Here is a 286,908-nt window from a genome sequence, read left to right as displayed (position 1 = left end):
CTTGCCTTCCCCTTTTATAGCCCCTTGGTGGCCTGCATTTCAACCATCAAGCTTCTCAGCAGCTGACAGGGGACCCCAGCTCGAGCCCTTGATCTAACAAAGCTTCTCAGGCTGCCTCCTCCTGCTCTGGGAACTGGGGCCTGGGAAGTGGGGTTGCTCCCGGGAGCGGCCGCGGCAGCAGGGTGAAGCACCGACAGGCTGGAGGCGCCCGACCAGAGGAAGATCAGCCGGAGGCCTCTCTCCCGTCTCTGGACATTTTCAATGAAAGCAGCCTTTGCGGTTGAAGGTTGAGCGAAAGGAGTTCCATGGGGGAATTCTGGAGATGGAGCCTCCCTACAGAATGGTAAGCCCAGGATGAAAGGTGGGTAGCAAACCTACGTTACAGCCCTCCCTTCCCAAAGACCACCCACCCAGGGCTTCCGTGGAAGCAGATGGAAGGCTGCCAGGGTGAGAGCTGGGGTTTGGTTGACTGCTTTTCTTTCCCGTCTCTCCACTTGTTTAATTAACATTTATTGACAATCCTTAGGTTCAAGCTATTTTTAAAATCTCGCTACCTTCCCATTGAATGTCACCTCCCGTGTACTAGGTTGATGAAAAATGCAGCAATAAGCCAGATGAGGTTCTTGTCCTCACAGAGCTGGTGATGCCAAAGGGAACCAGACACAGACACAGGCAGGTGTTCCGATGGAGGCCTGAGCACAGTGCTGCAGGGTGAATGTATGGGGACAATGCATTCTAATGGGACCCATGAGGGGAAAGCTCACGGGAGAAGTGGGGTTTAGCTGCTTCCGAAAGGATGAGCCGGGATTTCAAAGATCTGGAAGTGGGTGAGTGGTGACCAAACCGATGGGAGTGACCTTGACAGATGTTCAGTGAGCCGATGTGCATGGTGGCCTGGGGGCAGTGAGTGGGCTGGAGCAGGGCAGGGTGGTTGGGAATATACACCAGAACCACGGTGTTCGGAAGCCACAGTGGGTTCAGCACTTTGTTAGAAGACACCACAACTCTCATTCTAGCCTCCTGACTATCCTTTCAGGTCAGCATGATTATCTCAATATGCAGTTAAGAAAGGGAGCCCCAAAGAAGATAAGTGATTTGCTCAAAGTCAGACAGATAGTAAGTGGCCGAGCTGAGATTCGGGGCCGAGTCTATCTGGTCCCAGAGGTCATGCAATTGCCTTAAGAAGATCCCTTTGTAAGGGTGATGGAAGATGGGTTGAGCTGAGGGGAGGGGGCTGGCTCAAAGAGCCATGATTGGGCTATGGAAACAGCCCAGGATAGGGAGGAGCGAGGACAATGGCGAGGCAGGGTTGGGAAGGATGGGAGAACAGGGCTGGGAGAGGACAGGGTGCGTGTGCTTGTAGAGCTGAACTGGGCAGGGCTCTCGCCACCATCTCGCAGAACTCATGGGTTGGAAGTGCCCATAAGGTCATATGGCCCATACTCCTGCCTCTGCCCCTCATGCTTGAATCCCCTTGTAAACTGGGCTTTGGGGATCCAGTGAATGTCTCCACCAGGATTCAAAAACACCTCAGTGTCCAATCACACTCTTCCAGTACAAGGGTGTTTGTTCACTTCCTTCTGATTGTTGGATGCTTTTAGCTGTTAGAAAAGGTCCCCTTTCAATTAAAATAAAACTTGTCTCCTAGCAGCCTCCACTCAATCAATCCAATTCTATCTCTCAGGACAAGACAGAAGGGTCGGATGTATATTTCATATGCCTAGCTATCAGATACCTGATGGCCATTCTCATGTCCTCCCAAACGCTTTTCATCTCTAGGATATATAGTAATAATGGCAATAATGTGAACATTTATTGTGCTTTTTCCGTTCTGGGCACTGAGCTGAGAGCTTTGCATATGCCATCTCAGGGGCTAGATCACAAGTAGCTTTGAAATGTCTTCGTAAAGAGCTCTGTTGCAATCCCGAAGGCATGAGGGCTTACTGCTGAATTTTAAGTAGGAGAAAGGATATCGTGGGAAGACCACTTAGGTGGCCAGAGTGAAAAGGCTGCTGGAATAACCCCAGTGAGAAATGAATAGGATCTGAACTTCAGCTGTGGGAATGGGTATGGCAGACAGGGGATAATCTAATAGACACCCAAGGGTAAAAATCTACAGAGCCAGGGAATAGTTAGACGTGGGGGTGAAGGAGAAAGAAGAGCCAGGGTATCTTCAAAATTTGTCCCAGGTGGAGAGTCTACAGAAAGTCTACAAAGAGTATCTGGATCACTTGAGGGTTGTTGAGAGGGAGGATAAGGAGAAATTACCTTTAGCTTTGAACCTATGGAGTTGTAGATGCCAGTGCGATGCTCTTCATTGACTTGTTAGTTTGTTCATTCATTCATTTCACAAGCTGAGGATCAACTATATACCAGGCACTTGATTAGGTGCTAAGTTTATAAAGACTTGGTCATCCCATCTTGAAGGGCTTACCGTCTAGTCAAGAACAACAGACATGTAAACCCACAAGTGCAAAAAGTTTTACACTTACAACTTTTATTTTCAGTTGTTCAATGAATAAACTGCAGTATATCCACGCAATGGAACATCTTTCAGGGCTAAAAAGAAATGAGCTATCAAGCCATGAGAAGAAATGGAGAATTTAAATGTATATTACTAAATGTATCACTGCTCACAAAAATTAGGGGGTATTTTACAGCTTCATATTCATCTTGAAATATCCCCTAATTTTTGTGAGCAGTGTATATTACTACGTGAAAGACACCAAACTGAAAACACGATATACTGTGTGATTACAGCTGTTTGACATTGTGGACAAGGCAAAAGTATGAAACAGTAAAAAGATCAGGGGTTGGGGGCAAGGGAGAAAGAAATAGGTGAAGCACAGGAGATTTGTAGGCAGTGAAAATACTCTGTCTGATATGATAATGGTAAATACATGTCATTATGCATTTGTCCAAACCCATAGACTGCACAGTACCCAAAGTGAGCCCAGACGTAAACTCTGAGCTCTGGGTGATAACGATCCATCAATGTAGTCTTATTGATCGTAACAAATGCATCATTTTGGTGGGAGAGGTTGACTGTGTGTGTGGGGACATTGGATATATGGAAACTAGCAGGACGTTTTGCTTAATTTAGCAGTGGGCCTCAAACATCTCTAAAGATAAAATCAACCCTAAAATGTTATTACAAAACGCTAAGATTAAAATCTGCATATGGAATAGCGTGCTTGGTGATCAGAAAGGGTTTTCTTGGCGGGGGGGGGGGGGGTGACCCTTGACTTGTAAAAGACATTAAAAGGTGCTAATGGGTCTACCAGTCAATAACTCTGGAGAAGACTCTCAGTGGGAGATGAGGATTCAAACTTACTGGCTCATCAGTGGATACGATGGAAGCCAAGAGAACCCAGGGAAGAGTGTGTCAAGTTCAGAAGAAAAGAGACATGAAGTTGGGACCCCGGCTACGCCAGCGCAGTGCCTGAGGGGAGAGACGACCTCGGCAGAGGTGAGAAGGCATGTTCTGAAAATGCAAAGAGAGTGGTGGTTCCGTGTTGTAATGGTGAGCACTCTGGACTCTGAAAATGCAAAGAGAGAGACTCTGGACAAGAGGAGAAGGAACGCTGCAAAGTGGAGAGAGGCGAATTCTCTGTGAGAGTGGCCCCGGGGAACTCAGCAATGGGGAAAATCCAGGAGCCTCTGAGAGCCCATTTGAATCAATGGACTAGAGCAGAGATATGCTGGGTCATCTAAAAATAAAAAATAGTTTTGGGGCCAGGAATGCTGGGCGGTAGCTTATTTTGTATGTCTAGCAAATCTAAATTAAGAATGCGTTGGTCAGAAAAAAAATGGTCACAGAGCAGGAAAAAGTGAGAGTCCCCAGAGCAAAGATGGGCAGTATCCATCCTAGGGCTGTCTGAAGGAGAGGAAATCTTGGTCTGCATGCTCAGAAAATTTTGTCCCTAAAGATGGACACAGAGGGTTCAAGCCATCAGACTTCGAGTTGCTGGTCCTATGGCAAGACCATCTCAAGGGCAAGATGGATGGAAGCTGAAGGCTGAGGTAGCCCATGTCCCTTTAGTCCCTTTGTGCAGCCAGCCTCCTTTGTTCTGAGACTGTTCTTCACCACGCACCTCTTAGCACCCAGGTAGATCTGCTCCTAAAATGCCCGGTTCAGTGCCTAGCCTTTCCCAGTGTAGACTAAGAGGTTGGAATTTTGGTCTTTATCTCAAGCTGCACATCAAATCCCTTATGTGGCCTTTATTCTCCTCACCTGGCTTCAGCCTTCATTGACAAAATGAAACTAACTCCCTCACTTTTCTCACACCAAATCTACAAGCATGCTGATACCCAGTATCTAAATCTGCACTCAGTATCTTCCCTCCTGTTACATAATGATGGACTGCCTATCATGTCCAAGTTCCCCATTCAGGCCCCAGACTCCACCCCAGCTCACCTTCTGAAGGACTTTGCTTCTTCCGTCTCCCTCCCTGTACTAAATGATCCTCATCTGCATATGTGCATGTTCTAAAATAACCTATTTTTAAAAAACCCCTCCATTGATTGGGCATCTCCCTCCAGGTATTGTCCCACTTCCCTGCTTCTCTGCACAGCAAGACATTTCAAACAAGTGATTGTCTACAGTCACTATAATCACTTCTCCAACTCTGATTCTCCCCTTGACCTTTTCTACCTGAGCTGTCGTTCGCATGGTTCCACCAGAACTGCTCTGGAGATTACCAGTGACCTCCATCTTGCCAAATCCAACAGTTGCTTCTCATTGGCCCTCAACCCTGACAACTCCTCCTTCTTCCTTAAAACAGTTTCTCTCTTAGCTTCCGGGACACCCACTCTCCTTTATCCTTTCCACTTCAGGGACCTCTCTTCAGTGTTCCCCATCCTCTGTTGGAGAACAGACAGCTGCACAAACTAGGTCTCCAGCCCTGACCTCTACTGAGCCCCCTGTCTCACCTGTCCCACTGCATCGTTGACAGCGTTCCGTGGGTAGATGCCCAGCAGGCCTCTCAGATGGCACATGGCCAAAACGGAACCCTTAACTTCCTCACAATGCTCTTCCCCATCTCAGGAAATGGCCCCACAATCACCTAGGGCTCACTTGGAGTCACCTTTCCTTCCTCCCATGTTTTTCTATCCTACAACCAGGCCAACCATAAGTTCTACTGGTTCTACTTAGAAATTACATTCTGCCTCTGTCCAATTTTCTAGATTTCTACAGCTGCCACCCAAAGCAGGTGCAAATCACCGAATTTCAGCCTGTCTCCCGGAAAACCTGACCGCCATCTCTCTAGTCAAAACCACCATGATTCTCCCCTGCCAACTACAATAGCCATCCGATTAGCCTTTCCTTTGTCCCTTGTCTCCCTATAATCTATTCTCCATGGAGCTATCACAGCAATCTTCATACTACAGAAATGCCATCAAGGAACCCCTACTGATTCACCTTTTCACTCAGAATAAAATCCAGACTTCCCACCATGGTCTGCAGGGCCCCATGTGGCAGGGCCCTGCTGATGTCCCTGCCTTCATATCCTAACACTCACCTGCTCCATCAATTCTGCTCTGATCACACTGACTTTCTTTCTGTTCCTTAGACACCCCAAGATTTTTCCCCCTTTAGAGCCTTTGCATTCATTGGCTACTCTCCTGGCCTAGAATGCTCTCCCCTCAGATCTCCCCATTCCTGGCTCTTTATGTTCATTCAGACATCAGCTGAAATGTCACCTCCTTAGAGAATTTGTCTCCAGTCACCAAGTCTAATGTAGCCCTTCTAGGTAGCATTCTCTATCACTTTTCCCTGCCTTATTGTCATTATAATCTTTACTACTCTCTAAAATCTTACTACTTGTCTATTCATTGACTTATTTTAATCTGTGCCCCTATACCTAGAATGTAATCTCCACTGAGAATAGAGACTGTGCCTATATTACTGAGTACTGTATCTTCTATAGTACTGTATCTTCTTTAGTACTATATCTTCAGTACCCTGAAGTGTGCAGATGTGTCAATGAATGAATGAATGAATGAATGAATATTGCCAGGAACCAGCCTGTTAGGATCTGACTACTCTTGGTTCATACTGAAAGAGGTTTAGGTTCAGTTAGATTCTTAGAAGAAAGCTCTAAGCCATTTCAGTCACCAACATCAAAGGCCATAGAGAAGTCAAGTCCAGGATGGACCCAAACCATCCATCTGATTTAGTAAGTAGGAGGTGATTGATGTCCTTAAAGAGAATAGCTTCAGTGGAGTAGAGGAAGAAAAAGAATTAAATTGCAGAAAAATGGGAGTGAATAGAAGAGCAAAAAATGAATACAGAACATTCTTGGAAGAAATTTGCTAGGAATAGAAAATCTCACTTGTTTTTGTTGATTTTTTGAGATGGGCTTTACTTGGTTATAATCTAAGGGAAATTACTAATCTGAGCATCAGCTAATATCATAGGCTGCTGGATGTGCTAGACTCTCCACTAACCTAGGCTAAGCTAGATTTTTTTATTGCTGTGTAACAAATTACCACAAATTTAACAGGTTAAATCAATGCGCATTTATCATCTCAGTTTCTGTGGGTTGGGAGTCCTGACATGGCTTTGTTGGGTCCTCTACTTAGGATTTTACAGCCCACAATCAAGGTGTCAGCTGGGCTAAATTCTTATCTGGAGCTCAGCTGGGCGAGAATTCACCTCTAAGCTCACTCATATTGTTGGCAGAATTCACTTCCTTGTGGTTGTGGCACTGAGGGCCTTGCCTTCTGGTTGGCTTTCGAGGCTTCCTTAGAGGTCCCAGCACCTACAGGTCTTACAGGCCCTTGCAGTGGCTACAGGTCACCTGCAGCCACTAGAGGATGACCAGAGTCTCCAGATGTGGCTTTTCCAATGTGGCTGCTTGTTTCATCAAGCCATCAAGGAGAGTCTGTATCTCTGTCTCCTATGACAAGTCTTAAATAATGTGACATAATCACGGGAGCAGCATTTCATCATATTTGCCATATTCAGTTGGTTAGAAGCAAGCCACAGGTCCTGCTAATACTGTGGGGGGAAGTTATACAAAGGCTTGAACAGTAGGAGGTGGGAATCATGGATGCCACCCTAGAGTCTATCCACTTTATTTTGAATTAACTCATTTTATTCTCACAAAAACACTACGAGGAGTGTCTTATTGTTACACTCGTTGTATGGAGGAGAACACTGGTGATGAGAGAGAAGAGATGACTGATAGACAAGACCCCCAAGGCAATTGGGAGGGAGACAATGCCATGTATGCCACGCATACTGCGCATAGCTGAAGAATTCTCCTATAATTAGAGGCACTTCTGTCTTTGATGCTGGAGGGGAAAGAGGGAAGGGGCAGATTAGCATGTCAGACTGGACCAATACCTAGATATCTACCCAAGAGAAATCAAAATATATTTCCATACAAAGATGTGCGTTCAAATGTTTATAGCAGCATTATTTATAATAGCCCAAACTGGAAACAACTTAAGTGTCTATCAACTTGTGAATAGATAAACAAAATGTGCTCTAACCTTATAATGGAATGCTATCCACAGTAAGAGGAACCAACTACAGTTACACATTAGCATAAGGATGAACCTTCAAAACATGAAGCTGTGTGGAAAAGTCAGGCACAAAAGATCACATGTTGCATGACTCCACTTATGTGAAATATCCAGAAAAGACAAATCGAGAGAAAGTGGATTAATGGTTGTCTAGGACTGGGATTGGGAATGCAGAACAACTGCAGATGGGCACGGGATTTCTTTTTTGAGGTGATGAAAATGTTCTAAGATTAGAATGTGGGGATGGTTGCACAATTCTGTCAGTCCACTAAAAATCATTCAATTGTATGCTTCAGATGGGTGGATTTTATGGTATATAAATTACACCTCATAAAGCTGTTTAAAAAAAAAATAGATGGGAGCAATGAGTTGACAAAGTACCTCCCAGCCCCACAAATCGGCATTTTTCTCTCCAGTGGGGGTCAGGTCGTGTGTTGAGAGTAAGGACTGTGTGGCTGGGGTGAAGAGGCTTGTCAAGGAGGGACAGGATTGAAAAGGCTGGAGTGGGGACTGTAGACAAAGCCAACGTGTAGAAGGTCTTTGCTGGCAAGGCTGAGAGTGCAGCCCAGGGGAGGCTATGAACTGGTTGTGTCTCCAGACTACAGTATAATATTTTCCAGCCTTGCTCTCCTAAGAAACCCAAGTGCCTAAGAAAAAGAAAAGAATCATTGCCTTATACCAAGATTGGCATTTTGCTGGTTGGGGTGGGGAATAAAAGGACAAGAAGGTTGAGAGTGTTGGCAAGTTTGGGATCACTATGATGGAGGTAGCGTCTCTGATGGGCAGGGCAGGGCAGTGGGAGGAGCAGTGGGACTAAGACATTTTGGAGAGTTCAGAGAGGAGAGATCTCAAGGTCAAGGGCCAGGCACAGTGGGAATGACGGTCTTCAGGGACAGTCAGAGGCAGGTTTTATATATGCTTTACCCTTCATGTCCTCAACTGTCAATGTCTTTCAAGAGACACGGAGCCTAGGCCTGAGAATCCCACCCCAATGTGCTGCGGCCTGAGCGGGCCAGAACAGGTCTCCGCTCCTTGTGATAGGTGTTAGGCTTCCCCGGAAGCAACCCAAGTTTAAATAGTCTTTCTGAGCAGTTTGGAGCAGCCTGAACAATGGGCTTGGCAGCCAGCTTGTCTGTATTTGTCTCTAATGCGTATCTCTCTTCCACTCTCTAGATGTGAGCCTTGGAAAAACTGTAGAACTGCTTTCTGCAGTAGTTTCTTTGTCTGCAAACTACAGATAATAATAGTATGTATCTCAGAGGACCATTGTGAGTATCGAATGAGATGTTGCTGTAAAGCACTGAGCATGGCACCTGGCCTGAAGAATGTGCTGAAAGTGTGTGCTGTTGCTGGTGCCCATGGCAGAGAGCTGGAGGATGCTGAACACGTCCAACTCACAGCCCTAGAGCCATGTGGTAGGAGCTGCTATAAGCCAGCAGTTGGGTTTGAGACCCAAGGGGAAAATTGCCTATTTATACTTATGAACTTTCATCTTGCAAATCTCCGTCTCTTGGTCCAGCCTGAGGATGTCTGTGTGATGCTACCTCCCCGGCAGTAACTCCTCAGTCTCCTGCAGCTGCATGCTGTGTATCTGTTTGCAAACAGGTACGCTCGGGTGAACTCTAAGTCACTGGTGGAAATGCAGGCTCCTGGACCACTCGAGTTCCTCATGCCACCTAGGGCTGGGGCCCTTGGATCATGCATCCAAGGAAGGATAATACAAAAAATGCAAGTCCTTGGGTCCTCAAATACTTGCGCGGGGACTGGGGCCAATCTCTTATATCAGCCCCCTCCCTGGGGCGCAGAACCTCCTCTCCTCAGCGGGCAGGGCCGCTAGGAGGTGAATGCGAGTTCACCCGGCCTCCCTCCTGGGGTGCCTCCGTTCACGCTCGGAGTCCCACAGGAAGGGGGATCGATGCTCTCCGTGTCTCCGGGAGTCAGACTGCGCATTCCTGCAAGACTATTGACAGCTTCGTCCCCTTGTATCTTCCATACTTCATTTGTGAAAAGAACTATAATTACCCTCGAGGAGTCATCGGAGAAAAGTGTACAAATTGAAAAGGACTGGAAATGGGCACCTCTGGCTGCGGAGAAAATACTTTCAATATTGAACGGCTCTCTCCGGGGCCTGCGCGTTCGGCTAACCCTTGGCGTCGCAGCCGCAGACTGAGGCTGCCTTTGTGCCCACCCCCACAATGGGCATTTGACACGGAGCGCAGCGTGATTAATGAAAGACCAGAGTTTTCCATTTCTTCCTTCAACAGCTCACTACTTTCTTTTGGACTCCTACTGCTAAATAGCTTGGACAATTAATAAAGCTTTGGTTGTACTTCATTTTTTTCCCCCTCTTTTCTTCCCACACAGTTGGTGGTTTACGCTGTCTTAACCTGACCATCCCGTGGCCTTGTTAACTGGTCCAGGGACTCGGATCTTGCCAAGTGTCGAGAGTTCTGGGATCTGTGGAAGAAAAAGTCCCTGTTATGGGGCAGTTATCTGAGGACAAGACGCTGAAAGCTTTGTCCCAGGCCCCGAAAGGTGACCCTGGACCAAGTCCAACCTCTGAGCTCTCTGTCCAGCTGCCTGGCCTGATGGTGCCCCTTGGCCTTGAGGCCTTTCTGTCTTGGGAACGATATTTGTTTCTTTGGGCTGCTGTAACCAGTTGCTACAAAGCTGGTGGCTCACAACTGCAGAAATTTTTCTCTCACAGCTCTGGAGGCCAGAACTCTAAAATCAAGGCGTCAGCAGGGTGGTTCCTTCTGGAAGCTCGGAGGGAGAGTCTGTCCCGTGCCTTCCTCCTAGTCTCTGGTTGCTGCCTGCAATCCTTGGTGGCCCTTGGCTTACAGCTGCATCCATCCCTCCAATCTCTGCCTTGTTGGTACATGCCCAACCCTCCCTGCATCTCTGTGTCTTCTTGTTCGTCACTTACACAGACACCGTAGCTGGATTTATCCCCTGATCTAGGATGATGTTCTCATGTTGACATTTTAACCTTAACCACATCTGCAAAGACCCTTATTCCAAATAAAATCACATTCAAAGTTTCCAGGCAAACATATATTGGGGGGCATAATTCAAACCATGACAGGACCCGATACAATTCTTGTGCCCCCAGAATCAGAGTTTGAGTTGCTTCAAGCCCCCCATTCTCTGCCCAGAGCCAGAGACTAAAGACCATCCTGTGCCCACAGCAGCTCTCATGGGGCCCGTTGGGTGGGCATGAGGCAGTGAGGGAAGAAAGAGAGCGAGCACCAACCACTGTAATGTGATCTGTGGGGGTCCCTCCCACTTGCCTGTGACCTGGCCATCCACCCTCACAGTGAGCAAACCCTCAAATACCTGTGGGGTTTGAGGCAGCTGCTCAGAACTCTTCTTCCTCAACCCATTTCCTATTCCTCTTGCTCCCCAGCTCTGAACTGTCAACTCTAGGACACTGAATTCAACCTCGCCTTTGACCCCTCCCCTCATTTTTTGCCCTCGGATCTCTGTTCTTGCTCAGACTCTGCTGGGCTCCCTCCCTTAGCCTTGACTCCTTCCACTGTCCTGGGTGACAGTCACAGCATTGACAGCCTACACCTGTAGTGCTATCTCTGTGTCAGATAGTGTTCCTAACATTTTCTATCCATTAGCTCATTTAGTCCTCACAACATCCCTCTGAGGTCATCATGAGTATCATCCACATGGCAGAGATTAGGAAACGGAGGCACCGAAATGTTCATAAATTTGCCTAACGCAGGGTTTATCAGCTGTATCACTATTGACATTTTGGGCTAGTATGTCTGTTGTGGGAGTTGTCCTGTGCCTTGTAGGATGTTCAGCAGCGTCCCTGACCTCAGCCGACTAGATGCTAGTAGCACCCACACCCCCTCAGTGGTGACAACCAGAAATGTCTCCAGATAGCGTTGAATGTCCTGAGGGGTAAAAACACCCCCATTTGGGAACCACTGACCTAAGGTCATGCAGTGATAAGTAGCTAAGCCAAGATTAGAGCCCACGAACTTACACCTGGCCCATTCTTTACTTCCCTCTATTTGATGCCTATTCCGGGCTTCCTTCCACCTGTGCTGGCGCTGCGGGTTCAAAGTTAGGGCTAAAATGTTAGTCTTTACCTTATAAAATCTAATGCCCATCCTGGCCTTTTACTTAGCGCCCAGCCACGCTAACCAGGCACTGGGAGGCAGGGGGCACGATTTCCAGAACAGAACGGGGTCTCTCAACCCCCGCAGGGTTCCTGACTCTGGCCATGCTTTCTGGCTGCCTGGCCAGGCTCAGCATGTGGGCTTGAACATGGCAGCTCCATGTGCACAATGACCCTGGTTCCTAAGTGTACCCCAGGATTCTCCCTGGTCTCCTGTTCTCAGGACAGTGGGAGGGGACTCACCCCCATAATGGCTTCCGAGGGCAAGTGCAAGGATTCCACCTTCCTCTTTAAGAACATGAGAGATTCCCGCTGTGCTCACAGAAGAGGGGTGACCTTTCAAGGCCTCTTCAACTCTGGCTTTTGTTGATTCTAGAAATGATGAAGATTCTGGAGCCTGCGGAAAAGGACTAGTCATTAAAATGCCGAGGTAATTGCCCTTGGTGGCCATGGCTACTGCCCTTGGCTCATGCCCATCTCTTCTTCTACAAAGAAGAAAGGAAAGTATTAAACTAGTAGAGCCAGAGAGGGATGTTTGTTCTGTGTTCTCTCTCTCTCGTTCTGACGTACACATAAACACACACATGTGCACAGCCATTGTGTAAGTCTCTGCCTTTGACAAGAGCCCCTCTCTGTCTGATTCCATAATGAATGAGAAAGGTCCCGATCGTGTCATTCTCGGGAGAAATGTGTATCCGTGCTTCCTAAACACACAGTGGCTCCGAGGCGCTAGCTGCTTTTCATCGTCTGCTATAATCACTCGTTTTTATTGGCACATAAAAGGGCTTCCTGTAAAACATATTAAAGCTTCCAATTCTGAATGAAAAGCACTCAGCGTAAAATCTCTCCACGAACAGGAACCGCAGTCAATGCGGGGCTGATGGCATCTGCCCTGGGTGGAAGGGACAGAGCACCCTGGACCATGGTCTGGCACCATCCTTCAGAAGCTGAGGCTCAGGAAATCATCCTGGGGAGGACCCCACCTGGCCAGGTCCTCCAGGAACCTGGGCGTTTGCTCTGTCTCCTACGGCCGAGCTCTCCACAGATGTGTTCAGATATACACCAAGGAGGTTCTGAAGGTGCAGGCAAACATGATACATGGCTCCCGGATGCCTGTGTTATTAGAAGATTCAAAAAAGAAGGTTATTATCTTCAATGTGCAAACAAATATGGCAATATTAAGGAACAAAATATAAAGTATGTGTGCATGTTTAAGATTAAAACACAGGATTTCAGAGAAAATGCCTGGCTCTGAGAAGTGTTTCCTTTTACGGAGGATCCTTTAGTGGAAAAGTTTGAGGAGCATGAACATTTGGGTCCAAGCCCTGATTCCTCAGCAGCCAGGATCCTTTATGATCCGGCGTCGTCACTGGGGTGAAGAAATTTACCTGCCTAGAGCATAAGCTCCCCAAAAGCAGGTTCTAATTTTCCCAGGTGAGAGAACTCAGGCTGAGAGGGGAAGCCTGACTTTCCCAGCAGCATACAGCCAGCAGCCGAGTTAGAACTCAAGTCTGCAACCCCTGGCTTACCCCCATGCTGCCTCTGGAGGTTGCTGCCCTTGCTGAGGTCTCCTGCCGGAGGTCAATAGCCCCGGCTTTACCAGACAGTGTCATGGTTAGGGCCACAGAAGTTAGGTGAAGCTCCCATTGACTATACTGTACGAACATGACAGTGTCAGCTCGTGCTTACCAAGCATTCACCATGTGCCAGGCACTCTTCTAAGCGCTTTGCATGCGCTCTTCTAAAAGCAAACTTGATTTACCCTTGGTAATAGCTCCGTGGGGCAGTTACTATTGTTATGCCCATTTTACAGATGAAGAAACTAAGGCATGAAGTAGTTAAGCAACTTGTCCAAGGTCACAGTGCTTCGAAGTGAGGGAAATCAGGATCTGAACTCATGTAATCTGGCTGCAGAAAAAGCACAAAACTGCCTCTTAAGCTTTACCGTTCCTGCTTTTCTTTAGACCAGTGCTTTCAAAAACTAGTCCTCAGACCAACAGCATCAGCATTACCCGGGAGCTGGTTAGAACGCACTCTCTCAGGCCGCACCCTGGACCTCCTGAGTCAGAAACACTGGGGCGGGGGTGCAGCTGCCTGCAACTTAGGAAGCCCTCCAGGTGACTCTGAATCCTGCTAAAAATGTGGGAAGTACTGCTTGAGAGGGTTAAAATGAAATAATGTTTATAAAATTCTTAGCACAGCATTCAACAAACGTTAGCTATTGTCATGACTAGCTTTATTTGATAAGAGTAAAAATTCTTTTGTGGGGAATATAAAAAAAACATCTGCTTCTTGGGAAAGTGCCGTACAAAGCAACTTAAACTGGACAAAAACAGACTTAGGGTGGGGAAGTAGAGATATTGACACAACCGTGAGGACCCACCTGACACCTGGCACCTGATCCAGTCCAGATGGATGCAGCCCACCCAAACGGGCAGAGGCCACTTTGTCATTTGAAAAAATGCCTTTGCCGCCTCTATGGACCCAATACAGTTTGGTTAATGTGCTGGCCAGCTCATTCTCTGGCCAGATTCAGATCTAGGCCCAACCCGGTCCCCTCCTGGGTACCCCAATCATTGCCCACATGGCCTCCTGGCACACAGACGAGAATCCCACGGCCCTTGGCCACCTGTGCTTGCTCAGGTATCATGGAGATCCTTCCCTTCAGACATGATCTGCCCCCTTGTCACTGAGTGTCACCCTCAGTGGTGACGTGCCTTCCCTTGCCTGGGCAGGCTGTGTAATTGGCCTGGCATTACCCAGCAGTCTCCGGGGAATTGCTTCTGTCAGGAGTGGAACACGCTTATCTGGGTAGCCTGAAATACGTCACCATGTGCTCAGTGTCAATCTGACCTCCACCATAAGCCCAGGGCCTGCATGGATTTGTGAATAATATCACCCCCACAATTTTTTTTACAATTTTGACTCTTCACTGGCAACTTAATGGATAGTTTATAGCTAGAAGCTGCCTAAATCAGGGCTTCAAACAAAGGGTCTCCAATCATGCAGGCTGGTCTCCAGTCTCGCAGGAGAGAGGCTGGTGAGTTCCCTACTCAGGGGATGGGAGCTGGGCTTCCTACCCCCACCCCTCACGGGCCACGCCCCCAGCTGGGAGCTTCCATCTGCATAGGGGCCTTTGCAATACTCTCCGGGCTAGTTTTTTCTTATTATCTTAGTGTTTTTAGTTGATTTCCACTTTTATAAATGGGAGTGGAGGGTGATAATGGCTTTACCTCCTCCCTGCTTCCAGAACCACCCTCCCTAACCTCTGCCCCTTCCAGGACAGGGCCCCGCCTACAGAGGTGGTCGATTGCAGCATTGTTTAATGTCTGGTCCCCAAGGTTCCAGACATGCCACAGGGATTGCGCTGGGGGAAGCGCACAGGTCAGGGAGAGGGTCTGGACTTTGCCATGTCAGTCAAGGCACCTCTCATTTTATTTATTTTACACATTGGGGTTCTGTCTGAATAAAAGGGTCCAGCTGCTAAAATATTTAAAAAACCCATGGCCTAATCTAACCCCTTTATTTTATAGATGGGAATTTGAGGCTCAGAGAAAAGTGGCTTTGCTAAGTCAAACTCTGGCGCAGGTCCTCTAAAGCAGCTTCTTTCATCCACTAGTTCATATGACCTTGAATTAGGGACACTTAACTGCTTGCTCTAAGACTCAGTTTCCTCTCCTAGTAAATGAGATTAATAATAAATTTGTTCTGTCGATTAAAGGAGGTTAAATGTAAAGTCTCCAGTCTGGCATCTGGCACATGATAAGTACTCAATAAATCAATAAGTGTTAGCTAATATATTAACTTAAGTCTGCTAAATCCCAACCACAAGAAGACACATTGGCCCTGGCTGGTTGCTCAGTGGATAGAGTGTCGGCCTGGCATATGGATGTCCCGGGTTCAATTCCTGGTCAGAGCACACAGGAGAAACAACCATCTGCTTCTTTCCCCCTCCCTTCCCTCTTCTCTCCCTCTTCCCCTCCCGCAGCCAGTGGCTTGACTGATTCAAGCATGGCCCTGGGCACTGAGGATAGCTCAGTTGATCAGAGTGTGACAGCCTCAGGCATTAAAAATAGCTCAGTTGATTCAAACATCAGCCCCAGATAGGGTTGTCAGGTGGATCCCAGTTGGGGCACATGTGGGAATCTGCCTCACTATCTCTCCTACTCTCACCGAAGATAAAAAAGAGGACACATCAAAAATTATTATATGGCAGAATCTGTCTTTAAGGAAAGAAGAAAGTGGTATGGACTGAGCACGTAATGCCTACCAGCCTCTGATTATTTCATCTCGATAGTCAGCACGTGGGGCTTCTCGTCTGCATTTTGCAGGGAAGGAAGCTGCAGCTTCAAGTGGCAGGTTGACCTGGACAGCTTCCTGATGTGATTCCACTTTCCTTAGTCTAGACACTGGCTGAGTGAGGGATGCTCGGCGATTTGAGTTAGAAGGATTCCGCTGGCACTCAGGCTGGGCGATTAGCAGCTTCTTTAAACCCTGGTAGCTGTTTTCCCCTAGCACATCGTATTAGCAGACTTGAGTCTCTATGCTGCCTCTTTACCGTGTTTACTTTTGTAGCATTCTACTTCTGCCCTGTGTGGTTCTGTTAGCTGCCTTTCCCCCCAGTTTTGTTTGTACATTCGTCCCACTTTTATAAGTGATGAAAGACCCTCACAAAGGGCCTGACATGGGGGCGGGGGCACCCAGCAGAGTGGATGGTGCTATTCTTTGCAAGCTTTCAGGTTATAGAAAAATGGAAGTTGTTCTTTCTTTGTACATATGGGGGAGGCACTGCCCATGCCCTTATTCATTCAGTTATTTAACTGATAGCCATCAAACACCTCCAGGCACTGAAGGTTCTGTGGTGGACAGGATAGACCTGCTTGCTCTCTGCTCCTAGGAACTCGGAGTCCAGTAGGAAGGGCAGATAACTAGCCGTGGGATGACTGTCCTATTGTGGTTCCTGGGAGCACCTCGCTGGGGCCACCCCAGCACCCAGCTCACGGCATGGTCCAGAGGGGTCTCGGTAAAGATGCTGAATAAGCATTTGTGAGATAATAACAGTGGTGTCAGCTCATCATTTATATGCCCAGCCCTTTCCCGGCCTCCACAGCTGGTGTCTGCTGAGACCTGTAGTCTCCCTAAGGAGGTCTCTGCGGCCTGGGGTGCAGGGCAGCTCCTCGGGGGTTTGCTCCCTAGCCTTCGGGACAGCATTCGGTTCCCAGGCCATTCTGGTCACCCCTTCCGTGGAGTTCATCCAGAACCCCAGAAATCCCCTATGGGGCAGAAATAAAACTCCTGCCATTTTTTTTAAATTTTTATTTATTTACAGGGACAGAGAGAGAGTCAGAGAGAGAGATAGATAGGAACCGAAACGGAGAGAGATGAAAAGCATCAATCATCAGTTTTTCGTTGCAACACCTTAGTTGTTCATTGATTGCTTTCTCATATGTGCCTTGACCGCGGGCCTTCAGCAGACTGAGTAACCCCTTGCTCAAGCCAGCGACCTTGGGTCCAAGCTGGTGAGCTTTTTGCTCAAGCCAGATGAGCCCGCACTCAAGCTGGCATCCCCAGGGTCTCGAACCTGGGTCCTCTGCATCCCAGTCCGATGCTCTATCCACTGCGTCACTGCCTGGTCAGGCTCTCCTGCCATTTTTGATACATGTCGTCACACATGTGTGTACAGGTACCTATTATACACCCCTACACATAGACTTATACACACAGCATGGGCATCCAGACAGATATGCTTCCTATTCAAAGGTACATGGGAAGTGTACACACACACACAGCATAAATTCACCTAGTTACTTAATTTTTATTGAAAACCTACTGCATACCAGACACAACACTAGGCATAGAGAGACACACTCCCTACCCTTATGGTGACAAAGAATAAACAATTTAACACACAAATTAATACACAATACAAATGGAAATAAGTGCAGTGAAGGAAAATAGGTTGTTGTAAGAATTAAATAGCAAGAAATAGGTTCTGTTTTTTTTTTTTTTAGGGAGGCAGGGATAGAGACAGGAACATCGAGCTGTTCCTGTGTGTGCCCTGACTGGGGAATCAAACCAGCAACCTCTGTGCTCTGGAATGATGCTCCAACCAACCAAGCTATCTGGCCAAGGTTTAATTATTTTTATTTTTATTTTTAGAGAGAAAGAGAGAAAGAGGGGAGGGTGAAGGGAGTATTCATTTATTTTCCACTCAGTCATGCATTCATTGGTTGCTTCCTGTGTGTGCCCTGACCAGGAATCGAACCCACAACCTTATCATTTTGGGACAGCTGAGCTAACTAGCCAGGGCCAAAAAATATGTTCTTTAAGTTGAACAAGAAGATAAATGGCAGGAGAACCTGTTTCAGGCACGGAAGCGCACAGGCAGAGGTCTTGAGGAAGGAAAGAACTCCGTACATTCAAGAAATCGAAAGATGGACTCACTGTTCACATGAACACAGACCACGCATTCATTCATATAGAGAAGTCTACATACAGATGAGCGTGCACCAAGCATACATATCACACACACACACACATGACTGGGGCGCGGAGCACTCACCCATTCTGAGGCACATATACCTGTGTGGACAAACACACGAACACACGCACTTGTACAGACACGCAGAGCCACGTGCATCAGGATGGCTTCGGAAGAAACAAACACAAACAGGAGGACGCACCAACAGGCACCTGGCACACAGAGCAGTGTGTACACATAAACACTCACCCCTTGGCCCGTACGCTCACAGACAGGAGATGAGTGTACACTGTATCTGCCCAGGTCCTTGTACACTCACCCTCCACACATCGTGGGCACACACATGTACAGGTGCTAGGGGCAGGGAAACAGCATGTGCTCCAGAGCGTCAGAAAGCGCGGTGATTTGTGAGCCTGGATCATTAAAGTCAATGGCTGTTAAGAAGCTAATCCTTCATTCAATTCTCAGAACATGTAGGGGCATAATCCGTGGCCTCCTCCACCTCGGCACAGCTTTGAAAGGATTCTGGAGGGTGAGGACAAGCTGAGGGAGTTTGCGATCTTAGCGTCTTTGACACTGCGAAGCCTTTCCCTGCAGGGGGGCTCCTCCCCCGGGCTGTAAGGCAGAGGGGGTTTGGCTCCCTTGTCCATTTTCCTCTGCCTTTCTCTGGAGGTCAGACAAGTGGCCCACTGGCCCCTGAGGCCTGGAGGCTTTCTCTCTCTAATGGGGAGGGTCTGGACATTCCTCTCCCCTGCTCGGTAAACAAGGGGGGGGGCTGGGGTCCCTGCTCTGTGGGGACGTGTCACCCAGCCAAGGTCCAATACATTTAGCCAAAGTAAATTAATTACTTAATAAAATAAAATAAGCTTTAACAAAAGCAAGTGAGGCCTGTTTGGGAGCAGTGTAAACTAAGTATCAGCTGCCTGGACAGTCACGTAATGTGTCTAAGTCTCAGTTTTGTCACCTGTAAAATGGGTTTTGCCCTCTGATACCTTGGCTGTCACTCCACTGGGAATTTTGGAAGATAAATGAGATAACGGACTTTCAGTCCCTTTGTTGGGCCTTCGAGGCTCCTCTATGACCCCACCCCTCTGGGGGTTATTGACCTCTCTGACCTTGTTGTTGTCCTGCCTACCCCAAACCCCTCTACACTACAGTCTAGTTACACTGAACAACTTGGTGTTCTTCCAAAGCACCCTGTTCTGGTTGTCACACCTCTGACCAGGTGTGCTTTCTCTCCCTGTAATGCCCTTCTTGACTTGTTTCCTCAACACTTTTCTTCCGACTTACAAGGCCCACCTGAGGTGCGGTCTCCCCCACAGAACCTGCTCTGGTCAACCCGAGCAACACGGGATGTTTCCTCCTGTGATCCCATAGCCCCTGGCTCAGGCCCTGCCCAAATGTCTCCCCTTTGCTATAACGCTGTCTCCACATTCTCCTGCCCCATTTGGAACCCTGTTAGAAACCTGGGCCATGTCCTGGCCATCTCTGCTTCCCCAGGTGATCCGTAAGAGCTGGTCAGTGCTGAGCAGATGAGAGAGCACAGTAAAAATGTAAGGTCGGGGAGATTTTAAAAAGACAACAACTTATTTTAAAACCCAGATGTGGAGTTCCTCTTTGGGAAGAAACTGCCATTGTTCAGGAAAATGCTCTGAGGCCCTTTTGAGAGTAAATGGTGAAGTCCACTGGCGTCCTCTTCATCTCGTGACATGACCAGAAGAAGCCAGAAAGAGAAAAAGAAAGAGGGACAAAAAGGTGAATTGCTCTACAAAATGAAGTGGAAGAATTTGGAGTTTCAGGAGCAGCTGGGAGAGAGGAAGGCGAGGACAGGAATGGGGAGATGATGAGGGCCGGGGCGGGGGGCGGGGGGGCAGGGGGATGGGGAGAAAGGACCTAGCAATACTGTGGGATGCTGGGTCCCTGGGAGGAACAGCCAAGGCCTTTCAGACTTTTAAGAGCAGAATTCCAACCCATGCACTGTGCTGGCCAGCATGTATTTCTTCTCCACCCCTCCCCTAAACTCCAGTAAAAAAGGTGCACAGAAATGCCTGGTGCTGGTGGTGCTTAGAGAAAAGCAGAGAAAAGGGGCTGCGCTCGGTGCTGGGAGGGAGAAGCCTGCAGTCCCAGAAGAGAGAGCCAGGTAGAACCAGAGTTCAGCAGGAGGTCGCAGGGAGACGCAGCCATGAAAACCCGTCTGCACCAGTGGGCAGGAATCCAGATGTGTCCCCTGCCCCCACCTCCATAGTGGGTGGTGTAGGGAGAGAGTCCGGCGGCCAGCCTGGAGGCCCAGGGGACACTGGGCAGCTGAGCAGTCAATTAGGGTGATAATAGGAATCACTGGTCTGAAGAATTGCTGTGGCCTGGGCAATGGGAGTGAGGGGGGGAGGAGAAGCAGAGGAGGGGCCTGGAGTGGGGGGTGGGGTGGCAGATGAGTTCTCAGAGAGGAGGAGGATTTGAAGGAACACTGCCGCTGATGAGGCCTGGCAAGGACCTGCAGATCCAGGGCAGCGGCAGCCTACCAGGGACCGGTCCGCACCTGTCCCCCGGCCAGAGTGTGCAGGGACTCCACGGAGGCACTCTGACTGTGCAGGGGCCTCTGCGACAGTCCCGGGCTGCTGCCCCCCTCCCCGGGGCTCAGACAGGGAGCCGGAGGCTCCAAACATGCCCATCACGCCTGCCCCCAGGGAAGTGGAACAGTGTTCACTCAACTCAGCCATTCGGCACGTCTATTAAATTAGATTGAGCAATTACTCGCGATTTAGAGGCAGAGTCATGGAGCTGGAGAAAGGCATGTCAGGGAAGCGGAATGCAAATGCATCACTCAAGTCACACGTGCTGATCCTTACTTACACGGCCGGCCGGGCTCCTGACGGCAAGGCCTCCAGCCACTGAGCCGTCCTGCCTCTCCAATGGGGCAGCTCAGGCCGACCTGGGACAGAACTCTCAGAAATGGGAGGGTGAGGAAACATGAGCAATGGAGGGGGAGAGCTGGAGGATTTGTTGCAGGTTGATTGGAGAGGAAGGCGCAAGGAGTGGGCCTACCATATGGAGAAGTTTAGGAGAAGCTCCTTGGGGACTGTGTATTCAGGAAAGGAATAGAAAACAGCTCATTCATTCGTTCAGTGACTATTTACTGGGAACCGGCTAGGTGCCAATTCTTCGCATTTGTGGGAGAGAGTTCAGGAGAGCAATAAGGTTGGAAATTAAATCTCTGCACAAAGAGCAGAGACCTGGACCTGAATAGTGCACTTAGAGTCCCAAGTTCAAGTGTTCTTATGTCCTTTTGATCAAAAAAGCTGAGAGGAAGAATCCTTGACTTGAGAGGGAGGTGGGCACCGGGAGAGGAGCCAAAGGTGGAAGTAGGAAATGAACTTGGAGATGTGTGTAGCAGTCTTGACTAATGAGCCTTTGGTGCCAACCCAGCAGAAGTACCCATGCCCGTGGCTGGTGCCAGCTACCTCTGCAGACAGTGATGGAGTCCTCTGCGCTCTGACCAGCTGAGCAAGACCATGTGTGTGCCGGAGGAGATGGATGGGCCAGAGGAGAGGGCTGGGGGCGGGGGTGAGGGGGGCCAGATGACAGAGTATGAGCAGGGCTCTCGTGAGTTTGGGGAGCCTGGTGCGGTGTCCAGGGAGGGCGTCTGCCTCTGGCTGTGCCACTGCAGAGCGTTTGGGGCCCAGAGAGCTGCCAGAGGAAAGGGAGGGGTTCAGCTCTGGGGCAGCAGTGGGAGTGTCCAGAGGAGTTGGCTGAGATGCAGGGCAGGCATGTTTGACACCGCAGAGCACGCCCTTGGCCTGGCCTGACTCCGTCTCCCCATTCCCCCTTGGCCAGGCCTGGTTGGGCCGGCGGGGTGAGGGGCTCTGTGAGTAAGTGAACAGAAGGGGCCGAGAAAGGCCGGGCAGATGGGGGGAAGAGATGTGGCAAAAACCAAAAACACAGCGTGAAATGCATCTTTTCCCCAAGCAATGCTCTTCAGATGTCCTGTGGATGGGCGAGCTCTCTCTGGCCCTGGCATAGGCTTTGGCCCACTTTCATGGAAATGTTTATTTGGATTGAGAAGCGTGTGACTGATGGTGACCAGGATGTAGGGACTATGTGTGAGTCCAGGATGGGAAGGGGGAGAAGAGAAAAAGAGCCCCCTCCCCAGACCTAGAGATGTGTGTGTCGGGGCAGGGAGGAGCTTTTCAAGCATCCTGGACTAAAATTGCGGGGACCCAGGCCCATTTTCGGTCAAGGATTGAGGGCTGAGTTTGGCAGTTAGAAAAAATGACCCTGGACACTCCACTCCCCAGCCAGCGGCAGAACTGTGAAGGTGGAAGGAAGTGTGAAGAATTCGGGAAAAACCACATTTATGTCCATTCAGTCGGTAATAATCAAGGAGCCCAGCCATCACCTGTGGAAGAGGATGTGGACTGTTGCAACTTCGAACATTGCTCACAGTCCATATTGGCATAACTACCCTGGAAAACAATTTGACATTGTCTTGTAAAATTGAACAATTCAGATACCTGTGGCCCAGCATTTCCGCTCTGAGGTATATGCACCGGGGCCCCAGGAGACAGGTACTCGGAGGCTCAGAGCAGCAGTGTTCATAAAAGTAAACATAAAGACACTGAAACCTGGAAACAATCCAAATGTCCAATGCTGGAAGAATGGCTAAATAAATTGTGGGAAAACACACTATAGAATGATACAGGGCAATGAAAAATGAATGAACTGCGGCTATACACAATAACTTGGATAAATCCTGGCAACATAACATAGAATGGAAAAGCAAGTCTCGGAAGACTCCATACCATTTGATGCCTTGTTTATAACCGTCAAAGAGAAGGCACACAGAATGATCGCTGCTTAGGTTGCACTGTGTGTTAAAACTAAGGAAAGAAATAAGTGAGGAGGAGTAAGAGAGGGAAGGAAAGGGAAAGAAAATGAGAAACAGACTCTTAGTCATTACCTAACGGGGGAGGGCCGGAGGGTAGGATTAGGGGAAAGCACATAAATTCTCATTTGTGCGTTGAGTAGTGGATTCATGGTTGTTACATTACCAAACCAAAAATTAATTTAAAAATCAATAAAAGTGGGTCATGATGGAACAGAGTGTGTCATGAACAAACGTTTCCGACTAATAACAATTCTGTGTTCCAAGAGACAGAAAGAGTGTGGAACCCCCTTGGAGATGCCTTTTAAGTTCCCCCCGCCCTTCCAGTGTCCTCAGGATGCCCCAGGTCCCCTCTCCCCCTGCCCCTTTCCTACTGACACCTCCCTCCTACCATCAGCCCATCACTTCCTGGGGCCGCTGCCTGAGCTCAGCCTGGAGAGGGCGCTGAGGAAGCAGGGTCATGGAAAGAGGGAACCTTTGGGATGAGAGGCCAGTGCTGGGCTCATCACTGTGTCCCCAGACCCCAGCGCAGGGAGAACTGCTGGACACTCAGTGAAGAGTGGGTGGAGGAGGTCTGCTTTTGGTCCTTGCCTTCCTTGTGCTCTTACAGGCCTCCTGAACTCCATGCTGCACTTTTTCTGCCCGTTGTGGCGTGGGGAGACTTCCTGTCTACAGTCTCAGAAGGCATAGACTTCCTGTCCCCGTTGGTTCCTGCCTCAGACACATCAACAGCTCTTCTTCTGTTCATCCACTCAGTTCCTGAGGGCCTACTGTGTGCCAGGTACCATCCTAGACACTGAGAGCATAGGAGGGAACAGAAGGAACAAACATCCTTGCCCTTGTGGCACTTGTCCTCTTGGTGGGAGGAGGGCAGGCAGGGTGAGAGACAAAACGAGATGAACATGAGGAAGACCTGATGTGATAGACAGGTGGTGAAGCCTATTATGTGGGGGAGAGAGGGTATCAGGGGTGAGGGTAATAGAGTCCAGGGAAGGAGTCGTTGAGAAGGTGAGATATGAGTGACATCTGAAGGAGGCAAGAGAGTGAGCTGTGGGGATAAGGAAACGGGGAGGGGGAGAGCCTCTCAGGTAGAGGTAACAGCCAGTGCCAAGGCCTTGAGGCCTTTGAGGTAGGTAGGCCTACCTTGGAGGCAGGAGTGCCTGGACAGAGGAGAGCTGGAGAGAGGAGAAGGAGGTGATGTAGGGCAAAGGCAAGGGGCACAGGTAAGGAGGCTAGGGTGACACCCCGACAGGAATCAGTGGTGACCTGGACCAGGATGGAGGCGTTGGACGTGGTGAGAAGTGGTTACGTTCTGGATGCACTTTGAAGGTAGAGCTGACAGGTGGCTGTGATGTGGGGTGTAAGTGAGGGGCCAACAATAACAGCAATGTCCTGAGTCCCTGGAAGAATGATGTTGTCATATAACACATGCCTGCTACAGAGCCTGGCCCACAGACAATGAATGAATGCATGAATGCACAAAAAACAAGAGGGTGTCAGCTTGCTGATCTGACACGCAACGCCTTGTATGACTCAAGAGGAGGAGCTGATGAAGTGTGTCCCGTAACCACAGGCATATATTTTCAGAAGGGCCTACTAAAGACACTGGCCCATCGACCACAGGGAACTAGTGGAACTGATGGGAGGGGCGGCCGGACAGGCAGCGGGTGGTGGAGGAGTGTAGGGGTGGGTTCAGGGTGCTCCTTCTGGCACCACCCTTTCCTGCAGTTACTTGTCAGCCTCAGGGAGGGGACTGGGGCCTCTGGCTTTTGGGCAGACAGCACCCCATTCCCCAGGGGTCTTCTGGGGCCTCTCTACCCTTTCTTTCAGAAGGTTTGGTCCAGCTCAGTGGTTTTCAAACATTCTTTTTTTTAAAGTCATGGGAGCCTCTAACAAAACCTTTGCTGAAGCGAGGAGGGCGGTTGGGGAATCCCCAGGTACAAGGGTCCCCAGGCTACACAGAGCACAATTGCAGGACACCAATGTCCCCATCTAGGTCACATCCCAGGGACTCTGAGTTCATGGGCCTTCTTTGCTTAACCAGTAAGCCCTTGGCCTCCGGTTTCCAATGCTTCCTAAAGTCTGTGAATAAGGATTGTGCCAGCACCTTGTTTGTAGATGAGGATTCAGCAAGACAAAGCACCCAAAGCTGTGACTGTTCTCTATTGTGACTATCAAAGGCTTCTCCTGGTGGAGCCAGTTTTGGGGACAAGTAGCTGGAGGTCACCACCACCCTGAGGATGCCATTGTTGCAGGATTTCACTGAGCTCCTCCACCATCCTCTCTGTGTTCAAGCACCTTCCACGCAGCTCCAGCTGCCCGCCTCTCTCCTCACCCTTTCCTCCCTTCCCCCCTCCTGCCTCTCACCTGCCCTCCTCTCAGCCTCCCACCCCCACCCTGGAGAAGGATGCAGCCATTCTGCACAGCGTCACCCACGAGACTAGCAGGTGCTGTGGGGACAATGGACTTCTGGCAAGCCTCCCCCTTCCTGCAGCCTCTCAGAAATTGGGGGCAGCTTTTGAAGACGCTGTTTTTGGCCCAGGCACCATCAGCCCAAACACAAGCATTTTCTATGGCTGCTGGGAAGGCGACAATTGTTTCCATTTAGCAAATGTTTGCTGCCAGCCCCAGTGTTTTCTCTTGGAAGCCAACGTTTGGTTGAGAAGACAATGCCAAGCTAAATATTTTCTCTGCATAAAAATCCCTTTAATTTTTTAATCATTTGGCAAACATCTCCTCCCTCCCTCTTCTCACCCTTCTGTTCTTTTTCTCCACCCCACACTCTATCTCTGGCTGGGTGTCTGCAACACCCAACATCTGGGCAAGAAGGGAAAGGTTTGGTGGGCCATGCAAAGGTTTCCAGACTCACAGATGGGGGGCTTTGTGCAGACACACAGCTGGTTGATGTGTTAACATTGTGTTTTGCATGTTTTATCTGGAATTTTGAGGTCAATGCAGACATGGCCTTATTAGCCCCTGTCTTATCCTAGTCCCATTCTAGCTGCTGATAATTAGACACTGGTTAAGCTGAGGCCAACCAGACAACAATGAGGGCCTCTCTGTCTCCGACCTGGGCCAGCGGGTAGCCATAGTTCTCCATCACGGTATGGCCGATGGCTGAAGCAGCTGTGGGTCAACCAGCCCCTCTGCTTCCTGAGTGCCCTCTGTGGATGGTGACCCTAGTTCATTCTCTGTGCCAAGGTCCAAAGGGACTCAGAGATTCCAGCCTGCAGATCCCCTGGATCCAACAGGGAGAGTTCTTTGCCCAAACCCTGCCACGCCTCCTTCCTGACCACATCGTGGCTTGGGGCTGGACCTCTCTCTCCCACCACCCTCATGGTGCTGGCCCTTCTGAAGCCGCCCTCCCATAATACAACCTGCAGTCAGGCCTCCTCCTCACTCACTGTGGAAGTGAATCTATACCTGAAATATCTCAATTTGGACTTGACCTGGGCCCTTCTCCCTGGAAACTTAAGTTTCCAAACCACAACCCAGAGAATGAAGCATATCTGGGCAGGACTTGTGGAATAAATGGATAAAGAAATCAATGAATGAATGGGTGGATGAGTTAGTGAACACGTGAATCAGTGATTGGGTGAGTGAGCGCGTGCCTGAATGTGTGAGAGACCAAGTGAACAAATGGAATCATCCCTGTGTCTGTGCCCAAGCGCGCAGCGTGCACACTGACATTGGAGGGGAGTCTGACAAATGCGAACTTATGTGGAGCGTCTCCATGGAGTACCTCGCAGGTAAAGGGCAATTGTGTTACTCCTCGTCGATGACAAAAGCTCCGCCACCTGCAGGAAGAGCACCAGCTTTGGAACCTGGGCTGTTCATCTGGGTTTGATTTCTGGCTTTGTCATTTCTTGCCTTGTGACCTCGAGCAAGTTGCTTCTTCTCTCTGAGTCTCAGTTTCCTCATCTGTACAATGAGGTGAATGAGTACCTGTCTTTTGGGTTGTTTGGAGAATTTGGGGATTTGTACATAATACTTGCTAAGTATTAGTTCTTGTCTCCCTAAAGGAGGGTGAGGTTTTCAAGTCACCCTTTGGGGCCAGATCAGGAGTGGCTGACATTACCTGACAGCACAGTAGGTAAAGGCCACCTTTGGGCTCCAAGGGAACATCTCCCCTCTCTGTGGAAGGTATGAGGGCCTCTGCAGGAACATGGATATACCCAGAGGACACCGCCAGACTCCTCTGTCCTTCCCATCCCTGTCCTAACTCCTGGTGAATGTTTGACATCACATGGACCAGGCCAGGGTGAGTGGATTCAGGAAAACTCCTTGTTGTTATGAAGAAGGGAACTTCCTACATAGACTCACTACTGAATCCTGGCAGGGGCAGGTCAGAAAGAATGGCTGCTGGGGTTGAGTGTGTAGTCACAAGGCCAACAATTGTGTGAACCGACGACCAGGAAATGATGTAGAGCTGGGGAGATGCTGATGAGGTGCTTACTGGCTTGTGGCCATGTTATTTAACCTGTGTGTCTCTGTTTCCTCATCTGTATAATAGCAATGATAGCATCTATTCCAATGCTTGGAACAGAGCCTGGTAGAGAATGAGCAGTATATAAATGTGAGCCACTCTGACAGACTGGACCAGAGTCTCCAACTATTCATCCCCCCCCACACACAACCTGTAAGAGGATTATACAACCTCTCCCCATTGACTTTGCCTTTAGCCACGTGACTTCCTTTGACCAATGAAATATAGGCAGGTGGGACAATATTCTAGTTCCCATAAGAGCTTTTATGAGCCTCCTCTGCTTGCTCTCTTCCTCCTGCCTCATCGCCAGAGCAGCATCGTCTAGATAATGGTTGTTTCTTCAGCCTAGGACCTGGGACGAAAAGATAAGCAGAGCCCAGTCAAGTCTGGCCAAGTGCAGGTGAGCTGCAGGCCTCATGGAATGAAAGCAAGAAATAAATATTTGTTAGTCTAAGCCATGAGATACCAGGGTGGTGACTGCTTCAGCAAAAGCTGACTCATCCAGCTATTACTGCTAAATTATCTCCATTCTATAGATAAGGAAATGGGGGCGTTCGGAGGGGCTAAGCGACTTGCTCGTGGTTACACGGTAATTAAGGGGTGATGGGATTCAAACCCAGAATCACTCATTCAACAGTTAGCAGCAGGCATTGAAAAGCTGCAGAGAGCCCCTCTCATGGAGCTCACCGTGGAGTGGGCAGAAATAAACACAAGTGAACCAGCAAGTAAACAAGAACATTCCCGGCCATCATAAATGGTTTGACAGATGTAAAATAAGGTGATGCAACCAAGGTGGAGGAAGAGGTGAGGGACTAGCTAAGAAAGGATAGTCGGGGAGGACCCCTTACGGAAGTAACACTGCACTGAGAGGTCAAGGATGGGAAGGAGCCTGCCGTGGGAGGAGACAGGAGGACTGGGCGAGCAGAGGGAAGAGTCCGCGCAAACCCAGAGGCCGGAGCTGTCCCAGAACATGGAGTGCTCTGGGAGCAGAGTGGCCCCAATGCGGCTGGAGGGAAGGGAGAGGCAGAGAGTGGAAACAAGCATGCAGAGTGAGAAAGGCAAGGTAACATGTCGCTTTGTCATCTGGCCTCAGTAAGGAGCCTGGATCATATTCTGAGTGCACGGAGGAGTTTAAGCAGAGGACAGATGTCTCTGGATTTATATTTTAGAGTTATCGTTGTTTCGTAGGGGGAAGCGGTGCAGGAGGCCCACCGTAACCTGCTGCAGCAGCGGAGGGGAAAGGGCAGCTCAGCCCTGAGGTGGTCGGGGTGGGAATAAGCAAAGCCAGCTGACGTGAGATATATTTCAGAATGAGAGGCCACAAGCCCATTAGAGGCAGGGATGAGATAACGACGCAAGGATGACTTTTATGTTACCTTGGGTGGGGATGGTACCAGATTCTGACCTGAGGAAAGCTGGAATTGGGGATAGATGGGGGAAACAAGGATGCTGCATTAGGTGCGCTCACCTGGAGATGCTGTCGCCATCCAGGGGCAGTCCTGGGCTGGAGTTCAGGCTGGGAGGCATCGATGTGGGCTTCACAGGCACGTAGGTGTGATTTAAGGGACAGGATGCAATCACCTAGGAAGTGAGGAAGAAGGCGGAGAAAACAGGGCTGAGACCTGGGCATCAAGGCATCTGGAGGTCAGTTGGAGTTAGAGAAGCCAATAGAACAGTCTGAGGAGGAGCTAGCAACATATGTCTGTTCAGTACCACAGGTGGAGCTCATTATTTAAAGTTTCCGTGACCCTTGAAGCCTGAGAGCATGCTGCCTGGTCCGGTAGCCACCCACCCAGCTGGCTGCTGAGCCCTTGAATGGGGCAGGTCCACACTGACATGTGCTGTCAATGTAAATAAAACACAAAGATGTAGTATAAAAATGGGATGTGAAATATCTCATTAATAATTTTGAAATTGATTACATTTTGAAATAACATTTCAGATATTTTGGGTTAAATAAAAAACAGAAATAAAATAAATTTTACCTGTTTATTTTTACCTTTAAAAATTTAGAGAATCTAGCCCTGGCTGGTTGGCTCAGTGGTAGGGCGTCGACCCGGCGTGTGGAAGTCCTGGGTTCAATTTCCAGGGTACACAGGAGAAGCGCCCATTTGCTTCTCTACCCGTCCCCCTCTCCTTTCTCTTTATCTCTCTCTTCCCCTCCCGCAGCCAAGTTTCCATTGGAGCAAAGTTGGCCCAGTCGCTGAGGATGGCTCCATGGCCTCCACCTTAGGCACTAGAATGGCTCTGGTGGAAATGGAGCAACGCCCCAGATGGGCAGAGCATCGCCTCCTGGTGGGTTTGCTGGGTGAATCCCAGTCAGGCACATGCGGGAGTCTGTCTGACTGCCTCCCCGCTTCTAACTTTAGAAAAATTAAAAAAAATTTAGAGAATCTAAATTTATGATGGGGTTCACCTGTGGCTTGCACTGTCTTTCTGTTAGGCAGCGTTCTAGACGGACGGACCACGATAGGGTGTCACCCCCCCACACCCCACATAATGATGTAATTGCTGAAGTACTGCACAGAGCTTCCCCAAGACTCTCATCTTCCAGTCCTCTAGGGTCCCTGGGCTTCCCCAACCAGCAGTAAGTGTCAAATCTCTCTGCAAAGATGACTGACAAGTTCTCACTCCAGCCCATTGGACCTGTTTTTGCCTAGAAGCCACATGCAGTTTCATTAGAAAAAAAAAAATGTACACAACATGAAACTCAAGAAAGGAGCAAAATTTCCCTGATGCACTGCCAAGCAACTGTTCCATTTCCCACAACGTCCTGCAGTTTCTTCAAACACAAAGACGTTTGCCACATGGTCAACGAAAGCATTTGGAAAAGTGTGAACAGACCATGCATGTTTTTGGAAGTTTGGGAGCCATGAGATTTCCCCGTTCCCCATTGTAGTCTGGGAGTCTGTGCCTATCTCTCTAGCTGAGAGCTCCGTGGGGGAGGGGGTCCCTGAGATCACATACCTATAAATCCCACAGCCCCCGAGAACCCTGAGCTCGCAAGAATTGATACCAAGTGTCTGTGTGGGCCTAGGGGACACCTTGGGGCTCTGAGTAATTATCATTTCTCCTTCATGGAGGAAATTTGAACTCAGCAGGGTCAGGCAGTTTTTTTGAAAGTGTCACCTTCACCTGCCTGCACACAGCCCAGACTAATCATGTCACCTTGCTCTGGGGCCATTAAACAAGGTGGATCTTTAGTAGAGCAAGGAGGGCACCTTGGGTACTCAGGCAGGGTTAGGCCTAAAGAAAGCTCAGAGGAAGGGAGTGCATTCATCCACCTGTTCATTCATTCATTCAGACAGTCAGTCGTTCATTCACAAAAGCATAACTAGTACTATATTCAAGGCACTGAACTAGGTGTAGGAAATACTATGGTGAGTGCACTAAATCTGGTGTTTGCCCTCATGGGCTTTCAGGACAGTGGGGAAGACATTAAACACAGAACATGTGAATGTATGTAACATTAAAACTGCAAGTGCTGTGAAGACAGGGGAAGGATGCTATAAAATCCTCAGCAGAGACATCTGAGATAAGCTGGGAGATCAGGAAAGCCTTCCTTGAGAATATGGCATTTGAGCTGACATCTGAAGGGTGACTTGAAGTTAACTGCACAAGGGGAAACTGAACATGCCGAGCAGAGAAAACAGCATATGCAAAGGCCCTGTGGCAAAGGGAGCAAAGTGAATTGGAGGAATAGAGAGCAGTGTAGCTAGAACAGAGACCACGAAGGAAAGCATGGTAGAAGACGGGTCTGGGAAGAAGGCAGGGTCCTGACATAGGGGTACTCCTGGAGACGTCAGAATCAGGCTAGACATAGCAGGAGACTTGCTCATTGCCAAGGCAAGCAGGTGCATGATGATACATGGTTGAAGCAATGATAGAGGATAGTACTAAACCCCGAGTCAACCAGAGTCACCCTTGAATCACCTGGAGTCAACTAAATCTGAGTTCACAGCCCCCAGATAAATTTTTTACATTGTGGGATTATTGTGAAGATTCAATGAATTAATGACTGAAATGCACTTAGCAGAGTATTGGCACGTGGCAAGTGAACACATTGTATTTATTATTCATTCATTATTAATATCGAGAAGATGGAATGGGAGACACAGAAAGGGAGCCCCTCAGCAGAGCTGAGACTTAGGGACAGAATGGGTTGGGTCCATGGAGGACCAGGTTGGTAAGAAGCAAAGCAGGAGTTAGGGGCAGCCTGCTGTCAGGGCACTGCCAGGCTCCGGACCCTGCCACTACAGTCTGGGGACCTCAATTTCTATTTCCTCCCACCTGCCAAGTAGGTAGGCGGACACTAATGTTTTGGGCTGTTGGCTGGTGTTTGAGGGAGGTGGACAGAGGGGACATCCTGGGGCTCTCTGTCTTGGAGTCTTCCTCCCTGTGATGAATGACCTCAGCTTTGGAGCTTGAATTGAAGAAAGAAGGCCCTTGTTCCTCATGCGGAGGCCCTGGCACCAGCTCCAGAGGCCTCCTCTGTGGGATGCAGTCGCCCTGGCACCTCTGGGCGGGGCCTTGGAGGGATCCTGGGAGATTAGCATCAAAGGACCACAGACCTCAGAGCCCAGAACACGGGGTTTACGGTATTTTAGGTTTCTCAAAGATTCTGAACTTTTAAAACTTATATGTATATTTTTTTCATTTCAAAGGTATGGGGTTGTTTTTTTTAAATGCTGCTTATGTCTGCAGAAATTGACACAAAAGAACTTGGGGATGTGGGAAGTAATTAGTACACATGGAATATTTATTGGTTTTTCTCTTAATTATAAAAGTAATACTTGCCCAACCTGAAAGCTTGTAAAACACAGAAAAAGACAAATTAAAAAATTGACTTAAAATCGCTATCCACAGATATGCACTATTAATTGTAAATATATAGGATATCTATATTTTGAGCTCTGATTGCAATGCACACACACCATTGCCCTCGAGCTTTCCACACACGATCTTATTTTGTCCTCACAACAACCTTGTGAAGTGTTATTATTCCTACCTCACAGAGGAGGAGAGTGAAACTTAGAGCATCTACACCGTTTGTTCGAAGTCATTCACACCAGCTACGATGCAGCGGAACAGGGCTCAAACCCACACTTGTCTGACCTTGAGCACTGCCAGATCAACACGGCACCCGGCTTCCGTAGGGAGCCACGTCCACGCAGGCTTCCCCTCTACGCAGATATTAGCATTTTTGATTATAGTTGCACACATATGGATTGCATCACCCAGACCTTTTCACTTTGTAACATATTGTATATATTTCCTCAATTCAACACCTGTTCTTCTACAACATTATTTTCAATGTCTGCATAGCATCCTGCAGTTTAGACTAGTCGTGGTTCTCGAACATTGGTTCCAGACTCCTCTGAGAACTTGATGGAAATGGAAAATTTCCCCCGGACCCAGTGCACCAGATACTCTGTGGGTGGAACCCCAGGAACCTGTGTTTTCACAAGCTCTCCCCTGATTCTGCTGCAGTGTAAGTTTAAGAAGGGGATCTTTAGGCCCTGGCCGGTTGGCTCAGCGGTGGAGTGTCGGCCTGGCATGCGGGGGACCCGGGTTCGGTTCCCGGCCGGGGCACATAGGAGAAGCGCCCATTTGCTTCTCCCTCCCCCTCTCTGTCTCTCTCTTCCCCTCCGGCAGCCGAGGCTCCATTGGAGCAAGGATGGCCCAGGCGCTGGGGATGGCTCCTTGGCCTCTGCCCCAGGCGCTAGAGTGGCTCTGATCGTGGCAGAGCGACGCCCCGGAGGGGCAGAGCATTGCCATGCGGGAGTCTGTCTGACTGTCTCTCCCCGTTTCCAGCTTCAGAAAAATACGAAAAAAAAAAAAAAGATAAAAAAAAGAAGGGGATCTTTAGACTTTCTGTATTTCTCTTAACTGATACCCTGTAATTAGTACCTTTAGCTTGTTTTCAGGTTTTGGCTATCAGAGACAAGGCAAAATGATCCTCCTCATTGGCCCATGTGGGTGGAGATCAAGAAAGTTATTTTAAAATAAAACGAGTGTCAAACCCAAACCAAAACAAAATCCACACAGGCATAAGTTTTATATGTAAAAAAGGAAACTAAAGAAAAGCAGAGGAGGTTGTGGTCAGACCTAAGGAGTACTTTCTCTCCTGGCAGGACCACCTGGCAGGAGGAATATCTCTGGAGCACTTGAAGTCACCTGTGGGGACTGCTCAGTCTTATAGGCAGCCTAGGCGGCCGCCCAGCACAGCTGGAGCCCAGCAGCGCTGATGAGCTCCAGGCCTTCTCTCACAGTTTCTGGACTTTGGAACATAATGGCCAAGATGGTTGTTAAAGAGACAGCTGCTGTCTGGGCCCACCCAGCAGGAGGAAGGCAGAGGGCTCCGGAGCTGGGAAGATGGATCTAGAGGGCAGGCTGGCCATTCACCTCCCAGCTGGTGATTTCATTAAGCGGGGGGCCTGCTGCGAGGGCTCTGCCCCACTCCTCACTGTTGTCCGGCCAAGCTGTGCCAGGCTACACGGTCATTAGCCTGAGGCCAACCCAGACTTCTGAAATAAACTTCAGGCTGTTCCCAGGGCTCTCGGCAGACACCTTCCATCTGATGCCAAGTGGAGACCTGTCAAGAGGGCATTTTACTGCCTGTTTGGAGCCCAGGCTATCACCAGCACTTGCCAGCTCTCATTTCCCATCCAGCTCACAGGCCTGCCTGTTGGCAAAAAAAAACTTTCCCCAAACCTGATGGACCTGAGGAATGCCTTAGCAAAAATTTAAGCAGAGCAATTTTAATGTCCTGGCACATGTCAGTTTTCTTGCCTATAAAATGGGAATAACAGTCCTTGTCCAGTGAGAGAAGGACCACATAATATGGGTTGTAAATGGTAAGTTGTATATATTAGATGGTTTTTGATACCATTGCTGCGTGTGTGTGTGTGTGTGTGTGTGTGTGTGTGTTTTCTGGAAACTGCTGCTGCTGGCTAGTAAGGAAAGCACAGGTAGATGGGGACATATTGACCTGGATTCAAGTCAGTTCTTCCTCTTAGTGACATCATGACCATGGCTGAGTCATGCCTCCTTTCTGAGTTTTCGTTTCCCCAGTAGTGAAATTGAGCCAGTGATACCTACCTTACGAGGTGAATGTGAGGGTGAGTGCCCAGCGTGGTGCCTGGCATGCAGTGGGCCGCTCAGCTACTGTTTGTAGAACTCTATTATTCTTCCTGCTTTGAAGAGCTCATCTGCCTTTCTTTCTTTTAAAAATTTTTCCATTGATTTGAGAGACACAGAAAGAAAGAGGAGGGAGGAGAAAGGAGGGAGAGGGAGAGGGAGAGAGAGAGAGAGAGAGAGAGAGAGAGAGAGAGAGAGAGAGAAGCATGAGCAGTACTTGTTCTATTTAGTTGTATACTTGTTGATTGCTTCTTGTATGTGCCCTGACCAGGGATCGGACCTGTGACTTTGACATGACAGGATGACACTCTAACCACTGGAAAACCTGGCCAGGGCTGTTGATCTGCCTTTATGCCTGGAGATGGTGCAGCCAGCCATCTGTGCTTTGATGTCATGTACCTGCAAGTTTGGGTCCTGGCTAACTCAGGTCACGGTAGTCTTGGCTGTGTAACTTCCTCTCTGTGCCTCAATTTCCTCACCTGTAAAATAGGGAAGCAATAGCACTTACTTCGTAGAACTCTTGAGAGAATAAGATAAAATCATGTTCTTAAAATGTTAGTGATTGTCAGGTATCATTATGACCATTTTTCCAGGTGTAGCAAAGTCTGAGTATCTGAGCCATCAAACATCTGGAAACATGGAAATGCCAGGCGAGTTGTCAACTGCTTTTCAGTTTTGTTTGGGCATTTTGTTTGGATGGGTAGACATTTACTGAGCACCAGCTGTGTGGTAGGTCGCTTCCTTGCACATCAGTCCCTCGATCTGGGGGTTTGTGGAGGATTTTACACATGGCAAAAGGCTTTGGGAGAGGAGGTACAGGAGGGCGGGGGGGGGGCATGGTTAAGGTCAGAAGAAGTGCACAGCTCCTTGTCACCTTCCAGGAAGAAATCCAACTTCTCAGCCATGGGGATGCATCTTAGAACAGTGGCTCTCTCTGATGGCCCCTCTCCCACCACCTCCAGTAAAGCAAGACCTCGAGAAATTTCAGGTGAAAAATCAGCCCTCAAATTTCACTGTAGGTTATTCAAAGGAGAAAAAGAAGAAAAATCAATGCCAACCGGGTCTCTGGTTCTGAGGAGCAGTTGCTTCTTGTTTATAACCTGAAGGGATCAATAAGAGATGCTTCTTCTGGCCCATTTATAAAGCTCGATACGAGGGATGCAATTTGGTTGACGATTATGAACAATAAGTTATCTTGTACAGTCTCGCTCCCATCGCCAGCCACCCATTCAGGCAATCATGAGCTATTACGGAGGAGGGTGGCGTTGTCGAGGGACTGGCTCCTACGACACGCTCACCAAGGATCACGCAGAAGTATGTGGGATATGCCAGTCTATGGAACCATTGGGACGGAAAAAAGTTATGAATGCTGCAATGTCGAAGCCTGGCTTCTTAAATTTTCAGACTCATTAGCCCTGGCATAGATTCCTATTCATTAAATAGTCTATCTTTCCGGCATTGGCAGTCTCAGGGGCCAAGTGTCTAGGTTAGATCGTGCAAGAGTTCAGAAGATCAAGTGCCCCTTGTTGCCATCAAGAATGCAGAAGGACAACTGTCTTCATGACTTGGATATCTGAAGCCTGGGTGGATGAAAATCTGTGGGGCACGGCTGGGGGTCAGCGCCCCAGGACAGGTCTGAGCTGGAGCCTGGAGCGGCCCTAGGCAGAGCAACTGAATGCTGGGGACCTCAACCCCTTCTAGGCCATGAGTTACTCTGCAAAACTGGTGTGGGCTCTTCATGCTTCCTCTAGAAAATTGCTCAAATACCCCAAGTTTTGCTTTTTTTTTTTTTTTGGTGGGTGGACTATGAAACCTGGGATATGAATGTCAAGCCAAGGGTTTTGGAATCAGATCAATTTTCATTCCTTACTATTTACAAGCTGTGTGATCCTGGGTCTTAGTTCTCCACCCTGAGGTTTCCTCCCTGTCTGGGAATGGTATCAGTACCAACCTAACAGCATTGCAAAATGATCCGGATGAAGCAGTAACTCATATGCCTAGTATATAGCAAGTACTTAATAAACATTAACCAATATTGCAATTAACATGAATAATAACTATTTGTAAAAGACAGGTCTATATCGTGAACTCTATTTTATTTTTTCTTCTTTTCCAAATGAGAGGAGGGGAGATAGAAAGACTCCTTCATGTGCCCCAACTGGAATCCACCTGGCAATCCCTGTCTGGGGCCGATGCTCTGCCCATCTTGGGCCATGCTCACAAATGAGCTATTTTTAGCACCTGAGGTAGAGAATCCAAGGAGCCATCCTCAGCATCTGGGGCCGAAGTGCTAGACACAATCAAGTCATGGCTGCAGGAGGGGAAGAGAGAGAGAAAGAGAGAGAGAGAGAGAGGGAGAGAGAGAAGAGGAAGGAGGGAGGGGTAGAGAAGCAGATGGTCACTTCTCCTGTGTGCCCTGATTAAGAATTGAACCTGGGACATCCACACACTGCCTGACACTCTACCACTGAGACAACTGGCCAGGGCTTGAATCATGTACTCTATATAGTGCCTCTGTGGAATGAGGGTGTAATAGGTCCTACCCACAGGTACATTTAAGGAAGTGATACTTAAAAGGATGTGCAGGAAGCACTCATCCTAGATCTGGCACATTGTAGGTGTTCAATTAATAGATATTTATTAGGATTATGGTTGTTCTTTTTTTTTTTTTTTAACTAGTGAATATTACTTATTATGTTCTGGTCACTTCCCATCTATCCAGGATTGGTTTGGGGGTGAGGGGAATTTTGAAAGGGCCTCGGCAGTATGCTGATAACAAAGCTCATGCTGTTTATGATAGACTCTGGCAGGGTGGTGGGGGATGAGGAGGCAACAAAACCAACCAACCATGTGATGCAAGCTGCCAGCCCCAACTCTGTAATGTAGCTGCTGTGTGACCTTAGCTAAGTTAGTTTCCCTCTCTGGGCAGCACTTTCCCCAAATGCATGGTGGGAGATTGAACTTGATGATCTCCAGGGGTCTAGCCCTAGTTAACTTAATCCATCTAGATAACTGTTAGAGAGATGTCCTAGAGCTGGTAGCTGACACTGGGTATGGACAGGTGCGGTTTGATGATGCAAGTGGACCATGAAGAAGTGACAGATTGGGCAAAGGCAAAGAATCCTCATCCCCTGCTGGCTCCTTTCCCTTGGAAAAGTTGGGCTCACTGCTACAAGTGTTTCCCCAAACCTCCCGGCCACTGTGCATCATCTCCTTCCATCACACCGAGAAGGCTCCGTGAGGCCAGGGGCCACATGACCTGATTTAGTTCACCTTCATATTCACAGTTCCTACCCACGTGTTGCCACATAGCAGGTAGTCAATATAGATTTATTGAAAATATGAACAAATGAATGGTTAGATGGATGGATGGATGGATGGATAAGTTAAGAGGGAAAGTAAAGACTTTCCATAGAACGAGTCCATTATATGTAGTTCAAAGGAAGTTAGGAGGGGGAGAAGCCCTATATCAAGAGGTCAGTGTTTTCTTATGAGTGTTTGGAAGCCCCCCCATCTCTGGATCAGAACACAGGTCTCCTCCCAGCTCAGGGCATTACCAGTAGGAACAGAGGGGACCATGGGGTCTGGACATGTCCCCCTTTGCCCCTCCCTCTGCCTTTCTTCCCATTGGATAGCAACCTTGGGCTCTTATCTGCCTCACTGCCCCAAACCATCTTGCTTTCAGGAAATGATATAATCCTTTCAGGAGCACCTGAGACTTAACTAGATTCCATTCTTGGGGTCATTTGCATTTTAATGACCAGGAAAGGATCCGTTAAGTCCACGAGGTGATACAGACACGGAGTGACAGCAAGCCCTGTGTGGGGGCTCTGGCTGGCTGATGTCCTACTGGCAGGAGGTGGGCCATGGAGCTGCTCTTCCCTCCCCAGCACCAACACCTACTGTTCTAAGAGCTGGGCTCTCAACGGGGGCATCATGGCAGCTTCCAGAACCCAGCTGCAGGCTGTCATCCTCCCTCCCCAGACTAGGGTCCCTCTACCTGTCCAGGCCAACCGGCCTGGCTGGAAGCCCCTAATTCAGCAACTCCCAGAGACATAGCTTCTACAGAGGTGGGACTGGAACAGCCAGGTTGCAAAGAAGCTAGAACTGGGTTTGCGGGCAACACCCAGGTCCTTCCTGTCATTAGGCAGGGGCTGGGGGTGGGGCGGGGAGTGAGAGCAGGCAGGCGGCACCAGAAACACTGCCACGTGAAGTGCCTGTGTATTCTCAATTTAGAAATCTCCCAGAAGGCCTAGATGGCTATCAGTGACCTTACAGGGAACCCTGGGGTGGAAGGGGTGGGTGGAGATGGGTTGAGAGAAATGAGGCCCTTCCCAGCCTCCCTGGCATGGGGAATTGCTCTCTCAATGAAAAGCAGGTCCACTTTAGCCTAAGTAACTGGTCTGTGCAGTGCATTCATCTGGTATTCATGAGCCTGGCATTAACTCTAATGGCAAGGCACCGCAGACTCTGGCTGTGATACTCAGCATGGCCTTGCCGCTCCCATCCCACATACTCTGTGATTTTCCATTAGTGAAATGAACACGCAGAACTCAGATGATGGAAGCTCAGACTGCCAGCTGCAGGCGCACACACACACACACACACACACACACACACACACACACACGTGTCTGCACACGCAGCCCCATTGGGCTGTGTTCTGACTCCACGCCTGGGTGAAAGTGGCAGGAAAGTCACCTGCTTGGGAGCTGCCACATCACAGAATGCTGGAGAGCTACAGAGAAAGTGCACTGCTCCGATGTCAAGGGGCCTGGGTTCAAATCCCAGCTAAGGGCTAAGATTCTCTGTGTGTCACTCTAACCCTGGCACCATGCCAGGGGCAGGGTGAGCTTTATTTCCTCAAATTCTCACAACAAATGTTCAAGTCGATATTGTTATTCCATTCGACAGATTAGGAAACAGAGATCAAGTAACCTGCTTGACATCCTACTGCTAAGAGGCTAAACTGGGATTCAAACCGATCTGTCAGATTCCAGCCAAATCACACGCCGGTACTGTCACTCTGCTACCTACTATTCTCATGACCTTCTTGGAGCCTCAGTTTCCTCACCTACAAAGAAGAAACTCATTCCTCTCCCGCTTCTTACACAGGATTGTTATGAGGCTAGCAGGTTACACGCATACGTGCATACATACATACTCACTGAGATGTATAAGCCTCTTGGTTCATGGTAAACTCTACACCAGCAATTCAGACCGTCTGGGATGCCAGAGAGCACTCTGGGTATTCTTACTATGCAAACCAATAACTTGAGAAATGTTCTTTTCCTTGTGAAAAAGTGCAGAACTGATATGTCATGGAAGAAGCAACTCTGCCAGACTTGGCAATGCCTAAGAAGACTCGATGAGTTGAGTTTCCGAGAACTTTCACCTTGGCTTCCCTGACTTGTTGACTTGACAGCAGAGAAAAAAGCCAGCGAGAAGCATCTGACCCTTCAGCTCCGCGCTCTTGCTCACACACACACACAAAAGCGCTGGAGCCTCTCCCGACTCCCCTTCCTGCATCTAACCTCCTTTGTTTTGTTGACTGTCTCCGAGGTCAGTTTTCCCAGGGCCTGGACCAGAGGACATTTACTTTGTACCTGAGTCAGAGACCACCGAGAAAGCACAAGTGGACTTTCTGAGAAGAGGCACTAGGAAGCCGGGAGGCTGATTTTCCTGTATCTCAGAGGCCCGGACACCTAATGACTGAAGCCACCAGGTCTAGAATGACCTGGTGAGATGGAGGCAGCAGGATTCCCACTCCGCATAGCAACCCTCCCCTCCCATCATCCTATGCACTAGCCTCTAGAGCTGCAGCCACTTGCATGGTGGGGGTGGGGGGGGTGCCTAGCTTGCCAGTCTGTTGCCTCCACACTGAAATGTCCCAGCTGTAGACCACAGAGAGACAGAAAAAGTGCCTTTTTCTAAGTGCAAAAGGCACTGGGAGACAGAATCATGTGATAAAGTTAATCCGTTGGGCCACCCCTGGGGGAAGCCGCAGGAGACACGAGCGAGCGCAAGGACCTGGAGAAAGATGAGCTTGCTGGAACTGCTGTGTGGCGGGAGTTCCCTCACACCCCCTTCCTCGGCTCCAGTCCCAGGCACAGAGTCTCATCCCTCGCTTTACCTGCAGACCTCTTCTCATCACTCTTCATGGGAGATTCTGCCCCAAGCCCTCATCTGGCCACATCTGGTTGTGTGAGTCAGAGAACATTTATAAAGATGTGTGTGTGTGTATGCAAGCACATATAAAAATATATAAGTATATTTATATATGTGCATGCATATGTAAACCTGTTGGCGTGTGTACAACACATGTAAGTACGTGTGCATGCATACAAGTAATGGATATGAACATGAGAACATGTGTTTGCACATGTGTGTGCATTCTCAGCCTGCCTGCCTCCTGACTCCTTTCCATGCCTGAGGAATGGGGCCTCCCGAGGCCCCGTTCTTGGCTCTTTCTCTCCTGAGTTGACACCACTCTTATAGGGGATTTCATTCTTGTTCGTGGCGTCTTTCCTTTCTTCCCCCATGAGGATAAAATTCCCAAATCTGTATCTCTAACTTCTGACCTCTTCCGAGCTCTAAAGCCTGACTTCCAATGGGTGGTCTGTGCACACTTCAAATTCAACAATCCTAAACTCTCCCTGATCACCTTCTTCCCCTCACCAGTTTTCTCTCCAGCCCTAACTATGCCCGAGACTGGCATCGCTGTCCTTCCAGCCTCCTCCATCTCTCACGTGCTATAGAGACCTGTGGCTCCTTCCTGTGAACACGACCTTCTCTATTTCCACCACCGCCATCCTGAGCCAAGCCCTTTCAAACACATACCTGTTCCACTCACCGCCCCCAGCTGCTCTCCTAGTATCCGGGTGTTCTGGCCCCAGTACACGCAATTCAGGGAGAGCGGAGTTCTTCTTAAAAGCATAAGCTGGATTACATCACTTCCCATTTCAAATCTTTTACTGGGTTCCTAGGACCGTGGAAGCCAGCTACACCTAAATCCAAATCTTCCCTCCGATGTTTGCTACCTATGGACCCTGGCCACATTACCACACCATGAATTTCACAAGGTTGTGATGAAAACTGAGCAAGACAACATGTGAAAGTACTCCAAAGCATCTTTTATGTAAAATATATATGTTATATAAATGTAAAATATGTATGTTATATAAATGTTTTATATATCTTATATAAATATGTATAAGTATGATATAAAACATGTATTTTCTTAAATTCAGTTTCTTCATTTTAAGGGAGAAGTTTGTGTGTGTGTGTGTGTGTGTGTGTGAATTTGCAAATATGTAGGAAAATGTGTGCTACAAAAATACTTTTATTTATCTATCTTGTCATCCATCCATGCATCCATCCATTTATTCAGCATTTCTTAACCTTACTATGTACCATGAGTTGGTTCAAATATCAAAAGACCCAAGTTCTAACCCTTAAGAATTTGATATCATGTGTAAATATACAGACTTTCTCTCAAGTCATAAACACTAAGAAAAGTCCAGATGTCAAATCCTAGTTTCCTCATTCAGTCGGAGTTTATGAGGATGTAATAAGGTTTTCAAGGAAGGCTGGCTGGCCCTGTCCCTCCTTTGCGAGGGACCCCTCACCTGGAGTTACTTGCCCAGGACATCATCAGGCACCATGGGTCCTTATGCAACACAGTGGGCCTGGCCTCTGCCCCACTTTGCTCTGCAGAACATGAAGCCCTGGTCAGTGTAGATGGTGGTCTAGGCAGAGGGATAGAGATGGGGCAAGGCCCCTGCATGCAGACCCCAGGAGAGCCATGCTTGCATTTTTGGAGAGTGGGAGGTGGAGGTCGACAAGACTCCATCAAACTGAAGTCTCTCCAATTTACTTTCAGGAAGGAGCTCCATTAACGCGAGCGTTTGGGGGAAAAAACAAAAACACTAATCACCATTCGAAATGTACATGCTATTTCCCATCTGGTGCACGGAATTGGATCGCCTCGGAGTCTCGGGAAAATGCAGCAGATGGGCTGGGTTTGGAGCTCGTCTCCCCACACGCAGCAGGGAGAGAGGAAGAGACTTGGCACCGGGAGCTGGCCTGTGTGAGGGATGGTGGGCCCTGCCGGGCCCCATCAGTGGGGTCCTGGAGGAGCCCTCCCCACTGTCAGATGCCTGATGCAGCTAGAGCAGCTGTGTTGGCTGCCCCTGTGGCTTCCTGTCCATTCTGGGAAGCAGTGGCTTACGCTCTCAGTTTGCAGACACTCTGCTGCAACTCAGGCTGCAGTGGTCTAGGGGAAGATTTGAGGGGACCAAACGCTTGCTGGTATTGCTTCTTAGCTGTGCAGAATGGGCCAGTCACTCACCAAGGATCATAGTATCTCCCAGAAGCACCTCTCCCCGTGCTTGCACATGTCACTACTTGGTTTGGATGCTCCCAAGCAGGAGATATAGGGGTATTGGAGAGAATGGGGGCATAACGATAGAATTCTGCTGGGGAGATGCCTCCCCTTCAAGCTTGTGGTCAGCCAGGTCAAGATGTTCAGGGTCCCCGTGCTGCACCGCTGCAAGGGAGCACGTGTGCCAGACAGCAGCTCATCCCAAGACCTTTGAGTGGAACCAGAAAGGAGAGGAGTGTGTGCAGCAGGTGGGAGGTTAAAACAGCTCCTAGCAGGTGGAAGAGAGAAACTGGAAGGGAAAGAACTGGGTGGGAAAACAAGACCCCTGGAGAGAAGGACCAGGAGAAGGCAGGGCGTGAACAATATTCTTTGGCTTCACTACCCGCAGGATCCCGTCCTGAGAGGATGTCCCCCTCCCCCTCCTCTATCTGACCAACACCTTTTCTGTCTGGGGTGACTTTCAGTCCCCTTCTCTGGGGCATGCCTCCCCTCAACATCTAATTAAAGGGAGAAAAGTAATTAAGGAAGGGCATGTAAGATTCCCTATAACACTGAACTAAATAGTGCCCCTGGCCCCTCCCCCACTTCTGCTCCATAAATATGACATGCAGAGCAACTCACTGCAACACCAAATTGTTTATTGCTTGCTAAGCTGGAAAGCACTTGAATTAACCTCCCGCATAAGTGGAGTTAGCAAAGATCCAGGCATCTGTAAGTAGAAAGAGGACATGAGCCAGACAGTCCTTGTCAGGGAACCCAGAGGATGGGGCCTCACTCACTCACTCACTCACTCACTCACTCATTCATACAAGCATTCGCTAAGGAGGTTTGAAGGGAGAAGAGCATATAGTAGTTCTTAGGATAGAGAGGAGAATAAACCGTCACCTCTATAGTTCAAAACACGCTGTCTCTTGCAGTTTTAAATGTGGCAATTGTGACCCAATGAAGGGAGGGCTAACTATGTTGGGAAAGGGCCCTTTTGAGACTGAGACCTAAAATGAGAAGGTAGGACAGCCCCCCTCACTCCTGGCTGGACCACTGCTGTTCGACAAGCCTATTACACACCCGGGCCCTCTCCCTGAGGTGCAGTGATAAAGCAGACCCCGCCCTGAGCCAGAGAAGCCTACAGTCAAGTTGAGGAGATGGGCTGGGCCACAGCACAAATTGCAGCATTAGAAGGAAGAGCCACTCCTTAACTGAGATGTGTGTCAAATGTGAGAAAAGCACAGGGACAGGGACAGGAGGCTAGAGCATGATCCATGAAGTAGGAAAGATATGGCCTGGAGGCAGGGCTGCCTGGGTTCAAAACCTGATCTCACAGCTTCCTAGCTGTGTCTCAGTTTCCTCATCGGCGGAGTGGCAAGAGTGACAGTACCTATCTTACAGGGCAGTTGTATGGATTTAAAAAGTTAACACCTGTAAAGTGCCTAGAACGGTGCGTGGCATGTAGCAAGCACCAATGAATGCCAATGATTGCTATTTATTTCTTATCACTAGTTGTCCTGACATACTTGTCTGGGAGCCACTGGAGGGTTTTGAGCAGAAGAGCTGCACCCTCTCTATGCATGTTGCATTTTGGAAAGGTCCCTCCAATAACAGTTTAGATCCAATATGTCCCCAAACACCACTGTCCCAGAATCCCCAGGGAAACCTATTCAGATACATATCTCCAAGCCTGCCTAGAATTACTGAGTCAAAGTTCCTCAGATAGATGATCACAGGGATATTTTAGGGATGATGGAAATGTTCTAAAACTGGAATGTGGTGATGGTTACGCAGCTCTGTACATTTACTAAAAATCATCGAATTGTATATTTAAAAAGAGATGGAGTTTATGGTGTGTAAATGATACCTCAATAGAGCTATTTTCAGAAACATCCTCTTGGTGATTCTGTAAGACAGCTCAGCCTTAGAGGCTGGGTCACACTGGGGCCGGGAACTCTGAGCCTGCCTCTGCAGAGCTGGCGGGTAACACTGGGGGGAAAGGACAGGGTGGACCAGGAAACCCTGCGGGCATGAAGCTTGTGCAGTGTGCTCCCGGGTGTGAGGATGCTTCTCTGTGCTTTAGCTGCTCTCTCATCTTTATCAAGGAAGCCATTGGATTTCCCCGAGGGCTTTCCCTCCTCAGGGTTCCCACAGTGCCAGCGTGGGCCTGCTTGCCTGCCATTAAAGCACTTGGCTTCATCTGTAGAATGCTCTGCTTCCAGGCCTGGTTCTCCCCGAGTCCTGAGAGTCCAAGGGCAGATACCGAAGAAGCGTAGACTCTTTTTAGCTCTCCACGGCACAACGCACCACTCCTGCTTCCTCTGGGTGGGGCGTGGGCGGTGCTTTAGAGCCCAGGCACCAGGGATCTGGCCTTGCAAAGCTCCTCCTTGGAGCAGATGCCAAACTTGGCCTTCAGCTTCAGTTGCTCAGAAGCTGCTCTTGGGCTTTGTCTCCTCCTGCTTCTCCTGACGTCAGCCTTCATCTGTGTCTGTTCCCCTCTTCAAGGTTGGGAGCTGTTTATAGGAACGATTTCTCCTCTGTTCCTAAGCCCCAAATTTGCCCTTCTGCTCTTCCCTGGGTCACTACAACTCTTATCTGTCTTCCTCCAACTCTTGTCTGGGTTCCAAAATCTCCCAGTCGGTCCCTTTGTCCCCTGTGTGGGTTCTCAAGTTCTCACCTGTTTCCTCAAACTCTCCACATACTCCCTCTGTTCTTTTATGTGGCTCCACGATCCCTGTCTCCCCTGTCACTCCCCTTGTGCTCAACCATTTATCCCCATGGATCCACCTGTGACCCTATGCCCCTACCTTTGTCACTTCAGCCCTTCCTGGTCACTCCATGACAGTGGGTCACCAGTAATGCTTGTTAGAAAAGAATGAATGAATGGTGGAAGGAAGCAGCTGGGCAGATATTTGGAACTAGCTTGATGTGTGATTGGTGTGAAAATGTTTTCCCTTGGATTATCTGAAAATTGTATTTTTTACTCAATGGTATGTGCCCAGACATAGGCACGGCCCTTCCTTCCTACCGTGAGCTGTGGAATTTTTGTCCATACCCCTGCCCTTCTGTCCTTGCCTTTGGCCACCAGAGTAAGTACCAGCAAGATAATAGTCATCTAGCTGGCTCCTGACTCCCTATAGCACATCCCACAAAAGCCATTCAAAGTCCCAATCTAGCTGCTCTGTCATGTCTTCTCTTCCCTGGGGCAGTAAAGCCACCATTAATGGCCCCAGTCCCCTGACCCAATGCATAGGTATCCTCTGACCTTGGAAAGCCAGAAGGTCATGTCAGATCTCTTTATATCCTTGAACAACAGCCATCAGAATCCTGTTCTCTATTCCCATCCCCCAGTTCTCCCCCGTCCTCGAGCTGCTCAGAGCTTCTCTGGACGTCTCTGAGTGTCTGAGCATCCTGCTGCTTGGAAGGGATGTATGTGCATGCTCAGGAGCGAAGGGATGCGGCTGGCTGAGTCAATAGAATGAAATGAAGCCAAATCAGAGCAATGAGGCTGTGGCCACTGGCACCTGTCCCAGTCCACCCTGTTTGCTCAACCCAACTCAACCCAGGTGGGAGAGGGGCTGGGATTAACCGACTGGCAGAATGCAGTTCCCCATCACACGGTCTTCCTGGCACCTCGGAGATAATACAGAGCCGGGTCTGGCTCCTGCAGCAGGGCCTCCTCCACCCTCGGTCCCGGGCTCCCGCCCAAGCCTCTTCTCCCTGCTGCCTCCCACAGCTGCATGCTTCTGTCCTCTGGGAGGCGTGGCAGCACTCACAGCTAGGAGACAGCTAGGAAACCAGGCTTCAAGGCCTTGGAACCCCAGCCCCTTCCGAAGGCTCCCAGTTCTGCATTGGTGTGGGCAGGGAGTGTTCTCTTTCTAAATGAGAACTGAATTGTTTCTCGGGTTGGAGGCTGGAAGAGTTCCTGGGGATGGGAGGATCCTGGACTGAGATGCAGAAAGGGCTCAGGCTTATCACCAAGGTCAGGACCAAGAAGGAGCTCAGATGGGTAAGGGGAGAGCTTGATGGGGAAGAGGGAGCCTGGAGAAATGTCCAAACGTGGAAACAGGTCTGGGGTAAAGGCCTTCAGCTTTCTCCCTCCTCCAGCCAGCCTGCCCACTACATGAACACAAAGACACTCTCCCACCCAGTACACACAGGCACAACTCTGGTGGCCACATCTCATATGGTGCTGGGTGGGGAGGGGGTTAGAGAGCTAGCTTGACACACATCATTCCTTCTGAGCCCCTTCCCACTCTATTCACGCACGCACACACACACACAGAGAGAGAGAGAGAGAGAGAGAGAGAGAGAGACTTAAACCCTTCTTACCAGAGGTTTACAGGAAAGGGTACATTTCCCAGGGTCTCTTCATGCGGCAGAAGAGAGTTAATCACTAAGTACAATACACCCTGACCATGTGCCAAGTACTATGTTAAGCATATCATGTGTATTAATTTCTTTAATCCTCACAACAACCGTGCAGGGCAAATGCTATTATCCCCATTGTACAGATAGGAAACAGAGGCAGAGGAAATTAGGTAAATTGCCCAGGGGTACTCAGCCAGTTAGAGACAGGGCAGATGTGAAGTCAACCTGCCTGACCCTAGATTTCACATTTTCACTAGTTGTAAATAGATGTTATAGTTCTGTGTGCGTGTGTGTGTGTGTGTGTGTGTGTGTGTGTACGCAATAGTGCGGGCATTGGACAGGTTCCCTTTTGTGCAGGCCTGACCAGCTCTGTTCAGTGAAATCTTGAGGTGTGTGCCCCTTCTCCTCCCCCAGAGGAACCTGGCGCTCTCCTCTGCTCAGGCCCGTCCCCTACTTCTGACCATTTCCCCCACGGCTGGCGCTCAGCCTCTCTGTGTCCTTGCTGCCTGTGGGCCAGGCACCGGGAGGGAGAGCAGCGAAGGCACCTTTGACCTCTGAGTGCTTGGGGGTGTGTATGTGTGGGGTTGGTTTCTAGCACCTGCTGCAGCTGGAACTTTGGCCACTCCCAGTCCCGTTCAGAGCACAACAAACACCAGCGCTTCCTTCCACACCTGGCAGTTGCTGGAGAAATATCACCTCTCCCAGAGCACTCCAGGATAGGGGCTGCTCATCAAGAATCGACCATACCACGAGGTGGAGGCTGAGATTGTCCCCGATCAGAGACCAGGTCTGACAGGATGGGGAGCCGGGCACCCCATGTTCACTCTCCTCTGGAACTGAGGCAGCGAAGCAGCATCTCTCCCCAGCAGCCTGCCATCCCCATCTCCCCCGGGGTCCTCTTCCTGAGTGTTGAGGGCACGTGCTCCTCTCCACTCCCAGCCTGGCTGCCAGCCGCCTTGCCTGTCTTGTGGGCAGAGAAGCGCCATGCCTGCGTGCCAGAGAGGCACAGGTGTGCCTGTGCCGCTCACACAGTGAACACCTGCTGGAATCTTGGCGGAGGGCGGACTTGGGATAGGATCCACGGCAGAGACAGTCTGTGGCACAATTAAGAGGGAGCAGAACACAAAACAAAACAATGTTTTTCTTCCTCTCTTTTTTTCTATCACTTGTCCTAATTGTTTTCCCACTTTAAAATTCTACATCAACTTTAATTAAGCTGGCCTCAGGCAGGGAAGTCTGGCAAACTTGGAGAAGTTCACTTGTTTATTTTCTTATCACTCAGTGATTGAATTTTTGTGGCTCACTCTGTTGCTCTCTTGAAGGAGGGACGATGGCAGCCTCCCACCCGCGGGACAGGTGCAGACAAGAGCTGCTCATTGCAGCCTCCGAGGGAGGCACTTCTCCAGGAAAATCTACCATTGGCCAACTTCTGCTCTGGTTTTGATTCAGCCCCCACCCCCTCCAACCCCTGCCTCCTGCAAGATCTTCCAAGGTCAGGGTGTGGCAAAGGGAGCAATTTGTAAGCAACTGAGAGAATACTGGACTTGGAGTCCAGAAATGGGTTGGAAGTTCAGTTTGTCCATTTATTTTGGGGGGCACAGGTCATTCATTCATTCATTCACTTGTTTATTCATTTGCTCATTCTTTCATGTGTTCTTCATCTGCTTTCTCACTCACGATTTATTTGCTCATTCATCCGGTCTCTGCCGATCACACTGAGCAAAGGTGCATGCCTGCTTCTGCCACCACCAGCCCCAGCCCCAGCCCCAGGAAGTTATTTGTGACCAAGTTATTTGACTCCTCTGAGCCCCTTTCTTCATCCCTGGGTTATTTCAGGGCTGACAAAGAGATCATGTGAATGAAAGTCAGTGCGCCTCCTGGCTCAGTGTGGTGGCACCACGTGGCAGCTCTAAATTACATCCATCATTGAACCTGGGCTCTGAGTCTTAGTGAGCTTTGGCTTTTGTTAGCAACTCAAAAGCCCAAACCATCTCCAGGTTCAGGGATGATAGTTAAATCCTGAAGGTTCCTGAATTTTGTGATAGAGTGGAAGGTATGAGAGCTGGGGGTTCTGAAGGAGCCAAGAGGCCTGGGTGGCTGACTGAAGAGCTCGGTACATTGCTGGGGCACCCTGGGCTATAGTGTGAGCTTGGCTGGTGTCTGAGGCTCAGCCCAAAAGGCGGCTGAGGACCGGAGAGAAGCAGGCAGGTGTCTGCTCAGTCTGATGAGGAGGCAGTGGGTGAATGGCAGAGTGAGTGAGTCAAGAGGCGAGTGGGGATTGGGCAAAGGACTGAATACATGAATGAATGAGTGAATAACTGAAGAGTGAATGAGAGAGTAGATGATTCAACAAATGAATGGATAAATAAACAAGTGGGTGAATGTGAGTAAATAGGTGAGAAAATAAGTAAGGGAATGTGAGCAAATACTTATGCAAAAGTTTGAATAAATGGATGAATAAGTGAATGTCTGAGTGAATTACTAAGTGCCTGGATAAATTAATTAGGGAACAACTGAATGAATGGATGAGTGGACAAATGGATAAGGGACTGAGTGAATGAATCAGTGAATGAGTGGATGATCCTATGAACAAATGAATGAGTGGACGTGACTGAATGAATGACTGATGACATGAATAAATTAATTAGGGAATGACCAAATGACTTGGACAAGTGAACAAGTTACCCTTGTTCCCACCCGGGATATGGAGGAAGGGGACCTGCTGCCAGGGAGGAGAAGCAATGTTTTCCTGTAGGCAGTCCTCCCCTTCCCCTGTGGCAGCAGAACCCATCGGCTTCCAGACCATCGGCGACTGTTCCATTATGTATAGATACAAACAGGATTGCCATGTATCGTTTACTCCTTCACTAGAACACACCGGAACTATTGAAACACAGATGTCAGTAAAATAACATATCTCTCGTGGCTTGTCTACCTGTCTCCCTCACTGCTGAGAAATAACTCGCAGCAGCGGGTTAAGCTAACAATAAACACAGGAATTGACTTCAGTGGGAATGAACTTGCTTGACTGTTGACGAAAATCTAAGGTGATGCAACCTCCACTGGGCTTGTGGCTTGCTCAGGTGGCAGCGTCTGCTGCCGTGCTTCTTCCTTCTGCCTTCTTGGGACAAGAATGAGGGACAAAGGCCCCTGGCTGGTGAAAGGGTGCCTGTTGCTGGGCCCAGAGGCAGGTTGCAGTGTCCTGTGAAGGGCCAAGGCTTGACTCTCGTGATTGGCACAAACTTTGATGGGGAGAGAATGCCGTTAAGATTGGGGAAGGCCTCTCTTCTTCCTCCCTGCTTAGGCAGTTAGCAAGCATTAGGCAGGGGCGGGATGAGAGGGGGGTGAGGTATCCTCTCCCCCCATTTACACCAAGGCATCAGGGCACAAGTCTGTGCAACTGCCAAGTGCAGGCTGGTCGTGAGTCACATGGGGGAGCGGCCTGAGACCCCGGGGTTTAGCGTCCTTGCACCGCCAGCAGCCTGCCCACCAGGCAACCTGAAGGGAGATGAAGGTAGGCAGGCCTCGGCAGAGGGCACTCAAGTCCTAGGAATCTGCACTCAGCTAACTGCACGCATGTGCTCCGTGGTTTCCCCGGGAAGCAGAGATCATGAATCTCCGTAACTTGAGCCCAGGGCCTCATCACTCACTGTGATTGTGGGGGGATTGAGAGCTGGAGTGGATGAATCTAAACAAAACACACACACAGGGGACTCATCCAAACGAGCTCGCTTGGCCACCACTGGGGACCCCCTCCCACCCCTGCAGAAGCCAGGGAGGGGTTTGGGGGTTTGTGGGGTGGCCCAGAGGGGACAGCAGCCTAAGGTTTTATTCTCTGCTTCCCCCCCCCCAATCTGCGAGCCAGTGGGAGACATGAATCTGGCTGGCAGCAACTTGGGCCAGCCTAGCTGGGGGTTTTTTAGGGGATGTTAATGAAATGCGGGAGCACTTGTCCTTTCAGACAGCGGCCCCTTTTATTTTGGAATGAAAAGCTGCATTAGTCTGAATGAGGTTCGGAGGCCTCATAAATCCAGCGCTGGCTGCCTTGTGAGGGAGTGAGGAGCCCAGGCCTGGCTGGTGGGTAGACTTGTTTACCAACAATTTGAAAAACCAAGATTAGTGGCTCCCAATCCCTGAAGATACAGCTTGAGATGGTGCCAGTTCCAGTGCCTGCTGGTGGCAGGACAGCCAGAAGAGGCACACAAGACGAGGAGAGAAGGCTGCCGGTTTCTGGGACCACAGAGCTCCCACTTTGCTCTAGCAAAGGACCCAAATTCTATTCTACTTTAACCTTTCTACAAGCAGCCAGAAGCCCCAAGGGGCCTCCAGGGGAGGTGACATGTGACAGGGATCTTCTGTAAGAGCCTGTCCCTTGCTCAGTCCTTGCAGGATAGGACAAGGGTCAAGCCTGCAAACTTAGGAGGCAGGTAGGCCTGCATTTAGATACTGGCTGCTTGTCAGTTCCTGGTAATGATGGCCAATAAATACTAGGGAGAGGGAGGGAGGGAGGGAGGGAGGGAGGGAGGGAGGGAGGAAGGAAGGAAGGGGGAGGGAGGGAGGGAGGGAGGGAGGGAGGGAGGGAGGGAGGGAGAAAGGAAGGAAGGAAGGAAGAGAAGGAAGAGGGAGGGATGGAGGGAGGGAGGGAGGGAAGGAAGAGGGAGGGAGGGCTAAGGTCATATGCTAACTCTGTGACTTTGGACCAGGTATCCTCTATGAGGCTCAGAGCCTTCATCTGTAAAATGCAGAAATCAGACAGATCCTAAGAGCCAGCTGTGGAGAGGGTTAGAGGACATGCTGCATGTAATGTGTGTTGAGTATGTTTTTCAGAACATAGAAAACATGTCATTATTACCATCGCTGTTTTTCTTGTAAGGCTTACCACCCTCCACCACAATAGGAGGGAGCAGGCTGCTGTAAGTTTGGCGAGACCCCTGTGTTAGAAAATGGCCTACAGTTAGGTCTGAAGAAGGCCCAGTCCTGGGCTGGGGGCAGCTAGCTTCCCTCTGAAAGTAGGGCTCCAGCTAACTGCCAGGCCCAGTGACTGAACCCACAGCCCCTGCAGCTGGAGTCTGTTTCCCACCGTAACCAAAAACTGTGGTAGCAAAAAAAAAAAAAAAGCTTCCCTTCGCAGTGCTGAAATGTGCAAGAGCAAAGCCAGCCTATGCTGCTTTCCCTGGGGATGGCGAGGGGGCCCCAGGTGACAGGGCTACACTCTTATGCCCTGGGAGCCTCAGATTCCCCCTCTGCCTTTATGCATTCACTTCCCTAGTACCACTCTCCTGCTGGCTTTCTTGGAGGTTGTTCCTCCTTTTCCTGCTCCCCACCATTCATCTCTCCTTCCCACTGGCCTTTCCCAGGGTTCTGGTCTGACTTGCACATCTGTCCCTTCCCAAGAGTCACACTTCTACCCTTCTGTTTCTTTAGTTTCTTGGCCAGGCCACTGTTCTCTGCACCCTGCCCCTCCCATGGCCAGAGGCCCCTGCAGGATAACCAAAACAGAACTAACATCCAGGCTCCCCTCCTCCCCATACCCTAACCATCCTTGGGTACTGCTGGTGATGCTCTTTTAGTCCTGCATCTCTTGCCTTGAGTTCAGGTCCTGTCAATCCCCTTTCCATCCCCTCAGGGCACTGGAATTTTCTTCCTTAGAGAACAGCCAGGACTTTTGGGTTCCTTGGAGTAACTAAACCACGGGTGGAAGCTGATAGGTGATGGAGATAGACATCCAGTCTTGAATGAAGAGTCTCCTCCAGCTTCATCCTGGAGGGAGGGGCCTTTTGCTCCTCTCCCGTGCCTCTGCTTGCTGGTGCCCACCGTGGGCAGTTAGTTACACTCTATCAAGAGGTGGCCATTGCTGCTTCTCTGGCTCTGGTCTGCATGTCCTTCCCTCTGGTCCCTTGGGTAACATTTCAGTAGCTGCTTGGGAAACCAGCCGCTCCTGCTCAAGGGTGAGTAAGACCCAAGTCTGGCAAAGACAAACAGCAGGTAACCTCCCTTTGCTGGTGGGTTTTTGAGGACGGCCCCAGGACTGACACACCTCATTCTCTTCTCAGGAGGACGTCCTGAGACTCTCTCCTCCTCCTCCCACAGCCACATTGCCGCCACTTCAGGTGGGAGGGAGTCCCCTCCTAGTTGGCAAGATTGGCCACACTGCAATATTCACATCCTCACAAAATACCACGGTCCCCTACGCTCAGACAGGAAGGAAAAGAAAAGACAGGAAAATTAACAGGCCAGATAGAGCTCCACTCATAGTCTATTTGTAAGAAAATTAAAGATTTGCTTTTCAGAGGTTGGGGGCCATGCTCTTACCAGACAGCTGGCAAATGGGAGAGATTGGGAATGATGGAATGGATCAAATTATTTAAATGAGAAAAATAAATCCACACGCAGCCTAGCCGCTGCCGGTGACAGATTCGTTTATTTATCTACTGTATCGGCACCGCTTTGTCTCTGTCAAAAAGGTCATTAAACTCGCCTAACTGAGTAATTCGCAGCCTCCTGCTCCAGACTCGCTCCACAGCCCTTCCCTTCCCTTGACACCCAGTGCCACTTGAAAAAAAAATTATTATTGCTAATAAACAAGGTCTTTTTCTTTTCTTTTCTTTTTTTTTTAACCCTTTCTAGCTTGCTCCCACACTGGTCCTGCTCCGCCCCACTGGAAATTACAGTTTCTCTTTATTCTTTTTTCAGGAGGAATATGGGGGCAGCCCTTGACGTTTGCTGGAGGAAAGGGATGGGAAGTACCAGGGTATCTCAGCTGTCCCTCTGAATATAGGGATTTAGTCGTCTTCCTCCGAAGCCCCAGTCGTTGCAGTGCACAGTCAAGTCCTGCCTTCCACAGCAGAGGGTCTGGCCTGTGCTCCCACGTCCCTATCAGCTCCTGCAGCTCCCCTAGCTCAGCTTGGGCAATTCTCTTTGAATTGTCTCCCGGAGCCCCAGTCTCAACTCGGATTCTGTAAGGGGTGGGGTTAGGGAGGGAAACCGGCTCCTGGGTCGGGCTCCGGCCGCCACCGTCCAGCCAGCCCCAGCGGCGTGCGAGCGGGAAGGCGAGGCTCCGCAGACGGCGGGCTCCGGGTGCCTCTGTTCCCGGCGGGCGCGGCTCCTCCAGCTGGTCGGGCTGCTAGGCTGCCTCCGTCTCCCAGCTCCCGGTGCCAGCGCTCGTGCTCCACGCCCGGCTCCCAGGCTCCGTGCCCTGGCAGTTGAAGGGACTAGGGGGCGGCGGGCGGGTAGGGACGTCTGGGAATCGAGGACAGTCCTCGTCCTCCCGGCGTCCCCCCAAACCGTGTCCAGGGTTCCCTTCCGCGCCCCCTGCGCAGGTGTGAGCGCGCGAGTGTAGCCTCGGCGGGTGTGAGTGTGAAGTGCGTGTGCGCGGGGGAGTGCGCGGAGGGAGCGCGGGCGGCGGGCGGCGCGGGAGGCGGGAGGCAGGGCGCGGGGGAGGGGGCTGAGCGGGAGTGTGTGCGCGCGTGCAACTCCACTCCGGGGCTTTGTGCGAGCCCGGGCGATAGCATCGGCAGCGGCTGGAGGAGGAGCGGCCGGAGACGCGTGCAGCCCGCCCGCCAGCGCCCGGCAGCCGGGGCAGGTGCGAGCCCGCGCGGGAGCCGAGCCGACGCGAGCAGGAGCCGAGTCCGAGCGGAGCCCAGGCGGAGTCCAGGAGCCTGGCTAGCCGGCGGCCCGTGGGCAGCAGCCGGGCGGGGAGGGCGCCTGCGGGGCGGCCCCCCAGTAAGATGTGCGCGGCGCCGCGGGGCGCCCCCCACTCGCAGCAGCGCTCGGGAGCCGGGCAGCTGGGCCAGGCGGCGCCTTGGGGGCTGCTGCGCGCCGGCGCCTAGAGCTGCCGCCCCAGGGAGCCCGCCACGGCCGCGCCCGGGGCACGCTCGGCGGCGCCCAACGATGACCGCTCCCTGGCGGCGCCTCCGGAGTCTGGTTTGGGAATACTGGGCCGGGCTCCTCGTGTGCGCCTTCTGGATCCCGGACTCGCGCGGGATGCCCCACGTCATCCGGATCGGTAAGAGCTCCCCGGTGCCGAGGGTCTTCGTGCGTCCGGGCGGGGACGGGAATGGGGGACTCAGAACGCGATCCCAAGAGATTTCCCTAACCTTATCCGGCTGCCTGGCTGGGTGACCAGCGGGAGCTCTTTCTGGTGAGGATAAAGTTCTCAAGCTGGGGTCACAGGCCTTACTTATTAGGGAGGAGGCAGCCCGGTCGCGGCGGCTGAGGTCGAGGGGCCCTTGGCGCGCTTCTGGGAGGCCAGACCTAGCGGAGTGTGGCGAAGCGTTCCAGCCCCAACCCGAGTCGCGGGCGCATTTCCCGGCATCTGCCAGCCTGACCCTTCGCAGACCGAGTTCTGGGGACCCGGCTTCTCCAAGGAGCGGGAACCCAGGGGAAGGCGCCAACAACTTCGCTTCCCTCCTCGCTCCCCCTGGGCCCGCCGCCCCCACCTGGGGGCATGGCCCTAGTTGCCACGGCAGGGACGCAGGGTTCGGCTTCGTATGATGGGGGCAGCCATTCTCCTCTCCCAGTGGCCGCCTTTGGTCTCAGTGGCCCGCATTCAGTCCCGCGGCGTGGGGCATCGGAGGGGCAGCCCCACTGGTCGCTCCAGCCGCCCCTCGCGACAGAGGCCTCTCCCTGGCCTCGAGGTAGCACAGGTCGCGGGGAAAGGAGCAATCGAGCTTGCCCAACGCAGCTAGAGAAGGAGACGAGCCCTAGGGACGCGAGTGATTTTTAAAGTTAGCCGAAATCCCTCCGCAGCTGGCGGCGGCTGGCCCCGCTGCGCGCAGCTTTCTGCGGCTCTGGTGTCTCCGCGTCTCTTCTCGCTCGAGACTCTTACTTGCGGCTTTAACTTTGTTGTGTGGCCGCCCAAGCACCCTGTAGACAGCGCTCTGGGCTGTGCGGGGTAGGGACGGAGGGTGTGTGTACCAGGCGCATGATCGCCAGGGCTGGGCTCTCGGCCTGGCCACGAGGGAGCCTCCACCTCGCAGGCTCTGCACTCGCCACCAGGCCGGAGACCCAGGCCTCCTGGGTTCACGAGGCGCCACCACTAGCTTCTAGCGTAAGACGGGTGGCAGAGCCAAGGCCACCTTCCTCCCCTGTGGCTCTTCTCCAGGTGCGGTCCCTGAGCTGCCAGAGGCTTGAGGGGTGCAAGGAACCAATGTCGGGTTTGGTTTCCTACTTGCGGTTCTCCTAGGAGGCGGTCAGATCCTGGGAATCTGCCTCCTCGTAGCTCTCTCCTGGATCCCAGACCCTCTTGAGCTTGACGTCTGCTCAGGCTGAGGTCCATCCCCAGGATCCTGGTGGGTGCACACGCGGGGAGGCAGGGAGGCAGAGGAGTCCGGTTACTGGACTCTGGGTACAGCCCTTATGGTCAGGCTTAACCCTTTGCAGCCCACGGTGTTCCTGGCAAGCCCAAAATATCATCTGTCTGTGTCCTAGTGCCCAATTTGGCCACCATTCCAGGGACAGGCAGCCCGTTTGTAGTGGGACAACGATTTCTTTATTCTCTCCTTCCTTGTCTCTGTTTTTTTTTGGGGGGGGGGAGGGGGCTTGCATGGTAGAGTGCCCTTAGGAGAAAAGGGGAGACAAAAGGTGCGATGTGCTCAGCTCACACATTGCAAGACCCTCTTCCGTGGCCCTTCCTCTGCAGGGGTGGAATGGGCATGCTCCCAGCCCAGCCTCAGGGATGGAGGTTTTGGAGCCTCAGCTGCAGCCACCTCAGAAGAATGAACTGAAGGGGACAGGATGATGTACCCTCACTTGACCCTTACACTGTGCAATTGACTTGTACTGGGGGACTCCTCACTGCCCTGAGGGGAAGCCTCAAGCCTGCCCGCCCTTTCTTGGGTTCAGCGTGTAATAATGCAATTAAGGATGGCAAAGCCCTCTTCTCTTCTAATCTTCCTCGTATTAAGCCCTAGGATTAATTAGCGTGTCGGCCCAGGCCATTTATATCCAAGAGCCTGGCCCTATTTGATTTTCAGCCCGAGGACTAGGGTGCTGTGCGGATGCCAAACGTGACCACCGGAACTGCGCCAGCTTGGATGGAGGATGGGAAGGCTCTGAGGCCTCTGGGCTTCTCTGGAGCTTCCTGGGGAGTTGAACTTCAGTCCTTCTGAGTCCAGGCTCAAGCCTCTCAGCTGGAGTCAGGGAACTAGAGTGGACGTGCACACACAGAGAAAGATTCTCTTGCTGTAACCCAAACATACCGCCTTGGTTGGGCCCAATGCCATCTCCCTTTGCTCATCCCTCCCCACCCCTGTGATCTCAGGGCTCTGGCTGGGGCTGCAGGAATTGAAGCCCCAGAAATTGAGCTCAGGAGTGTGCTGCGTGCTTGCGGTGAAGGTTCTCAGAACTGGCACCTGAGCCGGCTGCGCTGGGAGCCCAATCCTTGAGCAGGCAGGCGTTGCCGAGCACCGGCCAGGGAGAGTGTTTTCCTGCAGGTGTGAAAAGGGCTCTCTGGGCTGGGGAGCAGTGTACCGCCCTCTCTCTTTGTGCCTCTTTTGGGGGTTGAAATTTCCTCTTAGACAAGGAGATGGATAGCTCAGCAGTGTGACAGAGTGTTCAAACAATCCGTCTTGAATAGATGAATTGCATTGCTCTGTCTTTTTGTAATTGTGTCTATCAGAGGGAGAGGTCAAGGCATTGATTGCTTGGATGGTTCGCAAGTAACAAAGGAGAGTGAGGGAGAGAGAGTAATTGGATTGTAGTCTGCAGAGGGAAAATGATCATTGATTATTTTATATGAATATGTGGAAGATGTATTCTGCGTGTGATTATCAGTTGTTGCTCATTGAAGGTTTTCAAGGCATATTATTTGGTGTTTTATTATTATCATCATCATTGCTATTATTGTTCAGATGGATCCTGGTCTTAACTCACGGAAAGCAGTTTAATGCACGAGTCTTCTCAGCCAAATGGGCTTCAGTGACCTCATGTGGGGACCTGGATTTCCTGGTTACACGACTCAGAAGCTGAAGTGGAGGGGCTCTAGGGAGGGGCTGCTGTGGGAGCTAGGAGGCCTGGGTTTTCTGCTCTGCCTTCCACCGGGTTACCCAGCCACCTTGTTCAAATCTCACACTCCCCTGCCCCCCACCTTGAGCCCATTTCCCTCTCGGTAAACTGTTAGGTTGGCTGTGATGGTTTGGGCTATTCTGTAGCTTTAGAGTTCCCTTCAGTGCAGGCTGGTGGGGACTATTGACACCATTGCAGATCTGTTGTGTAGCTCCATAGTTAGATTCGTTGTGTTTCATGAGGCTCCTTCATGTTACATACGTACTGTAGGATCGAGGGCCAGCCTAGAATTTGAAAAGGGAACCAGACAGCGGTGGCAGCAGCTGGGGAGCTCGAATGGATGGATGGTGGTGATCTCTAGCCAGCCAGGGGGGAGGTTCAGAGCCAAATGACTGCAGAGACATAAAGCAGGTGTGTGTGCGCTCGTGCACGCACGTGTGTGTGTGTGTGTGTGTGTGTGTGTGTGTGTGTGTGTGTGGTGGGGGCTGGGGGTGAGAGAGGAAAGGGCTGGCTCAGCTCTGGACTCTCTGAGCACCTATAGACAGAGTAGATCGGAGCTATGAGGCCCAGAGCCTAGGCTGGGGGGCCCAGCAGGCACCTGCAGTCTGTCCCAGGGTACTGAGGTACCCTTCCCTAGAGTTTTCAAGCCAGCCCAGTCTGCATCTCCTCCCATGAGGTGACTCAAATTGTCCTGAAAGCTTGTCTCCTGTTTGGGAGCCGCTGCGAGTAAAACAATGAGAAATTTCTCGCAGTGACTGGTGATGCGCTGAAACATCACCGCCTTGTAGGAGCAGACAGGAGCTGAATGAAGATCAATAGGGCTTTCCCCCCTGGAAGTAAATAGCTTCAGACAAGACCTGGGAGTGGCCCAAGGGGCCTTAGAAAGCATTAACTTGAGGAATTTCTGCCTCCACTTTCTAGCCCAGATGCTCCTGTCAGCCCGGGCTTCCCTCCCCCTCAAGTTGGAGTTTAATTTCTTCTTGATGTCTGCCTTACACTGCACTAAATGGCTTCTGATGTCAGGATGAGCTGGGTTTTTTCAAGGTGGTTTATGCAGGGTGAGTCAGGTACCGTGTCCCTACTAGGCTCTTCCAAGGCCATTTGCATCCCTCTGCCTCGGGGTACGACAGCTGATTTCAGAAGACTAACCGTGCTTTGCTATTTGAAAGGACTTTTCAGGGACCCCTCTTCATCTCCTACCCCTTTAAGAAAACAAGGCTGCCTAGTAGCTCAGTTGGTTAGAGCATCGTCCTGAAATGTCCCTGTTCAGAATACATACAAGAATCAACCAGTGAATGCATTAATAAACAGAACAACAAATCTCTCCCTCCCTCCCTCCCTCCCTTTAGTTCTCTAAAAAATTAATTTATAAAATAACATTTAAAAAATGAATTTAGCTGCTTTTAGGACTCTGGTGCTTGTGAGCCTCACTGGATCACTGCATTCCCACCAGCATTCCCTGTCCCTGCCCCAGGAAACCGGGAGGAGGCGCACATACCCCTGTGGGCACTGGAACAACCTCTCCTCTCGGAGCAGGTGCAACACTGTATGCAGAAGAGGCTGCAGGGCTGCTTGTTGTGCTCTTATAAGGGGAGACCTGGTTGTGCTCAACAAGTGAGGCTGAGCTCCTTCCACCTTGTAACAAACCGCTGCCCTGGCCTCTGCCTCCCACTGTTTTAGCCTGAGCCCCACTTTGCTTGCTCAAGACCCTCCAGAGGGAACAGGGAAAGCTGACGCTCCACTTGGCTGGGCAGCTGCAGAGAGGAGCCCAGAGCTCCTCAGGCCCTGCCTGGCAACAGAGAGGACTCAAGCTCCAGGATCAGGGCTCTTCCTCTGGGGCCAGCACCCAGCAGGTTCGGGCCTGTCTTCCCAAGGCTGGTGTGATGGGGCCGGGGCTTTGGCTGGGTGGATGGGCCAAGGGCCTGTGTGATGCAACCAGGGGTTGTGTGAGCTTGTTAGCTTTCCCAGGTGCTAATCCCCGGCGGCAGCACCAGGGGGCAGTATGTCTGTGCCGAGGCGGCAGGGTTGGCCATATCTCCAGCCTGGAAGCCCACCTGGGTCTGGAGCACAATTAGACTAGTAAAACAACAACACAACAAGACTCCAGCCCCTAATTTATTTGAGCACGCATTTACTGCTAGGCATGGGCTAAGTGCTTTTCAAACAATGACTAGTAATGTGGGCAAATAGTAAGTGCTCAGTAAATGTAACTGTTGCATTTTCCCCAGCGTGTTATTTACTTTTCACCACCCTACAGGCATTACTCCCATTTTGTGGATGAGGGAACTGACTTTGTGGTCAGTTGTCCAAGATCACACAGCCAGTGAGTGGTAGAGGCAGGATAAGCACCCCAGTCCCGCCAGCCTGACTCCAGATCCTGTGCTTTTCGCTGTCTGTGGAGTTGGAAGATAGAAAATGATTTTTGCCGGCACTGAGCACAATGCCCCGCCCCCATGGTTCTGGGTACTGAGTGTGGCCTGGATGGGCTGGGCTGGCTCACCTGCTATAGGGCACAGCTGTGTGGGCTCTGCGACATGTAGCCCTACCAGGGCCAGTTAGACCGTCCTTGCTGATGGGCTGTGAGGCAGACATGCTTCCCTGAGAGGAGCAGCAAGGATGGTCTTTGTCATTCTGCCAACACACATTCTTATTCTGACTACAGCCCCCCACCCCCACCCCTTGTCCGGTCTCCTGTACTCTGCCCAGCACTTTAATTTTTTTTAATTTTTTTTATTTATTCATTTTAGAGAGGAGAGGGAGAGAGAGAGAGACAGAGAGAGAGAGAGAGAGAGAGAGAGAGGAGAGACAGAGAGAGAGAAGGGGGGAGGAGCTGGAAGCATCAACTCCCCTATGTGCCTTGACCAGGCAAGCCCAGGGTTTCAAACCGACAACCTCAGCATTTCCAGGTCGACGCTTTATCCACTGCGCCACCATAGGTCAGGCGCCCAGCACTTTAATCCAAGCCTGAAATAAAGCTAGGACTCTCCCTTTGGTGTGGCCAGTTCCCCCACAGGAATGCCTCTGCTCTGGGGACTCCAGTTTACATGTCCCCTGGCAGCCACTAGGCTGTTCTCAAAGACATCATCAGAACCTTGGGGAACCCCAGCACCCCATATCTGGATCTTCCCCTCGCTTCCGTCTCCATCAGCTAGTGACCTGGCTAGAGAAGGCGGCTGGTGAGTTAGCTCTTTGTTCTCCCTTCCTTCCATGCCCTCCTTCCCCCCTCCTCAGTCCCATACCCTCTTCCCTCCAACATCCCTTCCAGGCTAATAAGTTTTATGGCCATTTTTTTTGAAAAGCAAAAGTCACATTCCAACCTTTTAAGTAGAGCCTGCCTTGCTAGGAACTGAGTTGGCAGGCCAATAGGAGGGTAAGGCACACTGATGCTGGGCCCTGAAATAGGCATTGCCGTCCTACAAATGGGGTGGGCAGGGTGTGAGGGCCTGGGTGCAAGAGCTGCCCAATCCACCCTTCCCCACGGAGAAGACCCAACCTTTTTATTCCACCATGTTCCTTCTCTCGGGGGACGCGGAGAGACTTCGATAGTGGTGGCTGCCGGGGACCGAACTGTTCTAGAAGTGAGGGGAACTGCACTGGTCAGGGTCTTTCCAGAGGTGACAGATTTGAAATGGGCACAAACAGAAGAGTCATGTCATTGTCTAAGGCCACAATTGCCCCATCTGTAAAATGGGGCTATAGCTCCCTGCTTCATAGAGTCACATAGGTTTGACATCTTTTCAAAAAAAAGCTTCAAAGATGTCTGGAGATCAGCTTTCCTTCTTTTGTTGTTTGAGGAGTCTGACAAGCACAGAGACAGAATTAGGGTGGGGTGGGGGTGAGGTGAGGCAGCTAATGAACAGGATTTCGGGAGACTCTCAAGGGTTGACCTTGCACTTGTAACAGTGACCATGAGAGTGAGCGCCTCCTTCAATTTTGTGCCCCTACATGCCTCACTGACCTACAGCAGCACCTGTGTTTGTTCACGGAGTCGATGTCATTGTCTGACTCTCTTGTGCTCCAGAGACAAACCCTTTTTGTTTTTTTATTTAGAAAATTAAATTTAATGGGGTGACATTGATCCATAAGAGTACATAGGTTTCAGGCAAACATTTCGATAGCATTTGAACCGTTGCTTATGTTGTATACCCATCACCCAAAGTCAAATCATTTTCCGTCACCATATATTTCAGAGACAAAATCTTAACTGAGTTGTGATTGGGAGAGAGGAGACTGGGTTGAGGGCAAGAGGGCGGGGTTTGAGGACCACAGGTAGTTCTGACTTTGCTTTGGTTTTCCATTTGCCACACTGGGCAGCAGCTGTGCCCAGAGCACTCTTGCTATCCTCCTTTGGAATTCCCTCCAGGGTCCACACTACTTCCTGCTCCAGGCTGGCACACCCCCTCTCCTCAAAGATCACTTTCCCTTGTCCCTCTCCTTGCTTCCCTTGACCTTTAGACCTTGTTTACTAATGTTTATTGACCTTGGCTGTAATTTTGCCTGTGGATGTCTAGGGCTTTCCCTAGTGCATGTGTGTCATGCCTATGGCTGTCTCTCCCCATTGCTACCAAGAGACAGGATGAATTTTTTGAATCTAATAATATATTTTATTGATGCTAAGATACACACACACACATACACATCTCTGAAATTAGTATGTGTCTCACATGTCGTGTCCAAATGTACTTGTGGGATTTTTTTCTTTCTTGACACTAACACATAATGGTATATCGTAGGTTTGATGAAATGTGACGGACCTGAGTTTGAGGATGAGTTTAATACGTACTTGCTGTGTGACCTTGGGCAAGTCACTTCACCTCTGAATCTCCATTTCTTCATCTATAAGATAAAATTATTAATATTAGGTTAATCTATATTTAGCTGTTTTTGACCTACAAAAATTTTATATGGTTGAATCTTATAGTATGTGCACCGGGTTAGTGGGAGGATTAAAGAAGATAAAGTATATGCAGCTCTTTGCACAGTGTCTGATGCTTAATAAATGTTGGGAGAAGAGGATTCTCCACAGTGGAGGCCATGTCTCCACCATCAGACTTTGAACTAAGAGGCTGTCTGCTTCTCATATACTCTCTGCCTTGTGCCACCCCTCATGCTCAATATTCCATGCAGCTCAATACATGTCATTTTCCCACTACCCACGTACCCTGCAGGGGAATTAGCAACCTGTGACAATTATCCACCATGCCACGGAGCAAGAGAGGAGCCCTTTCTCAGAGGCTCCTGTATGTCAGCTTCCGAAACTCCTGCTGGCCTGTTATTTTTTACACACCTGCAGCCACAGGGTGCTAGTTCTTCCTACATTTGCAGTATTTTCATTGAAATGCATTTTGCATGTATCCAGAGATGGGAAGACTCTGGTTATGGCATGTGCAGGGACTGATGCAGGGAGTCTTGATCAGTCTTTAGATGAGGAGTCCAGTCTTGCTTCCCGGGCAGGCAGCAAGTGCAGCCCAGAGAGGGTCTGCAGCTGGAGGCTGGCCCTTAAGGGACAGGCACTGCTAGCTCTGCTGGGAGACACCAGGTAATGAGGCTGCGGCAAAAGCCAGGGAGGAGAGAGTCCCCATCATGATCATTCAGATTGGAGAAAATGAGAGGGAATGAGATCCGGGGAGGGGAGGGGAGTGGCGACCTCGACTCCAAATCCTTTGGTTCCATGCTGAATGGTAGTTAAGGAAGGCAGAGGGGAGAAGGGAGGTGAGAAGGAGCTAAGATTCTAGTTTGTGTGAAGAGGGTTCTAATCCATAGGAGACAAGTCTTGCGTTATTAAAGGGCTGAAAAACGCAGGGATGAGCTCTTTAAAGATGGGAACGAGAAAGACTTCTGCAAAGCCTTTCTGCATCTGCTTTGCAGAACTGAAATATGCTATTCCAAAAAGCTTGCCCAATTGGGCGGAAAAGCAGGAGCAGGCAGCCAGGCAGCCACCGACTTCCCAGGGCTCCAGGCATCACATTTCGTCTATGGTGAAGAGGGAAGACTCATAGAATTCAGGCTGAAAAGAACCCCAGGGGTCATTCCAGGCCTCTGGTTCTCAAACAGTCGCATGCGTAAGAATTACTTGGAGTGTTCAGTAAAATACAGATTGCTGGGACCCACCCCAACAGCCTCTGGTTCAATGAGTCTAGGGTGTGGCCTGAGAATTTGCATTTTAACAGTTTCCCAGTAATGCTGATGCTGCTCATCTGAGATACCAGACTTGGAGAACCACTGTTGTAAGACACAGGAGGATTTCCTCAGTAGGTGCATATCTCATTTCTGATTGAACACCATCTGTGAAGGGAAGCTCATCACTCTTTGACCTTGCTTTTGTTCCTGATTGCAAATGTTTTGCCCCCTTCCAATCTTTCTTGCAAATGTTCCCCCCAAACTTGTCTGCCTGCAGTTCCTGGGAAGGCAATATAATGGTGAACATCGGAAATGTGAGTTCTGAAATCCATCTCTCTGACTTTAAGCTCTTATTCCTGCCCTCTAGACTGTCACTTTGGGTACATCACTTAACTTCTCTAAACCTAGATTTCCCCATCTGTAAAATGGGGATAATAATTGATTTGACCTCATGGAACCATTGTGAGAATTAATATATTTGTAACAGAGGGAGCTCTCAATACATCTTAGCAATCTAGCATTGTAAATAAGCTCGCAGGCTCTGGAATCCGACAGCCTGAGTTTGAAAGCTGCCTCCATCACTTCCCACCTGTGTGATCTTGGGCAAACTATTTAATCTTGCAAAATAATAGTAATAAGGACAGAACCTGCCTCGCATGGCTTTTGTAAGGATTAAATGAGTTAATGCATGTAAAGTGTTTAGATCACCGCCATGTAAGCACTCAATAAATATTACCCATTACTCTTAGAATTACGATTCCTCTGCCCACTGATTGTGGTTCGAATTTGCTCTCCATCCTACAATACAGCCCTATAGAAATGTAAAGAAAGGCATTTCTTCAGATTAAAGGTGCCCAAATCTTCCCGGTAGCATGGTATTAAGAACTAATCATAACCCCGCTTAGATATTGAAACCCGTCAGCTCATCACCTCCTCAGATCCAGCTTTGATGTCTCATTCGACAACACCCAATTCTTTTAGCCTTTGCAGCAGCCATTTCGCTCTGTTGATTTGTACTAAGCTGGTGGTCTCATGAGATCACTAGGACTTTTCCACAGGCATTGCTGTTTATCTATAACGTCTCTCATCCTCTCTTTGGCAGTTGATCTTTTGAGCCTAAAGGCAGGACCTGTCATTTATCCCTAGTAAATCCCATTATTGAACCTTCAGATGGTTATTCTTCTCTTTGTTTCTGGAGCACCAAAGCCCTGTTCCCTTCTCTCCATCCTTGGGAGGTAGGCATGAATTTCGCCCTCTTCTTCCTTCTTGACCTCCCACTGATGATCTGTTGTGAAGAGGTTGAGTGGTTATTTGGCCTATAAGATGGTTGGGGTTGTGAACTACTGCCTGGATGGTGAAGCATCCATAGCTTCCTTTCTATTGTCCAATATGCTTCATGCCATCTGAGATGAATACATCCCCCCTCGCTTCAGTTATGTCCGCCATCAATACATTAGGCAGGCAATGACCAGTGTCAGAGTCAGCTGGCTTTATTCAGTGGTCTTGGATTCACTATTTTACACTTTAACCAGCTTCAAAATCCCACTGGCTTCCTCATGCTCTCAGACCTTCCACGACCCATCATGGCTGGCATCTCCAGACTCATGCACTGTTCCTCTTTGCCCCACATGACCTCTCAGCTCCACTATACTGAGCATCCAAATCCCCAGAAGGTACTGTGCTTTCCCTCTCACTCTGTGCCTCTGCTTCTGCTATTCTTCCTGGCTAACTTCTAGTTATCTCTCAGGTCTCAGCAAACATGTCTTTTCTTCCAAGAAGGCTTTCTTGACTCCCATCTCCTTCTGTGGGTCCCCACAGTCCCCTGAACTTTCTCTGTCATAGCACTTACTATACTGTAATTCTTAGTTACCTTAGAGATAAACACTGTACAAGCATGAACCATAGCTGACTTATTCACACTTGTCCAATGCATCTAGCACTGTGCATGGTACATAGTAGGGGATTGATGACTATTTGTTGAATAAATGAATGCATTGGTGAATACAATCATTTGAATATAAGACCATCTCACTACCCTGTCATTCAGCTCAACATGTTTTCCATGTTGTCAAAAGGATTTCATGGAAGACATTGTTAGAGTCTTGAGTGAAGTCTGTGTCTTAATGGTGTCCATGGTGTCCTTCTGATATACATCAATTCAGCACCTTCTATGCTAAGACCTTTTCCATGTAGACTATTGGGACTAGCTGGAGTACTTAGGGCAGTAGCCCTTCTTTCTCAGGCCTAGAATGGTCTTTACATTTATTATCTGGTTCATCTCATGATTCTCCTTTTTTTTTTCTTTTTTGTATTTCTCTGAAGTTGGAAACAGGGAGGCAGTCAGACAGACTCCCACATGCACCTGACCGGGATCCACCCGGCATGCCCACCAGGGGGCAATGCTCTGCCCCTCTGGGGCGTCGCTCTGCTGCAACCAGAGCCATTCTAGAGCCTGAGGCAGAGGCCACAGAGCCATCCTCAGCACCCGGGCCAACTCTGCTCCAATGGAGCCTCGGCTGCAGGAGGGGAAGAGAGAGACAGAGAGGAAGGAGAGGGGGAGGGGTAGAGAAGCAGATGGGCACCTCTCCCGTGTGCCCTGGCCGGGAATTGAACTCGGGACTCCTGCACGCCAGGCCGACGCTCTACCACTGAGCCAACCGGTCAGGGCCGATTCTCTTTTTGAGACACACAAACTGTCTACTTCAAGAAGAGACAGAAGAAAAGACCATGATCCACCTGCTTTTTCTGGGCTTACCCCTCCCTCCTTTCCACTTACCTCTCAGCATTCCTGCTGCTCCTGCTGGAAGGTGACCCAAGGGAACGTCTGCTGTTCCTTCCTTAATAGACTGGGCAACCACGACAGCTGCCTGGCAGAACTGTAGCTGTATCATTGAGCTGCCACCAGTCATGGGACTGGTCTCCTCTTTTCCCGCCTTTGCCATTTCACTGGATCCTGATAGGATGTGTAGACACAGGCCTACATGACAGCTTTCTGGAGAGTGAGGTTGACAGTGAACGTGGAGATTTGGGCTGAATAGATAGTCAACCTGGGCCATTTAGCCCTGGGAACATATTCATCATCCACCCTGGGTTACGGGGAATGTGAATGTGTGCACATGTCTGTGTTTCTGTCCTTGTAAGAGACAGCCAATGTAAGAGAAGAGTTAGCTTCTCTAGCATAGGCTTCCAAAGTTGGGACTCAACAGCTATTTTTTATCCTAAGCCTGGTGAATGAATACAGTGACTTTCTTTTGGATCAATGGGGAAACTGAGGACTTTAGGGATGGTCTCAATTCCTGACTGACTGGGCTGATCTGTGTGCCATATCAGTATAGCTGAGAGTACGGGTGGGACAGGTTTGCAGTGGAGCCTCCTGAACATGGCAGGACTGGGATCTCCCCTGAAGCCAGGCCCTCCCCTTTCTTGCTTTTCTCCCCTAGAAAATAGATGACACATTATGAGCAGAAAGTGCCTGTTGCCTACATGGCCATTTTTCCTGCCCAGTTTAATAGAGGTGACAGCCGTCTATTTTACTTGTCTTGTAACATTGAATCAGTAAATAAAATATGGGTGAACTCGCAGGGTTAGCTGAATTATGGCTGATCTGTGGGGACTGAGGGCTGGGGGAGAGTTGAGCAGAGATTGAATCCCTGGCTTCTGGCAAGAGAGGCTGAGCCTTGTGTCTTTCTCTGGATCCAGAGAACCTTTTTGTGCTGGAGGAGGCCATGCCAGGTCATCGTATTTGAACTTATGGAAGAACACAAGTGGAGGCACCCCAAAAGTTGGAGCTACAGGAGTACATTACCTGTCCCCACTTTTTTTCTATCACAAATTGATATGCGGAGGACTGAAAGGGAACATAACTGGAGACACACACCTTGATGAGCCATGGGAAAAATCAGATTAAAACATAGGACCCTGACCCCATCCCCTGCAGTCTACTAAGAAAATTTCATACACTTCCTTATTACACACACACACACACACACACACACACACACACACACACACTACACGTTTGAAGCTTTACATTTTCAGTCTTAAGAGAGATAAGGAGACTAGATTTTTCCACTGTGGCAAAACAGTGAAGAGAGAAAGACAAATCCGATTCTCGTGTATTTATAAAGGCTCTTAGGTGCTGATACAGCCTGTGTGGTTCCGCGAGAGATGGGGAAATTAAGGTTCACCCCTAACCTCTGCGTTCAGCACCACGGACAGCAGCCTGCCCTCGGGGTGGCAATGGGCGCCATCTGCACGCAGACTTCCCTCGGAAGGGTGATGCAGTTACTGTAAGGTCTTGCTCAGCAGGCATTCTTGTTCCAAATGCTATTCCCCTAGGACTCTGGTGTTCAAAAACCGGACTAGATGTTTAGCAGTCATACAGTAGCTAGTAGTAACTATCATTTGTGGTTGTTTGAATTAACTCTCAGAAAAAGAAAATGAAGTGAACGGATAGAATTTTCTGCCCCCACCCCCCAAACATAAATTGTTCTTCAATCTTTCGTGGCTGCCCGGCTTGTCTGCTATGGAGCAGCAGCAGATGACAAAACGAGTGAATGTTGCATTGTCAAATATCACATCTGATATTGAGCGTCTTTGCTCAGCTTGTCGGCCTCATCTTTCACATTGCATTTGGTAAGTAGACTTGTGTTATGTGTTTTTATCCTACTAAATGTGATTTCTTTAAACTGTTTTATGTGGCATTATTTCTTGACTTGCAGAGCCCTGCATACTTATAATAGAGCTGTATTTTCAGCTAGTCACTAAAATTACCCCTTGTTCAGGTAATGGGAATCAAATGTGTCACAGCTTCGTGGCATTCCCCAAAGAACCCAGTAGCACCAGGCGCTCCACCACCTGGATGGGTCTGAAAAGCGTTGTGATTGGACTAGAAATGGATAAAGGTCTCTTCCAGGCAGGAAAGTGACCTCAGCATGCCTCTGAGGAAAGAGGAGTTCTGGTCCATAACTGGGGTACTGAGAGGGGGCTGGAATGCCTGCACTAGAAACCAAAGGGCGTACGAGGCTAAGAGTCTTAGAATGATGAGTCAGAGGAATTGGCTTTTGTCTCTGAATAAGGAGTGAGGTTTAGGTGAATGGGCTTCCCGGATTTAGGAGGCCAGATGGCACCTTGAAAGTCATACAGTAGCTAGAAAGATCTGGAATGAGCAGGGGGGAAGTGGGCCTAACAGGTAGGGTCTTCCATAGGCCCTGAGTTGAGACAGCTTGGTGAGAGGGGATGGGGATTTGCGCTGCTCCTGTTTGCAGCCACAGGATCAGAGAAATCTGCTTTGGCAATGGGGCTATTTTTATGCTGTTTGTAATTGTTTGTTTCCTGTCTTTTTTATGTGGAGTCTGGGCTGACTCACTGATTCACTGAACATTTTTGGAATGTCCACTCTGTGTACTGCAGAGTACACAGAGCAGGGGATTGCAGGAGTCCGGGGGAATGGAGCCGCATTCCTGCACCGGCTGGCATCTGAATCCCCTCATGGTAGGTCCAAGTAGGTGACCTGCAGTGGAGCTATATAGTTCCTTGAACATTTAGGTACATACGGTTCAGACCAGAGCCCTGCACCTTGATCTTCCTCATTCTCCTGTGTGTTGGGGAGGAGTACTGAGGCTCAGAGAGAAGAGACAAGCTAAAAATCACACAACCACAGCTCTTCCCTTTCACCCTTCGCTCCCGCATTCCTTCTTGCCCTTGCTCCTTATCAATCATTCTGTCACTGGTATTTTCCTGAGAATTCTTCCTCCCCTGACCTGTCCCACTCCATCCTCAAGCCCCACTCAGTGTTCATTTTGGCCAGTGCTTTGTCTCCTGGCAGAACTGGACCTTAGCATTTCTAGATGGGGTGGGTATATGTGTCAGGAGGACAGAGAAAGTTAGGGGCAGGTGTTAGTATTCAATCTTTTTTTAAGTCTCTGAAGGATACGAATCTATCTCCTCGGTGAGAAAGTTCTTCTTTCTGGCTAATCCATATTCTTCCTGCTGCAATGGAAATCCATCTCATCCATGACCTGCCACTGCTATTTGTGGAGTTCGGGAAGGAACATCTAGATCAGAAGCCAGTAGCTTCAGGGACTTTTCTTTCTGAGGCTGAAGCAAAGAAACTCTCAGACAATTAAACTGAAATAGCTACACTTTTGCTTACATGGGCTTGGACAGATTTATAATATTTTCTTTTTTTAAAAAAATCGGGACCTTTTCATGGAGACAATGATTTACGGAATAATCAATGTCTTTATGTTCCTAATACATTGGAGTGATTTGTCAGTGCAGGCATCAGTTCTCCCAGGGGCTGGGGAGGGCAGACAGCCTTTGAACCCGACTCACCTGGCAGAAGATGCCTTTTTCTGTGAGCTACTTTGATCCCAGACCTGGATCTAAGGCCCATAGTAAGGAAGGTCTGGAGCTCCTGCGGCTTCACTCTTTGAGCAAAAATGCTAATGCTTTCTCCTCGTCAGCCTCAGCCGCACCCAGAGAGAGGTAATGTGCAGCATGTGCAGTCTCCACCGTATGAGTATGGAGACAAAGTACCAGAGATGCTTAAAGACCAGAGTTTGGAGACGTGAAGGCAAGAGTGGTCATCTCTGAATCTCTGAGGGCTGAAACAGAAGAGGGAGCAAACCTAGTTTTGGGGGTCCCGGTAAAGAGAATTGGGGCCAGTGGGTGATGGTCCAAGAAGGCAGAATTTGGTTCAACATAAGCTATCTCATATTCGTGCTACTTGAAGATAAAATAAGATACCTTAGGGAGTAGTGAGCTTCCTCTTATAGGAGATATTCAAGAACAGATTGGTTAGGGATGTTACAGAGGGGCTCTGGTTTGCTTCCACTGTGCTATTCAAGGCATTCTCAACTGTGCAGCTAGAGATGCTATAAACATCCAGGCTTTCTGAGTTCCCCAAAAGGCCAGGGCCGTGCCTGCTCCACATTATACAAACCCCATGAAGGCTGAGCTCAGCATGGTGGTTTCAAGGAATACTCTTACCAAGCTCCTCCCTGCGTGTCTCTTTCAGCATGTCCACCCTTGGCAGTGCCCATGGGTCAGGAAGGAGACCAGGGGCTGCAGCTAACTCCAGCGAGAGCCCTGGCATCAACATTTTTGAGCAGTATAATGCCAACTATACTGGCATGCCTGGTTTTATTTAACTTTCACATCTCTCTGATGTATGATTACTTTTCTTTTGCAGATATAGAAACTGATGTCCAAGGTCAGGGTGGAGCTGTATGCACTCATTCCACAGGGCGTTGTTTACTCAGTGAGACTTCACTGAGCACATACTATGTGCCAGCCCCGAGCCAGGTGCTGGGACTACTAGGGTGCACAAGATGGATGTGATTCTTACTCTCATGGAGCTTGCTGTCTGGGAAACAGGCATCAAAGAGTCATTACAAGTTCAAAGTGAGTTACAGAAAGGAAGTGCGGACTGTCAAGGAACATTAGAAAAGGCTTCTCTGAGGAAGTGTCATTTGGGGAGACCTGAGGGACAGTTAGGCGAAGGTAATGAGGAGGCGGGAGGAAGCTGTGTTCTAGGTAAGGGAATAGCATGCACAAATGGCCAAGGGGCAGACAGTTGTGTCAAGTTGAACCACATCAACTACCAGCTTTGCAGGTCAAACAGCAACAATTTTATGTTTCAGACTAGTGTTTAAAACACTCAGGGAAGTCCAGTGTGAATGGAGTAAACAGAAAAGGATGTGGGAAAATAAAGTCTGAGTAGTGGGCCTTCTGGAAGGCTGTATAAGCCAAGGTAAGGAGGCTGGGCTTTCTCTCAAGGGTGCTAGGGAGCCATTGAGGACTACATGCAGGGGAGCAACATAACCAGATATGTATCTGTGAAAAGTCCTGGTGGCTGTGTGATGACACTACAGAAGTACAAGTGGAAGCTGGGGCCACCAGGAAGCTGTTTAAGTAGTTCAGGTGTGAAAGGACAGGGAGGTTTCACACAGAATGGAGGGTTGGTTGGAGACCCGTGTCCTGACTCCTGGCCCAGGGCTCTCCACAGAAACCTGGCAGTTCTCTCTGCTCCACGCCTGAGCACTGGAGGCCAGGCCGTGACATGCACGCACAGTTCAGTCCTGGAACCATGCATCTGTTTGTGAGACCTCCATCGATGAATGCCACATTTGTGTGCAAGCTCAGCTGGGCCTCCAGCCCTATTTCATGGTTCCCGGGTTTGACCACAGAACCCTACGTGTGTTCTGTCTCTTGGAACCCAAGGCAGTGAACGCTCCTTGGCTGGTGGCTGCTCCCCTTGCAGCCTCCTCCAGCAGGCAGGCAGGTCCTGGATATCTAGCTGCCTGGCTAGGCCTTCTGCGAGTCTTAGATCCCACTGACTACCTACCGGCAGGGAGGCCCAAGAAACAGGCTCTGTCTGGTCTCAGCTTTTTTCTTAGAAGTTTCCCAAGGGGTCAGGAGCTTCCCTATGGCTGATCTGAAACCTGTTCACCTACTGAGGGTAGAGCCCCTTCCTTTTCCTAGGCAGATGTGGTGGGAGCGGGGAGACCTCAGCCTGCAAGACAGGTGCAGGGGTCACTGATATCTAGGACCACTGCAGCAGAGGTGGCAGCGGCAGCCCCACATGGATCTTTTGGGCTGTGCTTCCCTTATGGTTTCAATTTCCAGCACCCTGTGCTATAACAATGTGACTGTATTCATGAAAATAACAACAGAGATCCCTTGAGGGCTTACAATGTCCCAGACACTGCTAAGCATCTTTCAGACATTGAGTCACTTAATCCAGCAAATCCAAGACGTAGGGACTTTGTCCCCACTTTGTAGATGAGGATACTGAGAACCTAGGATAATGCCCACAGAGAAAGCATTCTGTAGATGTTAGCTTATATCAGCGGTTCTCAACCTGTGGGTCGCGACCCCGGCGGGGGTCGAACGACCAAAACACCTGGGTCGCGACCCACAGGTTGAGAACCGCTGGCTTATCTCATCGTCATCGTCATGATTGCTGTTGTTATTTTAAATAATGGATGCAAAGACCTATCACAGTGCCTGGCACACACTAGGCTCTTGGGAGAGCTTGTTGTTTGTATTTTATACAAATTTGGGCAGGAAATGGAGTGAGTGGACTGGGTCCAGAAGCCAGCCTGGGATGAGGCTCTTCCTAGCTCTCTCCATCCCTGAGGATCTTTGCTCCCATTCCCCTAGCACATGCTTTTTTTTAACCTGTCCCTCCCCTTTCTCGTGCTCCTTGCGTGTCCCTCATTCCTCCAGCCTGGGCACCTGGATTCTCTGGCCTCTTCCTGGCAGCTGCAAGGAATGCAGGGATGACTCCTAATGCCTGCTCTCCTCGGGGTGGGCAAGACCCCAGTCCTTCAAGACTTCACACTGGATTGGCTCCACCTGGCTCTCAGCCACAGGCAGACCGTTCCTTGGCCCCGCCCAGCCAGGACTCCACAGAAACCACTTTGCATACAGAATCAGGATCAGCCCAAGGCAGGCAGAGCTGTTTCTGATTGCCATGTTTTTGCATTCTGTGCTTCCCTTCTGGAATGCCCTCACCTCCTGCTGAATTTCTTCTTTCTCATACATCTTGTCCTATTGCAAGTCTCACTTCCTCCAGGAAGGTTTCTCAGATGTACCAGGCAGTTGGTCACAACCTTCCCAAAGCCTCCCTGGAGGTTTTCTCTTGCTTCCTTTTCAGAGCACTTCTCATTGGTACAAAAATAATTTTCTTCCCCACTAGCCTTCCTCATGGTCCACGATATTGAAGAGCTCACAATATTGAAGTTTATGGACTGCTTGCATTTGTCTCAGACTGTTTTTTTGTTTTGTCATTAAAACAACAACAACAACAGCAAAACTATTTACTCTCTTGAAGACAAACTCGGCCTAAAATTGAGGGAATTCTCTTTCTGAACACTGCTTCTAGGCTCTGCCCCCCACATTTGTTTGAAGTTGAATATGTTTTTTAAGGTGAGTTAGCCAACATTTAAAAATCAGGATGTTTGGCCCTGGCCAGTTGGCTCAGTGGTAGAGCGTTGGCCTGGTGTGCAGAAGTCCCGGGTTCGATTCCCGGCCAGGGCACACAGGAGAAGCACCCATCTGCTTCTCCACCCCCCCTCCTTCCTCTCTGTCTCTCTCTTCCCCTCCCGCAGCCGAGGCTCCATTGGAACAAAGATGGCCCGGGCGCTGGGGATGGCTCCTTGGCCTCTGCCCCAGGCGCTAGAGTGTCTCTGGTAGCAACAGAGCGACGCCCCAGAGGGGCAGAGCATCGCCCCCTGGTGGACAGAGCGTCGCCCCCTGGTGGGCGTGCCTGGGTGGATCCCAGTCGGGCGCATGCGGGAGTCTGTCTGACTATCTCTCCCTGTTTCCAGCTTCAGAAAAATACAAAAAAAAAAAAAAATCAGGATGTTTTATACAGTATAACATTCTGTATTTCCAGCTTCTTTTCCACATGTCCACATGCCACAGGCCTCACCCTGCCCTATAGTGCGTCCCCTGTATCAGGGCCATTTGCTGTCATGCTTGTGCTGTTTCCCTTGCAGTAGAGTCAAGAGGAAAAAGTAAAATATTTTGTGGGCTTGTGATTTTATTATCAAGAGTAAACAACAGATAGGCTAAGAGAGCCATTCATTTCAAATGCTTTTCTCTCCCCAGTCCTGCCTCTCTGTAGGCTTCCTGTGGGCTCCCACAGGCACTGAGCCCCTGACCCCCACATGGACCAGGAGCTTCTCAAAAAGGCAAGGACCCTATCTCAGTCTTGTTTATCATGATAATAACAGCTATTGTCCCTTGAGGCCTTTCCCATCTCATTTAACCTTCACAACAGCCCTCAGGTAGGGGCAGTTATTCCCACCTTCCAGATGAAGGGTCTGAGCCCTGGTGTCGTGAGGGCACCCCTTTAGTAAGTAGTGGTGCCACCAAGATTTGAACACTGGTCTGCCTGGTCCAACTCACTTCCCTGTGTATTCCCAGTAGCTGCCCCAAACTAGGCCCACAGTAGGCATTTAGTAAACGCTCCACAAGTCAAACTGAGTTCCAGAGTCATGGACTGGGTGCAGCCAGCCGAGGGGCCCCCCTCACCCACCCCCAGAGTGAGCATTGGCGCTGTTAAGACACTTCGTTCTTCCTTCCTTCTTTGGCGCCCGCTGGCTCTGAGCCTGTGCTGAGTATCTCTAGGGCAGCATTACCCAGAGTTAAGTTAACACGTGCCAGGCAGAAAATCTGCTGTGAGTCCCTTCACATTAGCATGTCTTTGAGGCGCCAGGACATCGTGTGGCCATCAGGGCTGTGCAGGAGCATTTTAACAACCTCTGTCCTTGTTCGCTTCCTGCGGTCCTTCAGTGGCCGCAGGCCCATCACTCCGACACAGTCCCAGCAACTAATTGGGCCTGGATAATAGGCCACCCAGACACATGTCCTTTCCCATCCCCCTCCAGGCTCCAAAGGGTGATACAGAGTTAGAAGCTCTGCAAGCAGCCACTTCTGCTTGGTGGGGGTTGGGGAAGAGGGGGAGAGGCTGTGCCTCCACCTAGGCAGGCCTGAGGCGCTGGGCACCCTCACCTTGGCCGGGCTCTGGGTGGGGGGCACCTCCAGTGAGAGTGTGGGCTGTCTGCTGTCAAGAGTCTCCGCCTAGAATAGTGTTTATAAATTCGGCCTCGCCTAGATCCGGAGATGTCATTATCCCACGGTTTCTGGGAGCCAGATGGCGATGGGACGCTTCAGATCCATTCGGGAAATGTTGTCTTGGAAGAACCTCTAGGTTTCTATGCAAGAAGATTAAGTTCTGGACCAATTGAGGGCCCCTCCTTTCTTGGGTTTCGGGGCTGGCTTTGCCTCCTGCTGCTGGGATGTGCCTTGTATGGGTTATTCCTAAATCCAGACTCCAGGGTCCTGATACTCACACATGCTTCCAGTTTGAGATGTCAGACATCTGGCCTTCCTGGGCCTGGAAGCAGGCCCCTTCCCGGGGAGGGAGCATCCATAGTGACGGTGCTGGGTTCTCAGGCACGATGAGGAGCAAGTGACTTTTTCCTGACACTGCCTAGGAGGGCGGCGAAAGCCTCCTGGACACATGGTTCAGGGCCACCTCCCTGGGCAGAGTGCAGACCCACCACTGTAGGAATGGGAAGGTCTCCATTCCCTGAACATCACAGTGGCCCTAAAGGTCAGGCTTAGGGCTCAACTTCTGTGAAAGTCAGTCTGAGAGGCCTTCATTCTTTCTAGCCCCAGTAGGTCATGCTGGATTGATCAGTCCCACCCACAGGTCGGTAGGTCTGGTTTCTCTATCTCCTGGTGCTTAGAACCGAAGGAGGATAGAGGACCATGAAACATTCGACCTCCCTTAGGCTCAGGGCTGCCTGTGCCAGCTCATTGTCCAAGATAAGGCGCCTCCACCCCCAAGGTTTGATAAGAGAACAGTCCAGCTGGGGGCCTCCCAGACAGCCCTCTGTGCTCTCTGTCCCTGGGGGTCTCTGCTTTAGCACACAGTCTCCAGAGAGATAGGGCCTCTCTCTCTCTCCCACTCAGGGCGGACAACACTACCTTTCCTCATTGTCCCAAGCCAGGAGACAGGCTCACACTAAAGACAAACAGGCGGAAAGAGGACTAATAGAATAAAACCAGGGATAAAACTACTGCCAGTAGTTACTGGGCACTCACTGTGCCAGAGAGTGTTCTAAGCACTGTGGGTATTCATCCTTGAACTCTCACAATGGCCCCAAGAGACAGTATAGTTACCCCAACTTTGCAGATGAAGAAATTAGGGCCCAGAGATGAAGGACTCACCCTGGGGTCATGCAGCCAGTAGGTGGCAGAGCCTGGACTCCGATCTGGTTCTCAGCCGCTGCACTTTGGGATGGCTCTATGTCCTCAGGAGAAAATCTACATATCGTTCAGTGTAATCTCCCCAGATTCCAGGACCTAGAGTTCTGATGGGATCCGGGTGGGAGTTTCCTGGGCTTCAGGCTCCCTTGATGCTAGGATGGGAACAGGGTGTTTAGACTCTACTCTGATCCCATTGTTTTAACCCCTGAATGAATCAATGTGAATGCATTTTTACTGAGAGAGAAGGAGTGAATCAGAACTAACAAGCCAGTGATGAAAACAGAGACATTGAGAGAAAAGGAGAGAGAGACGACAAACACAGAGAGACTCAAAGGGTTCTGGTACCAGGATGACGAAGCCCGCGAGTGCCTGGTGGGGTCAGAACACCCTCACAGTCAAGATGCAGGTCCAGATGTCCTAGACAGCCACTTAGGATCACTTCACTTTGCCCCCCACCCATGTTTCGGACCTCCCTGCCTATCTCCGGCTTCTCAGCAAGGAGACCCCTGGGTTTGGTTAGGTTCCATTGCAGGACGTGCACCGTATGGAAAATATTCAAGGCTGTGCCAGCCTGGCGTGGAGTGGGGTTCAGTGAGTTACCTGATGGCATTTTCCAGAAGGGACTGGGTCATCTCAATGGAGTCCATGGGAAGAGGTGTCTGAGAACCTGGCAGAGAAAGGACACTAGATGAAGCACACCATTCCTATTGGCCCTCAGAAGCAGGGGTGCAGTTCCTCTTGCTTGACTTCTTTCTCTCTTCCCTCCTTCCCTCCCTCTCCCTCCTTTCCATCCTTCAATAAATGCTCGTTGAGTACCTACTATGTGCCAGTTCCTACTATGGGTACTGGGTGCTGGGTATATGGTAGTGACCAAAGAAATTATATTTTCTTCATTATGGTATTTTGTCCACCCTAGTTAGGGTGACAGACAATACAGAGATAAGAAAACAAGTAAATAAATAGTTATTAATGATAGCAAATGCTGTGCGAGAATATATTCGAGGGACCACTCTTTGGTTGGGTGCAGGAAGGGCCTCTCTGAGGAGGTAGCGTTTAGGCTGAGGCCTGAAGAATGGGAGGAGCCTGCCATGTGAAGGATGCAATGGCGAGCATTCCAGGCTGAGGGAATAGAACGTGTGAGGGCCTTGAGGTGGGAAAAAACATGGGATAGTCAAAGAACAGGGAGAAGGACCATGGGGCCGGGCTTGGTGTGCAGGTTCATGGGGCATGGCATACAATGGGGCTGGGGGGTTGGTTTTCCAAAGACCTGTCCTGGTGTCATCTCTGGGCAGTCCTGAGCTGGTCCAGGTTCTGGTGCAAGGCATATGCCAGCCGTGTACTGTGGGCCATTGGTTCCTCTGCCCTTTCCAGGCTTCGGGGCTCAGCTTCCTTCTCCCCTTTCTACATCCTTCCGTAGAGCTGCTTGTGGTGAGTGACGCCCCCTCCCAGCAAGGGGCCTCCCCCAAGCCTGTGCCAAACACGAGCCTCATGCCCTAGCGGAGGAGCTGGCATTGCAGCCCCGAGAAGCACAACCCTCTGCAGGGGAGGGGCTGATGTTTTAGGAATTAGATTAGGTTTCTAGGCAAATTGCCAACATCCAGGCGAGTGAACCCATGAACTCAAGGCGCCGAATCATTTTGGGAAAGGTGAGGAACTGAGTAGCCAAGGTTCTGATTGGCTCAACTTCCATGAAGCATGGGCCCAAGTTTGAACCTGGGTATGGCCCGCCCATCTGGAGGCAAAGTACACAGCCTTTCAGGCACAAAGATGTTCCAAGGATGGGACACCAAGCCATCTGGTTCAATCCATTGCAAGTTATTCAAATTGTATTCATGTCTGGCAGGCTAGGCATTCTGGGGGACTCTAGGAAGAAAGACCACAGCCGAGTCACGGAATTCTCCTTGGAATGCCAAGTGCATTCTCATTGTGTCCTTCAATGGGCTCAACAGTGAGCTCAGCAGACCAGACAGGACCGGGGATCCCCCAGTTGCACAGGAAGAAACTGGGGTTCCTTGAGGTCAAGTCACTTATTCAAAGGCACCCTGGTGAGAGCTGGATCATGAAAGTCCTGAAGTCAGGTCTGCATGTGAATCACCCCTTCACCTTGCAGTTGCTCCGTGACCTTGGGAACACAACACCAGCCTGAGTGTTCTCATCTGAAAACAGGGGGAAATACGGTGTGCAAAGCCTTTAGCTCAGGGCATAGTAAATAGCAGGTGCTTAGTAAGTGTACAGCTCCGTTTCCTGGGCACCGTCTACCCCATCAACTTTATCCTTGCCTCGAGGGTTTCAGGTACATTGTTATGACCTTGCGCAGAAACATCTTGATATTTGCTGCCAGGCAGACTGAACATCTGGAAGATTGGCCCATCTTTTTCCTCTCCGCCCCGATGTTTTGGTGTCATGAAGATAAAGTCACGGAGATGTAACTGCCAGGGCCCAGTCCTCGGAAGGCCATAAAACATGGCTGATGCGGCCTGGCCTCGCTCACCACTATCCAGAGAAGTGCTCCTCACATCCAACACATGGTTATTTATTTATTTATTTTTTACAAAAATCGCTGAACTAGCCGTGTTAGCTGTATTGATCAATAAATTATTTTGATGAAAACTCAATAGGCATTGGCCCCCTGGCACTTGTTCCCACACAAAGGAAGAACTTTACACTTTTTACAGCTCAAAATCCTTGGTGCCATTTCCTGTCCCATTTTTCTTCTCTGTGTACCACTCCCAGGGGCCACTGCCCAAGACAGAACCTTCCTGGACAGGACTCAGAGATTTCTGAGACTACTGCCAGGGCTGCTTCTGGCCAAGGCCCTGGGAGTACCCTCAGAGGAGAGTTGATCCATCCACCCAGGCCTCAAAGGATAGTTCTGTTTTTCAGGGCACACTGGATCAATAGCCACCACTGCCCCGGGGCACCCTCTAGGCCTGCGAGACCACCATTAGCAGCCCTGCTGGGGGACTGGCAGCCCATTACAGCACGAGGCTCCCTGCTTAGAAGAATCAGGAGCCAGAATAGTCTCATGGTCTTCCCTTAAATTCACTCCTCTGTCATTGACTCATTCATTCATTCATGTGACCTTTTCTTTGACCCCCTGCTGTGTGTCGGGAGCTTCCATGTGAAATCTTATGAAATGCTATGTTTGAAATTGACTTTTTACCCCCTTAGACACAACAACATCCTGTATTGCATGCTTCAAAAAGGCAGGTGCTATGCAAAGCATACAGGTGTCTAACAAAGCAACAGAGCTGGTTATGAGTCTCAACACTGGGGCCTCACTGCCTGGGTTCAAATTTTGACTCTTGACCTTGGGCAAATGCTGAACTTCTCTATGCTATAGTTTCTCCATCTGTAAAGTGGGGATGCAAAGGGGTTGTAGAACAAATTGAGTTACTTTGGAAAAGCACCACGTGCCTGACACATATGAGTACCATATAAATGTTGGCTGCTTTTAGCTGGTGAAGATGAAATGAGCTAATATGTGTAACGTGCTTAGAATAGCGTCCAATATGTAGTGTGCTCAACACTTAAAAGCTAATATCATTGTTTCAACAATTTAATCCTCACAACAATGTTACGAAGCAAAAACCAGTGGTAGTCAACCTGGTCCCTACCGCCCACTAGTGAGCATTCCAGCTTTCATGGTGAGTGGTAGCGGAGCAATCAAAGTATAAATAAAAAGATAGATTTAACTATAGTAAGTTGTTTTATAAAGATTCATTCTGCCCTGGCCGGTTGGCTCAGCGGTAGAGCGTCGGCCTAGCCTGCGGAGGACCCAGGTTCAATTCCCGGCCAGGGCACACAGGAGAAGCGCCCATTTGCTTCTCCACCCCTCCGCTGCGCTTTCCTCTCTGTCTCTTTCTTCCCCTCCCACAGCCAGGGCTCCATTGGAGCAAAGATGGCCCGGGCGCTGGGGATGGCTCTGTGGCCTCTGCCTCAGGCGCTAGAGTGGCTCTGGTCGCAACATGGCGACGCCCAGGATGGGCAGAGCATCGCCCCCTGGTGGGCAGAGCGTCGCCCCTGGTGGGCGTGCCTGGGTGGATCCCGGTCGGGCGCATGCGGGAGTCTGTCTGACTGTCTCTCCCTGTTTCCAGCTTCAGAAAAATGAAAAAAAAAAAAAAAAAAGATTCATTCTGCCAAACTTAGCGAAAATCCAACATAAAGTATTTGGTAAGTAATTATTATTATATGCTTTAACTTGCTGTAACTCTGCTTTATAAATTTTATAAAGTAAAGTTACTTCCCTACTTTATAAATCTCCATTACTGTGGAACTGGTGGGTGGTTAGAAAATTTTACTACTAACAGAGATACAAAAGTGGGCGGTAGGTGTAAAAAGGTTGACTACCCCTGAGCGAAAACTATGAGCCTTTCCATTTTGCAAGTGAGAAAACTGAGGTCAAGCAGATCACCTGGGATCTCAGAATATAGATGTAAACATGGCTGTTCTGACTCAAGTTCTGACTCAGGCATTTTCCTATAGTGCTGGACTGCTTGGGGCAAACACAGTGCTTTGGTGTTGGAAAGCCTCTGGGAGCTGACTGGACAAGCAGAACAAATGTGGTACAGATGGGAAAAGGAGGTCCAGAACATACACGGACAGTCAGTCAGGGAAGATGACTCTGGGGTGCTTCCTACATACATTATAGCCGGTGATCACACATGTCCCAAGGTTGTCTGGGCTGTCCTGGTTATGTCTGTTGTCTTGGGTAAGTGTGAATCATGCCCCTTCACCCCATCTTTAAGAGCTCTCTTAGCATAGCTGTTAATCCAGTAGGTTCTTGAGTTGACTCACTGGGGTGGAACCCTGAGTGCACCACTTGTCATCTGTCGTGCTTCCTGTGTCTCAGTTTCCCTTGGTCTGCAGAAAGGATTGAGTTGGATAAATTGCCCGCTGCATCAAAAGCACTCAGTAGACGTTACCTCTTCTGTATACTTCTCAAGAATAAACATTAAAATAAAAAGAATAAACCTCCATTGTATAGCTCTACACATGTTTACCCACAGGCAGCTCTGAGAATGGGAACAGGGAGAATTCGTCTTTTCTAATTTGTTCCTAAGCAAAGAGGGGTCCAGCTTGGGAGGCTCATCCAGGTCACCCAGGTGGCTGATGAGAGGCGAGGCTCAGGTTCCCATCGTGGGTCTGCAGAGCACCCTCTTCCCTACACTCCACCTGTCGCCTCTTCAAAGGCCCAGCCACAGGGAAACCCCACCACCCCCAGAAAAGCCGGAACCAGCAGAACTGGCCTTTTGGGCAGCTTCTCCCTCTTCCTGGGCTGCAGGCGCTCTCTCAGCAAGCGCACAACTGCCTTGTCACTGGGGATGGCCCTGCTGGAAGTCCTGCTACTTCCCTCCTCTCCTTTATTATCAGGACAATTAGCTGCCCCCCTCAAAGCTCCACCCCCCACCCTTACCCCTGCCCCTCCCATCAGCACCTCTGGGACTGTGGCTGCAGGCCAGGGGACATTTTTCCCAATTACTGCGATTGCCCAAGTTCCTGCCTCAGCTAGGCCTGGCCCGATTTGCATACCATTAGCTATGATGCCATGCATTATGGATTCATATTTAATTTTAGTACTTTTTGGAGACAACTCTAACCTAATTAAAATCTCCTTCTCCGAGAATCTGACATTTCTCCGAACTCCAGCTCTGCACGGATGGACCACACTCACACACACACACATACACACAGACACACACACCCCTCCAGCCATAGACACATACCGCCATTCAGCCCCCATTCCGTGGATTCTTTTTTTAAATGAAAAAGTAAAACTGAAAAAAAACAGCCACTTCCTCCAAGTAGATTGATTGGTGTGCAGACTTAGCTCTGTGAGCCCCCCTTCCCCAGCTCGTGTCTGGAAGGCTCCATGGAGAATCCGGAGCTAGGGGACGGAGGGGACCAGGGGACCCAGGCTCAGGCCCAGTCTCTGCCTGCCTTCCACTAGGAGATATCGAGCTTGCTCAGGCTTCAGTTTCCCTCATTTTTGAGCTTATCAGAAGATAAAAAAAAAAAAAATCTCAAGGCTCACATCCTGTTCTTACCCTCAGCCCGTTTCTACTCAAGCAATCTGAAATGAAGTACAGGGAAATCATTTTTCCTTAATCAAATAAAAAGAAAACCACAGGGTTGAGGGAGGGACGAATGGGTGGAGCACAGAGGTTTATTAATGCAGGGAAACTACTCTGTGTGAGACGACAGTGGTGGATGCGGGATACATTTGTTAAAACCCGTAGAATGTACACTATCTATGGAGAGTGAGCCCTCGGGTGAGGCACGGGCTCTGGGAGGTGATGATGTGTCAGTGCAGGTTCATGCACTGCAGCAGATGCGTCTCTCCAGTGAAGGGTGCTGAAACTGGGGAGGCTGCACCTGTGTGGGGGCAAGGTGCACCTGTGTGGGGGCAAGGTGCACCTGTGTGGGGGCAGCAGATGCATCTCTCCAGTGAAGGCATCTCTCCAGTGAAGGGTGCTGAAACTGGGGAGGCTGCACCTGTGTGGGGGCAAGGTGCACCTGTGTGGGGGCAAGGTGCACATGTGTGGGGGCAAGGTGCACCTGTGTGGGGGCAAGGTGCACCTGTGTGGGGGCAAGGTGCACATGTGTGGGGGCAAGGTGCACATGTGTGGGGGCAAGGTGCACCTGTGTGGGGGCAAGGGCTGTCTGGGAACTCTCTGCACTTGGTGCTCATTTTTTTCTGTGAGCCCGAAATGTCTCTAAAAAATAAGGTTTATTAAAAATAATAAAATTAAAATGCTTAACATTTTTTGAATGCTCATCATATGTCAAGCACTCGTGACAACGATTTGAGGTTGATATTACTATCATTATTATATCCCCATTTTAACAGATGAGAAAACTGAGGCCCAGAGGGGTAAGCAGCTTGCCCAAGGTCACAGCCAGTAAACAGTGGATATTGGATTTGGACCCAGACGGTCCGGCTTCAGAGCCCGTGAACTTGGCTGTATCACCGCTGCCTCTTCCCTTTTACCAAGGAAAGAATCGGGGAGATGGGCTGGATTACTTTATTGTTCTAATTCTATCATAATGACTTAATTCTCACCTGACTCGGGGGCAAGGGATGGGCCACCGGTCATCTCCCTGATGTTCTTGGAACTCAGCAGGTCAGAGTTTTCTGACAGCAGTACTGGAGGAGGTGGGGCTCAGAGCACACCTGGGCAAACTGGGTCTTCCCTTGTCTGGGGATGTGGGTGGCAAGGGCACAGAGCTCCCCTGGGACAGAGCACACTGGCCCTGTGCCATCTGCAGGCTCTCCCGGTGACCTGCCTAATTCTCCATGTCTCTGTGTCTACCTGTGGGTAACCAGAGAGATACATCAAGGTGGGCTACTTTGTTGGGATTCGACCTGGGTTTGCAGTGTCAGGGGAAGAAAACATTGAAGTGTGAGAAATTTTAAACATCCAGAAGAGTTGAAAGAATTTCACAGTGAATGCCTGTATTTCCTATGGTGTCTCTTTAGTCACCCTCTGCCTTGTGCTGTGGCACTGTCCTGGGTGACCTCAGTCCTCACACAGACCCCCTGAAGTGAGGCTTCTCCCATTTTACAGGTGAGGATGCTGAGACCCAGGCAGATGAAGAAGGCGCTGTCCAGGGGCACCCAGCTCTGCAAGGATAGGGCCAGGAGTGGCACCCAGAGTCCTCGGACCCCCACAAGAATATGGGAGTCCCTTTCACAGTGGCAGGCCAAGCCCTTCCCCTCCACCCCCACCCCCGGCCCAGGCCCTGCTGGGTGCTAGGAGGAGAGGCACGTAGTGGTCAGAGGGTGGAATGAGAAGTGGGGATAAGATACAGAACGTTTCTCCCGGGAAAACTTGTGCTGGGCACAATAACCTTACGGCTCTGGTTACTGCTTGTGGGGCTGTTGGAACAACTGAGCCGTCATGTGTCCAGGGCCCCAGGGCCCTGCCTGCCTGAGGTCCACCCCCACCTTTCTCCAGCTGCCTGCTTGGTTTGCTGCTCAAAGAAGGCTGGGCTAGGGCTGTGTCCCAACACACCCTCCTCAGAAACCTGCCATGGCTTCCACTGAGCTCAGCCCCCTACCTGCACCTCCTCAAATAAGGAAGTCACTTATCCAAGACTGCCATTCTCCAGTGGTTGAAGCAGTGCACGTGGCTGATCATCTTTGAACCAAGGCCTGTGATCGATGTGTCAGGAAAAATCCTTGCAAGTGCTCAGCCCAGGGCCTGGCACACAGTAGGCACACGGGGCCAGAGCTGTTTTCGTGCCTCCAGCTGGCGCTCCCCAGCAAGATTTATTCCCCTGTCCCCAGCTAGGTGCCAGGGCTCCCAAATGCCACCATAAACTCAGGACTTCTTGCCTTTGTTCGTTTGGTCCGCTCTGCCTGGAATACCCTCCCCAACCTCCGCCCAGGTCAGATCCCACCTCCTGCAGAAGGTTTTCCAAGGTCTCCTGGTAGGAATGATTCTTCCCCCTCTCTCTGGCATCTGAGCTCTATGGTGAGAAACACACAACTTGCACCAGGCTCTCTGGTGTGACTCAGCTCTGTCACTTACTTGATGGGCGACCCTGGATAAGTAGCCAATCCGTTCTGTCTCAGTTTTCTCATCTGCAAAATGGGCACGATGACCGTGAGTCCCAAGTGAGGTAGTCCATGAATGGAGCGCTCTCACAGTGCCCGCGCAGAGTGGCTCAGAGCGTGGCGCACAGCGGGGCCCCCGTGCTTGGAGGCTGAGTTGAGCTGACCCTGAGTTCAGCCTCCATGTGGGAGACTCAGCAAAAAAGAGGCACTGTGGATGGACAGGATGCTCCAAAAAGCAAAACTCAGGGCAGCTGGCAGATGAGTGGGGAGTGGGCATAGCGCTGAGTAGAGGCGGGAACTTCTGTCCTCCTTGGGGGGCGGGCAGCTCAGTGAAGAGGTGGGCTTGCAGGGCTGCAGTGCCGGTGGTCGGGGCTGTGGAAGCGTACCTTGGTCACAAGAAGCAGCCTGGGCTCAACTCCTGACAGTGCCACACTCGCACACTTTCCTAGTCCCGCCCCGGTCTGTCTTCTCTCCTGTGCGGTGGGGACAGCCATCGCGCCCACCTCCTGAGGTGCTCGGCACAGGAAAGCCGCAGCCCTGCCAACATCCGGTCCACAGCTACGTCAGTTCACCTGGGCCCACAGCCCCGCCAGGGCCCGGGAGCCCGACCCCATGTCTCGGCCACGTACCTGGTTTGCATGGAGACTGCTCTTTATCCAGAGGGATTTAGATTTTTAACGAGTAAGATCACCTGAGTCCTGCAGGGCATTGACCAGGAAGGTCTTTGACTCAAACCTCCCATTAGCCGCTCCTCCTCTCATGCTAAGGCTTTTGGAGAAAATCATTTAATGTTTTCTCCGTGTTTAAAGAAGGCTCTGAGGGCCCGTCGGACGCAGCCTGGCCGGCCTGATCTTGGAAAAATGTGCGGTCCCCGGAGAGACATGCCAGCGTCTGCTCTGAAGTCAGTTCAGGGGAGCACTTCTGCACGTGGCTGGTGGGCTATATTTAGTCTTCGCCAGGTCTTTGAGCTCCTCCCCCGTGCATTATTGAGGTCGCTGTGAGCGTGTGAGGGCTAAGGCCTGGAGGGCAAGGAGAAGCCACCCCAGTGAACACAGCTGGAGTTTGCCTGCAAGGTCTGGGACATACTTGGCTCTGACAGTGGTATGTGGAGAGGTGGAAGAGAGAGCCACAGACCCTAGTGAGACAGAGGGCCTGCCACTGAGGAGGCTCCCTCAGCCTCAGCCTCCGGTCTGCTGAGTTCCCACCTCACTCCCCACTGACTCACAGCCAGGCCCTTCTCTCTGCTGCTACATCTTTGTTCTTACCTTGGCCCGTGTCACCTTTTGTGTCAGTGATTTTCACAGTCTGTCTTATATTTCCATGTGTCACCTTACCCTCACTCAGGAACCCTCTAGGGCTCCCCAGTGCCTGCAAGAAAAAGCCTAACCTCAGCGTGGCATTCAAGGCCTTCCGTGATCTGGCTTCCACCTAACTTTTCATCCTCATTATAATAAGAGGGTGTTTTTATCAGACAATAATTTTTTTACATTTAAAAACAACTACAATTATGTAAAAGTGATGTTTATAAAACATTAATTGCCTTGTGGTTATGTTCAATCCAAGAGTTGTTGCCTTTTAACTCCAATTTAAAAACCAATGCATGGCATTAACTGTAACAAAAAAGAAACTAAAATTGCATAAAAACTAGAGCATGCACCAAAAAACAGATTTCAGATTTGGAATCAGCGATGAAGAAATATATAGAAACAGTTCTAAAACCTCATGCAACGGAAAATGAAAAAAAAAATTGTTCCCCAATGTTATCAGCCATAAATCCCATTGAGTGTGAAGTTCTTGGGGACAGGGTCTCGTCTGCTTTATTTACCACAATGTGCCCAGTGCCTTGAAGAGCACCTAGGGCCTTACATAGGAGCTCAATAAATGTTTGCCAAGTGAATGACTGAATAACTGAATGAATGAGTAAATGAATGAAGAATGATGCAGTGATCTAGTTTCCCCACTCTCATGCTTCTGCGCTGACAGCCGTTTGTTGACAGGCAAGACCTGTTCGCTCACCCATGCGACCCTCCCTTTAAGTCCCACTTAAATCCTCCTTCCTCTGTGATATCTTCCCTGGTGGCCCAGCCCCTGTGATCCCTCCTGCCAGCTTTGGCACCATCTGTTGTTAGACAGTTAGTTCAAAACCTCCTCTGGAGCTTCCTGGGTATCATCTGAGACCGAAGAAAAAGGCGGGCCACTCCGGATTGGTAGGTGGCAAGTTCAATAAACAAGGGCACTTACTTATGAGGCTTGTCTTTTGCGCCCACCTGCCAGAATCTTACAGTTTTATACAGAGGTCCTAACTGGGTTCAGTCACGTACACCATCCAGATGGTCTCAACACCACATTTCTGTTGTGGCACAACAAGAACAAGGCCGTGTCTCAAGGCTGTGTCCTTGGGGGCAGCTTCTGGGACCAGGGAAGACAAGCAGAACACACATTCCAAGGACAGTGGAGGGGGTGGGGAGCCTTTGTTGCCCAAGTCTAGTTTGTGGGTCAACTGGCAGTCACATCTTCTCGATGACCTCCACCAAAAGGTACCAAGTATTTTCTGGCTTTCTTGAGGTTGCGTCTGCTGTCAGACTTGGCTGCACGCCCCTGAGGTCTGGGCTGGGTAAGGTGTCTTTACCCCCTTGACCCCTTCACAGAGTTCCTGTGTGGCTTTTAGTGGATGTGGGAGAGAAGGTGGGCTGGGTCGGATGGGACTCGGGCCGTCCAATAGGCAACGATGCAGCCACAGGTAGGGGAGGGCCTGGTCCCTTGCAGGGCAGAGTGTGATGTCCAGATGGGCTGGCATCTGGTGTGGGGTGGGGACTCAAGAAAGAAAGAACACGAGGGAGGCACAACATGGGGCCATGGAGTAGCCAGAAAGTGACAGAGCCCAGCGGGGGAATCCCAGCAGCAGGTGAAGTTCAGGGGCTCAAGGCAGCAGGGAAAGGCGGGCCAGGACTGGGGGGTCTCGTCACTGGAGAGACTGTCTGTAAGGGAAGAGGCTGCTAGGTAGGTGCCGGAGACAGGCATTCAATGCAGGAAACAAGGCAGGAACACTGTGCCACCTCCAGGGACTGAAGTCGGGGGATGCCGCAGCCTTTCTTGATGGTGGGCCTGTTGTCCAAAGTGCTTGCTGGCTGATTAAGTTCCTCCTGCCTTAGCTGCATCGGGGGCCCGAGATAGTGAGCCTGGACCTGCAAGTGAGAACCCAGTGTTCTCAGGGGAAGGTGACGAAGACACTCCAGTGACAGTAAGTGTTTTGTGAACGTGGATTTCAGCCACTGTAGATCATGGTTGTCCCCTTTGTGGTCACCACGCCGAAATCACACATGTGGAATCTTCGTTGGAATGGTTTGGACAGACGCGCAGAGACATACCTGTACATCTGCACACATTCACACACAGACACGTGTACACAGAGACACACATTTCAGTGACAATAAAGGGACAGCAGGCATGCAGCATGGAGAGGGACTGGATGATCTCAGTGGCCACTGGGGCCCCCTCCTCTGAAGACAAGCCTGCTGACTTAAGAGTGTGAATGAAAACAAAGCGAGTGGCAGTGCCATCTGGGAGGGGCTGGGAGCCTCTTAGCCAGAGCTCAGACCCCTCGCCCCACCTAGTCCAGATCCTGAAGCTCAATTTCTCTTCTTCTTCTGGGGTCACTTCACTCTCAGAGGGAACAATTGCAGGAACAATGCTCATCTGCTCTGTGTGATTCTTTATCCTTTTCAAAGCCCTTTTGTGCACAGATTTCCATTTGATACCCCCCTGCGAGATAGGCTAGTATTCTTATCTCTGCTTTATAGATAAGGACACGGAGGAGGCTTGGAGAAGGTGCCTGGCTGGTCCGAGCCCCCTCGGAGGCTGGGCGATGGAGGGGGATTAGAGCCAAGAGCCTGTGACTTTCTGCCCTGTTGCATTTTCCTCCACCCTCTGATGTGTGGTGGTTTTAGAAGACAGCTTTTTTTGGCCTGCGTGAGTGCATGCTGCCTTGATGATTTCTGGGTGTGTGTGTGTGTGTGTGTGTGTGTGTGTGTGTGTGTGTCTGGGAATGGTGCTGAAAGCAGAGGTTGGTTGAGTGCTGCCTCAAGTATTTCATACTCTTCCTCAAGTTGGTTTTGGAGGTCCTGATGGGTGGGAGGCACCATTCCCAGCCTCCCCTCCTCTCCCCTCTGCCTTCCGGTGTAGCAGAAGAGCAGGAGCTGGGGAGCCGGTGGGGTTGGGGGGGAAGAGAGACTAGAGAGGGCCTCATCGGTCCGAAAGGGTCTTCTTGGGACCCGAAATAACATGTTTCAGAGTAAGTTCAAAGGAGAGGTTAAGAAGAGTTTGGAGAGAGTGTGGGTTTATAGTCAATTGCTCAGAAAGACCAGGAGTTGATTCAAGGGTCCAAATGAAAAAAAAGGGAGTGGTGATTCCATCTAGGTGAGGCACAGGGAGGGGGTGTCGGGAACCCCTGGGCCAGACACCAGACGCCAGACCCCAGACCCCCGCCCCACGCCAGAACCTGAAGCTCAGGCACCTTCACCCTCACCTCAGGCTGTAATCCTGGAGGTCGAGCAAAGGCCCTTCCTTCCTCTTTCCTCTTGTCCGAGGCAGAAACAGCAAGGCACTGACCCAGCAGAACCTCATCAGTGTTTCATATGTGAGTCCAAAAACGTTCTTTAGGCTAGCCTCTGGGCTTAATTTTTAATTAATGAATTAGTAACTACTTCATCTTGTTCCACAAAAGCAATTTGGAGTTGTTTACGAGACTCGCATTGAATAAGATACCTTATTGTTGAAAGAATTCATGACCAAGAAAATACAAATCAGAAATCAAATGCTTCCTAAGAGGAAACAGAGATGTTATGTTTAAGTCATAATGCCCGTTACAGTTGCTAATCATTGGACCAAGCATTTGACTCTGTGCTCCCTGGTGGCCAAAGAGAAAAGAGAAATACTACTAGTTACATACATTCTACTTTTTCTGTATGGAAAAATCACACTAATGTCTCTGGGACATTATTAAACTTTTATTAACCCTTCATTTTAAAATTATTTTTTTTCATGTAGGACCTTATATAGAAGATGCTGAGAAATGCAGTGTCCTTTTTAGCAAATGGCAGTAGCAGATTTCCTGAGCCTGTGTCTGGTATTGTCTGTTCTCCGCATCAGCTGAGGGCATAGTGACAAAACACACAATGACAAAAATCAAGCCAAAAGCCCAGGCACGCAGTCCAAGTGCACAGCTTGAGCCAAGGGTGAATCCTAGAATCGCCAGAGAGATAGGCAGCTGTCCTGCTCTTCCGTCCCTTCTCCAAAATGTCATTTCTCTCCATCAGACTTCTAATTCACATTGGCCAGTCGATGGTTCAGGCAACCACCTCTGGCAAGACCTGACATCTAGGTGGTTGTTTGGTTGGGGGCAGCCGTTGGGAGCAGTTTAGGTGGTCGTTTGGTTGGGGACAGCCATTGGGAGCAGTTTAGGTGGTCGTTTGGTTGGGGGCAGCCGTTGGGAACAGTTTAGGTGGTCGTTTGGTTGGGGACAGCCATTGGGAGCAGTTTAAGTGGTTGTTTGGTTGGGGGCAGCCGTTGGGAGCAGTTTAGGTGGTCGTTTGGTTGGGGGAAGCCATTGGGAGCAGTTTAGGTGGTCGTTTGGTTGGGGGCAGCCGTTGGGAGCCGTTTAGGTGGTTGTTTGGTTGGGGGCAGCCGTTGGGAGCAGTTTAGGTGGTCGTTTGGTTGGGGGGCAGCCGTTGGGAGCAGTTTAAGTGGTTGTTTGGTTGGGGGCAGCCGTTGGGAGCCGTTTAGGTGGTTGTTTGGTTGGGGGGCAGCCGTTGGGAGCAGTTTAGGTGGTCGTTTGGTTGGGGGCAGCCGTTGGGAGCAGTTTAGGTGGTTGTTTGGTTGGGGGCAGCCGTTGGGAGCGGCTTCCATTTAATTTAGAGCCCTGATTCCCAGGCTTCTTCGATTGATAATGGTCACCCATTAATAATAAAGTTCAGCATGCACCCTCATAAATATAACTTGTTCTTTATGGTAATATATAAGTACACCCAGGTCAATCTACTATTTGCCTTATAAATCATACATGAATCTAAGTAATTAAAAAGGATGAGACTCAAATCATCATAGGTAGAAGTTAAACATGTCTTCTTCTCCCCAGAGGGCCCTCTGTGTACCCTGTTGGCTGCCACCTTCTCCTTGGGTCCCTCTGCAAACCCGGGCTGCTCGCTGACACCTGCAGCTGGGACTGGGAGTGGGGAAGGGGGGGGGGGTGGCTGCCTCCTCCCATGACAGGCGAGAACTTACCCCTCCCGACCCCAGCTTCCTCTCCCTTCCGTTGGGATGACTCTGTGGCAGGTTCCGCACCGTCTCCCGGAGGTCCCAGTGGCTGTGGCTGGGGCAGTGGTGGCGGATGGTGTCCCAGTCGTCCGCAGTGGTAACCTGCTGGATAGTGCCCCCTTTGCTAGCCTCTTTCCTTTCCCGGTCTCGCTTCTTCCGTCTCCCCTGCCAAATAAATCGAGGCGACCTCTCAAATCAACTACTCGTACTTAGCTCTGTCTCCAGTTCTGCCTCTGGGGAGATCCCCACGAAGACAGCTTTCTTTGGAGGGAGCTGGGGAACCTATGAAGCCTCCTGTCTTCTCACTTCAACATGGAGAAACGCCCCAGGTGTTTTCTTCAAAACCAGTCCTCTGTCTATTCCTTCAAATGGACAGTTCTCTACCTGGTGTGATGATTCTGGATCAGGATGAGTTTCTTGTCAGCCACGCTGGGCCCCCACTGCGCACAGGAGAAATTCCATAAAGTCCCTGAAGATGCCCAGGGTTGGAGCCCTTGGCTTCCCGCCAGCGGACTCAGGTGCAAAATGTCCCCCAGTAACTTAGTTAAGCTCCTTGCCGTATAGACTTACTGAAGATAAACTCGTTACGTTTGAGAGGACAACTGCTGAACGCCATTGATTTTTGCTTTAGAACAATTGATCTCGGACAATTCTTTCTGACAATAGGCAGATGAAGGACCACTTGTCTAGCGCGGCCACTCCTGGTTGGTGACAAGAAAGTGGAGCCATTGGCCCACGGGAGCTCATCTTTTTAAGTGCTATGGGCAGTGGGGGTGGGAGACATGAGACATGGATTTGCAGCAACTGAAAGCAGTTTGGTTCTTTAAGCTGTAAAAGAAAACTACTAGCTGGCAATTCCAGGAATATCCTTGGGTAGGTATTGACAGACATTGAAGTAGGCACTGCTGCAAGCCTCAGCTGTTTTATTCCCTAACCACGGTCTCCAGGTACCGCTGCCGCCAGGTAGCGCTGCCGGCTTCCCTGACTGAGGATGGAGTGGCTGGGACCCAGCACAGTGCTGAGACACAGACACCAGTGGGTGCTTATTGAGCGTGGATTTCGGAGGTGGGAGACCCTCACGAGTGTTTTGACCCAAGAATGAAGCTGGGATCTAGGCCGCTGTTTTCAAGGCTCACTTTCTGTTCTACCTTAATTTCAAATCCCTCTGAACATCTACCTATCACAAGAAGCTGCTTGCCCCAGGGAGCATAGGGAGAGGAGGCTGAATTCAGACAGATGTGGGTGACCTTTGACAAGTCACCGCATCTCTCTGGACCTCAGTTTCCTTTCCTATAAAAATAGAAGGATTGCTTGGTAAGATAGTTGTAAGCATGAAATGATATGATCCGTGTAAAGCACTCAGCATGGTGCCTGACACATGGCCGTATGACCTTGGACAAGTTGACCCTACTTCTCTGAACTCTATTTTTCCCACCTGCCGAATTGGGTTAATAGCACTTACTGCTTAAGGTTGTTGTAAAGATTAAATTGATTAGATTTATGTGCGTGCAGCATTTATCATGGGACCTGGCACATGGGAGGTGTTCGATAAGAGTTGGCTACTGTGACTGTAATTATTCATTCATATACGATAGAGGCAATAAAAGTGACACCTGTATCGCCAGCCTCCACCGCAGGAGGGCTGAATGATCAAAAGAGACGATGGGTTTCTGAAGGTCATACATTCACTCATTCAACAAGCATTTCTTGAGTGCTTACTGTGTTCCAGGCACTGTTCTAAGCACTGGGGGGTAGCAAAGAGCAAATTAGCAAAAAATCCTTGCCTGCGGGCTTCCTGCCTTCTGGTAAGGACACTAGTAATCACAGCACAGCAGTTATAGTAAAATACAGAGTAGGCTTGGTAATATTAAGTTTGAGGGGACCGAATAAGCAGTGGTGAGGAATAGGAGGTGTGAGGAAGGGTCATGTGAACCGTGGTCGGGGGCTCCGAGGCCTCAGGCCTCAGTGAGACAGCCACTTGAGCAAAGACCTGCAAAAGTGCTTTGAAGCTGGGACATGTCATCCTCATGCGATGGGCTGCCCCTGCCTTGCAAATGCCTCTCCTAGGAGTAGGGTGTTGAAGGTTCTACCTGAGACCCAGCCAGAGGACCCTGCAATGGCCGATGATGATGGCCGGTGCTTCTGGGGAGGGAACTGGAAAACCTGGCTGGTGGGGCGGAAGGAGTGGCCATTCCCCGAGGCCCTGGCACAGCTGCCTCTGGCCTCTTTGGGTGGCAAATGTGGAGAGGGACGTAGACTATTTTTCTACGTCCTCAGGGCCTCAGGGTGCTTTTCAGAAAGGACCATGGCAGAAAGCAGCCCTGAAGGTCGATGCTGGGTGCTGTGCTGTCTACCTGCTGTGGTAGCCACCTGCCTCCTCACACCTGGCTCCTGGCTCCCTCCCTTCCTTCTAAGGAAGTGCCTCCCAGTGCTGGTCTGGGAGGGAAGCCATGCTTCTCCCACTGCCCCGGCAGCTGCACCCCCATCTGGGTGCGCCCAAGCGCTTTCCCCAGACGGCACCTTGTCCCCTCGCCCTGTCTTCTGAGCCTCCCTCCCTGACTCCTGGGCGTCCCTCCATATGCAACCGACTTACCTCCCTCCCCACTTTATGCACTCAGACCCCAACCTTGAGCACCTGAGCCTTTTCCTCTTCCCCTGTGTCCCAGCTGTTCACCTGAGCTTCCCTCCCAGCTCCGGTACCTGAGGGGTCCTGTCTCCCTCTAAGCCTTCCTCACACTCTGAGGTTCACCAGCGTAAGGCAAGGCAGGGTTGGGGGTGGGTGGGTGATGGGAGCTACAAATCCTGCATGCAGATATCTAGAGACATAGCAGGAGTCTCAGAAACCCCTTGGGATTTAGCCCCTGGAAGGGGCCCTTTGGTGGTTTGGTGCGGGGGGCACAGAAACTTGCCTGGCTCCCTTTACTGCTTCGAACTGAAATTCCTGTGGCCACTCACAGACTGGGAGAGGGGCTCCCTTCAACACTAGGTGATAGGGAGCTTTGGGAGGAGCAGCAGAGTGGGATAAAGGGGCTTCTTTGAGCTTCAGTCTTTCTTCTATGAAATGGAGTTGATAACGCCACACCCAAAGCCGCTGGGAGGGTTGGGTGGGATGGTGCAAGTGGAGCGCTGAGCACAGAGCTTGGCACATGTAGGGGGTCTGATAAATATAGCTGTGATGAAGATGCTACTGGTACTTGCACATCAATCGTCTGTTCATCTCCAGTAGACATTTATTAAATAAACATCTTCTGCACGTAGGCCCTTGGCTGAATCTGGAGACTGAGAAAATTAGTCATGGGACTGGTTCTTGGGGAGGCCACCATCTTCCTGGGGAGGCAGTGTTAAGTTACAAGGCCGTGTGGTCAGGCTCTAACAGAGGCAGACGGAATGCCGGGAGCCCAGCATTAGGCCATGGTCAAGGAAGGGCTTCTGTTTGAACCTGAGGGAAAGGCCTCCACTGAGTGGGCTTTTCGGCTACTTTCCCAGCAGGAGGCAACATGTGGCCAAGGCCTTCCATCCCTAAATCTGGATCTGTTTAATGGCCACCTGTTTTACTGGTGCCCTCGGGTCTGCCAATCAGAAACCTGGGTTGAGGGAGGGGCATAGCTAGCTTTGGCCCCTAAAAGATGAGCTGGTCTGGACACTACTACCCCCTCGCATTGATCCATTCACCTGTGCCCACTGTATGCCAGGCATTCTACACTCTGAAGTTACAGCAGAGTACAAAACAAATTCTGGTTCATGGGTAAATAGAGCTTCAATTCTACATAGTTGGAAGAGAGATCGTTAATGAAATGTGCCTAGCACCTCCCCTCCCAGGCTGGGATTGGCCACTCCTGGCTCCTCCTAGACGAAATTTGGTCACTTCTCCTCCAGGACACAAGCTGGGCTTGGCCACCCTTCACACCACACAGGTTAGGCTCTATTTAGGCATGGCAACACTCAGGCTGGGTGTGGTCACCCCCAGGCCCTCCCAGGCCAGGTCTGGCCACTCTCTGTTTCCCCAGAAGCAGCCTAAGAGGCAGGAGCTGGCCAGGGCTTTGGACTGAGTCCTTCCGTCAGGGGAACCTCGTCCACTGCCAGTGTGGTTGCAGCCTGTCCCTCCTGGCCAGGGCTGCTGAGTGCGGGGCTCGCTCCCCCTCACCGTGTGTGGTGTGGAGCTTTGGAATTATATTTTTCTGATTTAACAACTGATTCTTCTGATTTAATAACTGCAAGTGTTTGCTGCAGCTTTACTGCCTTAAAAATGTTTTCTAATAATCCCCAGGTGTTTCTGTTGCGTACAATAGCCTAGCTTGTTACAGCCCAATTAAATCCTTATTTGAGACGCTTAATTAAAACTCTGAACAGTACAAGCCATAAAGCTTGCTCCTTGCCAGCCTCTTGCCAAAGCGACTTTCCCAGGCCTGTTCCTGGCATTTGCAACTTTCTCTGTTTGACTTGGGTGGGGGGAAGGGGGCACCCAGTTTCCCACTTAGGGGGCCCCCGTGAGTGCTGAGCTTGGTAACCTAGGGACACAGGGATGGGCTCCTTGAACCCCTGTTTCCAGCTCCCCAGGTGGCTTCTTCAGGCTCCCCCCGAGCAGGACTGCTCAGCCTCGGCCCTGCTAACATCTGGAGCCACATGTTTCCCTGTTGTGGGTGCTGTCCTGTGCCTTATAGGGCGTTTAGCAGCATCCCTGGCCTCTCCCTGCAGGATGCCAGTAAGACTCCCCTCCGTGTTGTGACAACCCACAGAACCTCTGGACATTGCCAAGTGTCCCTGGGGGAGAGTGTGCCCCTGCTGAGAACCACTGTCCTAGAGGGAAGCACTATCCAAAAACCAGGATCCAGGGCACAGCTAGGCAGCCCCTGGGAGCTAATTCCTGTTCCCCACCCCAGACCAAGTTCTAACAGAACGGGGAGCTGCCTGTGTTCCTCCTCCAGGAGCGGAGACGCCCCAGGACACCAGCAGGTACCTGGAGAGGAGGCTGAGGGGAGAGCCCTGCCTTGGAGCCCCCCCCCCCCACACACACACCTGTGTGAAAAACCAACATTTCTTCACATCTTCCTGGGTCTTCTCCTACCCCCTGCTCAGCTTAGGACGGAATAGAGCCTTCGAGCAGAACCTTGAGGTTGGGGGACCAACTTGTCCCCATTTGCTGAGACTCCTATGGGTTTAACACTGAGAGACCCAGGTCCTGGGAAGTCAGTCTGAGCAAATCGGATAGTGGTGGGGCCTGTCTATTGCACATCTCACCAAGTGGTCCCTGAGCAGGTAAGAGCACTGCCCTAGAAGAATGAACTATTACCAACGAGCCCCGTGCCCTACATGCATCATCTCATTTCATCCTGTGACCTGGTAGTTGGTGTCATTGGCTTTATTTTATGGGTGAAGAAACCAGAGCGACTTGCCTGGATGCCATGGCAAGAGAACCAGGATTGAACAGTCCTCTCTTCCCACTCCACTCCCAGAAGCCTTTTCCACGTGGTCCTGGACAGGGAGGACTTGGACCCTTTGGATTATGATCCATGAAGAGTCTCTCTTTGATGCTGGCCTGTCTAACGGGGAAGTGGAGCTGCTTTCCTGGTCCTGATACCCGCTGACCAGAGGCAGGAGGTGCTGACCGAGGGTTGATGCAGAGGTGGAGGTTGTAAAGATGGGGACGCTGGACCTGCAGACATCAGCTATGCGATCCTTGTTCTTGCACGGAGGCTCCCATAAGTTCTTCACTTGCCAGGTGACACTTCCGGCTCCCAGAACAAAGAGAATGTGACCGGAGGAGCTGCTCAGGACCTCAGTCTGACCAATAAGAAGGCGGTGAAGAGGCCTGACCAGAACCAGCTCTGTTTGTGATGTCCAGGGAGCATGCAGCCTTGAACTTTGCCAGGTGACACTGAAGCTCAGAGGACACGTGAGCCACGCTACACAGTCTGAGACAGGGAGCTCAGAGAACCGGGAGATCACAGGCTCCTGTTTCTGACACTGTTGTTGCAAATCGACCCAAGGAAAGCGAAGGGGTGTGGGGTGGTTCCTAAGGAAACCTGTGCGTTTGCAGAGGGAGCTCCCTGGAGAGACTGGATTTATAGGGGTCATATCCAAGGATGGAAAGCAGGGCGGTTACTCAGGAAGGCACATCAGAAGGGATGTGATTCCTGGGGACCACCCCCCCCCCCAGGAGAAGTTCCAACTGCTGTGAATTTAAGGCAGTATCTAGAACAGGAGTAGTTAACCTTTTTATACCTACTGCCTACTTTTGTATCTCTGTTAGTAGTAACATCTTCCACCGGTTGGAAATGGTGATTTATAAAGTAGGGAAGTAACTTTATAAAATGTATAAAGCAGAGTTACAGCAAGTTAAAGCATATAATAATAATTACTCACCAAGTACTTTATGTCGGATTTTTGCTGTTTGGCAGAATAAATTTTTATAAAACAACGTACTATAGTTAAATCTATATTTTTATTTATACTTTGGTTGCTCTGCTACCGCCCACCATGAAAGCTGGAACGCCCACTAGTGGGCGGTAGGGACCAGGTTGACTCCCACTGATCTAGAATATGCTTAGAGAAAATCACCATAGGTCACAATAGTGGCTGTTATGTATTGAGTGCTATGTGCCAGAGATGGTACTAAACATGTGGGAAGTGTTGGTCACCCTGTTTTTTCAGACGAGGATACTGCTGCCTGCACAAGGGCACACACATAGTGGCGGAGGCAGAATTGACGAGCAACACAGACCTGGGTTGAAGTTATGGTTTGGTCACTTCTTTGCTTTGTAGCCTCTGGTGGTCAATTGTCAATTTCTCCTTTCTAGACAGGAGCTTGTGAGACTCGAAAGAATTCATCCATGTGATATGTCAACACAGTGGTGAGTGTCTAGCTTATGTCCAAAAAATAAAAGTTCCCTTTCCTCTAAGAGACTCATAATAGTAACATAATAATAGTGCTGAGAACCCCAAAGAGCTGTGGAGTGGGAAGAGAAGGGAGCAAAAGGCAGGTCAGGGGAGAATACAACGTCTTGTCGGTTTCTGTTGAGAATGAGAAAAGGGTTTCATGTCGCTGGGTGTTAAGGGACACAGAGGTGACACTTTACTCCTGTTTTGCTTTTACGATTGAGAAGGATCATCAGCCTGAAAGAGGCAGCCCAAGCCTCAGGGAGAGAAACAGCCTGGCGTGGGCTGGAACGGAGCCCCGTGCCGGGGCGCTGAGATTCTTGAATCTCTGCTGGTGACCTCTGGAGAACAGAGCATGCGAGGGTCCTGGGAGACAGGGGATGGACAGATTCCAAGAGGGAGACTGGTTTCCGGAAACTCCCTGTCAGGGAGTTTGTTTGAGGCCAAAGTTTATGAGCACCTAGACCCAACACAGGTTCACTATAAGCAAAATATCTGCTTTTCCTGAAGACCTATCATGTGCCATGTGTTGTGTTAGGTGCGAGGCCAAGTCCTCCAGACTAAGCTTTCTTTCTTAGACGGTGTTGGTGAACGTCAGACCAGGGAAATGCATGTGCCCAAGCAATGCCTGGATGTGCAGGGGCAATCTTCTCAGGCTCTTCTTGTGAGCAAGATGGAAAAATGCAAATAGTAAGGAAGGCCAGCAAATGCATGAGTAACTGGCCCAATGATTGCATCTCAAGGGTCCTTGCTCATGAATGGTTCTGTCCACATGTAACAGGGTTTCTGCTGGGGCACCACATGGCTCTGTCCTTGGCTCACAGGTGTCGGGGATGGCTTGCTAGGTGCATGTGTGTAGGACCCCGTTAAAGTGAAAGCACCGGGGCTCGGGCAGAGCGGAAGCGGAAGGGTGGCTGTGCTCTAGGATGCCCAACCGCAGGAGCGCCCCATCGACAGCACTCAGGTTCCCCGGCCTTTGCCCTGCTATCCTGACTGCCCAGTCCCTCCTTACCCTATTCTCAGCCTCAGAGCTTATGCACACCCATTTTTCTGCCCCTCACCCTGTGCCTGTTATTTGTACATGGTCTATCATGACCTCTCCATCCTCTCAAACCGCTCACTACCAATTCCTTCAGGCTCAGCATTGCCAAGTTCAGATTTCCATGAGAAGGAATCCGATGGGACCATCAACATTTTGTGTGAGGCCATTGTCATAGACCTTGGACAGCCTGTGGATGGGCTGTGAGCCTTAGCCAATCACCTGAAGCCCCAGGGCAAGTGAGCTGGTGGTGGGTCACAAGATACAAAAGAGAGGTGCCCAGCCTGACCAGGCGGTGGTGCAGTGGATAGAGCGTTAGACTGGGATGCGGAAGACCCAGGTTCGAGACCCTGAGGTCGCCAGCTTGAGTGTGGGCTCATCTGGTTTGAGCAAAAGCTCACCAGCTTGAGCCCAAGGTCACTGGCTCGAGCAAGGGGTTACTCAGTTTGCTGAAGGCCCGCGGTCAAGGCACATATGAGAAAGCAATCAAGGAACAACTAAGGTGTTGCAACGCACAATGAAAAACTAATGATTGATGCTTCTCATCTCTCCGTTCCTGTCTGTCTGTCCCTGTCTATCCCTCTCTCTGACTCTCTCTCTCTCTCTCTGTCTCAAAAAAAAAAAAAAAAAAAAAAAAGAGAGAGAGAGAGAGAGGTGCCCAAGAGCTGCCCTTTTGATACCCATGGTAGGTTGAAGGTGACCACCATGCACAATGATCATTGTATTACTGATAGTGTGGCAGGTATAAGTATGCTTATTAATTTTACATGTAATGTGAAATTGTGGGAAATTGCAATTACATTGGATGACAGCAGCAAGAGTTCTGAAGATGTTGATGACTCTTGTCGTTTTGTGTTTTTTTTACGGCACAGCTCCCTCCCTCTGCAGGTGGTTCCGGCTTTGGGCTTCCGCAGTTCTCTCTCCATCTCTGCCACTCTGCAGAGGCCCCTGGCATTGTCTCTCCATCTCATTTGTGACTTCTGTGTGCTCTTGTGTTTGTGAAGGGCTTTCGCCAGGCTGGACCCAATCGGACAAGACTAACTGCAACAGAGATAAAGGCCATGCATGCACACAGGTTCGGAATCCAACCTGGGTTAAAAGGCAAAGACGTGCGACGTAAGCCTGTGCGGCAATGTTGTAGGGGTGTGTTTAGTTGTGTTGTGTTTGGTTTTGTTGCCAGAAAGCTTAGAATGATGCTCAATGTGGTGTGGTGTGGTGGCTGGAAAGATTCATTCTCCAAAAATCCTGGGCAGCGTTATTAGAAGTCAAGGATCTAAAGCTGGAGGTGGTATGGGACAGATCACAACCAGTCGTATTGTAATTACTATGGGTACCAGCTGCTAAAAGAGTTCTGAAGGTAAGAGATGACATTTAATGAGAACCGACTGCGTACAAGATACTGTTCTACAAGTGTTCCACAGATTAAATCACTTATTTTCACAACTCTATGATACTGATGCCAATTTATAGATTAAAAATCCGACGAACAGAGGTTAGCAGGCTTAATTAAGGTTGCCAAACTTAAAATATCTTGAAACCTTGCCTGACCAGGCAGTGGCGCAATGGATAGAGCGTTGGACTGGGATGTGGAAGGACCCAGGTTCGAGACCCCGGGTTTGCCAGCTTGAGCGCGGGCTCATCTGGCTTGAGCAAAAAGCTCACTATCATGGACCCAAGGTCACTGGCTCAAGTAGGGGTTACTCGGTCTGCTGAAGACCCACAGTCATGGCACATATGAGAAAGCAATCAATGGACAACTACAGTGTCGCAACGAAAAACTGATGATTGATGCTTCTCATCTCTGTTCCTGTCTGTCTGTCCCTATCTATCCCTCTATCTGACTCTCTCTCTGTCCCTGTAAAAAAATTAAAAATAAAAAAAATTAAAAAAAAACATAATTAAAAAAATATCTTGAAACCTGGACATTTGTATAATTGTTTGAGAAATTGGGGGTGAGAACATGTAATGGTCAAATGGGCTGAAGGCAGATCCGTGCTACACACCAGGCGGTGCCCGGTTCCTGGTGTACCGCCACGCCTGTGCGCGGTAGGGGTTTCTCCGCCCATTTGATGGGTGATGAAATCAAAGCTCAGAGAGGTCAGCTAACTTGTCCAGGCCACCGAGCTAAGAATTGGGGAGGGAGATAACCCTGATTGGTGCTGGCCGCACAGCTGGACAGTTTGGGGGACCTCCAAGAGGTCGATGCCGCTCCCTGGTGAGAGAACCAGATCATGGCCAGCACCGCCACCAGCGGGCGGGGCCGCGCAGGGAGGTGGAGTCTCCCTGTCACTGATGGTGTGCAAGCATGGACCAGGTGAGCTCCTGGCCCAGTGTACATAAGGGACTGTACTGGGGACCCACCGTGTAGAAGGGAGGCAGGGAAGCAGGATTCAGCTTAGAGAGGTTGCTGCAATGCTGTGGCAGTCGGGGCCTCTGCACATGCCCTGAGGAGCTGAGCAGCCCGGCGGGGCCCTTCCCAGTTGAACTGCACGGGGATGAGAACACCTATCAGTTAGTCCGTATGGGCCGCCCCCGGAAGGAGGCACTGCTGTCAGTGAGGCCGTTTTCCTCAGCTGACTCAGTCCCCGGAGCAGGCTGCTGGCTGAGGGCCATCGACAGTGGGAGCACAATCTTCCTCCCTAAAAGGGAACTGGGCGGTGTGTCACTGCGTCCACCACACCACCTCTCTGTCTCGCACATGACACTACACATACCTTACCCATGGTCACATCACATTACCAGCTTTGTGAGGGTGCTTATTTAATATCCACCAGATTTCCTGCTAACAAAAGGCTTTTAAATGTTCTGTTGCATTTTATCTTCATAAATGCCCAACAAATGGAGCATTAAGAATGTCCCTACTTGAGGGAAGATGAGCTCAAATGCTCAGCGAGTTAAGATATTGGTCCAAGGATGCCCATCCAGCAAGAGGCAACTCAGGACTCACCAGCTGGAGTGTTCCTCGCACCAGGCCTGGGCGCTCTCGCATGGCACACATGTGGATGGCACCCTAGATTTGCCATGCTTGGTCACCCTTCCCTACTCTTCCCCCGTAGTTGATCCATTAAATGTCCCCTTTATGGCCCCATCCAGGGCTTCATCTCTCATGTCCCTGTGCTGATGCCTCCAGAACATCCATCCCTCTGAGCCTCAGGCCCATGTCGTGTCCCTGTTCCCCTACCCAGATGTCCCAGGACACCTCAGACTTGCCGTGTCCAGCACTGACCTTATCTGAGCCCAGAACCACAGGCGGTCTAATCCTGGCTCACCACTAACTAGCTATGGCCTTGCGCAGCTACTCAGTTTCTTTGTGCCTCAGCATTCTAATCTGTAAAATGGGGGAAAAAATGGTGACCCCCCCTCTCCCCACTTCACAGAGCTATGAGGGTCAACAGAGTTAATGCATGCAAAATGCTCAGGACACAGGGCCTGACCCACAGTCGGTGCTCCGTGAATGTGAGCTCTTTTCATTATTGCTCATGACAGGGCTGAAAAGTGTCGCCATCCACTGAGGCCCAGGGAGGAGCGTGCGCACTCACCCCTCACGTCCCCGGCTCTCTGCCTCCCGTGTCTTGGGCACATATGCCCCCCTTGCCTTCCCGTCACCAGTGCCTCAGTCATAGCTGGCTCTGTCTCCCACCCGGACTCAGTATGTTCTAGGAGGGCCTCCCAATCGTTCTTCTGCTATTCAGCCCCCAGAGTTTGGCTTTTCTAATTTGAATATTTGATCATGACCTTCTTCTGCTTCTAATCCTTCCGTGGCTCCCTTTTGCCCTCAGATTAAGGTCCAACTTCCCAAAGTGGGCATTGAAGGCCCTCTACCATCTCACCCACAGGCCCCTGCAAGCCCCAGGGTCCTGCCTCACTAAATGCCTGGTGTCTCCCTTGCACCTCCTGCCTTATGACCTCTGTCACCTGGTGCTCCTCCATCTGTGAAATCAGTCTCCCTTACTTTCTCAAACTCTGGGAAGGGCAGAAAGCAGTATGTTGTCCATTTCTGTGCCCTGGGGTCCACTCACTGTAGGTGGTTAGTAAATGTGAACAGAAGGAAAAACCAACAACAGGAAGGGTGCCAGCCCCACTGGAGAGCGAGGTCAGGCTTTCCTCCGGGAGCCAGCACGTCAAGCCTCCCTTTTCCGGCGGGGCCCCAGCCCACCTGATTCCCAGGCCCCCTCCTCGCCCTGCCGGCCCTCCCTGGCAAGCCATACACGGTCTGCCTCTGGGAGCAGCTGAGGACAGCTCGGGATCTGTTCTGAGCGCTTCACATGCATTCACATCACTCCCCAGCACGCGGCTCCAAGCTGAGCCTTCCCCATCAGGTGCAGCCTCCTGGACCACACCGGGATACAGGCACCTCTGTACAAGGCCTGCGCCCTGGTCCTGAGACCTCCCCACCACCTGGCTGACAACCTTTGCCTCCCCAGCCTGGTTTTTCCATCTGTATAATGAAGACTGTTAACAGGAAGCTCATAGAGCAGCCCCCTGTGGAGGTGAGCCCATGGGGACAGCCCGGGAAGCTCAGGGCTGGGTTTGAGTCCGGCCTCCGCCTCTGTGGGTGACTGGGGCTGTTGCTCCTTGCCAATCTCAGGGCCTGTCCAATGAGAGAGTTAAAGATGGCTTGTGTGGCTGTGATACTCTAGGACTCACTCCTGCGAAGGGGAGTCCAAAGGGAGAGAAGGAAGACTACAGGAGCTGACACGAAGCTCCCACGTGGTACCAGCGCTGTGCGAGGCAACGGGGTGAGATGAGGGCTGTGACTCTTAGTTTCACAGATGAGAAGACAGGCTCAGAGAAGTGAAGTTACTTCCCTGAGGTCACACAGCAAGGCAATGGTGGTGCTGACTCTGGAGCAGCTCTAGGTAACGACAGCCTCCCTTCCCCCACACATCAGAGAAGGGGAGGCTGGGGAGCAGGGTGATAGGTGGGTCAGGGCTCACGATCCAGTCTCCACACCCACACAAACCGTGGAGGCAAGATCATTGCCTCTTACCCGGGAGACTCACGGCCCCAGCAAGACCCAGACTTGAGTCTGTAGCTAAGTAACGCTCCTTCTCTGATCCCAGTGGCCCTCCCCGCCCCCCTGGAACTCGGCTGCATCGGCAGCCAGGGCCCTGCGCTGGGCGCTCTGCCGCTGCCTGGCTGCTGTAGTCCTCACGCCAGTCCCTTGTGACTGCCTCCACGCGCACCCTCCCATTCCTGTAACGAAGCTCAAGATCCTGTAAATGCCTTTATTTGTCGTTAGAGAAGAAGGAGTTGTGCCTTCCTCCTTTGTAAGTTGGGCCCCAGCCCAGGCAGCTCCCTAGAACTCAAGTATTAAAAACAGCAAATAAATGGGAACTTGTCTGGGTGAAACCTTGCAGGGATCCGAAGGCTTCTCTGGAACTTCGGGCCAGTCCTCCCAAGAGCCTCAGAGGTTGTGGGGACATTGCTGCCCCGCCCCAGGATGTGGGGAGCTTGCTGGTGCAAGGGTGCTGGCCCTTCCCAGCTGAGGAATACAGCAGGATCTTGTGATGAGGACCCAGATAGTGTAAACGTGGCTGTGCAGGGATAACCCCGCCCTGTGGACACAGCTGAATGGGGCGAGGACCGCGGTGCCCAGGCAGACAGGGCATCGTGACCGTTAGGGCTGCTGGCCCATGTTTCAGAAAACAGACCCCAAGTCTAAGGGAGGCAGCTGGCAGGGCTGGGCTGGGGCCCAGGGCCCGGCTTGGCAGGTGTGGGTTCTGGAGGGTTCTGGATGGCTGCTGTCCAGACAGGGACCTGGAAGGCAGGCAGTGAGAGCCTTGTTGTGGGGTAGTGGTTAAAGACGTGTGTGCCCTGAAGCCGGGCTGCTTGGGTTCGAATCCCTACTTCCTTCTTACTTGGTCTAAGATGTTAGGATAATTTACTTAACCTCCCCGTGTATGTGCCATTTCCCCCTTCCAGAAACCTGAGGATGAGGAAGAATACTATGTGCACCATAGACTGTCCGTGGCACTCACGAGAATGATGTTGGGCAGAGGCTTAGCTCAGAATGGCGTCTGGGATGAAGTGATTGCTCAGTAAAAGGGGTGTATGTGGCTGTCACTGCACTGCAGGGGCTACTAGGAGACACTGTGGGTTAGGACTGCTCCAGGCTGAGGACAAGCTCTGGCCTCAGCAAGATGTGCAGGAAGAGGGTCTGTGGACCCCAAGTGGGTGAGCACGAGCGGCAGCCAAGCTTTCCTGGCCCGTGTCCACTGTGTGGTAGGCGAGGCCAGGAAGTAGTGGGGCCCAGGCTCCCCCAGAAGGATCTCTGAGATGAGCATGTGATTCAGAGGGGCCATTTTACTGACAGCTCCCTCCACCACGCCAGACTCCAAGCAATTAGCCAGCCAGGCCCCTGGGAAGAGCGCTCCGCCGCAATCAGAGGGTAACCTTGACCTCCTTCACACACTGTCTCAGCCTCCTACCTCCCATCTCCAAGGTGCTGGAGTTTTGTTGAAGGACATCTCCTCCCTAGCACAGGAAGTGCTTCTCCTTGTCTTCTAGCCAGAGCAGTAGGAGAGGGCTCCCGGGCCACAAATGCTGGCACTTGGGTCTCCCACCAAGACAAGTGGCATCATTTGGCCTTTAGGCCAGGGCACCTTTCTAGGAGATGCACAGCATCTTCCACTGGTGTGTGTGTGTGTGTGTGTGTGTGTGTGTGTGTGCGCAAGCACAAACATGGAGAAGCATGTGCATGAGAATGCAGGGGTGGAGACACCTGTATGCATGTGTGTGAAGGGAGGGGGCATGTGTGTGCTCAGCTACGGGAATATGGACCAAGTACACAGGAGTGTGAAGAGGGGTGGGGGGTGTCTGTGTGGGGAGGATGGGGAGCCTGTTGAAGCGATGGGGAGCTGCCCCTGTGGGAAGGAGGGGCAGCCTGCGTGAGCATCACGTGAGCGAGAGGCTGGGGAGGGGGCGATGGCTTGCGTGGTGTGTAGCGCTTCGATGTGAGGATGTAGTGACAGTATGCTCCCTGCCACCCCCTCTCCACCAGCTCGGGCCTGTACGTTTCAAATGCTTCATTGTCAGCCCTGGCAAAGCCTTTATTTATAAAGCGCGGGTGTTTCATTCAGCTTCAATGAAAAGGCCTTTACATCACCGCAGCTGGGAAGGGCTAATTGCAGTTAGAGTTGTCAAGGACTCTCTTGTCTGCTTTTGCCATCTGTGACACAGTGAATGCAAAGATCATTTTAAACATAGGCAGTTAATGTAGAGAATAATTTGAGAGCTTCAGATATTTATGGTAAATTATTTAACTTTACAGTTGAATTTTATTGCATCATTATTCTATGTGTGAGGAATCTTGGCGTTTTCTGTGACTCGGCATTTTGTGGAGTTTCACTTTGTGCAACACTCAGGGGAAAGTTATTCTGCACTCTCATGAGATCTGGGCACAGCGCGAGTCCGCCCACAGAAAAGACTCTCTGATCTCTGCCCATCTGGCCGGCGGCCACGGCTTCTTCTTGTTCTGCCATCAGGGTCTCTGAGTGGCTTGGGTGCTCAGCAAAGATTTTGAGAGCATCTCACCACCAAACCAGCCTGACTGCTTCCTGCTGCCCCCATAGGTGGGATGGCAACCCTGCCAATCACAGCCTTGTCCCACCGCCACCCTGCCAATCACAGCCTTGTCCTGCCTGCCACCCTGCCTTGGGTACCAGGGTGACATCCTAGGGACTAGGAAGTTGGGGGCTCAGGGAGGATGGTGCTTGGGCCTGCCTTTTTCATTTGCATTTCCAAGCTCTTCGGAACCTCTGTCTTGATGCCTTTTGTATCCTGCCTGAGTTAGGGCAGGCACTTGACAGCTAGATGTCATTTATCTACTTGATTATCTGCTTGGGTTGTCACTGATCTCTGTTCAGAGTTGAACCTTCCCAATTATTGAGGTTTCTTTTGAGTGTCTTAAACTTAAGACTTTCCTCAACCTAAAAGGTAGCTGTTCCTCCCTGCCGTGTTCAGAGGGGGTCCTAGCATGGGCATCGCAGCAGAAGCTGTCAGTGCTGCGCCTGTGTCCCCGTGGCACTCACCACTCCACTCTCATGGGCAGAGCTCTGCGGCAAGCACCCAAGACACCCTCCCAGCTCAGGGTGCTGGGTGCTGATGCCTCGGGCGCAGGCTTCAGCCAACGGTGGACAGGAATTGGAGGACAGAGTGGGGCTTCTTTGCCCTTCTGGTGGAATGATCCCAGGCATAGTCTGTGCTGTCTCCCAGAACATTTCCACGGATTGATCCCGAGTTGCCCTTGGCCATAATCTGCTCACTAACACTGCCATTTGGCTTCCTTCCCTTCCTTACCCCACTTCTCTTCTCCTCACACTCTTCCTGGCATCACCTCCTGAATAAACTGACTGAACTCAAATCCTTGTCTCAGGGTGTGCTTTTAGGAGAAACTCTACTAGGTGGACATGACCTTGAACCCCAGCTCTGATCACCTAAGGGGCTTAGAGCTGTGAGCGTCGAGCTCTGCATTCTCGACCCACTGGCTTGACTTTGGACACGGCATGTCTGTTGCTTTGGGTTCTGCTCTGGACAGTTCAACTTGGATTGGGATTTCTGTGAGTGGAGAACGGAGCGCCCAGCTAGCCAGAGTTAGGGCATTGCCACCTAAATGCATGTGTTGGAATTTCTAGGGAAAGAGTGTGTCCTTGAGAGAGGCAAGTGACTGTTTTCTGTGAGGCTCCAATTCCTAGTTCAAAGTCTGAAATGGCTGCATCGGGTTCCAGCTCAATTGCTGGAGAGGATTTAGTTTGAACCCCAAAGTTATTCATTGTAGAGCTAAAACTGTCACAAGCCATTTCTGAGGAATGTGGGAATGAACTCTCCCCCACATCTCTGGCTGGAAGACTGCCACTCATTCTTCAAGACTCAGCTGAAATGTCACCTCCTTTGCCAAGCCTTCCCCAGCTCCTTCAGGCTTCGGTCGGATGTATTGCCACGGTTCTCCACAGTTCTTTGTTCATAGCTTGGTAACTGCATTTATCACATTGTCTTGTCATTTATCTGTCTCCTCATCTGGCCCCTGACCAGGCTGGGAGCTTCTTGAGGGCAGGGACTGTATCAATTCATCTTCTTTGTCCCCAGAGCCTAGGGCCTAGCACAGCCACAGCTCAGGGAACATGACCGGAATTATTGGATAAATGGATGGATGGATGGGATGGATGGACAGACAAATGGATGACTGAGGCAGGGAGGCAGAGAGGTATGGAGAGAATGATGGGTTGATGGGTGAGTGGGTGGATGGGCGGGTGGGTAAACAGACTGTTGAATGGATATTGAAGAATCATAGCATTTTGTGCTCAAGGGGAGCTTCAGAATGAAGAAATATGCACTTTCTCCAATGATCCTTTGTTCTTGAAAAGTTGGCTTCTTAGAATTCTTCCTGGAAGCTCAGTGAGGAGGAGACAGTGAGTCTGGGTCCCTGTGGCTGGGTGGCGGCTCTTCTAGGATGAAGGGTGGGGTCCTTCTTCTTAGGCTGGGTGAGGAATAGCTAGGATGGGAGCTGTGGGCCCAGGAGACTCCATGCGTTCTCCTGGAGCCAGCGTGTTTCTCCACCGCCCCTGCCCACCCAGCTTTACAGAGACACCACAGCGAGGAGGTGGCAGGGAAATCCGCTGCAGGGGGCTGCTCACACCCTGCATGGAGGGCCCTACTTTGGGGAAGATCAGACAGACGAAGGCCCTAAGTGTGTCATATGCAATGGGGGCAGAGGGAGCCCACACACAATTTCAGCTTTATGCCAAAGGTCTAGGGGTAGCAGAGGCCAGCCACAGACTAGAGGGCAGTAAGCAGGAGTTCCTTTGAGGCCCAATTACTGCAGCCGGGGTCTGAGGGCAGAGCGTCTGAAAAGCCATCATCTTCTGCCATTTGGCAGTTGCTCTTGAGTGGGAGGAAGGCCAAGATTCCAGGGCCTTTCCTCTACCCTGTGATGCCCCAGGGGGGAGAGGGCATCCCACTGTCAACCCTGACACCCATCCTGGCCACGTTGGGAATGGGCAACACCCATCAACACCCATACCTTCTGTCCAGCAGAGATAAAGGAGACCAAAGAGGATCAGAGGCACATGTGCCGTGTGCGACCAGTCTGCACACACCTTGCTCTGCACAGCATCATGCACACGGGATGGCATTCACCTGCCTGCTCTGCCGCCTCCACCCCAGACATCCGGGCGATCTCCATGACAACTGCTCGGAGCCCCTTGTCCCAGAATGAGCAGCCCCTGGGAGTCGGGTACACGGGAGGGGTGTGGCAGGTAGAGGAGCTCCAGCTGCAGGGTAACAGGGATTTCAGCACTTCCGGCAACCCTTAGGGACAGGCAGGGACTGCCCTGAGGCCCGAGGAGGGACAGGGCAGGGCAAGAGCAGCACCCCCCAGCACGCCGTCAACCCTCGCCTCAGCCCCATCCCAGAGCTCTGAAGGGAAAGGTGCTGCCTGCTGTCTCCCTGGCCCTCTGTTCGCTCCCTTCTCCGTCTCATCCTTGGTGACCCATCTCCTTTCTGTCCCCTCTGGTCCGCCTCATGGTCTCCAGAGCCTGCAGCTGTCCCTTCTCCCCTCACTCCTGAGCATGCACCATGGGGGTGACCCCGTTTGGAGGTTCTCTGAGTGTCAGTGTCCAGTATGTTCTCTCTGCTGTTGTCCTTCCTCATGGATCCTGTGATCACCATGCTAGAAGCTTTAAGCCATGACGGCACGTCCTGTCCTGCCCTGGTCCCACCGCTTCCCCGCCTACCTGTTCTGTATGCGTCAGGCTCAGCTTGAAATGTCCCTGAAGCCTGGAACACCCTGATCAGTTCTCAGTCAGCTCTCAGTGTCCACTGTGACCCTCCTGGCCTGGGCCCACGCCCTTACTGCCCATACAGCTCGCTGAGTCCGGCATGGAGGAAGGCACTGCCCTTTCCGCTGGGCTAGGGGAGAGCCGTGGAAGCGAGGGCATTTAGTCCTCATCCCAGGGCAGCCCCCAACAGCAGCTCCCTGCCTTCTCCTCCCTGCCTGGCTGCCAAGCCCAAGACTTTGTAACCACCCCTTACTCTTTAACCCCCCACACCCACCTTTTCATGCTGGACCCAGGCTCATTTGGAAAAAAAAATGCTCGGAGCACCTCATTTTTCACACTGACTCAATCTTTGTGATTCCCGGAGTTTGGGCAAACAGGAAGTAGCTGCATAGGGATCTGGGGACAGGACCTCTGGCTATCTGAGATCACTTCCTGCATCCAGGTGCACTGACCACCATACCAAGACCACAGGCAAACCTTCCGTGTGTGTGTGTGTGTGTGTGTGTGGATGGGAGGGGGGAGAGAATCTGCTCATTTGCTCAGGTGTGCACGTGCATGGTGTGCTCTCGTGTGTGTAAGGATTGGAAGAAACATGTGATTGTGTGACTGTGCAAGAGAGCATTACATGAGCCACAGGAAGAAGGCTGGAGCGAGAACCACCCTGCAGCAGGTGGGCCCAGGCTGCCAGGCTCACTGGGAGACAGCCGGGTTTTAATTGTTTTAATTGTCCGTGGAGATGATGGGGCTCTGGGGAGTTGTTAGCGGCCCGCTGAGAGCTGCAGTCGGCTCCTTGCCCTACTTGTTGGCCAACATCCTTCAGCTCGGCTGGCAGCCACTTCCCCTCCTCTTCTTCCCCTCCTTCCCCTCCTCCTCTACTTCCTGCTCACCTCCCTCTCTCCCTCCCTCTCCACCTCTTCTCCCTCTCTGCCCATCTTCCTCACCGCTGACACTCAGGCCCCTGGGCGGCCCCATCCACCCTCGACACTTCCTCAAAAGGCTTGGCCAGTGGCCCGGGAGCAGACACTACTTCCTCCCTGCCTTCCCCCTGCATTCCCACTGGCTGTTTTCTCTAGATAAGTGACCAAAGGCAGTGCTTCTCCAGCTTGAACAAATGGATTGTTTACAGACAGATCTGATGATTCTGTGGGCCTGGGGTGGAGCCTGAGACTGTGATTCTAACAAACCCCCAGACAGACTGGTATCACGTGGTCCAAGTACCAAGCTTTGAGTAGTAAGGACCCGAGGCCTTCAGGGGCTAGCTGTGGACCATGTGGCCTTTCTCAAGAGCTCTGTGTCCTCCCCACTCATCCTTTCTGGGTGGTGGGCCAAGCCAGGCCTCCTACCCTGGAAGCTATAGGAACATTAGCTGCATGTGAGACCCTGGTCCTGGAGAACCACAGTCACAAGGCACGTCCTCTCTTGGGAAGATGCCTCCACCAGCGCCCACCTACCCTCTACCTGCCCCAGCCAGTTCAGCTGGACAAACTGGGACATTGCCCTGAGACTATATAATAAATGCGCTTTCTGGGGTGTCCCCCCTGTACTGGTTGAACTAGTTAGCTGTGGTGGTGACAGCAAGAATGAGAGGGAGGAGCCAGAGGGAGTGGGGAAGACTTGGGGGCAGGTCAGGGTCCCTGGGGAGGAGTTCTTCCACTCTCAGCATCTCCCCCAGGCTTCCTGTTTGCAGCTTCACCACCCTTTGCAGACACACCCCAGAGGTACACAGACACACTGCTCCCTCGCAGCTTGACTTGGTGTCATTTGCAATTTGACATTATGCTCTATGTGTATCGGTTTCTCATCTGACTTCCTCAAGGAGACTCTAGGCTCTGGGAGGAATTGCATTTCATGTCATATCCTCTGTGCCTAGAAATGGTCTGGCACATAGTAGGTTCTCAAAAACAATTGCTGCAAGAAAGCCATAGGCAGCCTGCACAACCTCCTAGAAAGAATAAACATCAATAAAGAATGGCATGACTCACCCCTCACTGCAGTCCCTCCCAGAGGAATACCAGGCTGACTTCTGGGAGATAACATAGAGCGGATGAGACGCAGAGTCCGATCAGACAGGCCTGGCTGTACCCCGTGTGTGCTATTAGGAAAATTCTTCTCTCCAAGACTCAGTTTTCTCATTTGTGAAATGGGACCAATAATCTCCACCTCACTGTGGCTACGGGGAATCTCAAGGCATCACCGAAATCCTACATAGAGCTCCAATGGTGGTTCCTTTTGCCTTCCCTTTTGTTACCCCTGACCCTGGCTGCCTCACCACCCCCACTTCCCTGATCATTAGGCAACCCCCTGTGGTGATATGAGACCCACTCTCCCTCCCAGAGACCCAGCTCAGAGCTCTGTGGTGAAGGCAGGAGAGCACTAGCCGGCTCCCTCTCTCTTCCACACCTTCCCGCCACTCGCTTCCACGAAGAAGCCCCAGATTAGCCTGAGTTGACAAGGCAGCTCAGGATAGTGGGGCAGGCATTAGTTCCGGAACACGACTGCCTAGGTTTAAAAGCCACCACCCATTAGCAATGGGGCAGGGGGCATTTATACCCTCTCTGAGCCCCAGTTTCTTCCTCTGGTTGCTGTATCATTGTAAGAATGAGGTAAAATCCCCCATGTCAGACATTTAGCAGGGTGCCTGGTGTATGGTCAGCACTCAGTAAATTGCAGCTGTGCTCATCATTTTCTTGGGATGTAGCCATCAGCTCATTGTTCTTATGGCCAGGACAATGGAACAAGAATGGGGGGGAAAGGATGGATGGATAGTGGGAGCTTAAGTTTCTTCATCTGTAAATAAAAGAGCAAGACAGTCTTTCAGATGGTTCCAGGCAGGGATTTTGTGAGTGTTTATCTGCTGAGTGGATGTATTGAATCAAGGTTCCCAGGGAGGAATTCTCTGCTGCTGTGGACCTTAAACTTACCCTTCTTGTTCTATGGTCTTCTTCCCCAGGGCTGGGGGTGGGAGAGAGAAGAGCCTGCTCTACTGAGGGAAACTGCACTTCCCTAGGACTCTGGGTGGTCAGTGGGCTAGGCTGACTCAAGGTGGTTGAGGCCCACTCCAGGTGAGTGGGGCCTGGAGCATTCTTGGTGCCTGTTATTACCACCTGCCAATGTAGGTGAACTGAGTCCTTGAATCTGCATGGGAAGGGTTCGGGTGCCCTCGAGGGTGCCCTGGCATGCCCGTTATCCAAACCACACAAACTGACACCAGTACCCAGAGGGGCAAATGGCACCCCAGGAGGGGGGAGGGAACTGCAGGCAGAGGGGACTGCAGGGTCAAAGACCCTGTGCAAAAAGAAGCATGGCACACTCATGCCGTGGGAAGCTGGATGCCGGCACGGAGCCTCTAGCAGAGGCAGGAAGTGTGGTGGGAGGTGGGTCAAGGGGTGGGCAGGGGCTAGGCCACACTGAGCTCTGTGAGCCTTGGAAGGATGTGGGTTTTATCTTAAGAGCAATGGGAAATGTCCAAGGGTTTTAAGCAGGGCTATGGCCTGCTCAGGTTTGAATCTTAAAAACATCCCTCTGGCTACTGTGTGAACAGGTTGGGAGCCCATGGTTTGGTCCTGCTCTTTCTGCTACAACGAAGTCAGATTCATTCAAAGGGAGCTTCTCTAGAACCCTGAGTAGGAGACGAGGAGGCCCAGACACACGGAAGCACAGGAGTTGTGGAGTGCTGTGGTCGGGCTTGTTGAGCTACAGGGAATAAAAGCCCACTTAAGAGAGCTTACTGTCAAGATGCTTGTGGTTTGGAACTGTAACTGAAAAGCCTTCAGAATCCATGGGGCTCTGAAGAACAGCATCTCCTTCTCCCTGCCTCCCTCCTTCCCCAGCCCCTCCTGTCTTAGAAGCACTGTGGATCCAACCCTGTAAAATAAGAGTCCTCCCTTCCGCTCCCTCCATCTCAACCCTCTGCAGTCACAGCTCTGTGCCCCCATCACGTGGGCTCCCTGTGGCCCATCATGCCCTCAGTGTCCCGATGACACCTCATCACCTTTCATTATAGCCCCTGCCACTGACTAGCAAATCTTTTCTGTGTTTCTTAATTCAGAGTCCCAAGAAAATAAATCTGGTTGGATCAACTCCTCTTTATGACCCAGGTCATAGATTGTTTGTCTTTGGGCCAAGTGACTGTCCGTTTGTCCAATCAGCTGAGTCCGAGGAGGATGTGATCTCACACATGACCTCTGAGGCCGCAAGGCTGTGGAAGGGGCAGCTCCCCTGGGAGAGGGTGTAGATAGGGCAGGCGCAGAACCAGCTTATTCCACTCCGAGAGCATTTCTGTGCCAGAGCTCCACGCTTCAGGCCTTCTCGATCTGACCGTGCGATCGGTTGTTCTGGGTGGCCAAAGCCAGGCCTTTGAGGTAAGCGGAACAGAACTAGACACCAATCCCCAGCCATAGGTTAAGACCTGACTCCAGCCTGTTGGTCCACGAGCTCACGCCATTGTTTCCAACAAGGGAGTGTGAATGGTTCCTTGCAGGCCAACCCCACAGTCAGAGCTCATGTTACAGTGAGGGCTGGCACACCGGAGTCCTCTTCTGTCTCAGTGTTTGGCCCATTAGTCTGGGGCTGGATACCACACTTAAAAGGGCAGTCAGTTTACAGAAGTTACCATAACCAACAGCAATGAATTAATCTTTCCCTGACCCACCAGCAGGCTATACTTCCCCAACATTATGAGATGGCATCAGCATGGTCAATGCCAGCCTCTCTAGGTGTTCAAATATGTATAGTGCAGACACTTTCAGTAGTAAGTTGCTGGCAGATAGCTACATGTTTTCATTCTTCCTGGTATCCATGATCTATGCAATGGGAGATGACTGCAGCTTTTCTTATAAAGAGATGAAGTCAGTTTCAGCCAATAGAACGTAGCAAAAAGGACACTGTGCAAATTCTAAACCTAGACTTCAAGAGTCTTTGCATGCTTTCTCTCTCACCCCTCACTCCTTTCTCTTGGAATCCTGTTACTGCCATATGAACAAGACTGGTATGCTGATGGGTGATGAGGGACAGGTAGCCACGTCAGCCCCATTGTCCCAGTTGATAGTAAGCTAATTTTCAGTCATTAAACAAGGCCGTTGGAGAACAGCTAGCCCCCTACAGATCACAGACACATGAATGAGCCCAGCCTAGGTCTGCCTAGCCTAACCCACATCAGTAGAACCATCCAGTTGAGCTGTAGACTCCTGAGCAATAGCAAATGCTTATTGTTTAAAGCCACTGAGTTTTGCAGTGGTTTGTTACACAGCAGGAGCTAACTGATACACCTCCCTGCTGGGAGACCTCCAAAGATGTGTTGATATGAGCTTTCTAGTTCAGTCTCTGAGCCTGGGAAGTCCACTCCTCCAAGGCAGAGCTCAAAAATGTGGGCGGACTCAGGTTGCAATGGTTACTGTACATTGATAGATGCTCCGGTAATCTGGGTGAGCTGTGTACCAGGCAGCTGCACTTCCTGCCACTTACAGAGAATTTGCTGTAATGCATTGTGATGCATTAGCATAATAATTGCTAAGCATTCACAAATGAATAGCTCACTGACTGATGGATTTTGTACAGAATCTGTGAAGGTTACATCGAGGGTGAAAACATTTCACTGTGTCAATGAACATACTTAATTTTTCTGGAAGTGCTATTTAAATTGCGTCGTGCTATGACATTAGCATAACAAAGACATAATGCATTCGCTTATGCTATAGTAGGGAACGCTGCCTTCATCAGCGGACAGGACGGAGGGGGGTGTGTGTGTGCAGAGATTGGCCTGGGAGCAGGGAAAGGCAGCCCCATTGGGTCCCTGTGGCCACACAGGGGAGGTCCCACCTCTGCAGGTCCCGCCCCTGGATTTGGCTCCTGGGGCACTGGGGGCTCTGGCAGTGGGTGGACACTGTTTATTGGCTTATTTCTTTTTCATCAATTTTTCTCTTCTCACTGTGTTGGTCACTGAGTCCCTGGTAATGGATGGGTGGGTCTTGGCTGTCAGAAGAGAAATCCTCAGGAGATTTAGCAAGCATTCAGATCTGGCAGGACTCACCCACCCCCTTCAACAGGACAAGGCAGCCTCCCCTGAGTCAGCCAGCTGGTCTCGGGAAGCTGTGCCTTGGGCCCGTGGCCTCTCCAGCCCCTCCCTTAAAAGGGCTCTCAGGGCTGACGCAGAAAACCCCATGAGAAAGCTGGAAGATGACTCTATTATCTAAAGTTTCTATATTTTCTGCATATCTGGCTCTTCAAGGAGAAAGTGTTTACAGAAAACAGAGCCTGCTAGTTGAGCATCTACTGCCTGCCAGGCGCTGGGCTGTCCTTGCCAACACTAGCTCAGAGCTTCTCATCCAGCTGTGCCCAGATGCTGGGTTTCATAGTCCAGGCCTTGGTTAAACAGAGTGAAACAAGTTTTTTTTTTATGTGAAGATTTCGGCACCTTTAGTATATATAACAATGAATCGTATTTTCAAGAGGAAGATATAAGGGTTATCAAACCTATAAAAACAATGGAACTTGTTTGGGGAGAGATGAAATGTGATTTTATTTGTTACTTTAAAAGGACTCACTGAAGTATGGATTATTAACCCCATTTCAAAACTAAGGAAGTGGAGGCTTCATGAGAAAATGATTTGCACGGAGCTGGCGAATGGCTCACATGGGAATTGAGTCCATATCTCTCTGGATCAGACACCAGAGATATGTAGACTGGCTTCCTGAGCAGGAGAGGAGGGGACTGACAGCCAGCTTTTGGAGAGAGAGAGACCAAATTGAGGACAACCCACAATTGCTGCTGGTCACACCCACTTGGACTGTCATGACCGTGATTGCCCAAGGGAGCCCATTCTGGCGATGCAGGGCTGAGGTCAGGACAGAGCAGTGACTCTTGTGTCCTGGGGCCAGGGCCCTTCTGGCAGAAGATACGTAGTTTGAAAGTATGAATACTGGGGAGGGGATTGATCAGCCATCCACCCTTGAAGTAGGCTCCTAGAAGAAGTCACTTGAGTGCCCTGGGGCTTTATGACTGGGCTGGTATGGAGTGAATGGAGTGAAAGGCTGTTGGGGCTGAGATCCAGGTGGTGACTCAGAGCTCCAGGAGAGGATCTGGGAGATCCAGAAACCATGAGGAGGGGAATGGGATCAACATCCATCATCCCGTCAACCAATAGCGGGTGGAGATGCAGTTGATTTACACCCTGAGTCCTAATCCTCAATCCATATGGTTATAAGGTCTGGATAGAGGCTGAGTTTGCTGGGTGGATCCCTCCATCCTCACCTATCAAGCTCCAAGGCCTATAAGGGTGGGGGGGGCACCATTTGAGTGGGACCCTACCCAACTGTTTTTCCCCCAGAGCTAGGAAATTCTCACTTTTTAAAAAAGATTTTCTTTCTTTATTTGTTTGTTTGTTTATTTTACAAAGAGAGGAGAGAGGGAAGGTGAAGCGAGAAGTATCCATTTATAGTTGCTTCATTTTAGTTGCTCATTTCTTGCTGTATATGCCTTGACCGGGCAGGCCTAGAGTTTCAAACCAGCTCTCTCAGCATCCTAGGTCGACACTCTATCCACTGCACCACCACAGGTCGGGCAGGAAATTCTCTTTTTGAGGGACTACAAATTTCATTTAGAATCTGGTGAAAGTTACAGACCCTTTCCCCAGACAATGTACATTTATTTAATAACTTGTATACAATATGAAGGGTCACATTGTATAGATGCCCTGAAGATCATCCCCAGGTAGGGCGCTCCTGTATTAGAGAAAAAGTAGCTGAGACTTGAGGCTTTGGGGAAGAAAAGGAAGAGGCAGAAAGCCCTCCCATTGGCCTACAATGACTCATCCAGATGCCCTAGGTTGGCATTTTAGGGCTCATGTCACCTTCCATCTTTCTCTCCAACCACCCCAGCACACATACCCTCCCACACCCATACTCGTGGCTTCTGCTAGCCCAGCGTGACAGCTCGTTGCCCCTATCTTGGGTTTCTGCTTGAGACACTCTCTGCCTTTGCTGCCTGAACAAATCATACTTCCTTCTAGAGTCTCTCCTCTTCCAGGAGAACTTCATAATAACTTTAAATCCAACCCCATTCAGTTAGCATTTATTTACTGAGTACTTCCCACATGCGACATGCTGGGAGACTGAAAGAAACAGAGGGGTGAGTCAACACTCTCATGCAACCTCCTGGTCAGTTGGGAGTCAGACAGAGAAATAAGTATTTACAGGTGTAATGAGTATTATAAAAAAGCAAAAGTGGGAGGGGCTCTGGGAGCATGAGACTCTAGACATTCTATTTCATTCAGGACAGAGTTTCTCCAACTTTGTCTATTTAAATTCTACCTTCACGATTTTTGCCATATCACCATACCATCTGTACTATTATTTGCTTCTCATTTTTTTATTTACTTGAACTTAAACTTTAATAGGCTCATTGATCTTCTTATCCTTGTTCTAAACAATACTATCTGTGAAATCATGGATCTTAATGTCCTATTGATGTATTTTTAAATTTTTTAAGTTATTTTTATTGTGGTACTATATGTATATCAGAAAGTTTTCCATTCTAATTGTTTCAATGTATGACTCAGAGGCACTCACTACATTCACATTGCTGTGCAGCTGTCACTCACTATTCGTTCCAGAACTTTCCCAGCACCCCAGACAGAAACTTCGGACCCATTAGACAATAACTCCCCATTCCCTCCTCCCCCCTGTTCCTGGTACCTTCAGTTCTCTCTCTCTGTGAATTTGCCTGTTTTAGATACTTCACATAGGTAGAATAATTCACTATTGTTCCTTTTGTGTTCTGGCTTATTTCACTTAATAAAATGTCCTCAAGGTTCATTCATTTTGTAGCCTGTATCTGAAGTTTATTCCTTTTTTAAGGCTGAATAATATCCCGCTGAGTTTATGTACCACATTGTTTATCCATTCATCCACAATGGACATCGGGATTGTTTCCCCCTTTGTGCTATTAGGGGTGCTATTATTTATATTTTTAATATATGTTGAAGCCTATTCATAACTATTAAAGTGAAAAGATGGATTTTATGACCAGTTGTCCTGAACGAATACCCTGAGAAAAGGACCCGAATGCAGGTAAGTTACTCGGGAGCTGCTTTCAGGAAACAGGAGTGAAGGAGTGGAGAGAGAGAAACAGGAAAGGGATGGAAGTCGATGAGAAAAGAGCTGGTTATTGCTGCGGGCCATTGGGGTGCAGTCCCACTGAGGCCTTCTGAAGAGCCAAGTGGAACTCACCTCTGAATGATCTCACCGCAGGATAGAAAGCGACACATACCTGCAACTCCCAACACCCGTTGCGTTATCTCCCATCACACTTCCTGGCTGTTCCTGAGGAGCTCAGCAACATTGTCCAAGTTCAAGGAAACAAGAAGAGTCCTTTGGCTCGTGCCTGAAGTGGGTGGGACACGGGCAGGGAACTGTCCATTACAGCTGTGCTGAAATTAGGTGAGCTGAGAGGAGCGGCACGCTGCATCATAAATACTTGCTACATCATCTAAGAACATCTTGCATATATCATTCTATGTTATGGAAGGTTGACCCTGAAAGAAAGAGATGTCTAAGCTGACACTTGAAGGAAAAGTAGGAGCCAGGGAGGAAAAGGATGGCCTTGGAAGGAACAGCTTGGGCAAAAGCCTGGAGTGCAGACGTCACAAGGCCTGTGCCCAGAAGGCCTGCACTGCTGGTGCTGGGAACAGGAGTGGAAAGAGGGCCCTGGGGAGGTGGGCAGGGACAGGCCCTGGAGGGCCCTGACTGCCTCTCTGGTGTGTGTATGCTATCATTAGAAGCATGGGAGCCTAGGAAAGACTGAAACGAAGTTGGCTGTGTATGATGTGACCACCTAGTGCTTTGCCATTCTTCTATTCTCCTGGGGCAGAGATTAGACTGTCAAGACTGTCATGAGTCACTCACTGATAATAACTGACTTCCCAGGAACTGCACTGGAAACCCCTCAGGTTTTTGCACTCTCAGAGCCCAAATAACGTCTGATACATGCTCATCGTTGATGATGATGGTTGTGGAGATTCTGGACCAGACTGTTGTGTGGTTGTTGGGCAGATTCCATGAGAAAACTTTATCAAGGGCACAGCAACATGCTTGGAAGTATAGTAAATGCTCAAGATGCAGGGTTGCCCTGGCTGGTTGGCTCAGCGGTAGAGCGTCGGCCTGGCGTGCGGGAGACCCGGGTTCGATTCCCAGCCAGGGCACATAGGAGAAGCGCCCATTTGCTTCTCCACCCCCACCCCCTCCTTCCTCTCTGTCTCTCTCTTCCCCTCCCGCAGCCAAGGCTCCATTGGAGCAAAGATGGCCCGGGCGCTGGGGATGGCTCCTTGGCCTCTGCCCCAGGCACTAGAGTGGCTCTGGTCGCGGCAGAGCAACGCCCCGGAGGGGCAGAGCATTGCCCCCTGGTGGGCAGAGCATCGCCCCTGGTGGGCGTGCCAGGTGGATCCCGGTTGGGCGCATACGGGAGTCTGTCTGACTGTCTCTCCCCGTTTCTAGCTTCAGAAAAATACAAAAAAAAAAAAAAAAAAAGATGCAGGGTTTTCCTTTCCTGGTATCCTACACCCACCTCAGCCCCTTGAACATAACCTGGCCCAGCCTGTCTAAGGAAGAGGTCACTTAACAGTGGCAGAGGAACCCCTGGAGATGGTGGGAGCCCTAATTAAGATAGGGTCCACCTCCCATTTCTCAAGAATCTGTTCCTAGACCTTCCATCCTCTCCACAGTGTCACTAGTGGACAAGATCACTGTCTATCATTGTATTTCCTCATCCAGGATCTGATTGAGGTTGGATGGACCTATTGCTTTTCTCCTAAGGTGCTGAAGTCAGAAAGAGGTCTGCCATTCCAACAGGATCTGTCTACTTCCAGCCTGGGCTGGCTCTTTGGACCTGGGAAGAGTGGACTCCTTGGGGGCTCCAAGGCAGCTCCAGCCCCAGAGAGGTTCGCAGGCCCTGTATCTTCTCCTTCAGGAGTAACAGCCTTACCAGGAGGCTGAGCACGTGGCGGAGCCTATGCCAAAGATGGGTCAGGAAGGTCCACGTGCAGCCTGGCTGGGGTGATGGCTGCCACTTAAGTAAATTGCCAGCTCCTCCTCCAACCTTTCCTGCCTGGCTGAATGATTCATTTTCATTCAGAGAAGTTTAATAATTAGCAAAGGGGATTTCTAACAACAGATGGTGCCTGGCCCTGGGGAGTGGTTCTGCCATAGATAATACTTTGCGGAGAGGTGAGCTGGAGATGGTTCTCCCACTCCCTCCAAACGGGTGTCTGCAAGGCTCTGACTACTGGGCCTATTTGCATAATGTGGCTGCAGGAAGAGCAGAAGGAAAGGAGGGTGTCAGCTAGGGGCACGTGGGGGCTGGGAGCTCTGCTGTCGAGGGGATGCCAGGCAATGGTTTCTTCACTCTGCTACTCGTCTGAATGTCTTTAAGGATAGAAGGTCAGAGCTGCTAAGAGCCATGAGACACCACTCAAGATCCTGCCTGGGGTTGGGGCAAGACAGTGTGAATAGGTTAAGAACCTTAAGAAATGTCTTAGAGACTTCTGATGTCCAAGCATAAAGTTTTCCCCAGGCCCCTTCTAAAAGCAGAGCAATTGGCTCATATCCCACTGCCCTGCCCCCATGGCACAGAGAAAGGACTTAGATCTGCACTCTCTTGATTGTAGAAGCCCAACTTAAAGTGTCTTAAGTAGAAACAGAATCACCAGGCCCTCAGATTGGACACTTTAGGGATAAACTGGCTTCAGACCTGGATAGACCTAAGGGATCAGGCATGCTGTCCTTGGACTTTGCTTCTGTGAAGCCGAGATGTGGCCTCATTCTTTTCTGTATCAGAGGTTTTCTTCTGTTTGTGTGGGACACGTGTTTCCCTCTGCTAACTCCAGCATAAACCTTCTAGATTGACCTGGCCTCCGTCATGTGCCCATCCTGGAGTTGATCTCTGACAATGAGAATGACTATGCTGATTGACCAGCTTGGACCCTTGCCCATCCTCATGGCTGGAAGAGATAGCACCATGATTGACAGCCCCACCAGAAACATGAGGCGTAGGAGGTTCCTCAAAGGAAGGGCTGCGGAGGAGCCAGAGAGAAGTGGTCAGCCAAGGTCACGCAACAGCAGCGCTGGGATTAGGCAAATTATGCTGCGCTTGGCTAATGGCTTCTCACAGCTCTCAGCTCGGCTCAGTGGCTCAGCGAGATTCCCCAGTGAGGGTTTGTTTTGATCACATCATCACCTAGTAAGCTCCTACTGAGACTGGCCCGGTGGTCCAGGACTGTCTTGGAACAAAACACAGGGTCTTTCTTCTAGTGATAATTGTAGGCTACTTGGAGAACAGACATAAAAAAAGCAATCACAAGACCAAGAGGAATAAAAGAGACATTGTAGGGCAGTCCATGGAATCAAGGCATGATTCATTTGTCATTACCAGGAATTAAGAGGAACAAGTAATCACTATGTGATGGATAGGGCTGGGGAAGGGCGGGGTCCTGCAGAAGTTTTATGAGCCAAATTTTCAAGGATAACCTGGGTTTAGTTTGGGAATTCCAGGCAGAACAATGGCATGGTGGTAAGACCTATCCATTCATCCACCTATCCACCCACCCTTTTATTCATTCTGTAAGAGTACAATGTATGAGCCAGGACTTGAGCTGACCGTGGTGATCAAAATAGCATAGCATGTAAGGTGAATGAATGGTGAGTTGAATGATCCATCTAGATGAGAGTGTCTTGTGTTGAAATTGGAAAAGGCTGGATATGTAGTTTGGGCCAGAGTATGGGGGTCTAAAATATCAGACTCAGATGTTGGAAGGTTTTCCTGAGAGCAGTCAGGCCTGGCATAGCAAGGTGACCCTCTTGCCACCCATGAATCCTGTGCAAGAACCACCTGGGTCTGATCAGGGGGTTCTGGAGCGGCAGGACCCTACCTTACACTAAGCATAGCTCTCTTTCCCCAAATCTCAGAAACTGTGCAGTGAGTTGATAAGGTTTTCTAATCACCCCAACCCTTGTACCTTCTTATTAAATCTTGGCACCTGCCAACGCTGGTTCCCAGGAAGGAGCAGCAGACGGCATGACCAGTGACTGCTCGGTGCTCCGATGGCACAGCTGACGGCAGGCGTCCTGGCCCAGCCCAGTGAGCTCGGTGCTCCGATGGCACAGCTGACGGCAGGCATCCTGGCCCAGCCCACTGAGCTCGGTGCTCGGATGGCACAGCTGACGGCAGGCATCCTGGCCCAGCCCAGTGAGCTCGTCCTCCACAGTTTTTGTTGGTGAGAAGACTTGTGTTATGTATTTCTCCCCTGCCAAGATGGGATTTCTTAACAACAATTCATACCATTACTTTCGATTTGATTTTTATTTCCTTTAGCTGAATTGTTGTTAGCTCATGCAACCGAGTTCTATCCATCTACATTTTTGCAGCATTCCATGGAGAGCGCTGTGATTTCTGGGTGTGCCATGCCCAGGATGAGTTTTAAAAGACTTTGTTGCATCCTAAAGCCAAGGCCCATGACTTCATTGAACCCTGTGCTCTGTGTCTCCCTTGATGAATTCCTACTTATCTTACAAGTGCCTCTACCTATGTCCCCTCAGCTGTGAAGCCCTTTCTGATACCCTAAGAATATAGTGAACTTTCTGCCACCATAGGCTTCCAGGGCAGTTTGCACATAGCTCTATCCTAGTACTAATTGTATCATTAGAGTTTTCATTTCTGTACCTCCAAGGCCTAGCCACAGGCCTGGCACATGCTTGGTGCCAACAGATATTGAGTGAATGAATGGATGAATCTGTCAGTGATTGTGTGAGGCAGTTAATTTGTTGAGATTAAAACTCTGTAAACTCAGTTCCAATCCCCCCCCCCTCCAGCAAAACAAAAGCCAACTCTGTTCCCAGGTGCAGATTCAAACACGGGTCCCACTCTCTTTGTTAATCCCCACCACTGATCTCACAGGGGACACAGTGCAGTGAGGATGACCAGACACAGCCCCCCGTGCTGATGGTCAGGAGCAGGGTTAACCTCCTGACTTGTTCATGCCCATCCCTCTCCCTTCTTCCTGGCTGTCTTGACCAGCCCCTGCCATGGGCAAGAGCCTGCCCCGCCCCCAAGGAGGCTGTTGGCAAGGGAACCTCCAGGGTTGATTGAGGAGATGAGCAGGAGGATGCTTGCCTGGTTTTCTGGAAAGATTGCTTTGTCTTGAGAGCCAGAGTAATTTGGGGGAAGAGAGGGTGGCATTTGTAGTCAATTTCATTAATCGAGTCCCCTTGTGAGGAGCAGAGGGAGTGGAGAGCGGGGCTGGCTCTGCAGCGGGCAGTCTGATGAGGCCACTTAATTAGTCTATCTCCCTGGGGAGAGGACTGTGAAGGCTCCCTGCCTTGGTTTTGTCTCCAGGATGAGTCATTGTTTGCTCAAATTGTCAACTGTCAAACAAGTCAAAGGTACATCCTAGGTGGGGGTGTTGGGGCTGTCTTGATAGGCACATCTGTTCCTGAGACACCCTGCTGGGAAATGGGGGCTGTGTTGTTATCTAGTTGCTGATCTGAATGTGTTGGCAAGGGTCCCATAAGAGCCGGCATGGCCCCATAGGGCGCTATGGCTAGGGGTTAGGGAGGTGTGGCCGTTCCAGGCGGAGAGGAGGCTGCGGCTGCTGCGACTGTTCCAGTGCTAGTGGATAGGGTTTTGAAAATGCGGGTGGAAATATCTTCTGAGCTGCAAAAGCTGGACTGGAAACAGGTTAAAATGTGCTCTGCTCTTGGGAGAGCTCTGGGGGAAGAACAGCCAACCAACCTCCTGAACAAAGAGCCTCTGACTTGCCTTATGGGAACAGGTGTCAATCGCAGTGGCCACCAGTTATCCTGCCCTACAGGACGATGATAATGGTGCAGAGGCAGAGGGAGCAAAATACAGCCTGAGAGAGAGCATGGATAGCAGGAGACAAACCAGGCAGAGAGAGAAACACATCGAGCAGGTGGAACTCTGGGGCAGTGAGTAATAGTGCTCCCATGCCCATGTGGGACTTTGCAGGGAGGTTCCTACCTGCAAGAGACAGATACAGATGTGGTGGCTGGGGCAGTAGGGAGTCTGTTACTATCACAGAGCCCCCACACCCTGCCAGCCCAGCTTCTCAGTGGGACAGAGAGACTGAATGAAGCTTAGGCTGGGCCTCTGCTTCCAGGTGACTGGGTCCCAGGCCCTTCAGAACAGGCTCACGGGACAAAGACTGTTATTTTCATTTATTAAGTGCTTACTATGGATTGTGAATTCATTATCTCAATTCTCAAAATAAGGATGTATTTTTGCTATTATTAATCCCATTTTGCAGATGGGGAAACTGAGTCTTTGAGAGTTCAAGTAACCTGCCTGTAAGTGGCAAAGCTGGGCTTCTAACCCGGGCCCATCTGGCACCAAAATGCATCTTCTTTCTTCTTCCGTTCTTCACCACTCATCATACACCTTCTATGGGCACCGCCTCAGGACTTCTGCCCTTGCTAACCCCACTTGGTGTCTGTCAGCCTGCATTTATTCCTTGATTTTCCACCTGGACCCCTCTCTACCTCCTGTTCTGTTACTTCCCACATTTCCAGACTGTTAGCTGTGGCTCTGTGTCCTGGTGTTGGTTTTTTCAGCTAGCCAGAGATGAGCCAAGAGTCTCTGCTCCCTCATTTCCAGTTATACACTGAGGCCCGATCTCTACCTTGTGGAACAACCCTTAGGCAGGGAGAAGTCAGGTCCTGCTGGGCACAGAGGTGGGAGCAGAAGTCAGGACAGGCCAGAAGAAAGCAACAGCATCAGAAGCACTTCTCAGGGCTTTGTGGTGCTTTGTGGGAAGGACTCAGGCCTGAGCCCCAGTCTCTCAGCTCTCAGTGGAGAAGGGAGCTGGGGATAGGGAAGAAGATTAAGGACCACAAAGGCTCTTCTATGCACTCAGCTTCCTCTTTCACTCCAACACAGAACTGGTTAAACTATATTGCCTTTGTATAATAATAGTTAAGGCAGGCCCTAGAGTCAGGATGCCTGGGTTCAAATCCTAGTTTCTCCTCTTGCTATCTGTGTGACCTAATAGGGTTTCTTAGAAAATTAAATGAGAGGGACTGTCTATAGAGGGACACAACACAGACTTGATACATAGTAAGAATTCATCAAATATTAATGGTAGTTATCACAAACTTATATGTGTTCACCTACGGATAAGAAATATATATATATATTACAGTTGTATCCCAAGAGGAAAAAAAAACACATTTTCTGGCAAACAGCGAGTCTTAGTGCATATTTGTTGAATGAATGAATGAATGGATGGATGGATGAATGAGAGACACACCATACCTGGATCTATTATTCCTTCCTTCCCTGAGCCCACATCCGAAGGTCAGAATCCCCATGCAGGCGAGAGTGCTGTTGTGTGTGTTGGATGGGGCAGGCTATGGCGGACTCTACCTTGGAAGAAGGTTCTGATGAAGAGGATCCTGAGAAATAAGCTGCCACCGAATCCATGAGTGGCCATGGGTGTCCAGAAACATCCAGCTTCTTGAGGAAAGGGAAAAAAGGCTCTTGCATGGACGTGGATGAACCCTATTCACAAAGATTGGAATCTGCCTTCCCAGTCCTGGCCTCTCAAGCTGAGAATTTCTATCACCTGCCCTCCCATAGAGAGCTAACCTGAACTATGGGAAGTCAAAAGGTTGTGGTCATCCTCAGCTTTAGTTGCAGAGCCCTTGTTGGGAGCTGTCCCTGGTGCTGACCTCCCAGCCACACTTTGGCCCTGGCAAAGAGACTGGTCCAGCCTGTTCTGTGTAATCTTCCAAGGCCCCTGTTGGCTTGGCAAGGTCTTTAAACTCAATTCAGGCCAAATTGTGGCATGTGTGTCTGACACTTGTCTGGTAGTCTGTCTGGTCCCATCTCCTGCTTGAGACATCACAAATCTACCACAAGCTGCCTCAGCTGATGCAAACTAGGCCCGTGGGGAGGGGATTGGGGAGATGTAAGGAAAACACACTGGTTTTCCTCTGTCCCCTCCTCTCAGTACTCACTTATGACACCAGGTGTGGGGAGGTTTTTTCATACACCAAGCAGTTCTCCAGTGTTTTTAGGACACTGACTGAGTGTCCTACGATGTAACTCGTCCTGACACTGTCTACCAAGAGCTAGCGTCAGACCCCACAGACTGAGGGCTCAGTCCTTAGATTAGCCACACTTCTGTTTGCTTTGTCTATACACTGGGAGGTCCCACAACCCCTCCTCAGGTTTGATCCTTTTGCTATAACAATTCACATAACTCAAACACTCATGTTTGTTCGTTTATTATAAAATAAAGGATATAGATCAACATCCAGATGAAAAGGTACACAGGGCAAGGTCTGGAAAGATCCCCAATTCAGAAGCTTCTGTCCTTATGGAGTTGGGATGCACCACTCTTTTGGTACAGGAATGTGTTTATCAACCTGAAAGTTCTCTGAATCCTATACTTTAGGGATTTTATAGAGGCTTCATAACATAGACAGGATTGATTATTAACTCACTCCCTAGCCCCTCTCCCCTTTCAGGTGGAGGGATGGGGCTGAAATCTCTAAGATTGGTATTTCTGGTGACCAGCCCCATCCAGGAGCCCACCAAGAGACACCTGGTTAGAACACCAGACACTTCAATCATCCAGGAAATTCCAAAGGATTTAGGAGCTTTGCATAGATACGCCTATCACCTCTGTAACTAATAAGTTACAAGGATTTGATCAATTCTTTGTCAAGAACCAGAGTCAAAGATTAAATATTAGCAGGAACCACTGATAGAAAGCAAATATAATATTTTTTATTGTGTCACAGGTGACCCCTCAGGATAAAAGATAGGGCATATCAACACACAGCTGGCTGGACCTGCACCCATGGCTGGGCCTCTCACTGGCCAACATGCCCTGTGGCCCAGTCTCTTGGGACATGGGCCATATTTCTCTTCCAGAGCAAATGCACGTTTCCGGTGGGGCTGAAAAGTGCCATCTCAGCGCGACGCCTCCCGGCTAATACAGCTGTGTGAAGGCGGCTCATCCTGGACGGACAGATGAATCATTTCTGCCCCAAGTCACCATCCGGGCCAGATTTATGGTGGCAGATCATGGGAGCCCCCGACTTTATGGTCTTGTAAATTACAGAGCTGCTTGTGCAAGAGGCAGGCTGGGCTGTAAATCACGTGTAATGGCTTGTAAATTGGGAAACAAAGAGTATTTTTGCTTAAATTACCCTCTTGGCCATGTTTCTTAGGGAACCTAGGTTCCACGGAGGACCTTTAACCTCCCTGGGACCAAAATTTCCCTTTGGGGCTAGATACCAAGCATCACAGAGTCCCTCAGAGCCACATTCCCACAGTTCTGGGGGCCTTTGAGTCAAATGGAGAAGAATTGACTGCTGTCACCATAAATTCCTCTCTTAGGAAGGCTTAACCCACATTCTCCTGGGACCTCCCTCCCTCACTTTCTCCATCTTGAATTAACCTCAAGGGTCTCCTCTGGCCTCTGGCTACAGCCGGTCCTTTCCAAGGATTGGGTAAGTCAAGCCCACACAAGCTTGAGAGAATCCAATTTTATTCCTCCTGATCCCCCACGTGAAGGCGGTGACTCACCCTATGCTGGTAAGCATTGCCTGTGTGTTAAGATGCTATTTGCTGGCTTTTTCTCATCTTTTCCCATTTCAGTGCAATTACATTTATAATCTTTTTGCCTGCCTTGGTCAACTTTGAAGAGTCATTAAATCTGCTGATAGGCAGCCCAGTAAACTTTAATTGAATGAGGAATCACAGGCTCCCAGAAGGTTCAGCCTTCAGGGGACCTTGGGAACCACATAATTCAACTCCTTTGCTTGACAGATGAAGAATGGAAGTCTGGGATGGTTAAGTGACTTGCCCAAGGTCATGCTCTGAGTGAGAGCAGCTCTGGGTTGAGAACTGAGCCCCCTTTCTCGAATGCTGCCCGCATTTCGCTCTACTGCGCGGGCCCTAGGGTTGAGCTGCCACTCATGACGCTTTGCTGTGTGATAAACCTTAACGGGTTCAACAAGCCTCTGCTTTATAATTGGGAGAATTAGCAGCATTTCAAAACCTTCCCCAAGAAACGGAGTCAGCTAATGGACTTGGGCTGTGATGGCAGCACGTGGCAACTATGAGACCTTCCTGATGGGCTCTGACATAGGACTTTTGTCAGATCCCTTTGGGGCTCCACTTTTCGAGGTGGCACTTGAGGCTTGAGTCTGCTGCTTTTGCTTGTGGCTGCACAGGTCATATCCCAAGGGGTAGCTTCAGGGGATAGCAGAAAGGATGCGAATAGAAGTAGATCTTTCTTGTGATACTCACTATGTGTGGTCTTGGCCAAGTCACCTTGCCGAGCCTCAGATTCCTTGTCTATCAAATGGGCACCAGGAGCTTCCCATTGCAGGGTTACTGTGCAGACTATAATAAACGGAGTATGAGAGGGAGTCTAGGCCAGAGCCTGGCACGTGGAAAGCCCTCACCCGTGCTGGTTGTGTCAGAAGGCAGACATGTGGGGCTTGGGATTGTAGGTGACTTGAACTTGTCTTTGAGTGATCTGTGTACAAAGAGAGGGATAGAGGCCACTTATGGAGACCATCCCTGGTGGCATAGAGCCTACGGTCCAATTTCTTGTCTTCAGGACCCTCACCAGCTGTGCTGGCTGAGGCTGCCAGGTCAAAGTTCAAGGGTACCCTCCACAAGGAGGTCACCTGAGTTCTGACAAACTCTGAACTCTCAGCCAGTGTCTCTCTGAGCAAGTCAAAAGGGAACACTATCTGGGGAAGGACTCCAGTCCTGTCCAGAGGGCAGAGGTACAGCAGCCCAATGCACCTGCCCCATCTGCTCCAGGTCTCGCTCGGGTGTGTGAGCAGCCTGGGGCCCCCACACTCATGAGTGGCTCTCCTCCTGCCCAGGACAGGCCTATGGCCTCTCAGGACCTTCAGCCTCAGTAGGCTTTGTCCCATGGAGCCTCTAGGGCCAGGGCAGTGCGAAGAGAAGGGTGGTAGGCCTCCCCTTGGGAGGAGAGGGTTTCCGGCTGCAAACACTGTCTTCTCACTCTCAGCTAACCCCTTGGCCCTGGGGCTGGGATGCAGACAGAGGCAAGCTGGGACAATGTGACCCAGTTCATGCTTTGGGAGGCCCTCATCCAGCCATACCCAGCCTTTCAATGCAGAGTTACCTCTGGGTAGTAACCACCTGAAAAGCATGCCGGAGGCTGAGGGGCCATCTCACAGGGAATTGCTTCCTAAAGGACCCTGGGTCTTTGTTGGGGGGAGTCCTCACAGAGGCCAGCACCCTCTCATGCCTCTATATTGTTTGCAAGACATGGAAATTAAAAGCAGAGGTTCAAATCCTGGTTCCATCACTTCCTAGCTGTGGAACTTTGGGCAAGTTCCTGAGCCCCTCTGAGCTTCAAATGTTCAAAGGCAGTGAGTAATGGTACATGGCTCAGAGTCGCTGAGGACCCAAGGAGATCATGCAGAGGAAGAGTGTATGTAGCACAGCGCCTGCCACACTGAAGGCGTTCTTCAACACTGCAGTTATTAATGCAACTCCCAAGCCTCCTTGCGGACACACAAGAAACCATCTGGCGGCGTGACGGGTGTGACTTTCATGTTCAGCCTGGCGTCCTGAGTGTCCTGGTCTCAGGAGGCTGAGCAGTATTGTTTATTCCTGGAGCTATTTTCTCCACTGTCTGCCTCCCCTAGACATACTTAAGGAGCCAAGTGGGCAGGAGGCACAAGGGAACCCTGCCAGGCTGATGGAGTGGAAGACTGGAAGAGTTCCTGTGGACAGACAGATGGAGCAGAGGACACTGGGCACCAGCCTCCCGCCCAGGGCCCTGACCGCAGGCGTGGCCTGGCCTGGATCGAATCTCTCCTCCCCTCTCCCCTTCCGCTTCTCTCTCGTTCCCCATCCTGGTGCTGCCTCCCTCCGTCCTTTCTGCCCTTGCTCTTGCCCCTCCTCACCCCCACTCACCCTTGAAAACTGTGGGCTGTTTATCTGTCTCTCTAGCTTCTTGGCTTTTCTTTCTCCTTTTCTCGTCTCCGCGTATTGGTCTTTCTCCATCTGGCTTGGGCCCTCTCGCCTCTCTGTACCCCCCTCTCTCGCTGACCTATTCACTCCTGTCTCTGTTTCTTAGCCTCTCTGTCTCTCTGGGTGTGTGTGTCTCACATTCTTTGATTGTCTTGTTCATTCCGTGTCTTTCTGTCTCTTTCTCTAATTCATTCATACGCGCCCCCCCCCCTTCCTCCCTCCATCCTACTCCTCTGGACGGACTCCCTCTCCAGCCCCCCTGCTGCCCAGGGTTAATCAGCCTCCACAGTAGGTGTGACTTCCCAAGACTCCCCAGGTCCTCTCTTAGACCAGCTGGGTGGCTTGGTTCTCTCGCTCTCTTTCTCTGCCCCTCCCCTCCCCGAAGCAGGAAGCATCATTTCTTTTGTTGTTTTTTTCCCTGAAAAGTGGGGTAGGGTCTGGATCTGACCTTTGGGGGGCCTGTACCTGGGGAGGACCTTTGGAGCAGAAGGAGAGTGGGAGAGAGCAACAGAGGCCTGAGCCAGGGGACCCTCCAGCTGTGGCCCTTTTCTGAACTTGGACAGAGAGAGCTTAGCCCTCCATATGCCCAGAACTGTGGGAGATACACAAGAAATGGGAGGGTGCCTACTTGCAAGGATCTTTCTGTCTAGTTGTAAGGCTAATGCATGCAAACTTGTTCAGAAGCAGGTGCTAGGTGGTTAGGGAGCAACAGCCACCCGCGTGATGCTGGGATGGTTGGGGCCAGGGCCGAAACTCCCGCTAACATCCTGTAGCTGCAGCCCCTTGCTCAGTCCTTCCTCGGGTCTCCATTCTTCAGAAACCTTTCTGTCTTGCCCCAACCACCTGGATCTCGTGTCCTTCACCTGCATCCCAGGACACCTGCCTCAGGCTCTCAGACCAGTTGTCACAGTATTGAAGTCACCTGACTGGGTTTCTCTGTCCTCCATCAGGCTGGGACCTCCCCGAGTGCAAGGACAGTTGGCTCTCTTGGTCCCAGCTGCATCCCCAGCACCTAGCACAGTACCTGGCACAGGAAAAGGGCACATTCTGGGCTCTTCATAAGAGACGTTGGGAAATGAGGAGATGGAAGTTGAATGACAGCAGGACAACCTTGACACAAGGTTCTTTGCATCCTTTGGCGAAATGGTTTTTCCCAGCACATCCCAGCTCTGCCACCTCGACACATTAACGTCAGAGCTGGCCAGACCTTGGTGATGGCACTGTCCCGCCCTCCCCGTTCACAGAAGGGCTCCAGCAGCCTGCCCCCAGCCTGGCCTGCCACGGGACGGGAGGAGGCTCCGTCAGGGCTCTGCCGGGGGCCAGCATCCCTGCTCACTCTTTCTCGAAGAGGGGGAGGCTGCTTTCTCCAAAGCCAGTTCTCTCGGTGCCTGTTGCTGTTTTTGTCTCTGCCCCCGGCTGTCTCTCTGTCTGCCACTGTTCTCGTCCTCTCCTGTCTTATTTTTTTTTTCTCTCTCTCTGATGGGATAATTATACTAATCAGCCTGTCAGAACAAAGATAATTTGTGGTGGGCTATTTCAGACTTCGGAATTCAGGCCGAGACCCCTTTCCTCTTGCCTCTGCATGCCCCTTAACCCCCAGCCCAGGCAGGTCTGTTGAGGGAGGGGTGGTGGGCGCTTGGGAGCAGGGGGCAGGATGAGGGTGTGTGTGTGTGAGTGTGTAGGCACATTGCACAGGGCTCACCTCTGTGTACAGGTACGCTCTGCACCAAACGTCTGCAGAAATCAGTGGAACACAGAGAGGGTAATCAGAGCTGCTGTTCCTGGGATATGAGGGCTCAGGGCAGGTCATCTCTGCGTGTCTGGCTCCAGCTCTGGGGTGACCACTGACCTGCCCCAAAGCTGCAGTGGTAGTGACATGTGCATGGCCGTTCCCTGGCAGAGGAAGTCAGCACCCATTCTTCCCTGGAGGTGGTACCCACCTACATACACCCTAACTCCCCATCAGGTCTTGGGCTGGAAGGGGATGGGGTGTTCACTCCTAGACATAGTTGGTCATTACTGGATAGGGGAACAGGAGGCTGGTGGACCAGGCAGCAGGGGTGGCCAAGCAAGGGCAGAGGGGCAGTTCTGGGGGCCTCTGGGGGTAAAGGGAATGATGGCTGCAGAGCCCGGCTAGGCTAAGCAGCAGGAGCCTGGATGGGGAGGACGACAGGCTGGATGTGGGTTCTGGACCACCCTGCCTGCCAGCCAGGAGGGTCCGGAGCCTCGAGGCCTCCTCTCAGCCAGCAGGCTCCCTTCACACGTCACCCTGGTCCTCAAGGCTTCTCTCCTGCGCCTGTGGCCCCCAGGCCCCTCACCTGCCTCAGCAATGTTTTGGAACATCTAGCAAGTGCCAAGCACTGTGTTAAGCACTGGGGATAGGGACTGGGTCCTCACTCCCACGGAGCATGTGGGCTCACAGGAGCCCCTCATAGTCACCACCATTCTCCACGACGGCCCCAGAAAGTTCCCTGCTGTGACCTTCCCTTCTCTCGCCGCAAGAGCGCAGGCCCTCAGTCAGTCAGACGGGTGTCCAGGGTCAGACCCGGCCTTATTCTGGGGCGTGTTGTCGAGAGGCTGTTTCTACACGGGCATCCTGCTCCCTGCCTCCTGGGAGGTGGTGGAGGGCGTGGTGTCTGGCACCAAGCCTGGCTCACTGTGGTGCTCACAGGGTAGCGTTTCCTCTGCCCTCCTCCCCCGGGTAGCTTTTCCCACACACATCTTGCCTCCTGTCCTGTCCCAGGTCCCTGGCTCTTATGGAAGACAAACCCGGCAAGTCACTGGCGGAGTCGGCCTCCCCTGCACTCGCCCGGGCCCCTGTGCACCTCATCCCCTCCCACTCTGACCTCTCAGGCTCGGATGCTGCCCCCACTCCTCACTCGACCGACTGGCATCCTCCTCCTTGTCGCTCCAGCTCTAGCCCAGGGGTCTTGCTTCTTGTACCCCCATGGGTGCTGGGCCTCACCCAGAGTGACACGGATGAGCCCACCAGACAGTGAGCTCTCTGAGCACAGGACCACTGTGAAAGTGATGGGTTGAATGAATGCATAATTGAGTGAATGGTGAATGAGTGTTATCTCGAAGAGACAGGATCTAAAGCTTAAAACTTTTATTTCAGAAAGTTTCAAGATTTGCCAAAGCAGAAAGGCTAGAACAGTGAGCCCTCATGCGTCATCACCCTTGTCATCAGTTGTCAGCTCGCGGCCGGTCTTGTCGGCTCTGTCCCCGCTTACCTGAGTGACAGCAGTGCTCGCAGGAGCTTTTGCTCTCTGCTCCTTCTCACCTGCCCATGGATGCTGAGTTCAGGGTCAGGCTCTTTTTTTTTTTTAATGTTTTTATAATATTTTTTATTTATTTATTTTTTTGTATTTTTCTGAAGCTGGAAACGGGGAGAGACAGTCAGACAGACTCCCGCATGCGCCCGACCGGGATCCACCCGGCACGCCCACCAGGGGCGACGCTCTGCCCACCAGGGGGCGATGCTCTGCCCCGACCAGAGCCACTCTAGCACCTGGGGCAGAGGCCAAGGAGCCATCCCCAGCGCCCGGGCCATCTTTGCTCCAATGGAGCCTTGGCTGCGGGAGGGGAAGAGAGAGACAGAGAGGAAGGAGGGGGGGTGGAGAAGCAGATGGGCGCTTCTCCTATGTGCCCTGGCCGGGAATCGAACCCAGGTCCCCCGCATGCCAGGCCGACGCTCTACCGCTGAGCCAACCGGCCAGGGCTATAATATTTTTTAGATTTTATTTATTCATTATAGAGTGAGGAGACAGAGACAGAGAAAAAGAAGAGGGGGGAGGAACAGAAAGCATCAACTCCCATATGTGCCTTGACCGGTGACCTCAGCGTTTCAGGCCAACGCTTTACCCACTGCGCCACCGCAGGTCAGTCAGGGTCAGGCTCCTTTAGGAAGCTTTCAGGACCTTGCCAGGACGGGCTGCAGAGCGAGCTGGCCGTGGGAGAGGTGAGGGAGTGCACTTGGCCCTGGGCAGCCCTATTCCTGGAGGTGGAAGCCCAGCTGCCTGCCTGCCGGTCTCTGCCTCTCTCTGCTGTGCGACTGGAATGCCGCCTTCCCGGTAAATTGTGACACTTTCACAGTCGAGGCTTTGAGTCATTTCAATGGCTGTTGGTGAGATGCTACACTGACTCATTTAATCTTCCTAAGTAACTTTCCTCTTCTGGGCTTGTGCTTACACAGCACCTCGACCAGGTCTCCAGCCAAGGCGGCTGCTGGGCCCTACCAATCATACCTGCCCGCCCCCTCCCCGGCCCTCTCTTCCCAGGGCCCCTTCCCTCTCTGCTGCCCCGATTCAGCCTTGTGATGGCTTGTCTGGAAAGAGAAGAGGTTGGTGTTGGAAAGGGTAGGTCTCAGAGCTCCTTGGGTCCCTCTCCCCAGGCTGAAAGCTGAGACGGGTAAGCAGAACACCACGGTCCAGGACTCTTGCCCAGAGGCCTGTCACATGTCCCACTGGCTGCCAAGGCAGCCTCATGGCTTGGGAGAGGAGGTGACATCCCAGACTGTGGTTCTGGGAACTGTCATCTATCAATTCTGAGAATCCAGTCTAGATGCTAGACTTTTGTCAAGGAGGCCTTGGCCTTGGCCGTGTCTACCCCTTGTGGGTGACCAGCCAGAACACTAGACCTTGGCTCTGTTGGCCAGGGAGGAGGAGGGAGAACTTCATGCAGAGGGTCAGCAAACACTCTGTGGACGCGTGTGTGAATGCCTCTGAGTGCATATGCGAGGTGTGTCTGCATGCATGTGTCATTGGCCCTAAATGTCTTGGTGTATTAGATGCATCCATGTCTATACAGCATATGGCAGGGTGTTTATGAGCCTTCTGCTGTGGTGTCCGCATGTGTGCACTTCGGTGTGTGGGGGTTTTGTGTGCTCTGTGTACATCTGGGTGTGTTTGCGCATGCGTGTGTGTGCTCTGTGTAGCCGTGTGATTCTGCTGTGGTGTCCACATGTGTGCACTTCAGTGTGTGGGGGTTTTGTGTGTTCTGTGTACATCTGGGTGTGTTTGCACATGCGTGTGTGTGCTCTGTGTAGCCTGTGTGATTCTGCTGTGGTGTCCACGTGTGTGCACTTCAGTGTGTGGGGTTTTGTGTGCTCTGTGTACATCTGGGTGTGTTTGCGCATGCGTGTGTGTGCTCTGTGTAGCCGTGTGATTCTGCTGTGGTGTCCACGTGTGTGAACTTCGGTGTGTGGGGGTTTTGTGTGCTCTGTGTACATCTGGGTGTGTTTGAGCATGCGTGTGTGTGCTCTGTGTAGCCCGTGTGATTCTGCTGTGGTGTCCACGTGTGTGCACTTCAGTGTGTGGGGGTTTTGTGTGCTCTGTGTACATCTGGGTGTGTTTGCGCATGCGTGTGTGTGCTCTGTGTAGCCCGTGTGATTGCCATCTGTGTCTGTTTCTCTGGATATGCTAACGTGTGGATGTGTGAGCGTGCGCCTTGCTTGTCCATGGATCTGGGCAGCATGTGTGTGTGAGCACGTGTGTGTTCTGCAGGTGGATCTGTGTGCGAGTGTGTGTGCCATGCGTCTGTGCTTCTGTGTCTGGGTGACATGAGGGTCTTGGATGACTCTGTGCTGTATTTCTGTGTGTCAGTGTCACGTGTGTGCTCATGCCTCGGTCTGCCAGCCTCTGTGCATCTGTCCGCCAGTTCATGCACTTGCCCCGGGCACACGTGTGCATGTGTGTGCATGTGGGTACCTGGGGAAGCACAGTGTGAGGTCAAGCCCAGCTCTCAAGTCCCCTGCCTGCCCCTTCCCATCCTGCTGGCAGGATTGATGACAGCCCGGGCCAGGCCTTGCCACTAGCCAGGTGGGCTGTCACTTATCTGTGGCTGCTATTTTAAAAGGGAAGCAGCTAGCTGGTGGGCTGATGTGCTCACCCAGCCCAGCTGATTGGTGTGCTCCAGGCCCATTCTGGGCACCCCTCGCTCTGCTGAGAGCTATGTAGAGCTTCTGGGGCCAGGGACCCTGTCTGATGTTGCCTAAAACACCACCGCCCGACACAGCCGACCTCGCCTGCCTGCCTGTTCTTGAAGGAACAGGCCGTGGCCCAGGTAGTTTCCCCCTGTGGACCTGTGTGTGGACATGTATGTAGGTGTATTCTCTCTCCCCAGCCACCTGTATAAGCAGGTCAAACCCAGGGACCCCTTTTTATTTTTGTTTATTTATTTTTTTCAGTGATGGAACCTATTTTTAAAACATAGATGTGTCCTCCCACCTGTCTTCCTGCTTCCAGCTTCAGCCCCTCTCTCTACCCGTGAACATTCTAGAGACCCACACACACTGCTCAGCGCTGCTCTCTCCAAACCCATCTAGTGGCTCCCCTTGATCGCTCCCGGAGGACCACTTGCTTTATATTGGCCTGCAGGGTGGGGAGACTTCCTGCTCCCCGCCCCGCTGATGAGCAGTTGGGCCTCTGCTTTTGCTGTCGCTTCCGCCACAGAAGTGCATCCGTGAACCTTTCTTGAGCAGTTCTCAGGTGTGTTCAGGGCCCTGGGAGATGCAGGCAGGAGCAGTCACGCCCAGACTGCTCGGGCTAGTGCGGCGATGAGACCCCAGATCTGGGATCAGCCAGGGGAGGTCTTCCCAGCAGGAGTGCTCTCCCTTGATCTCAGCCTGGAGAAGCCCCTCTGTCCCTTCCACAGTCCCTCTCCCCTCTTCCAGGTGTCCTCTTATGATTCCCCAGTTGAAGGTACGCCCTTCATCCTCCTCATGACCATGTGGCAGCATCGGACCTCACACTCCTGTGAGGTCCCTTTCCTTCCCAGGATGGTAGGTTTCCTGAGCCAGCGCTGAGTACAGCGGCCAGCACAGTTAGAGGAGGGAGGCCAAGGTCACTCTGACTATAGGCACATCACCCTGGGGAGACAGAGACCCAGCTGAGGCTCCCAGGGGGCCTCAGCACAGTCCTGGGGTTATTTTCCTGCCTCTGGTTATTTTCCCTCCCGCAATTTACCTTATTCAAGCTGTGTCAGGGTTTGCCCAGGGCCGGCAGGAAGGTGCAGTCTGCAGGGTCCCGAGCCCAGCACGTGTGCGCTGAACGAATGGATGAGCAGAGAGAAGGGCGAGCGGAGGGCATGCAGGTACCGCCCCGTCCTTCTCCTCCCGGCGGTCCTGGGTCACCCTCCAGAGCCCCTTCAGAGGACACAGGGCGGCCCCCTCGGTGGCAACCCCGACACTCCCCGTCATCTACTCAGAGCAGTATTGCTCCTGCTGCTCCCTCTACTGCACTTTCCCTCGGTCACGTGTCTAGGCTCCTTCTCAGCCTTCAGATCTGAGCTTTTTTTGCTTTAATTTAGAAATTAAACTTAATGGGGTCACATGGGTCCACAGGAACACATAAGCTTCAGGTGTGCATTTCCATAGCGTGCGGACTACTCATGGCCCTGTGAGCCCATCAACCAAAGTCAAACCACTCTCCTTCACGGTATACTTGGCCCCCTTTACTCCTTCCCGCCCCCAACCCTCTTCCTCTGGCAACCATGTCACTTTTGTCTGTGTCCATGAGTCTCAGTTTCATATCCCACCTCTGTGTGAAATCATTCAGTTCTTAGCTTAGCATACTATTCTCAGTTCCATCCGTGTTGTCTCAAATCGCAGTATTTCATCATTTCCTATGGCTGAGTAGATCTTAGCTCTCCATGTTCCCTCTTTGAAGAAGCCTTCTCTGACCACCACGTAGAAGTTAGACTCCCCCCATTCATCATTCTCTATCATCTCACCTTGCCCCTTTTGTTTCTAGCACTTAACGCAATTGAATATTCATTCATTCGTGTGCTTTTTTATTGTCTGTATGCCCCACTAATCCATGAGCTCCATGAGGGCCCAGAGCATGTCAGTTCATTCCCACTGCTACCCAGTGCCCACCACAGAGCTTGCTTGGCACACAGTAGGTGCTCAATACATGTATGAATGAATGAATAAGGGAAGGCATTATGGAATTCATTTTCCAGCCCTGCAAGGTATCCATTTTAGAGATGAGAAAACTGAGGTTCAGAGAGGCTCGGAAACTCATCTATGGTCAGAGAGCTAATAAGAGGTGGACTGGGAATTCAATCCAGATTTGTTTGACCCAAAAGCCTAATCCCATTCATTCATTTATTCATTCATTCTATGCCTACTCTGTGCTGGGGACTGGGGCATGGAGATGAACCATCAGATATGGATGGCCTGTAGGAGGCACTGTGGAAGGCCATGGGAGCCCTGAGAAAACTTCCTGGAGGAGGGTCTTTTTGAGTAGGGTTTTGAGGGATGTGTAGGCTTTTGTCACTGTGTGGTACCTATCGTACGGTTAAAAGAGCACTGGACAGGGAGTCAGGAGGCCTGAGCTACAGTCATCTACTGCTCCCACCTCCCATGACTTCAGGAAAACCACCTTCTGCCCTGGACCTGCTTCCACATCCATAAAGCAGGGCCTTCGGTCCTCTTTGATGGCACATAGGTTGACGTGACTAATTGGCAGGTCCATTCATTTCCATTTGTGGAGAGAGAGAGAGAGAGAGAGAAAGGAGAGAAAGAGGGACACCACCTTGCGAAGGTCCCAGAGGGGCCACTGGTGGAGTGGGAGAAGTACGAGCAGCGCAGCTCCTGGCCCGGGACCCGACCTCTCTGCATCTCTGCCTCCCGCCACCTCACCGCCCCCTCCTGGCCTCCCAGTCGCTGCTCGCTTCTCTCCCTCCTCTACTTCCTCATCCACCCCTCGTTCTCCTTCTCTCCTCTTCTGCCCTCCCCCTATCCTCTCCTCCTCTTCCTACCCCTTCCCCACCTCCTCCCCTTTCCTCTCCTCCTGCCCCTGCCCAGGGGGGAGAGCACAAAGGGTAGTCAAAGTTAATTTAGGCTCAAGTACCTGGTCACCGAGAAACAAGGCCAGTCCCCAGGCGCAGGGCCTCAGCCGTGGCCTCATTAATCTGCGTGAGCCCAGCACTGGCAGCGCCGACGTAAGTAGGACAGAAGCCACGCTGCGTGGAGAGGGGGCCTTGGGCTCTGGCCACTTGGCCCCCAGCAGTCACATGCCACTCCAGGTGTGCAATGGGAAGAAGACAAAGGAGAAGGAAGGAGAAATGAAGACCTGGGGTGTCTTCTGTCCATTCCTCCATGTGTCCTTGCTCTCAGACCAAGGACTCCTGGGTATCTGCTGTCCCTTTCTTGCATGTGTCCTTGATCTCGGTCCATCCTTCCTCACTCTGAAGGGAGGGCTGTGTTGGCCCTCCAGAGGTGCTGCAGTGCTTGGAGTCCCCTATCCCAGACACTGCCTGCACACACTGATCCTCAGAGGACTCCTGTGTCCTGCCTCACCTCACAGCTGTGAACTTGGGCAGCAGGAGTGCTGGTGACCCAGAGCAGCTTGGCCTCTTGGCCCAGCCACCTCCCTTCATAAAGCCACCTCCTCCAGCTGCACACTCCACACCTTCTTTCTTGTGTGCTCTGGGAAATATTCCCTTCGGTTCTGAGTACTTGTGTTTCACCCCGCCTTGGCTCACATTTAGAAAAACCTTTGACCCCAGCCTATAGCCACGCCTCCCAGGCCAAACCTGCCCCCTTCCTGTAGCACCACATGCACCCAACATCCCGGGGGCGGGGTAAGTGTGTAATTGGTAGGTAAGAGCACAGGGTCATTCAGGAGATCAGCTCCCACACATTATGACCCCCCCCCACACACACCAAAGCCAAGTTCTGTTCTCCAGCCAGGAAACACTAAGTTTTCATCAAGACCATCATGTGAAGTGAAATCAGGTGGATGGAAAACGTCAAGAACCCTGTGATGTCACGCATATGTGGGATAGAAAACTGAAAGCAACAAATGAACAAACAAGACAAACAAAAACTCATAGACACAGACAGCAGTATGGTGCTCACCAGGGGGAAAGGGAGGTGGAGGAAGGTAGCAAAGGGTAAAGTGGGCCAACTGTATGGTGACAGAAAGAGACTTGACTTTGGGTGGTGAACACACAAGGCAATATGTAGATGACATGTTATAGAATTGTACACTTGAAACCTATGTGATTTTATGAATTGATGTTACCCCTGTTGGAATCCATGGGAGTCCGAAAGACCAGAGTAACAGGCTTTATTGAAAGGAAGAAAGGAACCCTGCCAGGCACTTCTTCTGGGGAGAAGAGCACCAGTTACAGACAATGGGCGAGTTATATAGTGTTTGGGAGAGCCTGAGGGGATACTGAGGCAAAAGTTCTGGTATGTTCCCTTTTATCGTTTTAGGATTTCAGCTTTCTTGAATGCTCCTTCTTGGGGCAGGTTGACCAGCTTCCTGGAATTGCTCTGTCTCAGGGGCGATAGTCCAGTAAGGGTGAGGTCTGACAGATAAGTGGAACATCAAGAGGGCAGTTTGGAATTCACGTATCTATCATTTCTCAACTCTGTGGTTATATATAAAAGAAAAGCAGTTATTAATTTTATAATATACGGTGAGGTGTGACGAGGAGAAAGAGGAATAATTGTGAATTGCTTGCTGCGAGTGCCGAGTGGACAGAGTGACATGGTGATACATTGTCTCCTGGATGAGCCTCATGAGATGTGCCGGTCTGGTTCCTCTCCAATGGGAGGACATGTGGAGATTTTCAGAGACAGGGAACCTGTTGGTATAAGTTTTAGAAGGATTGACTATGTGTGGTTTAAAAGGAAGGGGGTTTGGAGAACATTCAGGAGGGAACTTCTCAGGCTGAAGGGCAGCTCCTTCCTGCTTTCATCCCTACCTATTTGATATTTCCCTCATGAAGTTCTCCTTGGGGTATTGGGGAATAGGAGTGTAGGAGCATTTGATTGTAGGTAATCCTAGAGATTTCTCTCATCTGGGCCTGTAGGAACTTGATAAAGAAGGGGGCAAGTATTTGGATAAGGAGGGTTGTATAGCAGGGGGTGAAAGTTCTTCCATGGTAAAGTTAGAGATATTCTTTCCTGGCAGCCCTGGAGAGAGCAGTTAGTTTGAGTTAAAATAAATGTTTCATATCTGTTTGTAGGCTCTTCTTCAGCCAGGAAGACCCAGCGATCTTGTCCCCTTACTATGTGAGGGGTAAAAAGACTGAGAAGTGTTAAGAGGTGAATGCTATTCATTCTCCTAGTTCTTCAGGGATATGGAAGAGCTTTAGGGCTAGGAGACCTGTGTGGGTTGAAAGATAGGATTTAGGAGGTTTGCTGATATAGGGTTTCAGATTTTTCTATTTCATGAGGGCAGGTTTCAGTGTTGGTGTGTAGGGTTAGATAGATTTTTCCAATTTTCTGATTGGCAAAGGCCTGCATGCGGTTCTGTAAGAAACTAGTGAACAAACATAAGAGGCAGGGTCCAAAAGTTAGAAAAAAAATAGGAGAGTGAGTGGACCAATGAAAAGCAATAGTCAAGACACCCAGTTTGTGTGAAGCCACTGATTCCATGTTTATGAATTCTCTGGGCTTGAGAGAGGGAGAGAGAGAGAGAGAGAGAGAGAGAGAGAGAGAGAGAGAATAGAAACAAGACAAGGAAGTGGCCAGTCCCCCTGCCCCTAGACCTACTTTTGTAGAGATTTCTAAAGCAACAAGAAGAGGAATTAATCTGTACAGCTCGTTTGGCCCTTAGATTGACGGGTAGTGTACTAGAAACTGGAAGAGGCTCATGGGGTGGGATTAGGTTGATATTTGGGGTGAGATAGATTAGGGTACAGGTTTCTGTCCAATTAGTAGGGAGACACATATAGGTATTGGTCACACACAAGTAGAAAGCCCTGATTGGGTGAGGCAGGCTGAGAGGTGAATAGAGAATAGAAGGACAAGCGGTTGGTTTTGTTTCTCTGTTTCTGAGCTACAGATGGTCAGGGTGGAGGAAAGAGTCACCCTTAATAGCAGTGGAAGTTGTCAGGATCACGGTGTGTGGACCTGTCCATGTGAAAGTCAGTCCTTAGGTGATGTACTGCTGGAAGCACCTCTTGGACAGTCTTTGAACAGTTTGCTGAGTAACCTGTAAATCCTGCAAGTACTTAAGGAAAGGGTGGTTACATTTCTACACTTTGCAGTTAGAGTTTAAGTGCTAGTGACCATGCTTCTAGCTGGAATTAGCAACAGATCCCAGCCTACAATAGGCATGGGGCATTGAGACAAGAGGAATAAAGGAGATATTATACATTAAATAAAGCAACAAAATCAGACTGTCAATACCCACAGTAGAGATCTTCAAGGGATAAATAAAATTCAAATATTCAGTCAAGGCATAGTAGATGGCCCTTGTGTTTACAAGAAATGAGATTAGCTTATCTGCTACTTGGAAGAAATACCTTAGGTTCATAACGATGTCCTTGGGCGTTCAGTGGCAATTCCCAGCATGCTGGGCAAGGTCAGGTCACAGGTAGCTGGAGCAGGGCTAGAAGAGACTGAACCCTCCCTCCATGGAGCAAGGGGGCAGCTTACCTTCTAGTGTCCCTCTTTTCACAGCACAGTCATGTCAACCGGTGGGGCCGGGAAGCCTGGCAGGCTTCAATTCAATGACCTTTTTTTCCACTCTGGAACAGGCCCTGATGGAATCCTATGAAGCCCTTTAGGGCGCTGGAGCCTTTAAGAATGTATGCCAAAAGCTGGTATTTCCTGGCTTCTTTTGGGCCTTATTTGCCTTTTCTGTTACTTCCTTGGCCATTATAGACCTTAAAAACCATGCTCAGAAGATCTCACTGAGGGGCTTGACTAAGAGAGCAAAATTGGGAATCCAGTGTCTAAAGAAGCCTATTAGATTAGGGAAAGAAAGGATTTGATTTGCAGTGGTAGGTGGTTGGGGACTGCGGAGGGTCTGAGTTAGATTTAGAGTGAGACCTCAGGTGGTGGGGGTTAAGGTGAGGTTTCTTTGGCCAAAAACGGCCTGCATGTAAAACAGGTCGTGCAGAAATTAAGGACAGGACCAAAGGGTTAAGAAAAACCTGCATGTCAGGAATTTCTGATGTCCTCCCCGTCCGGTGGCAAAAGTTGTCTAGATTTCTTAGGATATAGTAATGGTAGTAGAAAGCAACCTGGCTAGGCGCCTAGACTTTCAAGGAAGTCTGTAGAAGCTAGTCGCTTGGAGTAGAAACCTCCCAAACTGTGAACCTCAGAGAGTAAGGTAAGTCCCGAAGGAATAGAGGAGTCCGGAAGAAGTAGAGGAATCGTCTCTGAGGTCTGAGATTGGGAGGAGCCCGTGTTCCGAGGGGAGCCTGGCTGGATGGTTTGGACTGGGAGGAGCCCACAGTAGAGGAGACTGGTGAGAGAAGGGGGCGTCTCTGCCTCCAGTCACAGTTCCAAGAGGAGAAAATCTCCGTAGAAAGAGAGTCTCAGACAAGAGGTCATCACCCCAAGGCTGAGATCCCAGGACGTAGGAGAGGGGCCTGGCTAGGTGCGCCTAGACTTTCGTAGAAGTCCATAAAGGAGTAGAGGGGGTCTGAAGTCGTAGATATGGGGTCTGAAGTCAAAACCGTCCATCCAGGAAGGGGTGTTTTTAGAGAGAAATTTGGAGGCCAACCAGGGAAGGGGAGGGAGAAACTCCTTACCTTCTGGTTCAGCAGGGGTTCAGGACAGGATTAGACAATCAACCTACAATTACACGTCCAAACAGAATCAGGGAGTAAGCCCGGGACGAGCTGCTGCTGCCCATTGCTTCCCTGGTTCTAAGTTTGGACGGCAAAGAGGGATCATCCAGGCAGTTAGTACCCTGTTCTAGGTTTCAGCACCAAATGTTGGAATCCATGGGAGTCTGAAAGACCAGAGTAACAGGCTTTATTGAAAGGAAGAAAGGAACCCTGCCAGGCACTTCTCCGGGGGGAAAAGAGCGCCGGTTACAGACTAGGGACGAATTATATAGTGTTTGGGAGAGCCTGAGGGAATACTGAGGCAAAAGTTCTGGTATATTCCCTTTTACAGTTTTAGGATTTCAGCTTTCTTGAATGCTCCTTCTTGGGGCAGGTTGACCAGCTTCCTGGAATTGCTCTGTCTCAGGGGCGATAGTCCAGTAAGGGTGAGGTCTGAGAGATAAGCGGAACATCAAGAGGGCAGTTTGGAATTCACGTATCTATCAACCCCAATAAATTTAATCCAAAAAATTTAAAACAGTCCCTAAGAATAAACAGACAAAGCTCATGGAGCCTCGGGATCAAGGGTACCAACTGGGCCACCTTTGTCACTCCTCACCGCTGTGCTGCCCACCAGCCTCACAGCCAGAGACCGGCTCGGCCAAGCCCAGACACGGTTGCCAAGTCCGTGCTAGTTTGTCTTCTGCAAATCTGACCTATTGGGGAGTGTGGGAACATGGGTTTAAGTACTTGCTGCCTGACTGCCCAACGGTTAGGATATGTCAAGGAAATTATGGAGCACCCGCATCACATATTTTATGGAAAAAAAATGTTTCGGTTTATTGGAAAAATAGTATTTTTTTAAGTGGAGAAAAGACTGAAAGGACCTGTACCCAAATGCAAACAGTGGTTTTTCTGGATGGTGCAATTACAAGTGTTGTTAATTTTTTAACATACTGCTCACAAAAGTTAGGGGATATTTCAAAATGAATCAGAAGCAGGCCCTGGCTGGTTGGCTCAGTGGTAGAGCGTCGGCCTGGCGTGCGGGGGACCCGGGTTCGATTCCCAGCCAGGGCACACAGGAGAAGCGCCCATCTGCTTCTCCACCCCCACCCCTCCTTCCGCTCTCTCTCTTCCCCTCCCGCAGCCAAGGCTCCATTGGAGCAAAGATGGCCCGGGCCCTGGGGATGGCTCCTTGGCCTCTGCCCCAGGCACTAGAGTGGCTCTGGTCGCAGCAGAGCGACACCCCGGAGGGGCAGAGCATCACCCCCTGGTGGGCAGAGCGTTGCCCTTGGTGGGCGTGCCGGGTGGATCCCGGTCGGGCGCATGCAGGAGTCTGTCTGACTGTCTCTCCCCGTTTCCAGCTTCAGAAAAGAATAAAAAAAAATGAATCAGAAGCAATAAAATATCCCCCAATATTTGTAAGCAGTGTATTATTTAGTAGACGTGTGTTTTATAAGCCAGAGTGAGTATATTTAAAAATCCGAGTTAGGATGCCAACTTGATCGAGTCTCAGCTGCATTATCTTTGGCAAGCTAGTTCTCCTTTCAGAGTTTCAATTTCTACATGGCTAGGACTGGGGTAATAGAAATTATTTTATAGCATTGTTCTGAGATTGTGTGTGTGCGTGCACGCACGCACGTGCGCATATGAAACAAGAGCTTATACACATTTAGAGCAACTCCACTATCATGGACACACAGAGTCCCTCCAGTGCCGGGTGGCCTGGGTTCCCGTCCTGACTCTGACACTCACCAGCTCTGTGAATTGGGGGAAGTTGCTTAACCCCTCTGAGCCTGTTTCTTGTCCGGGGTCTGGGGCATGCTCCATGTTGCTGGCTGAGCCTTTCTGTGGATGCGCCCTCATTCCTCAGGTGAATCCATTCTTGGGCCCGTTTCTGCCTCCCCACAGACCTCGTGGTGCCTTTCTTCAGTCCGAGCTGCCCAGCAATGACCTTGACCCACACTTCTCAGGGAATCTCCAGGAGCTGCTCTCTGTACCTGGTCCCTGAGCATCTTCCAGCTCAAGGAGTGGCCATCCCAGCTCTGGCAGGAGGGAGGAACATCCCCACCTTACCCATGGTCAACCTTGGCTGTATTTTTAGAATAGCTTCTGCTCGTCCAGCTGGTGGGCAGTGGGCTGCAGGGCTGGAAACAAGGAGGCTGGGTGCCCCCTCCCCAGGGCACTGACAAGCCGATGGCGAGCCCAGCTGCTCCCCGGAGCCACGCTGAGCTCCTGTGCTGGGCCTTGCTGGTGACGAGCAGTCAGGAACTATGTGCACAGATGGCCCTCCATGCGCTCATAATTTGCCAGAATAAATAGTTATTATTAATTTCCCCTGTGTTTTCCTATTTCCCCTTCCTCTCCCATTTGCTGCTCTCCCCAGACTGATTGGGAGGCGCTCAAAGGCAGAGATGGACTTTTACTTATCTTGCTGCCCCAGCGCCTGGTTCAGGGCCTAGCACATAGTAGGTACACTCTCAGCATGAAACCAGGCACATAATTGCTCTACTTCCCCACCATAGGAGCTCATCCGAAAGAGATCTATATACGGTAGGGTTTCAGCCAACCCAGGTTGGCACACAGTTGGTGCTTTCTCAGCTCCTATCTGAGACTCTCTTTCTACGGAGATTTTCTCCTCTCGGAACTGTGACTGAAGGCAGGGACACCCCCTTCTCTCACCTGTCTCCTCTACTGTGGGCTCCTCCAGTCCAAACCGTCCAGCCAGACTCCCCTCAGAACACGGGCTCCTCCCAATCTCAGGCCTCAGAGATGATTCCTCTACTCCTTCGGGACTCCTCTACTCCTTCAGGAGTCACCCTACTCTCTGAGGTTCACAGTTTGGGAGGTTTCTACTCTGAGCGACTAGCTTCTACGGAGCCTGGCACAGAGTAGGGCTTTTCCCAATATAGAACCTGGCACACAGTGAAGCTCATTCAGCATGGTGCTTGGGACACAGCAGGGGCTCGCCAACCCAGAATTTGGCTAGGAGTAGATAAGTTTCAGAAAACTATTTGCTGAATCAAGGTTTCATTCTCTCTGCTATGCTCAAGAAACATTTACTGAGCACCTAGTATACACCCAGGTACTGTGTGGTGGAGTGGTAGGTTAGACTTAGACCTTTTATTCTTTTCAAAAGAGCCTACAGCCAAGTGATGAAATACTAGCTCTTTATAAACCTTCCATCACAAGGCTGACTGAGGTAGGTATAAGGAGGTGGGCTGCCTGGAGGAGGAGGTACTGGAGATGGGTTAAGTTTCCCATTTCAGCTAACGTGCAAAGGCAAGTGATAGAGTGCCTGGGATCCATTAGAACACCTGTGAAGTGTTGCTGGTCACTGAGTACAACCTGTGGGGAAGCAGGGCCGTCGTTCATTTGCTCAGCCAGTATCAAGTGCCTGTGGTTCTGCCGGCCCTGCTCTGAGCCCTCGGTATGGCTCTGAATAAAACCATCCCCACTTTCAGGAGGACAGGATGGAAAGTCCAGTATATTAGATGTCAGCTGTTGACAGTGCTGTAAGGAAACATTAAGGACGGTGAGAGGGTGAAGAAGACCAGAGAGGGTGAGCTCTTTCGAAGGCATGACATGACATGACATGACATGACGTGATGACATCTAAGCTGAGACGTGAACCCAGGAAGGGAAAGAGCCTGTGGTAACAGGGAGAGAACCTGGTGGACAGAGAAAGGGGGTGAGACGTGGGGCCGTGGGGACTGGATTGCCAAGGACCTGTCAGGGCGAAGAATTTGGACTTGATTCTGTAGGTGGTGGTGTGCCTTCCAAGGCCTCTGAGCAGAGGAGGGACGTGACCGGAGCCTCAGGAAGTAGAACCCGGCAGAACTGGAGGCTGAGGCCAGTGGAGGCCAGTGGGGGTCAGTGGCAATGGTCCAGGTGGGAGATGACAATGATGATGACAAGGACCTTGGTTCGGGTAGTGGTGGGGAAGGGGAAGACGGAGCGGCAGATGCCACAGACATTAACCGGGGAACTGTCAGCCTGAGGTTGAGGGAAGAGGGAGAAAAGAAAAAGGTGTGTGAGGGTGTAAATGGGGCCCCACGACGAGAAATGGAGACGCAGGGCCTGGCGGTGGGTTGGGAGAGCAGATGGCCCATCCCTCCGGAAACTGTCACTCTTTTTCTCCTCCCTCTGTGCCACCGTTCTCCCCTCCCCCATAGCCTCTTTCTGCCTCCCCCTTCAGTCTGGAAACCACAGTCCCCTCCTGGGTACCTTGTCTCCTCTTCTTTCATCTTACAGGTACTTTCTCCTCCTCTGTTCTTTCCTACCTCTCCTGAGCCAACTTTCCTGGAGGAAATATTAAAAATCAAATTGTCAAAGTCTTCGAGGGCCCCTGGCAGCCCACTGGGGTGTGGACAATAGTAGCAGTAAGTGCCCTGGTTTTTGTATTGAACAAAATAGGGTTGAGTCCCTGTTTAGAAGCAGCATGACACTGAGTAAATTGTTGAGTGTCTCTGAGCCTCCGACTCCCCTCCTGTAACACGACGCGTGGGCTGGCACAGAGCCTGGCACAAAACCAGGGTTCAATCAATGGCGGCTCTTATTATTGTTGTTATCATTATAGTTATTGATTAACCGAATGTGAGGCTAATCATGGATGGTCCTTTGGATACCAGAGGAAGGTATGTGTGTTTTGGAATCAGGTCGCTCTACCCTAGTCACTCTTGGTGATGTGCACACCCAAGTGTCCAAAATCCTCACTCCACTCGGGCTGCCCAGTAGCCCCTCGAGGCGTCCTTTCTGCAGCCCGCAGCAGGCACTAGACCCTCAGTCTTCCTGCAGAAGGCCCAGCAGGTCCTTACAGGCTCTGCTGCTGCTTGGGCTGCCCCAGGGCCAGGTCCCCAGCCTGCACTGTACTGCCCCTAGGACCTGTGTCCGCTCAAACAAAGGACAGGTGCCCCATCTGTTCCTTGGAGGTACAGCCCTGCCCGTCAGCCCCAGGCCCCGGGTGTCAGGACTTCTAGAGGTTCTGAGTGCAGATCTCAGCTCTGTCTCCGGCCTGGCCTGGGGCGGGGCTGTAGCTTCAGTGGTGGAGCCTCTGGCCCTGGGCCTCCACTGACCACAGGCCTGCATTTATCCTGGCTGCACTTCCTCAGACAGCCTCTGGCAGTCTGCCTCCCTGGCATTCCTCTGCCTCCACCACCAGACTTCCTGGGAGCTGGGAGCTCTGTCACCCTGAGGAAAGCAAGGCAGCCCAGAAGGTGGGACTCCTTGGGATACAGCAAGACTTTGTCCACAGGGACCCGGGAGAATGAGAGACATTTCCTCATCCAACATGAGCTGGTCAGAGAAGCAGACGCCCAAAGCTACCACGCCTCAACTCTGTGACCTTGGGCAAGTCACCTGGCCTCTCTGAGCTTCTGTTTGCTCAACTTCTGTTCCCTCCGATGGCTGATGCCCAGCATGGGATGTGGGTCCTGGGCTGGCCTCGTGCCTGGGGAAAAGTAATTTTGTCCCTTCAGGGCCCATGTGCTGATTAAATGAGATTGCGGACACCAAAAGCACCTTCGAAGCTGCATCCTGCTGGGGGAATATTGGTTTGGTATTAATGCCTGAGTCAGGAGGCCCAGGCCTTGATTCTAACCTGATGGACAGCTGTGAGCCATCTGCAGTCTCTCTCAGGTCCCCAATGTCCTATCTATTGCATAAAGGATCAGTCTAAATGATGTTGCAGGATCAGTCTTAACGATGTCACAAGTCCCTGCCAGCTCTGAAAGTTTGTGATGGACACCCGGACATTTCTAACCCCTGGAAGGAACCTCAAGGTCTAAGAACCTATCCCTGCCCAGGCAGAGGGCCCAGGCCTGGTCCCCGAGCTGGCTCAGGCTCTACTCTAGCTGCCTAGCCCCAGTCTGCTCCCCCGAACCCCTCACCACCCCACTTAATTTGGCCCAACATCCAGAAAACTACTTGCTGTGACCCCCTCGTTTATTCGGAGACAATACAAGTCCATTGAAGCTGCCGAATCAGGAGAAATATGCTCCACTTAGACCTTTAAATTTGCTCGGCTCCGGCCTTTGAAGAGGCCCACTTGGGACAGGCACCCACCCTCCTGCTCCGCTGCTCATTGGCCACTGTGGGCCATTTGCTTAAAAAGCAGTGCAGCCAGTGGCCGGGGGTGGGACCCGCCAGGCACACCTGCCCACAGGCCGGAGAGGCTGGGCAGCTTCGCCATGCCATTGCCTTGTCCCTTTGCTTGGCAGCCAGCCCTTCTGGTTGGAGAGGGCGTTGGGGTCAGCTCAGCCGCTGCTGTGGCCATATTATCAAGGTGGCACCAGCCACCCAGTGATAGGCTGTCGCTGTGTCCTCTTCCAGGCGTGGGCTGAGCTCTCTGCAGATAGTCCCTCCCTGAAAATTAGAGCAGCCTTGAGAGGTCGAAGCTGTTCTCCCATTTTACAGATGAGGATACTGATTTAGACCCACATCCCTCTGACTCAGGAGTCTGTGGGGCCCACGGGAAGAGGACGGGAGGGAGGTACTGCAATGGAGGATGAGATGCAAAATATGGGAGACTTGTGCCAGAAATGCAAGGTCACAGGACTCGGCACCCGATGTCTCAGTCCCGTTCCACTTCCCTCTGTCCTTGTGGCACCTGGGCCCTGGGAGCGGATTCTCTGCAGCCTGAGAACACTCTCTGCTGCCTCTCCTTCCTCCCCCTTCCTCTTCTTCTCAACCCCTTCCCTCCTCCTGCTCTGAAACCCTGCAGTTTTCTATTTCCTGCCCCGCCCCAGATCCCTATGCCTAGGGGACAGCAGAAATCAACGGGAGGACTCTGACCTGCTCAGCCCGAAGGGCCTTCCAGCAAAGCCGCCCCTTTGCCGTCTCTAATACTGATCTCCAGGGAATGGTGTTCTTCTGTTCAGAATTCACCTGCCAGCTGTGCCTTCCAGCTGTTCCGTTTACTAGCAGAGCTGGCCTGGGAAAGCTGCTCTCAGCTCCTCTCCTTATTCCCTCCCCCTGCTGGTTCAAGGCCCTCCTCCTGTGGCAGTGGGATTTTTAAGTCTCCGTTGCAGCCCTCTGAGGACCCCCAGCCTGGAGGGCTCTGTGTATCCCAAGTGGAAGGGGGTGAAGAGGGGATCGTAAGCCCCCGAGACACAGTTCTCAGATTTCCTCCGATGCCCGATGCCTGGTGTGGGATGTGGAACCTGAGCTGGCCTAGTGCCTGGGGAGAAGATGCTAAGAGGCAGGGGTCGTACTCTTCCCAGAACTGCAGGCCCCACTGAGATCTCTCTCTGGGAGTCAAGCCTTCACCTGCAGTCAGGGACTTGGCAGGTCCCTGCAGGTCCCTCAAACAGGATGGGCCCAGTGCCTGAATAGAGCAGCCCCTGGTCGGCCTAGCGTGCGGAGGACCCGGGTTCGATTCCCGGCCAGGGCACATAGGAGAAGCGCCCATTTGCTTCTCCACCCCTCCGCCGTGCTTTCCTCTCTGTCTCTCTCTTCCCCTCCCGCAGCCGAGGCTCCATTGGAGCAAAGATGGCCCGGGCGCTGGGCATGGCTCTGTGGCCTCTGCCTCAGGCGCTAGAGTGGCTCTGGTCGCAATATGGCGACGCCCAGGATGGGCAGAGCATCGCCCCCTGGGGGGCAGAGCACCGCCCCTGGTGGGCGTGCTGGGTGGATCCCGGTCGGGTGCATGCGGGAGTCTGTCTGACTGTCTCTCCCTGTTTCCAGCTTCAGAAAAATGAAAAAAAAAAAAAAAAAAATAGAGCAGCCCCTGGTTGGGCAGCAAAAGGCAGAGATGGCATCCTTGGCTTTGCAGGGCTCCCCCTAGATAATTAGCCACTTGGGGGCAGGGCACGTGCCTTCCCATCCTAGAGCCCCAGTACCACTGTCCTGCGCAGGGCTTGACAAGATTAGACATGAATGAATGAACGATAGCTGACTATCATTCATTTACCTTCAAGTCATTCATTTTTCTTTTATTCATTTGCTTACATATTGTCTGCTCTTGCCAGAAGTTTTTTGGTCTAGATTTTTAACATGTAATTATCTCCAGGGCCAGGACTAGGGAGAAACTAATGAGGTGCCTCTGGCACGAAATTTAAGGAGACACTCACTCTCAGGGTTCATGCGAGTATCTGATTATTTCTGCTCCTGAAAATAACCTTGCTAGTAGGTATTGTCATTTCTATTTTATAGGTAAGGAAATGAAGTCAGAGGAAGGCTAATTACTTCCTGTGGTCACCTGGTCCTGTGTTGCCAGACCTGTATAACTCCGGTGCCTTTGTTCTTTCTCTGAATGATCCCCAGTTTCCCTGCCTTGCCTGACCTCTGAGCAGGGCCCCAGCACAAAGTGGGGGGAAGAGTGTGTTTCGCCCCCACCCCCCATCTCCTGCACCCTGAGCGCGGACTGGCTGCCTCTGGCTCAGTCCCATCTCCTCTGCTAGGCAGAGGACAATCTACTTAAAATCTCAGGGCCTCAGTGCCCTTATCTGTAAAAGGGGACGAAGCACTCCCTATTTCATGGGTTGCAGTGAGGATTCTAATGAGTAGGGCTATATAATATGCATAGCATAGCACTTAGAATAGTGCCAGCCACACAGCAAGCTTCATGGAATTGTTAGCTATCATTTTTAATAGCTGGGTAATCTATTACCAACCAAAGGTGGGTGGAGTCTGTAGTGACCCCCAAACCCTCAGCCGACGTTGTCCCCGGGGTTCAGTTCTGCCTCCCTCTCAGGTTCAGTCCCCACTTCCCCAGAGTTAAGAGCACTCAGGGTGTCACCTCAGCTCTCCTTGGATGACAAGTCTTCAAGAGTCCATGGGATGTGGAGCAGCGAGGGTAGGTTTGGTCCCTGGCACCCCAGTCTCCCTCCAGCAAGGGACAGCTTCCCGGACTGCAAGTAGCTTGAGCTCTCTTGGAATTCACAGGAGGTTTGGACAGAAAGGGAGAATTCACACTTCAGTGAAAATGTGTTTCAAACAATTAGCAGGTCTTTCCCGGAGGAGCCTTTGAAGTAGAAGCCCAGACTCATCTCCGTGAAGGATTTCCGAGAACTGACAGGCTGGCAGAAGCTGCCTCCAGCTCGGCCCTTCCTGGAGTGCCAGGGGCTCCTGGCTCTGGGCTGGCCCTGGGAGACTCCTCTGAGTCCCTCCACTGTAACGACTCCAGTGTCCTCTCCAGCACGGAGCTCTGCTGCGACCAACCATAGTTAGGGCCCAGTGGGGGGGTTGTCACCGAGGTCCTGTGCCAGGTCCATGGGATTTTTCTGTTCTCCAAATTTCTCAACTCACAGGGCAGGATAGATGAAGCTTTTGACTGTGAACTTGGAGCTCTTGCGTCTTTGGATTGTGCTGAATAAATGTGTAGATCCCTCTGCCCCGTGGCCTGGAGTTAGCCACAGTTTCCCCACCTGAAGACAGGTGGGGTGGGAAGGGAATGAGCTAACTGGTCCCCAGAGTCCTGAGTTAAACCTGAGCTAAGGGCTTACGTTGCAGTAGAATGAAGGTTGGGTCCTAATTCTGCTCCCCTTTAGCTGTATGGTCTGGGTCAAATAAGTTACCGCATCTCAGTTTCCTCACCTATGAAATGGGTAAATTCGTCTATATTTTTTACAGCAATTGTGAAGATTAAATGAGATATGCCTAGAAAGTGCCCAGCACAATCAGTGCTCGTGATTTACTGAATACAAACTATGCTCTTATAATGCCTTTTTTGACCTCTTCTTCTATAGCCAAAGTGGATGGCTAGCTATCTTGGGAGGGGCCTTTGTGCAGCATCCTCACTCCACAAAACTGGAGCGGGGTCGGGGGGGGGGGCAGACAGCCAGGCTGGGAGCTGAAAGCGCCTGTCCCCATTCTTGTACTCGGTGAAGCCGCCCCCCACCCCAGTCTGGGCCTCTGGTTTCTGTTTGATTCCCTTTCTCTGACATTCCATCCATCATCATAATTGCTTCTCCCCAAAAATGAATTTGTAGTTGATTTCTTCAAAAGAGGGAATCAGCCAACAGATAAAAAGGTTGTTTTATTTAATTTGCATGAAGAGGCTGCCTGCTGCCACCCAGCTGCGCTGGTGGAATGGGGGAGGGTGCTGGGCTGCAGGATGAGGTGCACAGGTAGACAGGGCTGTTCCCTGGATCGGGCCTGCCTCCCCCGTGGCTGGGATCCTGGCTTCAGAGATCAGATTCTTGCTGTCCACATTGAGCTGAAATCATTCTATCATAGGAGACCTGGGCCAGGGCCTCACACTTCTGGGGCAGGACAAGCCTTCTAGCCCAGGAAGCTGAGGGCTAAGAAGCCAGATACTCACCAGGGCAAAATCAAGAGACCAGGGGCTCTGTAAGGCCAGGGCCCCAAGGCGCATGGCAAATATCACTAGATTTTTCTTGGGAGGAAGGGCATTTAAATTGCAGGTGCCCTTGGGACAAATTACAAATCCTAGGTTCCTCTCTGAGATGTAGTTCATTTACCTAAGGGTGCTGTGTTTTCTCTCCAGTTCAGCAAACACTTCATGATGCTTCCTTGTGCCCAGGGCATGACTGGTTCCCTCCAGAGACTGCTAATGCCATGAGTGTGAGCTCTGTCTTCGGGAGAAATCCTTGGTAGGGATAGGGGTTAATGGGCAGGGCGGAACCATAGCTGGGAGTAGGAGGGGTTCAGGCAGGGAGGGCCACCTGAGGAGAAGTCTCCCCCTCTGCCAGGCCTCTCAAATGCTGGGCAGTGTCCAGGGAGGTGGGTCCCAAGGCTTCCAGGGGCAGAATGAAACAGGACTCCTCGTGTTGTCCGACATCTGGAGAAGACACAAAGATACAAGGCATTCCTTCTGCCATTCGGATACTCCAGGGGGCCAGAGACTCAGGTGCTCCACAAATGGGGGGGTGAGGGTGGACTAACTTATTTACTTTGTAAGTGAATATGAGTTCTATCAATACTATTAATATTATTATATATGACTAACCTATTAATAATTACTCCAGGGCAACAGGTGTAAACTAGGACTGTCCCTGGCAAAACAGACATGATTATTATCCTGACCATGTAACAGATACAGTGTGGACTTAGGCCAATGGAACATCTTTTTGGCATTACCAAAAAGACCAATGAACATTTCTGGATAAAGCCGCTGGCCCTGGCTGGGCGACCAGGGCCATAGAATGAATGGAGGCTGAGAAACGGCTGGGGTACAGCCCTGGGGGCTGGGGTACAGCCCTGGGGGCCGGGCTCCATCCCCCGAGGCTGCTGCTTGGGGGCAAGTCTCTGACTCTCTCTGGGCCTCCATCTCCTCTCCAGCAGAGAAGAATCTTACATACTTATTACGGTCTGTAATTGCCTTGCTCCTTGATTTGTTTATTTGCTTATTGCTTGTGTCCCTGCCTGTCGCACAAGTCTCTGAAGACAGAAGGCTTGTCTGTTTTATTTATTGCTGCGCACACCACTCCTAGAGCGAGCAGACACTGTGTAAGTGGGATGTGGGCTTGAGGGCTCTCGTTGGTGAGGACGGCTGTGTCGGGCTCATCCAGTACAGCTTTTGCGGCAGCTGGTGGTCGACGAGTTCTCTGGATATTCCTTCCTGGCCTGCGCTGCTGCTTCCTTGTCGCCCTCTCTGATCCGTGTGAAACTCCCCTGTCCCGTTCTGTCAGAAGTAGCAACCTCCTGGCCACACAATCTTGGTTGCAATTATTAAGGTAGGATTGGGGGAGGGGTGGGGTGGACCGGGGGGGGGGGGTGTCCCCTGACTTGAAACTTGATGAAGATGGCCAGAGGATGATTGATAATGGCTACATACTGTTTATAATCTTTTACCAGTTAACTTAGAAAGCATCATGAACAGCAACTATAGAGCTCACTTTGGGGGGGGGGGGCTTCTAAAACACATTTCTACCTCTTCTTTCCTCTCCCTTGGGGAGTTGGTGAGAACCTCTGCCCAACATGCCGCGTTCTGCCATCTGAACTGCTCCCCTTCCCGAGTCATCCCTCTGACGTGGACCCTCTTCTCTGTTCTAGTCCTGCCTCCGCTGAGCGCCGCCTGCATCAGCATGGCCTTCTGCACTATTTGCAGAAGGGCTTTCTCCTCTGCTTGCAGATGCACACAGCCAAGGGCAGGGTCTCTGTTGCTTTGTTTGGAGAGTTTGCTCCTTCAACCCCCCCCCGGGAGAAAGGCTGCTGCTGCTCTGACGGCCTCATGTTCCCGCTCGGATCTGTTTTCCCCTGGGACTGTGCCTCCCCCGCCGGCTCCCTTTGCGGGCGCACGATCAGCTTTTCATGTTCCACTTCTGTGCGCTGTGTGTTAGAGGGACATTAGGCTTTGATTGCAAGTGACAGAAATCTCATATCAAGAAGCTGACGTGTCAGCAGTGGCATTTATTGGCTTGTAGAGCCAAATGCGGGAAGGGAAGAGTTGGCTGAGCCTTGGGGATAGCCAGAGCCAGGGACAAGTGTCTCTCTTTCCATCTCGCTCTGACTCATGTATCCTGCTTTTCCCTGTGAACCAAGTTCATTCTTTCAAGTGGTTTCTCCATAACTCAGAGTCACAGCCTCTGGGAACTCCATGCCTCTGTTTGTCAGTGTTCCCTAGGGACAAAATGCCTTTCTTTCCCATCTCCTGTGTGAAAGACCCCAGGCAAAACTCAGTTGACCAAGCTTGAGTCAGTGCTAACCCCTCAACCATTGCTGTGGTCAGGGAGTTGGCTCAGGTATGAGGACAGCAGAGTAGGGGGTGGAGTGGCTGGGGAAGGGGTGACACAGATGTCATTGCAGAGGACTGCGGTGAGCTGGGCATAATCATTGATTGAGTCTGTGACTGACACAGGAGGCGCGTTTCAACTCCTGGCCCTTCAGCTGGGAAGAGAACTTAGAGAGTCAGTCCAAGCTGAAAACACATTTCTCCACCAAACAGAAAGGCAGGCACCGGAGAATTCCTGACCGACACTATCGATTCCTTCCTTGGCAACCGCGAGGCAAGATCTCACTGTCTCGTTGTTGTAACCCCTTGTCCCCTTGTTGGGTTGTCCGTGATCCAACTCTGGGCTTAGGGGTGCTGGAGTGAGCAGGAAACGTCCCGAAGCCTTTCCCGAGGAAGGAAATCACGTCTGTGCCCCCACTGTCTGGCAGAGAATGGGCCCTGTCTCCCCTCCTCTCCCTGGGTTGGAGCCGGTACAGTGGGCCCAGGGTTTGGTGCCCGCCATATTTCCTCCTTTAGAGAGGCCACGCCACTCCTGCTCTGTCCCCCCACGCCCACCCCCATGTGCACGCGCGCGCGCACACACACACACACACACACACACACACGGCCCCTGACCTCCCTCTCTCTGAGATTCTCCCATCCTGATGTCATCCTTCTCTGGCGTTGTGACATGCTCTCATTTGGTGACAGGTTGAAGGAGAAGCAGAAAGCCCCCCCTTAGGTCTCTCAGCCTCACTTTTATTTCCCAGTATAACACTTCCAGGGAATATCTAGAAAGGGGTAGGGATCAGGTGTGCGGGACGCTTGTGTAGCTGCTGACTGATCAAGCAGTACATCCTGTCCCCTCTGCCTTGCCTGCTTGCGCACTGCCTCGGCCAGAGCTCCCAGGGACTCTGCACCCGCAGACCCCAGATCCTCTGGGCTCCCTTGCTCAGTCAGGCTGGCACAGCCCTCTCTTACAAGTGCACAGGGTGGCGAGGAAGCAAGGCTCTTTCTCTCTGGACTTTCTAAATAAGAGTCTGTATCTAATCTGTACAAGTGACCCTCCCAACCTCTCCCTGGGGCTTCTCTGAGCCCGGGAAGCCTCCCTTTCCTGGCATATAGTCCAGACAAATGTCCAAGAGGCCCGTCTGCCCACCTGACTCAATCCCTGTGCTCTCTTGTTTGCAGACTCCCATGACATCACTCTCTCCTCTTGGTCCCCCGAACACCTTTCGGAACCTCACCGTCTTCCGGATCCTGACCCCACAGGACTTTTCTACCCTGGCCAAGTGGACTGTTTCAGTTCCTGAACAATCTGGGCTTGGCCCTATCTCAGGAATTTCCCAAAGCTGTCCCCTCTGCTAGAACTCAGTCCAAATCGTAATTATACCTGAAAGCTGCACAGGTAACAGATCTCTCCCAGAGCCAGGCTGGCCTCTCATTGCGCTAAGATGCGCACACCCACCATGCACTCACTCCCAGATGAAGACACAGACAGTGCAGGAGACCGAGCAGGAGTTCAGCACATCCCCCAGCAAAGCAGCTAGCACGCCTCTCTTCTCCTTGCTCTCTCCCCTTTAGTCACTCTGCTAGCCCCGCTTCCGGCACCTGCACCTCCTTTTCTTCCCCTCCGTTTCTGGTACCTTCTCTTCCGGGTCTTGACTTCCCTATCCTATTCAGAGTAGGCGGGCACTCTCTTGGTTCTTAAATCCCTTCCTCTCCATTGCGCTCACCTGTCAAACAAAAGGTGTGAAAGGAGCAGGAGAGTATCTAATAACTTGATCTGTCTGATCACGTACACTTACATGCATCTGTTTGATGACTGACACCACTAAGTACGGCAGACTTTGTAAGTTCCATGACACGTACATGGCCTCGTGGATGGTTTATTCACTCTGTGCACCCAGCTCCTGGCATGGTGCCTGGCACATAAATATTGGCAACGTGAATATTATGTTTCTCTCATGAAATTCATTACCGACTTCAATTTGAATTGTCGAGAGCCCTTGAATATTCGATCCTGAGTGCCCATATACGCCGTTGGAATTTCACGGTGGTATAAGATATTTGGTTGTTGTCCCCAGTTCCTTAGTGATAAGGGTGATCAGAGTGTCTTTTGCTCTAATAAGGTGACTCTTGGTGGGGCCCCTAGGTAGCTTCAGAAGGGCAGCTGGTCACCAGAAGGACCAAGACCCGATTAGAAACTTGAAACTTTTAATCCCATCCCAACCTCCTGGGGGGGAGAGGAGCTGGAGATTGAGTTTAATCACCAATGGCCAATGATTTAGTTAATTATGCCTAGATAATGAAACCTCCATCAAAACCCCTCCACTGCAAGGCTTAGGGGCTAGGGGACGCACCGAGGTGCTGGGGGGAGGGCGCCCCCTCCCCATACCTTGCCCTGGGCATCTCTCCCATTTGGCTGTTCCTGAGTTGCATCCTTTATAATAAACCAGTGGATATAAGTAAACTCTTCTCCTGAGTTCTCTGAGCCCTTCTAGTAAATTGTGGAACCCGAGGAGGGGGTCATGGTAGCCCCTAGAGCCCGTGTGTCAGAAGCACAGGTGGCCCAGGACCTGCAACTGTCACCTGAAGGGGGAGAGTCCTGCAGGACCAAACCTTTCACCTGTGGGAGTCGAGTCTCTGTGAACTCTGGGTAGCTAGTGTCAGGATTGCATTAAGCTGATGAACACCCCAGTTGGAACTGGCGAATCAGAGAATTGGTTGGGGAGGGAAAACACTTCAGACTCACCATAGACTGTTACACATAGTCTTAATTTTTTTGGCACGAACATTAAGATCCGGAACAACCAACTTGAAGTATACTCATCCCGTTCCAGCAGGGAAGCCTCCGTATCTGGGGGTAAAGGGGGACCATCTCCCTTCCTTCTCCTCTCCCCGCCACCTTCTCTCTCCCACCCTGCCCCCACAGCCAATAAAGATAAAGAGAAGGACTGAACAAGCATGAAAGATATGGGAACTTCCCTCCTGAATGATCCTGCTAATGGTAAATTGATGGGATTGAATACATGCAAGTAGGAAATGATCCAAATATATGCTAATGAAGCTGAATATGCATTATTTAGACTAAAACAAACTAACTGCGAGTCAGGAAATAAAGTAGGTGAATTATTAGTTTGGCAACTCAAAGAATCGGAAAACCCAAGCGCCGTTCCAGAGACAGGCAGAAGAAGGCAGAAAAATGTGGTTAATGAATTCTAAACCAATTAACCGCAAATTGATGGTGCACTTGAAGACTCGCCACCCCCGACTCCCTCAGATTGCTTTCTGAAAATTTAATAGGGAAATGCTGTTGCCATGCACTTTTCCTGTTTTCGCTTCCTAAATATGCTGCCTGGAAACTTGAGTCTCACCGGAAGAAAAAAAAAAGTATAAACGAATCCTAGAGACCCAGAGAAAGGGAATGGGGTTATTTTGGCCACAGGGGGAGATAAATAATGCAAAGAGGAACAACTTCTCAACTCTTCTTTGTCGAAGAAAATCAGCCTTGGACTGAAGAGGAGAGCCAGCTCTGATGGGAGGGGACTAAAGCCCGGGGTGGGTAAAGAGAATGGCAGAGCATGCTTGCCTGTCCAGGTTGGAACAACTCACCTGTCCTGGCTACACTGTGACCCAAAGTACAGAAGATCACAGTGAGGTCCCCAGGAGCCTCCCCATGAGGAGTCACTAGGAATGGGCTGGAGCATAGGAGGTGGCATAGTGTTTTCCAAAGATGGAATCTATAAATGCCCAGGAAGAGTCTCAGGTTCAATTCTTTAAAAGTTCTAGTTTGTGAGATCCTAGGAAAGTGAGCAATGACCAGTAGGACCAGCATGGGTTCACCATGAACTTGACCTTTGCTAAAAGAGCACTTCTGTTGACAAATGATCTTTTGATCATCTCTCTCTGTAGAAAACAGCCCTGTCCCCGCCACATACCCCACCCCATTGCCATCCTCAGCTTTATTGTTCTCTGTAGCACTCAATGCCACAAAACACACCTATACTGACCTATTTCTTTTCTTCTCCTCCCACTGGATGGTAAGCTCCATTAGTCCAGGTCTGTGTCTGGCACATGGTATGGGACTCAAGATACATCTGTTAACTGAGTGATGCTTCTCCCTCATTTCACATTCACATAATTTGGCCAGTCTTTCAGGCAGACCTGTCTCCGCCTACCACCCACTCCCAGAGACACTGGAACAGAGAGCCAGGGGGGAAGCCCCTTGACTTTAGTACTCAGGTCTTGACCTCTTGGGAACATCCCTGCCCACTAAGAAATATGGCCCAATGGACTCTGAATACTCAGGTTGAAAATTCCTCATCCCATAGTGGGGCAGAGGAGGGGGCAGAGGAGGGCAGGCAACTCAAATGGAAGGTCCTTCTTCCTCTGGGAAGAAACAGAAGCATGAGGGGAGGGGCAGGAGGGGGCCACTCCACAAACTCATGACTCACCTGACCTAACGAGTAGAAGAGACGCAGAAGACAGAGTTCGTGAATTCTGACTCACAGCCCTGTGTCCCTTACGATACCTTGCTGCCACTGAACTTGGAAGTAATGTTGGAGAAAAGCGTGTAAGACACATGAAGGAATTTTACTGCTAGGCACAGCATCTGGAGATAATGTATCTTTTATAATGATTTGGCCACTCAGTTATCCGTGGGTGGATTAACTGGTTTGCAGATGACCAGGAGACAACAGACCATAATAAGGAAAATAATGGCTAGGGGGGCAGATGTGAGGGAAAAAAGTCAAATTGATTACCAGTTAGTGGTAACATCTTTTTTTCAGAAGATGTCAACTGTATGGAACTACCTAGTTACCTTTAGGTCCACATTGTGTCCTTGGCAACACGAAAACGTTCCCCCATCAGCAGTCTGTTCAGGCAACACATGGATGAATGTGGAACAGTGAGCGCGCTGATGAAAATACCTTTATGAGTGACTCACTGTGGCATGTGTGGACGGAGGTCTGACACCTTGAGCAAGCGAGGTCACTTGTCAGAGAGGTGGGAAATGGCACAGGTCACAAAGGCGCCGCTCACAAAATCAAGACCCCGAAGATTCCGGGCTTTGTCACCTTGGCTCATGCGAGCTGCCAGAATGTTTAGAAAGCAAAGCGCTCAGCCTGCTCAGTGACAAACCGTGTTAGTGTAGGCTTTGTTCTCTATTCACAAAAAAAGGATCGCTCAGATGGAAACAGAATGTAACAGACTGCAGGATGAATGGTAAATGTGTTTCTACATATTGGATGTGATCGTATCAGAATCAGAATATATCGTTTGGCATGCTTTGATTATTAGTGTTAGCAGCGATTTGGGGATCTCCATGACCTCTTCCCCCCCCCCACCCCCCGCCCATTGTCTCAGTACATTTATTCAACATAGATTTGCATGCCAAGCAGTGAGCTAGAGATACAACAGTGAGCAAACAGACCTGGTACCCGGCCTCAGGGTGTTTACAGGCAAGAGCTGACCACAGACACTCTGGTGGGAGTGGCCAGGTGTAACCACCTCTCTACTCTTCTTCAAAAATGTTCAGAATAAAAGGAAAAGGTAGAGAGCTTCTTTAAGAGGTAGAGTGGATAAATGCAAAGTGGCAGTTTGGGAAAACGTAAGGATCTTATTTTAGCCAAGAAGCTTCTTCATGGAAGAGGTGTCGCTGGCTGGGAGTGTAGCCTCCATGACCTCTGACTTCTGACCCTTGAAGGAGGATGCAGGACTCCAGATGTCTCTGGTAGAAACCTTTAGAAGTGCCCAGGTGTCTCCTAACCCCCTGCCCTGGTGGAGGAGAGGACTGTGACACATCCAACTCCCAAAGGACAGAGCAGACTGTCACTTGCTTGAGAGTGACATTCACTGAGTTTCTAGAGACTGAGCACTCACCGAAGCCCAGGGCTGGTTTTCTACCCCTGAGAGTTCTATAGCCTGAAGAAAATTTAAAACAGATTTAGATTAAGTCACATCAGTCAAAGTAGAGTTGAGTTAAATCGGCAGGAAACTGTCCACATCAGAACTCACAGCTAAGGGTCCCTTTGTCTTTGCCCTGGAGGAGGAGGTGGGAGGGGAGGCCAGCGGATATGCAGGACGTTGGCCCCCAAGGACACCCCAAGCATGGAACAGGCTCACCCCAGGAAGGGGAGAAACTGTTGAATCCGAACTGTCCAGTGGTGGGATTCAGCCGGTTCGCACTGGTTCAGCAGAACCGATACCTAACTTTATTGTTGAGTTCGGCAGATCAGTTGTTAAAATGGTACTTGTAATCACGGTTCTCTCTAAGGTGGAGACCTAGGCAGCCACCAAATGCGGAAATTACAAACTTACATTCTAAAGGACTGGGATCCTACTCCTACGGTGAAAAGCTGGCTAAGGACAAATCACACAGCCGATGATGCTCGGATAAAAGCAAAGAAAATTGCAAGTGAGGACGCCAATCAAGAAGCAATATGGAAATACGTTAAATAACAGTTTTATTGTTTTTTGTCAGATATTATTTAATATTTTAAAACTCTTTTTTATAATATAATCTAGTTTTGTGTACCTCTTTTATTGTTCTTATTTAAGTACAATATTAAATGCATGAAATAATAAACTACCTTTCAGTATATCATTTCTTTATACTTAAAATGGTCATTAGGGCAGCGAACCAGCTGTTAAATTATTCGAACCCCAGCACTGGGGCTGTCTCAGCAAACATCCAGGTCAAAGAGGAGCCCTGTCTCAGAGCCTGGACAGAACCAAGAGGGAGGAGCGGGCTGGCAGGGTTGGTGCAGAGCCTCCGGGGGACCCAGCCAGGATCAGACAAAGACAGTCCGGTCCTGAGAAGTGGGGGCTAACGGGAGTGGGGTCAGCCAGTCGCTCAGGCAGCCAGCTGGGGGACAGACAGGACTCCGTGCCAGATGCTGGAGACACCACTTCCGGGACCCAGACAGCAGGGATGTGCACGCCACACTGTGGGAGTGGGTTGGAGAAGCTCTCATCTGGTCCTGATGCCAAATTAGGAAGATGGACTCCCCTCCAGATGTCTCGACTCTCGAGCATATGGCAAAGGAAAACGCTCTTCCACCGGGGCAAGGATAGTCGTTTCCTTAGTGCCAACGTTGTTCTGGGCAGAGGGGGGAATCTGTCATCGTCTATATCCTGTTGAAACCTGCAGTCTTGTAAGAGAGATAGACAATAAACACGTAACTAAACACATGGATAATGACAGGAGGCATTAAGTGCTATGAAGGAGACAAATAAGGTTCACAATGAAGGATAACAGGACAACAGAACCTTAAAGAAGGTGAACACAGGAAGGCTCTCAGAAGAGGATGTTTCAAGCTGCGACCTGAAGAATGATGAGTACCCACGCACATTTCCCTTCAGGGGAGACTGGCCTTGGCATGGAGTTCTTTTCAGCACTCAAGACAGACTGGTGTTTCTATTAAGTTCTGCGCTTTATTGAATGTCCCTGTTTATCCTGTTTTGATTGTGTCATCTCAGGTATACTATACATATAATAATTTGACGAATTGGCTTTCTAGAGAAAGATCATGCTGATGGAACTCGGCGATAAATGCTCCGAGTCCAAATAGACTGAGTGGAGGGGAGACCCTGCCGAATCTGGCTGTAGGAGCCACTTGTGACGGTGACCAGAGAGGCAGGGCCAGTGCCTAGAATGACACAGACCTGGGGAATGTGCTTGCAGATGCAAGCCATGCCAGAGATGTAGAGTCAGCAGGCATCGCGGGTGCTCAGCTATCCCGCTCATCCCTCTCACCTACGAGGGTAACTGGTGCTATTGCAGTTGGCTGAACTCATTTTGGGAGAAGAGGGTGGGTCTCCAGGTGCAGGTTTTAAGAAGAAAGCTCCTAACTCTTATTGTTCCTTTGGATGGTGGTGGCGGAGTCACTCAGAGAAATGAGACAATTGTGAATGGGGCTACTAGGGGCCCATCCCATAACATTTATCCTATAACCCCACCTCCACAAGGGTTTCCTTTCACCATGTTGGCCTGGAGCCCACCATACCCTTGGCCTTGGTGGTCAGGCCTGCAGAAAGGTCAAGGCCAGGGTAGGGATGGGAGGCACCTCTGGGATTTCAGGCCAGTGGATTTACATTTACATTGCCTCAGGCACGTGTGATGCAGAACAAACTAAAAAACTGCAAGCCATGGTTTGTCACTAACTTTCTCTGTGACCTGGACAGTTTTCATGCTTTTATTGGCCTCCGTTTCTTGATCTGTGAGACAAAGAGTTTGGACTGTGTGGCTTTCAGCTCTGACACTTAGGATCTATGATTCCATAAGGTCAAGAGAGGCAGCCAATGCGAACAGAGTATAAAAAACCAAGTAGCCAGTGGGCATGGCTGTGACAGTTCACAGTGGAAGTCTGTACACCGGCAGTCCTGAGGAGAGGAGATGCACACCTCTCATCAAGTTCCGGAAGCGTGACCCAGAAGGCCATCCGGACGGCCAGCCTCCAAGAAGACCCCCCGGTGATCCCTGCCTCCTGATATTCGTAGCTTTCCCACATTATATCAGGGTTGCCTTGTGTGACCAATAAAACATGGTGGGCCCAACAGTCTTTGACTCCTAATGCTAGGCCATAAAAGACATTGCTGCTTCCGCCTCACTTTCTTGGATCACTCATTCTTGAGAAACCATGTCCTGAGGATGCTTGAACAACTCTAGGGAGGGTCCACATGGTGAGTAACTGAGTCCTCCTGCCAGCAGCCAAAACCAACTTGCTCAAGGCCGTGTGAGGGCGCCACCTGGGAAGTGGATCCTCCAGCCGTCAAGCTTAGATGACTGCAGCCTGACACCCTAACTACAGCTCAGGCAAGGCCCCAGGCGAGATTCATCTCACTCAGTTGTTTCTGAATCCCTGACTTACAGAAACTGTGTGAGAAATATGTGTTGCTGTTTTAAGTTGCCGAGTTTGGGGATAATTTTTTATATGGCAGTAAATAACAAGGGACATCATTGCTCACACCCCAAAAGAGGTGATTCAGAAACAGTGCTTCCCAAATTTTGCTTGCTGGGACTTTGGTCCCAAGGAGATGCTCACTAACCAGAAGAACTTAAGAAACCCTGGAGTAAACAAACATGTTTAGTTTTGTTTAACCCCGAGTTCTCCAAACTCACCTTTGTCCGTATGGCCCATAGGTGACTAGGAAGTCATGCCCCATTGAATATGTTTTGAGAACTACAGGACAAACAGAAGGTTTGATTTTTTTTTACTAATGTACTGTAATCTTACATATTCATTACCTCTAGGGTCTGTTTGTGTTCAAGACCCATCTAAACTTACTCATTCATCCATTGATTTATCCATCCATTCATTAAACAATATTCTCAGATGCCTCGTCTTTGCTGGAACCTACACTGGGTAATGGGAGTACAGAAATGATCATACAGTCCTGGTGTTTAACGGCTAGCAGAGTTGAGCAGACTGGTCAGAGTGCAGGCTTCAGTGGCGTCATGCCTGATTCTGAAGCCCAGCCCTGGACCTTACAAGCTGGGTGATAATGACAAGTTTCTCCGCCTCTCTGATTCAGTTTCCTCGTCTGCTACTTGAATCTCTAGTAATAATGATTGTATCTATGCCATAGGAAAGATTTTAGGACTCAGTGAAGTAACGTAGATAAAGCACTGATTGTGAGCCCGGCACACAGTAAGTGTTGAGTGAACGTGAGCTGTCCTCATTATGCTTACGATCCATTCTGCAGAGTTCAACTCAGAGGCTGTGTTTTCTGGGAGGTGTTCTCTCACACTGTACCCCCAAGCTGACTAAGGGGCCCCTAGTCTCTCCTTGCTTGAGAATAGCCGACCTTACCTCCATCATGCAGCTTTTCCTACTGCATGACTGGGGACAGCAATCGGCCTGCTATGGCTAAAGGACAGAATATAAGAGGATGGGGCTGATGAAGTAGGTTTGGGGGATTTTTTTTTCTGGGCTGAATTTCCTGGAGAAGTTGTGAGGAAGGGTGTGGCCAGCTAGCCCTCCATCCCCAGGTCTGGCTCAGCCTGCTGTCAGAATGATGTCCCACAAGGCCATCAGTACGCACACATGAGCAGTACGCACACAATGCTGCTCTTAGCCCTGTGTTGGGGGCCAGCAGTTTAGCATGGCAGGAGGTGACACCATTGTGCCCACCTCCCCAGGCCTCTGCCTCTTTTTAGACACATCTGGCATACGGGTAACACCCTCCTTTGTTCACCTGGGCAGCCACAGTGAAGGTTTGAGTGATGATACGGAGTCTGCTTAGGTCCCTCAGATCTGCATCCCTGGAGTGGAGGGAGATGTGGGCTAACCGTGGCAGGAGGAGTTCTTTGTCTCATTACCGATGCGTTGCACACCCAGAGGGCTTTTGCATATACTTCCTAGCTGCTTCCTCCGGCCCTTGCCCCCGCTCACCTCTTTCTCCCCCCCACCCCACCCCACTCCAAGTGGGTGCCTGCTTCTCCAGCGAGACACAGCTTTGATGGAGCCTCCAAGATGACTCCGAGGCCTTCCCAGCTGTCCAGGGGCAGCTCCCAACCAGCAGGCCTGGCTCCGAAGCTCCTCAACCACCCCCGCCCATCCTCTTTGAGCAGGACAAGTGCCCACGTGCCGGGTCTAGGAGAGACCTGGTGCCCCCGCCTCTGCTCGCTTTCCTTCTCACACACAATTCTGGAGGCGGAATTCCTGACAATCTTTTTTTCTTCTTAAATCTGTGAAATCAGGAACCAGAGGGCAAGCCGGGGCTCCCGGTCTCCAATTATCTCTCTCCCCCTGCCTCTCCAGGAGCCTCGTGCTCTCCCACTCCGCTCGAAGCAGTCAACAATCTCTCGGAACCTGTTGAAATCTATTACCGACCTTTGGTCTCATCACCACAAAGGAGTTTTCTGCAGCTCAGGGAAGGATTAAACAGAAATGAATTGACCGATGGAGGCTCTCCAACTCTCTCCATTCTTGCCTCCCTTTCCCCCTTCTCACCCTTTATTTCACTTTTATTTTTTAGAGAATGCCAGCCGGGCCAAGCCGAGATAAGGCAACATGGCCCCAATGGACTGAGGTCACAAACACCTGAATGAAATTCACTTTGTTCATTTTGAAAACTAGCACAGCGGCGATTCTAAGGCATGTGGGCCTGTTAGCTTCAAATTCAACATGTCTGGGGGGAAAAAAAAGGAAAGAAAAGAAAATGAAAAGCCCATAAAGTTGAACCGTTAAATATTTAGGGCTTGTGATGAACAGTGTATCATAATATTTGTTGAGTTGCATTTACTATTCATTGCATCTTTTCCACTTACGGCCCCAAGTTTTGGAGGTAGATGGAGAAAGCTGGAAGAATTGGGTTGCATCAAAAATGAAATGTGGACTTTAATTTAACCACAAAAGACCAATCTGGCTGCCTGCGTGGCCGGGTCTGCATGGCTGTTAAGCTCTGCAGCAGGGTGTCCGCCTCCCCGGGAGCCTGCCTTCATGTGTAATTAAGCAGATGCTCTTCGACATTCAACTTAAATTATCAAATGTCAAGACATGACACTTTATTTGTATATGTTTTCCTTGCTTAGCAATTCAAGCAGTTTCTGGGGAAGAGAGCTGTGTCTGTTCTCCTTGTAAATGCCATCTAAAATTCTACTCTTAGAGGCTCACTTCTTTGGCTTATTACCTCTTTTCCTGAAAATTCCCCAGGAGAACCCACACAGACTCAGTTACTTACCTGATCAGAGGATGGGTTAATCAGATCTTTTCTTCAGAACAAAACAAAAAAAAAAATGAGAATGACTGCAAGAACTTGGGGCACCAGAGAAGTGGGAGGCCCTGGCTCTGGCCGGGGAGACAGTAGTAGATGCCTCCTCAGCAGGCCCGGGAGCTACTGCTAAAAGGGGTGGGGGGAGTAGCAGGGGAGAAGGGAAGGGGAAGGAGGGAAGGAGGGAGGAGCCTCAAGTGTGTACATTGTGTGTAAGTTAGCAAGTTCACCTGAAGCACAGACGACCTCCACAGCCTCCCAGCCTCCAACCCTCCACCCAGCCTCCTCTGTGTGGTGCCAAACATCGAGTCCGGAAGTTTGCGCTGCTCAGGGGACTTGCCGTTTGGTCAGGAGCTCAAAAGGCCAGGGCAGAGGACAGAGTGGAGCCTTCCTAAAGTCGAAGCAGGACCTCGGGAGTGACTGGGGTTGGCTCTAGGAGTCACTGTGATCTCGGGAGTCAACGTGAAATGGTACTTCGGGTACCAATGAGCAATGACCTTGAAAATTAGTGAGACGTTAGCTTCAAATATGAATCTTTGGTGACCTTGAGAAATCAGTGGGTAGAGACCTGGTGAGTTAGTAATGATGACTCCCACTGGAGGGCTCAAGAGAGGCCTGGAAGCAGCAGGTCAGGTCTGGGTGCCCACGTGGGCCAGGCAAATGAAGGGTGAGACCATGGTAATGATTGAGTTCCCTAGCCAGGCTCCCAGCACATCAGCACTGAACTCCCTGAGCTGATAGGACCCAAGTCATCTTTTGCTGAGCTGTGCAGGGTTCTGGTGATGTCTGGTCCCTGGAGCTGAGCCTTCACCCTCTGTCGCCAGACTTTTGTGCCAGGCTCAGCCTGTGGCAGTGGCCACACTGGCTATATGCTCATCAGAGCACCAGCCTTTGGAAGGACCACTCTGCAGGGCCAGGCTGGAGCCAAGTTCCCAATTTCATCAGGTTTGTTTGTTTCTATACAACATCTGGGACTTATTGCCACCATCTGGACTTGTTCCCTATCAAAGCCCACTCTCCCTTGCTGGCTGCCAGTACTGTTATCCACATTAGCCAGGTAGCCATCCAGAAGCTGGGCAGCTTGCAGACAAAGTGCTCAGAAGGCATGAACTGGCTCCTTGGGGCAGTGTGTCCAGAATCCTGGAGGATGGGGCCGAGGCAGAGGTTCTGTGGGCTGGTTAGAGAACTGGTTGTGCTGTCTGTATATGCAAGTATGTTTCTGTGAATGTATGCTTGTGTGAGTCCAAGTCTGCCTCTGTGTGTTTGTGTGTGTATACACGTGTGTCTGAGTCTCATGTGCCTTTTGTGGGCAGGTGTGTGTCAGTGTAGTAAATGGGAAGAGCACTAGCTATGGAGTTGGCTTACTGGAGCCTCAATTATTTTTAAAATTTTTTATTTATTGATTTTTTTAGAGATAGAGAGAGAGAAACTTCAGTTTGTTATTTCACTTATTTATGCATTTATTGGTTGATTTTTGTATGTGCCTTGACGAGCGATCGAACTTGCTTGGCATATTGAGATGATGGGTTTTTTTTTCTTTTTTTAAATGATATTCTAACTAAATGAGCTATGCAACCAGGGCTGAAGCCTCAATTTTATCATCTGGAATATGGGAGTGTGATGATGCCTATCATTTAAGATTGTCAGGAGTATTGGATTAGATGGTCATATTAATAGCTTGGAAACAATTCCTGACTTATAGTAAGTGCTCAAAACATATGACATTATCCTCTTAGAGAGTATGGCTTTGTGCAGGGGCCCCCAAACTTTTTACACAGGGGGCCAGTTCACTGTCCCTCAGACCGTTGGAGGGCCAGACTATTAAAAAAAAACTATGAATAAATCCCTATGCACACTGCACATATCTTATTTTAAAGTAAAAAACAAAAACAAAACGGGAACAAATACAATATTTAAAATAAAGACCAAGTAAATTTAAATCAACAAACTGATCAGTATTTCAATAGGAACTAGGCTCCTCTCACTGACCACCAATGAAAGAGGTGCCCCTCCGGAAGTGCGGCGGGGGCCGGATAGATGGCCTCAGGGGGCCGCATGTGGCCCGCGGGCTGTAGTTTGGGGACCCCTGGCTTTGTGTGTGCATGGCTGTGTGTGTGTGTCTTTGTACGGATGTTATGTGCACCTCTGGGTCTCTGTGTGTGTCTGGGGAGTAAGTCTGTGTGGATGTTTGTATCTCTGTGTTGGCATGCCGTGCTCTGTGTGAGTAGGTGTGTGCACGTGTACTCGAGAGCCAGGCACCTGCTAAATGTTTGTTTTGTTGGGCCCTGGGGAGAGCAGTTGGCAGAGCTGCCAGCGCTGCGTGCGGTGTTTTTGACAGCTCAAACATGGGCTCCGAAAGTGTGAACTTTCTCAGGGTAAACAGTTAATGATATTGTGATGCCAGTGCTGACCGCCTTGCAGGGAGGGCCTCCTTGCAGGCGGGAGTCATTAGGAGGCTCCCGGCTGGCGCCTCCATTCTGCTCCCCCAGCACGGCACCCAGCTACTGAGAAGGTATACCCTGAGACAGCGGGACTGGCACCCAACGCACACCCCTGCCCTCCACCCTCCCGGCAACTGTCAGACTAGTAGTGAAGAGAAAAACAATTCAGCCAATCTCTCCCGTCCTCAGCTGTCAGCACCTTGGAGAGCTACCTGGCGCCCAGCGTGGCGGGGTGTGCGAGGGGAACCGGGAAGGGGCAGTGTTTTCGGAGCAGAGCAGCACCAGCCCTGCTTTACTGCAGGTGTAGCCGGGACTGGATTTTGGGACTCCATCCACTCCAGGTCCCTGGACCAAGGGAAGCCCTGGTAGGGATGTGATTACCTGGTTAATTTATGCACAACCTCACTCTTGTCTGAATTAGGTCACAGCCTCTGGAGCTCTTGAAACCCTGGCACAAAACCTATTTTGCTGATGAAAAAAGTAGCCCTAGCCTGACCTGTGGTGGCGCAGTGGATAAAGCGTCGACCTGGAAATGCTGAGGTCGCCGGTTCGAAACCCTGGGCTTGCCTGGTCAAGGCACATATGGGAGTTGATGCTTCCAGCTCCTCCCCCCTTCTCTCTCTCTCTCTGTCTCTCCTCTCTCTCTCTCTCTCTCTCTCTCTCTCTCTCTCTCTCTGTCTTTCCCTCTCCTCTCTAAAATGAATAAATAAATAAATAATTAAAAAAAAAAGAAAAAAGTAGCCCTTGATTCTCTGCCCCAACAGTGGCCCCCTGCCCCTTGCCTCTAGCACTGTCTCAAAAATGTGCCCATACCCTCCTCATCTTTTCTGTCAGCTGTGTGTGTACTCGCGTGTGGGGGCTCTGAGTGTTTTGTGTCTGTGTGCAGGCTTGCTTGTATATGGGAGTCTCTGGATGCACATATGTGCATGCGGGGGGCAGCCAGATGTGTATATATGTGTGTAAACATATGTGTGCAGTTGGTGATATGCATACACATGTGTACATGTAACCAATTGCATGGACATGTGAGTGCCCTTTTATGCTTGTGTCAGAACAAGGGTTTCTCAAAAGTCACACACGGGCAGGGGTATCTGGATACACCCCAGATGGGACTCATCTTCCACTAGATTATCTGCTGAGGGTAAGGACAAGGTCAATACAAGGATTTACCCTAGAAGTCTATGATGTGAGAAAAGTAAGAGTTAGAAAAGAACCTGGAAGACTGTTTCATTCTCCTCCCAGTTTACAGATGAGAAAACTGAGGCCCCTCCAGGAACGTGGCTTGTGTAAAGTCTGCAGGGGCAGAGCTGAAGCCACATCCCAAGACCCTGCTCCTGATGCAGTGCTCTCCACCTCACCACTCCCCTCGTGTGAGGCTACAGCTTCTGCCCTGAGCCCTGTTCAGTGGCTTCAGCAAATCAAGGGTCAAAGACGACAGATTCCGCAGGTCTCTAGGCAGCCAGACTGTCCCCCTTGGGCCTCTCTTCCTTGTGCTGCCAATCAGTTGAGGTCCCTTTAACAGATGGATCAGGCCTCCCACCCCCTACCCCCTGCCGCTGCTGCTGAAGAGAAAGAACCTTTTCCAGACAGCCCCTGTCTGTGTTTCATTACAAAGACGCAGCCATATTCCATTAATTCCTCATTTGCTGTGGGCAAAGCGCTGATACGTACATTTTTACCTGGGGTGGTTTTAATCAGTTAATTTAACCAGAAACATTAATACTGTATTTCTTTGCCACTCGACTGCCCATCTGTTGAACAACTTACCTGTTGGAGAGCAATGTCACCTCCTGTGACTTGGAGCCCTCGGCTGCCCAAGAACAAGATGAGATTCTGCATATTTAATGGCTTTGCAGACCAAGGGTGAGGGCTGGGGTGCAGCTCCCTGCCCTGCGCGGGCTCCAGGCTGCAGCTGGCAGCATGGCCTCCCTCTACCCCAGGCTGCAGACAAACGCCATCTCCTGCCTTTGATAGTCACTTTGTTGGCGGGTTCCAGGTTGCAGGAGAGATTGGATCCTTGCTTCTGGCTGAGGAGTGGGCAGTGGAGGGGGCTGCTTTGTGAGCAGGGAGCTGCCACTGCAGACAGATCTGAGCTCTGAATGGAGCCTAGTTGCTCCCTGGGCAAGCAGCCAAACCTCCCGAACCTCAGTTTCCTCATTTGCCTCTTGGGTCTGTTGGGGAAGATTCAGTGAGAAAATACATGTGAAATTCAAGCCCCCAGGGCCAGGCTGCAGTGGGTGCTTCTTATAAGGAGGTTTCTTTCCTTGAAGTTAGGTTCATGGCCCCACATCATGGACCGTCTGAAGGAGGCTGAAATTCTGCATTACTTTGAGGGAGTCAGGGGTGATAGTATAAATAAGTATGAGTATGGGGGGGGGCAGCAGCCCATCAAAGCCCCAGGGGGCTAGGCATTCTCCACTTAGTGGCTGGGTTATGGGATGTTCAGGGAGGGGTAATCCCAGGGAGGAGGGTTTTGAGGGAAGGGTTGGAGCAGTTGAGCAGCAGCAGAAGTTTTAAAGATCTAAGGATGCTGCTTGGCTGAGGGGGACAGGAGCTGCTAATAATCGCACAGAATCCACTACCTGACCTCCTCTAAAATCTTGGCTTTCCTGGGGTTCTCAGCTCCCTCCTTCTTTCTTAGAAATCATGAAGCAGTCAGAGCTCTGGGTGCACTGTCCCACTGTGAACATGCCCCTCAGGGACTGAGTCAGCCCTGGGGTTACTAGAGTGGACTAGAGTGTGACAAAGCCACTGTGCTTCCCCCTAGTGACACAGTGAAGACTGGATGCCAGTGGACACACGCTGCCTGGCCACCCAGCTCTCACAGCCTTCATTCTGGTGCTGTGGCCACATGATCCTCACTCTCCACAGGGCCCTGATGAGCAGCATAGAGCAGAGCAATACCTGTCTACATAAGGCTTCAAACATCCCTGTGTGGCAGGGCACCAAGACCTCACTCTTAGAGAAAAGAGGGAGCAGATGGCATGGGGGTTCAGGAGAGGTAGAAGGGGGCACTGGGTAGCCAGGGCAGGTAGGATACCCTCAGGGAACAGCAGTGCCAAATCCTCAGAGGGAAATTTTCCTCTGCCTTGGTCTGCTTTGATATCAAAAATTCTAAATCACCACAGAATGTAAGATACATAATTTTATGTACTTCCCTAAGAAAGAAAATATGCCACCAATTAAACTATGACACTGTGCTTTCTTATCATCTCTTTCAAGACCCATCTCCGTTTCAGGGATGTTAAAATGTGGGGTGAGAGTGTGATTTGTAATCAATGAAATATGGTAATAAAAAACAACGCAGACTGCCATTTCTCCGCGTGCTCTCTGCTCCAGGCTGTCTGCTGTGGGCTACACGTGCAGCGTCTCACTCGGTCCTCACGAAACCCAGTGAATCAGGACATCCGTTCAGAGTGGTTAAACAACGTTACAAGGTCACATGAAAAATGATAATAATACTTAAACTGTATTTGACTATGCTCGTGTACTCGCGAGATCACCGCCCAAGTCTGTAGTTAAGGACTTTGAGACACGCAGGGTGGCACAGGATTGTCTCGGTTTGTGCAGCCAGCAGGTGGCAGAGGAGCTGGGGACAGCTGACCGCTTCCCCATCCTGTTAGCAGCTGGCAGGGCAGAGCTGAGCCTCAGACCTGGCTCTGTGTAACTCCAGGCTGTGCTCCTAACCACCAGGCATTATTGTCCCTTTTCAAGAGCAGAGAATGCCAGAGTGGGTGGTTCTGCATCAGTGTCTGCCCACAGGACTCACCCTCTCTCCAGCCCTCCCAGTCCCCCAGAAGCTGTCCCCCACCACCCTCCTCCCACCACTGGCTGGGCACTGCTTCCCTCCTGGCTGGCTGACAACCGCTGAGTCCCACCCCTCCGGCCGCCTCCTTTAGAATCCTAACAGCCAATAGAGTGAGTGGGAGCAGCAGGCGGGCAGAGACAGGCAGAAATGGAGAGGAGAGCTAGAGCTGCTTCCAAAAACTCACAAATTGGTCCCAGAGAGAAATGGAGCCTCTTTTTTGCCCATCAGCTCACTCCCCCAACCATTACCAGGCAAGCTGTGTGAGGGCCTTGGCTGGAGCAAAACCCAGGCATGGGTGTGGGAATGGCATTGGGGCAGCCATGGCTCCTCTTAGAGGGGCACAGAGACCCCAGGGACCAGCCTGGGCTCAACCTCCTTGTCGGAGAACTGGACTGAGCATGGATGGAGCTGATGCAGGGGGAGACGTGCCCCCCCCCAGTAACTTCAGGTGGATGGGAGAGGCCAGGCCCCACCTGATGCAGGGAGAAGGGGCAGGTGCTGGAGAGAGAGATTCAGGGGGGACCCTAAGTCTATCTCAGTAGCAGATGGGAATCAGGCATGGGCAAAAGGAAGGGCTGGCCCAGGAACTGTCAGTTCAGGAACAGACCTTATTCTGAGCCTCAGGCAGAGAGAGAGAGTAGCAGGAAGGGAGAGTCAGAGGCCACATGGCACCTCCACTCTGTCTGGCACGGGGCCGATGGTTTTCTGACCATCATCTCTTCTAAACTGCCCAGCAGCACTGGGAGGCAAAATTCCCATTTCACAGATGTAAACACTGAGACACAGTGGGGTAACAGCTGGTTAGTGGCTGAGCTGGGATGTGAACCTCACCAAAGCAGTCTGGCTCCAGACCACTATGCTCTGGTTGTCCTAGGGAAACTGAGGCACTAGACAAGGGCAAGCTGAGCTCCCAGAGTCGGCTACACAGTCAGCACAGAGAAGCTTTAAGGGCTAGTATACTGCAGCTCCTTACTTCCCTCCCAACCTTGCTGAACCTGGGGCAGGGCTGAGCAGGGGGCGGGACATAGAGCTCACTTTTGAAAACTGGGAGCTGAGCTGCACGCGGCAGAAGCAAGCCTTCGTGCTGATGCTGACAGCCAGGATGGAGCTTGTGTGAGGGTTCCCTCACACAAGGCCAAAGGTGTGGCTTTTAGGCCCTCTGGCTGTTTCCGGGCTGTGCTAGGCACTTTAAGCTTCTATTGAACGATGGCCCTGAGGTCCAGTTGGAGGACTGACATGGAAAGTGACGAGTAAATACCAAACCAAAGATGGAACCAACAAGTGTTGTGTGGGGAGGACACACCTGGATACACCTGGGCTCCAGGTATGAACTGCAGGGAAGTTACTACTCTATCTGAACCTCAATTCTCTCATTCATGGTCTAGAGAGAATCTAATATTTAGGGATGTTTTGAAGATTAAACAAGATGATGCTTGTAAAGCATTTGGCACAGTACCTGTAGGGATCAAATACTCTGTTGTCATTAATAAGAAACAAAATGTCACGAGCAAAGGCATAACAATGTGGCAGTTGATGGCATAGCTGGGAAAACTGATGTGATGAACCACATGTTGCCGGAGAGGTTTAGTGGGAGATAAGGTAGATGGGGCCAGGTTTATGAAGGTGTCGGAAGTCAGAAAGAAAACTGGGGCTCTGATCTTCTGGGCAGGAGGAAGCCAGGGAAGGTGTAAGGAAGAGATGATATTAAGGTTTCCAGCCTGGACCACTGAAGGGCCTTGGTGCCCTCCCTTGAGACGGGAAGCCCAAGGAAATGGTAGGCTTGAGGGGAAAATCCATACAGTAAGCCCTCCCTCAGTAGCATAGGTTCTTGGAACTTCAATGAAATGACATATAACGAAACCAATTTTACAACTGGTATATTCAACAAGAGTTAAGTTCCTCCAGCATCTCATCAACATTACACCAAAACACTGAATGAACAAAATGATGTTATTCGGCGACCTGCTGTATTTGATTTCAGAAATGTTGGGCTGGAGATATCTGGAGGACTTGAAGGTAGATCAGAGGACAGATTTTTACCAAGACAAAAGCCTGTCCCTTATCCATAGCCTAGAGGCTGCCAGCCTTTCATCACAGGGGACATGCATTTGGGAATGATTTGGAACACCCCGTCCCGGGTGAGGACGACAGGCAGCCCGCCCAGGCGTGGACGGGGCCCGTCCAGGAAGGGGCACTGACTTGATCTGTCCTTTTGGAAAATCTGTTGTGTTCTCATGGCCTACATTCCTCTACTTGGAACTATCTGAAGCTTTTTTTTTTTTTTTTTTCTGAAGCTGGAAACGGGGAGGCAGTCAGACAGACTCCCGCATGCACCCAACCAGGATCCACCCGGCATGCCCACCAGAGGGCGATGCTCTGCCCATCTGGGGCGTCGCTCTGTTGCGACCAGAGCCACTCTAGCGCCTGGGGTAGAGGCCAAGGAGCCATCCCCAGCGCCCGGGCAAACTTTGCTCCAATGGAGCCTTGGCTGTGGGAGAAGAGAGAGACAGAGAAGAAGGAGAGGGGGAGGGGTGGAGAAGCAGATGGGCGCTTCTCCTGTGTGCCCTGGCTGGGAATCGAACCTGGGACTCCTGCATGCCAGGCCGACGCTCTACCACTGAGCCAACTGGCCAGGGCCTACCTGAAGCTTTTTTGTTGTGTTTAATTATAACCTTGTAAAGCAATGAAAGAACGAGTTGGAAATGACTGAACCCATATTTTAAAATGAGAATTACACACCGTTTGCTAAATATGTTCAACATAAATCTTGCAACACTGACTTATGAAAAACCTACAAATTTAAGGACTCTGTGGACACTGGTGTTAACTACCAGGTGAGAAGCTTCCCCAGGTGAGGCTTAGGAGGGAGGTTCCATATGGCTTCTAGGGGTAGATGTTGTATTTCATCACCAGTGTGCTGTTTACAGTCTTAGGCTTCTGAGTCAAAACCCAGAGCAGAGCATGACTCTGGATCCACAGAACCTAGTGATTTTGGACACATCACTAACTTCTATAAGCTATCAGTTCCTCCTCTGGAAAAAAAAAAAAAAAAAAAGAGAATCACAGTAGAATCCATCTCATAAGGTTGCTGTGAGGATTAAATGAGCTAATAAGTGGAGAAGGCTCAGAACCCAGGCCAAGTGGGTGTTAGTGAGTCTCGTTACCATGACTCCTGAATGCTCTTGGTTCCCCTGCTCATCCCTACCAGATGTTTATGCAGAGGATTCTGTTTCTACATTTTTTTCAAAGTGCAGGGTTTCACGGATGGTATCTTTAAACCTGCATTTTAAAAATTCAAGCCACTTCTTTTCTCCATGGCTGCTGACAGTCTGTGCAAATTTCGAGATCGCAATGTTGCTCCAGTTCTGCGAATGCACCTGCTGTCCTGCCTGCTATAAACTGCCGTGAGCTATCTGAGTGCCTGTGACTAGAGGCGAGGATGAGTCTTTCTGGCTTTGGGCAAGAAGGGTTCAGCTTTCTGATCTGGATGCTCCAATGAGGAATCCCACACGTACACTCACGCACAGACCCACCGCTTAAAAGCCCCAGATTATATTCTTGCTTTTTGTGGTGTCCCCTCCTGCCACCCTGAGGCAGCAGCTCTGGTTCAAAGCTGCCATCCTCGTGTTACCTCTCTGAAATTTTGTTGGTTAGCCCTTTCACTTTGTGTATAGTACTTGTGTGTGTTGTGCGTACTGATTTATAGCTAAGAAATATTAATTGAATGCCTACTCTGTGCCGGGCGGGCATTGTTCTAGCCCTGGAGAGAAAGTGCAGAACAAGCTCTGTGTAGCACTTATATTCTGGTGGTGGGGTGGGGGGCAGAAGCAGACAATAAACTCGATAACAAACACCTGTTGGAGATCATTTCGACTTACAGTAAGAGCTTTGGGGAAATAAACAAGCTGTTACCAGGATAGAGGTCTCCCCTACTGTTTATGTGCTGTGTGTCCAGGGGCTCACACAGAGGAGGTTTTCTTGAATGTCTTCTGACTAAAGGAAGGGCTGAGTGGCTGACTGAACATCTCTACCTGTGGTGTCGGTGGGGGACAAAGTCACAGGGAATTCCTTTGTACGAGCCGAGCTAACAGCTTGTGAAGATGAAACGACTCTCATTTGCTAATAATCGAAATGAAATAAAAATTTCTTATTTCAACCCAGTGTCTTGGGAAAAGAGGCAGAAAGCACTGAGCTGATGAGCTGGCTCCCCATGCTTCCCTCCCTGCTGTGCCTTCCTCCAGGTGAGATGTGTACCCTCACCTGCCCAGGTGTTTGCGCACAGGCACATGCACACAGACAGTGGCGTAATCACACCTCCAAGCTGTGTTAAAACAACCAATCACTGGTCTCTCAGAATCAATCTCGTAACAAACCCGATCTGTCACCCCGGGGCCCCTGGTGTTAAGGAGATCGAATAGTTTTGCTGTGGTAACTTCTTTGTTCTTTCTAGTCTCTGGCGCTCAGGGCTGGGGACCAGGTGGGTGGAGTGCACTGAGACATAAAGGCTCCAGCGCTCGACTTCGGACAGTTCACACCTCAGAAGGGGAAAAAAAAACCTTTTGCCCAAATCACTGTAACACAGCGATTCCCAAAGCCTGTCTCCGGTGAGATGCTCTGTCGAAAAAGGTTTCCACGGTTGTCAAGTAAGTTTGGGGAATGTGCTTGCTCTGCCCTGTCTCGGAGGCTGCACATGAGCAGAATCAATGCCCAGAGAAGTCCTGCAGGGAAGAAACCTGCTCAGCCTTGCTTAGCTTCCGTTTCCCATGCACAGGGAAGACGTCAGACTCCCTGCTCACTGACTGCAACGGCAGGGACATGGGTGTCCCTCCAGCCAAGCCAGAGGTGCCCATTCTCTGTTCTACTCAAGGCAGCGGAGTTGACGAGTCAGAACCTGGGCGGGGTGAGAAGAGCAAGGGGAAAATACACGTCTCTCTTGGGAGGAGAGAGGAATGTACTGTTACCAGCTGAGGGAAGATGTGGTCTAGGCACCATGGGGCTACAGCATGGGGCCACCCTGGTGAACAGGGAGCTGTGGGAGGGATCAGATAAATGCCAAGGTGAAGCTGGATTGTACTCTCTATTCCCAGGAGGCCAGGACAAAGTCACAAGCTGAGAACCCAAAGGAAGTCAACCTCTGAGAGCAGGTAGTGGACCTGGAGCAGCTCTGGCACCATTTATGTTGATTTTTTTTTTTCTTTTTGAAAGGGTGGGAGTGTCCTGCAGGGTATGCAGGCCGAGAGCAGACAACTCTAGTGGATTCTGGCCAATGGTGAACTATACTGATATTTTCAGCATCTTTTATTTTTTTTATTGAATTTACTTGGGGTGACATTGGTTAATAAAATGATATAAGTTTCAAGTGTACAATTCTATAGTACATCACCTGTATGTTGTAGCGTGTGAGAGTTCTGCCTTTGAGGGCTCCCACCTGGGACACATGTGCCCAGGAGGCCCAACTGGGAGCTCTCGTCCCAGAGTCAGAGGCCATGGTGGGAGGGGGCGGGGGAGGCTGAGGGGCAGGTTTGTTGTTGCAACCGAACAAAAGCAGCGTGTGTTTTTCTCCAGCAGGCCCCTTCTGTCATTCCAGTGGTATTGTCAGAGAGGAAACAAACAAAACAGGGAAGTGGAAGTTGATTCTGTAATTAGTGCAGTTTCTTCACTGTTCATTCAGGATCTCCAGAGATCAATTAGCTTGCTTTTAAGCTAAAAGGCATCTGAATAAGTATTTAACCTGCATAGCAATTGATATTTAAAACAGATGAGGATGGGAGTAATAATACAGAACAGGCTGCTTCTTTCTGCTCCACTGGTTTCCCAGCTTCTGCTCCCCCCGGCCCGGCCTCTGCCCGTGGCACCTCCACTTCACAGTGGCCTTTGGCTGGGCCTCCTGGCATTCTCAAGGCAAGGCTGTGGGTGGGCAGGCTGGCACGGAGGGGCTGCCGGCAGCAAGGCTCTCCCTCTTCCAGATGCTGGCACCGCTGTGGAGCTGGTGCCTCGGGATTTGGAGATGAGCCCCGGTTAGGGATGGTTGCAGAGTCCCCCGCAGCCAGGGAGAGCCAGGTCCCCTTTCTCCAGCCACCCAGCCACGTTGTCAGGCACACGGCCCTCCATGCATCCACGCCAAGGGCAGGAGCCTGGAAGGTTGCCCCCTGGGGGCACCTCAGGAGCAACTTCCTCCTCTAGTCTGAGCCCCAGGTTGCTGGGGCTGGGGGGTGGGGAGTGAACCCTGCAGGGCCGGTGTCCTGGCTGGGCATCTTCATGGCAGATGATCTGAAGGATATTTGTGTGCTTTTTGCTTTTTCACTTAAGTATTAAAGTCCTGGACTGGAATTAGCTTTTGAAAACAAGCAGAGTAGGCCTGACCTGTAGTGGCGCAGTGGATAAAGCGTCGACCTGGAAATGCTGAGGTCGCCGGTTCGAAACCCTGGGCTTGCCTGGTCAAGGCACATATGGGAGTTGATGCTTCCAGCTCCTCCCCCTTCTCTCTCTCTCTGTCTCTCCCTCTCCTCTCTAAAATGAATAAATAAAAAATTTAAAAAATTAAAATTAAAAAAAAAAAACAAGCAGAGTGCATGCATTTGTGTGTGTGTGTGTGTGTGTGCGCGCGCACGCACGTGTGCATGTGTGCTTACATATGCATTTATGCAACAAACATATCTTGACTAGCTAGAGTGTTAGGACAGGGGGACGGGGCAGGAAAGAGATGGCAGGATGGCTGTGTGTGCCCACCCTCCAGACGACCATCGCCTACAGGGGAGAGTGGCACAGGAAACATCATAACATGGGTAAGAATAGAGGGGAATGAATTCAGAGCTCAGGGAGGGTGACTCAGTCAAGACCTCCAAAGACAGGCCCCCAACAAACGTTAGGGCACAAGAAGTTTATATGGGCAGTCACCTCGGGAAGCATGGGGAAGCGCAGGAGGGGAAGGAAGGAGGTAAAGGTGCATCTGGCGGGCGAGTACTCTGCGGGTGACTGGGTTTGGCCCTACATTGAGAAATGTAGACTGTGCCTCTGAGGGACAAGGGAACAGGCTGATCCTCCTGCTCCCTGTCCCCTGTTGTCTGTCCCTTGCTGGGCATGCCTTCACCATTGCCAGGGAACGCCCCGGGCGTGCCGAGAAATTGTGTGCAAGTGGCCTCTGGAGTGGAACAAGGACACAAGGACAGTGTCTGCTACAAGGCTCGGAAGAGAAATATGGAAGCCAGCTTTGCAAGGATGAAACAGAGAAAGAAGGAATGCTGATCCAGGCTGAGGAAGAGCCCATGCAAAGGGATGGAGGCGGGAAGGGAACGGTGAGAAGGCAGAGTGCGTGGAGGACGTGCCGCCTGGAGGGGCCGAGGCTGGAGAGCTGGCTGGACTGGGAAGGGCCTGCGGTGCCAGGTGTAAGGCTGGCCCGTCTGCTGTGGGCGCATGCGTGAGGGAGGGCTGTGTGACGGCTCTGCCCATCTAGGAGGTGGGACAGCCCCGCCAGTGTCTCTGGAGAGTCTTGCTCTTCACTCCCCCAGCCCCTCCGGCAAGGGCGCTCGCCACTCGCTGGGCCCCTCCGCAGCCCCCTTCCCAGCCCTGTCCCCAGCAGCTCTGCCTCCCGCTTCTCCGCTTGATGACAGCCCATCGGTCATCAGGTTCTCTGGGCAGCACGGGAGCCTCCAGCCATCCTCCCAACGCGGTCGATTCTGCAATATTTGACTTGCATGTCCCTGAGTTGTATAGACAAAGCTCCACATATCACCAGATCAATTAAAACAACTGCCACTAGGCCCCGACACTCAATCAGGAGCCCCTCCCCTGGGACCCGCAGGAGTACATATCCTCTCTTCAGATCTGCTCTTTCTGTGCTGCCCCCATCTCAGTTACAGCCCCCCCCAGCTTCCCTGTCACCTCATAATAGTGACATCTTTACCTTATCGAGAGTTTACAATGTGCCTTAGATGATTTATGCCATTTAAACTTCCAAATAGCCCTGTGTTGTTAGTGCTATTAATAGTCCTATCTTCAAATAATGCAACAGAGACACAGAGCGGTGAAAAGACTTGTCCAAGGTCATACGTCTGGAAAGGAGTGGGGTCAGTTCAAACCCAGGCTGTCTCGCTGCAGAGTCCACACTCTGCACTGAACTTCCCTCACCTGCCAGACTCCAGAGCCATCTTTGCAGCACCCTCTCCGAGACGCCCCCTCCTTCCATCATCTCAGCACTGCCCAGCCCTAGAAAAGCAAGCCCTGCGGCTCCCCTCCTGCCTGGCCCTTCCCTCCCCACACTGGCCCTGCCCTAGCTCAAGTCTTTATCCCCCTGATACCCACACAAGCTCCCCCCCTTCCCCACCGGCTGCCATACTTCCTGCACAACTCAGCCCCACAAAGGTCAGATGCTGCCTCCTCCGTGAAGACATCCGCCACGTTCTCCTCTGAGTCTCCCCGGCTTTGTAGGCTGTTCTCATCACATGGAGAGTTTTTACCCTTACGGTGTTTTTATTTGTGCCCCTTTCCTCATCTCCTCTTCCAAGCTGTGAGCTCCCGAAGGGCTGGGAGTAAGCCTGACCTCTCCCGACTCACCCAGTGTCCAGCATAGTGCCTTGTTCACGGTTTTAGCCAATAAACTGCTTGGGGGATAAACGAATGAATGAATGATCGAGCGAATGCACGAAAGGGAAGACACATGTAGTTCTTGTCTTTCCTTCCTTCCCATGACCTCAGAAAGCCCATGACCCTTTCTGCTGGGCACTGCTCACCTTCTAGAAACCACATACTGTACCTAGAGGGGGAAGCCAGCCAACTTGTTTCTTTATTGAAGTGTTGGCTAAGGTGCAGCAGAGAGCAGAGCCTGCTTCTTCCAACCCACGGGCTGCACAGAGCCGCAGGGGCCCCGGCAGGGAGAGCAGACAGCCCTGATCAGAACAGACAGGGCGGTGGCCCCAGGAAGAGGCTGCTAGCAGTAATCTCACTGATCAGCGTCTCAATTAATCTCTACAACACCGTGGAAACTTCAGAAGAGGAACAAAGCAGACTAGAAAAGAAAGAACACACTCAGGCCCGGAGGACAGACCGTGCCTGGGCCTGGTGCTGGGAATGTGAGTGTCTCCTGGGACTTGGCTGCCAGACAGACAGTGGCAGCACACTGCAGGCCCTGCTCTCCCTGGCTCGCTGAGCTCAAAGCTGGACTGACCAGGCTGCTTTTGCCAGGGCCAAACTCATGAAGAGCACAAAGCTGTTCAAGAGAAAGAAAAACCTCAACAGACTCCAGACCAGCCTTAGACGGTCATGAGGTCACGAGCTTAAACAAGGGACTAAGCCTTCTGTTCTGTCTGCCCTAAGACCTGTGCCTTGGGGCCTTGAGCGCATTTGCCCAGAGGGCCACCTGCCTGCCCAGAGGATGGGGGCGGGGGGGGGGGGGCGATCTCCAGGACCCTTGCTCCGAGTGATGAGGTGTGGCAGAGCAGCAGTGACAACCCTTTGTCTTGGTTTTTGAAGTCACATTCAGCTTGACACAGGCCATCAGAGCATGCTCTCCTGGGAAGAAAAGAAATTCCACCATTTGGGCACATTTCCAGAGACAGAAAAAGGGCAAGCTTAAAAATATGGGCATTTATGCTTAGGGTATTCAGAATGTTTTTCAGCACACACAACAACATATTGTAGTAGAAGGAAGAAGAAGGAAGAGTGGGTTCTAGTTGGCACAGCTTTTTCCAAGTGAGAGGAGGGGAGATAGAGAAACAGACTCCCGCATGTGCCCTGACCAGGATCCACCTGGCAACCCCAGTCTGGAGCCAATGCTCTGCCCATCTGTGGCCATGCTCACAATCGAGCTATTTTTAGCACCTGATGCAGAGGCTCCATGGAACCATCCTCAGCACCAAGGGCCAATACACTCAAGCCAATTAAGCCATGGCTATGGGAGGGGAAGAGAGAAAGAGAGAAAGAGAGGAGGGGGAGGGGTGGAGAAGCAGATGGTAGTTACTCCTGTGTGCCCTGACCAAGAATTAAACCTGGGACATCCATATGCTGGGCTGATGCTCTAACACTGAGCAAATCAGCCAGAGTCAATAAAGCCAGTTCTATCCCTGCTTCCCCCAACCCCTGCCCCGAGTTCCACTGGCTGTAGATGAGGTTAAGTTTGAGCAGCGGTCTTCATGCTGTGCTCCACGGAGCCCTGGGGCTACAGAGCCTTGTCAGGAACTGTGGCATCAAGTCTTTAAGAACCCAGCCTGACCTGTGGTGGTGCAGTGGATAACACGTCGACCTGGAAATGCTGAGGTCGCCGGTTCGAAACCCTGGGCTTGCCTAGTCAAGACACATATGGGAGTTGATGCTTCCAGCTCCTCCCCCCTTCTCTCTCTCTGTCTCTCTCTCTCCCTCTCTCTCTCCCCTCTAAAAATGAATAAAAAAAATAAAGAAAAGTCTTTAAGAACCCAGGTGGTAGAAGTGGGTTTGGGCACTGGTGGGCTAGTGAATACACTCTTCAGAAAATGAGTCCTGATTTGTAGCATATGCTCATTTCTGTGGTGTAAACACTCTTGCTGTAGCCAACGTTGAGCTGCCAATGGTCTAATAACTGGCTTTCAAACTTCCTGAAAATGTAACTGTTGGCTCTAGCAAGATGGCTTTCTTTTGGTTTCAAAAGAAAATTGGCCATGTGCTAGCTCTAACACAGCCTTAACTCTGGGCCTCAGTTTTCTTTTATGTAATAAAATAATAATAGTGTCTCTCTAATGTGGCTGTAGTGGCTCTTGTCAGTATTAAATGAAGTGGGTGGAAAGCACTCAGCATCATCCCTGAACGTTATCAGTTGTTCTTGTTGTGTTACTATTTGTTTTTCCCATTGGGCTTCATTTAAGATTTTGTTTGAAGAAATGTTCCAGCAGTCCCTGTGCTCCACCCCTGCTCATATCTCCTGGGATCCATCACACACACACATACACACACACACACACACACACACACACACACACACACACACACACTCAGACCCTATCCCATTTCCTCAGCAGCCCTGGTGTCTCTACTCCCATTTTATTAAAGCAGAAAGCAGTGAAAATTATTTTCATAATGAACTGGCTCTTCAAATTAATGCCAATTACACTATGCAATCATGATTAAGATTATGCATTAATCAACGGTGCCAACCTACTTATTAGCCTCTTTAAATACTGATTGTGAGGAATGTATGGGAAGGGGGAGAATGGAGAGGAGCCAGTGGAATGGGGGAGCTGCCTCTGAGCAGGGCGGTTGATCTTCCAGAAGCCAAGACCCAATGCAGCCTTTTTCCCATGAACCATAGCTTGAATCAGAACCCTAACCCACCAGACCCTGAGCTTCGGGAGCTCCTTGCATGAAAGAGAAAGGGGGTGAGAGGACCCAGAGAAGGGAGAGGGTAGAAAGAAGAACCCTTGATGGTTTATCAATTGAAGTTTAGTTCTCCCTTCCCTTCCTCTGAAAGCACTATTGGGTAAGTGTGGTTGATAGTCCCGCTGGAATAATGACATCCCATCTTAGGTCAGGATCTCTAGATACAGACACTGAGGCAGGGATTTGCATACCTAGGATTGAGGGAAAGAGCGCTCTCTAGGAAACACCAGTAGGGCAGCAAGCAAAGCAGTATAGGAAGGAGACAGGGCTGGGGGCAACGACGTGTCCTCAAGTAAAATCAGGCCTTTGCCTAATGAAAAGTTGGGGTTGTTGGGAAGGGCTCTGGAGCATACATGCACCACAGAATTATCCCCATCTTGAGGCAAAGGGACCCCCCTTTTGAGCCCTAGTTTTAGTCAGTCATTGGCTGCCAGTTGCGCCTAGGGCAGAGGTTAAGTGGTACAGCCTTCTGGGCAAAGTAGCTTCCTTCAACTGAGGACAATTCTCTAGAGAAAAAAGCAGTCTATGAATGACTAGAACCAAGACTCCAACCCAGGTCTGCTTTGTCCAGATCCCACTTGCTCTGAACGCTATGCTGTACCCATATATTGGCTGCCTGGCTGTCAAGCCATTCAGATGGTTGGGGTGACCTTGCCCTTACATGCTCAGGTGGAATGACTCCCTCCCTGTGCTGCATTTGGAAGGTAGGGAACCATATCTCCCGCCTGTGAGCATGCTCCAGGGCTCCCAGGTTCTCCTGATCCCCTCTTGCTCCAATTTCCTTCGCGGCTGAACTTCCCGTCTCCTCTCTCATTCCGCCTCTTGCGCCTCCTGTCCTCTCTCTGCCCTGATTCACCCTGGGCTGGGCACACTGCCCAGCTTCCTTCACTTTCCCCAAAGAGCACAAGCTAGGGCAGTTTTCTGCAGCAGACTGTCCTAAATGATGGGTCCTGATAGGAAGGGAGGAGACAGCACAGTGCTGGCTAACTGAAAACTAAGCACCAGGCACAGGCACCCCTGCGAACAGGGCCGCTTCCTGCATGGAGGATTTCTTACCAGCCTCACCGCCTTCGGCCCTGGGTTATATTCTCCTCCTTTGTCCCTGTTTTGAGCCCTCTTCACACCTACACCCTTTCTCATAGACCCTTTTCTTCCATCCTCCCTGTTTGGAAACTAAACATCTCATCTGTGGGCTGTTTGTTTTTTGGCACATAGATTTAGGACAACCATAGTTATATCTTCTCCATCAAGGCCCTAAGGTGCTTTTTTACCTCTGAGATAAAGGCTGCTCTTCCCCTAAAACAGGGGACAAACTACAGCCTATGTGTATGGATTGCCAAATCTGCTTGCCACCTGTTTTTTTGTAAATAAAGTTTTATTGAAACCCAGCCAAACCCATTTGTTTACATATTGTCCATCGTTGTTTTTATCTACAGTGGTGGAATTGAGTAGACCATCTGGCCCACAAAGCCAAAATATTTACTATCTGGTTCTCAATCCCTGCCCTAGAATGTGGAGACTCAAAACTTACTGTGTTTAAAAAAAACAAAAAACAAAAAACAAAACTTACTGTGTTTTTCTAGAAAGCATTGTATCTCTCCTCCTGTAAGAATTCCTCACCATGTGCCACACATCTATAGTTTCCTCTCTTCCTCATAAGAATCAGCCCCATTTTACAGATGGAGAAACTGAATCTTGGAGACATTGAGTAACTTCAGTGGTTGCAGCCAAGGTTTGGACTGAGGCAGGACTGTCCCTGGAGCCTGAGTTGGGAATCTCTTCACTACTGTGCCACTCACATGTTGGTTACTGCCAGCTGAGCCCTTCATACGAGCAGGGGAGGGGCCCAGGTCCCAGATCCCAGGGACAGGTTGGCACATGGCAGAGATTGGCAAGTGTTTATGGAACTGAACTGTTCTCTGAGACTGAGCCTCCACCCCTGGGCTTGGATCTCAGTGGCTGAGACCTATCATCTCTCCTCCCCTCCCCTCCCCACCGGCCAAGGTGTGAGAGGCCAGGAAGAAGGTGTGAAACCCTCAGAAATGATTTTGTCCCACAACTTTGACTCTCATTTGGAATGGGGATTTGTAATGACCAAACCTCTCTCCCCAGGCTCTCTTCTTTAATTTCTACATTTCAAAGTAATAAAAAAATAATATGTTATTTATTATAAATCATTTGAAAATAGCAAGAAAATACAAAGAGCAAGATTAAAATATCCATAAACCCCTTCTACCCAGAAATACTCACTGGTAACATGCTGGTATAAATCCTTCCAGTCTTTTTTCTATAAATATAAATATGTGCTTTTTGATAAATAGCTATCATACTGTAATATGATTTTGTTGCTTGAGGGTGGGGGAAGAGAGAACGAGCATTTCCTATGTCATTAAGTGTTCTTTTAGAGCACTTTTTAAAGCTTTCTTCCTTATTACCGAAGCTATCACTCAATGCGGACGACTTGGGGGGGAAAAGCACAAAAGCAGAAGCAATCTGTTATCTTTTCCCTTCCTAGAGCGAACCTCTGTTAAGATTTTGGTGTATGCCCTTCTGGTATGTCCTTTTTTATTTTAATTGGAATTCCATTAAATTTATAAATTAATTTGAGGAGAATGGACATCTTTACAATATTGAGCCTTCCCTTCCAGGAGAAAGTTATGTCTTGCCATTTATTCAAGTCTTTTTTTATGTTCCATAGTAAAGTTTTGTGGTTTTCTTGATATAGGGATTGCACATTTATTGTAAACTATTATTTTTTTGCTGTTGCTGTTGAGAACAGGCTCCCTTTCTTCCCTTATAATTTCTCACTGTTTATTGCGGATGCAGAGGAGGACTAGACGTTTTTCTCCGCTTGCACACATGCCCCGTGATGAGCTCTCTGTTTAGTTTCCTCTACTAGGTTTTCATCCGTTTTTTGAGAGAACAGCAATAAGCATATGCAAACAATATTATCTCTTTTCTAGTTGCACTACCACGATTTGTGATTTTTCTCTTACTTATACTGTGATTGTAAAGAATATTTTATCATGGAGGATGTCTGTCAGATACACTGTGGGAGAATGGTAGAAAGAGTCCCTGTAGACCCACCACCCAGCCCAGCAACCCATGGCCCACCCTGCCAGACCTGCACCCACTTTACATCTACCTTTCCCATATTATTTGGAAACAACTCCCAGACACCATATCGAGCCATCCTATACCCTGGCTGTTGATGCCTGAAAGTTGTTCTGCTATATGAGTGGGTTTTAATATATCGAGTAATCTCCTATTTTTGGACATTAAATTGTTTCTGTTTTTCTAATATTATGTCAAGAATGTTTTATGCATAAATGTGTTTATGTATCTCTAGCTTTTGCTAAATTTATATCCCTAGAAATGGAATTACTGGGTCATATGGTATTTTGATCATTTATTTTCCATTAAACACATACGCACAATCACACGATGGCTTTTCTGATAGGAAATGGAACACATGTTCACTGCAGAACTTTTTGAAAATACAGAAAAACATAAGGAAGGGAATTAAAGTCACCCATAACCCCACCACTCAGAGAGAAGCTTTCCATGTTTGGGGATGTGTTCTTCTCGTCTTGTTTTATTCGTGTGCTCAGCATGTTTATGAACACCCACACAGACTGACATTCAGACACACTAGGCATTAAAAATTGTGAGCCTGCTGGAATACCAGGGGAAGGAGGGTTTATTTGTTCACTTTTTAAAACATTTACTATTTAAAAGAAATTTTTCAAATGATTGAAACAACCCAAATATCCATCCACTGCTGGTAAATGGGTTGATAAAATGTGGTACATCCAAAGAAAGTAATATTATTTAACAACAAAAAGGAATGAAGAGTTGGTATATGCTAAAACAGAGATAAACCTCAAAAACATTATGCTAAGTGAAAGAAGCCAGATGCAGAAGACCACAAATTGCATCGTTCCATGTATATGAAATGCCCAGAAAAGACAAACCTCTAGAGGCAGAAAGTAAATTAGTGGTTGCGGGGGGCTGGAGGTGAAAACAATGACTGAGTGTAAGTGAGCATGAAGGAGCTTTGAGGGGTGGTAGAAATGTTCAGAAACTGGATTACGCTGATGGTCACACAACTCAGTCAAGTTCCTAAAAATCACAGTACACAAAGCAAGGTGAATTGTGTAGAATTTCTTTAAGTAAATAATACCTCAATAAAATTGAGGCCCTGGCCGGTTGGCTCAGTGGTAGAGCGTCGGCCTGGCGTGTGGGAGTCCCAGGTTCGATTCCCGGCCAGGGCACACAGGAGAAGCGCCCATCTGCTTCTCCACCACTCCCCTTCTCCTTCCTCTCTGTCTCTCTCTTCCCCTCCTGCAGCAGAGGCTCCATTGGAGCAAAAGATGGCCCGGGCGCTGGGGATGGCTCCTTGGCCTCTGCCTCAGGTGCTAGAGTGGCTCTGATTGTGGCAGAGCGACACCCCAGAGGGACAGAGCATCGCCCCCTGGTGGGCATGCCGGGTGGATCCCGGTCGGGTGCATGCGGGAGTCTGTCTGACTGCCTCCCCGTTTCCAACTTCAGAAAAATACAATAATAAAAATAAAGTTGATTTTTTTTTGTTTTGTTTTGTTTTTGCAAGAGAGAGAGGAAAGGAGGGAGGGAGGGAGAGAGGGAGAACAGGAAGGGAGAGAGAGAAGAAAACACCAACTCATAGTTGTATTATTTTAGTTATTCATTGATTGTTTCTCGTATGTGCCTTGACTGGGGGCTCCAACCAAGCCAGTGACCCCTTGCTCAAGCCAGTGGCCTTGGGCTTCAAGTCAAAACAACCTTTTGGGCTCCAGCCAGCAGCCATGAATTCATTTCAATGATCCCACACCCACGCCGGCAACCCCACGCTCAGGCTGGTGAGCCTTCACTCAAGCCTGTAACCTCAGGGTTTCATACCTGGGACCTTAGCATCCCAGGCTGACGCTCTATTCACTGCACCACCACCAATCAGACTAAAATTGATTTAAAAAATAAATTAAGGAAACAAAAATAAAGTTTAATTTGGAAAACATAAAAAATCACAAAGAACAAAGTAAGCAATCTACCACATAGGACTATTCACTTGTATTGTTTTAAAATGTCTCTCATTCTTATGTCAATGATCTAACTTCCTCCTCATCACCCTTCTCTTCTTCCTCTTCTGACCTGGGATCACACAGCATTGCCTGCTTTCTAACCTCCATTTTTACTTAAAAATACATTATGGCGATTTTCCAAGTCATGAAATTTTTTAGAGTAGATGGAAATATACAGCAAATTGCAGTTCATTGACTATTTCTCTGGTGTTGGACCTCTCTAGTTCCCCCACCCCAGGCACAATGTGCCCATCAGTGGAGTCACTGAAATACTGAGTCAAAGGCATGAGCATTTTAAGGCATTTGATATATTTTTAAAGGCCAACAGGGAATGGGTGTACCAGTTGCCACTTCCACCAACAGATAAGTGTCTGTTTCTGAACTCCTTCACCAAAACTGGGTATTATAATTTATTTCATGTTTGTCAATGAGATGGGCAGAAAACAAACAAACAAAAATATTTCAGTGTTGGGTTAAGTTGGGTTTATTATTAGGAACAATGCACATTTCTTCATATGTCAATAGTTCCTTTGTATTATTAATTTTTTTCTTTTGTGAAACATCTATGCTTGCCCTTTAACGTATTTTCCTATCGGAGTGTTTATATTTTTTGTTGAGTTTTAAGTGCTTTTTATAAAATGAGAACTTCAACCTTTATACTGCCAAATATGTTACCAACTTTATTTCTGAGTTTGTTGTTTGCCTTTTAATTTTGTTTCTGGTAGGTTTGATAAATACAAGTTTTATATGATTTCTGTGGAGTTATCAATCTTTGTCCTACATTTCTGACTTAATTGAAATGCCTACAAAAGCTTCCTCCATCTCCATATTGTATAATATTCACCTATATTTTCTCTTTTTTTGGCAGTTTTATAGTGTTTTCTTTCCTTCTTCCTTGCATTACTTTCTTGCTCCTTAACTTCAGTCCATCTGGAACTTATTTTGATGTGTAGCTTAAGATTAGAATTTAATTTTAAATTTCTCCTGAATAGTTGAATAATTGTCTCAGCACAATTCCTGAAGAATTCATCTTTTACCTACTAATTGGAAATAGCCACCTTTGTCGTGTTTTAAATATTTATCTCTACTTGAATCTCTTTCGGGGGACTTTTTACCTCATTTCATTGATCTGTCTGTGTTTTCAGATGCCATTAGGGCATGGTTTTAATTATGGCTTTATGATGTATTTTAAATCTGATGGGTGCAAGTCAGCTTTCACATCCTTTAAGACTGTTTTCTCCTCTTTAGTCTGTTTAGTCTTCCTGACACAGTTTAGAATTATTTGTCAAGTAAAAGAAATATCCTTCTATAATTCTAATTGGAATTGAATTGAACTGAAAAAATTATTTGGAAAAAGAACTGCTACTCTAACCTACATATCCAGGAAGATGACACGCCTCTTTATTTAAGTCTACTTTGTCTCTCACTTAAGGTATTTTTCTCATTTCTATTACTAGGATTACACATTTATTATTTGGTTTGTTGTTAGTTACTTACTATTTTGTTAATACTGTAAATTATTTTGCCATTAAGTTTTCTCACGGATCGCTGTTAATATAAAGAAACACTATTAGGCCTTGGCCGGGTAGCTCAGTTGGTTAGAGCATCATCCCACTACTCCAAGGTTGCTAGTTGGATCCCCCATCAAAACACATACAAGAGTCAACCAATGACTGCATAAACAAATGGAACAACAAACCGATGTTTCTCTCTCTCTGCCTCCCTCCGTACTTCTCGCTCTAAAATCAATTAATACATAGTTTTATAAAAGCAACATTATCAGTTTGTGCTAACTGGTCACTTAACTTGAATCTTCTACTAGTTCCTTCTAGTTTTCATGTTTAGAGATTATTTTAAGAGTTGTTTGTTTTTTAAAAAAAAGCCAGGTATATCATTTTCAAATAAGAATTGCTTCTCTTTCCAAGAGGTATGCTTCTAAATTCTTTTTCTCTTTTACTTCATAGATTAATGGTATGGTGTGAATTCTTCCCCTCCCCTTTTTTCTTTAATGAGACTGTCCCTAGTGTTTCACCATTAGTGTGATATTAAAGGCTGGTTTGAGCTAAAGATTCTTCAGGGAAGTACTCTTCTGGGTGCTAGTTTATTAAGCATTCATAACAGCAGTAAGTATTGGATTTTATCAAATGCCTTCCTGCATTTTGTGAGTTGGTCATATGTTTTTTTTTCCTTTGAACTATTGATGTGATAGAATGATATTCATAGATTTATTTATACTAAACCACACTTAAATTCCTGGAATACAACTCTGCATGATCGTGGTATGTCATCCTTGCAATATTCTGGTAGATTCTACTTGCCAGCACTCTAAGGAGAATTTTCATAGTGATATTAATAAGGTGGTGATTTTATTTTGGCTCTGTTTGTCAGTCTCTGTTATCAGAAATTTGCTTGCTACGGGAAATAAACTAGAAGGATTTTTATATTTCTTATGTTCCAGCACAATTTCTGTATATGGGAATTATCTACGATATTATTGAACACTGGGGGGTTGTGGGGAGCTTTCCATAAAACCTTCTGAGTTGAGCATCGTTGTTAGCGCCCTCTCTTTCTCCAGCACACACAATTTTACCCATCTCTCTCAGGAGGAATCTTTGAGTATGCAGACGGCCCCAACGCCCAGGTCATGAACGCCGAGGAGCATGCCTTTCGATTTTCTGCCAACATCATCAACAGGAACAGGACTCTGCTGCCCAACACAACGTTGACCTATGACATCCAGAGGATTCATTTCCACGATAGCTTCGAAGCCACCAAGAAGGGTGAGTCTGCTGCCCCCGTCTGCTCTTTCCGACGGAAGCAGGATTAGGGATGTGTCTGCTGTCCAAGGTGCTGAAAACGGCTCAAAGTTTTGGATGGGCTTGGGGCTTAGATTCTTTTCCCTCTAGGGTTTGGTACCAGCATCAGTCTCAGAAACAGTGGGCTGTTCATGAGAAGTTCTCATACCACTGTCAGAGGCCATTAGGGAATGACGGGCTATGGGAAAGAAATGAAGGGTGACGGGTGGGGCCTGAGATGGGGCTGGGGAGGTAGCAGTAGGGAGGGCAGCCCAGGTCTCTAACACCCAAAGACATTTTCATTTTCTTTTTCTTTTTTCTTTTCTGAGTGAGAGGAGTGGAGATAGACAGACTCCCGCATATGCCCAACCAGGATCCACCCGGCAACCCCAGTCTAGGGCCAATGCTCTGCCTATCTGGGGCCACTGGCAACCGAGCTATTTTTAGCACCAGAGGTGGAGGCCCCACAAGCCATCCTCAGCGCCCAGGGTGATGTGCTCAAACCAATTGTACCATGGCTACAGGAAAGGAAGATAAAGAGAGAGAGAGAGAGAAAGAGAGAGAGAGAGAGAGAAAAGGAGGAGGAGGAGGAGGGGGAGAGGTGGAGAAGCAGATAGTCACCTTTCCTGTGTGCCCTGACCAGGAATCAAACCCAGGACATCATTACCAATGCTCTGGGCCAATGCTCTACCACTGAGCCAACCAGCCAGGACTTCAAAGACATTTTCAAACTTGTTTTTATTTAATTAAAATTCTACCCAAATATAAACTTTTGAAATGCATATAAAACAGAATATGTACAAGTTTAAATGTGAAACATTACTTCCCATAAAAAGACTTACTGAAAACAACAAAGCTACTTCTACGGCTATAACAATTTGACTCCAGTGACTATGGATGACATTTGAAATCTGACATTGACCTCAGTATTTAATGTTTTTATATTTTGTTTTGGCTACAAAATAATAAGAGAATTATAATTTATAAAATCAAGTTGTAATAAATTCAACCAAAATTTTTTCACAACTGAACTTTTTAAAAAATTATTTTTGAAGTGTTGGGCTTCATCCTTCCTTATTAGTGAGACATTTACAATAAATTTCAATTACTGCACAGAAAGGAGAGAACTTTATTCCAAGGAAAAAAAGGTTTTATAAATACTTGAGGGAACTATCAGTTTCCAATGTGGCACATTTGAGTATGCAAGTCTGCTCTTTTGTTACCATCTTTAAAAATATATTTTATATACATATTTAATTGAAACTTAACTGAAAAGCTTAGCAAGCTCTGGAAATAATTTCCATAGAACCCTAGAGTTCCATGGAACTTTATTTAAAAATCTTAGACTTAAGGACTCTCATTTCCCAGGAAGACCAGGGTATCCTTCCCATACTGTGCTAGCATAACCCCTTGCTTTTCTTTATCAAGGCTGTTATCACAATTAATAGTTAAATAATTATGTGTTTAATGTCTCTCACTTTCTCTCCAGCACAACTGATAAAAAGGCTCTTTTTAACTAATATAGCCCTCTCACCTAATTGACTGATATGTAGTAAGTGCTCAATGAAATTATCATTGAGTGAATCAATAAATGAATGGCATGAGAATGGAGAATGGGAGTCAGCATCATTGTCCAAGATCCCTGCCAACTGAGCTTAGGGACAGCATCATTCATATATCTTGGGAAAACTGATGTCCTTCCACAGGGGATCCTGGTCTTTCTAAAGGGTCCGGTCACTAATCAAGGTCTCCTGACCTCCCAAGTGCAGACTTGCCAAGGTACCATCTGCTGCTGGCTCTGTTTACCCACAAAGCCCCATTGTAGGTAAATAATTCAGCACAGAAAGGCAGCAGAACATGTTTTTGCAGCCAGACTACCTGGATTTGCACTCTGTTCACTCTGATATCAGTTGTGTGACCTTGGACAATATGTGCCCTAGTTTTCTCATCTACCAAATGGGCACAACTTTGTGAGGTGCTTAGATCCATGTCCAGCATATGTGAAGAACCATATTGGACTTTCCCTTTATTACATTAATTGACTTGCTCTCCACATGCTGAGCCATCAAGTCAGGGGCCTCATACTTACAAGCATTTCCCTACTGCTGGCCCTTATTCCTCCCACCCTGTTCCTCCTTGCTTTGTGCACTGGTTTAGAGGGACCTTAACATTGAAAATGACTAATGCTAACGCTTTTGAGGTTATTGTCCTGAGTCGCAGGGCCAACCTACACTCAAAATAGAAGCATCGCACCCTCTAGCCATCCCAAGCTAACAGCCTCAGAGAGTGATCCATTGCCCATCTCCCCTCTCCAGTTCTGGCATGTCCTCTGCCCTGCTCATGCTCTCCTCACTCCCTACCCCCAGCAGCCCTGCAGCCAACACTGTGTAGTCAGGTACCCGCCTCCCTGCTGAGAGTTCGTGCTGGCACCTTCTGCCCATCCTCGTCCATCTAGAAAATGATTGAACTCAACCAAAAGTGCTCAGTAAAAAGGTCAGGACACAGAACAAATGCCTGGAGTCAGAACAGAGGCCCATGTAGGCAGAACAACCCTAAAGGGCTAGGCTGAGTCTTCTGACTATTTTTTCTAAAAACCACTGAAATAACACAATAACTGTCTAGTGGTGCACTTGTAATTCAGCGCAGGGACCTCCTCCAGCCAGCAGTGAGCCTGGGGCAGAGATTCAGGGCCTTCTGAGGCACTTCCTCCAGCAGGAACTTCTAGTCCTGCACAACACAGAACCGTCCAGGGATGGGTGAGCAGGCCCCAGACAGAAACACTCACCTCTGGAAGTCCAACCAGACTGGTCCAAATGACCAAAGCCACAGCCCCTCTCCACTCTACACCAGGTTACCTGACTTGTTTGCTTAAAACCCTGGGTGATATGTCCCATTTCTTTCCCAAAGTTATCACTAAAGCTCACAAAGGCATGGCCAGTCGAGCCCTAACGTGACCTTCTAGACACAGCCGTGCAGCTCTCTCCCTCAGCCTCAGGGATCTAGCCATATCTGCCATCCACAGGGGGCCAGGCTTCCTCTCACCTCAGGGCTTTTGCACATGCTATGCCCTCTGCTTGTAATTCCCTTTTCCCTTATTAACCTCACCTCTCTACTGCCCTTTGTCTAGCAAACTCATTCTTCTCTCGAATTTCTGGTCCTCAGGACAGCCCTTCACAAGCCCCAAGCCCCCAGATAAGGTCAGGACTTCTCCTTCTGAGCCCTGTGATGTGTGGGGGTATGGAGTGTGGGTGTGGTTACTCTCCAATTCTTCTGCTCTTTGCCTTTTCCCTGCTGCCCTGTAGCACCATTGTTTTGACTACTGATGCCATGCAGTGGTTTTGCCTAGTTTTAAACTTTAAATAAGTAGAATTCCAACATGTACTCTTTTGAGTCTTGTTTCTTTCCTTCTACCACATATCTGTGAGATTCATCTGTTGTTGAATAAAACAGTAGTCCATTGTTCTTCATTATTGCATAACATTCTATTATACAAATGTACCACAATTTTTCAAAATCAAAATAACTGTTGGAGGCCCTGACTGGATGGCTCAGTGATAGAGCGTCAGCCCAGCATGTGGATGTTCTGGGTTTGATTCCTGGTCAGGGCACACAGGAGAAGTGCCTATCTGCTTCTCTTTCCCTCCCCCTTCTCTCTCTCTCTCTCTCTCTCCCTCTCTCTCTCTCTCTCTTCCCATTTTTTGCAGCCATGGCTTGATTGGAGCGAGTTGACCCCGGGCGTTGAGGATGGTTCCATGACCTCTGCCTCAGGAACTAAGAAGAGCTCAGTTGCTAAGCAACAGAGCAATGTCCCAGATGGGCAGAGCATCGCCCTTTAGTGGGCTTGTCAGGTGGATCCTGATCAGGGCGCATGCAGGAGTCTGTCTCTGCCTCCACTCCTCTAACTGAATAAAACAAAACAAAACAAAAAAGTTGTTGGATATTTGACTTGTTTCCAGTTGGGGCAATAGAATAGCACTACTGTGAACATTCTTATAGTTGTCCTTCAGTGCATAAATGTGTGCATTTTTTGTGAGGTGTATACCTAGGATTGGAAGTGTGAGGTCATAAGATATGATATGTTCAGCCCAACAGTTTTCCCAGTCGCCGTGCTGATTTGCCGTCCCTCCGCAGTGGGTAGCACTTGCTGTGGCCCCACATCTTTACCAACTCTTGGTAAAATCAGTTTTACTTTAATTTTGGTCATTTGAATGGTTGGTGTAGTAGGCATCTCATTGTGGTGTTGTCTTCTATTTCCCTGACGACCAGAGATATTGAGCATCTTTTCATATGCTAATAGATATTTGAATCTTTTTTTCCCTGGAGTGCCTTTTTGAGTCTTTCAACCACTTTTGGAAATTGAATTGCTTGTCATTGTCTTATTGATCTGTAGGAGTCTTTTCTAAATGCTGGATAAGATCCCTTGGTGAAGTATCCATATGTATTGCATCTGTCTGTTACAGACGAGTTTGCCTTTTCACTTTCTTGGTAGTATCTTTTAAGGAGCAAAGTTCTTAATTTAAAGAAGTTCAGTTTACTCATATTTTCCATTATGGTGAATGCCTTTTGTGTCCTGTTTTTTTCTATTCTAAGGTCATGAAGATATTCTCTTATGTTCTCTTCTAGAATCTCTTTTGTTCTGCCTTTCCTAGCTCTATGATCAATCTCAAATCAATTTTCTATGTATGGGGAAGGTTGGGATTGAGGTTAATTTTCTTCTGCACCATGCCGGTGGAAGTGAAGACTGGCTCAGTTTCTCAGGAGAACTGTGTAGAACAGGGGTCCCCAAACTTTTTACACTGGGGGCCAGTTCACTGTCCCTCAGACCATTGGAGGGCCAGACTATAAAAAAAATAATGAACAAATCCCTATGCACACTGCACATACTTTATTTTAAAGTAAAAAAAAACAGGAACAAATACAATATTTAAAATAAAGAACAAGTAAATTTAAATCAACAAACTGACCAGTATTTTAATGGGAACTATACTCCTCTCACTGACCACCAATGAAAGAGGTGTCCCTTCCGGAAGTGCGGCGGGGGCCGGATAAATGGCCTCAGGGGGCCACATGTGGCCCGCGGGCCGTAGTTTGGGGATCCCTGGTGTAGAAGTAACTACCAAAGCTGAACATATGCCTGCAGGAATGTTCCTAGCCACTTTATTGAGAAGAGCCAAAAGTCGGAAATAAATTAAAAGTCCAATGACAGGAAGATGGATAGATTGGAGCATAGTTATACAACGGAATTTGAATCAGCAGTTAAAAAAAAAGGCAAACTCTTGCTGCGCACAACTTCATGAATGAACCTCACACACCTAATGTTGAGTGAATGAATGGTGGTTACCTCCAGGGGAGGGAGGAGAATGCAGTGGATAATAACTGCGAAGGGGCAGAGAAAACCTTCTTAGATGTTGGAAATGTGCTATAGTTGACCCAAGTAGTAGTTACGTGAGTACAGTTCTATGTAAAAAGTTTTTCAAGTCTGTGCTTAAAATGAATGCACTTCTACTATATTGTGCTATATATCTCAATTAAAAAAATGTAGGTACCTTCCCTTTGCTATCACTCTTCCTTCATGTCGCCCTGATAATATAGCACAGACAGACCCGTGTGTGGCTGTGAACACCACTGCCTGACCCTGGAGGCCTGTCTGCTGTTCGATCATGTTCCCACTGGGCACTCTCTATCGCTCGGGGAATCCCGTTATCTTGTGGTCTTTATTTTTCTTTTGATCTTTGGGTTGTTTTTTTTAATTCTCAGGAGCATTATCAGGCTTCTTCCAGGGGGGGTGAGCATGGGTCTAATTCCGATTAACCCAATGATAATTTATTTTCCCTGGGCAGAGGTGCCCGTCACCATTTCCTTCCGCACCAGCTGGGTCCAGCCGCCTCGGGCCATGTGGGGGGGGGGGTAGGGATGCGGAGCCTGGTACCTCCTGCCCTGCCGGCTCTGGTTGAATTAGTACCCAACCCCCCCCCACCCCGCAGAGGCCCAGAAGGTCTTTCCTCATTAAAAGGGACTTTCACTTATTGTCTTTATTCTGAAATGTTTTGTGGAAAGTTCAAAGAGAATGGAGTGCCAGGCAGCACCTGAGCCAGCCACCCCGAGAGCGGCTGTGTTTTCTTCCCAGCCTGACCGGCGAGGGCCTGGAATCGACCCAGTGCTCCCCAGGCGCCTCCACTTCCACTTATTCTCTGAGCTGCTCAGTTCCTTTTAAGACACAAATTGATTGGGATAATTTTTGCTATAACTGAAATTGCTGTGGAAAGGGGGGTGGGGAGACTGCATTCAGGCTGTGGACTCCTGCAATGACTGTGAACCACCGAGTTACTGTAAAATGACCAGAAAATGGATTTAAAATTGAAGCCACAAATAATGTAATTACTGCAGTGTGTGCTCAGGACTGCCAGAACACGGGTTGGCTGCTGCCCTGGAAACATCTGGAGATAAAGCTGCCGCTGCTGCTGCTATAACCCCTAGCCCTGGTCCCTTGGAGAAAACAGTGTTCCTCCAGACTGGAAGATTATTAGAGGGTGGAAGGAACATGAGGGGACAGGGAAAGGAATGTGAAGGGAGGCCAAGGAGAAGAAATAGGTGAGAGGCAGGACTGCCACCCCCTGCCACCCGACACTGAGATCTAGTCACTACATCTCTGACAGAATGAAACCCAATGTGGCCATCATCATCATCATCATATCACCACCGTGGTCACCACGATTGATGTCAGATCACCGTCAACACAGATACAAAGGTTTCACCTCCACTGTTAAAATCGTCACTACCACCCCTACTGTCACCCTCACGATCGTGTCGCTGCCATGGCAGCAACATCTTCATCATCACCCACCTCAGCATCACTAACATTATCACCGTTACTCCTGCTGTCTTCATCACTGTTGCAGGCATGGCATTGACATCTTCACCATCACCAATCTGATCAGCACCATCAAAATCGCCATCACCTCCTCTCTCATCAACGTTCCCATCACCACCATTCTTTCTACCAGATTGTCGCGATTACTGTCACGGCACTGACATATGGAACATCATCAATCCCATCATCATCATCATCCCACCATTATGTTACAACATCAACATTATCATCGATTCCATATCCTCATTAATGGCATCACCAGGATCCTCAACAGCCCCACAATGTGGTCTTCACTGTCAGAACTATCATTACAGTTACCTTTCCCATTATCACTACAATCAATGTCCAAATCTCAATTACTCCCTTCAAGATCACTCTTACAATCCTCCACATCATCATCGTTTGTGGTGGTACACTCTCCCAGCCTCAATCAAACCAGACCGCGGGCCTGCAGGGGGCTATGATCTAAGAGGTTGAGCTGAGTGAGACAGAGGTAGCAGGGCAGCACTTTCCTACCTGCTTCAAGACCTTGGTCAAAGGGCAAAATCCAAAACACAGATTCTTGGAGGTGGTAGAGAGAGAAAACGAGTCACACAAGTCGTTTTACTAAGCCATCAATCAGACGGTCCTACAGGGAAAAGAGAAAAATTTAGAGAGAGGAGATGATGGGACAGAAACCAGGGATATCAGAGAACAGCTAGAAGGTCCAGAACAGAGGCAGGAAGTAGGGAAACTTATAGATTTTATTAAGTTCCCATGACCTCTGGCGTGGGCAAGAAGGAGTGACCAGGCCTGGACAACTGTCACTCACTGTCGTCATCTCCTCCATGTTAATATCCAACTTGCATGGCTACAAAGTGACTCTTCCCTCAGGCAACACCTGCTTTTAAGGGGACAGAGTGGTGAGAGAAGACACTCACATACCCAGACAGCAGAACAGCATGAACAGTCAGTGGGAGGACAAGTCAGGGACTGGCTTCCTTGGGACAGGCACCTAAAAGCAGAACTGTCCCTAAATTGGGCAATTTACCGACACACCCAGAGTTCCTATTGTTGAAGCATTTATTATCCCTGGAGTTTTTCCCACACACACAATTACAGAGTGCTGCCAAGTTTTATTGACTTGAGGGTGACAGTAAGAGGGACAAAGCAGTGTTTCCCTGACTTGGCGTCTGATCCCACAACTGTAGGAGCACCAGGAAGGCACCATGGTCCCCACGCTGGACCCTCTCCTGCACTTGGCATTGGCCACAGGGAAACCCGGTGACCCAGGTGATGCTCTCTGCGCTGGCCCCGCTGCTTCCCATGCATGGCTCCCTGCCCCACGTTCCAGGTGGTTCCAGCAAACCCTTAACAGCTAGCCCACCCAGCAGCGTGCTGTATCTTTCACTTCAGCCATGAAAGGCCTTCTCTGGTGTCCTTGCAAAATGTACACATTTCAGGGGAAAAAAACACACTTTATATAGTATCTTCTATTCCCAGGAAGCAATGAGGGAGGAGAGAGTACAGTATATGTCAGTGAAGAGGAAAAATACTCAGAGACCACACATTCTGATTGATTTGTAACTAACCCTGTGTCCTTAGATCCACTGGCCCCACTCTTAGCCCAGGCAAGAGGGCCCTGTCTCAGAGCCTGTGCTTTGGAGATGCTGCCCTCACCCTCTACTGGCCCACATCTCCTCACAAAGGGTCAGTGGAACCAAGGGGCTTTGCCCACTAGGATCCTATTTTCTGCCCCTCTAATCTTTGCTCCCAAGTGTCTAGAACCTTGAATTTCCTGCCCAGTGGCCCAGTGTGAACCTCTTCCCCGGGCTGTCCTGCAGAGAGGGAGCCGTGCTGCCATGGTCGCACTCATTGGCCCTATTTAAGGGTGACCAAGGGGCAGATGTTTGCAGAGGTGTGGACAGAACTGAGACAAGAAGGGCCAGGCTGTCCACATGGAGAGTTCAGGGCCCCTTATGATACAAGGTAGAACCAGTGGTCAAAGAGAAGGGATAGGGTGGGGGTTGGTGCCACCTCTCCTCATGTCACTGCATGAGAGAAGTCTCCATCCCCACTTTCCAGGTTGTTATGAAACCATATTGTCAGATGGGAGGACAGGGCGCGTTTTATACGACAGTTTGTTAGCATACTGTTTACTATTTAGCCATATGGTACACGAGCCTCCATTTGTACTCTGGCCCTGAGCCCTGCAAATCTTAGGGGTGGACCTAAACTCAGTAGGTCTTTCCCAGAGGCCCTTGAGGAAGCCAGGATGCCTCTGAATTCACTGGGTATCCATGCTTAGCTTCTCTGTCTAGCCTCCTCCTACATGCATTCTATGTTCACACATGCGCATGGAGTTCATCCTCATGGCCACAGGCTGGTGAGTTTGTTGATGCTTTTCTGTTAGAGTGCTTCTGGTTGCAAGTGCCAGAAAAGCAAAGCCCACCTGGCTTAAGCAAAAAAAGAGAATATATTGGCTCGTGTACCCAAAATCCAAGGTTGCACTTGGTCAGGGCTCATATTTCTTTCTCTCTTGGCTCTGTTCACCTCCACACTGGCTCATTCACAGACAAGCATTGTGCTTTCTTTGTGTGTACAAGGCGACTACTGTACCTTCAGATCTTACCTCCTTCCAGATCCAGTTACAAAGGGAATGTGCTTCCCTCTCAGTGGCGAGAGTTCATGTGGCATCCCATTGGCTCTGACTGGTCACATGACCATCCTCTAGTTTAAACCAATGGCTGTGGGCTCAGGGAGGTCAGACTAGGGTCTAAGTCACTCGCCCACCCCTCATGGGATGGGAGTGAAAAAAGCAGTGGAGCCCAAAGGAGACCAAAAGCAGAAACAGTTTCCAGAAGAAAGGGCAGTGGCTCCCAGGGAGCCACCATAATGCCCCTGAGAGGTACATTTTACGGATCTTTTACGCATAATCCTTGTCCCACTTTGAGCCCCAGCTGCTCTGGGTCTGCTCATTTCATGCTGTGTTGTGCCCACTGATGCTTGACTTGCCCAGAAGCATCTGCTGTCTGATCTGCCTGAGTCCTTGGGTCTCCCCCAAGAATGTGAGCTGTTTGAAGTCAAGGATTCTGCATTTGTTTACTCAGCAGATGTTGATTAAGCACCTATTCAACCTGGGTACTGTTTGACGCACTGTGGATATAGCAATAAACAACACAGACCAAGCCCTTGTCTCCTTGGAGCTTGTGGCTTAAAATAGGAGGAGAAGTCAGCAAATGAACAAGATTGCTGGTGGTTATTTAGTAGAGATAGAGCAGGCTATGGGGTTGAGGGATTGTGGCTGGATGGGGATTGCTCTTAAAGGTTGGGCAGTGATGCCTCTCCAGTAAGGCACACAGACACAGATACCTGCAGGAAAGGAGGGAGAGAGTCATGTGGATCTGAGGGAAGAACAGTCAAGACAGAGTGAACAGCAAGTGCAAAGGCCCCGAGGCAGGAGTGTGCATGAGGAACATTCTAAAAGCCAGTGGGGCTTGAGTGCTGTGAGAAAAAGAAAGAAGGATGGGAGAGGAAGTCAGAAAAGAAGTGGAGGTGTTAATGTTGAGGACAGGGATGGAGAGAAGCTACAACAAGCAAGGCTTTGTCGGTCACTGTTTAGGACTTTGGCTTTTACAATGAGTGGAATGGGAATGCTTGGAGCAAAGGACTGATGTAATCCACTTAGACTGTGAAAGGCTCACTCCAGCTGCTGAGTAAAGAACAGACAGACGGTAGAGAGGGTTACTGAGGAAGCTGGAACCAGTGAGGAGCCTTCTGCAGGAATCCAAGTGAAAGATGCTGGCGGCTTGGGCCAGGGAAGGACTGGCGAGAAGTGGTCAGATTATGATCTATTTCAGAGGTAGAACAACAGGCATTGATGATGGATTAGGACAGTGGTTCTCAAACTTTTTGAAGTCAAGATGCATTTAAAATCCTACAAATAATTGTAGGCACACTATATACAAATTTCTGAGAAATATGTTATAATAATTAAGCCAACTATTAAAAAAAAGTATAAATTCCAAGTGTGCTTTTATGGTAATTAAATGAAATAAATACAAAATTAAATTTATTCTGACATTAAAAAATATTTTATGTTACATTTTTTGAGGTATGCTTTTTAGAATTCATAAAAAAAGAGGGGTTAAAAAATAAAAAAGTGGCCTGACCTGTGGTGGTGCAGTGGATAAAGTGTCGACCTGGAAATGCTGAGGTCGCCGGTTCGAAACCCTGGGCTTGCCTGGTCAAGGCACATATGGGAGTTGATGCTTCCAGCTCCTCCCCCTTCTCTCTCTCTCTCTCCTTTCTAAAAATGAATAAATAAAATTTAAAAAAAAGTGACAAAAAATTATCTTTTTATATATATAGATACATTCTTAGTAAGATTTAGTAAATTCGGCAGGTCCCGGCACAAATGTGTTAAGTTTTTTCATTCCTGTGTTTATGAGAAACATGAGCCTGATGTGCCCTAGAGATTTCTTCAATGTTTGGGCATATATTTAAAAGGCAAACTCTCATTTCCTCATCAATACATTGAAGAATTCCTCTCTTTTTACTCTTAATTGTGTTGAGTGCAGAAAACCCCCACCATACATATCATCTTAACTTTACACCAAAGGATAGAAGAAACTTGCCTCCAGTTTCTCCAGGGAACATGGGGGGTAGTGTAAACAATCCAGCATCACAGCTTAACAGCCTTCTGCAACCTAATCAGGCAAGTGAGGTGGGGGGTTGGGCAGTCTGTCAGCTACAGCCAATTCTCCACACCTCTGTCCCCCCAAAATCTAAACTCCAAAAACCCTGTTGGTTTTTTGGTTCCCAACAGGCACATATTTCTCTGGAATACCATAGGGCGCACCTGGAAATCTTCTAGGGCGCACCAGTGCACCCTGACGCACACTTTGAGAACCACTGGATTAGGATGTGGGATATGAGAAAACAAGAGGCATCAAGACAGACTAGGGTTTTTGGCCTGAGGCCCTGGGTGGGACAGTGGAGCTTCATTTACCAAGATGGGAGAGGCTTGGAGGAGAAGAGGGGGTTACATTTTGGACATGTTGGTCTGAGGTGCCTTTTAGACACCCAGGTGGCAATGTTGAGTGAGAGGTGAGATGTACATGTTGAATTTTAGAAAACAGGTCGTAGGGGCTGTGGGTTTCAGTTTAAAACTCCTCAGCAAGTAGGTATTTTGTTTCTATTTGCCTCTCAAGTTCCCACCCAGAACAGGGCGTGGTACAGAGTTGGTGATGCCAATCACGGTGATGACATCAAAGGTAACCATCACTTCTCTTTCATGAGCGCTGTGCTGAGGGTCTTATATGCATTATCTTGTTCAACTTCCTATGACCCCATGAGGCAGAAACTATGACAACCTCAGTTTCTAGATGAGGAAACGGAGATTCAGAGAGGTTGTCAGTCATCCGCCCTCACCGTATTCCAGGTGCGGTTTCACTCATGTGTTTATGAGATCATCAGAACTGTGGACCCCAATTTCCCCAGCTGCCTCATAAGACCCAGCACTGACCCCTGTACCATCCTTTCTCGCCCTCTATTGCAGCCTGTGACCAGCTGGCCCTGGGCGTGGTGGCGATCTTTGGGCCATCACAGGGCTCCTGCACCAACGCCGTCCAGTCTATCTGCAATGCCCTGGAGGTGCCCCACATTCAGCTGCGCTGGAAGCACCACCCACTGGACAACAAGGACACCTTCTACGTGAACCTCTACCCTGACTACGCCTCTCTCAGCCACGCCATCCTCGACCTGGTTCAGTACCTCAAGTGGCGGTCGGCCACCGTGGTCTATGATGACAGTACAGGTGGGTGGCCAGGCCTGACCAGGCCAGAGTTATGGAGCAAGGGGGGCAGAATCCCAGGATCAGGCTCTTGACAGCTCACCCAACTCAGTTGTCCCTGGGGAAAATGTCTTCTCTCACACCCAAGCTTCATTCAGTCACACTGACACTTGTCCCTGTGCTCACTCACAGCCCTGTGCACACCGGCTCCTCTCCCACCTCACTCAGCCCCAGCCCACCTTGTACCTGCCTCACACCTGCCTCATCCCTCCCCCACCCACCACCGCCCCTGCAGCATGCTCAAATCCGTACTCAGCACACTCGCCCAGGTCCCAGCACCTTCGCCCACACCTGCCTGCCCTCTTACACCCACAAGTCTCCATCTGCAGTGGCAGCCAGCCCTGCTGGCCCCTGAGCGCAGGCTTTGAACTCAAACCCGCCTGTACATGTGTGCCGGATCTGATGCTTCCCAGCTGGGCAGCACAGAGCTGTTTCCTTTCCTTTCCTTCCAAAGACTCAAGTCCCAACTCGTTTCTTAGCCCCACCTCTTAGGAAAGGGTGACCTTGGCAAGTCACTTAACGCATCTGGCCCGCTCTGCCCACGCGACAAGTCAAGAACTAAAGTATCCAGCCCGGAAAGAGCCCTCCAGCTCTCGGCTGCCTATGCTTCAGTGTCAGTTCGATTACCTCCTAATGCGGAGTGGGAATCGTGGGGAGAGAAGCCTTCAGAAAAGACATCCTGCAGTTGTAGATTTAGTTCATTTATTGAGGTCCTGCTATACCCGAGGCACCAGACAGAAGATCCTGGGGAGGCAGAGGCCCCACCCGTCTTGCTGCACAAGGTCTCTGCCATTGAAGAGTGCTCCTGCCCAGCTCCAAGTCACCTCCAATGTCTCTGCAGCCCTGTCGATTTATCTGTCATAACATACCACGCTGAATGATTGTCTCAGAGCCCGTTTCTGCTTCCAGACCGTGAGCTTTCCGCACCTCCAGGGTTTAGCACAGGGCCTGGTACAGTGCAGATGCTTATAAAAGCATGTTGAACTGAATCGAATCAAATTGAAAATCAAGTTGAAATAAACTGTAATGAAATTTTTAGGAAAGACTGTGTTGGGCACTAGACAGGAGGAAGAAATGAGGATGCAGTTACACCGTCTTATTTTGAGAAGCTAATCATGTTGTAGGGGAGCGGGTGCCCACCCAGAGGTCGTCAGTCATTCCGGGCCATCAGAGCTAAGAATTGAGTGGCGTGCGCTTATAGTCGGGACTAAAGGTGCTTGGGGGGAGGAAGTTCTGTGGTCTTGGATGGACTGACTGACCCGAGGAGAGGGACAGGAGCTAGGTCTTGAGGATGGATGGACAAGAAGAGGAGTCCTGTGGGCACGGCAGGAGGAGGGAATGGTCTAAGCAAAAACACGAGGCGGGCTGTGCATGGCCATCTTATCAAAAGGACAGCCTGGCTGGAAGACAGGATTCAGGTATCGTAGGAGCCACAGGGATCTTTCTTAATGTGGCTCATACCTTCTATTGGGGAGGAAGATCTGTCTCAGAACCTTCCAACAGACCACCTGCTAAGTGTGCCTACTACCCTGAGCACAGTCAAATGGGAATGAGATTGCCATTGACTGGCTCTGTCCAATCTCAAGTCATCTCATGGGACCCAGACAAAATCATGACTCTCTCAGCATGCTAGAAGGAAGCACAGCAGTTATCTTTTTATAGCATAGATGCTGCTTGACTTATGATGGGTTTATGTCCTGATAACATGGCCGAGGTGGCAAAAGATTGGCCCTCTATTTTGACCCCATCGCTAGCATGCTACAAACCTTGAGAGGGCCACTTAACCTCCCCGGGCCTCAGTTTCTTTATCTGTAACACTGGAACAGAAGTCCCTAATCTGTATGCTTTCTAGGACAGGGAGATGCTTAAGCCGGGTAATGAATGCAGAAGTGCTTTGTAAGTGAAAAGCACTATTCCAACAACATGATTCACTGCAGATATTTATTCCAACAACATGATTCACTGCAGATATTTTGAGAGAGATTGATTAGGGAAGCAGCCAGGAAGGAAGACTCATCTCGGGCAAACAAAAGGGCCGAGTCTTCTGTCGGGGTTGGCTGAGACAGCCTCTGGTCTCCTTCGAGAATACGCTGATGGGAAGGAGGTCTGACACTTCCTGCTGGAGGATGTGGGTCACCATACATTACACGGGACAATGCACTTGGTTGACAAGAAAACTCTGGTGGCCTCTGCACCAGCATCCAGGCTGTCCCTGTCCTCATGTCCTGGGTCCTCAAAGCCCATGTGCCTGCTGACATTGTGCATGAGTCTGAACACCAAGCAAGTGGGAGCAAAGTGTACCCTTGGGGTCTTGTGGGGTGACAGGTGTGAGTAGGCAGCATCAGTCAGCCAAACTAAGAATTTCTGAGGTTAGTTTGAGTGGGGGTAAGGCTGAGTATGTGTTTGGGGGCAGCTTGTGACACCTTTTCCTCTTTTGGACACCAGATCCACTGATGTCCTTGTCCTCTTCTCCATCAAGTCTAGTATTAAGAGGCACTGGGCCCTACCCTGGCCGGTTGGCTCAGTGGTAGAGCGTCAGCCTGGCGTGCAGAAGTCCCGGGTTTGATTCCCAGCCAGGGCACACAGGAGAAGCACCCATCTGCTTCTCCACCCCTCCCCCTCTCCTTCCTCTCTGTCTCTCTCTTCCCCTCCCACAGCCAAGGCTCCATTGGAGCAAAGATGGCCCGGGCGCTGGGGATGGCTCCATGGCCTCTGCCTCAGGCGCTAGAGTGGCTCTGGTCATGACAGAGCGATGCCCCGGAGGGGCAGAGCATTGCCCCCTGGTGGGTGTGCCGGGTGGATCTCGGTCAGGCGCATGCGGGAGTCTGTCTGACTGTCTCTCCCCATTTCCGGCTTCAGAAAAATACAGGAAATAAAAAAAATAAAATAAAAAAAAGAGGCACTGGGCCCTTATTATCCAGTTGCCGAGGCCCCCAGAGCCCTTTCCCAACTCTGCCACCGGGATCTGAGAGCTTCTGGCATGGGAGCTTCCTGATGCCCGCAGCCATGGCAAAGCTTGTTTGGGGAGCTCTTTGGGAGGTGTAGGTCCCAGGGTTATACTTCTATCCTCTCCAGCACAGCGAAGTGAAGGTCACCAATCAGAGAGCTTTCCTGACATCCAGCCCTCAGGAATGGGACCGAGAGGCCGAACACACCCAGGGGTGGGGGGTGGGGGGAGGGTACTACAAATAGCTTTGGAAACGGGGGCTGTCTGTTGGAAAGCTTCTGAAGTGGGCTGCTTGTGGGGTAAGGGGGCATAGGGGACTGTCCAGACAGAGGACACTGTGACAGTTGGTTGAAAACTTTAATCCAGCACAAACTAGTATAAACAAACAAACAAAAAAAAAAAAGTAGGAAAGTGGTGGCTATTGGCTGCCTTAACTAGAAAGTTCAGAAATTCAGGTACTGTTTGATTCAGAGGCTCAAATGGGTATCATCAGGATTTATTTTCTCTTGTCTGGCCTCTCTGACTTGTGCCCTGTTGGACCTTTCTCAGGTTCCATGAGGTGACTCTCAGGCTGACTTCCTCCTTATTTGGCGTTAAACGGAAGAGGGGGTACATCTTGCCATTTACTCTAGCACATTTCTGGAAGTCACTCCAAGAGGACCAGCTGGTGTCACATGTCCACCTCTACGCCCATACCTATGCCTGATTGGCCAGGCTGGGGCCACATGCTGTGTCTTAGGAGCTGGGGATGGATCCTTCCTGGTCATGTGGACTTGGAGAGGGAGAGGGTGGCTCCCTAGAAGAAAATCAGAGTGCTGGTATTGGGAGAGTGAGCACGACTGAGTGCACAGTGCAGCCAGAACTCAGATGCAGTCCTGAGCACGAGCAGGGGGTCCAGCAAGTGGCAGTGGCGGGGGTGGGTCAAGTCCCCTGGCCTGTGCTGGCTTAGCGCCTCCCTGCAGTGGGGCTGGGAAGGGGGTAGAGAGAGCACCCAGCAGGCCTGCTTCCAGGTAAAGCAGAGAGGCGTCAGCAAGAATAAACCTTGAAAAAGGGATGGAAATCAACTTAATTAGACCTATGCAAGCCATATGTCTCTAGGAAGTGACATTTAGTTTTCCCTGGAAATCCCCAGATTAAGTGGTTTTGCAGAATGCTAAGGTGGAGGATGGATTTTTCAGTGTGGGGAGAAAAAAAAAGTATGTCAATCTAATTATGGAAATTTGTGTTGAGAACGACTTAAGTGCCAGACCCTGTGCTAGGGGCAGTGGGGACCCAGCCTCTCATGTTAAGGAGTTTGGGACAGGACCTGAGGACTGAGATGAGGCCAGAGGAGGCTAATGCTTAGGGAGAAGGCCACTGAGTTGGGGGAGGGGAAGATCTTGTCTGCACAGAAGAGTAGGGCTAGGTGTCATGGAGGAGGTAGTTGCATTAAGCCTGGAAGAATGGGTTAGGTTTACCAAAGAGTCTGCCCATTAGGGTGGGGAGGCTATTGGGTGGGGGTAAGAGTAGTGACTGGACACAGATACCACCTGGACTTACCCAGTCCAGCTGTTGGTATAGTTGAGTGTGAAGCCACCACTTATGCCCACATCCTGGCAGCAGGTTGCTAGAAGTGTTTAGGAAGATTATGTCCCATGCCTCACAATGTTGCAGGAGCAGGGGATGAAGGGAGGTGGCATCTGGTTCAGGGTTCATAAGTCTCTGCACCCATCCTGTGTCAGAGGAACAGGTGGGCGTGGTCAGTGAGAATTTGCTCTATGCTTACATTTGAATTTACACGTGTGTATATGTATTTGTGTGCGCACACATTTATCTACAGAGATACACATACATTTATCAGCCCAAGCATATGCCTTGTCTGTACCAACATGCATGTAAACACATGTTTGTATGTGCACACACATCTATATGCATGTGCAGGCGTGTACAGCTGAATGCACATGTCTATGCCTGAATGTGCTAGTGTGTGTGTCTAGACATGTGTAGCCGTGGCCTGCACATACACATATCTCTGTGGACCATGAGTCCGCATCTTCAGACACAGACAGGCATGTGTATATACCTGAGTCTACGGGAGCCTGTTGCTGTGTATACATATGTGTACACATGTCTTTTGTGCCCCGGGGCTTCTCAGGGCTCATCCGACTGCAGGAACTCATCATGGCTCCATCGAGATACAACATCCGCCTGAAGATCCGCCAGCTCCCCCTGGACTCTGATGACTCGCGCCCCCTGCTCAAGGAGATGAAGCGAGGCCGGGAATTCCGCATCATCTTCGACTGCAGCCACACCATGGCTGCCCAGATCCTTAAGCAGGTGCGTGCACCATGGCCAGCAGGACGGGTGCTTGGGATCTGCCTGCCCCTTCCCCAAACACAGGCATGATGTTGACCAGACCTCAGTTTAATCCCTAGTCTGTTTCTTGTAGGCTGTATGGCCTTGGGCAGCCACTTTGTCTCTCTGAGCCTCTGTTACAGCAGCAACAAAATAAACCCAGTGGTTTTTATAGTCCAAGTTGGTGTGAGGATGGAGGAAGATAATGGCTGAGCAGCCACAGCCAGGTTTGGCGCAGGCAGGGTGCTGAGTAAACGCTGTTTTCCGTGCCACGTCGGTGCAGGCAGGAGGCAGGGGCTGCAGAGACGGCCCTGAGGCCACATGGGACCACACCAGGAGAGAGGCCTGGAGTATCATACACAGCCCCCAGAGCACCTCACTGCCTCATCCAGAGAGTAATCCCACCGAGTGCCATAGCCCGCGGCACTCGGTGTTGCTCTCCCATAACTAGGAGGTTTATCGAGGTTCCTCGCACCACCTGCTTGGCTCTGCAGTGATGGTGGGGAGCGAGAATGGCTCCCAATCCTGGATGGGCCCCTGGTCCTGGACACAGCCCAGTGTGGCATGCCAGGAACCACAGCCAAGCTCTGCCAGCCCTCTAAGAAAGAAACGGACAAATTGCCCACCACCCCTTCCGAGGGTGCCACAGAGAAACCAAGCCACTCCGACTGGAGCCAGTGCTTTGTGCAAAAGGCAATGATGTGGTCCTACAGCATCCCTGGTGGTTGGAGGAGGTATTCTGAAGGGTCCTACACATGACACCCTGAGAGGCAGGTGGCAGGAAGGGGACATGGAGTAGAGTGGAAGACACGCTGAGCAAGGGCTGGGAGTGTTCGAGACCTGGGGAAGGGGGTCCCAGCCCCACCTTCAGTTGAGTCCGCAAGGGGTGCCCAAGCCAATGGCAGCTTCTGTCTACCCCAGAGGAAACCCTACACCAACTTCCTTCACATGGTGATTAAAAAGCTCATTGGATAATTTGAATCTTTCTTTTGCCAAGAGCAAGTGACCCCAGAGTAATCCCCTTCTCTGTGGATGGAGTGAGTGCCCTCCCCCGCCCCCCACACACAATGTTACGTAGGATTCCGAGAGATGAGACAGGGAAAGAGTTTATGCTGGTGCCGACACCTGGTCTGCTCTGGGTGCGGGACATCTTCACTGCTCCCCAGAAATCTCTTAACCTCCATCCCCCAGGCCAACTGTGCCAGGGCATTCTTATCTTGCCAGCGTGGGTAACAGTGATGACAGTCACAACTCTGGTTTTCTAAGGCAGCACTGTGAGCAAGGTACACAAAGCTCCTCACTTACTGACACACTGGGAAGTGGGGTTGGTTATCAGGCCCCGTTTACAGGAGAGGAAACTGAGGCTCAAGGGAGAAGTAATGGGTTCTCGGCCATCCAGTCTGCATGTCAGAATTTACTCCCAGGTCCATCTGACTTGAAAACATTTATAATTTAAAACAAAGATTCTGGGCTCAGCTAAACACTGAACTAAACAAGATAAGCGTGTCTGCCTACTGAGCATTTCTCCAAGCCTCTAACCCAGGCGTGGCCAACAGTTTTTAACCCCGGGCCAGATGAGAAAGAAAACTTTTTTCACGGGCCAGACAAAATATTAAAATTAAAAAATGTTAAATACAAAAACGATTCATTTACGTAAGCAAAGTTTTATTATGTAATTTGTTTATGAATAAATGTGTGGAAAAGAGTTTTAATATACAATATTATTTTAATAAAAATATAATTACATACCGTATAAATATCCAAACTGTATCACAATCAATCGAAATAATATTTAATTAATAGAATGAGCTTGAAGGGGTTATATCGCAAATAAAACAATTATTTCATTTTATAAACAGCCTGGACACGTTTTCAGTTATCAACTGCAGCTATTGTCTATGCCAGTAGTCTCCAATCTCCAGGCCGCGGACCGGTACCAGTCCGTGGGCCATTTGGTACCGGTTGCAGAGGAAGAATAAATAACTTACATTATTTTTGTTTTATTTATATTTAAGTCTGAACGATGTTTTATTTTTAAAAAATGACCAGATTCCCTCTGTTACATTTGTCTAAGACTCACTCTTGGCGCTTGTCTCGGTCACGTAATACATTTATCCATCCCACCCTAAAGGCTGGTCCGTGAAAATATTTTCTGACATTAAACTGGTCCGTAGCCCCCCAAAAATTGGGGACCACTGGTCTATGCTAAATGCCACTTGATTCAGCACACTTGACCCACAAAAATAACGAATTGTTTGACCTTGGGTGCACACTGGCAAACTCCGCCTAAAAGAATGTGGGTTTCACATCGCTGCTAAACATCAAAAAGTTCATATTGAATACAGACAAGTACAAAAGTTGTAAATCTTTATAACAAAAATTTAAAAAATGAAGAAATATCGCGAATTCATTCGACCAATTATTGGAAGTTAACCCTAGAATTCTTTTCCGCATATCACTATCTTCTTAAATATCTCGATTTCCAATAATCAAAGACTCTTCCTTCCGCTTCTGAATAGCTGAGATTTTTAAAGTAGCGAAGAATATTAAAAATTTAATCGCAGGCTGCATAAACTCATTATGCGGGCCGAATCTGGGGCCGTATGTTGGCCATGCCTGCTCTAACCTGTGGGTACAAGCTGTAAATCTCCAAAGGGGGAGAGGATGTGCGACATTTTCTAAGTATACTTGACCCAGTGACATTTTTAACCCAGAGCATTTTGTGGGCCCAGCATCCTGAGGAACTCTGTAGAAGATGCATGATGGTCATTAGTGTTATAGATTATAGGCTTCTAATAAAACGTCTGTAATGTAGACTTCCTGGTGGTGTGTAGGGATTCCATGGCAACCACATGGCCTGCTTCGTGGTCAGCCGTTCCTGGGAGGCTGGGGCGGAGGACAGACCCTCCTGAGCCTGGCAGGGCTGGTGGGGGCCGGGCCCCTGAACACCTATCTCTAGAGCAGGGATGCTGGGCTCAGCTGAGCGGAGTCAGGGCACTTGAAAAGCTGTCAGATTGGGATTGTGTGGCAGGCCCAGAGATGCTTACTAAAAAAAATGGGCAACCAGGCCCTGCCCAGCCCTGCAGAATTTGGAATCTTTGGAGAGTGTGGCCTAAGAGTCTGCATTTTAATTGGTCCCAAGTGATTATACTGCTCACTACCATGGAAAATCCACTGTTGTCTGCCAGCCAGTCATGGTCACTGTTTGGAGGGGGTCTCAGACAATATCCCACTCCAAGTGACCAGCCTCCCCCAGCCCACTGCCAGTCTGTCCCGCCGCCCAGTCCTCGGCCCTGGGGTGGCACGGGAGTGGGGGCTGCTCGGGTACTCCCTGCAGGTGGCTGACACTCTGCTTTCCCACAGGCCATGGCCATGGGCATGATGACCGAGTACTACCACTTCATATTCACCACGCTGGTAACGTACCTCCGGGTCCTGGGGCGGGGTGGGGCGGGGTGGGGCTCCTCCGGATGAAGTCAGCCTCGTGGGGACGGGGGCTGCAGCCAGAGGAGGTCCAGGCCGGACCTGCCTTCTGGAGGCTGGAAGTGTGGCCCCAGGTAAAGGCATGAGGATGTCTTTGTGGCCCACCCACTTTGAGAAGTGACATTATGTGTGACTAAGAGCAGCGACTCCCTGCCATGAACAGGAGCCCCCCTGCCTCCTGGCTGTGAGACATTGGGGAAGTCATTTAACCTCCCTGCCTCAGTTTCTTCCACTGCAAAATGGGCATAGTAATGAGTTCTCCCTCTAGGATGGTTGTGAGGACCCAATGAGTTAATAAACTAAATTCTGAGAGCAATGCCTGGTTCATGTAACAGCCGTAGGAGTATTAGCTCGCATTATGTTGACCCGTGGCCCTAACCCACACTTCCCACGCATGTCTCAGGCCTCTAACAACAACAATAATGGCCACTTTGAATTCCTATAGCATCCGTGATGCAGTCTGCCCACTCACTGTCAGCCGAGCCAGCCCACCCACAAGCTCCAAATGGGTCTTGTCCAAACTCTGAGAACATTTAGGGCCATTTAAACCCATTAGGATAATTAGTTGTGGTCTGAGATCAGCGGAATGAAGACATCCCTGTGCCAAAGGGGCACCAACACCCAGACACCCTGCCTTGGATCCAGATGCCTTGTGACCTCGCAGGGGCTCAGGGTGGACTCTTTCACCCAGCCTGGGTCTGGCGCAAGTGACAGCATTGCTAACTACCCTGTTGCTGAAACAAGCTCCGGCTGCCTGCATTAGCCTCGCTGCTCCAGCCCTGCAGGCCTCCGACTGTTCCTTCATTCATCCGGCGCCCAGTGAGCATTCCTCTCCGAGCTCTGTGCTCAGCAGAGTTATCTCGAGATGACCAACACTGCGGCCCAGTCCTCAAGGAGCCCCCCGCCCTGTCCGTCTGTATTTCTGTGTCCGGCTTACACAGCAGGCTTGTGCCATCACATGGGGCACAGTGGAGGGGACGCCAGATGCTGAGGGCCTAGCAGAAGGGGAGAAATTTGAGGCAGTCTTTATCAGAAAGCAGATGCTTGAGCTAGGCCTTGAAGGATCAGTAGGAATTCACCAAGGAAAAAGAAGAAAGGTATGCCACATAGAGGAATCAGCATAAGCAAAGGCTAAGAGGCAGGCTAGCTCTTCGGCGGAGTGCTGGAGCTGATTCGCTCTGGCAGAGTGTGAGAGCCAGTTGTGTTTGTTCTTCCCAACTCCACAGTTAGTAACATCACCTAGACCAGGGGTCTCAAACTCGTGGCCTGCCCACCAATTTTGTGCGGCCCGCAGACTAATCAAACTTCGTGGATTAGTCTGCGGGCCAGTCTGCGGGCTGCACAAAATTGGTGGGCGGGCCGCGAGTTTGAGACCCCTGACCTAGACGGCTTGAGATTGGCTTGAGATTGGCCACTGTGGGAGTGTTCATACTGCAGGAGGTGGCGAAAGCTACAAATAAGGTTTCTTTTTTCACTTCCCTCTCCCCTGAGAGCTGTTTATTAAGCGTTTACCAACACACCACTGCTTGTCACCTTTCTGCACTCCCCACCCACTGTCCCCTGGGCCCGTGGCAGAGCTCACGAGCCACACTGCATTCTCCTGATCCAGAGCTCAGACCTGGGGACCTGCCGGGGACTGTGTAAGGAGAAAGGAATCCCAGAAACTGGTGACTGAGTCACTTCTGAATTCCTGCCCATCCAAGCCAGCTTCTCCCAGCCATGCTGTATCCTGGTAACTCACTGGAGGCTGGGGCATGAGGCCGACATGCCCCAATATTCTACCTGTTTGGGGCTGGGTGCCGGGCAGAGGAGCAAGGCTGGGAAGGTGGGTGGGGTACCCCAAAAGCCCAAGGCCCTGTGCCAGCATGACAGCCCCATCCATTCCATCCTGGACTCCGAGAGTGCTGAGACCAACTTCCAGCTTTTAGGGGTTCCACTCGTCCCTGTGTCAGTAACTCAGCGCTTTCTTCTCACACTTGTATCCTGCTGGCTCACCTCTTCGAGTTCTCCCCACTCTGAGTAGCTGTGACAAACCCTTTGATGGGAAAATACAAAGGAGGTACAAGGGGACACGGCAGGAGCAGGCAGACCGGCTGGGACTGCTGAGGTCCACCGCACACCATGCCCGTCCACCCTCCACACGACTCCCGCACAGTGAGAGCAGCAAGCCTTGGAGCACAGATCAGGATGAGAGGAGAGGGGATGAAGCCGCCATGTCCTGATATTCTACTTCTGTTTGGGAAGATTACTTGACCTCCCTGAGCCTCAGTTTTCTTGTCTGTAAAATGGGAATAAGTGGTTGTGATGTTTCGGGGCCTCCGATCCTTCATTTGGTCGTTTTTTTTGTTTCAAGGAACAGAACTCATTCAAGTCAGCTCAAGTCATTAGGGGTTTGAGAATCAACCATCAGGCCACAAGAGCAGGCAGGGAGGGTGGCTCTAGACCCAAAGCAACTCTGGACATGATGGGATGATGGTTCCAGCCCTTTGCACTGAGACTCAGCCAGTGTCCCTCCTGTCCCCATCTCCCACCCTGTTGCTTCCTCCCCCTACCTTGGTCTCTGCTCCTTAATCAAAGTCTCCATTCCTGGAAACTCCAGCACGTCACAGACGCCCTGAGCTTGTCACATCCCACCCGACCATCCATTCTGCTTCTGCCACTTCTCACCACCCCGTTCTCTGAGTGTTACACGCTTTCCCCCAGTCAGTGGGGTGCCATATAGGCATTTGGGGCTGGATAGTTCATCAATCCAGAATGTTCTGCCCACCATAAATTTTCTCACCTTCTAATTTCCAGGCTTGGTGTCAGATAAATAAACACCACCCCCCCATTTTCAAATATCCCCAGGATGGAGGCTGGGTCATCAACTAGATTGGACAAACCACCCTTGGGACAGGCAACCACTCCTTGGCCAATCAGCTGAGGTCTGTTGGTGGGAAGGGGAGCACAGTAGGCTTACAGAATCCAAGGCATGGCCACCGAGCAGTAGGCGTGAAGCACTGGGTATGTCCTTTAGAAGCAGTAGGCACAAAATCCGCACATCTTCTTCACCCACCTGAGTATGGCCCCTCCTCTACTCTGTCCACACAAGGCCTGTGGATAAGCCCTATCTTGATCCTTGTTCCCAATCCTAGCTCCAAACATTCAGTTAAAACCATCTCTATGTGGCTCATACTTCACTCCAAGGCCTCAGGGAGCTGAGGAACAACATGGCCTGAAGATTTGGCCCCACCGCCCAGTGGCCCAACTTCTAAACAAGAGTCTGGAAAAGACATCACCTCAGTGCACTCCACTTTAATGCTATATTGCCCAACTAGGGTCACAGTTAGAGTTCTTGGAGGGAGGAGCAAGGCAGGATCATGGCACCCCAGGGACTCTCCTCTAGGTCAAGACACTGTCTGCATCTCTTAACTTTTCAATTCTTTAATTCAGTCTTCATTTACTCACCTATCCAGCTGCCATATACAAATGCCCAGCAGGTCGCAGGTACTAAGTTCGGCACTTGGATGGGAAGGGATGGGCAGAGATGGATTGAACACAAAGCTCACCAGCTGGTGGCTTCCTTTGTGCGTGTAAGGATCAAGGGCTGTGCCCAGTTTACCTCTATATCTCTAGTGCCCAAATAATGTCTGGTATATAGTAGGTGTTCGTGAATGCCTGAATGAATGAATGACTACAATACGAAGTAGTAAGTAACTAGTGAAATTATCAACATCTTCATCACAGCAACAGTTAAGACCATGGACTATGGTGCCTGTCTACCTGAGTTATCATTGAGATTTTTTCACTTCCTCGGGCAGGCCACCTCTCTCTGCCTCGTTTCCCCATCTATAACATTGTCCAAGAACAGTACCCCACAAGATGGTTACGCTGAGCATTAAATCTGTTGACATCAGTAAAGTGCTTAGAAAAGTGCTTGGCATTTTGTTCTCTGTATGAGTTAAATCGATTAATTAAATGAATTCTGCTTGTGTTTTCTGTGTACTCAGCATACCTCATTTCATCCAAATCCAGCTCTCCAAAGGAGGTCTGGCTTTCCCAGCTTTACGGAAAAATAGAAACTGAGGCTCAGAGAGGTCACTCAGCAAGAAAGGTGCAGAGCAAGTTTGTTACCAGCTGGGAGCTGTCCAGCTCCAAGCCCCCTGCTGAAGCCTGTCATGCCAGGAGCCTGCAGGAAGTGCTGGCCAGCCTCCTCTGGCCGCTCCCATTCTACAGAGCTGGCTGCGATGATCCTGGCCTGGTGATTGACACTAATAGGGGCAACGGAGCCTTCACAAATCCCAACAGCACCCACACTTCACAGGTTCCAAAACCCTTTCTCCACATCACTGATTTTCCTCTTCACAGAGCAGAGTTTGCATTCCCTATTGATTGACGGGAAAGTCTGAGACCAGAGAGGTTGAGTGATCTGCCCAGAATCTCACAGCAGATCAGTGACAGAGGCCTTGGTTCCTGACTTCCAGTCTTGCCCATGGCTGTTCCAGCCCTTCCTCCTCACACCTCTCAGAGAGGAAAGGAGAGTAGATTTTTGCAGAGAAGCACAACCCCCGTAATACAAACACTTCTACAGTGTAGTAAATGGCCCCCACATGCCAAGGCATCAGCTATGTCCCGTGGGTCCTCTCCCCCAGCCCATGTCCTGCTTCCAGCTCCAACTACAGGACTCTCCTTCCAGCCCTGTTGGCTTAAGCATCTCCCTGGTGATTCTACTTCTGCCCATTGGTCGGTCACAGGCTGTATTGGCAAGGCAGTGGCATTTGGCATTTACCTCCCTCCCTCCAGGAAACCCATGTCACCAACTCTTCATCTCTAAAATAATCTCCAAATTTGCTTCTCCCATGCAGAAGACATGTTAATTACCCCAGCTGCCATTATCTGTCCCAGCCAGCTTTGAGCCGTTCCCAGATAACCTCGCATCCATCAGCCCCAGCTGAGCCCCCGGTACATGTCATATGTAGGTAAAAGCCTGGAGGTAAAAAAAAAAAAAAGAATTATAATAAATTAATAGATAAGCAATCACAATTAATGCCACTTCTCAGCAATAACAGTTATATCATGGGGAAGATATTTTCATCTGTCATTCCTTAAGGCAATGTTTTCCGAGCTTCAGCTTCTACTCAGTCAGACCCATGGGGTGCTAATGAATTAGTCTATTATGTTATGCTGAATGTTTCTAAAAGGTCCCTCGTCGATACTGAATTCAGTGTGTCAACATTTGGCATGGAGAACAGCAACTTTTTGCCAAGCAGCAAGGTTGCTCATAGTTCAATATGTACAGCATTTGGGGTCTCAGCCTGGGGTGGTTTGAATAAAAAACATCAGAGCTGGACAAAGACGCCTCTTGACCCGCTCCCTGTTGTCACTGTCCCCATGTCACAGGGATGACGCATTTGGTGCCACAAGCCCTAGAGCACTTTGTAGCTAAGCCCAGGCTCGAGGTGACAGGGAAGAAGGTGACCCCAGCACTGCCACCCCTTTGTGCCGCCTCTCCGGCTGTGATTGCCTACAGCCTCTGTGTAAGTGTCAGCAGAACGAAGGATGCATCCGGAGACCAGAAGGGCTGTTATCACCAGTATCCAAGCCCCCACTAGAGGCAGAGATGCACCCTTCCCACTGAGTCTAGTGATCCTCTGGTCCGAGAGGAGGGAGAGCTGTGTCACCAAGGCCCTAAGCAGGCTAATGCTTCCACATCTTTCAGGCCTTAGGTGTCAGGTCCACAATGAACGGGGAAACAGGCTGAGCCCTGTGCGAGGGAAGAGCGAGGAGGGTGCCCCCTGGCGGCAGAGCTCAGCTTCTCTTCTATGGCCCCAGCAGTTCAGCTCTGGCCCCAGACTTGCAGACACTGCTTTGCAAAACAAAAGCCCTCCATCTTCCCAGACCCACCTCCTTCAAAAGTGGTTTAAGTAAGATTTCAAGTTCCTGAAGCAATCACCTTGGAGGGTTTCATCCTCCATCCTGGGTAATTTACCAAACCACTCCTAACTTTCAGTCCCATAAAGAGCTCCCCCTGAGAGGTGGATGTGAAACACGAATCTCTCCACCTCAGACTCTTCCCAGTGATGTTTAGCTGCCCCAGAAAGCTACTCGGCTGGCTGAACCTTATTTTCATTTGGTTGACAGGTGTATTTGGCTCAAGGGTTTATATGGGAGACAGAAGCAGACAGAGACAATTGTTATCATTGGAGTTAAATCCCAGAGGCCCAGGATAAGAGCAGAAGCACCCCTGACTCACCCTATCACACATATGTAGAGGATAGTCAAGAAGGCTTCCTGGAAGAGGTGACACTTGAGCTGAACCTCAGAGAATAGCTTATCCAAGAAGAGTTGAAAAGACAAGTGTTCTAGCCTAGGGATAGAATACACACAAAGACACTGGCTCAGGGAATGGGAAGCTTCAGGATAGGGCCAAGGGCCAGCAAGGAAAGCGCAGGGACGATGGAAGCGGTTTGGTGTTCTGGGCAGAAATTGGAAGGGTATAGGGAGAAAAGTGAGGGCAGAGGAGTCAAGAGCTCTGTAAACTATACTAAGAATTCACACTTTTTTTCTGAGGAAGCAAGAAGGATTCATTGAAATATGAGTGACAGGGTTGGATTCATAAATGAGGTGATAATACCCTCCTAGCAAGGTGGAAATGTGAACTGAGTTAATACATAGAAGTCACTTAGAACAGGGCCTGTTGTTCTGAGGCTTATGGGTGCTCAGTAAACATTAGCTCATCATGATCGTTATGTTGCCAAGAGGGGTAAGGGAGGAAGGATCCAGGTCATGTCTGCCTCTCTCCTCCAATAACCCAATAACGTCACTGGGAGCTATGTCCAGTAGACATCACACTCACCACCAGAGAAGGCAGAATATGAATATTTGTCACATTTCCATAAAGTATATATACCATGCACCAGACATGTTCTCAGTATATTGATTAAGCCATTTCTTCTCCATGACAACCTTATATGGTAGGTATTACTATCATCCCCATTTTCCAGATGAGGAAACTGTGGTAAGAAGAGTAGATGAAACTTGAACCCAGACAGCCTGGCCCCGTGGTCTATACTCCTCGCCATTCCCTGGGCCACCTCAGTGAGCTGTACTCAGGGAGGAGCTGCGGGAAGGGAAGCTTTTCTTCTGGCTGTGCTCCCCCCTCCTTGCTGCTGCCCTCCTGATTCCACAGGTATCCCCATCTAAGCCCACGTCTCTTTCTCTGTGTGTTTCTCCGTCAGAAGTAATAGCTTAGAGTAATGGCTTTCTCAATACACAGACGTACCAGGCCCCACTCTAGCTTTCTGTGACCTGTACGTTCTGTAAAAAGCACCGAAGATAATTCGGATACATATATTGTGTTTGACAATAATTAGGGACATAAAGCACAAGGATTTTTGAACAGGACAAACAATAGTGTACTAGTAAATGTGTATAACCAGCTCTCCAAAAGGGGGGGGGGGAATCCCAGATTTGTAGTGCTTGCCAATTTCCATGGTGTAAATACCCCTATGACAGCCTGACCAGGCAGTGGTGCAGTAGATAGAGCATCTGACTGGTTCTCGGAGGACCCAGGTTCGAAACCCCAAGGTTGCTGGCTTGAGCGCTGGCTCATCTGGCTTGAGTGTGGGCTCACCAGCTTGAGCACAGGTCACTGGCTTCAGCATGGGATCACAGAAATGACCCCATGGTCACTGGCGTGAGCCCGAGGTTGCTGACTTGAGCAAGGGGTCAACTTGCTCTGCTGTAGCCCCCTGGTCGAGGCAAATATGAGAAAGCAATCAATGAACAACTAAAGGAACCACAACGAAGAGTGGATGTTTCTCATCTCTCTTCATTCCTGCATATCTGTCCTTATCTGTCCCTCTCTCTGACTCTCTCTTTGTCTCTGTCACAAAAGAAAAAATAAATACTTTTATGATAACCAATATGAAACTACCAATGTGACGCCATTTAACACAGAGTCAGGCAGAAGTACTAACAATTAGCTCTCACAAGCCAGTGTGAGCCAGCTCCAACACACCATTGAAACAGATTCTGCTCTGCCTTCATGAGCTTTATGACCTTAGGCAACTTCCTTCACCCCTCATTCATATAAAGGAAATACTACTAAGTACCCACTTTACAGGAGATTGTGAAGATTAGATGATATACTCCACATGTGTAGGACTGAACTCAGTGACCACCCTCCACCCTCATGAGATTAAGGCCATATAGACACCCTCTGGCCACTTCAGGGGAGATCTCCCATCTGCTCAAGACCCTGCTTTCTGCTCCCACCCAACCCCTTCCCCGTCTCAAATCCTGGCCTAGAATCAGGGCCATATTTGGCTGGGCAATGCTGGGACTGAACTGTCTTGCTTGTGCTCAAGCCTGCCTAAACCTCTCCCCTACTCCCTAAACCTCCCACAAGGAAATCAACATAGTGCACTCCAGAAGGAGGCCATTCTAGGGGGTTCAAGAACAGGATGAGTTCAGCATCAGTTAGGAAGAGCTTAGAGACCGGAGGAAGGCAGCGCAGGAGGGGCGCTGCTCCGTGGCTTCCGGTCTCATCACTCATCACCTGTCCGTGGGCCATCATCAGCTCAGCCAAAGCTGGGACTATGGTGGGGCTGGGTGTCCCTCCTGAGGTCTGCAGCCATGCACAGGCAAGGACAATGTCTCCGAGCACTCTCTCTCAGCATGGGATGGAGTGACTATGCCTGAGGACCTAGGAGAGAGGATGGATGAGGGGTCAGGGTGGAAGGCAGCTTGACGAAGACAAAGTTTGGAGAAGAATAGACAATAGATGAGGAGGAGCTCAAACAATGACCTTTAGACTCAGTTTCCCCATTAGTGGGATGGAATCAACCTAGATTGTCAAAGTATATTTTTGTAAACAGTTAAAAACATAGAATATAGAATGAAACATGTCAAACGTGTAATCAACTCATCAACAAGGGCACCAGTAGGATGTCAGTGCTAACTCAAAAAGCTTTTAGGGGACTGAGTGTCTAGGTATTTGGGAGTGGGAGGAACAGAATAAGGCCACTAGCTTAGATACAAAATGGATTAATGTCCTACAGGGCAATAAAACCACCACAGTAGGGATTATCTTTTTTACAGACAAATATCTACAAGTGAACCCAGAGTCTGGCCCTTAAGCATTGGCTGAGAGTAAAGCCGAGCCCAAGTGTATTCTCTGGAGAATCACACAATCCTGGGTGGGCAGGTAGACCATGTTTCCATGCAGTTCTCCTGCCTTAAGTCCAAGTTTGGGGGTGAGTTTTCTTAACGGAACAGAGTTCTGCTCTGCTCTTCATGCTACCTTCCCCCAACCTCCGCACGCCATCTCTTCTCTGCTTAGCACCTGGCTTCTCCCTCTGTGTCTGCACCTCCTGCTCCAGGGCTGCAGGGAGGGGCTGAAGCTGGCCTGCCTTATGCATTAAGGCCTGTTTTCCTGGCCCTTAGACCAGGGCCTGTCCATTGCACCAGACTGGACCTGACCTGGCCCACAGACAGACAGGCTGACCAGCAGTCAGCAGCTCCCAGGAGGCTGGTGAGACAAGGAGGCGGAAAGCAAAGGGCATGAGCAGTTGTGCTTTTTGAGTCTCTGTAAGCAAAAACTTCTAAAACACCCTATTTTGGGGAATAAAATACTTCCTTCAGCCTCACTCTGGGTGACCTGGAGATGCTCAGAACCAGCACCACAACGAGAGCCTCCCCCGTTGGAGGGAATGACCATTATGACTATTATCAAGCATTTCATATGAACTGCTTCACCAGGTTTTATAAAGAAGGCACTGTCCCCATTTGGTAGATGAAGAAACAGGCTGAGAGGCCCGGCAGCGAGCACGTGGGGTCGGCCACCAGGCAGACAGGGGGTTCCAGTCGACTCCAAGTGCAGTGTTCCTGTGGGGCACCCCACCACTGGCCTCCCCTCCCCAGAGCCGCAGCGAGGGCTCTGGGGACAGCAGGGAGTGTAAGGCAATGGGCTGGAGCTCACAGTGGACACTCCTTTATCTCCATGAACCTCTCTTTCTCAGGATCTTTACGCATTAGACCTGGAGCCCTACCGCTACTCGGGGGTGAACCTGACAGGGTTCCGGATCCTCAACGTGGACAACCCCCACGTCTCAGCCATCGTGGAGAAGTGGTCTATGGAGCGGCTACAGGCAGCACCCCGGGCCGAGTCCGGTCTGTTGGACGGAGTGATGATGGTACAGCAGCAGGGCGGGCCAGACCCGGGGCTCCCCTTCCCTCTCTCTATCCCTCCCTCCTTCCCTCCCTCCTTCCCTCTCTCCTTCCCACCCTCTTTCCCTCCCTCCTCACTCCCTCCTTTCCTTCCTTCCTTCCTTCCTTCCTTCCTTCCTTCCTTCCTTCCTTCCTTCCTTCCTTCCTTCCTTCCTTCCTTCCTTCCTTCCTTCCTTCCTTCCTTCCTTCTTCCTTCCCATCTCTCCTTCCTTCCCATCTCTCCTCTCTCCCTGTTTCTTTCCTCCCTCCCACCACTCCCCTCCTCCTGACCTGCCATGTGTCAGGTGGACATTATGCTAGGGCCCAGGACACAAAGGAGTCAGACATAGTCCATCCCAGGTTGGGAATATAGACACGTAAACAGCTGGTTACAGAGAACTAGGATATGAACCAGTGGGTCCTGGGCATGGAGGACTTTCTGCTGTGACCAGCAGAGGCTGGGGAGACAGGAGGAGATGGTTTGGCCAGTCTAAGGCAACAGCAAGGCAGTGGATGAGGTGAGAGGGACTTCCAGAAGGTCTGAGCTGCAGAGGGTGGGAGTCAGGTGTCTACAGAGCAGCAGAGTCAGCCCAAGCCTGCCCTCTCACCAGGCGCAAGGACAGAGTCACCTCTAGAGCCTCATGGCCTTTTCTTCACTGGGACCCAGTGTGCTTGTGGTAGGGAAAGGGGACAGGTCAGGGTGGGCGGAGAACTCTCAGGAGCTGCTCTCAGGCAGGCCCTGGGCCCTCCTCCCCAGACCGACGCCGCCTTACTGTACGATGCCGTCCACATCGTGTCTGTGTGCTACCAGCGGGCACCCCAGATGACCGTGAACTCCCTGCAGTGCCACCGGCACAAGGCTTGGCGCTTTGGTGGCCGCTTCATGAATTTCATCAAGGAGGTAAGAACCCTCCCATCCCCCGGCAGGGCCATCTCCCTGGGGTCGTTGGTGCTGCAGAGTGGTCAAGGGCCCTGGTTTGGGAGTCAGGTTCAGTTTTCAATGCACATCAACTTGGGCAAGTTGCCTCACATCTCTGAGCCTCCGTTTCCTTGGGTGGAAGTAGGTGTGATAGGACCAATCTTACAGGGTGACTGAGGGGCTAGGTCCTTGGCAGTAGTAGGTGCTCAGTGGGTGGTCAGCATTGTCAGCAGGACACAGCACGGCTTAAAGAACAATGGGTGGTCTTTATCTCTGGCTGTGCGACCTCAGGCAAACTCAGGAACCTTGCTGAGCCCTGGTGTCTTCTCTATGCAATGTGGTAGGAAGCATTCCAACCTCACGGGGATGCTGTGAGTGCTGTGAGGAGGCAGAGGGGGCTCACTAAATAACAAACTCCTCTTTACATCATGCACCCACCGGCCAACTTCCCAGCCAGGGTCCCCAATGGGACCCAGCTCTCCTGGCCCCATGGCAGCTGTGGAGAAGTCCCATCCGTGGGGCTGATTCCAAGAAACCAGAGAACAGAAACCTGTCCTGCTGCTGGGAAGGTGACCATGGAAACACAGTGCCTACTTTTAATTTCAAAGGACTCTCTTCAGCACCGCTGTCCTTATAAACTATGGATGGCAGTGTGTTGTTCCCATTTTACAGATGAAGGAAGCTAAGGTCTGGGCTCGCATCCTGGCTCCATCCCAGCTGGCTGGGTGACTTTGGCTGAGATGACTAACCCTTTGAGCCTCAGTTTCCTCGGCTGTATCATGAAGATAGTAAGGGTGCCTGCCTCAGAGGGCTGTTGGGAAGACAGTGGAAACCTATGCACAAAGCACTTAGCCCCAGTCTGGGCACAGTCAAATCCCAGTAAATGGCAGATGAAGAAGGTTCAGGGGGACGATATCTGGGTCAGAGACAGTGACCCTGTCCCAGGCAACACCAAGCGCACTTAGGGGAAGCTATCCAGGAGGACTCAGTATAGATGACCTCTTTGTAGCAGTCACTATGGACCAGAAATGAAGCCAGCTGCCTTGGGAGTTCTTTCATTCCATAGATTATTTGTGTGGGCCCGCTGGGTGCCAGGCAGGGAGCGAAAGCAGATGAGCCCCTGCACTCACAGGGCTCACAGCCTCGGCAGACATTAATCAAGTCATCACACTAATGAATGTAATCCTACAGCAAAAGGACGGCCGCGCTCCGAGGGTAAATAACAAAGAGAGCCACCACCTTGGACTCGGTGGACAGGACGGCTCTCCCTGAGGTCCCTCACTCACTGTGACTGCTTGGGATGAGGCCAATGACCGCTCCTCCTCTACTATAGAATGACACTAACAGGAATACGGATGAGACACAGGCTTGAGAGTTTGACATACATGCCTTTGGAGTTTGTCTCTACCTCTTCCCAGTTGTATGGCTTTAGACAAGTTCTTGGACATCCCCAAGTGTCAGTTTCATCACCTGGCAAACAGCATCTCATAGTCATTGTGAGGGAGCAATTAAGCCATTGGCACCAGTTTCCTCGCTCCTGGAAGGAGCTGTGGTAGCAGTTGTTCTGGTACAAGAGGGCCATGATGGTCCCTTCTTATTCATCCCCTCAAAATTGCAGAGGAAATCCAATTCTCCACGCCCCAGGTGATCCTCAGCTTGTTCTCGGGGAACTCTGCAGCCTGACTCCTACTGCCATAGCTCCTAAGTAGCCAGAGGCCAGTGTGAGGGTCTGGTGACTCCAGCCACAACCCTGGGACCCTTAGGAGCCAGACAAAAGTGGCTTTGAAGGCTAACCACTTTGAGGCTGTGTGACCTTAGACAAGCTACTGTACCTCTCTGTGTCTCACGTCCTCCTCTGCACAGTGGAAATAATACCAGGGTTGTTGTAGGATTGAGTGAGTTACAATCTGTGTGAAACCAGGACACCGCCTGGCACAGAGCCAGTGCTGAGCAGATTTAGGGCTGTTCCTATTGTTTCTAGCGTCACATCTCTCACTGCTAAGGCTTCTTGTTCCGTAGTGGGTTTTGGCTAAAGAGGATCTCCAAACCTTATAGTTTCAGGAACCCCCACTCTGTTCACCCTCTCACCTCTTGGAATGCTTGAAGCTCAGTGGTAAGCCCCAGGCAAGAGCAGGATCGTCATTGTCCATGCCATAGAAAGGGGGTCCCCTTCTCCCCGCACTGGCTGACAGGCCCTGTTTCCCTCGGGGTGGAGACCGAGGCCCGGAGGCCCCCAGCAGCCTCATGGCTGCCCCCCCCCGCCCCCCTCCCGCCGGGCCACAGCAGGCCATGACCAGGCCCCAAGTGCCCTGCTGGAGCCCACCACAGTCTTCCTTCAAAACATTTCCAAGTGGCCCATCTCCCCATCTGACGGCGTGACAGTAAATCATTTTAAAGACTTGGCATTTCCGAGAGGAACTGAAAATGCCAGGCCGGAGTTCAGAGCGTGTGAAGCATCTTTCATTTAGCGAGTCCTGAGCTTCCGCTGGAAGGGGCGGGAGGGCCGGGAAATGTCACGGGGCGGGGCCGCCCGTGGCTCCCTGCCCCGGCCCCGGCCCTGCCCACCGCCCACAGACAGGCGGCGCACCTGCTGGCATTTAATTCCTCTGTAGCTGCTGACAGGAAGGCTCCCCTCCGGAGTGCAGGTTTGACGGCACCTGCTGTGATTTCCCTGGGGGCCAGGAGACCGCCTGAGGTGTGGGAGCCCACAGATCAGGAGGGGGGCGGAGGGACTGGGGAGCCTGCCAGAGAGAAGCTGAGCCTCCCCTTGAGATCATAAACAGTGGTCCTCACGTCCTCTGATGCATCTTTAATCTCCGTCCCCAACCCCCCTCCAGCTCCCTGGGCTCCATAAATCTCCCCATTCAACAGGAGCAATGGCCCGCGCTCTTCAGCGCTGCTCCTGCAGAGGGAACCTGCACCACCATTGCTTGGGGGCCTGCACCGCTCAGTGCCTCTTTGATGCTCCGTGTTCAGGACTTAAAAATGGGGGCAATACTGACACCCACCTGGCCGGATTGTGATGAGAACTAAATGAACTCACGCAGAGATTAGTCCCCTGTGACACGGTTTCTACTGAGGCCTCAGGCCTTGGCCCATGGTGGCCTCCGCTCTCCTGCAGCCAAGGGCCAGCCCTAATCCAGGGAACTCCTGAAGAAAGTAACAGAACTAATAACATATGCTACTTAGTCGGGACTGTAGACGGTATAGCCCCTTCCTATCTGCAGGGGATACTTTCCAAACCCCCTTCCCCAGCGGGTGCCTGAAACAACAGACAAGACTCGAACCCCGATAGACTGTCCTTTTCCTAGACATACCTGCCTGTGGTAAAGTTTAATTTATAAGTTAGGCAATGTCACAGTGGAAGACCCGTTCCTACCATAGATCTTAGCAACCTCAGCATACGATTTTTTTTTTTCTTTCCTTATTAAGTCGAAAACTTCCACTTAAAGTGCTTTCTGGCTTCTCTCTGACAAACCCGGATTGCCAACACCACTACTCTTGCAAGTCAGGGTCATTATTGAGTCAAATGAGGGTGACTTGAACGTAAGCACTGCAATACCCTGACAGCCACTCCGTGACTAACGGAGGAGTGTGTTCAGCGTGGACACCCGAAGAAAGGGAGGGTTTCATCACGTTACTCAGAATAACGTCAATTAGAAACTTAGGGAATTGTCTATTTCTGGAATTTTTCATTTAATATTTTCAGACCACGGGTAACTGAAAACGTAGAAAGCAAAACCGCAGATTAAGGAGGACTACTGTATGTCAGGCACTGTGCTAAGGACTTTATACATTTTTTTTTTCAGCACCCATTCCTGAAGCGCAGAAAGGTTAGATTCCTTGCACAAAGCCCACATTCCAACCCTTTCTGCTCTATAGCCTCCAGGAGCACTCCAAGGTGCTGGGTTAGTACACCTACTCACCCAGCTAGGCACTTAGGAAGACTTCCAGTGCCTTAGAGCTGCTCAGTTACTTGTAGATTCCCAAGAGTTTTAGTTTGGAATCAGCAGATAGGCCTCCAGGCAGCTGTGAACCCATGAACTTGTGTGTCAAAGTGTGAGTGTAAGCAGGGGTACAGAGGACCGTCAGCCAGGGGGCAGGTAGAAGCCTTTCTCAAAACCTGTCAAGGACCATGACCCCGCATTCAGTGTAGCCAAGCAAGGTCTCTGATAATCAGACCTCCTCCCCCCTCCATGCTGTGGGCCCCCGGGCCAACTGGCTGTGAAAGCTCTCAGCTTTTCTCCCTCCCTGAACTCCCAGCCCACATTTGTTCCCAAGGACTCCAGAATGTGTGGGTTTGTCTTTCCCCAGACCCAGAAAGCCGCAGGTCTGGGCTTTTACCTGTGCGCTGGCTGCGTCCCAACCCCAAGGAGGGGGGAGAGGAGGGAACCACTCCAGCCTGAGCCCCAGGACCCTGGCTCCAGTTTGGCTTACCTTCTTATCCACCCTGTGAGCTTGGGGGCCTCTCAGGGCCTACTTCCTCATCTGTAAAACGGGACTCATCACCTGCCAGGCTTGCTGTGGATGTTACAAGGCATGTGCAATGTGAAGTTCCATGTAGAGCTAACTCTCTGGGCCCAGAAGAGAGGTTCCATCTAGAACAGGAGTCGGCAAACTTTTCCTGCAAAGGGCCAGAGAGTAAATATTTTAGACTTTGCAGGCAATACATCTCTGTTGCAAATTATTCAGCTCCAAAATTATAACAAAAAGACAACAATAGGTAAACAAACACATAGCATGGCTGTGAGCTAAGAAACTATCCACAAACACAGGCCTTGGGCAGGTAGTTGCCAACCGCTGATCTGGAAGGTGGAGCTTTTCTGAGTTTGAGTCCTGAACCTTCTCTGAACCTCTCTCTGCCTCTCTCTGTGTTAATGGTGCTCATGAAAAGCTACCATCTTATCCAGGGCTCAGGTTGCCCCAGGCACCGTTCTAAGTATTTTACAGGACTTCCCTCATTTCACCTTCATTGCACTTTGGTAAGGTGGGTGCTATTATTAGTTCCATTTTATAGATGAAGAAACTGAAGCAAAGGATGCAGTGAAATTCCCAAGGGCACACAGCTAATTGCGGTTGAACCCAGCATTCTCAGGCCACTGGGATGGGTGGTGGTGGCAGGGGTGCCCCTCTCTGTCTCCCCCAGCTCTCTGGGGGCCACTCCAAGCGTCTGGTCTTGCAGCCAGGGCCGACCCGGCCCCTCGGCTTTTCTCGCCTGCCCTGCTCTGCCCGCCTGCCTCCCTGCCCCTCTCTGGGGATCCGACACGGGCTTCCCCTTCCCGTGGCTTCGAGGCGGGGGCTCATTTGAGCGCGTCTGAGATCGATGTTGTACACGAGAAGGTGCAAATGTAAAACTGGCTAAAGAGCATAATAGAATTTATGGAAATCGCTGGCTCGCACCACAGCCCGAGCAATGATGGAGGTGATTATTAATTAATCATGGTCTTGGGGGAACAGTATCAGTGCAAGGAGTAATTAAAATGAAGCATTGTACAGTTGTACCGAATGATGATTTATGAGCCCGAGGAATTGCCGCTCTGCCCTCTCCTCTCCGGCAGGCTCAATGGGAAGGATTAACTGGACGGATTGTTTTCAACAAAACCAGTGGCTTACGGACCGATTTCGATCTGGACATCATCAGTCTGAAGGAGGACGGCCTGGAGAAGGTGCGTGGGCTCAGGAGCGGGAGGGGGCGAGACCCAATGTAGCCGCCACTTTAGGCTTCATCATGACCTGGTGCAGCCCATGCCTTGGCCCTTCAGGGAACATGAAGCCCTGGTCAGACAAGGGGTGCAAAACCCAGCGGCCTGGCCACAGCAGACACCTAAACCATCAGGTCAAGGGCCATCGGGGCTGTTCAACCTGGGAAAAGTAATGGAAGATTTGTGGGGCAGACAGGCCATCTCTGAGTCTCTGCAGGGCCATCATAGGGCAGAGGGGCAGACATATCCTTGGGTGAGAGAAACTTTCTAAGGACCAGGAGTGCCTGTCTGGAGAATGGTGAGCTCACTGTCACTGGAGGCATGTAAACAAAAATTGTACAAAGCAATTGCTTTTCTGGGATACTGGCGGTGACTCTTATCTTGGAGAGAGGTTGAAGCAGGTGGTTTCTGAACTGCCGTAGGCTTCTAAGTCCTTTATGATTCCAGGGAGTTTGGACAAGGAAGGCAGGCCCATTGGGGCCTGGAGCCTCCTCTCTGGCTGCCACAGAAATGTCTGTAATGGCGTCAGGTGTGATGCCTGGGAACCTTCAGCATAGCCTGGCAGAGTCAGGCCGCTGCCCTGAGAAAGGGGGTGTAACATTAGCCCTCAATTCTCAGTGTTTCCTGGGACCTTGGGGCCAGGAGCTCAGCCACACTCTGGTCCCTGGTAGCCACTGGGGCATCTCTCCAGCCCTGGGAGTGGGGTGTAGAAAATGCAGGGAACAGAGACCACAAAGTGCAGGGGCTGGCTCTGATGCCTGCGGGCCTTCAGGCGTCCTGATTCCTCTTCTCCCTGCCTGCCCTGCTTCAGGCCTCTTCCTTAGATTATTTGACACACACACCCCCCTTCCATCTCCACTCCTGAGCCCTCTGGCCGTTGGAGTGTACACACAGGCGGAGCTTTCCAGTGCACAGCTCTGCCCTGCTCTGAAACCACTCGTAACTCCCTGGTGCTGAGTTGGTCAGCTCCAGCCCCTCTCCCAGCCTTTGAGGTTCTCCAAGAAATGTCTCAACCTTCCTGCTGGACCAAGGTTGACCTGCAGAGACCCCCCCCTCAGAGGGTCCTGATCTCAGCCACCCAGATTCTGAACAGAGAGCTCTGCAGCCTGAGTCTTTCTCAGTCCTGACTGCCTCATGTCCCCCTGGCACCTGGTGTCTGGCAGGGCCTGCAGTTGGAGTTCAATAGGTGCTCGCTAAGGCAAGAGTTCCCGCTGTTCGTCTGGCCTCTAGACAAATGTTTGTTGGGCACCTCTTGCACCCAGGCGTGCTGTCAGGGACCCTTGTGCTGAGCTCGGCCCACTTGAGATAAGAGTGTCTTTCAAGCTGTCTCCTTGTCTCCTCTCCTCTTGCCCTAGGGGGTCTGCAAAGACAAAGTTCCTACCTGAAGAGGGTACTGAGCCCACAAACGCAGCCACTCTGCCTTTCATACCATGACTTCTGTTTGCTAAGCTGGGTCATAGATGATCCAGCCAGCTCCAGCCGGTGGCTTTGGGAGGATTAAGGCAGAATTACCCAAGCATAATTACATGTCTCTCTGCTATCTGCCTTGCACAGCTCTCTTAATGGGATGTTGGCACTCAGCCTCTCTGTTTAATTGATTAAGTTTCCTGAGGAACCCCCAACTGGGCCAAGGACAGAGTGGGTGTGCCGAAGCCGTCCTCGAGAGAGAGGAGCTGAGACTGGGGCAGGGACCGGGCCGAGTTGAGTCCAAAAGGACCTTTAAGAGGCCCAGGGCTTTAGAATGATTTGTAAACTTGATCTTGCCTTGCCTCCCTCCAGCCTCAGGCCTGATAGTGAGTGACAAGGGCACTGTGGGGACAGAGATTAAGCCGCCTTGCCCAGGGAATCTGCCAATAATAGAAGCAAAACCACAAAGCAAACTGTCTGCAAACCCAGCAGCATCTGAGACCCCCAGTGAGGGTCAGCCGCTCTGCTCTACCATCCCCAAACAGCTACAAAGACCAGCCCGCTGCCCGGCCTGCCAGCCTGTGCGTGACGCCAATCAGCGTCCCTTTGCTCATCCCACGGATGCGTAGGGAGCAGCCCCCTTGCTCCAGGGCCTGTCCTGGGCTTCGGAGGGCACCTGGCCCCACAGCTCCTGAGGCTGAGACCCAGTGAGTGAGCAGCTGGGTGCCTGGCTCTGCCCCAGGAGGTAGAGGCCTCTGTCCCAGGGGAGGACCTGACGCTGACCCCAACCCCGACCCTGACTCTGGACCTCTGATGTCCTGCTGGCATTGGCTACACCCAGGACGGTCTCCACTGAGCGCCCTTTTTTGTTCACCTCCCCCTCTGCATCTCCCCCATCAGCTGTGAAGGGTCTTCAGCCACCGAGGGGGGATATGGTGGACTTCGGGAGGCTCACCACCTTGGGGGCCCCCTCCTGGAATGAGGGAGGCAGCAGGGCTGTCCAAAAGTTTACCTCCAAACACATTAGCCATGACAGTGACGGGCGTGAAGGAGGGGATGAAGACAATGGCTTGTGGGAGAGGAGACAGGAGGGAGAGACGGAGGACTCAGCACCCCATTCTCTGTCTGTCTGTCTGTCCATCCAGGTCGGGGTGTGGAGTCCTGCCGAAGGGCTCAACATCACAGAGGTTGCCAAGGGCCGAGGCCCTAACGTCACCGACTCTCTGACAAATAGGTCACTCATCGTCACCACAGTGCTGGTAAGAGTCTGCAGCCCCGCAGGAGGGACTGTCTGATCTGTGGGTGGGCTGGCCGGCAGGGCTGGAGAGACCCCTCCACCGTGCACCCACCCTGGGCCAGGGGACCGCTTATGAGGCTGCGGAGGCTGGAGCCTGGGGGAGGCAGAGCTGCGGGAGGGTAGGCACACTGAGGGGGTGCTCCAAGCAGCCCTCAGAGGGTGGCTGGGACACAGCAGCTCCACTCAGGGCCACAAGCCAGAGGCCTCTCCCCAAAGCCAGAGCACTCAGCCCTCGTGCCTGCCTGAGACCTGCGTGGCCAGTCCTTCTGCAGAGGCCTGTGTGTCTGTGTCTCACCGTCACCTGCTCCCTGACCCCAGAAGTCTGAGTAGAAGCCGTGATGGTGTGGAAGACAGGAGGGTTGAACTGACCTCTGAACCAGGACTCAGGGTCTACCTCTTCCATCTCAATCCCCAGGGAAAATGTCCTTCCCACTGGTGTCCCCCCAGCTGTGGTGGGTGCTCTGGTCACACCTGGAGAGCACATCAGGTGCTGGGGGCCCACACACATGCTACACTCCAAAGTGCCCCATCCTGAGACCTGTTGGCAACAGTCACTCTACCTGCCATCCTCCCTCCATTCCCGGTACTGAATAGTGTCACCTTCTTCTGACCATTTCAACCCAAGAAGTAGCTTTAGGGGTTCCTTAGGGTCTCTGCACTTTGGAGCTCAATCAGGGTGGGGAGGATGCACTTAGACCACTGCCTTTCTTTGCGTGGCCAGAGCTGGGCCCACTCCACGTGTGCCAGCCCCTCCTGGAAGGTTCCAGGGTGACCAGAGGTTCAGAACCCACCCCCTCAGAGACACAGTGCTGCTCTTGGGGGCCCACACCTGGCCATGTTGGGGGGCAGAAGCCAGGTCACAGCCTGCTGGATTCTGACCAAAGACCCTTTGAGGACAGTTCTGGCCTTGGTCAGCTTCTCTTTGTAATAAAGTAAAATGTTTACAAGGACCACATGGTAAGATTATTGTCTTTATAAAAAAGAAGAAAAAAAGCTCTGATTGGAGTGTTTGGATAAAATAAGGCTGCCACAGGATGGAACCTGGGAGCAGGGTTCAGCACCCCACACTGGGTCCTTCCATGGAGTCACACAGGCTGGCCCCACCTGCTCCCACCAGAGGCCAGCACAGCCAGGCCCTACTGGGTGGTCATCGGTCCTCCCTCTAGTGTGATTCTCCAGTGATATGCTTGGTAGCTGGGTGGTGGACATCATGCAGCAGACACCAGGGCCACCATCAGCTTCTAGGGAGCAGTTGTAGGCTATGGATCTCAGCCCCAGTCTCCAGGGTGATGGATCTCAGCCCGAGTCTCGATCATGTTAGAGATGATGGAGACCTCACAGGGGTCTGGACGTGCTGCTGAGCCCAAACGGGAGGACTTGGGAGTCACCCACCCCCCCCACTGTGGGGGAAGACCCGCACTGGCATCTGCTCCTGATGACCATCCATCCTGCCTGTCTTTATTGATCGACTTTTTGTTAACTAAAAAAAAAAAAAAAAAAAAAAAAAAAGTAAAAAATCAAACTCTTAAAACCAGTCAGTCCAAAGAACTCATTAGGAACGGGGGTAAAAATGGCAAAAAAAAAAAAAAATCTAAAAGATTAAAAAGAGCAAAGGGTTTAGAACGAAGACTGATGAGCAATTAAAGGAATATCTATGTGGCTAGATATAGAACAAGATAAAAGGAGAGTTGAAAGAGAACAAAATTTAAAAAAAAGGTTAAAAGGGAAATAATAAAGAGAAAAACGAAGAGGAACGCTATCAAGAAAGATGAAGAAAAATTAAAATAAATAATTAACAGCTTCAGCTAGACAAGGTAAGAAATGTAAAACCAGAATGTCAGGAAGCAAAAGGATAAAGGGGTGACAAAGCTAAAATTTAAAAGGGTAAAAATAAAATAATAAAAAGGTGGTAAAAGATTAAAAGCCGAGGTGCATAAAATGTGAGCTATCAATATCAATAAATAAAGCGCTTTTCCCCAGACAAGGCTAGAAAAGGGGAAGAGAATATGCTGTGAGGAATCTGGAGGGGAGGCAATGAAATACACCACAGACGATTCGGCCACAGAACAGGATTCTAACAGCATGCGGTGAGCCAAAGATAATATAACCAAAATGATGCAGAATGCATCTTGAAAGACCACAGGGTCAACTTTTATCAAAATGGCGGTAGTCCGATTTCAAGGGCATAAGACGCATCTGCAAAGGCACAGATTTTTCTACACTTAGCAGTGACAGAATCCTGCAGATAGTCCCCTGTTCTTCTCAAAGTTTCTTGGTCAATACCTGAAGCTTCTTGCAAAGCTGCCGACCTGATTGTACTTTGTGGCTCTCCAGGGGTCCCTCCCACTTGCAGCATCTGGCTGGCTCCCAGGCACTCAGGGGACAGGGAAGGAGAGAAGCCCCTCTTGGCCCAGAGCCTGGACACATCCATCTGTCCCACTGACCTTCGTCCAGGCAAACATGGGCCCTGCATCTCTTTGGGACATGCAGTATGACAAGACACAGGGGCAAGACTGTACAATGACGGTTAAGAGAACAGACCATTGGGTGTGAGTCCCCGCTTTACTGTCCACTAGCTATAATACATCCTAAAAAATTAGTTAACCATTCTGTACCTCGGTTTCCCATCTGACAAAGAGAGGTGAGAATAACTGTACCTACTTCATAGAGTTGAGAGGAATAATGATTAATAAATATAAATGGCACAGAGTACATGCTACATGATAGCTGTTGCCATTATTAATTCATATTATTATTAATTACAAATCTGATCCCCAGGAAGCTCAGGCTTAATACAGTATGCAGATTGACAGTTCTAGAGAAAACCTCTGCTCTGTCCACAAGCAAAACCCTGAACTTCACTAAAGACTAACCTCTGACCGTGGTCACAGAGGTGACCTCTTAGCACAAGATATAATATAAAATATGAACTTGCATTTGAACGCCTTTCAGGCCCGGTGGGCATTCCCTGGCTCACCAGAGACCCCACCACTCTCTACTGTTTACGCGTGGATGCCTCTTATATAGTTGTTTCCTGACTGACTGCTGGCATTAGGGCTTGTGACCTCATGAGGCCCTCAGAGCTATAGTCTCCTACTTATCTGTAAAACTCCAGGTTCCAACCACCACCTCATCCCCTGCCTTGGCCAGCCTCTGAGCTCCTGGCCCTGACATCCTGAATATTCCCTACCTGGCCCTAGTGCTTTGACCTCTCCCGGGGCTGCTGCCCCAACATCCTGAAGCAGATATCCTTCCTTGGAGTCTTCTGAGAGTGCCCCCTCCCACACAAGGACTGCTTTGGGGCCACCTGAAGACCTAGGGCTGGTCCAGACCTTCCAAAAAAATGTACTGGAAAGTCTCAGCATGGTCTGCACAGCCCCGAGCCCTGGGTACCCCCAGGCTTGAGTCCTTTGGGACAGTTGCACCAGCTGTGGGCAGAGGCCCAGCCCCTGCTGCTCTGGCTGAAAACTCAGCCCTGTGCTTTTGGCAGCCTGCAAGCAGGGCCAGCATCACCCGCTGAGAGCGCTGGTGGGGGGGTGGTCTGCCCTTCTGAAAGTGTGTTGTCAGGGCAACAACACTTTGAGTGACAGGCAGGTAGGAGGAACTAGTACAGAAAGATCTGACTGCTCTGCCTCTAGAGTCCAGAGCAAGCCCCACCCCCACCCCCACCCCCAGAACCTTGGAATTTGAATGTGGCAGAGGGCAGCAGCTCTGTGTGGGCTCTCCCCAAACCACCTCCTCTTTATCCTGAAGCCGGGTTAGTTGCTAGGGGCACCTTACCCTGGACACAGGTAGACAAAGCCCTGGCCCCACCCTCTCTGGCCCCTCCTTGCAGCAAGCAACCTTCCCCATTCCTGAGGCCAAAACAGCTACAACAGGAGCCTGGAAGCCTGCCCTCCCCCACCCCCTGCCTGCCTGGCCCCTGTCTCTGTTCTGGTTCTGCTCTTCCATGAGCTCATGAAAAATTCATCCGCCCAAACCTCGGCTCACCGAGGAAGCCCACCCGACGCATTCCTGGGGGCCCTGCTTTTGAAGGCTCAGTGTTCTTTTGGCGGCTGAAGCGAGCAGCCGCGTCAGCATGCACATGGGCCCGTGTGTGTCGTGGCAGGGTAAGAGGGAGCCGCTATGCACGGGTGTCTGGATACGCACCAACGGGTGTATTTGTGCTGTGAGCACATCGTGACCCATATAGACTCAACAGCCAGGCAGGTGGACCTGTGGCATCCAGCACTAGGAGAGGGAAAAGTTAAGGAAGTCTAGGATATGAGATGGGACAACCATCCCAGATCAAGGACCGCTCGAGGCCCCACCTGCTGGGAGAGCAGAACACCTAATACCTTGCCCTGGTTTCAACTGGCAGAAGCCAAGGCCTCAGGGTTAGGGTCCTTGACCTGTTTGACCCAGTAGGGCTAGGAAGACAGAACATTCAAGAATGTGGTATATGTGCGCCAGTAGCATTGTGTGCACATATGTGTGGCTCTTGCCTAAGTGAGAAAGGAGAGTGGGAACCCAGCTGGTTCCCTCCCTCAAAGACCCCTCTCCAGCTCCACGGGGCCCGTTGCTGGGAGAAGCCTGGCTCTCGCGTTGGTATAAGTGATCGGAGACAAACTAGACTATGAGCCCTGGCAACGAAAAGTCAGAAAAGGTTATTTTTCTGGACCTCTGTTTCCTGTGACTTGTTGAAGAGAAATATTACCCCTGCTCCTTTAACTGTTCTCCCAGAGCAATAGGAGAGCGTGAAGTTATGAAATTGAGGGCACCTTCACCGAGCAATCGATTAGCAGCCGAGAGAGCTTGTGAATTGGCTGTCTGGACATTTCCAGTAATAAATTGTGAAATAGTCCATGAATAAGTAGTTGGCGGAGTTCAGAATTACCCCCTAGGAAATGTTGCAGGTCTAGAGACACATTACTAAGGCGAGCACCATTTTAATGCTCTGGGCTTTGGCTGTTAAATATGTATGCCATCCGCAAAGCACTTCCCGAAATTAATGGCATTTTACAGCTGCTCCGAAGGCAGCGTATTTATATGGAGATGTATAGATTCTGGGGCTGTGGTGGCTTCACAAATGAAGTGCTAATTTTAGAGGATAGGGCCAGGGAGGGATGTGGAGAAAGGGTCAGAAGTGAGCTACCTCAGGGCCTTTCCCCAAATGGTTTTCCCGCTGCCATGATGATTTTTAACCTTTGGTGACATTGGTCACGGTCTCTAGGCTGGAAAACAGCCACCCAGTACACAGGACGAAGAAGAAAAAAATGATGATGATGATGATGATGATGGTGATAATAATAATAATAGTAATAATAATAGTGGTAGCTGACATTTGCCAGGCACTATTCTAAGTGCTTTTCATAGTTTGACTCATTTAATCTTCACAAACCCTATAAAGTAGGTTCTATTATTATCCCTATTTTACAGAAGGAGGTACATTGTGCCCAGGAATCTATGTGTGGTTGGCCATTGTAAGGCCAGGGGCCACCGCCTTCACGGCCATGCTCACGCAGGTTCTCATTAGATTCGGGCAGACAGTAAAGAAACAGTGCAGCCAAAAATGGTGAGCCATTCCTTTATTCTAGCCTCGCAACTGGTCGGCAAGTAAACACACAGCAGGAAAACACTTCCTTTTCCATTCAGGGCTCCCAAAGCCAGTGACTTTCTCTCAGTTTTCCTAGAATCAAAGGCCCCCACCAGTCTCAGTCACCTCTGGTTCCCCATCTGCACACCTCCTCCTTTCTCCTCTCTGCACAAATGGGCTTCTCCTTCAGCACCCTGCCATCTTCGCTTCTTTCCTCAGCACAGTTTCTTCTCTCTCTCACTCTGCAAAAAATGATTTTCTTCCTCCTTCTCTCTTTTTGAAACTCTTTTTGGTGCGAAAACCCCTCCTTCAGCATACATTAGCATAACAATGGCCCTTCCCAAGCAGGAAGGCAATCAGTAACCTCACAGACCAGTGCCATTTTTAACAATGAAAGTGAGCCAACTCAGAAATCACAAATTTTATAAACTCATTTGCCCAACAGTCATTCTCCTGGGAAAGATGGTACCTTCTATCCAATTATTCTCTTGAGCCAACATTAGGCCACTGGGAGCAGTGGGGAAGTTGTCACTCCTCAAGAGCATCTGACCAAAAGGAAATGTTGGGATTGAAACCCCACACAGGCCTTGCTCACCAGGCTCCATTCCAGTGCTCCAGACAGCACCTTCCCCAACACGAATTAGCCCAAAGGCAGAGTGTGCACCATCCAAAATCCCCTTTCCTCCAGGCAACCCCATCACCTTCTCCAGGCCCACCTGGATTCTGTTCTCCAATCTTGTGATCTTCCTACTTGGTTGGAGGGTGTGGAGAGGATCCACCAAGCATTAGCATGGAGTCTAGCCCAAGGACCCAGCTTTCCACTCAATTAGACTGAGAAGTGGTTTTCTCAGAATCCCTGGAGAGACAAGAACCTCTTGAGGATTCAGACACTCCCCAGCTCTTTCTCTGAAGCATCCCAAAGGACTGTTGAAACCTAGAATGAATCAGTCGGGAGGTGAGATGAGATTTTGAAAAGCAGTTGTTGGGGAGGGAATCCAGGGCCAGAGACTCAAGCCCACCTGGAACAGCGGGAGCCTGTCAGAAACCCTGCTGGGTTTCTGCACCCAAGAACCTCTGATGAGGGTCTTTACCTGAGCCTTTCATTGCTCACTCCATTCCAGAGTCCCACGATGTCAAAGGAATGGACATACCAGTTGAAAGAATGATGAGACACTTGCATAACTAGGTGTGTGCCCTTCTTGTGGGTGTGCGTTCATGAGATTTCCATTACACGTGCATTCTGTCAGCTAATGGTTTTCACCCATCAGCTGAAGGCTTGAGGCATTCTGACATGTGGGGGTGCCAATATGGGTTTGGGGGAGGTTAAGGCCCAGAGAGTGGGGAAAGGAGTGGAACTGAACTCCATCAGACCAAAGTCTCACTCCTGTGCAACCTTGGGCAACTTACTGACCTTCTCTAAGCCTCATTTTCCTTATCTATCAAGTTGAGATAATGTCACCTACCTTGCAAGCTTGTGAGGTTTCAATCAAACAGCCAGCCTGTGAGAAAGAGTTGAAGCAGAAAGCCAATAAACTTTGAGTTTGCTAAGCGTTCAGGTCATTCACCACAGGCTCAGGACGGAGATTTGTCAGTGGAGCTGGGTGGGTGGGGCCAGCAGGAACACGGACTTGCACTTAGACCTGGATCCTAGGACAATGCTATGGGCCTGGACTCTGCCACGTCGGGTCCCACAGTTCCTCACTCTGTCTCTCAAGCTGGATGAGGTCAATAGCTACTTCCCACTGTTTTTCCTGCCTCTTCTCCCAACTATTCTCTGCAGGGTTGCCAGGGGTTTGTTTCTAAATGAGAAACCAGAGCAGCACCCTGTTCAAAGCCTTTTACTGACTCCCCATCACCTGGGAGGGAGGGAGCCTGACATTGGACAGCTGTCACCTGTGCTCTGGCTCCACAAGCTACCTTCTAAGGACTCCTGCCCAACAGGGAGAGAACCTTGCAACTCAGGACCTCTGACAAAATGAGGTGGTTAAGAGCTCGTGCTCGGGGGCTACACCAGCCTGGATTCAGATCCTTGCTCTAGACCAGTGGTCCCCAACCTTTTTTGGGTCACGGACCGGTTTAATGTCAGAAAATATATATTTTCATGGACCGGCCTTTAGGGTGGGACAGATAAACGTATCACGTGACCGAGACAAGCGTCAAGAGTGAGTCTTAGACAGATGTAACAGAGGGAATCTGGTCATTTTTTAAAAATAAAACATCGTTCAGATTTAAATATAAATAAAACAGAAATAATGTAAGTTATTTATTCTTTCTCTGCGGACCGGTACCAGATGGCCCATGGACCGGTACCGGTCTGCAGCCCGGGGGTTGGGGACCACTGCTCTAGAGGATAGGTAAACTCACCCAAGTCACTTAGGTTAGTGAATTCACTTTCTGCACCTATAAAATGAGATTATGGGTACCCACCCTTAGAAGGTTGACAGTAAGGTTTAATGAGGCGATATCAGCTACTGCCTCTTGAGCCCTCTTGCTCTGCTGGGCCCCCGTTCTAGGCCCTCCACTGACACTATCTCATTTGCTGCTTTACTGGCACCCAGCACATGAACAGACAAATGCAAGCTGTCATGGTTATCAGGAATCACTCACCTGGCAGACCTAGCCAGGGACTGAGATCCTTGGAAAGGGAGCGGTATCAGAGAAAGTGTAGATCTAATCTTTTAAATAAGAGTTGGGAGAGACCTTGTCTGGGAAGATACTTGATGACAGGCCTTCTGCAGCAGTGTGCTCAAACTTGAGCCAACATCAGAATCCCCTACAGGGCTTCTCAACAACACAGATGCTTGAGCCCCACCCCAGAGTTTCTGGGTGGGTGGTCTGGGTGGGGCCAGAGAGTGTATAATACTGAGAAGTTCCCAGGTGATGGTACGAATGCTGGTCTGAGAACCCCTGGCCTGTGTTGAGGGTACAGCAGAGAAAGCATGTGATTCAGAACCAGACAGTCTTGAGTTCAAATCCTTACTCCTCTACTTACTAACTGTGTGGCCCCTGGACAGTTAATGAAAACATACCTCCCGCGCCCCACGTCCTGTGGGAGACACCAGTAGGTGGCCATCTGGGAGGCACAACGCTGACTCTCAGAAAATGTGCTTTTCTTCCCTGACTTAGCAGACCATTCTTCTAAGCCACCCAAAGGATTTTTTTTAACACAGGAGCGGAAGTTTCCGTTCTGGCTCTCCAGCACCAGCCAGCCTCCCTCCCCCCACCACTCAGCCTTCCTTAGCTCCTCTCCTGTCTGCCCCTGCAGGAGGAGCCCTTTGTCATGTTCCGGAAGTCTGACAGGACCCTGTTTGGAAATGACCGGTTTGAGGGCTACTGCATTGACCTGCTCAAGGAACTGGCCCACATCCTGGGCTTCTCTTATGAGATCCGGCTCGTGGAGGACGGCAAGTACGGGGCGCAGGACGACAAGGGCCAGTGGAACGGCATGATCAAGGAGCTCATCGACCACGTAAGTGGGGTTGAGGACCCTCCCCCCCAAAAGGCTTGGTCAAGTCCTGTGTGCACGTCGGGCTGGGGCATCCTGGCAGATGAGGGCCCTGGGGGCAGGTGGGATGGAGTCGGGGCTCTGACCAGAGGGGTATGGGTGCGAGGAGCTCCCTTTGGCCTGCCTCGTTCATGCTCCCAACTCCCCGCCTCTGCCCGCCATGTCAGCCCACACACACTGGCCCCACCTTTCTCAGAGCCGTTCCCACTGGTGTCTCTGAGGAGCTTGCTCTGTAGAAGCACCGCCTCCTGCTTCTTTAAGAGCAACCAAAGGATGCCCCAGCTATGTGAGTGGGCTATGCAAAACACTTCACCAACTCTGGGAACACTGAGATAGATCCATCACAGTCTTTAGTAAGCTGGGGTCCAGTGGGCAGAGAGGTGCTCTGGGGAACCAAGACCTGGGACGAAGGGATGAGCACGGCTCAGCTGGAAGGTACCAAGAAGGCAGGTTCTTCCTCAGTCTGAGTTGGGAGATGACCCAGAGGAGCAAGGAGCAGAAGCAACAGGCAGAGTTTTGAAAGAAGGAGCAGGTGGTGGGAGAACCCTGGAGTTTGTGGGACACTAAGAGGAAGATGAAGAAAATCCACAGTCTAGGGACACCACAGTAGGGGGAGTCAGAAGGCCTTGGGTTCGAGTCCTGATTACTCATTCATTAACTACGTAAACAGGCATGTCACTGGACCTCTCCAGGTGGCTTTATCCTCTGTCAATGGGTATAATTTCTCCCTCCTCGTAGGCTTGCTGTGATACTGGGCATGATGTACTAGGTGCAGGGCCCAGCCCACAGCCAGGCCCCCGTGAAAGGGAGGCTTGTAAGATGAGGTGAGTATACGCATCACCATGGTTAGAAGCCCAGGCTGTGGACTGCTGGGCCAAGGTTCAAGTCCTGGCTTTACCAGCTAATAGATGAGCAATGAGGTAAGTTCATCAACATCACTGAGCCTCAATTTCTTTACTTCTAAAATAGAGTAATTCGCAACTACCACAGCTCCTACGGTTGTGGCGGGAATACAGGAGGCAATGCTCATACAGGCTCAGCCGGCCCATGCATGACCTACCTTCCAACTCAGGGCCCTCAACTCTCCAGAAACATTTCCTATCAGAGACTTGCTAAGGAAGGCCAGAACCTTATCTGTACCAGACCCCTTATGATCTTTCTCGCCTTATCCTGACAACAACCCAGCAAGGAGGGTACTGATGCTACCACCCCTATAACAGTCAAGGAAGCCGAGGCAGAGGGAGGTGAAGGCCCCAGCTAGGGGCCCATCTTTGGAGAATCTCTGCCTCCAAAGCCCTGTGCTCTGAGCTCTGCAAAGAGCCAGAGCAGAGGAAGGCTCACTAACCTCAAAAGTGCCTAACGAAAGAAAGGATTATTCTCACTTCGCCTCTCCGGGTCGGGGTAGGCAGCATCAGGGCTTCCTGTTAGTCTTCCTGCCCCTGTTGGAGGGGACTGCCACATGGGGACCTTGAAGGCTAAAGCAGGGAGGAGGCCAGAGCTCAGAGCAAGAAGGCTCAAGCAGTGTTACACTGGGCCCCCGGAAATCCGGCTCCGAGGGAAGGCTGCAGGGAGAGGCCAGTAATGGTAAAGAACATGAACTCAGCTGGGCTTGATTCCCACTCTGTCACTTATTAGCCACGTGCTCCTGGACAAGTTTCTTAACCTGTCTGTTCCTGAGTTTCCTCATCTGTAAAATGGGAGTGATAATAATAGAACCTACCCCACACACAAGGCTGTTATGAAAACTAAGTTCACACATGTGCATTACTCAGTCGGCACTATGTCAGTACTAACTCGTATTATTTTTATCATTATGGGGGGAGGGGCTTTCAGGAAGTCTCTTTATCTTCCTGAGTTCATTTCTTAACTCAGTGAGAGCAATAATACCTGCCCTGCGTTCTTCTCTTCGAGGCAACTGATAGGGAGAAAGCTCCTAGGTTGTGGAATTCATAATATAAACGGAAGGGAGTGGTGTTGTCAACTCATTAGTAATAAGTGTAATTATTATGGAAATGAGTCAGCAGGCCCCAGAGGCATCTCCATTTATTTGCTCCCTGTGCACTCCTGAGTGGGGCTCTGGCGTGGGGGCTCCCAGTAGGTTCAGAGCCTGTCGTTTGCAGAGCTGAGCTGGGCTGGGGAGGAAGAAAGGATCGCGTGGAGCGGGGAAGCCACGTGCAGAAGCCAGCAGGGTACATGCCAGTCCTGTCACCACAGCGTCCCCGGCAGTCAGAGAGCTCTGAAGAGCTGTTTGCAAGGGGGTGGGTCAGAAAAGCGCAGCAGCAGCCAGACCTTGTGAAGCTGACCCTCAGCTGGGGAAGAGGAGGAGACCTGATCCGCGGCCTCCCTGCGGCCCAGTCTCCATGGAGGCCACAGGCCCTGACGGGGCATGCAGGTGACCTTGTTAAACCAGATTCCCTACAATTGATGAGCCTATTAATCCTAGCTTGGTGCCAATTTTAATATCATCATAACCATTTATTAGTGTCGTCAGATAATTAGTCTTCTCACTAGCTCATAGAAAGCTACTGGTAAAGACTTGGCAATATTATTACTTTCTTATTAGGGATCTGAACGTAGACATAAAAATGATGAATGCTAACTTTGCAAGGATCTGCCCCTAGAGGCCCATTTGGAGACCCTGGGTGGAGCTTGTGACCAGCAGGACTTGGGAAGTCCTTCCCTGACACTCTCTGCTTACCTCTGTCCCACGCCACATGGCCCTCCAAGGAGCCAGGATTGTGGAGGAAAATGGAGCCCCTGGAGGGTGTGTTCCCCTCCTGCTGACACACTCACCTCGCCAAAGTCACCTCCAACTATGGAAGCAACAAACGCGATGGGGCAGAGCAGTGCCTTCTCCATCCATCACTCCGTCTCTCTCTCTCTCTCAGATCGTCACTGTCTCCGTTTTTACTGCTGGCTCTCTCTCATTTCCCCTCTCTAAAAACTCTTCTACTCACATCCATGCCTTTCAGTTATTTCCATATGTTTTAATGACTTTGGAATCCAACAGCAATGGGTTCAAATTCTGAGTGTAGCGCTCTTAAGCTGACAGTGGAAAAGCTCTTCAACCTTTCCGACCTCCATTTTCACATCTATGAAATGGGATGTGGATGGACTGCAAAGGTGGACTCTTGTCAGGGCAGCCAGGTTGACCAGAGCTCTGGGGCACCTCAGGAGCTGCCTGAGGACGACCAGGTAAGCAGGTGAGGCATTCAGGAAGGAGTTGGGGCCACGTTGAAGTTCACCACAGAACAGTCAGCTGCGAGACTCAGCAAGCAGAGACCAGCTTGGGAAAGGCCTGGAAAGAGCCTGGCAGGGGTCAAGGTTCAGACAGCCAGCAGCAAGAGAGGACAAGAAGCAAGGTAGCAATGGGGCATCAGGGGTGAAGGAGGTATTGGAGGGAAACTGAGGTCAGAGGGAGCAACAGGCACATGCTGACACTCCTGCTGAGGACTACCTACCTGCTCCTTCATTCATTCCACAAAACTTGACTGAGCAGAATCTCAGCCGGGGCTCCTGGAGAGCAGAGCCTGAGGCAGAGGCTGAGGCCACTACTTAGTCACGGGTGTGATGCCAGGGAGAGCGTGAGGGGCAGGGCAGTGGTGCAAGAGGGAGGGGAAGTCGATATGAGGCTGTGAGGATTATTGAGCCATCGCCGCTGAGGATGACTAATGGCTTGATCCACAAGTCTGCGCCCCAAGGAAGACTTACAAAGTGTGTCTCAGGACCAAAGTGTCTCGTAGAGTGAGAGGAAAAGAGGGAGCAGGAGTATGAATGAACTGCCTCCTGACTTCCATGTATTTCTGGGCTTGGCATGGCGGGGAGGGGGGGGCATGGGAGCCAATCAGAGCCCTATAGCAGTGTCCATGGGAAGTCCTGGGGGCAAGAGGTGGCCAGGTGGCAGGAGGTAGGATGCTATCAGCTTGTACCTGTGTGAGGTTGGTCACAGCCAGAGGGTCTGTTCCAAGCACCCATGACGTGCCAGACCTGGACAGTGACTAGAGCTGTGGGAGCAACCAAGGCTTATTCTCTTTGGGAATAAACAATGAATCAATGGGACATGCTGACATTCCTGCCAGAACTTGGGAATCGGCCCCTCTCCCAGGCCTGGGGAAGACACAGGCTTCACTTCTCATCACAGGGCATCCATCAGCTCAGGAGGCCTGTGTATGAAGCACAGGTACCTGACCGGTGGGTCAGCACTTAGGACTTTTCTAGCACCTGTACCCATCTCTTTAGGTATATACGGGCTGTTACAAAGCTGTCAGTGGCCACAGTGCTGATTGTTCAGTGTGGTGGCCGGCTGGTGGGTCATCAGCAGATAGCACCGGTGACTCAGTGTACCTCACCCCTGAAAACTGCTATGCGGCAAGCTGTGCGGGAGTGCTTGGGTGAGCTCTTTGAAAGCTCCAGTGTCCCCATTGATCACATTATTTATTTATTCAATAAATTTATTAAGTTCGGTCACATGCTAGGTGCTGTGGCTACAGGGGTGAACAAACAGGCAGGATCCCTCCTCTGAGCCTCAGGATCTGACACTGCAGCGGAGGAAACAGACAGTAATCAATGAATGTATGAATAGATGCAACTATTCAGCCAGGGTTCCGAGAGGAGCACATGACCAGGTTAGAGAGGCACGGCATCATTCCTCACAGTCAGGAGGTAAGGCTGCCGTCAGCTCAGGAAGCCAGTGTGGGAATCACAGGTGTCAGTGGCTGACCCGCCCATTGACACTCATGAATCTTCCAGCAGCCATCTCCCCTCTACTCAGCTGTGTGGTTGTTCAGGCTGTTTGTCAGGTTAATGCCCAAGGCCTTCCAAGGGGCACTGTGTTTTCTTAAGGTTGGAGGCTGGGGGTCATCAGCAGACATCGTCTGTGACATGCTTTGCCCTCTTATAATCTGCCATGTGCTCAGACATGCTTGTGGGATGTCTCTCCTAAACCATCACCATCTCCATTCATTCAGTCCCCAAGTCTCTACCGCAGGCCTGCTATGAGCCAGGCACTGTGCTAGGCATGGGGCATACAGTAGTGAAAAGATAAAGGCTCAGGCCCTACTAGTGAGCTTATGGGCCAGTAGAGGAGAAAGACCTGGAGAATCATCTAATACCTCTAAAATCACAGCTAGGAGGAGGGCGAGGGGTGAAAATACCAGATGCTGTGAGAGTAATCACCAGGGAAACCTGACTCTATCTGGGGGCTCTGTCTGTAGAAATGATATTTGAGCTGACATCTGAAATAGAAGTAGCCATTAGCCAGACAAAGAGATTGGGGAAGAAGTTCCAGGTAGAGAAAAGTGCACATGCAAAGGCCCTGAGGTGAGAAAGGACATGGACTAGAGGGTGTGAAAGAAGCCAGGAGGAAGAGAACAAGGGGGAACATGGTGCAAGGTAAGGCTGGAGAGGCAGGCAGGGCTAAATCTGCACCTTCCAACCCAGTAGCCACCAGCCACATGGGGTTATTTCTACTTAAACTTAAAGTAATTAAAATTATTTAACTTAAAATTAGTTAAGTAAAAGTATAAATCCAGTTCCTCAGTTTCACAAGCCCCATGTCAAGTTCTTGATAGCCACCTGTGACTTGTTACCATAGTTGTTGAATGGTGCAGTTACGGAGCACCCTCATCCTTGCAGAAAGTTGTATTGGACAGCGCTGGCCAGATCATGAGTGGCTCAAGGAGCCCGTAGTAAGAATTTCTTATCCTAAAGGCAGAGGGAAGTCTTGACATATATTGAACAGCACTGGGAATGGGGGGGGGGGGATTCTAGCTGGAGAAACACCGCATCAGGGAAGAGTGGAAGGTGAAGTCCATGGATACCGTGTACCAGAGATAGATAGGCAGAGAGCCAGCAGACGGAGCCCTGGGGACAAGTTCTGCTTGTGTGGCTAGAGTGAGAGTGGTTTTTCTGGGTGGCTAGGCAGCAGAAACAGAGGGATCTGGAGGGAGGCAGAGGCAAATTGGCATGTACCTGCTGCCATAGGGCTGCCAAACCCCACCAGGCAACGTGAAGTGTATGCTGGGTATAAACCTGGGTGCAGTCATGGTCAGGAGCTAGATAGAGTCAGGTTCAGGTCTCGGGGAATGCAACCTAAGCTCAGGACAGGGCAGGGTGGGCCCAGCTATAAACTGTGTCCATCAGAATGGCACAGACGCCGGTAGGGGCTGGCAGCAGGCAGCAGAAGGAGCTCCATGCATCCTTCCCACGGTCTATGTGGCAGGTGTATAAGTTTCCTAGGCCTGCTACAGAAAATGACCACAAACCAGATGGCATAAAACAACAGAAATGTTGCCCTGCCTCTCTCCTGGTTTCTGGTGTGGCTGTCAGTCCCTGGAATGGTTTGGCTCGTAGCTGCTTCACTCCAACCTCTGCCTCCGTCAGCACATGGCCTTCTTCTGTGTGTGTGCCCTCTCCTCTTCTGGAAGAATAGCCGTCATGGGAGTTAGGGCCCACCCTAGTCCAGCACGACTCTGTCTTAACTTGATTACTTCTGCAAAGACCCAATTTCCAAATAAAGTTGCATTCATCCATACCAGTGGTTAGAACTAGAACATATTTAATGGAGGGTGGGCACAATTCAACCCCCGACACGTGGTTTGTATGGTAAAACATTGGGCTTTGAGGTCACGGTAAACTGAGTCCAAGTATTGGCTCAGCCACTTGCCAGCTTGCACATGCCTCTCAGCCTGAGTGAAGCTCAGCACTCTCACCTGGAATGGAATGATAGCGTTTACCGCCTCAGGGGGCTGCTGGAAGAATCACATAAGGCAGTATATGTAGCACACTTGGCGGTATTTAGAGTATAAGAAGCACCCATGAATAATAGCAGTACTTACTCTTTTTACTATAGTAGGTCATAATCTGAGCAAGCAGATGTCCTGGAGGTTCCCAACCAAGAGACAGAGCACAGAAGTGGGGAATCTAGTGGACACCATACTTGGAAAACGAAGTAGGCAGGTGCCAAAAGGGACACCAGACACAGGGAGCAAGCTGGGGCTCAGGGAACAGAGCTGAATCCCTGGGGAGAACCCCCATCCTAAGAGAAGATCAGCTAATGACAAGTTGCCAGAAATGGGACCCTGATGACAAGTCTTTTCTTAGAATCTGGTAGGAGGTTGCCCAAGTTTCAGTCTGGGATGCAAGGCTAGGGCTCAACCAGCAGCCAACGTGGCTGGATGCTCAGGGCCAAAATATGGAGCTATAGCTTATTACGTCATTCTTGCCTTCAGTTCTAGTTGCTGGGGATTTTATAGAGCAGGTGGGGCCCAATGGCCTCATGCAAGGATAGAGTAGAGTAGCAAAGGCTGGAGACAGGCAGGTCCTGACAGATTCTTGGTAAATGGAAAGCACTTTATGGGGATGAAGTAGTGTCCTGGAAGGACCATTCTGTCTGCTCTAGAAGCTTATCAAATATATAGAAATGTTCTTGGGGAGGCAGGACAGATCAACAAATCACCCACAGGACCAACAAATGCGTTGGGCAAGTCTGAGGTTTGGGAGTTTATTCAAGGATGTGATTACTATAAATATGAGAGCAAAGACCTTGGATCTTCTCTGAGCCTTAGTTTCCCTCCATAGAAAATTTGGGACTGGAATAGACATTGTTAAAAGTTCTCTTGCCCAGCTCTGACAGCCTATGATTTTATGAATCATCCTCAAAGAAAACTTGCCTGAGTGGGAGGAACCTGCCAAAATTGGGCCTTTCATTCCGAGTAATGAACTGAAACGGCAAAGGCTTGACATCTGTTCTGCCATTTCAAGAGAACTTGGACAAAATAAGGCCTCTTTCAGGGAAATCATAACCAAAGGTAAAAAGTAGTGTTTTCTTGCCTAAAATAAAATTGAAGTAGAAAGATCCAGCCTTCCTGAAACCCAAGAGAGAACACACATAAAAATTTCCCATGAAGAAGGTCAGGTTGACCGGTTGTCTTGCTGCTGTAGGCACAGATTGTCTAAGATGCCCTACCCCTAACTCCATTAGAGCAGAAAATAGAGAGACTGGTGGGGGGGGGGGGTTCTGAAGGTTCCCAGTGGCCCTGGAAGAAGAAAAGAGAGCCCGTGGCCTTATGATTGTCTTTCTTACCAATCCTTAAACATTTCTGGTAGAGGGAACAAAGCCCTGGCTATGAACACCTTGATCTCGTCCATAACTAATGCTGTCATCCAACTTGCCACCAAACCAAAGGAAGATTTGCCTCCACTGACTTTGAGATTCTTCCCAAGAAACCAGTGCAAGCCCCAGAGGCCATTCATTCCCAGAGACCAGTTCCAAATGCATTCTGGACAATGACGATGACTTTGGGTTCAGAATAGAGCCTCCCAAAGCATTGTGTTTTGAAGGGACAAGGCTAGGGAAAGCCAAATTCTAGAATCAAAAGCCCATTTCACCCATGTCATGCCAATATTATAGAGGATCCTAGAACTTTCAGACTGAGAGGTACTGTCCAGGGGCCCAACTCCAGCTCCCACCCTACTCAGAGTCCTATTCTCAGCCCCCCAAAAGGTTGACCAGTAGCTCCATGAGAGCAGGGGCTGGGTCTCTTGCTCACCTCTGCATCCCAGACTGGTGCATAGTAGGTCTTGAGCAAATACACATTAATCCCTCTGCACCTTCCCAAATAGTTCTCTTTCTTTTGTTGTTTTCCTAAACTAAGAGGGCTCCAGGGAACTGGGTTGGCCACAGCTGCCTGTTTCTTCATCCTCTGCCTTAAAAACTAAGCAAGTTCCAGCCCACATCTTCATACATTTACAAAAAAAGAAGGTCCCAGTATAAAATAATCATTTGTAATAGGCTCCTCTTTCCGGTCTTTCCCAGGTTCTGAGGGTCACTGACTCCTTGTGCCCCAAGTGCCAATAGTTGAGTGTTGGGGGTGCTGTTAGAAGGAGAAACAATGGAGTGAGCAACACCGTGGCTGTGTTTCCCAATGCCCCCAGTCTAGGATGTCTGCAAAGCCATTCAGAAGCTGGGATTCCACCCATATCAGTCCTCCCCTTGTTGGAGTCTTATTTCAACTTGGTTCCTGGGTTCTATTCTAAGTTTAGTGAAATCAGAGATAATGTCAACAGCTATCATTTAGTAAACAATTTGATTAGTGTCCATTTTCCTCAACTCAGTATTTTTTAGTGCCCAGTGGGATCTCATAACTATCAGATGGGTGGGTGGATGGATGGCCAGGTGGATGGACAGAGCTGGGCCAAGGCAGTGGGTGGCTGCTTAGAGGCGTTTCCTGGGGAGGGGATCTCAGAGGTAGCATCCCCCCATCTTAGCAAAGGGGTCTTTAGTGCTGTTCTTTAGGGCCCAGCCTCCCTTTCTGATCTGCCCCATCTGAGGAAGGGAAGTGATAACTTTGTTCATATTCTAGTGTGTAAATATTCACAGGAACCCAAGCTGTCACCTCTCAGAGGGAAACGTTATTAATGAGCAAATATTACAGAGGCTGAGATGGGGCTTGAAAATTGAGAAATGAAGCAGTACATCAGCCACAGTCCCAGCTGTGCTTAGACACCCACAGGTAAATAAGCAGATGAGACAAAAGGTCACATGGCGACACATACTGCCATTCAAACTGAGAGGCTAAAATCTTCCCATAGGACAGAGCAAACTTCATGGGATTTTAGAATTGGAGGCTATCAGGGAGGGCTTCTTGAAAGAAGCAACATGTGCAAAGAAATATGGAAGGTGGTAAAAGGCCACAGGGAGAGGGCATTTCAACAAGGCACAGTGTGCCAAGCATGGATGTGGTCAACAGGAAGATGGTAAGTGGGGCCTCATTTAGGAAGAGAGTAGTGGGGTGAGGCTGGGAAGATAGAAATGAAGGGATACAGATTTTTAATTAAGAAAAGCTCAGATCCAAGAGATAGAATTTTTATTATTCCCTTCAATAAAATTGTGATGGGCTAAGATTTATCAACCTAGGAACATTCCTAGCCTTCCTTACTCTCCTTTCTTCCTCAACTCTGTTCCCTCCCCTCACTGATTAAGGAGGACTCTGGATTTCCCTGTTTAGTTCCTTCCCTGCCTTCTCCTTCCCAGGAAGGTATTATTTTTACCTAACTGGTTTTAGGGGCTTTTAGGATATATAGAATAACTAGAGTGGGGTGAAACAGTTGAGGCATGCATAGGAGAGGAAAACATTTAAATAAGGTATGTTGTGGATTCCGTGTTCCCTTCCTGATGTTTGAAAGTCACAAATAAAAAACATGAGTGATCTTTAAATGTTTTCAGGCTGCCGAACTGTATTTGACAAAGCACCATTTTGAGAATAGACCACATGGTAACAGTTTGAATGGGCTCCATTGTCTGTGTGTTTATGCCGCTGTCCTTTTCCTCAAGGTCATGAGCTCTTGGAGAACAGTTCATCACTGCCTTCCCATACCCTGAGCATGGCCTGGCCCGGAGGAAGGGTTAGTAAATGTTGAAACTGGAGAGCGGTTAAGTGATCCAGGGCTCAGGCAACTGACTCCACTCCAAAGAATGCTCTGTCCACTGCTACTCTGAAGCTTTGCTAATAGTCTCTCTCTCTCTCTCTCTCTCTCTCTCTCCCTCTCTCTCTCTCCTTTTCTCGCTCTCATTGCAGAAGGCGGATCTGGCCGTGGCCCCCCTGACCATCACCCACGTCCGCGAGAAAGCCATTGACTTCTCCAAGCCCTTCATGACGCTCGGTGTCAGCATCCTATATCGCAAGCCTAATGGCACCAACCCCAGTGTCTTCTCCTTCCTCAACCCCCTGTCCCCAGACATCTGGATGTATGTGCTCCTTGCCTACCTGGGTGTCAGCTGTGTCCTCTTTGTCATTGCCAGGTAAGGGTAATGCCATGGCTGAAGCTCTGGCCCAAGGTTGGCAGTTTAGATAGCCAGGCAAATCACCACTCAGACCACTGCTGTGCATGCTTCTCTCTCCTTCTCTGTAGCTCAGATCCTTTTCTATCCCTCCAGGAATATTCCATGTTCCTCTGAGCCTGAGTACTCTAGTCCTCGCCCTGGTCTGTGTATATGACTCTGAGAAGCAACACTTATGCCCAAGCCTTATGAGCAGGCTAGGAGAGGTTAAGTCATTGCCCAGAGATGCACCACCTGGGCCAGGCACCAGGTACGGCAGACTCAGGTGCATTGGGTGGCTCAGCAGCTGGCTTGATGCTTGGGAAAAGGACTATGCTTATTCAGTCCACAACAGCAAAGAGAATAGTACCAAATGGACTCACACACCTGCACTCATGCAAAAAAGTGGCATACACACATACCTCCCTGTCTGTAAGACACGTTAGCAGTACCCTTGCACATTTGGTTGTATAAATGAAAGATGCTAGCACAGGGGTCAGGAACCTCTGGCTCGCGAGCCAGATGTGGCTCTTTTGATGGCTGCATCTGGCTCGCAGACAAATCTTTAATAAAAGAAATAACAGCGTTAAAAATATAAAACATCCTCATGTATTACAATTCATTCATTTCCTACCACTTATGTTCATGGTTGCAGGTGGCTGGAGCCAATCACAGCTGTCCTCCGGGACAACACCAAATTTTTATTGGATAATGCGTAAAGTACACGGTCGTTGTATGGCTCTCATGGAATTACATTTTAAAATATGTGGCGTTCATGGCTCTCTCAGCCAAAAAGGTTCCCGGCCCCTGTGCTAGCACATTCTTGTGGTAGTCAGCAGGAGAAGGTGACTAGGGCCACACTGAGTTCAGTGTTTGCTGAGCACCTAGTGTTTGCCAAGCACCAGATCCTTGACAAGCCAATGTAGTATTTAATTCCCACAGCCTCCCAGTCAGAAGAGACATCTGGGCTCAGTACTGGCCAGGGCCATTCTAGCAATAAGTAACACATTTGGCCTTTGAACTAGAGTCACCTAGTGTTTTATCAGGGGCCCACATCTCTGGCCACTTGGACATCTGTCCTCTGCCTCTGCCCCAAGTGGGTAGTTTCTGGGCCCAGCTTCCCCTCCCTTCCCAGCTGGGTCCTCAGTCCCCTTCCCCCAGGCTCCAGCCCAGCCTCTGCCCTGATTATCTTTTCTCTAAATCCTAACAAAACACGAAGGGAGACTTCTCTGGAGAGGCAATTTGAGATCCAAGGACTTGGTGTTTCAGCCGTTTTTTTCCTCCTGGGTCTTCTTTGAAAACCTTTCCCCACCCCACTCCCTTTCGCTCCCTCCTCCTACACAGAGAAAGACCAAAGGGAAGGATGGCAGAGATGAAATTGTCCTGCTTCCGAAACCCTTTGCTGCCTGTCTGCTCAGCCCAGCCGGCAGCCCAGCCTGCCACAGAGAAGCCTTCATTAGGCCACTTGTCTCTAATGGTCTAACAAGCCTTTGAAAGCCAGGAGCCACTCTCTGCAGCTCTCTTCGTAATTTTAGCAGCTCCAGCCGGTCACTCTGGAGCTCCCCCACAAAACAGCTCCAGCTTTTCCAGCCTTGGTCCTGCCCATGGGATGTGCGTCCCCTCCCCCTCCCAGGCCTGGCCTTTCATCAGCTGCCGGCATCCACGCCCGCTATCTACCACGTCCCCCCTGGCCAGGAAGTAGGAACCCCCTTCCCAACGTTAGGCTGGGGAGACTTTTGGAGAGAGATGGGATTTCTGGAGCTTCTGGAATGGCATGGGACCCAGGAGGAGAGAAGAAAGGAACAAGAAAAGGTCTGGCCACAAAGCCATGAACAGCATTATAGTACAATTGTGTAGCACTCACATGACACAATTCGCACACATCCTGTCAAACCTTTACAACAGTCCTGTGAGGTGGGTATGGACATTCCTACTTTGCAGAAGTAGACACTGGGGCTCAGAGAGGTTAAGTCATTGCCCAAAGTTATAAAGCTTTTTCTTGGCAGTTAGGCTTCAAATCATAACCTGTCCATGTTTAAATCGTGGGTGGCAAACAGAGTGTCCCGAGGGGCCAGTCAGAAAGCATGAGACCGTGAAGCAGGCTGAGTGGCAGGTAGCAGGGCCTGAAAGGGACAACAGCACACTGGAGGCCCACACCTGAGGAAAGAAGCAGCCGCTGCTCAGCTCCAACAGCTGCGCTAGGCGGGATGCAGGGCCATCGCTGCAGAGTCCCTGATTTTTAGAGACAGATTCAAGCTTTTATGTGACACCACGTGGCTTTTACATGTAGCCATTAGTTCGATTTTTTTACAACACTGTCAGGGTCGAGCACAGCACATCTGTATGGCGCATGTGGCCCCCTGCCCCTTCTCTATGTGGCCTGGGTCCTTTAGACCACTTCATGCTGGCTGCTGAAAAACCGGACACAGCTGCCCAAGAGATGAGGTCGGTGAAGGTGACAGGTTCCCAGGTCCACTCACGGCAGCTCTGTCTTGGCACAGGGCTTATCCATCCAGCAGATCGGCCTGGCCTGCCTCGTGCTTGCCTAACAACAGGGCGTCAGCATTGAGCAACACCTTTCTCTGCCACCAGGATATCCTGCTACGTGCCACGGAAGCCCTAACAGCCCCCTAGACCCTCCCTCCAGGGTCTCCCATCTCTCGGGAGTGCTCTAGCTTCCTCCAGTCTCAATTCCCTCAGTGGAACTCCAGCCTGTACACAGAGGCCCCCTCTGGTTACCACCGGGGCTTCTCTTCCTTTAGAAGGCAGTGGGGGGGGGGGGCCTTAAAGGAACGATTCTTTTCTGTCATACGTGCATTGGTATATTCAGAGAAAAAAGCTTGAACAATTATATAGCACACTGTTCTCCCCAGGGGATGGGATCCTGGAATACGTTCCCTTTCTCACTGTATTCTTCTGCGCTGTTGGAATATTTTATGGAGAGTGTATTTTACTTTTGTTTTTCCCTTTAAATTTTTGAGTGATACACGAGTAATTCAAAAATATGAAGAAATAGTAAAATAGTAATAATAGTAAGTAAATAAATAAATAATGCACATAACGCAAAAATTCATTCTCATTTTTAAAAATTCATATAAGACATATGTCGCAAAAGGCTTTCCTAAAGTTCCTTCTGCCATTCCAGCTTCTCTCCCCAGAAGAAAACACTGGTGTTTTTCAGAATTGGCTTCTTCCAGGCGCTTTACATGCATTTATGTACAAATGGACATGAAAAGGTAGAGAGCTGTGTCTTCGGGAATCTATTTACATCACTGTGACCCCATTGTTCTTATTTTTGTCACTTTTATTTTTAAAACCAAATAATACGTGTTGAAGATCTCTCCCTGTCGGTACAGCTAGAAGCATCTTGTTCTCTTCTATCGGCTGCATGATATTTCAAAGAACGGTGGTGGCAGAGTTTATTCCATCATTTCTCTATTAAAGGACATTTCCGTTTCCAGCTCTTTCGCTTTTACAAACCATGCTGTGATAAATACCTGCATGCGTGCGCTTTGTGCTCACGTACTCATGCTTTTTTCCAGGTTGGATAATGAGTCGCTGAATTGTTGAGTTGAAGGGCAAGGGCATGTGTACTTTTAATTTTTAAAAGATACTGCTGGATTACCATTATAACCAGCAAAAGCCACTAACAATAAAGAACAAGACAGAATGGTCATGATTTCCCGTCCCTGCCTCACCAGCAGAACAATGAGGCAGTTGATGCTGAAGGTGGTCGCACATCAACGGGGTGCTAAACCCCCGGCTGGTGTGACATGGACGGACGCCCCTTCCCGATCCTGTCAACCTGCAGCTGGCCCTCACTGCTCCCCTCTCTGCTCCCCGCAGATTCAGCCCTTACGAGTGGTACGATGCTCACCCCTGCAACCCTGGCTCCGAGGTGGTGGAAAACAATTTCACTCTGCTAAATAGCTTCTGGTTCGGAATGGGCTCCCTGATGCAGCAAGGTATGTGCCCCCTCCCAGGGGCAGCCTCCTCGTCCCAGGGGACCTCTTATCTTGGGGGTGGGGTTGGGGGGGGGGGCTTCAGCCTTCATGGAGTCAGCAAAGTCAGCCCACTCTCCAGGACTATCACAGGTTTGGAGACACCTGGACACTCAGGCCCGTGCCCTTGCTGCAGGTCCCTGCCCTTGGACACTACTGTGTCTGGGCCCGCTCGGGTTCTAAGGCTAAAGCCCCTAAGCCCCACCCCTGTGATGCAGGGCTCATCCCCACCCTCCTGCTCCAGGTGAAGTGGGCATGGAGCATCCTTCGTGCCGGAGCCAACCCCACCGATGGCCCCACCACCACAGAATCTGTCTGAACAACACTGGGGGAAGGCTGGAGGCGGGGAGGCTGGGTGAGAGGTCATTGCAGGAATGAGATAATGAGACGTGAACTGGGGTAGTGGCCATGGGGTAGAGGACAGAGATGGACTAAGAGAACTTCAGAATGGAGCAGGGACAGGACTCAGTGACCACCTGGCTGTGGGGAGCCTGGGAGTAGGAGGGATCCAGTCTGAGGTGGGGACGTTAGCCTGAGCGCATCAGAGATGGGACACACAGAAGGACACCGTGTGCTTGCGTCCTCTTGAGGGAGAGCTGAGCCTGACCCTGGGCTGGTGGCGCACCCTTTGGAGACATGTGCAACTCCTCACAGATCTCAGAAAGTGGAGCCTCTGCTCTGGCTTCAAGGAGTGTGGTGAAGAGACGCCATGGGCCGGAGCTGGGCGCAGGGAACGAGCCCTAGTCGGGAAACACCTGCAGAGAGAACACACACCCAGGTCACCGCCTCTCTGTCCAGACAGAGCCTCTTTGCTCGGGAAATGGAGGAATCAAAATCTCTGCCTATGTTAGGGTCCCACTAAGGGACTGTGGGGGACAAAGGGGCATGGGAGGGAAAAGAATCCAAAGACAACATCCTTCTCCCTCACTCATCTGTGTGTACCCTCAAGGCCCAGCACAAATCCTGGTCCTTAGTAGACACCTACCAGCAAACAGTGAATGGATGGACGAATGAGTGAATGAATGATATACCCGTTGTGTCCTGAGTGCCCACCACTGCCAAGCCCTGGGCACATGAATGAAGAAGGCTGAGGAAAGATAAATCTATCCCCCGCCTGATGATTTCCCATCCATGGTAGGGATACCACAGAGCCTGGCAAAGCTCCTCAAGCAAACAACCAAAATGGATCATTCTCTCTTGGGGAGGCAGCTGTTCCCCTCCCTCGGAGCAGTTGGGGGGAAGGCCAGGCAGGTGAGGCTGGGGTTGGCTGGCGAGGTGGGGACACTGAGGAGTGCTGGTGGGAAGTGACAGGCAGCTCTCAAGGGAAGTGCCTCGTTCTGTCCCCGCTATTAATGAGCGTCCTGAAGCCTCACCTTGCTTCTTTGTCCATCATCTTTGTTCCGTGACAGTTGGGAAAGACCTGGAAGGCCCTCAATGCAGTAATAACTTCTCTTCTTCCATCTCCTGCTGCTATTCAAAGCACTGGCCCCTAGTGTATTCCCCGTGAGGTTTTGATGAGGAGGGAGAAAAATAGTTGTGTATTTGAAAACCTCTCCCTTGAGTGATTTCTTTGAGGAGAGAAAAAAAACATCCATATCAAAGCAGACGCTTTTCAAATTGCAGGCCCAAATATTCTGGAAAGTTCAGGAGTCACTTGCTATTTAAATCTCTTGAAAGCCGCCTCGTTAATTACTTCAGTTAGAAGGTTTCCCCTAAATTGTGCTCCACACCCAAGGTCGGGGAGGAAGAGTGATCTATTTTGGCAAAGAGCTTCAAAAAATGTTGATTTTTATCCTCCTGCAAAGCACCGCATCGCAATCTTGTATTTGTATAGCAATTGTATTTCCAACACAATTTCTCCTCAAATTATATCATTACGGCATCAAGGTGTTTGTAGGAGGCTGGGGTGGAGGAAGGACGAGTCTCTGCAGAGTCCCGGAGAGGGGAAGGGTCTGGCACAGCTGTACAGAGTGTCAGGAGCAGGATTCACTTGAGAACCCAGGGGTCTGACTCCCAGGTGTTCAGAACCTGGGACCGCACAGGGGTCCATGCAAAGGCCTCAGAAGGTCTGGCAAACGTGTGACATGCTGTTCACATGCCTGTTGTTCTAGAGCAGTTCTTACATGTTAGCCTGCATCAGAATCACCTGGAGGGCTTATCAAACCCTGATTGTCGGGCCCCACCCCTAAAGTTACTGATTTAGCAAGTCCCGGGGTGGAGCCTGAGAATGTGCGTTGCTAACAAGTTCCCAGGTGATGTCATGCTGTTGGTCCAGGGCCCACGCTTTGAGAACCAGGGTTAAGGATACGGCCTCAGCTTTCATTAGATTGTCAATGGAGTCCATGACCCAGAGGACCTGAGCAGCCCTGATCCAGATGCTGTCAAAGACCACCTGCCTCTTCCCTTCTCCCAGGGTCAGAACTGATGCCCAAAGCCCTGTCTACGCGCATCATCGGTGGCATCTGGTGGTTCTTCACGCTCATCATCATCTCCTCCTACACGGCCAACCTCGCCGCCTTTCTGACCGTGGAGCGCATGGAATCGCCCATCGATTCTGCTGATGACCTGGCCAAGCAAACCAAGATCGAGTATGGGGCTGTCAAGGATGGGGCCACCATGACCTTCTTTAAGGTGAGGCCCCCTCCTTCCCACTGCAGCACTGCAAGCTGACCCTTTGCTGTCCTTCCCTAACCGCATAGAGCCGAGGGACCAGAAACCCCCGGCACTTAGTCCCTCCCTGCAAGGAACCGGTTAACTTTTGGGAGTTGTGGTGATGTGTCCACCTGTGTTAGTCTCGGCACAGATCCTAGAAGTTTCTCCACCTTGGACAAGCAGTGTGAGTGTGGTTTTCCTAAATCCCCAGAGGAGAACAGGTGGAGAGACGAAGCTGGAGAAGGGGGAAGGAGAAGGGAGGCCAGATACACAAACAGGCCCCAGGGCCAGTGGGCTCCCTGCCCTTGGCTTTGGGTCTCGGCGGCATCCATCTCTACAAGGCTGGCCTGGGCTTGTTGTGGGTGAGCTCTTCACCACGGAGAGCACAGCAGGGGACACAGCCTCAGAGGGAGAGAAGAGGCATAAAACTTAAACACGTGTTTACAAACATTCCTTAGCACCTGCTCAGGTTACTTACTGATCTTATGGGGATCTGGCCAGGACCTTGCTGCTCCTCCTGCTTTTGTAAGGTATTGGGCTCAGTTCCCCAATGTTTTTACACCTTCTAGTAGAGTAGCTGAGGGTTTAGAAGACTGGCTGACTCTGAAAACCAGTAGCTATAAATGTTCTTCTGAAATTAAAGTACTTGTACCAATAGCTACCACCGCTATGGGCTCACAGTGAGCCAGGCACTGTGCTAAATGCTTGCCTCCTTTAATCTTCATGACAAATCCACTTTGCACATGTGGAAACTGAGGCTCAGAGTGGTTAAGTGGCTTATCCAAGGACTCACAGCTGGAGGAGTCAGATGCTGACCCAGGTCTGCCTTCCTTCATCCAAGGCCCATGGTCAGGCCATGGTTCTCAGACTTGAGTGTGCATCCAAGTCACCCAGAAGGCCGAGCCAAACCCAGATTGCTAGGCCTCACTCTCAGTTTCTGGTTCAGTGGCCTGGGGTGGGGCCAAGAATGTGCATCCTAGCAAATTACCAGGTGATTCTGATGTGCTGATCCAGGGACTATACACTGAGAACCACTGTCCCAACTATTTCTCAGAAATGGTCCAGATTTGGGAACTCTGTGGCTATAGGTCCATTTGTTCATTTGTTTATTTATTAGTCAATTGCTTTCGATTAGTCTGAAAGCCTATGGTATGTCCCTTTCCTCTGGGCCCAGGTGGCCCAGCCCCGGCCCTTGCCTTCTTCCAGCCTAAGCCTGTGAGTGACGGAGTGAATGTCCAATGGGGTCTGAGGGAGCAGACAGGGAGGGGTTGGGTGGGAAAGCCCTCTGCTCCTGGGCGCTGGAGCCCCACCAGGACTCTCTCCCATCCCCTTCCCCTGACCCCTTATTAAAGATGGATGCACCTGGTTAGAAAAAGAAAAGAGGGGGAAATGGCTTTCCTCTTGGGAGCTACTGACTCTGAGAAGCAGCAAACGTGCCTTCCTATGAGGTCACTGCCAAGTGCTTAGAGTGGAGGAAAGAGAAAAGCAGGTCATAGGCATGTTAGGAGCTCTCTGGGACCCTGTGTATGTGCTCGTGAGTGTGAGCAGTATGGGAGTATGTGTTACATGAATGTGTGCACATAGCAGCAATAATACATGTAAGTGTGCGCTCAAGTATGTATGTATGTACACTTGTGCCCATACAAAGAGTCTGCCTGTGTGGGGGCATGTGTGTCTGTGTGTGAGCATGAGTGTCTGCACATATGTGTATGTGTTGGTGAGCACACGTGTGCATGCATCCCTGTGGTCTGGGTGTGTGGATATGTACGTATAAGTGTCTACATGTATATATACGTAGAGAATACATGAATGTCCATCTGTTTAAATGTCCCCATGGTTTGCCTGAATTAGTGTGAGTGAAGGGATAGCCTGTGTGTATGTAATAGCTAGTGTGTTTGTGTAATGGCCCGTGCATGTGTGTGTAATAGCTTCTGTGTGTGTGTAATGGCCCATGCATGCATGTGCATGTGTGCATGTGTGCGCATGCTTGCTCGTGCCTATCCCCAGGCTGTGGCCCAGCCCTTCGACTGTGCCGGAGCGGAGCGTCCTCATGCATTACTCATGAGTGCGTCTCTAAGCAGGGCTCCTGATCAAAGGGAAGCAGCATAAATAAGGCCGGGGCAGGCTCATTGCCGCTGATTGGATGTCCTTGCCTCCCTCCATCCTAAAATGCTCAGATTGGCTTCCCAGAGCCTAGTCCCAGTTCCCCTCGGTTGCTGTCCTCAGCACCAACCAGCACATCCTACAGCCTGCTCTGCCTTCACCCTCCTTCTCTGCAAATGGCACAGTGAGGTGAGCGGGGGAGGGACTCACACACCGCCACCCAGCTGAGATGCTGGGGCCCAAGGCGCCAATGCTCATAAGGGCCTCCGGCCAGAAACAGCACTTCCACGTTCCCCTGCAGAACCAACTCCACTTTCTTACTCTCCTGATCACCAAGTAATTCCTCTTGAAGTCTGGCCTTCCTGTCTCCTGCTTCACTTCCAAGAAAACTCTCCTTGCACAGGCTCCTTATCACTGGCAGTAGCAGTGGGACTGCTAAGTAGACAGGTCCTGAATGTGGACACATGAGCCCCACCCCAGACGAGGAGCTAAAAGCACACAGCACCCTCCTGGAAGGTCCCTGCACAAACTTACTTTCTCTCACACACCCCTGTCCTCTGTAGTCACACCTCCCCGGCCCCAGGCCAAGTCATAGCCTCATTGTCACTTTCAAGTTAGAGCTGGAAGGAAACCTGAGCTTAACCTAGAGAAAGAGAGGTCCAGAGAGGTTGGGTGATATGCCCGTAATCACACAGCAGATCAGTGGTGGAGCTGGGATGTGAGGTCAGGTGCTCTGTCGGCACATGAAGTGCCCCTCCCACACCCACTCTGGGGTCTGCTTCTGGAGGTCTGTCCCCTCCCCTGCCCGTGAGGGGTCTGCTTCTGGAGGTCTGTCCCCTCCCCTGCCCGTGAGTGTATATGGCAAGGCTGGCACTCAGACTGAACAGGGATCAGCTCCAGGAGTACCAACAGGTTGTCTAGGAGACATTGGCAAACTCGACAATAATGGTAACACTTACTAGGTGACAGGCAACCTTCCAAGCACTTTACCTGTAAACTAGTCCCCACATTTTGGAACGTGGGGGACACATTCCAAAACCCCCCCCTGGATGTCTGAAACCACAGATAATGCCAAACCCTATATATACTATGTTTTTTCCTAGACATACATACACTTTGTAGCTTATCTGTGTTATATTCGAATTGCCAACATCACCACACTTGAGCTTTGGGGACATTATTAAGTAAAATAAGGGTTAGTTGAAAGCAAGCACTATGATAGCACAATGGTCAACCTGATAACTGAGACATCTACTAAGTGACTAACGGGTGGGGAGCACGGGTGGCGTGGATACGCTGGACAGAGGGGTGACTCATGTTCTGCACAGGACAGGTCAGGACAGCTCGAGATTTTATCACACTGCTCAGAAAAATATGCAATTTAAAACATATGACTTGTTTATTTCTGGAATGTTCCATTTAATATGTTTGGACTGTGGTTGACTGTGGGTAATTGAAATTGTGGAAAGTAACCCAGCGATAAAAGAAGACTACTGTATTCACACATGTCGTTCTCTTAACCAGCGTTAGAAGATAGAGACTGTCGTTATCATCTCCATTTGACACAAGATGAAAGTTGGCTCAGAAGGGAACCTGAGTGAACACTGACTTGCCTAGCATCAAGCAAGTGAAATGTGGAGCTGGGATTTGAACCCCAGCCACCTGGCTCTAGTGCCTGTGCTCTTTGTCACTGTGTGCATGTCGCCTGTCTAAGGAGCCAGCCAGTCCAGGAGTCAGTAGGGGGGAGAGTGGAACCACAGTCAGCTGAGCCAGATCCCCAGCCTAGAACAGCCCTGGCACATTGTAGTTGCTCAAATAATAAATAAGACGATCTATCTGATAACTGAGTGCATGTGTGTGTGTGTGTGTGTGCATGTGTGTGTGTGTGTGTGCTCCCCTGCACGTGCATGCACACACCATTGTCAAATCAAAGGCTACACTTAAAAGATGCCAGGAGCCATGTGGAGCAAATGTGGGAGACCCTGTTGAGGACAGAAACCAAGCAGGTGGTACCCCCGAGAGTCCCAGAGTCCAGGGCAGATGAACTTCAATTCTGTGGTTAGCCTGTGTCCTCGGTTAAGCTGCAAACCATCCTAAAAAGCCCCCAGGACTGAGCGTAGAACTCAGGGGACAGAACCCATTCCTGTTCAAAGATAGCGGCAGGAAGTGGGATGTTGGGCTCTCTCTATCGGGCGAGCTCCAGACCCCTCGCCACTCCCCCAGCCTGCAGCCCAGAAGAGGCACGGCTAGAGGCAGCCCCATCATTCCAGAGGAAACTTCATTTGAAGAGTTGTCAGGGAGCAGCAGACATCACAAACAGCGTCTTCTGTGTTGTCCTCCCTCCGTCTTGGCAGATAAAAATTAATTAGGAGATGAAAAAGGAGGCCTTTGAAAGCACCGTTTGGCTGTAAAAACATGCAGGCAAAATGTAAAAGAGAATGTTGGGAAAGCGAGCTCTGTGCGGGGAGGGCTGGGCAGCTTTGAAAGGGGAGAGTTGTCAGAAGACAGCTTCTCCCAGGATTTAGCCCTCTTTGGTGTTGGGATGGGGGAGGAACATAACATGTGGGTAGGATTATTGTATGAGGACTAGCTGCTTGGGACAGAGATGGGGGCTGGGAGCCAAGAGCTTCAGGCTCTCCGGGTCCCTGGCATTGCCAAGCCCTCCCCCTTGCACAGCCTTGCTGTGTCCTACACCCGAGCCTGAAAGGCACTTGGAGAGTCCATTCAGTCCACCCCACCCCCCTTCAGCAGCTCAGCACTCTTCTGTGAGCCGGAGGGCCCAGGGAGCACTTCCCGATCTCAGCTTCCTGTTTCTCCTAGCCTGTCTGCTGGCCTCTCCAGTGGTGCCTCAGCCCCGCCCTCAGTCAGTAATGGGGTTGGAAGACCAAAATGCCGTGACCAGGAAGAGCTCGGTGGGGTGTCTGTCAAGTCACATCAGTCTTAAGGTCAAGCAGACCAGGACTTAATGAGCTACAATATGCACAGTGGCTGGCCCAGTGCCAGACACACAGGAACTCTGAAGTCCAAGGCTCTCTCCTCCGGATACCACTCCAGGTGGCTGGTACAAAATACTGGACCGTTTTCTCCTGTTGTCCTTAGTCCCACAAAGGAGTGCATTGCAGATACTAGCCAGTGGACACCTGGAGACCCTCCACTCTCCCAGGTCCTTCAGGATGGAGCCTTTGTGAGGTCACGGGGTGGCCAGGCCATCTTCCTCTGCACAGAGCTAAGCATGCCAGGAGGTACCCAGAGGCCCTCAGAACAGGCAAAGAGGCCCAGAGCGGGCAAAGGAGCAGCAGCAGGTGCAGAGGGAGGGCCAGTGAATGCTGGGAAGTTATTGAATACCACTGAGTTACTGAGGACCTCTCTGTGCCTTAGTTTTCTCCTCTGTGAAATGGGTATGCTAATAGTACCCACCTCCTGGAGTTAGTGAGGTGATGACATGGGACAATTCACATAAACGTCTTAGAACTTGCACTTGGCACAGAGTATGCGTGCCACAAATGCTAACTAGTTTTATTGTTGACTGTTGAAGCCACTGGGCCACAGGCCTCTCAGCCCACGGATATGATTTTGAGGACCATGCATTGCTTATATATATATTTTTAATTAGTTGCCAGCATTTTAAAATTGGAAGATTTTTACATTTTAAAAACTACATTTTCAGCTTTTTGAAAATGTGAAAGGTGGAGCATCACGGAGCCGGCTCTTCCACGAAGCAGCGGTTGTCAGGGCCGCGAGGTGAAGGTTCTCTCCTGTTTACGGGAATTCTACTCCGCGTTCTTTACTTATTACAGTGCCCTGCATGGGTCCTGTTGGCATTTGCTGACTATTGTGTCATTATCATCTATAGCACTCTGTACTACAGAAATTATCATCCCCAACTTGTAGATGAGAAAACTGAGCCTTACAGTGAAATGATGATGCCAGGCACTGGCTGAGTGCTTCATGGGCCAGGCTGACCCCCATTTTACAGATGTGCAAAGTGAGGCTCCCAGATGTGATGTCACATGCCTGTGATAACAGAAGGAGCTGGTGCTGGCATTTAAAACCAGAGTTCATGCAGTGGAGTTGACCCCTCCCACCACTGCCTGCTCCCCAGCCTGTACCCCTCACCTCCTGACTCCTCCCTTACAGGGGCCAGCCTGCAGCCCCACACAGGCAAGCCTCAGGGGCTCATGCAGACAGCAGGGGCTGCTGCTGGGCTGGCGGGTCAGCCAGCCTGTCCTGGCCAGACAGGCAGAAGCAGTGGACTTAGGGAGACCTCCTGGTCCCCATGGAAATAAGCCAGGAGACATGATTAATTGCTTGAGTATGGGGATCCGATAAAACCAAAGACTCCACGCCCAGGGATAAGAAACCCAATTACTTTGGGAAAGGTCTCCTTTCCAACATGGAAAATACCCCCAGTCTGGTGCGGAATCACACTCTTGCTATCTCCCCACACACGCTCCCAGGGATTCCGCTCCCTTCGGGATTGATATATATATATATACCTACATATATTTTCTTGTACAGGAATCTTAAAGTCTCAAGATTAAGTATCTTCAGTTAGGGAAAATCAATTTACTTCTTTGAGGAGGCTGGAATTGAAAGTCGTGAGTCTGAAACTTACTTCCTTGCCAATTTTACTGATAAAAAAAAGAAAAAAAGTCTTTTCATCCTGGCACATCTCCCTGTATTGGCTGCTCCAAATGATTCCATTAATTGATTTGGGTGACTGGCCCTCAAGCAATGATTATTAAGGTTCCCAGTGGAGCTGAGACAGGCAGGATGACTCAGGAGCCATGGGTATGTGAGACTCTGTTCCCTGAGGGGAGTGGGGGGGGGGGGGCGGGGGGGTCTCTACAGCTCAGGCTGGTAATAGGAACTCAGGTCTCAGGTTACCCGGCCCAGGAAGATGGGAGCTCTCTCCCATCCTGAGATTCCAGGAGGGACCCTAAATGTATCCCTCCTTGTCTCAAACATGCCAGAGGGAAGTTTTTCAGAAATGTGCCCAGAATCACAGAAGGACAGAACATAACGGGGACAGAGACCATAAGTGGATGTGTTTGAGAATGGGGGCCTCAAGATACAGGACAAACACAGTGGGTGGCTATTCTAGGGAAGTAGGTTTCAGACTCATCTGCCTAATGGTGATCGAGGTAGTGAGACTGTTGACACGAGCTGGCAGAGGAGAACCTCTTGAAATCAGCATCACAGCCAGCTCCCTGCCTTACTGTCACCTCTCATCTTAACTGGCCCAAGCACTCTGGTGTCCTTTCCCATCTTCCTTATTCTATTTCTTTAACCGCTTGAGGCTTTCCTGTGTCTTTCCTCAAAGCCTATAGGCCTCAACACCCCTCCAGCCCCCACTGGAAATTTCTGTCTCCTTTTATACTGTAGTGTTGCTGGAAAGAGCATATGTTTTGATGTCAAGCAAGCCAATGTATAGTAGGAACGGGTATTGGAGGCAGGATGAAGGGAGGAGTTTGCAGAATAAGAAGAAGCTCTTATTCTATTCTGAGACCGAAGGAGTAAGGCAGGGCTCCCTGAATGGTTCATTGTCAAGTTATTTTTGTCAGGCTTGAGAGTTTACCAATGGCTGACTGTGTGCATGGGGAGAGCGAGTAGGTAAGATGGACGAGGTGTAGAGGTAGATGGATGATTGGGTGATGGATAAACGGGCAAGAGGGTGGATGAATGGACAGATAGTTGGCTAAAGAGGTGAATAAAAGGATAAACAGGGAAAAGCCTAAGTGGATGGTCAGATAGTTAAATAAATTAGTGTATAGTCAGGCATCCCCAAACTATGGCCCGCGGGCCACATGCAGCCCCCTCAGGCCATTTATCCGGCCCCCTGCCAGAAGGGGCACCTCTTTCATTCGTGGTCAGTGAGAGGAGCACTGTTGGAGCTCCCTCCAACAGTCTGAGGGACAGTGAACTGGCCCCCTGTGTAAAAAGTTTGGGGACCCCTGGCTATAGATAGTGTGTGAGTGAATGGGTGAGAGCATGACATGATAAATGAGGAGATGGATGGATGGGTGGGTGGATGGATGGATGGATGGATGGATGGATGGATGGGTGGATGGATGGATGGATGGGTGGATGCTGGAGGATGGATGGATGGATGTATGCTGGATGGTGGGTGGATGGATGATGGATGGGTGGATGGATGGATAGATGGATGCTGGATGATGGATGGATGGATGGATGGATGGATGGATGCTGAATGGTGGATGGATGGATGGATGGATGGATGCTGGATGTTGGATGGATGGATGGATGGATGGATGGATGGATGGATGGATGGATACTGGATGATGGGTGGATGGATGCTGGATGGTGGATGGATGGATGGATGGATGGATGGATGGATGGATGGATGGATGGATACTGGATGATGGGTGGATAGATGAGATGCTGAATGATGAGTGGGTGGATGGATGCTGGATGGTGGATGGATGGATGGATGGATGGATGGATGGATGGATGGATACTGGATGATGGGTGGATAGATGAGATGCTGAATGATGGGTGGGTGGATGGATGCTGGATGATGGGTGGATGGATGCTGGATGCTGGATGGATGGATGGATGCTGGGTGGTGGATGGATGGATGGATGGATGGATAAATGGATGTATGAATGGATTGCATGCATGCATTGAAAGTGTAAAGGGATCCCTGATGGCCTCATCAACCCCTGGTCCCCAGCTCTGGTAGAAAGAGAATATGGAAAGCAGGGGAGAGTGGGATGGGAAAACTAGCCAAGGTGCTGGAGCCACTGATGGGAAAATAGTACTCAGTTACCATACCAGGGGGCAGAGTATCTGAGAGCAGAATACCTGGTAAACAGAAATGATAGGACTTGGATAATCTGATTTAAAAAAATAGTTAGAATTGATTATCTGGGGGGGAAAAAAGCTATATTGGAAACAGAAATAGCTTGTGTGAGTATATAAGAAAGTATTTAAGTTATCTATGGCTGTGTAAAAAATCGCCCAAAACTTAGTGTCTTAAAACAACACCACTTATGATCTCACCATGCATGGGCCAGGATTCAGTGCAGCTTGATTGGGTCCTCTTGCCTAGTTGTCTTTTAAGCTGCAGTCAAGGGGCCAGCTAACACTGCAGTCACCTCGGCGCTCTGCTTCCAAGCTCCCCTGCATGGCTGTTGGTGGGATTTAATTCCTCCTTGGCTGTCTGACCATGGGTGTCAGCTCTCCACTGACCATCAGCTGGAGACTGCCCTTGGTTCCTTGCCATGTGGGCCTCTCCATGGGGTTGCTCACCCCGTGGCAGCCAGTTTCCACCAGGGCAAAAAACAAGGGCGCATATAAGATGGCAGTTCAGTTTCATATAACCTAATCTCCAAGTGACACCCCCATCTACTGGGGGGAGTTAAAAGCAAGTCTCTACATCCACCCCACATGCAGAGGTAGGGGATTACACAAGGGCACGAACCCCAGGGATGGGGATCAGTGGAGCCATGTAGAAGCTTCCTGCCACAGAGAATCTGAGCAGGCAAAGGAGCTCAGTGAGAAAGGACCTGAGGGATAAAAGAGCCGGAGTAGGGGCAAGTCTGGATACCAGAAATGATCTGGGGAATAAGAAATGCCTGGGGAGTCAGAAGAGCTGGGAATTGGGAATGATTTGAAGGACAATAGTAGCTCATGGGGGAGGGGACACCTGGGCTGCAGGAGGAGCTGAGGTGGAGGAGGAGCTGGGAGGATGGGAGAGCTGGAGAGCACAGAAGGTTTGGAAGGAAGAGTTGCAGCGGTAAGAGAGTAGCTGTGGAGGTGGAGTAGCTGGAGAGCAGGAAGAGCTGAAACAGGCCAGGCTGAGGCCCGGGAGGAGCTGGGGGCAGCCTTCTTGATGCTCTGGTGGAACCCATTGAAGCACCAGGCATCTGAGCCCTTCCAGGCCTTTGGCTTCGGGGCAGATACATTTGCAGGTGGGGGGGAGTGGTTATTTGATCATGAAGGTGCCCCAGACCCTGTGCCCAAAGGAGCTATCACTGCTACCTGACAGAATCTGGGCTCAGATGGAACTCCAAGTGGGGTCCCGCCTGCTGCCTTTGGGGTCCTCTCCTCCCCCTGGTGTGCCGGAGTCTCCAGAAGCCCGCTTCCGGGGGGCAGTCCTACAGAGCTAGGAAGCACCTGGAGAGTAGAAGGTACACCTCCCCCCAGCCTCTCCTCACCCCCTCGGCCTTGACTCCCGGCAGACAGACGCAGTTTCTTCCCCATCTCCTGCCCATCCCCCAGTCCCACGCCAGCCCATTTGAGCACAGCCATGCCAACAGGCACACCGAAGCTGGGCCGGGTGCCAGTCAGATAGGCTGATATCGCAGACAGGAACAGCCAGACTTAGAAACTGCCAGGTACAGTGGGGCCTGCAGACCACCTGCTCCCCTGGGACCAGCAGGGCCAGGGCCCATGCCTGCTGGGAGCAGGCAGCTGGCAGGAGCTAAGTTCCCCAGAAATCTCATGAAGGCCATGCACCCTGGTTTGCCCAGTCTCCTCCACGGCAGGGGACAGTCCGTGTCAGCCCCCTCTCCCGGCCCCAGTGCCCTCCCCCAGTCTCCCCAGCCAGCAGCCCACGCACAGCAGCCCACCCGCCAGGCCTGGTCTTAGGGATGCATGTTCTATTCATGCAGCAGCATCGAGCCCAGCACACTCTGGGGACAAGGAGGTCGGGCGCCTGTGGGCACCGGCTCTGGTGGCCCCCACTCCCCTCCCCATCCAGCAGTGCTCACCCTGCTTCTCTCTCTCTGTAATGGAGTAGAGCACACAGAAACCCTTTCTCAGATGAAAGCTTCCCTTGAGACACAGTACATGAGAGGGACCTCATGGTTGAAGTGGGGGGCCCAGCACTCACCAAGCTTTGCCCTCATCATCACCCACCTCTCCTTCTCAATCCTCGGTCGTTTCTGTGAGGCAGTGCAGCTCAGTGGTTAGGAGCATGGACCCTGAAGCCGCAGAATCTGAGTTTCAAGCCTGGCCTTGCCACTTAGTATCTGAATGACCTTAGGAAAGTTACTTAGTCATGCCTCAGTTTCCCCCATGTTAAATAGGACTAACGTACCTGCCTCTTATGATTGCTGGGAAGACTCAATGAATAGATGCAGTTATGCACTTAGAAGAGGGCTTGCTTACACTTGTAATTATTTAATAAATATCAGAGAAAGAAAATCAACTTTTTAAAAATCAATATGAAAACCACTTGTGCTATAGCAAAGAGCCAAAGGTTTCCAGATAGGCAGGCCTGAGTCTGAATCTTGGCTTTATCACTCTCTAGCTGTGTATTTTGGGCCCTCCCCTCCCAGGGCCTCAGTGTCCACATCTGAGCAATGGGTGGCACTCCCTCGCGCTGAGGATGAGGCAGAGTTCCATGCCCCGAGCCCTGTGAGGCGAGGTGAGCAGTGCTTGGTCCCTGGTGTGCTCAGTAACTGTGTGTGCACCACCCCTCCCCTCATGGCCCAGAAATCTAAGATCTCCACCTTCGAGAAGATGTGGGCCTTCATGAGCAGCAAGCCCTCGGCGCTGGTGAAGAACAACGAGGAGGGCATCCAGAGGACGCTGACGGCGGACTACGCGCTGCTCATGGAGTCCACCACCATCGAGTACATCACCCAGAGGAACTGCAACCTCACCCAGATCGGGGGCCTCATCGACTCCAAGGGCTACGGCATCGGCACGCCCATGGGTGAGTGAGGGGCTGCGGCGGAGGAATGGGGGTGCTGGGCGAAGCCTCTACATCCACTCAGTCTCCTGCTCCCACCCCCAGCCCCTCCCACGGAGCCCAGGTGACATTTCCACAGCCCAGAGACCGGTGGAGCCAGGCACCTTGTGAGGTCAGCCCTGGCCTAAGCAGAGAACTCGGGCAAGCACAGAAGCGGGCCATTTTGGAGATCGTGTCTGCTCTCCTGGCTGCACCCCTGTGGAGAGCCCAGACACAGGGTGCCACCGGGGGCCTATGAAAGCAGGGATTCATAGGCAAGACTCCCCGCCCCAAGTGAGGACACTTCCTCCCACCCAGATGCCCTGTATAAAGAGAGGCCTTCCAGCTATAGGGTCCCCCTTTTTATCAGCTTAGCAAGCGGTCTAGTGATGGTGGCTAATACCCACCAGACTGCTGGCAGGGACACAGAGGATCGACCGAATGTCGCTGACGTCCACCCCTCCTCCCAACTCAGGCTCCCCGTACCGGGACAAGATCACCATCGCCATCCTGCAGCTGCAGGAGGAGGACAAGCTGCACATCATGAAGGAGAAGTGGTGGCGGGGCAGCGGGTGCCCGGAGGAGGAGAACAAAGAGGCCAGCGCCCTGGGGATCCAGAAGATCGGGGGCATCTTCATCGTCCTGGCCGCCGGGCTGGTGCTGTCGGTGCTGGTGGCCGTGGGCGAGTTTGTGTACAAGCTCCGCAAAACGGCAGAGCGGGAACAGGTGAGCCCCGCGCATTGGCGCCTGCACGGGAAAGGGAGGGAGACGGAAGAACACGACAGGTGCTGGCATCACACGTCCTGGACATGCCAGGCACAGGGTAATGTCTGACCCCATCTTCATCACAGCCCACCCCGCGTCCTATCCGCCGGGAAGCCCAGCCGGTCCCACCTCTGCACGGACTCTGGGCACCCCTCCCCACCACTGTTGCTCCGTGCCAGGCCAAACCCGTCACCTCTAGCTGGGCCACGCTGCAGCCTCCCGACTGGCCTTCCTGCCTCCACGCTTCCGCCCTCCATCCACAGCCCCTGCCCTGTTTAAAACTTGATTCTAACCATGCCATTCCCCTGCATAAAACCCTCCAGGGTCATTATTGAAGCTGGGTGATGGATACATAGGGGTTCATTATACTGTTCTCTTCTTTTGCATAGATTTGGAAATTTCCATACTCAAAAAAGTTTCAAAAAGGAAAAAGGTTAAGAGGTCCGGCCCAAGCATTCAGATGGGAGAAACTAAACTCAACCTGTCTGATTAATTCAAGTCTGGTTGGGCAAGGGTTCTGGGTCCCAGTAGCAAATTAGAACCACAGGAAGAGAGTTTTTTAAGTGCTAATGCCCTGGCCTCACTCCCGGAAACTGTTTTAATTGGCCTGTGGTAGAGCCAGGCAGTGGGGTCTTAAGAACGTGTGCAGGGTGATTTCAGTGAGTACCTGAGCTAAGGGCTGCTGTGCAAAAGGGGGGGGGGGGGGGCGCCAAGCGATACAGGGCCAGTGTGGAAAGAGACTGTAGCTGAGGCATGTGTACAGGGGGCATTAAAAACAGGCAGCTTTTATAACCATCAACAATGAAATGGAGTCCTTTACAACCAGGAAGCCTGAGCAGCAATGCACCCACTAGAACTGGCCATGGATATGTGTGGTTTAATTCACAAAGATGTTCACTGAAGTGTTAATTATCACATGAAAAAAAATTAGGAAAAAGCCCTTAATGCCCAATAATCAGGAGTGGCTTTAAAAGTTATGATACATTAAAAAAAAAATACTCTTTAGGAATTTCCATTATAATTGGAATGAGCTCCAAATTCCACCAAAAAGCTTACAGGACCTGGGTCTCACCACCTCTCCGACTTCCTCCTTTCCACCCCACTCCCTTCTCTGCTCCGTACACACTGACCTCCCTTTTAATCCTTAACACACCAAACATGTTTCAGCCTCAGGGCCTTTGTACATGCTGTTCTAGCCACCCAAAGTGATTTACCCCCAGAGTGCCATATTTTTGGCATCTTCTGGTCATTCAGTTTCAGCTCCAATATTGCCTCTCAAGTAGCATTCCCACCTATCCCTACTCCCAACCCCTCTCTATCTCATGTCATTGTTTTGTTCTTAATAATAGTTATCAGTCTCTGAAATTATGTGTTTACATGTTTAGTATCTGCTTCTATTCCATCATTAGACCTTAAGGGCCCTGAGGATGGGGCCCTTATCTGTCATTTTTACTGCTATATACCTAACAACTAGAATAGTGCCTAGCACATAGTAGGTGCTCAATATTTTCAAAATAAAGTAAGGGATGATACTTTGTGTTCAGTGGGGGAATAAGGAGGAGCTGGAGAGGTCAGGCAGCTGTTCAGAGGCAGAACCAGAAGGCAAAGCCAGGTCCCATTCTCCTGCAGCACACAGCCTGTGTACAGGCTGTCTGGGTGCAGGTACCCTGGCCTCACAGGGTAAGTTCGGGCATCTGTAGTCTCTACTGCCTTCCAGACGGGCTGCAGGGTAACCTCTGCCATCAAATACCTGCAGAGGATGCTGCACTTCTGCTGTCCCTGTTGGGTGCCACTGCTACCCAGCTGCCCTGCAGTGACCTAGCTCCCAGGTGCCCAGCTTGAGAAACACAGGCTGGACTTTCCTGAGTGGGAACACAGCGACTCTCCCTTTAGTTGGAAGTCACCCCAGGAGAAGGGTCATTCACACATTCATCAAATGTTTCTTAAACGCTAACTCTGGGCCAGGACTATTGCTGGGGGCTGGGCTCATGGGGAAGAAACTGAAAGGTTCCTGCTCTTAGAATCCAGTGGAGAAAAGTTAGACAGGTAAACTCCTCAAACTCTAATTGTATATGCTAATCAGAGCCTCAGTTTGCTCATCTGTAAAATAGGGATAAGATGATACTACCTGCCCTGCTACCTTAGTCTCCAAGCAAGAATGTGATGCTCTCTGTAGGATGCTACACAAACTAGTCCTCTTGCAGGAGGCAGGAGGTGGGTGGGGTTGAGCGGTGAGGGGGACCCGGTAGCCTTAGCACAGGCTTGGGAGGAAGGGCAGGAGTTGACCTTTGGAGGTGCAGAGCCAGGCCTCACCCATCTGTCCCTTTCCCTTCCACGCCCACCCCAGCGTTCCTTCTGCAGCACGGTGGCCGACGAGATACGTTTCTCCCTTACCTGCCAGCGTCGGGTCAAGCACAAGCCACAGCCTCCCATGATGGTCAAGACTGACGCTGTCATCAACATGCACACATTCAATGATCGCCGGCTTCCGGGCAAGGACAGCATGACCTGCAGCACATCATTGGCCCCTGTATTCCCCTAAGCACTGGTAGGGTGGGGAGTGCAGGCCTGGGGGCAGGGTGGAGGAAAGCAAAGGAGACTGGAAGGAATGTCCCTTGTTCCTACACTGGGCTTAGGGACCAGAGCTGCTGCCTGCCCCTTGGGCCAGGAGCCCTCTGCCCTTACCTACCGGGTAACCAGCAGGCTCCTAGGCCAGCTGCTTGGGCTTCACTCTCCTCTTGTTTCGTCTATGGGTTTCCAAAGCTGCCAGCCGAGACAGCCAAGGCCAAAGGAAGCACATGCCTCTCTCAGGCCAAACTCACCTGCCCCTCAACTTTCCTCTGCAGTCAGAAGTTTCTAGCCTGCCCCGGCAGAGGACAAGGAGAACAGACAACAGCTCTCTAATTGCCACTCCTTCCGCATGAGCCCAGGTCTCCGGGGGCTTGACTATGAGACCAGAAACACAAATCCTGGGCATCTTAAAGATGTTATCGTTTGGCTGCCAATGGGAGCTGAAGATGGAGGATGGGCATCCCATGTGTCTGGGCAGAGGGAAGAAGGCATCCACAGGGGCTGCTCACATGGTTCTGAACTCCTGGGTTTGGCACCACTCATGGCAGCCCCTGTTTGGGCAAAACTGAAGCAGAGAGCCCCATGGAAAGAAAGAGGAGTTTGGGGTCTGGGAGAGAGAAGAACACAAAGAGGCTGCCATTTTGAATTCTTACTGGACAATGTCCAGTGGCCCCCACTCTCTAGGAAGTCTCTAGGAGAGTGGGGGAGTGGTCAGAGCAAATCCTTTTTCACTTTCTGGCCAGAGGGGAGAGGACCCCCTGAATCTCTCATAAAGGATGCCCAGAGACTCAGCCAATATTTGAAGCCTGGAGGAACGGTGGATTCCATGGAGACCCCACAGGTCCTCAAGTCAGTGGAGTTTACTTTGCTGGTTAACCAGCTGTTTTTCAAACCCTGATGGCGTTAGGGAGCTTGGACTCTTTGCCGTCTATTCATCAGCACTCCTCATTCCTGGTCAGTTGGGCTTGAGATCCTTCTGTCATCTTGGAAGAAGAGTAGCCTAGATTAAAGTTAAAGTCAAGTCACTCCTCACAAGAGAGAACCAGGTCCTACTGCACAGGCTATGTTGGGGTAGATGGAGACAACCAGAGGGGCCCTGAAGAACTTGCAGCCTCCTGGACTTGCCAGACCTAAAGATACCCACCAAAAAAAGAAAGTTTTTAGGGGCAGGATATCATGGCTGGTAGAGGCCCCAAGGGCGAGAAGAGAGAAGTTTCCTCCTGGAGAATTAACCAAAGACCCCATACAGAGACACAAGGCCATCCTGGCCCCCGGTCTCTTGTCCAGAGCAGCTGGGACCCTTGTGGGGCTTGGGAGTTCAGCAGAGTAGTAGCAGAAGGGGCAGCGGTGAAAGGGAGACCAGATGATCTCTAGGTTCCAGCTAGCTGTGATGGATGCTCTAGTAGAGGTTGGTGACTAAGATTCTGGGAAGAGAATGAGACATGAAAGGGTTAGGAGCAAAGTGTCCTTAAAGAGAACATACAGGGCCGGCAGGGCTTCCCACGGTCAATGGCAGAGGGCGGTCTTTGAGCAGGGGACAGGGACTAGAGATTCTGGACAGGGACCCAGAGGCACCAGCCAACCCCCTCCCACCTCTCTCTTGTTTCTGCTTGGGGAGCCTAGTTAGGGAAGAAGTACATTTAGGTCTCAAGGACCGTCTCAGCTGGGGCAAAGGATAATCTCTAGCTCCCCCAAGGACTTCCAAAGCAGGAGAGCACAGTGGGCTCATGTGATAAGTACTGTCCCTCCCACAAACTGTGAGCTGCAAGACCGAGTCAGCTGCTCTCCAGAATCAGAGCCACTCCAACAGGCTGTGTGCCCTGGAGGCGGGAGAAGAGGCCAGACATGCAGCGTAGCTGACACATGTAACATAGGAGAAGCCATGCTGTCGTGAGCTTCTGGGTGCAGGAACGTGTGTGTGCACAGATGTGTATCTGTGTCTTTGTATGCGTGGGGTGTGGGAGCTGGGGAAGAAGGACCGATTTGGACACATACAGAGTCCAAGGCATGCAATAATAGGAGAATCCTCTAGGTTCTGATGTGTGCATGTGTGTTTTCATGTGTGTGCATTGGGGATGAGGGAGACCACTCTGGACAAACAGCAGAGCCCCATACATGTAAAAACAGGAGAAGCCATGTCATAATGGGGTTCTGGTGATTACATATAAATGCATATACGAGTGTGTATGTATGTGGGTGGATGTGTGTGCATTTGTGCACCAAATGGCAGAGGAGAGAGGACAGGATAAAACCTGAAACATTGCCAAATATGTTTTAAAGGAGAAGCCATGTCATCAAAGGGTCCACGTGTGAGCATGTGTGTACAGGCGTGTGGGGGCTCACGTGTGCGTGGTGAGCGGGAGAGAAGATGGAACCAGACAGACGTGCAGCAAGGTCAGTGCATGTTGTATGTGAGAAGCCATGTGGAACTGGAGTCTGTGAGTGTGTGCCCGTATGCTCACACATGTGTTCAAATGTACACGTATGTTCCAGCTCACCGCAGGAGCAGAGACAGACAATCAGGAAGGCAGGGAACCAGGGTCTGTTTGCACTTCTGTCGTGGGGAGAGATCTTTTGTCACAAAGATTTGCCAAGATTGTTTAAGCATAAGTGCAGGGAGACTAGCCGAGTGGGGGCAAAAGATTTCAGGGACTCATGGCTGGTGACTCCTTTGCCCTCGGTGGAGTGCTCTGTTTGAAAGGCGAAAATGACATATTTTTGCAATTTCCAGGTAACAGGAGTCTAGTGAAAGTATTTTCCCATTTGCTCTCACCAACTACAGATATTAAGAACTGTCTTTCTTCATCCAATATAATTTCTTGGCACATGCCCACATCCATGCTCATATCACACAGACACATGTGTGTGTGCTTCTGTGTGTCACACTCCATGAACATGCTGTGTTCTTCTGAGCTATGCACATAGACTGTGGTGACAGAAAAGGAAGTGGCATGGGGTAGGAAGACTTGTCATCAAAGGAGTGAAGAATGGTGGATATCGGAGGTACAATTCAGTTAGGGGAGGCTCCCAAAGGTACGGAAGTGAATTTGGGGGCTCCAAAACATAAGTGGGATGACATGCTGCCTGATCTTCCTGCCATTCGAGCCTTTGTCCATATGTGTGGCTAACGTTCAACTTCTGGCTGATGTCCTGTGTTTGTCTTCGAGACCAGCCCAAGGTTCAAAATGCAGTGGAAACCACTTCTGCCCAAGTGTGAGCTGTGTCTCTCCCAGGTACTAAAGGTTCTGCTATGTCTTGGTGATGAGGGTGGGAGAAGGTGTTCCCAGCAAGGCGGACCATGTGGAATTAAAGTTTAGGCCCACCTGCCAGCGGGTGTGGACTGAGTCACAGCGGGTGCACGTGGGTGCATGCACAGAGGCGCTGAGGTTGGGGCTGGGGGGGGATGGGGAGTGGAAAAGCTGGTTTGGATGGAGCAGAAGATGGGATTTGCCTGAGCAGATGCTAGACTGTCCCTGTCTGGTCCCACATGCTGGCCCTAAACAGAAGAGTACCCTCACCTTCCACCTCAAAATGCCAGTGCCTCCTCTTGATCTGCTCAGATTGGTCAAATTAAGGGGAAGCAGTGAGGAGACACCCCCACACACACACACCAAGGCCCTTAGGCTTTTGGACAATAAGCCCTCCTTATCTCTCTCCCCATGACCTCTTACTGGTCTCTCTGCTGTGACACAGCTCAGACCACCCCGCCCCCCGCTCCCATGACAGCCAAGACTCTGTCTCAGCTACAGGAGCACACCGGCTCCCTCCTGGGCACCGGCCGGGGTCTGGCTGTTCCGTGAAGAGTCCATATGGCTAGAAGTCACTCCTCCTCCTTAGGCTCCCGGAGGGTGGAAGTCAGACCAGGACAGTCAGAAGCCCCCTTCCTGCCTTCTTTTCCAGGGGGTGCTGTGTGGGGGTGTACAGCTGCCTCTGCACTCGGCATGAAGCTGATCCTTCCCCAAGCCATCCCCAGCTTTACGCACAAATATCTGGAAACAAGTCGAACTCTGGCCCGCATCTGGAATGGTCCTGTGTGGAGTGCCATCTGGAAAGGGCCTAGCTCTGGTCAAACAGCTGTATGGACTTAACATCTGGGGCCAAACCAGCCCCTGAGACATGCAAAAAATGAGCCCAACCTGTAGACAGGTTCTCTGGAAGAGACACATCTGGAACAGTCCCCCAAGTTGGGTGGACACATCTGGAATGGGCTCAGCTGCTCGCCATAGTAGAGGGGCCCTGCCTTCTGTCCCCATGCTGGTTTGAATCAAGCCTTCATTTCAGTCCTGCATTTGCCCTGTAGTTAAAATTTCAGCTGAGGCCATTCATGAAGTCACAAAACTGCTTTTGGTAGAAGGTGAATGTTCTGTACAAAATATATATGAATGTAAAATATATATATATATGCTGTATATATATATATATATATGCACAGTGTATATATGACCTGTAGCCCATGTGTATACGTACCCCTCCCCGCACGTCTGCACACAGAGTGTACATAACCCAGCCAGTATGGGTGGGGACCAGGTGAAAATGGGGGCTACAGCAGCAAAGTGTGGGACCGAGGCAGCCTGAGGCCGGGGCTGCAGAGAACCCCGCGGGGGTGGGGGAAGCCCTGCATTCACCAGGACTGCAGACCCCGAGGAAGAGGGCAGAACTGTGCAGGCGGGCGGGGGCGTGCCCTTGCACAGCAGCTGCGTCCTGGGGAGAACGGGAGTGGTGAACCTTGTTTCCATCTGAGAGTGTCAGAGGTAGGACAGCAGGGCCTGTGGCTTGGGACCAATGTCCTGCCAGGACTTGCGTCCTGAGACCTGCTCTACTACCTGTCTGCACAGTCGCTGGGGAGATGCCGGGTTCCACCCAGCATCCTCTGAAAAGGTCGGAGTACTGCAGGTGGCCAGGGCCTCTGCCTCAGACTCTCACCCCACGCACAGGCACAGCTCACAGTGAGGGAAAAACGCTTTTTAAGGAGAATGGCACCATGGACATTGCCAGCATGCCAGTATGATGTCCCAGTGCCCTAGTTATTGACCCTGCCCCCACTGTCCCCAGTGCTTTCTAGAACAGACCTCAACCCACCCCACAGTGTGTCTCTACGGATCAAACCGCCAAGGCCTCCAGGTGCAAGAAGCAGCTATAGACCCTGTGATGCCAGTTAAGAGTCTGTCCCACCTCCATCCACCTCCCCAGCTCCATTTGACCCAGAGGCCAGCTGTCAGAGACCCAGGAGCCAGAGACATGAGCAGAACAGTGATAATGGGGGAAGATGAGAAACGAACAAAGCACTCCCTGTCCCAGCACAGCCCATGCCACCTGTCTGTCTTCTCTCCCCTGTGGCACCCCCCTCCCCGCACAGCAGGGCAGTTGGCAGAGAGCTCCAGAAGAATCTGCAGGCCTCTGTCCCTGCCCATCCCAGATCTGTCTGTCCTTTGCCATTCTGTTCCCTTAGCTGGTGGTTGTGCCCTGTCACGGGTCAGAGCATCTCTGGAGCATACGGGGGAGAGAGATCTGGAGTGGATCCCCTGTCCTCAGCAGCCTGCCCTCTGCTTTGGCCCCATGCATTAGGCTGGTCCGCACTTAACTCTGGGCCTGCCCCAGGGGCCCTGGACAGAGCACCTCTGAACCCAGCCCCCTGAGGAGGGGTCTGTCACTGTGCTCCAAACCCCCATCCCATCTCTGCCTGGCTGGGCCTCCCGTGATGGGGACTTGGGTTCCCAGACTCCGGGCTGAGCCCCCAGCCAGCACCATGCGAGACCCCTGGCCTGTCCCACCACCCAGACCAGAGTGCCTGGACGTCCCCCTCTCCCACCCGACATGGTTCCCACACGCTGGTCTCTGGGCCATTCAGGGGATGCCCTTTGTGGACATGCAGAATTTCTATGAATATAGTTTTTTGTAAACATTTTGTAACAATTTGGGTTTCATAGTAACTGTGTTACTTGCCAATCATTCTAGGCTAATGTAAATAAATTTCCAAACAAATCCGATTATTTTCCTTTTTAAGACACTGTGATATATCCAAGTGCACAGTTTGCTGTATGAAGTAATATGGTTTTAAATTTTAAATAAAGAAATGTTTCTAGAAAACAGGGCTCCTTTGAGGTGTGGTGTCTGCTTCTCTTCCCTCCGTAGACCCAGAGGGTGCTGGGCAGTTGAGTTGTGCCATCTTCACCTGGGGCTGACTGTGTCCCAGGCCAGAAACCCTGGCGATGAGTAAGTGGGTGGCTCCAGCCCAGGCTCCTTGTTCCCACTGCAGACGCGAAGGGTATAGAGTCTGTCCTTGACATTGTCTGACTTCTGTCTTCCCTTCTCACGGGTACGTCCTTCCGCAACTCATCTCCACCCACATAGCTACCTTGGGAGTTGCCATGTCCTTATGTTTCCCTGTCTCTTTGGCCGCCGTTGGGAAAGATGGAGTGGGCCCCTTATCCGAGCTTGGCCAATCAGAGATCTTGCCTGAGATTTTCAAACAAGAAATGAGAAAGCTCTGAGTCTTGTGCAATGGAAACTGTTTATATAAAAAAAAAAAAGGGTTCAGGGTGGAGCATTTTAAGAAGGAAGGGATTGAACCCAGACGTTTACAAAATCAATGAAGATAAGAGGAAGCAAGGTCACGCTGGGCCTCTGGTGGCTCCCGGAGCAGTGCAGAACTGACCCCATGGCGGCGGCCACCTCTGAGCCTGGAACGAGAGCTGCGGCCCAGGGCTCAGGAAGCCCACGTCCAGGACCTGCTGCCACCACTGCTCCAGCGCAGTTGCTTCTCATCACCCTGAAAGCTGGAGACGGGTACCAGAGTGACGCTGCTGAAAAAAACCTCACGTTTCCATGACAGAAACATCCCAAAAAAGTGGGCAGGAGGAATGGCCTCGGCCTCCCTTCTGCCTTCCACACTCATGCAGTCAGATTTAATTGGTAAGGACCCATGATCCCCTACGACATCATCATAATCATAGCTGAATTGAGCACTTCCTATGTGGCAGGTGCTGTGCTAAGTTCCTGACACATATTATGTCCTTCCACTCTCGCGCTCAGGCCCTGGCACAGCTCAGATCCTGAGTCAGTCGTTGCGGAGCCCCGGCCGCTTGGCAGTGATCAGACCAGGCAATTCTGAGGCAGATTCTAATTGGGCTCTTTTTTAGCCCTAGGTCAGGGGCTGGGGGAAACCCATCCCAGATATCTCTATCTTTAATATCAAGGGCTCCCTTTCCTTTGATTTTGGTCGTCTCACCCCACGCAGAGCACAGAGGTCTGAGCCCCGTTGAGCCAGCTCCCACCTCCCGCTGGTCCTCACCATTCTCTAAGTCAGAGGCCCGGACTCTCTTGCCATTCCCCATGGCAAGGGCCCCCTGTCACTCACCTTCAGGCGACAGGGACTCAAAATCAGAGGCAAGCTTGAAGGTCCCTCTGCAGCCTTAATTTAAGCAAGCGACCTTGGACTATTTATGAGCCTAGTTTACTCACCTGTGCTTTGGAGCTGCCCATTGCCACCGCCACAGGGAGCTCATGTGAGAATAAAGAAGAAAGCTTCCAATGAAAGCACATGTTAAGGGAGGGGGTGTGGGGAGGGGGAGGGGCACAAAGAAAACCAGATAGGATCCCTGGCTGGTTGGCTCAGCGGTAGAGCGTCGGCCTAGCGTGCGGAGGACCCGGGTTCGATTCCCGGCCAGGGCACACAGGAGAAGCGCCCATTTGCTTCTCCACCCCTCCGCCGCGCTTTTCTCGCTGTCTCTCTCTTCCCCTCCCGCAGCCAAGGCTCCATTGGAGCAAAGATGGCCTGGGCGCTGGGGATGGCTCCTTGGCCGCTGCCCCAGGTGCTAGAGTGGCTCTGGTCGCAACATGGCGACGCCCAGGATGGGCAGAGCATCGCCCCCTGGTGGGCAGAGCGTCGCCCCATGGTGGGCATGCCGGGTGGATCCCGGTCGGGCGCATGCGGGAGTCTGTCTGACTGTCTCTCCCTGTTTCCAGCTTCAGAAAAATGAAAAAAACAAAAACAAAAAAACAAAAAAAAAAAAAGAAAACCAGATAGGCGGAAGAAAATAAGACAATTTGACTTTGGGTGATGGGTATGCAACATAATCCAATGTCAAAATAACCTGGAGATGTTTTCTCTGAACATATGTACCCTGATTTATCGATGTCACCCTATTAAAATTAATTAAAAAAAAATACCCTTTACACACCATAAAAAAAAAAAAAGCTCATGTTAAGTGTGAGGAATCAGGCTTACTGTTTGTGAGGGTCCCTCTGTGTCCGTCTGTCCGTTCCCCTTTCTCCAGCCTCTGTCCCTCTGGTCCATCTAGACTCTAGTGAGCTGGGAGCAGCAGGAGGTCAGGGCCCGCTCTCCTGGGGCTTCAGGTCATCATTCCGAGAGTGAGGCTGGGCCAAGGCAAACGCTCACCCGGGGCCTTGATGCCACTTTCTTGGAAACAGAAGCTGAGTGTTTAAGAAGCATCTGTCATTATGGAAACAAAGTTGCCAGGCCATTTTTTCTTTAACTATTTTTACTGCAGTTTCATTATCTTATGCAAATGAGGCCGCTGACGAAGTCTTTCCGCAGGGTGGCCCATGCTGGGACCAGCTCCATCCAGGGATTTATTGCCTACCTCAACCTCCCGCCAACTCTGGGATGAGGAGGCCCCGTGGAGAGGGTTTCCAGAGCAGGCACCCTGCCCCGGGAACACACCGCTTCCTGCCAGACAAGCCCCCAGGTCCTACCATTGTCTCAGGAGGGCCCTGGTCCTTTATTTCAAAGATCAAGTGTCAGCTTGGCTCTGTCCCCAATTCCTCAATAGTAGGAGCCCCTCAAAGACTGAGTTGTCAGCACCCAGCCAGACCTAGAAGAAAAGATGGGGAGCATTAGGGTTTCAGCACATAATACGCTACTCCGTCACCCACTCAAGGGGAGGGCCAGGGCACATACGCGCCAATCTTTAGTTAGACTGGCTTATGAATGTTGTCAATCCCTGGCACTTCTGGCGTGTCACTGGTGG

At 50.5% G+C, this 286,908-nt stretch overlaps 1 protein-coding gene across 1 annotated transcript; it reads left to right on the top strand.

Annotated features, from left to right (window-relative positions):
- The first annotated feature begins 54,903 nt into the window (after positions 1–54,903).
- Positions 54,904–280,025, top strand: GRIK3 (glutamate ionotropic receptor kainate type subunit 3). The gene is made up of 16 exons (XM_066375884.1): positions 54,904–55,398; positions 195,055–195,231; positions 207,657–207,914; positions 213,032–213,213; positions 216,595–216,648; positions 226,716–226,889; positions 227,660–227,803; positions 233,380–233,487; positions 236,076–236,189; positions 245,068–245,271; positions 255,885–256,108; positions 259,973–260,091; positions 262,541–262,758; positions 274,345–274,567; positions 275,058–275,308; positions 277,695–280,025. Exons 1-16 carry the CDS (start codon positions 55,284–55,286, stop codon positions 277,887–277,889), a joined length of 2,760 nt encoding a protein of 919 aa, XP_066231981.1. The 5' UTR covers positions 54,904–55,283; the 3' UTR covers positions 277,890–280,025.
- Positions 280,026–286,908: the final 6,883 nt, after the last annotated feature.

The sequence above is a fragment of the Saccopteryx leptura genome, chromosome 3, assembly GCF_036850995.1.
Source record: "Saccopteryx leptura isolate mSacLep1 chromosome 3, mSacLep1_pri_phased_curated, whole genome shotgun sequence".
Taxonomy (NCBI): Eukaryota; Metazoa; Chordata; class Mammalia; order Chiroptera; family Emballonuridae; genus Saccopteryx; species Saccopteryx leptura.
This window is presented reverse-complemented; position numbering and strand designations above follow the sequence as displayed.

Excerpts from the sequence above, each read along its gene's own strand:
- GRIK3 (XM_066375884.1), top strand. The coding sequence starts at position 55,284 with ATGACCGCTCCCTGGCGGCGCCTCCGGAGTCTGGTTTGGGAATACTGG. Across the intron at positions 233,488-236,075 it reads AGGAGGACGGCCTGGAGAAG|GTCGGGGTGTGGAGTCCTGC; the intron begins GTGCGTGGGCTC and ends CTGTCCATCCAG. Across the intron at positions 274,568-275,057 it reads CGGCATCGGCACGCCCATGG|GCTCCCCGTACCGGGACAAG; the intron begins GTGAGTGAGGGG and ends CTCCCAACTCAG.